The sequence below is a fragment of the Artibeus jamaicensis genome, unplaced genomic scaffold, assembly GCF_021234435.1.
Source record: "Artibeus jamaicensis isolate MK-2021 breed Jamaican fruit bat unplaced genomic scaffold, CSHL_Jam_final contig_3152, whole genome shotgun sequence".
NCBI lineage: Eukaryota > Metazoa > Chordata > Mammalia > Chiroptera > Phyllostomidae > Artibeus > Artibeus jamaicensis.
In genome coordinates, this window is record NW_026521729.1 from 811,169 (window position 1) to 1,086,869 (window position 275,701).

Below are 275,701 nucleotides of genomic sequence, written 5' to 3' on the forward strand. Positions count from 1 at the left end.
GCATTTTACGTATCTCTTCTAGAAATGTATAAAGCATATAGCAGAAACTCTGAGACGCTCTACAAGAAGAAACTGGCTTTATTTGAATTAATCCCAAGTTTCCAAGTCACTTGACCACAGGCCCTTTTCCATCCTCCCGAAGACCGTGTTCCAGGAAATGCGGGGCTAGGCGAGGAGTCATTTCAGCACTACGATCTTTTTTCTCTCCTCCATCATCACTGTTTTCCGACTGTTGCCGGGAAGCCTTTTTTATATTTAGTAAACTAACTCCATTTTTTTCTCACCCCGATGGGAAGAAAAACTTGAACCCGTAAGCCTTTGTCTGTCTTCTAAGCAGCTAAACCCGGTAAAAGTGATGGTCTGGAATCTGGAAAACTTGGATTCTACTTCTGCCTGTACCATAGAGTCTCTCCTGATTTAGAAGCGAGTTGTCTTCCTTATCAAACCCCGCATTTTTCCATCTGGACAGTGAGGGCGTTTGAGCGAGGTGGCATCCAGGTCTTCATGCAGTTTGAGGCTGTTGTTTTGTTCTGAATCCGTGGCATCTGCAGGCAGCTTCTGATCCAGCAACCCCAAGATCTGCCAGCACAGCCTCCGCAGCAGCCCTGGGGTCCCGTGTGGTGTGAGCAGCCTCTCCAGTCTCCAACAGGCAATAGCTGGAGAGGGAAACAGCTTGGGCCCATCTGAGTGTTTTTTGGGAGGCTGTGCCGCATCCCTCATGCTCAGTGCCCACACAGATGTCACCCTTATTCTTAGGGAAATGCTCTCTCTCATTTTGGGGACAGCCTGTGTCCAGTAAACCAATGGCTTGAACTGCTGAGGTCTTGATATTTTTTTCCTTTTTTTAATAACTCAAAAAATCAACAATAATCCTCACTTAAGTTATGTGAAGGGGTTTACTTCAACCCACAACTGCAATGAGAGCTGCCCCTGGGCCTGGAACTGGGACCAGATCAAGCAGAAGTTTGAAGTTCAAGTTTGTTCTTACTTTTGTGGTGCTGTCAGGCCCTGGGCATGATTCAAGCATAACCTATGAATGTGTACACCAGCTTCCATTTCTCCAAGCCGTGAGCAGGAAGAGCTCAAATCCTCTTAACCACTGAGCACAGGGAATCTCTCCCCAGGACAGCTTCCAACCTTGGCTTTGAGGTCGCTGACTGTACCCCTCCCCCTGCCCTCAATATGGCCAGTTGAGTGAGGCCTGGGGCTTGTCCAAATCCCCTCGGTCACCCACTCAGGGCTGCACACTTGCAGGGTGAGGAATACTGAGTTTGTGGTTGGCTCTGACTCTTCTGAACTGTGACCTTGAGCCAGTCACGTGACCTTTCAGGGCCTCAGATACTCTCTTCCTCTGTGCCCTGCGGCTGATAACCCTGCCCTGAAAATTGCAACACACAGTGGGTGGGACCTCTCTGGCCCCTCCCCACCCGGTGCTGTAATACCTGGGAGCTCTTTGACTTTGACTCTCTGTACCTCGTTCTCTGGTGTCCCCAGCTTTAACAAGGGCTGCGCCTTCATCCTGGTAACAGCCTTTCTCCCACTGCTCCTTCTAGACTCCAGTGAAGGGTTTTCTCCCCCAGGTGCTTTTGCTTGACATCCCAGGCTGGATGTCTCCGTGCTGTACTCCTCTGTCAGTAGTACCTACATTTATGTTTTTCACTGCACTTAGTGGCCCTGAAATCACTGCTCCCACCTTCAGGAGGCTCCCAGGCTTGCAGCAGGTGCACCATGTTCTTTTATAATTTCCCTTTTCCGCAATGGCCCCTGAGGGTGGCTAACGCTACTCTAGATGCTTAAAGGCTAACTGTTGTGGGAGACGGCACAGGGGGAGCAGGAGGCCCAAAGGCAATAAAGAGACACCAGGGGTGTGCGCCATGGAGGAGGCAGACACTGAAAGGCAGCCTCACGCGTCATGCAAAGGGGATTGCACTCTATCCTGCAGGCACCAGGGAGCCTCTGCAGGGTTTTAAGCAAGAGGAAGACATGACTGGCCATGTGTTTTAGAAGAATCCCGCTGGCTGTTCTATGTGGAATGTCCTGGAAGGGCAAGATTAGAGTCAAACAGTCCAGTGAGGGGCTTTTGGTGTGGCCACGTGGATGGAGAGAGGCAGGTGGCTTCTACTTCCTGTGGTAATGAGCTAGCTCTGCCCCTCCCTGGCTCTGAACTTGGGCCACCAACTTCACCGTATCATTGTTAGAATGAATGAAGGAACAAGTGCTTGGGTAGTAGTGCTTGACATGTGTGCTGGACACAAGCTGGGACCTGTGGGAGGTGCGGGAGGGCTAATCAAGGATGACTCTGGGATTTCCTGTTTAAGGAAATGGGAAGAGAGTCAGAAATGACTCAACAATGGACACGTAAGGTCTTGAGGTGGTTGGGAGGAGGACCTACTTGGGATTGGTGCATGAACATGTCCAGGCCCTCACATCTCAGCCCCGGCCGGCTCTGAATCCTGGTCCTCACCCCCACGGGCAGGGCAGGGTGGTTCCAGCATGGGTGGCCAGAAGGGGTGGAACCGATTGGAAAAAACAACAGTCCAACTAATTGAAAGGCGAGGCCCAATCAGAGGTGCTCTGTGTCACCTTCCCGTCTGGGGGCCTGAGTTCACACATGCGTGAATGAGGGAGACGCCTGTGCCAGGCAGGGCTTGGTCTCCCGGACGCTGAGAGATGGGAGGTGCAGACGGCAATGTTGAAACACCTCCTCTCCCTTCGAGGTCCCACTCACAATGCGACCTGCTCCATATCACCTCTCCCGGCTCCCAGCCAGAAGCAACCCCTCTCCGCTCTGGGGCTCCTGGAACCCCCACACTCCGAGCATTTGCAGGGCTGTGCCTGGCCTCTGCCCGCCCCACAGCCCCTGGAACGGGCCAGGGCACACAGGTGCTCACTGCCTCTGCCTCACAGCCAGGTGTGCTGCTCTGAGCCCCTCCCTGCAGGCGGACAGCACAAGCCCAGGGCCAGTCCAGAATGTGGGGCTCTGCAGTCACAGTCCCGGCTGACAGAAACTGCAGTCCTTCTGGTGAAAAGTCCAAACACGAGTCAGAAGACAGGACTCAAGACACCCAGGGGCTGTAAGCAGAGAGCCACAGATGGACACCATTAACAAAGTATTTTTAATCTTTTATTAAAATCCTTATACTTACCGGGTGGAGGTAGGCGGGTATTGTTTTCCAGAGTAGTTTCACATACACAAACAAGTACCTGGAGACACTCTATGAGCTGGGGGGAGGGGGGGCGTTTCCAGAGAGTCTGCCAGTCAGAATCTGTATGTTCTGTGGGGGCTTGGGAGATACCCTCCCACTCTGAGGAGGGGTAGAGTCACCAGATAGTGTCCCCTCTTGCCTCCTAGGGAGAGGCTGACTGTGGTGGGGCAGGATCTGCCTCCAGGCTCCCCCAAGCTCTACTTCTAAGGCTGTGCATTTCCCTGGGGCAGGCTGGGTGTGGAGAGCAAGGGCGGTGGGGCTGCAAAAGGCCCCGGTCAGTCCAGGGAAGGGACTACGTCTTTACATGAGAGTGGCCCTCTCAGCCAGCCCCATCTCCTCCCCACCCAGGCCACTGCAGCAGCCCAGCACCCCCACCCTGGCTCAGCGAGACTCCTCTGTCCTCTTCAGAAACAGGAGCTCGCAGGGCTTCTCATCAGATGGGTTTGGAGGCTGGCCTACATCCACTCCCCAGCACTCCCACACACTAGGATCCATGTGCAAACAGGCACGTACATGGACATCTGCACAAAGACACACACCACTCGCTGACTTCCATGTATGCACACAAATGCAACACTCAGCAAGGTCATGCTCAAGCACAATCACTCCAAGTGCGCATGCATGTACTCCAGAGACAAAATGCAGGGGGTTAGCAGGGACAAGGGAGAGCTTTGCCTGGAAGGGCAAAGGCCACGCCTTTTCCTACCTTCCTCCTCCACCTGTGAAATACTATATGTCATGCAAAGTTCAGATCAAATGTCATCTCCCCCATGAAGGCCTCCCTGATTTCCCAACCAGAGCACCGAGTCTTCCCTCCTGTGCCGTCCCCTGGCTTGCTCTCCTCCATCTGATCTTTGCCGCATTCTGCCTCCTCCCATTACAGGTTCCTTAAAAGATAGCTGGTGTGTATCCTCTGTACTTCATTTCTCGCCCCTTCCTTTAGACTCTTGCTAGAAGGAAGACGTGGTGGCTGAAGTTGCAGCTACCATCTTGGACCAAGGGGTACGGACCACACCTTAGAGAGGGCAGAGTCACAGGCTAGAAGGACGTGGGTCCCTGAGCATCTGTGGGCTGGAAATGCCATGCCAGCCCTGGATTGCCTATCTCCAGATTTTATATGAGAGAAATCAATCCTGTTTTGGTTAAGACAATTATTTTGGGTCTCTGTTCCTTGCAGGCAACCCCAATTTTAACTGGGACCCTGAGAATTATTTCTGGCTCCTTTTCTACTTCTCCCTGCACCTAATCACCAGACCCTGTGGACTCTACCTCCTTGATATGTCAATGTCAAAGCTCCAGACCTGTGACCTTTTCTCCATCACTGCTACTTCTACCTGACCTCCAACCTTCAGAATTTCCTCCTGCATTACCGAGTCAGACTTCTTTCTATCATCTCCCCACCTCTCAGGCTTGTCCTTTCCATCTTTCAGACCAGCTACTCAAATTAGCTTTCTCATGGGAAAAGTTAAATATATACATTACAGAGATCAATATGACAGATGCCCACACCCAGAATGGTGACAAAAAGTGTTACTATTATCTGAACTTTTTTATGAAGCAAATTTGAACAATTGTGGGGTCCCCTCCACCAGGGCGAACACCCTCCTGTGCCCTGCAGATCCCATACTGAATGAACTGTATCCCTGGTACATATTTTCAAACGCTGACACCCTTTATGAGTGAATGTATGGTATAGTTCATGTATTTTAAATTTTTATCTAAATCATGCCATATTATACCTGTACTTCTTCTGCAACTTGCTTTTTTTTTTTTTCATGTTTTTGGGGTCTGCCCACGTTGACACCTATGAACTGAGTTCCTCCGTGCCATAGCTCTGTAATCCTCCAACATGTGACGTAACAGCCCATCTATCTGCTTCCCTGATGGGCAGTTAGGCTATCCCTATGTTTTGCTTTTATAAACAATGTTTCACTGACATCCTTATACATGTGTGAAGTCTCTAGGGTCTATTCCTGGAAGTATAATTGCTACATCTTAAAGACAGTGAATGTTATGGATGGAAATACATTTCCCCAAAAAGGTATGTTGAAGTTCTAACCCCAGGTACCTATGAATGTGACTTATTTGCAAGGAGGGTCTTTGCAGATATAATCAAGTTTAGGTGAAGCCATTAATGTGGGCCCTAATCCAATGTGACTGGTGTTCTTATAAAGAAGAAAAAGAGCCCTGGCTGGTGTAACTCAGTGGGTTGAGCACCGGCTGCAAACCAAAGGATTACCAGTTAGATTCCCAATCAAGACACATGCCTGGGTTTCGGGCCAGGTCCCCAGGAGGGGGCAGGGGAGAGGCAACCACCCACTGATATTTTTCTCCCTCTCTTTCTCCTTGCTTTCTCCTCTCTCCAAAAGTAAATAAAATCTTTTTGAAGAAAAAGAGACACACAGGGAGAGAATGGCATACAAGATGGAGTCAGAGATGGGAGTGATGTGTCAACACGCGAAAGAACTGAGAAGGATTGCTGGCAATTGCCAGACGCCAGAGGCAGGCCTGGAGCAGAGTTTGTCTGAGAGACTCCGGAAGGAACAAACCCCACAGACACCTTGACTTTGGACTTCTAGACTCTAGAACTGTGATAGAAGAAAATTTTGTTATTTTAAACCATCTAGTTCGCAGTAGTGTATAGGAACTGTGTATGGCAGCTGCAGGGAACGTGAAACGGAAAGTCGTGGCCCGTGGGGGGCATAGGATCCATAACATTCCATCCATAACATTCACTGTCACAGCGAGAGCAGGTGATCTGAGATGGTAAAGTAGAAGGGCGCGGGCAGTGCGATGCCACAGAGCATATAGTCGATCAACACGGAACACGGCTCTATTTGGGTCTTAGTGTCCGAGAAATAGCCGTTGCTTAGGGTGGATTGGTTTGAATTATTCAGCTCGTAGAATCTCAAATTCATTCGTTTTGTCCTTTAAAAGTGATTAATTCCCTTCCACGCACAACCGCAATGATCTGACAAACGCAGATTTGTCATTAGTAGCCACGAGTTATTTTGTGCTTTCTAAACCAGGCCATTTGTAGAGGTGATCAGCTAATCTTTCTTAATCCTCCCAAGTGCCCCCACGAGGCAGGAACGTTATCCTCGGCAAGAGAGAAAAGGGAGCATTCAGTAAAGTGAGGAGATGTGCACTTGGGAGAACATCCGGCTGAAGATCTAGGGTGGGACACCTTGTTACTGGCTCCAGGAAGTTAGGCAAATTACTTCACCTGCACCAGCCTACATTTCCCGATCTTTCAAAATGACATACTAGCCCTTACCACTTCCGTGCGGCGGGTGGTGATTAAGCAGTGTCATCCCCCTTTTCCGAGACCACTTGGACCCGGCGGGGCCGCCTCGCGGGCTGGCGGACCCGCTCGCTCCCGCCGCCAGGGTCCGCTGTGACGCGGCGCGGGCCCGGCTGCTCTAGCCTCACCCGGGGAAGTCACTGCCCTTACCTTCAGCAGGAGCGCGCGCCGAGGAGTCTGCGCCCGCCCGCCCTCCGCTCTGTCTCGCAGCCGCCCACTGCCCGCTTGCCGCCCACCATGGCCCTGCTGCACTCTAGCCGCGTCCTGTCCGGGATCGCCGCTGCCTTCCACCCAGGCGTCGCGGCCGTGGCTTCTGCCAGAGCCAGGTAAGCAGGGAAGACGGAGCCGGGAAGACGGGCCTGCCCCCGGAGCTACCGAATCCGCCAACACACACACCCACGCTCGCACACCCGCACACACTTTATCGGATTGAGCGGCCGCGCCACACAATGACCCTCGGGGTCATACATCCCTCTCCTCCCCTGCCCCCCAGACCGCGGGAGAGCGTGCCAACGCGTTCCCCCCAGGTTAGGAAGTATGGCCCTCTACGGCACCCGACTCCCACTCAAGGTGGGGGTCACGGGGCACAGATTCCGCGCGGGGGTGGGGGATTGGGGACACGCGGAGAGCCCGCGGCTGCGGCGCCAGCCAGACCTTGCTCCCATTGGCTGCAGGGCCGGGACCGACTCGCTCTGGTTGGCCGCGGCACCTGGGACCCGGCGTAGGGGTGGGCACGCGTGTGCCCTTGACAGGCTACGGGGGCGGGGGAAGGGGGGGTCGGCTGCGGGGCTCACCTGTCGTGGCCTCCCCTGGGACCCGAGCGGGCTTGGCTGGCCTACGGCTGACGGCCATTAGTGTGCCCGGTAGAGAGAAGCGCACGGAAGGAAGGTACCCGGGACTCTGGCATTCTGCCCCGGCCATCCTCCCTGCATCCGGTGACCTTGGCGCAAGGCATCCTCCGGTCCGTGTTACCGCCTAAGTCACCCGGACTTCCCCCCTCCCAACTCTGCCGTTTGACCTTTGGGTGCAGAAGAGTCAAAGTGTAGCGCACCTGATTTTTAAGCCTTTAGGAGATCTGCCTGTAGGAAAGTGGCCGTTCTTCCTCTCCATCTCTCTCTACTCTTCATTTAGTGAATATTTCATCACCCGAGTTTCACAGAGCCAGACACTGGACCAGATGCTGGTGATAGACACGGCCTTGAACAAGCCTGAGAAAGGAGTCACTCAGACCGTTACTAATACTTTTTTTAAACAGTGTGTAAGCGCTGGCAAAGGAAAAAGTATGGTGCCTTAATTGCTTTGTAGTGGAGACCTGAGCCAGGCAATTTAATTCAGTCAAGAAGCAGGCTGGGGCCCTGGCTGGTGTGGCTCAGTGGATTGAGTGCAGGCCTGAGAACCAAAAAGTCGCTGGTTAATTCCCAGTCAGAGCACCTGCCTGGGTTGCAGGCCAGGTCCCCAGTTGGGGGCATGTGAGAGGCAACCACACGTTGATGTTTCTCTCCCTCTCTTTCTCTCTCCCTCCCCCTCTCTCTAAAAATAAATAAATAAATAAAATTTTTTGAAAAGTGGATTGGGGACTGTGTCCTTAAATGCTACCTAATCAGGAACCGAGTCTCCAAACCTCCACAATCAGATATTAACTAAAAGGAGCAAAGCCTTTACTTATTTTCCTTGTCTTGGCTTTTCGTTTGAATGTTTGCATGATGGCTTGAAGCCTGCAGAACAGTTTGTCCTTTATAACAGCCCCACATCCTTGGCAGTAGTTTTTCCCAGACCATCACACTTTCTTAGCTCTTTGATGTGGTTTCTTCTTGGCTCACTGTCATGGTGTGCTCTTTAAGTCAGCCTACCTACTGGGCCAGAGTTGGGGAGGGGTTATTACCATTTATTCAGTGAACTCGGAGAACAGAAAGGGGTGCTTAAAATCACGGGCACGAGAAAGTGAGTTTCACAGTTGTAGTAACAACAGTAAAGTGATCTCTTACAGATTTGGCTGGATGGTCTACAGCTCCACTTACTTGGTGAAAATATCCATGGCAGTGACCTTTTAGTCATGCTTTCAGTTTGGGAGCCTGACTTATTTTTCCTTTCCGTCTTTTCCCTGTTAGAATGTAAATTCCATGAAAGCAGAGACCCACCTACTTCATTCATTGTTATATCTCAGCAGTTAGAACAGTGCCATTTTAACATTGTATCTTACATCATAATCTAAACACATAAGGAAACTGCAGTTGCAATGTGTGTGCAAAAAGTAGTCTTAGGCTTGGCTGAGTAACTCCATCGGTTACAGTGTGGTCACAATAAGCCAAGGTTGTGGGTTCCATCCCCAGTCAGGGCACTACAAGAGTCAACCAATGAATGCACAAGTAAGTGGAACAACAAACTGATGTTCCTTTCTCTCTCTCTCTTTTCCTTCCTCTCTCTACAATCAATAATTTTAAAAATAGATGAAGGAACTCTTACCTGTAAAAAAAAATAGTCTTAAAATATTTGAGCACCTGCAGTTGAGGTGCTATTCGGGTTGAAATAATACATGATAAGGTGATGGATCCAGGTGCTACCTCTGTCTATAGTTATTAGCTGTGCAGAAAACAAGGCGGTAAGAACCTTCACTCCCACCATGTAGAAGTGATGTTACCTAAAAAAGCCAGGTGTGAAAAGTGGAAACATTTAAAATAACTAATTAAAGTTTCTTTTTTTTTTTTTTAATTTATTCTAATAGAGTAAAACCCTGGCAGTTGGTATTCTGACAAACTGAGGGTTTATACTTGGGTCATTTGAATGGAAATCTCTTAAGCTCACGTGATTGTCGTTCTTTTTTTTTTTCTTCTTCTTTTTTAAGATTTTATTTATCTATTTTTAGAGAGAGGGAGAAAAAATCAATGTGGAGTTGCCTCTCACGTGCCCCTTCCTGGGAACCTGGCCCACAACCCAGGCATGTGCCCCTAACTGGGAATTGAACCAGTAACCCTTTGGTTCACAGGCTGGTGCTCAATCCACTGAGCCACCAGCCAGGGCTCTAGTACTATGTCTTTAAAAACATCCGTGTTCTTACATTGTAACACTGTCTTCGCCCTTTTAAGGAATGGAATAATTAAGGGCATGCCCTAACCCGAACGAGATTACTGACATAGGACCAATCAAACTGCATATCCCTGCTCCTACATTTAAATTTTTGAGATTCCGTATTTTCACAATGCTTTTAGAATTCTTCTTTTTAAATTTTAACATTTTTTATTGTTCAAGTAGTTTTCAGAATTCTTCTTGAAAGACAGTACTCTCAGGGGTGGCTGGGGTGGTAGGGAGTGGGGGGGCGGAGACAACTGTAACTGAACAACAATAACAACAAAATGTGGGAAAAAAGAAAAAATACTACTCTCCATTGTATCTCTGCCAGAAGACTCAAGGCTGTTTCTGAGAGAGTTTCTCTGCCAGATAAACTTTTAAAAGAACATGACAAGTGTTTTTCCCACCATTTAACAAGGATGCCTTCTGTCACGTGGTTAGGGGCAGTGGCTCTGTCCTCATCGATTGACGACCTCAGAGACAAAGCCCTCTTTTTAAAAATGAAAATTGCTTACTAGAAGCTTTCTGTCCCATGTCCTTGACATTCGAAGTGTTCCTTTTACTCATCAGCTAAAGACAGTGATGGAAGTAGGCAGGCGGCTACGTGTTTTCAGGGTCCGGACTGTGGGTAGGAAATAACGAAATCTTTCTTCAGGCCCAGTTACCAAGTTGCTTCCAGGTATCTGTTTCTCACTGTCGCTGAGATACTAGAACAACCAGGAAGCCCAAAACAATGAAAAAAAAATAGGGATTACGAGTTCTGGCAGTAGAACTATGGAGCAGGAAGAGTGATCCTATCTCCCGAGACTCTAGAAGAAACTAAGCAGTAATAATTGAAAAGCAGGAAAGACCTGTGTTTGATCATAAAGCCTTATGGCTGTGTGCTCCTTGAATTCTCTGGGCACGGCCTCAGCAGGCTTCAGACTAGCAGCACAGTGGTTTTGCATTAGAGTTGTAGCGTGATCATTTGCAGAAATACCAGCTAACACCGAATACTCTCTCTGTGACAGGCTCTGTTCTGTTTCATAGTTAATAACCCCTTTTATTCTTAAAACCGCCCCCATCTTACAGACCGGCTCTAAAAATACAAGTGTATTCATGTCATTCCCCCTATCTGATCACCAGCACCCACCCCCCACCCCCCAAAAAGTAACGATTCTACATATTTTCAGTACATCGAAGATGGGACCAAGGGAACTATTTTTAACAAGCTCTCCAAATGATGTCCTTAGCAGGTTTGGGGCCAGGATAAAAACCCAAGCCCTTTGGCAGGGATGGGGGGTGGGGCGGGAAGTGTGGCATTATCCTCTTACACGGCCCTCGCTGACATCTCTAGTGTCATCTGGTACCACTCTCAGCTTCTCACTGCCCGGTTACTTGACATACTCTTTGCCTGGGAACTCGGGTCCGCTTTGGACTGCTTCGAAAGCCTACGTGTGCATCCCGCCCTCCCCAAGGGTGTTCCAGCAGGTGCCCCCTTCTGCTTCTCAGAGGATTTGTACAGAAATTGTCGTTCCTCTCCACCCTTCTGGGAGGTGCTTTGAAATCTTACACATTTGAGTTATGGAGCCTGTTGCTTTGTCATGTCATAGTAAACATGCAACGGTTTGTTGTGATGGATTTGTGGCAGATCGGAGACGTTTCTAGCCGTGGAAATTCTGCTCCTGCAACTGATGTCTTCTTGTATTTCCTGTTTCAGCTCCTGGTGGGCCCATGTGGAGATGGGCCCCCCAGATCCCATCCTGGGGGTCACAGAAGCCTACAAAAGAGACACCAACAGCAAAAAGATGAACCTGGGCGTTGGCGCCTACCGGGACGACAGTGGAAAGCCTTACGTGCTCCCTAGCATCCGGAAGGTGAGCTTGCCATCCTCCTCCTGCCCGGTGGGGAGAGGTGAACTGGAGGGGTCCCAGAGAGCAGCAGAAAGGCTGCTGGGCCGGGAACCAGGAGACCTCGGGTCAGGCTCTGGGCTGGTCTCCTTGGCTATAAAAGTGAGTGTGGTTGGAACTACGTGGTCTTGTCCAAGATTGAACTTCTGTGATGGCCTGTAAAAGAGGCATAATGTCACGTTTAATTCTGAGGATGCGCGAAAGGACCAAGAATTTCAACACTGTCCCTTGGTGGCAGGAATAGGCCTTCATGGGTGAGGGTGACTCTTGTTATTTTCCATTTCTCTCATTTTGATTGCCTTAAGAAAGCCCACCTTTCTACATGGACATACTCTGTCCTTTCTTCCTATCACACAATAGAATCATGTTCTTTATTTTTGTTGCATATTTTTCAGTAGTCTTTCTATTGGTTGTCATAACTATAATTTAACTAATCCCCTAAGAACAATTTTTTTCAAAGAAAGTATGTCTTCCCGTGCATCTGGACCAGGTTCACACGAGGGGCACAGTGAAACGTGATGAACCGCCAATGCGCTGCTTGGCCACTTCCCAGGTGGGGCCGTGCCGTGTGTGTCTGCCGTTCCTCCCCGCTGCAGAGCTGGGCGCCGCTAAGCCACTGCAGTAACAGAGCATGGGCTGAATGGACCAGGAAAAGGGGAGATTGCAGAGTGTAGGAGGGCCCATGAGGTGTCATCTCTACAAGCCTCTGAGTAGCAAAAAGGACTCGAGAAACAGGGTTTGCTTCTGGTCTCAAGAAACCAGTTTGAAGTGTTCGGCAAGAGTGAGCTGCCATTGTAAGTGGGAGCACCGCCCACACTCCTGTACATTCGCCCACCAGCTCTTCAGCTCGGTCACTCGAGGTAAAGAAGCAGTTGCTCCCCTGCTCGACAGATGAGGAAACTGAGACTCAGGATCAACACACTGCCAGTTAAGGGACAGCCAAGCCTGTGACTTCAAGCAAAGGAAGACACACATCTGTTACAGTTAATTTAATACTTTGACGTTCTGAGACTGGCAGATGCCTTGAAATGCTTTTCCCTCTTGTGTATTTAGATTGGCATTTATTATCTTGTATCTAAGTGTTGTTCTTGAACCTTCTTGTTCTTGTGCATTCCCAGAATGCCGTTTTACATTCAGTAGTAAACAAGAGACACTGTATTCGTGTTTCCTCTTGTCTAGGCAGAGGCCCAGATTGCTGCAAAAAATCTGGACAAAGAATACCTGCCCATCGGGGGACTGGCCGAGTTTTGCAAGGCATCCGCGGAATTAGCTCTGGGCGAGAACAGCGAAGTGGTGAAAAGTGGCCGGGTAAGCCGAGCAGACTCTGGTATCCGACAGGGTCTGTTGTTAAACTCAATCATTTAAATGAATAAGAGATAACTTAAACAATTTAAAACAAAAAAAAGATACACAGCACTTTGTGTGCGGTGATTGTTTTGAAGTGGCCACACATCTGCTAATATCTCTTCTTTAGATAGTAAATTGGTACTAATTACATAAAAGATTTCCTACAACCCTAAGTCCAGACATATGGTAGTAATCTGATAGATTCGATACTGCTTTTCTGTTAGTCTTTATGTGCCGATGTCCCCTTTACCTTAAATAAGCTGTAGAAACTCCAGACTATGCGTAATTTTAGGCCCGCCCTCATGTCCTAGGCTTCCAGCTTAGATGGAGGAAGCTGGCAGGAAATGAGCCCCAGGGAGGTGTTTGCGTCTGGGAACAGCCGGGCTCCTTTCTGCTGCTCCTTCCCAGCCAGTCTGCACCTGGGGAGAGAACAGCCATGCTCCCTCCCGGCTGCCTCCCTCCTCTGTCAGAGGTCCGGAGAGCATCTCTGCAGCCATGAGCATCCCTTAGTTGTCTCCTCCTTCCAACTCCCAGGGAGGGGGGCCTTCTTCTTGTGGGAGAGGGACGGCCCTAAAGCTCACCGGACATAAGCGTTTTGCACACAGATTCCTTCCTGTGTGCGCCTTGCAGGGTATATGCAGACCCGCCCTGTGGTAGAAGGCTAGCACCACGCAGGTGATGCAGCCAGGCCACCAAATAGCTGGCGGACACAGGGCTCCTGATGTGTGTTATAGTTTACTTTCTTTTGAAACAAATGTTAATGAACACATTTGTAGGTTTGTTGATTTTTTTCTTCTGTGTAAGGGGGGGGGACTCACAAAGTAGCAAAACTAAGCCAACGTTTCTCCCCTCCCCACCTCCCCAAGACCAGAATAAATACATTTTATTTACCAGGCTGACCTAAGTCCAGGGTTTAGTTCATTGACTCGGAAAAGCGTACAGCCTTGACCCCATGGTGATGCCGTAATGGTCCTAGTAATGGTCCTAAATCGTGGACAGAGTGTGGTTTGCTTAATCTCTGCACGGTCAGCCACCTGTTCACCCCTCAGGAACACTGCGCTTTTCTGTAATTTTTGCTTAGTCTGTGCACATCTAGTCATTGGTCACCTAAATGTGAGGCTGGCCTGTCTTAAACTAACACAGCTTGTCTTTTATAAATTGCCTTTGGGAATCACTACTATTATCAGATCTACGACCAGGTGTTTATTTCTGTCATGCCAGCATTAGCACAGACAGACTTTGCTTATTAGAGTTGGTTAGTTGGGTTCCTACCATTTAACCCAGTGTCTCCCAGTCCAGAAGATAGGTTTATGTTTTGTAGAGGCTTGTTTTTTTTTTATGGTGCCTTTAAAAAACAAACAAACAAACTCCCTGTACCCAGAAGATGAATGTTTCAGGTGAGAACTCGTAAAAGGAGCCTCTTCTCTTAGACAGCCTTTGATATGTAGTAACGTTTTTCTGATGGACTTAACTGGCTTGCTTTTCAAGGAGCTTGGATGTTCAGAGAGTCGTTCGATTTTGCATAATTCCACAACAGTACGGGATGTACTGGCTGTTCTTTTTCCCCTGCACAAACCACTCCTTTTTCACTGGGGAGGTGGGGGGAATTAGCCGTAAGGAATTCCCTTCTGCAGCAGCAGAGGCGTCGGAAACTGAAGAGACGCCTCTTTTGGCAGCCAGTGAGGACGGTCGAGTCAGCCCGTCACGGAGCAGATGGGGAAATGAAAGAGTGCTGTTCTCTCGTTTCTGAATACCCATTTGGAGCGTGGTCGCCAGCCTCTCTCTTACCTGCTCTGCTAAGAGGGTGCTGCGCCCCACTGACCGAGGGTGTCTCTCCTGCAGTATGTCACCGTGCAGACCATTTCTGGAACCGGGGCCTTAAGGATCGGAGCCAGTTTTCTGGTGAGTCTGAAGTTCCTCCAGCGGAGAGCTGTAACACAGTCCGTGAGTCGAGGATGGTTGCCTGGTGCGTGTGCGTGCTGAGCCAGAAGTAGTTTTCCTCCTTCCACAAAGTGGGGAGGCGTCCCATTCCCTGATACATGGACTCGGGGGGGCTAAAAATGAAAGCACTTGGTAAAAACTAGAAGAACTCACAAAGGAGAGGTCATTGTAATTAATGAAGGTAATGTTATATAATAAGTACAGTTTATTGAGCACACACCGTTACTGGGAACTTTTGCATTGTAACACGTTTTATCTTTATGAAAGCGGTTCCGTTACCACCATTTATAGATGAAGAAAGCAAGGCGCAGCTCGGTCCTCGGCCACACAGCTGTGTGACGGTCAGAGCTGGGGTCCTGGCCCCAGTCACCTCGCTGCTTAGTTCTCTCTCAGTCAGAGACAGAAGCTGAGTTTCAGGACAGAAAAATGTCTTTTCAGTAAAATATGTCAACTTTGGCCCCTTCTTTCATCATGTCTTTCTTTCCCTTTCATCCCATATCTTAGCAAAGATTTTTCAAGTTCAGCCGAGATGTCTTTCTGCCGAAACCGACCTGGGGGAATCACACGCCCATCTTCAGGGACGCAGGCATGCAGTTACAGAGCTACCGGTACTATGACCCCAAGACGTGCGGCTTTGACTTCAAAGGCGCCATGGAGGACATTTCAGTAAGTGGGCTTCTGGGCAGGAGGGAGGAGGGGACCAGGGACACGCCCCCTTGTGGAGAATGGACATCCCCCAGCCGCATCTCAGTCCCTGACACAAAACACTGGGGATGAGCTAACTCGCAGACCGCAGCTGGTTTTCCCTACTTGTCAAGTAATAGTGACCCTGTGGCCTTTCAGGTCAGTTTTCTCCTTATAAAGCAATCTGTTGGTTGTTTGTCTTTTTAGAAAATACCACAGCAGAGTGTTATTCTTCTCCATGCCTGCGCCCACAATCCCACGGGAGTGGACCCTCGCCCGGAGCAGTGGAAGGAGATAGCTTCGGTGGTGAAGGTGAGGGGTGCAGACTGACTGGTGACCTGGCATCTTAATCGTGACAGCGAATTGCCTTAAGCCCACACGAAGAGTTTTTGCAACTTATTAATACTCAGGAAAGCACTCCCCATTTGTGTGGGTGGCACTTCTGTGATGAAGGACACGTGAGCAGGGTGAAAATGATCTCTGTCCCTCAGCCTGGGTCAGGGGTGTTCTAGCAACATGTGTCATTGGCTGGCCTGTATGGTCGGCACCCACAGACCCCAGATGTCTGCGGCAGTGGGTGCGTTTGTCCTGGTCACTGGTTACTTGTTCCTCCTTTACACACTTTTTCGCGTCCCCTCTGATCCTTGCCACCTCCCTGAGCATCACCATGATCATTCACGGGGTCAGCTGGCAGAGAAGGCACGAGTCAGAATTCTAGGAGGGGAGACATTTCTGAGTCCCCATTCCCACTGCTTTTGGTTTCCCTCCCTTCACATTTTGTCCAACCTCAGCTGCAGACAAAACGAGACGGAGAAACAACATTCAGGGGACACTTCCAGGGTGAGCTGGCTCTCAAGTGGCCGTCGCAGGAGCCCTGAGTGGAAGACTCAGCCAGAGAAGTGGCCCTGAGTGGAAGACTAGCCCCAGAGAAGGAGTGGGGCACAGGAGGGTCGTTATTACTGTGACACAGGAGTGGTGCAGGGCCTGTGTTAACTAGACCCACGTAACTGCCCAGGCCACTGCACCACCACGGGCCTGAGGAGAGCTCCCTGCGTGACCCAGGAGCTTTCCGGAAGGTTGAGGTTAAGATTCTCCTCTTAATGTCTTCTTGTTTTCAATCCTCACCTGAGAAAATGCTTATTAATTTTAGAGAGAGGGGAAGGGAGGGAGAGAAACCTCGGTGCGAGAGAGAAACACCAGTCAGTCACCTCCTGCACACACACTGAATGGGAACCAGACCCTCAATCCAGGCACGTGCCCTGGCCGAGAGTTGAACCCATGATCTTTTGGCTGACAGGACAGCTCTCCAACCAACTGAGCCATGTCGGAATGTCTTCTTGAGGGACCATACCAGCCAGAGTTAAAAAAAAAAGGAAATATGTTAGTATCTCAACTCTTGGGAGGCTTCAGCATGACCAGACTGCCCTCTGCGGAGAAAACTGTGGACTCGGTTTGCGTGAAGCAGGCCCGGTCCCAGTAAGCACAGGCGGCCATCGGGGCATCTTGGGGGGGGCTGCCTGAAGCGTCGATCTTCTCCTTTCCTCCCCAGAAAAACAACCTCTACGCGTTCTTCGACATGGCCTACCAAGGCTTTGCCAGTGGTGACGGCGACAAGGATGCCTGGGCTGTCCGCCACTTCATCGAACAGGGCATCAACGTGTGCCTCTGCCAGTCCTATGCCAAGAACATGGGCTTATACGGTAAAGTAAAGGGCCCGGTGCAGTGCGTATTCTGATGAGGTCGAGGGGGTGCTGGGAGGGGGCGCCACGCAGGTGCGTGTGCGCAGGAGTTCGGGTGCGTGCGTGCGTGTGTTTCTGTGTCCGTCTTTACCCAGAGAGGAAAGACAGGTAGAATGGACCGGACCAATCTTTAGCTTCTTTAGTGTCCCTGAATCCCTCCCGCAGAAAAAGCTGATTACTGCTTCTCTAAACAAGTGACCGCTTTATATGAGCCAAAAAGATGGATACAATAAGAAAAAAGACCTCCAAACACTCTTGAGTACTCAGACTCTCTGTTGTGCCCAGATTATCCGTCCCTGTTGTCAAAAACTTTATAACCAAGAGTTATCTTTGTGGTGTTTCTGGTGGAGACAGCTGATGGGCAACAAATCTAACAGTTTGCTGTAGCACGGTAGACAGAACTAGAAGACGGGCCGTTCTGCCTTTTCAGGGGAGCGCGTGGGAGCCTTCAGTGTGATCTGCAAAGATGCTGATGAAGCCAAGAGGGTGGAGTCGCAGCTGAAGATCCTGATTCGTCCCATGTATTCCAACCCTCCCATCAATGGGGCCCGGATCGCATCCACCATTCTGACGAGCCCCGATCTGCGGAAACAATGGTAAAGTCCCGGCGCCCGCCCCCCACCCCCCGGCCTTCCACCTTCCCCAAGCAGGGAGAGAGGAGAGAACATTTTGTGAGCCCTTTCAAATCAGTCCATCGGTCTTTCCCGATAAGACACATAGTTCAGAGACGGTAGTTTTTTTAATTCCATCGTTTCCAGGTTAAATGAAACCTGCCTTCTCCTAAGTTTTAAGTTTTCATTGAAGCACCTTATGTAGGAACACTGTCTTTAGAACATCATATTTTCTGTTTTTATTTTAATAATAGTTAGCATTGCATTGGTATTTCTGCATCTTTTGGTTTTTACTTCAGTGCCATCTGAATCTCTTGACACCTGAGTGCTACGTTAGTGTCACTCGGTCCTTTTAACCACAAGCCATGTATCGCGTGTTTTACATGGTGATCCGGAGCGCACAGTGCATGCGTGCATGGCTGAAACACGCCTAGAACGCAATGCTAGGCGTGTGCTGTATGCCAGTGCTTTCTGAATACCAGTCGCATCCAACTGCTTGAATGTGGTGCCTGCTGGCAGGTCATGGTCACTTTTAAAAACATCGCTCGGGGGGCCGGGGGCGGTGCACTGTTCTGCAGGTCGAATCTGGTCTGCGCCATTTTTCTGACTAATGTTTCCGTGGCACCTAGCCACGTTTATGTCCCGGTGAATTAATTGTATATGGCTGCTTCTGGGCTGTGACAGCCAAGCTCGGCGGTTGAGGAGGAGAACGTGCGGCCCACAAAGCCTGACATGTTTGTAATTGGGGCCCTTGAAAAAATGTGCCAGCCCCTGTGCTCCATAATGTGGAGTTAATAAAAAGCCACGCCGCCTGTGGGTGTGGGGTGTTATGCAGGAACTCATCCTGGGTAGCTGGTCGGCTAAGGGGGTGGGTCTCTGAGCCTCCTGGGTAGGAAAGCTGAGTCTGCAGTCTGCTGTCTGCAGGAAGCTTCACCTGCGGCTCACGTGGCCATCACGTGACAGTGCTTTTTCTACCTGAAAATAATCCTGTGAGCATCGAAGTAAACAGTCAGAGGCTCATTCAAGATAGCTCTTTTCTGTACAGTACCCCTAGGCTAGGCTGACCAAAAAATCAAGTACTGTACTTTTAATTTTTTTTTTAAGATTTTATTTATTTTTAGAGAGAGGAGAAGAGGAGAGAAATATCAATGTGTGGTTGCCTCTCACACGCCCCCTACTGGGGACCTGGCCCACTATCCAGGCATGTGCCCTGACTGGGAATCCAACTGGCTACCCTTCGGTTCACAGCCCACACTCAGTCCACTGAGCTACACCAGCCAGGGCTGTGTTTTTAAATTACAGCATTTTCCCCCTTATAAAATGAATGTGAAATACATTACAGAAAGTTTGGGAGAGGGGAAAGTCAACCACCGCTCCAGTCACTGTAACTCAGGTCTCTTTTTCTTGCCTATTATCATCCGCAGCTGTAACGTGCCATGTACCACACTGCTGTATATGTATGTGCAGGGTTGGTTTCGTTTTTGTCACTTAGAATTGTGCTAAGCTTTCTTTCTTTTTTGCTTCATAGTTTAAGTTGTTTTGTTTTGTTTTTTGTTTTGTTTTGTTTTGTCTTGTTTTGTTAGTATTTCCATATTCCCAGACAGTCATCAAGCTTCTGTTTTCTTAATGTGTGTATTTGAGTACGCATTCGAAGTCTGTGGTGTGCAAAGGTAACGAGGGTGCTGTGCTAGGTGACTAAGAGGTCCCTCCCCACAGGGGGTTGTAACCTAGTGAGAAAGACCCACGTAGGCACTGACATGAGACGGAATGGAATATGCGCCGACTCAAGGAAGAGCCACAGAGTCCAGTGGGGAGCTAGGGAGGCCGTCACAAAGACGGCAGCGTCTGAGCTGTGCTTTTTTGGGGAGAGGTCTTTTCTCCCCAACGGAAATGAAGGAGAAAAGAAAAACTGGACACAGCAATGTGCAGTAAGGAAAGGCATGGCCATGCAGCAGGCAGGGTGTGCCCGAGTCCTGGGTGGTTTCTGTGGCAAAGACAGTGAGAGGAGGGTGCAGAAGGCAGCAAAGCCAGGGGCTGGGGGGAGGAGATGGCGAAGTGCCCTGGTTGGTGCTGTGAGAAGCCAGAACCTCATGACAGGAGCCAGGAGGGGGTTTGCTGGGGTCGGCCCGGGCGAGCTGTGGTCATACATGCAGCGCCTTTAGGACCCAGGCCTCAAAGGGAATGCAGAGCTGGTGGGTGGGACTGCAGGAAATTTAAACTCAAATGTCGTTCCTGGGGACCAGGGGCTCCAGCTCAGCCAGTAATCACACTGCTGGTGCCGTCTGTTAAGACCACAAAGCCCCATTTTTATGTACAAGTACCCAGTTTTAAAGGTTTAACTGCATCAGATGAAACATGATGAAGACTCTAATTTGACCTTCAATTAGCCATTTGTAACCTCTGTCCTAACTGTGCATGACGTCATCGTAGAGAGATGGTTTGGAAAGTGGACATGTCAGAACAGGGCGGCTGCCTGTAACCGTTTTTACCATCCTCTAGTTGGTGAGGGCCGACAGGAATTGCTCGTAGAACCATAGGAACTGCATGGAAAGGGTGGATTCTGAAGAAGGGAAAGATGTTTCCAGAATCAAGCCAGCCATGTCCAGTCAAAGGGCTGCCCTCTCCAGACCCCCAGAGAAAATCAGCCCTCCCTCCTCTGGGCTGTCCCAGCGCAGCGCTGTCCCAGGGGTTCTTGCTTTCTCCTGCCCTGTCCTGAGGTTGCTGGTTGACGGGTGTGCGTCCAGCCTCCACTGCAGCTCCCGCAGGCAAAGGCCACGTCTCAGCCCTCCCTCTCATCAGCACCGGCGCAGAGCTCGGCACACCGTAGGTCCCCCACGCCTCATCTCCATGGTGCGTGCAGGAATGTTGGTTCCATGCATGGCAACAAGAAGCCATAGTTTCCTGTTGGATTCATAGCTTCTGTTCCCCACATAAAAAGGTGCAGAGCCTTAGCCCTCCCAGGGATTTAGTGTGATTCATTCATTCATTCATTTTAGTAACTGAAGTCATGTTAACTAGTCTAGTTGCCTAATCAAAATAGTGTTCTGGTATGAAGCAAAACACTATCAAGTAGTTTTCTTCCTGGCCCGGCACTTCACTCGGGGACACACTGGGGCCCACGGGGGCCATACCTCAGGGAGGTAAAAATGCATTGGTCTGTGGCCTGTCAGTCGGGGCGTGGTCAGAACTGAGCTACATCCCGGGCTCTTTACAGGCTGCAGGAAGTGAAAGGCATGGCCGACCGCATCATCGGCATGCGGACTCAGCTGGTCTCCAACCTCAAGAAGGAGGGCTCCTCCCACAACTGGCAGCACATCACCGACCAGATCGGCATGTTCTGTTTCACAGGACTAAAGCCCGAACAGGTGAGCGGACCCGATGAATCAGCCCTTGCAGACCCGAATCCCCGCTAGGGCACCTGCCGAGTCAGGATTTCCCTAAAAACAGTCCTTCTGGAGGCCTTCTAGGTGGTGGAAGTATGGAGCACCCATTCTGTTTTACCCTTTGTTAGCCCGTTGCCCATCTGTGTTACAAACTTCCAAAGAGCAGAGTTTGTTTTGACCGATTCTGTGGCCGCTGCTGCTCCCTGCAGAGACGGCCGTTAGTAAAAGAAACAGCCCATCTACAGCCGGATCCTGGATCTGTTTTTGCTACAAATGCTGAGTCTTAGATTTTTTTTTTTTTTACCTGTTTCCCCCTCAGAATTCATCATCACCCTACTCTTCATCACCCTACTCTTAAAACAGCTTTTTTTCTTCTTTCCCTCTTTAAGTTTGCATGCCAAATTCTGGGAATGGGATTCAAGTGAGAAGATAGAGCCTCTGTTATTTTACAGTCTTAGCATGGGGCTGTCGTGCCACGTCAGGCTGGGGACCCCCCCCCGGGAGTGGGGCGCACCCAAGCACTCTTCTCTCTGCAGGTGGAGCGGCTGACCAAGGAGTTCTCCATCTACATGACGAAGGACGGCCGCATCTCGGTGGCAGGGGTCACCTCGGGCAACGTGGGCTACCTTGCCCATGCCATTCACCAGGTCACCAAGTAATTTCCCTGACAAGAGGAAACAGAGACGACCTTCCCGGCAACCTCTGCTGTTGGGAGATTCCCACAGAGGAAGAGGGAGGGTGGATGGTGGTGAGCGGATCATTTCTTTCAACCACGGTACTGAAAACTCAGTGCTTGAATGCGTTTCTCAGAAAAGAACATGTAGGGAAATGGGCAGAGGCATCTGTGGCTGGTGCCTGGGACTTTGTGGCTCTAAACCAAACTCTCCCCGATCTTTATACCTCCAGCTTTTCCGAGAGAGTTTACATGTACAAGAAAGTTGTAGCCAAAAAAACCATCAATCAGACCATTGCAACATTTCCGAAGCTTTAACTGAAGCAACATATGGTATTGATTCAGCATGAAAATGCCACTTACTGGAGGCTTTATGAGAAGAACTAGTCCAAACAATAGTGGCTCCGTGTTTGTCTTCCCGGGACAGAGCAGCCTGACCAACACACCACGTCACAGAAATCACATGTTGTCAAAACCCGTGAGTCGGCTGCCACTGCAGCAGGAAAATTAAAAGATGCTGTTTCCTGTCTTATTTAAGGAAAAAAAAGGAAGAAGGCTCTCCTTGTAGGTACTCACAGGCACTTGAATGTTCCCCTCTCTGATCACTGCTGGTCTTCTTCGTAGGCACAGGGTCTTTCATCCTGTTCTGTTGCTTGATTGACCACCAGGCCCATCCTGTAGCTCTGGCTCATTTGAAGAATGAAGACCGTAATTTACTGCTCACCCCATCCCCTCACCTTGCTCAACAAAGAACAGCAGAGGATGGTAAACAGACCATTTCAGCATCCTCTTCAGTGATCGTCTGCTGCCGGATGTCACCTCTGCCCAGTCGGACCTCACACCTCTGTCGTTGCTGTCGTGAGCCGGGCCAGGCAGGTGGAACCAGCGGAGGACATTCAGGGCTTTGGTTCTGACCTCCGCGTGCTTCCAGCTGGGCTCCGGCTGCACCCCTGGGGAAGATAACCACCATCTGCTCCGATCGTGTAGACTTACTGCAGGCTGGTTTCTCTTGTTACAATAAAGTTACCGTAGACCCAACCTCCGTCTGCTCTGCTGTCCTCTTTCTGTAATGGGAGGAGAGGGTAGGAGTGGATATATCTCCCAGAAATCCAAGGTCATATCCAGCTGACCATAAACCTGCAGATGTGTTTAGCCGTTCCAAACATAAGCCGAAGCCACGTATTTTGCCATCGTCTCACCACTCGGCTTGTCCAATCCACAGATGCTGGAAATGTGGACCCTGGACGGGCAAGTGGAGTGCCTGGAAGGCTCTTGTGGACGTGGGCGGGGGAGCCAGGGAGCTGTGGGGGAGGCAGCAGGGAATACGGACAGTGAATATAAAGTTATAGCAGTCACGCAACCTGCACATGAGGTGATCCCATGTGACCAACCCTCGTCCTCAGTGATGAGTAACAGGCAAATGACAAGCACCGTGAGGATAAAGTCTAGGATTTCAGGTCTTATTTTTCAAATAAAACAAATCCCGATTTTTATAGGAGGTCTATTAATACTTCAAAGTTGACGACTAATTCTGGTTTTTTAATTTACAAGTAAGGTGCAAACAGGTTGCCAGTCTGTGACTTTTACCATGAAGTCATAAGCTCTATCAGCAGACATCTAGCAATGGCACCTGCGTGGCATCAAAGTTGTTCAGTCCCCTTCTGCTTTCTGCTAGGAGCCATTCACAAAAGAACAAGCATTGACCAAACAGCCAGCGAAGCAAGAGTCAGGCCAAGAGCATATCCATGGTGTTTGGGTGGTTGGAGGTGGCAGCAGCCTCAACTTGCTCTCTTCCCCTTGCTCCTGCTCATCCCCCAGAAGGCACGGTGCAAAGCAGGCTTGCTCCTGACCCTGACCATTCTGTGTCCCTGTTGAGAATAGATACACCAAGATGGTAGATGGATAAGTGAGTGAGTTTATCTGGAATGGCCTATGGCTAGACATCTTTGGAAAAGTATTTTAAGAGGGAAAACAAGAAACGTTCAGCTGCTCCGTAAAGGAACTGACCACCTAGGTTCGGAGAAACTGCTTTAAGTTTCCCTGTCTGGAACCAAATAGCAAGTTGGCTGCCAAGACCGCGAGGCAAGGAACATGACCACCCTGCTGACCTCGTTATTTTTAAACACACGCGTGGCCAGCTCTCAGTGGACTAAGTCCCTTTCCTCACCAAACAGTGTCATGTGGCGTGTGTTTTTCTCAGCAGTTCAAGCTGTTGACCTTCAACCCTTTCCCAGTTTTCTAGTCCAGGTCGAAGACATTAATGTTCATCCACATGATGGAAGAGGTAGTTTGCCTGCTCAGAAAGAATAGGCATGCCTTTCTTTGTGTTATTGTAATTTAAGGTAGAAAAGTTCCCAAATCAATTTTTTTTTTAATACTGGTTCCCTGGCCTTACCTCTGGACATTCTGACTCAGTATGTCTGAGATAAGACTTGGGAGTCTTTTATTTTTTTTAGCACTAAAAAGTTCTGGGCAGTTCAGATAACAGCTGACCCATTGACTGGCTATTGGGTACTATTAGACTGCATTGCTTCAGGCTTGTATCTGTCTAAATGACCGAAGTCCAGCCTGCTCAACCAGCTTGAGAGGTTTTTATTTACTTTTTTCTTTATGCACAGTGAAATTTTTTTCATAAGAATTGTGGATTTATATCTAATAAATGAAAGTAACTTTTTTACAATGATAATCTTATAAAAATCTTGAGAAGTACTGGCTGGGTAGTTCAGTTGCTTAGACTGCCATCCCAATACACCAAGGTTGCGGGTTGAATCCCTGGTCAGGGCATATAACAAGAATCAAAGAGTGAGTGCATAAATAAGGGGAACAAATCGATGTTCCTCTCTCACTCACTCTCTTGTCAATAGAAAAAAAATCTTAAGAATATTATAAGTCATATACACGATGTGGGATTTGTATCCAGAATATATAAAGAATATACTTAAAGAATAAAAAGAAATATAAACCAATTAATAACTGGAAAAAGTATCTGAATAGACATTTCTCCAGAGGAGACACACAGATGGGCAATAAGCCCATGAAAAGATGCTTACATCATTAGTCGTCAGGGAAATGCAAACCAAAACCACAATCAGAATCCCTTCACACCCACGAGGGCAGCTGTAATTAAAAAGACAATGAATAACAAGGGTTAGCAAGGATGTGGAGAAATTGGAACTTTCATTCAGTGTTGATAGCAATGTACAGTGGTGGAGATGTGCTGGAAAACAGTCCAGCCATTCTCAACCAGTTAGACATAGGGTTACCATTTGACCCAGCTATTCCACTTCTACATGTATAAATACCCAAGATGAATGGAAACACCCATCCACACAAAAACCTGTACGTGAATGTTCATACTGGCATTATTCACAATGGCCAAAAAGGGGAACCAACCCAAGTGTCCAATCAACTGATGCATAAATAAAATGTGGATATCCACACCACTTTTAAAGTATCAACTTTATGATTAAATGCATAAAGTTTTAAAAAGCTAGTGTGCTTTTTAAACCTGCAAACAACTCAGATGTCCTTCAACACGTGTTCACTTACACAAACTAGTACATACAACCCGTGGGATACTGACTTCGAAACTACAACTCCCAGCATGCCCCGCGGCCCTCGCTAGACCCAGTGATCAGGTGACCTCTGTTCACGTGTCTTCGCAGCCGGCTGGGACACCCCGTGGGTAGGTGGCAGGAGGTTGAAGCGGTGGAGGGTGGAAACTCTAGGACCCCGGGTACCCAGATCCCCGACCGCAACAGAGCCCTGCCCGCCCCCTGCAGGGGGCTCCGAAGCCCGGCGTTCTTGGTCGCACGCCTGGCGTCGGTTGGTCGGTCTCTGCCCGGTCTCCACCCTGTCCTAGGCCCGGATCGATTTGCGGAGCCCTTCCCCAGTTTACCCCAAAGCAGCCCACTCTTCTCACTACAGGCCTGGGGGTCGTCGCCTGTGCGCCGGTGCACCCTGGTCCACATCCCAATATGGCCCACCCCTCATATTTCTGGGATCTAGCCCCAGGCTGGAGTGGGAGCGGGCTCCAGTTGGGATCTGAGGGGCCTACTGCAGTGATTACAGCTCTGACCTGAGCACGCAGGCAGCAGGCTTCTAGTTCTGGCTCTGCCAACCACCTACTGTGCGTTAGTCTAGCGTCTTTCCCTCCCTGGGTCTGTTCACCTAACTGATCTGGTGCTCCCTTCTGTGACTTAGAGGCAGCACAGCTCAGTTCCCTTAACTTTGCTGGCCAGTGCAGAAACAGCTCAAACTCTTCACTCTGCTGACAGCACATTTTAAGTAAAGCCTTGAAGGAAGAAAAAAAAAAAAAGAAGGAAAGAAAAAGGAACTTGAGACCAGAGAGAGAAGTGAAGAGAATCAGATCCCACATCTTTGCAGAGATCCTCCACCATAGCGGGTCTGGTGGACGAGCAGGTAAGCTGGGGACAATGGAGCCGAGTAATGTGGTGGGAGGGGAAGCCCAGAGCTCGTACAGTTCTATGTCTGAGATGCAAGCAGGGTGCTAAGGAGGAGGTCTCACTGCTCTGGGAGCGAGAACTTTGTAGGGCTCTCTCTGGAGCAGTGCTGGAAGCCTGAGAGCTCACGACTCTTCCTCCGCTCCTCACTGCTTTGATTTTCTGGCTGACTTCCTGCAGGGTGGCCGTTGCATAAGAGGAAACCCTGTGGCTCCTGGCTGATGTGTCTGGAGTTGCAGCCCACAGAGAGATGGCCTCCTGAGCTGGTCCCTTGGTTGCATGTGTGGTGACCATTGCCTCAGAGCATCGGAACACTCCTTTTCCCCCACTCGTGTGCACCCTTCCCCGCTTTTGTAAGACCTTTGTCAGGAGGAGCAAGGAGAAGCGTCTGACTACCCAGAGGTCCTCCTTTGTCATTCTGAACCCTCAGGGTGTTGAAGGCATCAGAGAGGATGACTCTGTAGTTCAGCGGTCCCCAACCTTTTTTGGCACCAGGGACCAGTTTCATGGAAGACAGTTTTTCCAAGGACGGGCAGGGGTCAGGGAGGAGAAAAGGAGGTGGAGTTCAGGCGGTAACGTGAGCAAAGCTCACCTCCTGCTCACCTCCTGCTCTGGGGCCCAGTGTCTAACAGGCCACCGACTGCGGCCTGGGGACTTTGAAAGCTGTGCAGAACTTAGACTCTAGGCTGGAGGGAGGTGCACTGGGCTATAATACATTGAAATGCCCTTGGTTCTAAGTGAGGGCTGCTCTTGGACCCTGTGGTGTGGAAACAGGCTGGGAAGGCAGACGGATCTGTATCCAAATCCTGCTCTGCAACTTGCTAATGTGTAACCCTGGGTCATCAACTCAGTCTCTTCCAAACTTGATGGCCACTGTCATAAGGATGGAATGAGATATGCCCATGCTACTCCTGCCCCATACATGGCCTCTCTCTAGCAGGACTTGCCCCGGACCTATTTCTGTCTCTGCCACCCCCACTGTGGCACCCAATGCAGTGCTCTGCACAGAGGTGCACATGGGCTTGAATCCTGGCCATCTGCTCTTGGGAAAGTTCTTTCGCCTCTCCGTGCCTGCCTGGGGGTAACAATAATACCTGCCTTTCCTGTCTAGGCTGAGACAAACCAGCACCCACAAGCCTCCTAGGAGAACAGCTCTGAACAGACGATGTGGTCGTGAGGGAGACTCTGCAGGCCCTGCAGAAAGAGGGCTCTCAGGGCCATGGCCCAGGTCAGCATCAACAGTGACCTTGGCGAGTGGGGCTTCAGCACGGATGCTGGGGAGCGGGCCCGCCTGCTGCAGAGTCCCTGTGTGGACTCGGACCCTACGGGTGAGGCGGAGGCCTCTCCTGAAAGTCTGAGCAGAGGTGCCACATCCACATTCGGGGCCATCTTCATTGTCGTCAATGCCTGCCTGGGTGCAGGATTGCTCAACTTCCCAGCAGCCTTCAGCACTGCCGGGGGCGTGGCAGCTGGCATCACCCTGCAGATGGTGAGTGTGCAGGCCCAGGGGGCAGAGATGCAGTTCAGCCGATGGATCTGGCCTCTTGGCCCCTAAGGGAAGGCTTTGGATCGGGGATGCTCAGAGCTGCTCCTCTCCCCACCCTCACAGGGCAGACATACTGATCTATTCCCTCATTCATTCCTCTGAGCCCAAGTGAGGCTTCAAAAGCCTTCCCAGGCAATCAGGGAAGTTGACATCAATTGCATATAGTCTCCTGGTTATGTTTAAGAAGTAGCCCCTTATCTTTTAGAACTACGTGAAATGCTGATGAAATGATAGGGGAACTTGGTTTTTTTTCTTCAAAATAATCCAGAGTGGGAAAAGGAACAGATGAAACCAGATTGGCCACAAATTGATCATTTTTGAAGCTGAGCAATGAGGACATGGGGGGCCCTGATATCCTTCTGTCTACTTTGGTGTGTGTTTGAAACGTTCCACAGAGCTGCTTTTGTTTCTACAGAAAATCTTAAGGCGGCAGCCTCCAGTAATCCATTAAAATTGCCCGACAAGAGGAGGCTTATTTTCCACCCCAGCTTTGATCACTGGCCCGGTAAATGCTGAGCAGGGCCCGGCTGCCCTTTGCTGCCAGGCCTTTCCCACACCCTCTCGCCCCGCCCCCGCCCGCAGGGCATGCTGGTTTTCATCATCAGTGGCCTCGTCATCCTGGCCTACTGCTCCCAGGCCAGCAACGAGCGGACCTACCAGGAGGTGGTGTGGGCTGTGTGTGGCAAGGTGACGGGCGTGCTGTGTGAGGTGTCCATTGCCGTCTATACCTTCGGCACCTGCATCACCTTTCTCATCATCATTGGGGACCAGCAGGACAAAAGTGAGGTTCTCTCAGTAGCTACCTCCCCTCTCCCCCTGGGCCCCTAGGGATCTTGGGGGTGGAGGAAAAGGGCGAGGCACACCTGCCCAAGGCCTGGCCTGGGCCTGGCATTCCCCTGGGAGCCCTCCCTCCTGGCTGCTGGGCCCCTGAGGCAGATGAAGGCCCTGAGGCCCAGCAGAGCCAAGGACCTTGCCCTATAGCGACCTGGCATGACACCCCCTCCTTCCTCCCTCTACAGTCATAGCTGTGCTGGCAAAGGAGCCTGAGGGGGCCGACAGCAGCCCCTGGTACACGGACCGCAAGTTCACCATCAGCCTCACTGCCTTCCTCTTCATCCTGCCCCTTTCCATCCCCAGGGAGATTGGCTTCCAGAAATATGCCAGGTTCGGAGGCCCCTCCCCAACCTGAGCAAGACAGGGGCTCTGATTGCAGGAAGCTGGAGACCCAAGGGCTGCTGGGGTGCCCTGTCCCCCATGCCACCACGCTCTCTGGGGCGGCACAGGAGGGCAAGGCAGGGCTTGCAACATGAGACCTCCTTTTCTGTCAGCAGCAAGGGAAACAGTGGCCCTACGCATCCGTGGCATAGTCAGTTCCAATGTCCTTGTCACAGAAAGGACAGGTGACAGTCGGGCGTGTGGAGTGTGAAGGCAGCCACCCGGCCTGGGCCTTGGCTTGCCCAGAGAGGATGGGGGTTTTGATCAGTTGGGGTGGTCGGCCTGGCAGCATCTTCCACGCAGCTTGTTATGACAGGAGGGGACTGGCTTCCTGGCTCAGGGTCTGCAAAACTTTCCCATCATCCCTAACTGACAAGGTCGCACTCAGCTGTCTCCAAGGTCCCCTGTGATGTTAACATTCCAGTATTTGTACCTTCAACCCTTTTACCTCTGGCATCTCCTAGTTGGAGAGACGGGCTTACAGACCTGCTTGCAGCCCTGGCCAAGTGGGGGCCCCTCGGACTGAAGTGGGAGACGTGCTCTGAAGCCCAGGCCTGCAGGCCATGGAGCTGAGCCAGCGCACTTCCCAGTGGTCACAAATGTCAGTCTGGCCCCTGTTGGCATCCAGCTCCCTCCTAGCCTTGGCTGGTTTCTCCAAAACTTACTTCTCATGCATTTCTTGAGTCTTTGCTCAAAACAGTCTCCCGATTTGTTCAGTAGACACTTGTCACCAGAGCTGAGGGTAGATGCCCCTGGGGTGGAATCAGAGAAAGGGCAGCTGGGGCTGGGAGGGGGAAGTTCAGTTCACTCCTCCCGGCAGCTTCCTGAGCGTCGTGGGCACCTGGTATGTCACTGCCATCGTCATCATCAAATACATCTGGCCAGATAAAGAGATGACCCCAGGGGACATCCTGACCAGGTGGGTGAGGGCTCCAGGGAAACACCAGTTGGAGAATCTGCTACCTGGGCCCCAGAAGGTTCCCGGTCAAACATCCAAAGGCCACCCAGCTGCTCCTCTCAAGGCTGTTTAGCTCAGCAGGGCTTGACTCACTGGTCACTGCAGGGAGGAGGCAGGAGGTCCCGGCCTCTTCTCACTGAAGGGAAGAGTGGGAACCATGGGTGGGGAGGCTTCACCACTAACATCCAACCGCTGAGCCAGCAGGAGACCGGGCCACAGGCTGCCGGTGCACACTTTTCCAGCTTGTAATCATTATAATTTTTGTGTCTTCCACATGAGGATGACCCTGTTTTGTCATTTTAAAGGTTTCCTTTTTTTGATAGGAGCAAACTAAAACAGCAAAAGCCCCAGGGTAGGAGCCAGACATTCTGGATTTGGGTCCCGGGAGGGCCTCCCAGAGCCCCAGTTCACAGGCCTGTGAAGTGGAGGCGTGGCCTCTCCCCATTCCCAGGCGGCTGTGGGTTGAATGTGCAGAGTGCTCGTTGGTGGAGGCCGTGGTGGGCTGAATGAGGAGCAAGCGCGTGGGGGTGGTGGGTGGCTGTGTGGGGCCCCCAGGTAGCAGACTCTCCTGTCCTTACCCATAGGCCAGCTTCCTGGATGGCCGTGTTCAATGCCATGCCCACCATCTGCTTTGGATTCCAGGTGCCAGTTGCCAGGTCCCTGTTGTCCCCTTAGCTCAACTCCCCACCCTGGGATGGAGCCCACATTACAGGCATAATGGGGGTCTTGGGAGGAAGGACGCAGTGGGGACCCCAGGACTTGCCTTTTGTCCCTATGGCCTTTGTCCCCAAGAGACCTCTCTCTGGAAACGGGGGCGAGGCCACGCCGCCACGGTAACGGTGCCCTGCGCCCTGACAGTGCCACGTGAGCAGTGTGCCCATCTTCAACAGCATGCGGCAGCCCGAGCTGAAGACGTGGGGCGGGGTGGTGACGGCCGCCATGGCCATCGCCCTCGCTGTGTACACGGGCACAGGTGAGCGCTCCCTCTGCGGCCGGGCTCGGGGCGCTCCCGCTTCTCCTCTTTGTTCCCAGGCCCTCTGGCCCAGCTTTCCTGGGGACCGCCCTGCACTCTCAGCATGCCATACCCTTCTGTCTGCATTGGCTTGAACTTGGGCGACCCTGGGCTCCCCCTCCACCCCGCCGCCCGCCCGCCCCGTATGATCATCCACTGGCTCAGCAGCTCTCTGAGGCTGTTCTCAGCAAGGGGCCCTGGAGGTGGGTGGGGGGGGGCCTGGCCCTGCCCTCCTGGACCTGATAGTCTAGGGAGAAAGGTGGTGGTTCAAGAGAAACTTGGGAGTCAGGGAGGACTCAGTAGTGGGGGCCACAGTGACTGTGAGACCGGGAAGATGTGAGTGAGACTGTTTGGGGGGGTGACATTGGGGATGGTTCACAGAAGGCTTCTCCCCAAGGGGGTCGCATTGGGGGAGGCCCTGGTAATGGGAAGGAGTCAGGATCTGCAGAGCTGGAGGAAGAACACTCCAGGCAGAGGAACCGGAAACACCCGGTGCCTGAGGCGGGGGCAGGAGAGAGGCCTCTGTGGCTGGGGCGGGTGACAGGGCCAGGTCCTGCTGGGCCTTGAGGGCTCCTGGGGCCGGAGCGCAAGCACCCTCAGAATGAGTGCCAGTGAAAGTTGGCTGTGGGTCCGTGTGGGTCTGGCTGGGACAGGGGACCCAGACTTGGAGTCCCAGAGAGCGGCCCAGCTTAGCCGTTCACCAGCGGTTCGGGGCCAGCCCCCTTCTCCCTCTGAAGTCACAGGCAGGAGCAGGAGAGGCAACTAGAGACGAGTCCCCGCTCTCCTGGGGCTCGTGTTCTGGTTGGAGAAACAGATGATAGACAAGTTTTAAAAAGAGAATTCAGAGAGACGGGCTGCGAAGGAAATGACAGGTTGCTGTGCTGGTCCCTGGGGGAGGGGTCATTGTGGACGGTCCTTCCCCTTCCCCTCCCAGGGTGGCCCTCGCCCAGCCCTTTCTCCCCACCCTCAGGTGTCTGTGGTTTCCTGACCTTCGGAGCCTCTGTGGACCCCGACGTGCTCCTGTCCTATCCTTCCAATGACGTGGCTGTGGCCGTGGCCCGCGCCTTCATCATCCTGAGCGTGCTCACCTCCTACTCCATCCTGCACTTCTGTGGCCGGTGAGCCCCTCCGCACCCCAGTAGGGCCCTCCCTCGGCCCCTGAAAGTCCTCTGGCCTTGCATGGAACCCCTGTTATTGGAGGAACTGCAGCCCATAGGAAAGAGTCGGTGCCCAGCACAGCCCTTTCAGCACCCCCAGCTGCGGCTTGAGGTCCCCAAACATTCTGTGAGTCCTCCGAGACCCTGCAGTCCAGATCCCCTTCTGAACACCTTCTGGGGGTCCCAGACCCTTCCTTTACAGCAGAAGGATAGAATCAGTCCCCACTGGTGATCCCACCCTGGGCCAGCGGGGCACTAAGCCCTCCACATTCACTCTCTCGTCCACGCCTCATGGAGGCAGCCTGAGCAGATTGCTGCTTTGCCTGCTTTACAGAGCAGGGGACAGGCTCACCCAGCATCTACACAGTCAGGGATCTGGGCCCGAAAGCAGATGCGAGGGCAGTTGGCAGGCGTGCCTCTGAGCCCACCGTGTGCTGGCGCAGGGCGGTGGTTGAAGGCCTCTGGCTGCGCTACCAGGGGGTGCCCGTGGAGGAGGACGTGGGCCGGGAGCGGCGGCGGCGAGTGCTGCAGACGCTGGTCTGGTTCCTGCTCACCCTGCTGCTCGCGCTCTTCATCCCCGACATCGGCAAGGTCATCTCCATCATCGGGGGCCTGGCCGCTTGCTTCATCTTCGTCTTCCCAGGTGCGGACCCCCGGCACCCCCACAGCACTGACGCCCTCCTGGCCTCAGCTCCGCACTCACGTGTCCCCTGCCAGGGAGGAGCCACCAGCATTTGCTGTCATGCACCACAGGCTCTGAGCTAAACCCTGTCCGGGCATCATCTGAAAAGAAGATGTTCTCTCCATTTTATTGACAAGGAGATGTGAGGTTCGGGGGTATAATACTTGTCTAGCTGTTAACAAACTGAGCTAATGAGTAATAGCCTTTCCAACCCCAAGTCTGTCCGGATCCACAGCCTGTACCTTTAGTCCTCCATTCAAGTATCTATTGCTCCGTGGCGATCAGGGATCTGGCTGGTTCAGTCCCCAGGGGGCAGTGGGATCTGGTTCCCTGATGTAGAAGCCGGGACACCTGAATGTCAGTCACAGGTTCTCCACCAGACCTCTGGGATATTTTCCCATCTGCTCAGCCATGACTTCTACCTGTACCCAGCTTATTTCTATTTGGAAGACCACCTTGAAAGCCCTTGCCACTTGGCTTGGAGCAAGGGGGCCACGTCCGCTCAGCAGTGCACTGGGAAGGGCCCGGGGTGTGCTGTTCCTTTAGCTCTGAGTCTTGCATGCTGTACCTGGCAGATGCCAACCTCTGGTGGGAGAGCAGATGCCAGGCCTCCAGCTGGGTGTGGGGAGCGGAGATGGCATGTCTGGAAGAGCAAATGGGCCTTTCTCCATCCACCACCACTGTCTCTTGGTAAGGGAGGAGGCTGGGCCAGAGGTGGGGAGCCCCTCCAAGCTCTCGGGCTGCCTCTTCTCTTCCAGGGCTGTGCCTCATTCAAGCGAAACTCTCTGAGATGGAGGAAGTCAAGCCAGCCAGGTAAAGCAAGGCCCCCACCCTTGGTTCCCTCCAGGGAGGTGCACAATCAGGAGACGGTCTTGGGGGGCCTTAAAATCACAGGGGTCGGGAGACTTGCACACTTTAAAAACCGTGAGTTTTAAAAACTATCTGAAATGGGTAACGTGCTCGTTGTAACCATGCGACCACTCCTAGAGCACTTTGGAGAAAGAAGCAGAGGTCCCTCCTCCCCCACAGCCCCGGGGCCACCCTCCTCCGTCTCCGTCCCCAGCTGCTCGTCACCAGCAGGGCCTGTGCCCTTGTGGACCGTCCTGCACACGTGTGCCTGTGTGTGTGCTCAGAGCTGTGCATATGTGTGCCTACGTGTGCACAGCCACGTGGCATTTGGGGTTTTTCTTTAATGTCTTTATGCCAGACACATTTTTCTGCCATTTGCTCTTTTTTTTTTCTCACCACTTCCAAGATAGAGTGACCTCTATGTCAGCCCAGGAAGACCTACTCCTTTCTTTTTTAATGGCTGCAGAATATTCTGTTGCATGAATGTGAATGTGTCCTGAGTGTGAACACTCTTATATGTACACACCTTGGCACACCTGTTGGAAGATCTTGGTAGGGTTGATTCTTAGAAGGAAATTGTGACATCACGAGGCATGCTCATTTTCATTGTGGCTCGTGGGCTCGGCCTGCCCCCCACAGAGGCCAGAGTCCCAGCAGCAGTGCATGTTCCCCACACCCTTGCCTGCAATGGGCATGACCACCTTTTCAATCCCTGCCTACATGGATGGACGTAAAGCATGACATTGTCTTAATTTGCACATTGTCATGAATATCGAGAGGTTGGGAACAGGTTGCGTGCTTCTTAAACATTACTGCGCAAGTAATGTTCATCACAGAAAGCCGAAAAAGGGAGGGAGGTGGGTTTGGAGGGGTGGCAGGGGCAAGGGAGAAAATACAGACAAAGACAACTGTAATTGAACAACAATAAAATAATTTAAATTTAAAAAAATAGGAAAGGCCCTGGCTGGTGTAGCTCAGTGGATTGAGTGCGGGCCTGCAAACCAAAGGATCACAGTTTGATTCCCAGTCAGGGCACATGCCTGGGTTGCAGGCTAGTTCCCAGCAGGGGATGCACGAGAGGCAACCATACATTGATATTTCTCTCCCTCTCTCCTTCCCTTCCCCTCTAAAGATAAATAAGTAAAATCTTAAAAAAAGAAAACCTAAAAAGAACACAGATAAGTCTAAGGAAGACAATACAAATCACCCTTAATCTCAATACCTGGTTATAACCCTGTTGCTGTTTTTGATTCAGACACTTGATTCAAACCTGCATACACTTTACATACATCATAACCTTGTTACTTTTGGTGCACACATTTACATTTTCAGTACATTTGCAGATGTCTGTTTTTAATTTTTTTAATGATGGCTCACACTGCACGTGACCTGCTTTTTTCCCAAACATCTTTCCATCAGGAGACATGCCATCTGATCCTGGTCCCGCCCTCAGTTTGCTGTGACCAGTCGATCCCGTTGGGTCTTGGCCTTACCCTTGTGTGGATTAGGGGTCATACACCTGGCAGCATACACCTTTGTGTGAAAAGTTCTTCAGCAGGTCACTGGGTCGATTCCCAGTCAGGGCACATGCCTGGGTTGCAGGCCAGGTCCCCAGTGCAGGGTGTGTGAGAGGCAGCCACACACTGATGTTTCTCCCCCTCTCTTTCTCCCTCCCTTCCCCTATAGATAGGTAGATAGACAGATGATAGATAGATAGATAGATAGATAGATAGATAGATAGATAGATAGATAGATAGATAGATAGATAGAAAAAAGGAAGGTCCTTGAGCAGTAGGAAGTGCTCAGCCCACAGGAGAAGTGGTTTAAGTGGTTATGGTAATTAACTGGTGTGTGGTGGTGGGTGTGTGTGTGTGTGTGTGTGTGTGTGTGTGTGAGTCTGCAGAGTCACAGATGGGTTGACTGACCAGGTCTCTCTCTCCCTCTGCCCAACAGCTGGTGGGTGCTGGTCGCTTACGGCGTCCTCTTGGTCACCCTGGGAGCCTTCATCTTCGGCCAGACCACAGCCAACGCCATCTTTGTAGACCTGTTGGCATAACCATGGCCTCCCAAGGACCACGTGGCCTTTGTCCTTGCGCCCGGGAACCCCTCTCTTTCAGCTGCAGGACCAGCTGACTGGCATCATTGCCCTCTGCTGGTGGCGTGGCCTCTGGATGTCCTTTTCCAGCAGCGGATCTGGGCTGAAGTCAGGCACCGCCCGCGCCTCTGGACAGTTCCACTCAGCTCCCTTCCTGCCCCCTGTCCTGGCAGTGCCATGGATGGTGGCACAGTGTCACAGAGGAACCCTGCCCCTGGCTCTGGACTTCTCCATGCCTGGAACCCACAGGCGCAGACGGTCAACAGGCCTCCGGAGAAAGACTCCAGCCTGACTGTGCTCTGGAGGAGGGTGGGCAGAGGGCCCCGGTCCTCCGCGGAGCAGCGTATCCCGAGGGGGCCCTGTGCTCCTTCCCACCAGGACTCAGCGCCTGCTGCAGTCCGTCAGCAGAGCAGGCAGCAGTGGCTTCCTCCGGGGTCTGGCAGCGTCCGCAGGTAGCACTGGATTCACACAGATGCATGGAGACAGACAGAGTCCGTGCCTGGGCCACTCCCTCCTGGGCCCACAGTGAACCTACAGCCCCCTTTCTGTGGGCACTGGACATTCCCCAAGGCTTTGGGGCCTCACCCAGGGTCTTTCCCCAGACCTGAGGGTCCAGGCACCCTTCCCCTTCTACACCCCCAGACACACCAAGTCTTATGTTTACAAACGGTGCCAGCCCGGCTCAGCCAGGGGCCAGGAGCCGTCCCATGCCACGGTGCTGTGAGTACCCCTCCTCAGCTTCCCCTAGAACAGAGTCTCTCAGATTCCAGGGGCCCCTCTTTACAGAGGTTCAAACGGGTGGTGGAGAAGGCTGGGAGCCTTTCAGACCTGTGCAGGCCAGGCTGGTCAGGATCAAGGTGAGCCTGTCTGGCATCTGCTCCCTCAGTGATTGCTTCTCTCTGCCCTCCCACCAACCCCAGCACCGCAGCCCAGAAACAAGCAAGGCAGCTGATTGGTCAGTGACTGAGCAACACTGAGAGCAGTTTCTCCAGCCTGGATGTTTCCCTTTCCTTCTGGATCTTGTCTGCTCCTTCCCCCGCAGCCCATTTTTTTTAAGTCACTCAATCTCTGGCTCACTGAGTATTGGGGGGTGGGCTGCCAAACCCTCTAGTCCACTTCTTCAGCTCCGCAGATACCCCAGGCCCCGTCTTGGTGGCCTGGCAGTCACAGTGGTGAGGTCACACCTGGATTGTGCCCCAGGGAGGATGAGAAGGGACACTGTTCTCCTATTCTGTATTCTTATTTTGAACACATGGGGCACCCCAGCCCACACCAGGCGCCAGCTGAGGCGTCCTCTGCCTGGAACACGCAGCGTTTCCCTGGCCCCTCTTACAAAACCTCTGTACTGGGGCAGGGGTTGGGGGGCTCAGCCCGGTCCCCCAGCCCTCAGGACAGTCAGATGTAAGAAGCAGAGGCTGGCTGGAGGCCGGATTTTGCTCAGTCCCCAGACTGGGTGGCCTGCCTTTCCTCACGTCCTCGCCCTGGGGCCAGAGCCACTCTGCTGCTTTCTCTCGGTATGCTGTACCTCTCCAGGGCCTGCCAGCACCGTCCCGACGAGGATGGCTGCCCGGCCTCCTGATGCTGGATTTCGGGGGTGGAGGGAGTGAGGGAGTCGTTGCACAGACCCAGCCCGTCAGGAAAGGGGGCTGGAATTCAGCCTCAGCCCCAACTCAGGAGCCCCCTACCCTTCCTGCCAGGGCATTTTACTGTTTCTTGTCTATGGTCCAAGGAAGATGGTAAATAAAAAGGGGCTCGTGCTGCTGAGCTGTGTGGCCTGTGTCGTGCTGGGGACAGAGTCCAGGCCACTGCTGACAGGAGGAAGACATGCTGGGCAGGAAGGGGGCAAGGCCTTCGAGCTTTTTTGTCTGTAACCCCTGTCTCGGGAATGGGCACCACCATGTTCTCTTTACCAAGCTGGAAACCTCCATGTGGTTCTTGTCTTCATGGCCCACCGGCCCTTCCCCACCCACTGGGGATTCGGCCTCAGTCCCCGGCCTGTCTCTGCCCCGGCTCCGGCCCTCACCTCATCTTCCCTGCACTTCTGTGGCCTCAGACTGCTCCCCCCCCCCCATGCTGCATGTCGGACCTCAACTCTTCGGGGAGCTTCAGCCTCCTGTGCATCCATCCCTACTTTTTCGGAGGCGTGTGGAGCCCATCACTGTGCTCAGTGCTGGCAAGAAGGCATTCAGCAAAGCAGACACCAGTTCTACACTCAGTCTACTGGGGACAACTGATGCTAAGCAAATGCTCACACAAGTATACACTTGCAAGTTGTGATACGGGCCAAGAAGGAAACATACAGAATGTCCTATTTGGGCCTGGAGTTTGGGGAGTCAGGGAGGACTTCCTGGAGGAAGTAACATTTGAGCTGGCCCCTAAATGATGAATAGGAATGACGTGAAAAGAGGTAGGGAGACCTTTCCAGGCCACAGGAACTGCACGTGCAAAAGCCCTGTCGTAGGAGGTGCATGGTGGTTTGCAGAACTGAAAAGTGGCCGTGGTTGCTGCCTGGCTATAGGAGAGCATTCTGGGGTGGTCTTCAGTGGCTCCTTCTAGTCCTTAGGGTAAAGTCCGACCAGCTCACCTTCCACTACACTCCCCCTCCCTGTTCCAGTGTAGGTGGGCAGAGACCCCTGCCCCCAGGTCGAGGTAGCAACTCTCCAAGGAGGAAACACTTCAAAAGGCAAGAGAGGTGGGACGGCTTTGGCGCATGGTTCACACCTGACTAGGGAGCCAACAGTTTTGCACTGTCTCTGAGTGAACAGAGAAGAGGAAAGGGTACACTTACCCCAAAGTCAAAGTAACAGCCAAAGCCACATTCATCCATCTCACTGAAGACAAACCTACCTCTTGCTCACCACACTGATAAACGCTTGATCAACATCCGTCTCCCCCATTATTAGACTAAGCTCTGTGGGAGCAGGGTCATGTCCTCCTTGCCCCTCAGGTATCTTAGCCCAGTGCCCAGCACACAGTAAACACATGTTCAGTAGCTGTTGAACTTAGCAAATGAATGAATATTGACTACAATGCGTTGAGTTCTTACTTTGTGCCGGCACCTGGCTTGCATCATTCTCACTTGGTCTCCACGACAACTCTAGGAGGGGAGCAAAAGCTAGGAGATGCTAAGTAGTTCTCCCAAAACACGCAGGAAGTAAAATTGGAGCCAGACAGGCCTCTTACTGCACAGGGGAAAAGGAGTGAGAGCAGAGGGCTCCCTGAGAACCAGACTGGTGATCTCAGACCCCAGAAGGCAAGCTCAGGAACCTGCCTCCCCCATGCTGGCTCCAGCACCAGATCCCAGAGCCCCAAGGTCACTCTCCCAGCCAATCCATGGCAAGTGGTGTGATGCCTGCTGGCCACTGGCTCTGGGCAAGTCACTTCACCTCTCTGGGCTTGTTTCCCTAAGTCTGAAACAGGAGGGATGATCCCTGATCTTATTACCTCCTTGGGGAAAGGGGAGAGTATATGAAAATGACAGAAGTGCTTTCTAGAATGCCAGAAATACATGTTTAGAGAAGAAATGTGAAAACTCATTTTCTTCTTAGGTGGACACAGGCTGGGCTACCCCTACTGCTTCCCAGGAGTCAGGGTTTTTCCTTCAATGTGTATACCCAATTTTTATTGGCACAGCATACAAACTCTGATTCTCTGGGTCTGGGATGGGACCCGAGGTCTGCGCTGCTAACGCTCCTAGTGTTTTCCATGCCCTGCTCTGGGACCCCAGTAGCAGGGGACGGGACGGGTGGGCAAAGAAGAGACTTTGACCTCGGAAGGACCTGGCTTGCATCTCAGCGCTGCCTCGTACACTGTCAGAACTCAGGGAACCAGTTCGCTTCTCTGAACCCCACTTTCCTGAACTATAAAGTGGGAGTGAGGGTATCCACCTTGTAGCTGTCAGTATTAACAAATCCAAGAACCAACGTCATCATAAACAATGTGAAGTACTTAGAAGAAAGCAGAGATTGTGTTGGTCAGTTCTCTGTACCAGGAGGAGCATGCCACTGCAGTTTATTCCTTTGGTCACTAGAGGTCACCATTGCATAATTTCTGCACGTGGAAGGGAGGAGCCTTCAGCCTCAGAGGCGACCCCTCCGATTCACTAGGGTTCCCAGTGATTGGACAACTGCCTGGAACTTCTGAGTGAAACCCCTGTTGCCGGGACAGGGCCACCTGCATGCACATCATGGCCAACAACCTAGTGGGGGAATCGACCAATGAAACCATCACGGAAACTAACAGTGTTCGTCCATGTGCTAGATAGAGATTAGATATTGCAAATCCAGGTTTGGTCATAATTCACTGCTGATGAAAAATTTTCTTAAAAATAAAATAAGGGGAGCCCCTTCTAGCTGCTAGATGGGATGCTGCCACATTCACAAATCGCTCAACAAAGCCAATTACATCTTTGAAAAAGTACATAAAATAAAATTTTCAGTAGGTGTGGAAGAAGGCCAGAGAGAGTGTAGCCAGGAAGGCAGACACCCCGACCTCCAAACATTGTGTTTCCAGGGGGGGGGGGTAGGTTAGAGGAGAATGAGGGAGCAGGCACAGGACCCATCCATTCGGTCATTTTTGCTTCTGCTTTTCCTTTTTTAAATTGTTGACACTATTACAGATGTCTTCTAGGCCTCCCCTTTGCCCCCCTCCACCTAGCTCCCTGCCCTGCACCCTGAGATCTTCACCATATGGCTGTCTGTGCCCATGGGCTATGCATATATGCATATGTGTTTTTTGGCTAATCTCTTCTAGTCCCCCAACCCCTCCCCTCTGAGAACTGTCAGTCTGCTCCATGTATCCATGCCTCTGGTCCTATTTTGTTCATCGGTTTATTTTATTCATTAGATTCCACATATGAGTGAGATCATATGACATTTGTCTTTCTCTGACTGGCTTATTTCACATAGCTTAATATTTTCCAGGTCCATCCATGCTTTCACAATGAGTAAGAGTTCCTTCTTTACAGCTGCGTAATATTCCATTGTATCAGGATACCACAGCTTTTTTATCCACTCACCTACTGATGGACGCTTGGGCTGTTTCCAGATCTTGGCTATTGTAAATGGTCATTTTTCCATTAAAAATGAAATGGATGAGTTTCCATGCCAGCGTGTAAGGAGCATGGAAATGCTCCCTCCGTCCTAACACCAAGGAGAGTCATCAACTAGTAGATCTGTAAGGCAGGTCAGGTTACAACGCGCAGCACTGCCCCCCAAATTGGAAAGAGCAAAATAACACAGCAGAACCTCACAGGCAGAAACTTGCATGGGAACCAGCGCCACAGAAACCCGAACTATTTTCCGATGAATTGCCACAGGCTCCCAGTGAGGACAAGTTTGAGAGGGAACAGCTCCAGGGGCCCCCGCCATGCTGGACTGGAGCACCTTCATGCACTTTGCCTCCCGAAGCTCTGGCAGGCTCTCACTGTGGATAGAATAATCCCTTCGTGCTCCTGGAAGGCAGGGTAAAAGGAACTACTTTGCAAAGTGCCAGAGCATGCTGTTCTTCTTAACAAGATCTGCCCTCAAAAGAAACTCAGATTTTAACCATAGCCTACCCAGCTCCCCAGCCTAATGGAGCTAGAGGCAGGGAGACACCCAACTCCAGCCAGCTCTAGCTCTCAACGTGGAGGAAGGGAAATGCACGGCTCCAGCCGCACACTCCAGCCGCGCAACGGCATAGAGCGGCGCTGGGACGCACACTGCGGTCTGTAGTGCGGAAGCATGCGGGCTGGCTGAAAGGACATCTGATAATAGGACCATACCGCACTGCCGCTGCCCCCACACCTTGCCCCCACATCACCAAGGGCTCAGCAACTCCCTTTACCCGGTACATTACGTCCAGTCCTCAAGAAAAAAAAATAGCAAGGCACACTAAAGGGCAAAGGCATACAAAAGAGCAAGCATGAGAGCTAGACTTACGCAGGGATGTCAGGATTATCACACCAGGAATTTGGAACAACTGTGATTAACATGCTAAGGGCTGTAGTGGATAAAGCAGACTACGTGGGAAAACAGACGCGCAGCGTAAACAGAGAAGTGGAAATTCTAAGAAGGATTCAAAAATAAATGCTGGAGATAAAAAGCACTGTTAGAGAGATGAAAAAATGCCTTTGATGGGTTTCTTGGTAACCCTGGATGCACCTAAGGGAAGAATCTGAGCTTCAGGGCATCTCAACAAATACCTCCCAATCTGAAAAGCAAACAGAAAAGAGTCAAAAAAAAAAGAACAGAAAAGAAAGTCCAGGACAACTACTAAAAGAGTAACAAATGCATAATGGGAATACCACAGGGAGAAGAGAAAAAGGAACAGAAAATGTATTTGAATCAAGAATGACCGAAAATTTCCCCCAAATAAATGTCAGACACCAAACCACAGAGCCAGGAAGCTCAAAGAAAACCAAGCAGGATAAATGCCCCCAAATATGACACCTAGTTATTTCAAAAAATTTTAAAATCAAAGATAAAAAGAAAATCCTGGAAGAAGCCGGCAGTCGGGGGGCGGGGGGCACCATACATATAGAGAAGCAAAGATAAAAACTAAATCTAACTTCTCCTCAGAAACCGAGTAAGAAAGAAGAGGAATGAGTGAAATATTTTAAATGGTGAGAGAGAGAAAACACCAATCTAGAATTCTGTACCCTGTAAAATGATTCTGAAGTAAAGGAGAAATAAAGACTTTCTCAGACAAACAGAAATTGAGGGGGAAAAAAGTGAGGGAATTTGTTACGGGTAGACCTGCCTTGAAAGGAGTGTCGGAAAAAGTTCTTTAGAGAGAAAAAGAATGAAAGGCAGAAGGTCTTCCCACAGTTATAAAACAAGAAAAGAATGCTTCGAAAAATGAACCAATTAAAAACTGGCACCTAAACATTAGAAGTATGATGGCCAAATTAAAAAATAAGTTGCCCTGGCTGGCGTAGCTCAGTGGATTGAGCGCGGGCCTGCAAACCAGAGGATCACAGTTGGATCCCCAGTCAGGGCACATACCTGGGTTGCAGGCCAGTTCCCAGCAGGGAACACACGAGAAGCAACCATACATCGATATTTCTCTCCCTCTCGTCCTTCCCCTCTAAAGATAAATAAATAAGATCTTTTTAAAAGTTTTAAAAAATAAAGGAAAAGTTGAAAAGTTAAGAGAACGTCCCAGAAAGCAGAACAGAAACACTAAAGAGATGGGAAAGAAGAGATAAGAAAATTAGAGTTTCAGCTGAGGTCCAACATCTGTCTAACAGAAATTCCAGAAATAGAGAACAGAGAAAAAGGTGGGGCTGGGGGAGGAGGGAAGAAGGGGGATATTTTCAAAGAAATTACTCAAGAAAAGTTCCCAGAACCGAAAGAGATACATCTCCGCACTTAGGCCAATCAATTGAATCTCAAGAGCTGCATCCTGGGCAGTAAAGAGAAAATGTTGCCCTGGCTGGTGTAGCTCAGTAGATTGAGCGCGGGCCTGCAAACCAGACAATAGCAGTTCAATTCCCAGTCAGGGCACACACCGGGGTTGCAGGCCGGTTCCCTGCAGGCCAGTTCCCAGCAGAGGATGCACAAAAGGCAACCATACATTGATGTTTCTCTCCCTCTCTCCTTCCCTTCCCCTCTAAAGATAAATAAATAAAATCTTAAAAAAAAAAAAAAAAAAAGAATATGTTAAAAAAAAAATCACTTTGCCTCAGCTCCAGACCCTCTGGGAAAGGAGACTGAGGCCCAGAAAAGTGAATGTTAAAAAAAAAAAAAAAAAAAGAGAGAGAGAAAATGTTAAAGATTTTCTGAGATGCAGGGAGGGAGGGCATGCCTCTTAGCACCCCCTGCAACTAGAAGGTAACTACGCCTCCGTCATTTTAAGCGATAATTTTCCAACTAGCTTTCAGTATACAACCAAACGCTGTCAGGTGTGAGGCTATAATACACACTTCCTTTCCTGCTGGGTGGCTTGGTTAGGGCTGCAGGTCAGGGAACATCGAAGAATCAACCAATGAATAAGTGGAATAAGAAATCGATATTTTCCTCTCTCTCCCCCCTTTCCTCTCTCTCTAAAATCAGTTTTAAAAAAAAAATGTCAAATGTCACCATGGCAAACTACCTAGCACAGTAGTGAACAATACTGACCTACTCATAACAAAGTGCATACTCAGATTATACTTTCAGGGGTCATTTCTATGACTGGCTCAAGTATTATTTGATTATTTAACCCTAAAGGTTCCCTTGTGGCATAACCTCATTTTTAAAAGGGGGAAGGGACTTCAGATGCAGGTGTGAGAAAACTACATCGTTAGTAAGTACTGCTTTTAAAATCAGGAGACAGCATTCTGAGCACAATAGTTAAAATACTGAGAAATACTGCCAAAAAAACAGCTTGAAAGAGCTGGACGCAGACATCAGGACCAGACAGAGGTGGGCAGGGTGGGACAAAGGGCTGCTGGCATTCGATAAAAGCTTTTCAGTGCCCCTGGGTTTTTGAAACTTCATGCATGACTAGTTTGATTTTTAAAACTTAAAATTATTTTTCTCTCCCTGGCACATACAAGAGTCAGCCAAGGAATGTGTCAGTGAATGGAACAATGAGTGTCTTCTCTCTCTCTTTCTCTCCCCCAGCCCCCCCCCCCCCCCCCCCGTCTGTCCCTCTTCCTCTCTGTCTCTCAAATCAGCAAACAAAAGAAACGTTTAAATTTTTTAAAGATTTTATTCATTTCTAGAGAGGTAAGAGAGGAAGAGAGACACTGACATGGGAGAAAAACATCCGTTGGTTGCCTCCCCCATTCCCCCAAGCAGGGACCTGGCCCGCAACCCAGGCACATGCCCTGACAGGGAACTGAACGGGTGACCTTTCAGTTTGCAGGATGACGCCCAACCCACTGAGCCACACCAAGGCAAAAGATTTTAAGCTTTTTGCCAAGGCAAAAGAAATAGCTTAAAATTATTTTTAAATATGAGAGGTAAAAATTGAATGTCTACGATAGGCCACGTTCAAATTCTCGCTTTGCCGCTTATTGTGTGTGAGGCCTTAGGCAGCCATTTACACTATTTGGAGCTTGATGTCTGTATCCATATATTACAGTCTTTGTTGTAGCTGAGACTGCCTGGCCCCTCCCCATTCTCGGATAACAGCAGAACTCATGGAATAATTGAGAAAAATATATATTATTATATTCTACCAGCAGTTCCCAACACAGAAATCCTAAAACCCTTGTAATTTCCTAAATGGTAAGAGTGTCTTTTGTTCTAATGCAGCAACTCACGCATTATCAAGAGTTAGTCATCAAAAAGACCAAGCCATGCTTAGAAGCGTGGAATTTTCTGACCCACCCTCCATGCTCTGGGGTAGGGGGAGAAGGGCTGGAGATTGAGTTGATCATTGACCACACCTTCGTGATGAAGCTGCCATAAAAATTCTAGAAGAGCGTGGTTGAGAGAGTTTCTGAGCTGGCGAACGCAGCCAGGTCTAGGAAGGTAGTGCATTCCCAACGCTCCAGAACAGAAGCTCCTGCCCGTGGGGCCCGTCTGCACCTCTCTCTGTGCACCTGTTCACCTGGCCATTCATCTCTGTCCTTCATTGTATCCTTTGTAATAAACTGGCAAACGATCAGAAGTGTCTCTCTGAGTTTTGTGAGCCATTCTAGCAAATCATTGACCCCTGAGGTGGGAGTCACGGGAACCCCGATTTGTCACCCGTCACCAGGTTCAAGTGGAGGGGTGGAGCTAGAAAAAGAATTTGTGGCCATCTTTATCTACCACATCATCTGAAAAATATGCATAAATATTTAGCTTAAAGGGTGGTTTCCAGAATTACACGGAATTGGTAAAAAGTGCCTTGACTATAGCGAAGGATAAATAAATGTTTTACCGTTATTTTTTATTTTATTTTTTAAATATATCTTATTGATTATGCTATTACAGTTGTCCCATTTCCACCCCCCTTATTCCCCTCCTCCCTGCACCCCCCTCCCACCTTCATTTCTTCTGCCCCTTAGGTCATGTCCATGGGTTGTACATATAAGTTCTTTGGCTTCTACATTTCCTACACTCTTCTTAACCTCCCTCTCTTTTGTGTCTACGATTTATGCTTCTTATTCCCTTTACCTTTTCTCTCATTGTTATTCTTTTAAAAGGTCACATTTGGCATCAGTGTTCACTTTAAATAAATTAGGATGAAATTCTTGCCTTTACAAGGGTTCAACTCAAGTCTGTCTACGTAGAAAGCTCTTTCTGGAAAAGAGGACCTGGGCCACACGTCATTGCACTGATATCCCACCAGATAGAGCTGCACACTTCATACTCACTGAGGTCCCTTCCGAAGGCCCAAGCTGGACAGAGAGGGTCTGGCTGGGACAATAAGCTCAGTCTCCTGGGGAGACAGTGGTGGCACCAAGGACCTGCTTCCCACGTACCAGCTAAGAGTGACTGTGGATGTCTCACGGGCTTGGTTCTTTAAAAAAAAATATATTTTTTGCCCTGGCTGGTGTAACTCAGTGGATTGAGCACGAGCCTGTGAAGCAAAGGGTCACTGGTTTGATTCCCAGTCAGGGCACATGCCTGAGTTGCAGGCCAGTTCCCAGTGGGGGACACATGAGAGGCAATCACACATTGATGTTTCTCTCCCTCTCTTTCTCCTTCCTGTCCCCTTTGTCTAAAAATAAGTAAATAAAATATGTTTTTAAATTTTTTAATTTTTCAGTCACAGTTGACATAAATATGACATTACTTCAGGTGTACAACATAGTGATTAGACATTTAGATAACTTATGAAATGATCGCCCCAGTAAATGTAGTACCTACCTGGCCCCATACATAGTTATGACAATACCTTTTAAATTTTTTTAGATTTTCATTTCTTTATTTTTAGAGAGAGGAGAAAGGAGGGAGAAAGACAGGGAGAGAAATGTTAACGTGCAAGAGAAACATCAACTGGTGCCTCTCTCTCGCCCATGACCTGGCCTGAAACCCAGGCATGTGCCCTGATCAGTAATCGAACCAGTGACCCTTCAGTTTGCAGGACAACTCCCAGCCTACTGAGCCGCACCTGTCAGGGCGGGCTTAGCTCTTAATGTTCAAAAATGGGGATGAAGGAATGGGGTAGAGTGTCCATCAGGCATTTGTTAGTTTATTCTCGGGAACACTGATTTCGTGCGACCCCCCAGCTCTAGCAGATGACACTGCCGTCTGCCTTTGCAGACCGGGTTCCTTCTCCCAGGGGTTGCAATTAGAAGCCCTGTGTACTTATACAGAGCGGGCAAAGTAGGTTTACAGTTGTTCCTGTGGAAAATTATATAGTAATAAGTAATATTACAAGAATAAACTCTGTTTCACGTACTCACAGCTGTAAACCTACATGAAAGAAAGGAAGGGAGGGAGGGCTGAAAGGAAAGAAGAGGAAGAAGAGTCTTAAAATTCAGGGCTATTACACAAAAATCTGGACATCCAGCTTCTCCGAGACCCTCAATCTCTGGCAACACTGGTCCCCAATCCTGTTTGGAAAGCGTGCACCAGCTAGAGCTGATGGGCCCCTGCCTTCCAAGTCACCACAATGCCAACCCAGCCCTGGGGACAGCTGGCGTTTGGAGCCCTGCTGCTAAACTTGAGCCAAGTTAGCCAGTCCTAACCCCCATGGTTCCCTGCAGCCCAGCTTTTCCCCGGGGGCTCTGGAAGGCCAGTGAGGGAGCAGGTGCCAGCCATCCCGCCAGCCCCTGCCCAGAAGCTCAGGCTGATGAAGGGAAGGGCACTGGCCAGGGACAACAGCCAGAGCTGTGTAGGGAGTGAGGGGAGGTCGCCACAGCCTCTGTCTTCCCCCTCAACTTTGGGCAACTCCTAGACACCAGCCTCCTCCCTGCTTGTCTGGCTGCTTGTGGTGAACAGAGGCACTGCCTCTGTCTTCTCCTAAGCCAGGCCCCTGGGCCCCGGGCATGTTGTTAGCATAAGGGAGGGGGGGCGGGCATCTGGGTGCTATGCTATTACAGCTGGACCCCAAGTGACAAGAACCGGCGACCAACCATTCTGCTTAACTGAATTCCCAATTAACACGAAGTAATTCCCTAACCTATATATCCTTTGATGTTGAAAGTTTAAAAATTCTAAGATGTGTTAGGATGCCTTCCTTCTTTATCAAAGACTATCTTAATAAATATAACTGGATCTTTCCTTGCTGACTTGAGGAAGTAGGGAGATTCTGTCCTCCTTTCTTCCTTTCTGCCACCCATTTTTGAGCAACTATAATGTGTCGCTCCCATTCTGAGCTTGAGGACAGGAAAGATGCAGGGAAGCAGGCAGCAAGAGTGGGGACTAACTACCGAATATTCCTGAGACGTTGCCTTCAGAGACTGAATTCTAAATCCTAGTTTGTTTCCTGTGGATCTGCTGTTCTGACTATTCTGTGTCGACGCTGAGGGGGGGAAATCAGCCTAATTGTGAGCTCCTGGCAGCAGAGTTTAAATTAATCAAGGTTTAACTGGCCAGGGCTCAGGCCCCAGGAGGCCCCAGATAATGGGAATAGAGCACGGGGTTGCAGATGGAAAGGTGTGAGTCTGAATCCTGGTTTTACCACTTGCAGCTGGTGGGACCTCCTACACCTAACCCTAAATTGAGCATTTACTATGCACTCGGCACTGTGTTCAACACTTCTCGTGCATTATCTCATGTGATCAGTGAGCTCTTAAAAGCATTGCATAAGAAATCCCAGGAAAGGCACTTGACCTCCTGAGCCTGAATTTCTACATCTGCTAAGTGGTAACAAAAATAGCATCAGACAGGTTTGCTGGGTGGATGAGGTAAGCTCAGTGTTGGAAAGCCCTGGGCGAGGGGCTGGGCCTGGGTGTGTGCCCAGCACGGGTGGTGGCCGGGACACGCAAAGCATCTACCCAAAGCATTTTGCCAAGGTGCTCTGCTGGCTGGTCATATTTTGGTTTTGCTTTTTTTTTTCCTTTCTTTGTAAAAATCTTGTCCCTCTTTCTTTTTAAAAATTTTATTTTAAAGGGAGTTTATGCTTGGGGTTGGCTTCCAAGGCAGGCAGGCTGCTCCCAGCCTGCGGAGATCCTGCTGCCAGGAGCTGAAACGTGAAGTCTTCCAAGGCCCAGCCCACGGTAAATGAGCGCTCCCTCTCTGCACTGCTTGCCTGCCCTCAGCAGGGAACAGGCAGTAAAGAAATAATCGCTCTGTTCGTCCAAACACCTACTTGCTGTGCAACCTCATGCGGGTCTCTTTCCCTCTCTGGGCCTCAGGCTTCCTTCATCTACAGTGGAAGGATTTGCTGAGGTCCTTCTGACTTGGAAACTCTGTGGTTCCAGTTGGTGTTAGGCACTACCTGTCCTTCATAACCCTTCCCAACCCCAAACCTATTACATATGGCTGACGGGGCTGAAGCTGGGCCAGGAACCAGCTGCAAGAACTGGGCAGCTTGAGTCAATGAGGACCCCCAAAACAAAGGAAAGCCGACCTTCACCAGTACATGCCTCCTGGGGGGTAGGAAAAAGGGAAGCCAAGCAGCTGGGCTGTTTCCTGGCCCCCAGGACCTGCTGCATAATTTGTGGGGCCCTTGTTCAAAAGTTATTAAGAATTTTAAGACGCTGACAGCAGAATAATAAACAAGTAGGGAGAACCTTCTAAACACAGGCTGCTGCTGTGTGACCCCCCAGGTCGCAGGGCCACCGACTGGCCCTACCTGGCCACCCTGGGACTTAGTGCCAGAGAATCTCTTTCTCTTGTTTCTGCAGGTTTGTGGAGTCTCAGAGACCCCCTCTTCAGACCCTCTGGTGGTCTGGCTGCATGGTGGTCCCAATGGTAGCTGTATGGAGGGAATTCAGCTGAGAATGGCCCCACTGGGTGAGGCACTTGCTGGAATAGTGTTGGGTGGGGCAGGAGAGATGAAGACCATCTGGCTTACTTTTTCCTTGATGATCTGTGCCAGGGCGATGGATCCCCAAGGGATTCTGCTCGAACTAGTGCCAGGTGGCGAGGCTTACAGGCTCAGGCCTTTGGGGCCAGAAACTCTGGGAAGGCAACAGAAGAGCCAGAACGTGGAGGGAAGAGTGGATCTTAGGTTCAGGAGGCCTGGACTCTGGTGAGTATCACCTTCGGCCAGTCACTCCCCCCAGTGTTTTCTTTCTTTTGTTTTTTACATTAAAAATGTATGCATTTATTTTTAGAGAGAGAGGAAGAGAGGAAGAAAAAGAGGCATGTGCCCTGATTGGGAATTGAACCAGTGACCTTTTTGCTTTGTGGGATGGCACCCAACCAACTGAGCCACATCGGTTGTGGCTGCTCCTGTTATTTCCACCCAGCAATTGCCTTGCAGACCTTTCAGGATCAGGTGAGTGGGATCATGGAAAGTGCACCATCCTGGGCATTGCCAAGCGCTGCAGAACCATCTCACACGCTTGGATAAGAAGGTGATGGTTCAAGTTTCCCCTCCACCCTGTCCCCGCTGAGGGACCTTGGACAAGTTACTCAAGCTCTGCAGGCCTTAGTTTCTTCATCTGTGAAATGGACAATAATACTACAAATGTCATGAGACTTTAGATCATTTAGGGGAAGAAGTTCAGCATAAGGTGTGCCCTGGAAACAGACTGATTAGTGAAGATGTGGGCTCTGCCATATACGAGCTAAGTGACATTAGGCAAATAAACCTGTCTGGGCCTCAGTCTTCTCGTCTGAGAAGTGGGAATAATAACAGAACCTATTTCACAGGTCTCTATGAAGAGCGAGGAGGTCAATTCCCATAGGGTGCTTAGCACTTCTAGCATCTGGCAGATAAGTTCTCTCTCCTCAACAGGCAACAGAGAACAGGGCCAGTCAGGAGTAGTTTGGGGATAATGTTCAGGAAGAAACCCTTTTGCAAAGTAGGGCCTTAAATCGGAATATCCTCTGTTGCTCAGGAGATATAAGGATTCCCTCCAGAGCAAGTTAGGAAGAAAGAAGTCTTGCCTGGTCTTCCTTGTGGAATGCCAGCCTGGGGGACAACCGGTTATTCCCTGCTCCCTGGCTACAGCACCCACTTGCGCTCCTCCTCAGCTGCCACATTCAGCCCAGTGGGTGCCCTTGGCCCCTTTGGGGTCCCTGTACCTGGAGTCCCCCGCTGGTGGGGGTCACTCCCACTCCCTCAGCCAGATGACCAGACCCCACCACGATGAGCAAATGTGTGGCTAGGCTACTCGAGGGGTGGGTGGGGGAGACAGGAAGGGGGTAAGAAGAGGAAGAAGAGCAAGAAACCAAGAGGGAGGGACAGGGAAGACAGGCGGGCAGGAGATGGAGGTGAAAGGAGAGGCTTACGTCTCAGACCAGAAGCTGCCAGCCAGCCCACGGTGGCCACCACTGACGCAATTGGGAGGTTTCACTTAAACACTCAGATTTGTGGCTTCTGTGGAAAAAATCACAGAAGATTTTTTCCCTGCACTTCCCCTGCACTTCCTCCTTGCAATACTTTCCTGCATCTGAGGAGCCACAAGGGGAGATGGCTGTAGAAGGCCACACGCTCTCCAGAGCAGCACTGTCCCCACCACGGCCCTTTGTCTGACACTCCCGGCTGCTTCTTATTCCCATTCAAATCCCCTGCTTGGCTCCTGTGGACACTGGGTGTGTGGCCCCTGCTTTACTCAAAGAATTCCCCACCCCAGAAATTAAGGATAATAATGCCTCCCTCCTATATGCTGAGCAAGCTGTACAGACTAATGATTAAGAGTCAGAGCTGGCCAGGCCCTGGCTGGGTGGCTCAGTTCATTGGAGCATCGTCCCATACACCAAAAGGTTCTGGGTTTGATTCCCAGTCAGAGCACATACCTAAGTTGTGGGTTTGATCCCCAGTTGAGGTGTCCTAGAGGCAAACAATGTTTCTTTCTCTCTCTCCTTTCCTCTCTCTCTAAAGTCAATTTTTTAAAAAGTCGGGCTCCCAGGTTCAAATCCCAGTTCTCCCATTCCCCAGCTCTGTGACCTTGCCCAAGTTCCTGTAACTATCCGGGTCCTCAGTCTCCCCATCTGTCACACAGGATGCTAATAATAGGGCCTACCCATAAGGCTGTGGGAAGATCAAAGAAGTGAGCATGCACCGGTGACGAGGAGATTGGAAGTCCTCGGTGTCAGCTATCCCGACCATCATTCCTGAGCTAGTTGCAGAGATAAAACTGTATTAGGAGACGAGCCTGAGGCAGAATAACCCAGATGGAGAGAAGGCCACCATGGCTGGGGCACAGTGAGCCGGGGATGTGACAGGGACATGAGCAAGGTCATGGGGGCCTTGTAAGCCACGGTAAGGAGTCTATAAGGCTCCACAGGAAGCCTTTGGAGGGGTTTTAGCAGAATAGATTGCAGGGGGTGGGGCAGAGGGAGGAGGGAGACAGGTGGGGCCTGCTGTGATGTTCACAGGTGACTGGGACGCATGCACAAGAATGAGAGCATTGGAGATGGAGAGCCAAGTGGAAAAAAGGGGGTATCTTTGGAGGGTAGAGTGTAATCTCTCACCTTGATCCGCATCCTCCCTTCCCTGTGGTCCTGTCTGTAAATGAAGCCAGTCTGAAAGGTGTCAACCGCTCTGAGATTCTGAGTACTCTTCTGTGTTGATCCTGCCAGAGGCCGAGTGGCTTGGAGGGTGGGCCTGGACGAGGCGCCACCTGGGCTCTGCCACTGATTGGCTGCGTGGCTTTGAGCAAACTCTTCAACCTCGCTGTGCCTCCGTCTCCTCATCTGTAAAATGGGAATGCACACGGTGGTCCGCGTTTCACAAGGGGTCAAGGGGATAAAGGAGACGGTGGGCGTCAAGGGCTCCAGCAGGCCTGGTGCAGTGAGCACTCACTCCGTCATGGGTAGCCATTACTTGGTTACCATCCAGAGTGGGCTTCTCGGCACTTACTTGTCTCCTGCTTTCAGAGCTTTGCAGTGAGAAATGGGAATGAGCAACCAAACAACGATGTTCTGGTCAAGTTTGGCTACTACCACAGCCTCACTGGTAATGACTAAGTCCTGACTCCTTCCAGTCCTCGGCACATCTGCTTCCGAGGCAGGTAGCCCTCTGCCATCCTCAGCTCAGAAGCAGGTGATGCCACCAGGCAGGCCAGTTTAGCTTGATCAGGGTCAACTAATACAGCAGGAAGTGAGGTGGCTGCCATAGGAACGCAGGTGAGCCCGGGGGTGGGGGGGTCACGCCCTCACTGCCTGACTCTCCAGCCTTCTGCCCACAGCCTCTGAGTTTCCAGCAGCACCTGCCACTGCTCTGAGGATGCCAGCAACTTCTTTAGCAACACAGAGGACAGCGGGTTTCGTGTGGTGAGTCACGCCTCTCCTCGGTGAGGGCTAGAAAGAGGGCATCTCTCTCTTCCCCAGCTGGCCGCAGAGAAAAGCAAAGTGAGGGCTCAGAGCCCCAGTGCGCGGTGCTGTCCACACACACACACCACACGCAACACATGCACCACACACAACACACACACATAACCCCAATTCAGTTCACAGCAACCTTGCGAGGTGGGCAGATTGATGCAGCCCATGTTGTTGCTTTTTAAAAATCTCTTATTTCTGGGGGAAATAGGTGAAGGTGGTCAAAATGTACCAACACCCCGTTGTAAGATGAGTGAATTCTGGGGATGTAAAGTACAGCACAGAAACTATAGTTACAAATGCTGTGTTACATATGCCAAGAGAATTGATCTTAAAAGTTCTCATCACAGCCCTGACTGGTGTGGCTCAGTTGGTTGGGCCTCATCTTGCAAAGCGAAGAAGATTCACCAGTTCAATTCCCAGTCAGGGCACATGCCTGGGTTATGGGTTTGATCCCCGGTTGGGGCACCTGAGAGAGGCAACCAATCAATGTTTCTCTCTCACATCAATGTTTCTTTCCCTTTCTTTCTCCCTTCCTTCCCCCTCTCTAAAAATAAATAAGTAAAATCTTAAGAAAGAAAAGTTCTCATCACACAAAAAAATTGTAACTATGTGAGGTGATGGATGTTAACTAATTTATTGTGCTAATCATTTTGCAACATATGCATATGTCAAATAATTATACCTTAAACTAATACAATGCTACATGTCAATTATAACTCAATAAAACAGGAAAATTTAAAAACAGTGAAAAGAACACTCTGTTTGCTTTTTACATTGCAAATGTAATATATTGTCCTCATTAAAAATTCAAATGAGTGTACTCCCGACTCAATTTAATTGTCATTCAGAATAGGCAGTATTATCCCCATTTTGTAGTAAAACAGAAACATGAACTTACTCCTCGGCTTTCCAGCTAGTAAAGGGCAGGGTGTGGACTAGAATTCAGGTTTTCTTGGCCAAGGGCAGGCTTCCTCCGTGGACTGTATCTCATAGGACCCCTCCTACCCCTTCCCTACCCTGCTCTAATCCACAAAAAATCTACAAAGCCCTGGGCAAAACATGAGGCAGATGGGTCCAGAGATGACCTTCACTCTGCCTCCAGAGTTAACACCGTCCTCTTTCAATATTCCCCGTCACACCACCTCTCCCCTCTCTCTCTTTGTAAAGATTTTATATATTTATTTTTAGAGAGAGGAGAAGGAAGGTAGAAAGAGAGGGAGAGAAACAATTGGTGTGTGTGACTGGTTACCTCTTGCGCTGGTCCAGGCATGTGCCCTGATTAAGAATGGAACCGGCGACCTATTGGTTTGCAGGCGGGCGTTCAATCCACTGAGCCACACCAGCCAGGGCCACCCTGTCTCTTTGTCCCAAGAGGGTGCACACATCTGAATGCAAATGACTGAGAGTTAGTCTAGGTCTCGGAATTGGCTGACTTCATTACCAAAGTGATTTGTCCAACCTTAGCACTGAGTGATTTTTTTTTTCATTTATTATTAGCTCTATTTTTTCAAATTAAATTGATTGAGATCTATGGCCATACCGTCCTGACCTGCTCGATCCATCTGGGGTGTGAGATGGTGAAGGCTGTGCCCTCTATTCTGAAAATAATTGTTGTTGAAGAGAAAACCACAGGCCCCAATTGGAGTCACTTGTGCTTAAAGCCCGTGACGTGAAATCTAGACTAAATACCTAACCTAACCGCAGTTTCTAACCTCTCCTGATATACTCTCAAGGAATGTGCTCTTAACTGGTTATTCTGAAATTTTCTGGTCAGTTCCAGTGAGGTCTGCCCTCTCTCCCCAGGAAGCTGAAAGAATCCGACTGATAAGACCACTCCCATCCCGTAAAGAAAGATAACCTTGCCTGAAACGACCCTTTTTTTTCTTTTGCTAATAATGTTCTTGCACGCCCCGCCCCACCACCGTGTCTGCCTATAAAGGCCTCCATACTGACCACACTGTGTAGTCTCTCCAGGGCGCCTCTGAAATTGCAGGTTGGGATATTGCCTGATTCATGAATTGCTCCATAAAGCCAATTAGATTTTCCAATTTACTGGATTGAATTTTTGTTCTTTAACACTGTTATGCATAGGTAATGTTTCTCTCCATCTTTGCAACTGGTCCAGCCGTCCGGCATCCTCTCTTGCCTGAACGATTACAACATCCTTCTAATTGGGAGATGCCTGCCGCCACCCTTACTCTCCTCTAGTCTCTTCTTGCAGCAGCCTTTCAAAACCAGGCCAGCTCCTCATCTGCAGCTCAAAATCCTGGATGGCTGCTCCTCTTACTACGAGGAAAGCAAGAGTCCTCACGTGGCCCCCAGGGCCCACACTTCTGGCTCCTCTGACCCCGTGTTCTGCCACTCTCCTCCTCCTCTACCACTGCTCTGCTCTGGGGTCACCTGCAGACTCCCTAGACTTCAGCCTCAGGGCTTTTGCATATCCTGGTCTCCTGCCTGGAGCCCTCTGCCACCAGATCATCTACCTGGCTTCCCCTCTCTCCATTGAGTTCTCTGCTTAGCTCCTCTATCAGAGAGGTTTTCTCAAACCAAAATAGCTGCCCACCTTCCCACCCGACCACATCTTTGTTACTCCAGCAGCGTGTTCTGCTTCATGAGTTTTCATTGCACTTTTGCGACCTGGTATTATTTGTTTATTATTGCTGGTCCCCACCCCCTTCCCATTTAAATGCACGATCAATGAATGTCAAAGCTTTGCTTTTTTATTTTTCCCTGCTACATTCTCAATACCTAGCACATAAGAGGCACTTAAAAAAACTATTTGTAGCCCTGACTGGTGTGGGTCAGCTGGTTGGGTGTCATCCTGCAAAGTGGAAGGTCACCAATTTGATTCCGGGTGGGAAGGCAACCAATTGATGTTTTTTTTCTCACACTGAGGTTTCTCACCCTTCCTCCCTCCCTTCCCCGCTCTCTCAAAATAAGTAATAAAATCTTTAAAAATGAAATAAAGCAAAACTATTTGTTGCATAAATGACTGAATGGACGGGTTTCCTCCGTGCCAGCCACTGTTTTACATACTTGATCTCATCGAACCCACTAAAGAACCTCCGCAGTAGGCGTTATCATTATCCTCACTGCACAGAGGAAGGGACGGAAGCTTGGAGAGATGGCGTCCCAGTGCACGGTTACCTAGGGGAGAGCTGGAATAGGAGCCCACGGAGTCTGACCGGTTTTCTTCTGTGAGGAGCACGGCCTGAGCCTAAAGGGCATTAGGATGATGAGGTGCTCAAGATGGTGGGAATTCTCTGGCCAAGCCCCGGGAAAGCAATCTGTCCCATGGGCCCTCTCCATCCCCCAGAGAAAAGAAGAGGCAGTCTGCGTGACACTAACCTTTCCCCTCATCTCCCCCAAAAGATGTCCCTATAAAAATCTTCCATTTCGCACACCCCTCCCTGAGCACCCTTCTAGTTGCTGCATGGAGTACTGCCCAATTCATGAACTGCCGAGTAAATCTTGTTTTTTAACAATAGTAAGCATTCCAATATTTGTTGAAAGGAGGAATGGATGAGAGAGGCACCTGCTGCCATTGGAAGTGGAGGGGATGGAGGTGAGGGTCCCAGAGCCCAGGAACAGGGTGTAAGAAGGTCGTGACCCTGGGAGAGTGGGTAAGCTCCTGCCTAGGAGCCACTTCCGGCTGGTTTGGAAAGGCAGGGGTGAAAAGGGACCTTGGGAATTCCAGATCCCGCTGGCTCAGAATGGGCCCGGCCTGTGTGGACACCTTCAGCTCGTTCTTCCAGCAGGTCCCAGGTTAATTCTTGGTACCAGGGCCCCTCTCTTCTTGGAAGTGCTGCAGAATGACCTCCCAGACCTTGTCCACAACACGACACTGAGCCGGCTTTCAGTTTCCTGGGTGGGAGAGGTTTGCGGAGGCCCTGAGGCAGCCAGTGAGGGCACGTTGCCCCGAGGAAGGGAGAGCTGAAGGGGCCCGGATGGGCGTGGAGGCAGCAGCCTTTGCTCCTTCCAAAGGTCAACAGCCTGGGCAGAAGTTGGGTTCCGGTGCCCCTCCACAGCGGGCTGTTTCTGGACAGACCCTGCCTGGGAGTCCCAGACTTGTCTGGAGGAGGAGGAGGAGGAGGGCTGAAGGGAAGATCAAAGCCCAAGTACTTCTTTAGGAAAACAAAGGAGAAGACTTTGTCCCTCCAGCTATCTGAAGCCAAGCTCCACCCAGATCACATCACAGAGAAGGGAGATAACTTCTTTTCAAAAGAATTTTATTCGCATTTAGATGTGCTCCAATCTTTCCATCTTAAAAAAACAAAACAATGCACAAAAAATAAGCAAAATACTTTTCTCTCTTCTCCAGCTACAGCTTCCCTCTCTCAACCCCACAGCCCACTCCCCTCTGGCTTCTGAGACCTCACTCTTGGACTAGGCTCTCTCCAAGGTCACAGGGCTCTATCACATAGCCCAAGGCCTGGTCAGCCCCCTCCTTGCTTAACTGCTCAAAAACACAGTCCTTCCGTTGTCTGAGCCTGTGGACCTCACTCATCCTCCAGCAGTTCTCAGCCTCTGGGGCCAGACTGTTCCCAGGAAGCTGGAGACTCTTCCTTCCTTAAGCAGAAGCAGAAGCACAGCTCTTCCCAGGGCTCAAGGCTTTTGCTTCTGGAAGGCTCCCCAAGGGCCACCTGCCTCCCTGGGATTCCATTCTCCATCAGCAGCTCAAGTTCCCAGAGCTTTGGCCTGTGGGGGCCACTCGCGATTTCTCCGTTTGGGTGAATCACAGGCACCTTCTACTCGAAACTGAACTTACCATCTCTGCTCCCCAAACCTGCTTCTCCAGTCTCCCTGCTTCATGGGGGGAAGGCACCCAGTGGCACACAATCTGCTTTTTCTCCCTCCCCTTTCATATTCTGTCAGTTGCCAGAGCCCTACACCTTTACCTCCCCCATCTCTGGGCCCCACTTCCCTCCCCTCTGACTGCCACCACCTCTCCTGGTCTCCTGTGGTAGTGTCCTGGTTAGTGTCCCAGCAACTTCTCCCGCCGGGCGTCTAACCTTTCAAAGGCTTCCCAGAACCCTCAGGGTAAAGGGCTGACACTGGCGGCCCTGGCAGTCCTTTGGGCTCCAGCCATCCTGGTCTTTCTGCTTTTCAAAGATGCCAGGAAGATTCGGAGATCATCTCCGGAAGGCTTTGCTGGAATGTACCCCCTCTCTGCCACTCTGTGACCTTCCCAGATGGTACTGCTGCTGGTCAGGAGTCTGTTCTTGGAGAACCACTGTTCTACAGAGATTATGCTAACAAGACAGCTAGTCTGGGTTGGCTGATGTCTCTTCTGCATTCAGCTCGGACCCCTGGTACCCCAACACGGGCCTGCTCGGGTTCCTTCCTTCCTGTGATCTTCCTCAGCAGCTGGGAGGGTTTCCCAGAGGCTGGAGCCTCCCAATCCCCCGCCCCCCAATCTGCTTCTCCTGGGGTATATCCCACTCTCCTTTTTCAAGACAGAATGTAAGAATTCAAATGTAGCCCTGGCTGGATGGCTCAGTAGATTAGAGGGTTGTCTTGATACACCAAGGTTGCTGGCTTGATCCCCAGTCAGGGCACATGCCTGGATTGCGGGCCAGGTCCCCAGGTGGGGGCACACAAGAGACAACCACACATTGGTGTTTCTCTCCCTCTTTCTCCCTACCACCCCCCCTCTCTAAAAAGAAATAAATACAATCTTTTTTTAAAAAGGAAAAAATTGAAAAAGAATTCAAATGTAAACTCAGTTGGTAAACACCAAACACGCAGCAGTATTTTCAGAACCTGTCTCACTAACCTATAACACCCTGTTACACTATGCATCATGTTTCTTGGTTTGGAAACTGTCTGGTTACTAATGGGCCATTGAACACGACAGCTGGGAGGTCACCCTGGCAGGGGGTTTCCCAAGCACAGCTTGGAGTGAGGTGGCTGAGAATGTGAGTTCTAAAGTCAGCTTGGGTTGCAACACTTGCTCTGCATTGGCTAGGTATGGGACCCAGGGCAGGTGAGGCAGCCTCTCTCAGCCTCAGTTTTATGATTTGTGAAATTGGGAATATAACTCCATCCCCAGGTCACAGAGTCCTGAGTTGTGGGTGAGATAAAGTAAGTCAAGTTGTACTTTTAGATAATATTGGTTGATTTAAAGCAGAAAAATTCCAGGGCCCCACACTAAGTCCTCATCATCCTAGAAGTTCACAGTTCACAATCTGGGAGCCACGAAATGCTGGTCCAATATCATCAGATTAGTGAAGAGGGTAAAAGAGGTCCAGGGAGGGGAAGTCACTTTTCCAAGGTTAGACAGAAACATAGGGTCACAGTCCGCGTAACAACTCGGGATTTGGGATTTCTCAATAGGCTTTTTGCAATGTGCATGCCGAGACATACTCTCCTCAGCATAGAGCCACAGAAGTCATACCAAAGCCTAGTGGCCCAGGGAATCAGGAGGCATGGCTGTGGAAATGGCCTTGAAAGACATGACAATTCAGAGTTAGGCTGTCAATGAGTGGCTTTGGTTACTACTTTGTGTAAAGTAGTCAAAGCCATTGTAAATCGTAGTTTCTGACTCATCTGATAAAATGGGACTGAAAACAGGAACAAGGAATAATAAAGCCTTTTATTTCTGACCACCCGTCTCCCCAGCACCTTCAAACACTGTATAACATACTTTGCACAGATCTCAAAGTCCTTTTTCTTCTATGTATTTTTGCCTGCACCCCAAACCAATTCACTAAGGCCTTCGTTATTCTTAAAAGAGTTTGTCAAGTTCTTCCAGAATCTTGGATGCACAACTAATTGGGGGTGGGGCAGAGGGAAGACTGGAAGAAGGTTAAGGCAGGAGGCCAGGTGAGTAATTAACAGCTGGCTGAAATATCCTGTTTCTAAATACATTTGAACGCTAGGGCACATAATTGCCGAGTTACAACGTGATTCAGTGAATCCTTTCTGAAGGTCTGTAGTGAAATAGTTTGTCTGGCATGATTTCCAACCATGTCTTTCAGTAAAATAAGATAAGAGCGGCAGGTGATCTCCATGCCCCTTCCAGTTTGTGGCAGTCTCCTGCTTTCTATCAGGGGTACAAGCCACCATGACTTCTTAACACACTGTTGAAGGACTTTGATCTCCAGGCTATTGTGGAATCCCAAAAGTATTTGGTTAAGGCCCCAAGTGAGGTCAAATGCTGGGAGTGTTGGTGGTGCAGTCCTGGGGGAGGGGCTGGCAGGGGCCTCAAAGGTCTCTGGGAGCAGCTTCCGTATAAGGTAGCAAACCATTTTCTGGCAGAGACAGGCTAAAGTGGGGAAAGCCCACTCAGCTTTGTTTCAAATTATCTTATTTTAGGAGATAGACGTTTGAGACCTGAACTGGTTGTGGAGTAGAATTGGAGTTGACCTTGGACTGTTGATATCTATGGGTATCACATTCTGTGTCTTTAAAAGAAATGTCTGAAATTATACAAATAAAAATGAATACATCCTTTTTGTAAAAAGTTCCAGTAAGATAGTAATATATGGAATAAAAAGCAAAAGTTCTCCTTATCCTTCCTCATTCCAGTTCCCTTCTCAGGGTTAACAATTAGTGTCAGCTGTGGAGTGCACATGCATCTTTCCAAACCTTTTTATGGATTGAGTTATATGTAAATGTAGTTATTTTCTCCTACATGAATGGTAACATACTAATTATTCCATCTTTTAAAATCTTGGCATCATTTTGTATCTGTAAACATAGGTTTACCTCACTCTTTTAAAAAAAACTTCACAGCATTCCTCTGAATGACTGCACCATGCATTTATTTAACACGTTCCTTATTACTTCCAATGTTCTGAGGTCCCATAAACAGTGAATCAGTGAATATCTTGATATATTCATCTCTGTATGGATTTGCAACATTCACCGTGGGATAAATTCCTAGACATGGAATTACTGAGTCAATGGGTCTGTGAATTTTCAGTTTTAATAAGCTTGGCCAAAATCCTACTATCTATAGGGGCATTAGCAATTTCATAAATTTCATACAACAATGAATAGATGGGCCTCATCCTTGGTCTGTTTAAGAAGACTTTTACCACTAACATTATAATGCTGTGAGTCCATTTCTCTTGATTTTTTCAACATTTATTTGCTCACATGTCTACCGTGGGTCAGGCATGGTGCCAGGTGCTAGGAATACAGCTGAGAACAAGACTGAAGCAATCCTTGCCCTTGCTATATTTGGGGGTCCCTGGGTCTCATTCAGTTGCTTAAAAACACAAGACACTCAGTAAATGTTTACTGAAATAATTGGCCTCTAACCAAGGAAAGGCAGGTGTCAAAAAGTATATTTCAGTGAAATAAGCCAGTCACAAAAAAAGACAAATAGTGCATGATTCCACTTAAATGATGTCTCCAAAGTAGTCAAACTCTTTCTATTAGAAATAGAAAGTAGAGCCACGGGTGTCAGGGACTGGAGAAAGGAAATGAGTTGTTTCATGAATATAAAGTTAGTCTTAGAATATGAAAAAGTTCAGCCATATAGTTAACACTAATGTACGATAATACTTAAAAATGGTTAAGAGGAAATTTTATGTTGTGTGTGCTTTTTCAAATTTTTTTAATTTATTGATTTGAGAGAGAGAGGAAGGGAGAGAAAGAAACATTGATTTGGTCTTCCGCTTATCTATGCACTCATTGGTTGATGCTTGCATGTGCCCAGACCAGGGAGGGATCTAAGCACATCACCTTTGTGTACTCCACCGCGATCTAACCAAGTTACCCCGCTAAGGTCTGTTGCGTTTTTAACACACACACACACACACACACACACACACACACACACACACACGGTATTTTTAGGCACAAAGGTAGTGCTTCTGCGCCTAGTCTTAGAACAGGGTGAGGAGGATAGGTTTTTTCAAAAGTTTAGAGAGGCAACCGGTCCACTCTTTCTTCCCCGTGTTTGCATCCCTCCTCTGGGACCAGGTGACCATAAAAATCTTAGGATCGACTATACATAATACATTACAGCAAAAGGTAGGCTTTTGTGCTCCGCTCCCCCCCCCCCAGCGTAAAGGCCTCAGGTATCGTTTCCGATACCAAGTACAAGTCGTAAACCAAAAGAGAAAACCCTAGCTTCCAGCCTCTGTAACACATCCTTCTTCAATAGGTAGAAGAAAAAGTTGTCTTGTTGAAAGTGGCGCGTAGGAGACTACATTTCCCAGCACGCACTACTCCTCCTAGTGCGCCGTAAGTGACGGAAGAAGATGCATTACTTTTGCGACAAAAGTGGGGCGGGTTGGGGGTGTGTGTGGGGAAACACTATATATCCCGGGATGCAGAGCGTCACCACTTAAGTTACTTGCTGGCTTGCTTTCTGATGCTTGGTGTTCCACGCCCAGGGGACACGAGGGGAGGGGCATGGAATGTTTAAGCTTGGGAAGCCCCGCAGTCTACGGGACTTGACACTTCGAAAGAGGTAGGAGAGTGAAGGAAGGCTATTTAAGTCTAACTTCAAAATAGTTCCAGCGCAGAGTGGCGAGGGTTTATGGGCCCCTCCCTTGTTTATTGTTTCTTAGGGGCAATGCTAAGCCCCCATTGGTAGGACCTCCGGGGCAGGTGGGAAGTCCGTGAAACCCCAAATCGAAGTTATGTGCATCTCCCCATTGGTCCTCGCTGGAGCGCAGGCGCGAAGGCTCCGATCCAGTCCCTAGGGACTCGTGAGCCGCAATTGGCCGATGTCTGCGAAGTGGGAGTTCGGATTGGTAGTTGCGAGCGAGCAAGAGCCTGGTTTCTTCCTTGACTTCTGCAAGTGATAGTGTGTGATTGGTTTAAATCCGCGGGCACCTGATGGTGATTGGGTGGGGGATATAGGCGGTTCACAGTCATTGGCTGGTGCGTGGGCCATCCCTCCTCGGGCGGGCAGCAAATGATGAAATGAGAACGGGGAGGGGAAAGGCCGCGACGTGAGCGCGCGACCTCCGGCGCCATTTTGTAGAGAAACAAGCGGAGTTAACCGAAGAGGGGGTTGAGGAGAGCCGGAGTCGGGGGACCCAGGAGTTTCCTGTGTCCAGCGCCGCCGGAGCCGCCTGAGGTGAGGTGGGCAGGGGTCAGGGGCTGGGTCGGTCTGGCGGCGTCAGCCGCGGTACGCGGGTGCGGGTGAGGGAAGCGGCGGGGGTGGTCCTGGGGCCGTGGGGAGCGTTTGCCGGAGCTCCGCGGAGTGAGGGGCAGTCGGGACGGGGAAGTGGCGAGGCGGACGAGGGCGGACTCTCCTCCCGGCGGGCGGAGTCTTCGGGCTCTGAGGAGAAGAGGTCGGGGCGAGGGCTCCAAGGAGCGCAGGGCAGAGCGCGGGGTGCCACCCGGTGGCCCGGGCCGGGCCTGGCGACTCGGAGGGCGCCGGTGGCGGTAATTCCGGCGGCCGGGCCTCGCTTCGCGCGGGCTGCAGCCTCCGGAGACCCCGCGAGCTCCTCAACTGCCCTTTCCTGCCGGGACTCCCGGGCGCGGGCGGCGACCCCCGCGGCCTAGCTCCCGGGGCTCGGCCCCCGGCCCCGGCACGTTGGCAGCCCGGGCCGTTCGGGTGCCCGCGGGTGGGAGGGGCGGGCGCGGGCGCTTCCTCAGGACTTCGGGCCGCGGGTTTTGTTCCTCGCGCGCCCGGGCGCTCACACTCTCCCCGCGCCGCGCGAAGTGTCCCCCGGGGAGCCGAGCGGCCGGCGGCGGCCGCGAAGCCGCGGGCACCGAGAGGGTCGCTCTCGGGGTTCCCCCCGCCCGCCCCCCGGGGCGCGCTCTGCCGCCGAGGAAAAGAGAAAGCGCTGGGCGGCCGCGGGCGTGAGAGGCGATCGGGGGAGACCTCGGGAGGGGAGGTCCCCCGACGTCGCCCGCTGCGGGGTCGCCGCGCTCGGGACTCCGCGGCGGTCGGGCTCTGCCTGCAGCCCCCGCCGCTCGTGTCTCCAAGTTCGCTTGCCCTGCAGGGGGGTTCTGTTAACAGTCCCACGAATGAGTGGACCGAGTGCTTTTTGTGAAGGGAAATTCCGACGTTTCCTTTCTGACAACCTGTTCGATGGGAGTGGAGTAGAGGGTGGGAGAAGGGGGGGCAGGTGGGACGTAAGGGAGCAGGGCCGGCGGACGGAGAAGAACCCCGTTGTCGCGGAGGTGTGCGGGCAGGCGTCGGGCCGCGCTGGCACTCCGCCCCTCCCCGGGGCTGGCGGCGCCGCGCTTCGGCTGCGAGTGGGGTGCGTGGCCGCGGTCCGACAGAGTCGGGGCGCCGCGGGCCGTCGCCGGGGCTGGGGACGCCGGGGGACGACAGGAGCCGGGGGACGTCCAGCTGGGGCCCGGCGCTGTGCGCTGACTAAACGGCAGCTTGTTGGGAGAGTTTGTCAGTTTTCTGGTTTTGTTGATTTGTTTGTTTATTTACTTTTAGAGGGAGAGAAGCGTCAGTGTGCGGTTGCCTCTCACATGCCCCCACTGCGGAGGGGGCCGCAACCCAGGCCTGTGCCCTGGCTGGGAGTCGATCCGTGACCCCCTGGTTCGCAGCCCCTGCTCAGTCCACTGAGCTACACCAGCCAGGGCAGTTTGTCAGTTTTCAACAAGTGTGAGTCGGTCCCGGGTCCTGTAGTGGAAGCGGAAGTTTAAAGTCAAGGCACAAAGCCGTGGCCATTAATAACTGACATTCCCTTTCTTGCCTAAAATTGTAATCTTAGAAGTTTGAAGGCAGCGCTTTGGGGCAAGGCAGAGCAGCAGTGAAACCCTCTCGGTTCGAACTCATTCCGATGGATCCCTGGCTCGGTTTCTTCCAGTCTCTAAGTTTCTGCTGGCGGTTTAAATCCCATCTCTTCCACTCGGATCTCTTCAGGCTTGGTACTGGGACATCCTCCTAACTTTGCATTAAGTCATTCAAAACAAAACAAAACAAAACAAAACAAAACAAAACACCTGCAGGACAGAAGAGGAAATGCTTATTTCTTCAAAATTTGCTTGAAGCTTATCTCAGATTGTTGTATGTTATTTTTTCCAAGTGTGGTTTTTTTGTGTGTGTGTGTGTGTTTTTTTTGTGAGGTGCAGGTCTAGCTATGGAAAGCTTTCTTTTTTTAACTAGCTTAAATTTATGACCTTGAATCTTTATTTCATTTTATTCTACAACATAACAAATCTTTGGCACTCAATGCCATGGGAGGAAATTTGTCCACAATAATTCTAATCGAATGCTCAAATACTCTAAGACATTAATTTTTGTAAGATCTTTGTGCTTCTTGAATTAACAAAAATTGTGGCCCATCATTTAAAAATATTATGTTTTATGAATGTGGCGTGTTATATAAAAAAACAAAGCTAACTTAACATGTCATTAAAAAATATTAGCCAGAGCATTTCTTAAATGGCCTTTTGACCAAATTGAACTTCCTGCTGCGCACTTTTAAGATAGCATTCCACTGAGTTTTAAGACCTTAATACTGTATATAGAAAAATCCTGCAATTCCTTTTCTGTTTGCACAGTTTTTAAGAAACGTGTTTCAGAGCTAAAGTGGGCTCAAAATCTGTTGTGCCCTATGTATAAACAGTAGTTGATTTCAGTATACTTTTCACTCATATCAAAGCAAAGCAAATAAAACACATTGTTCTTTGAAAAGCATTGTTTAAGAAGTTAATAATTGGAAGTGTAGATTTTATCTGACACCTGAGTGGAGATTGAAGAAAATGCAGCCTTTGGGAGTGTAGAGTGTAGATTTAAGAAATGCATTTCTGTCTTTAAGGCTGGAAGGGTTAGCAAAACCTCCAGGATAGACTGTCTTGGTTAATTTTGTTATAGTTGTTAGAAAGATAGTCCTGAAATGTTGAATGAGAAGGGTTTTTTTTTTTTTTTAAGCTGTTGGACTGAATTGTATGCAATACCAAGTGGGTGGGAAAGGAAATACAGAATAGAATAAAAATATATTTTGAAAAATACCATTTTACTGTTCTTAAGCTTCATCTTAAAAGGTCAACATTTTCCCTTTTATATTTTTAATTTTATGGGTTTTAGAGAGAGAAACATCGGTTTGTTATTCCACTTATTTATGCATTCATTGGTTGCTTCTTGTATGTGCCCTGACTGGTGATAAAACCTGCAACCTTGGCATATTGGCAATGACGCTCTAAGCCCCTCAGCTACCTAGCCAGGGCACAGTGTCACTTTTTAAATTTTATGTAGACCCATCAGAATAGTTACCCTTTGGTTTTAGACTCTTTGTCCTTTTCACAGCAGCTTCCTAATTAATCTCCAGTCTCTCTTCCCCGTATTTGTTTGTTGGATTTTTTCTTTTATGTCAACATGTGAATGCATCCTAACTGTAAATGATTGTGGAATACAGTTCTTTACTACCAACTTGCCACTTAAATTATTGGTTTGAAAAATAACCATCCTCTGCTCAGAAGTTCAGAACACACAACTTAGCCTGGAGTTGTGTGTTCATTCCTTCCTACCTCAGACAGCATGTTAGTATTTCATGCTTTAGTCAAAAGACTGTTACACAGAAGCTTCCAAGTACATCTTCACTCCTTTTATCTGGAATATCAATGTTTGTATCTATCAAAACATCTGTTATAAAAGTTCAAACTCAAATTTACTGTCTGTAAATATTTTCTCTGATGTTATTAAGCAAAATTAATTTTTTTGGCCAGTTTCACTTAGTTATACCATATATATTGCCTTGTAAGTTTTCTGTTTCATCTTATGGTGGGCAAGGAGTTGTCCCTTCCCCCAAACATGTATACAGTTGCTCTGAATGTTAATTGAATAATACTTCCTTTGTTACATTCCATCATATTCTTGGAAATGAGTATACCCTGAATTTTGTTCTTTGACAGCACACACTTTTTCTTGGAGTTTTGTACTCATAATTGTGTTGACATGTTTAAATGGGTGAACTTTGAAAGGTAGTCATATAGAATTGTAACATCCTGTAGGAAGCAAAAGTCTAGGAAAGTGAGGTGACTTAGTTTAAGGCCAAATTGGATTTTTCTACTCTAGCTCTGATGTTCATTCTATCTTCCAAACTGCTTGAAATCAATAGAGGGAAAAGAAAGATCTACGAATGTGATCATCAAAAAAGTCAGAATTCTCTGTGTGGTCACCCACTTGTTTTTTTAAAAGACAGTTTGTCATGCAGCTAAAATGTTGAGTGATTGATCTTGTAGTTCTGGATTCACTTTCATTTAGTGGATTGAATTTTTTAGAACATCATGACTATCTCCATAAATCTACAGTTAATCTGTTTATACATTGGCAATTCCGTGAGCTACCTAAGGAGATTTTTTTCTTTACTCCTAAATATGATCCCTTCCCAGTATTCAAATACAGTTGATATACAGCACCACATAAATTTAAGATGTGTACAGCATAATGACTTGACATATATTACCTTGCAAAATAATCCCAATGTTTTTATTGGATAAAATTTTCTAGTTGTGACCAAAGCAAATAACGGGTTTTTTTCCATAGTAATTTTTAGAGGATAAGACACAAAATTTGAGTTATTCATTTCTTCAGCGTGAAAATTTATATAAAACTCTAACCTGACAAAAAGATGGTCTTTTTTTGTTGTTGTTAAATAATTACGAGTGGTCATTATTTAACCTCAGTGTAATGAAACTTACACTTTTGTTGAGAGATGTGCAAAGAATGGAGCAACTTAAGTTTTAAAATGTTTTTTGGCACTATAAATTGAATTCTGACAGATATTTGAGTTTTCTCTTGGTGCAGTTATTTTTAAAGTAGCTAAGGACACTCCCCGTTATTTTTTAGTCGTGTATCTTCTGTACTGCATAGCTTGATAATTTTGCAAATACTACTGGGAACATGCTTCTGAATACAGTATTCTGTTGATTTCAAACAAGAACTTGGTAACTTATTTTTAAAAATTATTTTTAGAGAGCGAGGGAGACAGGCATCGATTTGTTGTTCCCCTTATTTATGCATTGGTTGATACTTCTATGAATCCTGACTGGGGATTGAACCTGCAATCTTGGTATATTGGGATGGCACAGAACTACCTGTCCAGGATGGTAACTTTCTTTTCTCTTCTCTCCCCCCTCCTCCTCCCCTTCCCCCTTCCTCCCTTCCCCCTTCCTCCCTTCCCCCTTCCCTTCCCTTGCCTCTCTTATGCACCTTGACCCAGACCAAACCTGCAACTCAGGCTTGTATCATGACCAAGAATTAACCAGTCCACAGACTGGGTATACTTTTGTTTTGCAGGATGGTGCCTAACCAACTGAGCCACACTGAACCACACAATTGCAGTGGTGGTCAGGGTGGTGGTAGCATATCTGATTTTGGAGTAAGCATGCCTTTCTGGCTCTCTTCACTTTTTCCACTTTTAAGAATAGGGATTTGCCCTGGCTGGTGTGGCTCATTGGATTGAGTGCTTGCCTGCAAACTAAAGGGTCACTGGTTCGATTCCCAGTCAGGGCATATATCTGGGTTGCAGGCCAGGTTTCCAGTAGAGGGTGCATGAGAGGCAACCACACAATGATGTTTCTCTCCCTCTCTTTCCCTTCCCCTCTTTCCAAAAATAAATAAATATAATCTTTAAAAAGGGGGGTCTGTTTGTAATATTTTGAACTATACTGATGTATGGATTGGATTAATTCTTGTAAAATTCTGAAGATAACCACACAGGCTACTAAATGCTCCTTAAAAGTTAGTGTTAAAGTTTCATTTAATAAATACATGAATAAAATGCTTGTTTAAAGTGCAGTGACATAATTATGAAGCAAGTCAACTCCTGATCCATTTGTTTTTATCCTTGGCAGAGTTTTTATTGAAACTGATTTACTACTTGTTGACCATTATGCCCTTGAATATATGCTTTTATTCTTTTTTAGATTTTATTTATTTATTTTTAGAAAGGAAGGGAAGGAGAGAAATACCAGTGTGTGGTTGACTCTTGTGAGTCCCCTGCTGGGAACTGGCCTGCAACCCAGGCATGTGACCTGACTGAGAATCGAACCGCAATTGCGTGGTTCGCAGGCCCGTGCTCAATCCACTGAGCTATAAAGACATACACAGGATGCTTTCCTATAACCTGATTTTCCCCCATAGAGATTTTGCGGTCCTTCTAACTTATTTTTTAGTGATTGCTTCAAGATTCAGTGTACTTTTCTTAAACATTTCCCAGAGCTATTAAAGTGGTTCTCAAACATTAAAATAAACTAAAATCACCTGCAGAGTGAGTTCAAAATACCATGTCCTATTCTCTTTCCCCAAGAATTTTGATTCTTTTGATGTAGGGTAGTTCTTAGGAATCAGCATTTTTTTTTAAAGATTTTATTTATTTTTAGAGAGGGGAAGGGACAGAGAAGAGAAGGAGAGAAACACGAATGTCTGGTTGCCTCTTTCACACACCCCCCACTGTGGACCTGGCCCACAACCTAGGCGTGTGCTGTAGATTGGGAATTTATGGCTACCCCTTGACTCACAACCAGGTACCAGCCAGGTACCAGCCAGGGCAGGAATCAGTATATTGAATAGCTTGCCTCTCGTCCCCATTCTTACACACAGTTACCTTAGTCACATAATATTGTAAATTCTATACTTATTTTATTAGGTGCTTCAACTGAGTGTTTACTTTGGTGGTTTTTATAGCATCTAATGTATATAGTATCAAATATTTGAATTAATAGGAGGGCTACATTTAGCAGATGATGTTTATATGGTGTAATGGAGTAAACTAGAGGGGATTGTTTGGGACATTTTATATAATCCTGATAAAATAAGGGATAATAATAGTAAATGTTTTTATTAAAAATATTTTCAGAGTTTAATGAACTTGAGCTTGTTTCTATAATCAGATTTATGTTGGTTTTATGCTTAAAAAGGCTACATAGAAACCTCATTTGCATATATAACATAATACATTTAAGACCTTTTTAGTGCACTTAAAAATTTAACTTTAAATTTTTAAAGGTAAATGCTCTTTTTTTTAAAGATTCTATTTATTTTTAGGTAGAAGAGAAGGGAGGGAGAGAGGGAGAGAAACATCAATTTGTGGTTGCCTCTCTTGCACCCCCTACTGGGGACCTGGCCTGCAACCCAGGCATGTGCCCTTGTTGGGAATTGAACCAGTGACCCTTTGGTTCCCAGGCCAGTGCTCAATCCACTGAGCCACACCAGCCACAGTGGTAAATGTTCTTTTTTATTGGGGGGGGGGCAGTGACTTTAAAAATGAACATGGGTATATATATCCTCACCCAAAGACATGCTTATTGATTTTAGAGAGAGGGGGAGGGAAAAACATTAATTGGTTGCCTCTTATATCTGCCCCAACTGGGGATTGAGGACCAAATGGATACCTAGGAACCCGTGACCTCCTAGTTTACAAGATGATGCTCCAGCCAGCTGAGCCACGCTGTCCAGGGTTAGGATAATTATTCTTGAAAGATAATCAACATATAACATTGTGTAACTTTAAGATGTACAACATACTGATTTGATGCTTTTTTACTGCAACATTATTGCCATTGTAGTATTAGCTAATACCTCTAGTACATCATATAATTATCATTTCTTCTGGTTGTGGAAACAGTTAAATACCTCTTAACAAGTTTAATGTTTATAATACAGGGTTTATTTGTTTGTTTTTTGTCTATAACCACTGTATTATGTTTTAGATCTCTAGGACTGACTTGCTATTTACAAATATGTATCCTTAAATACCCATTCCCTCACCTCCTGGTAATTACCATTTCACCCGGTTTTTTGGAGTTTACTTTTTAATATATTATTGAAATCCAGCTGACATTCATTTCATGTGGACAAATATGCAAAATAATCACCACAACAAATCTAGTTCACATCTATCACCACACATAGTTACAAAAAAGAATTCGTTGTGAATGAGAACTGAAGATTTACTCTAATTATGGCCACATTACTATTTATTACGTCCCCAGGACTTATTTTCTAACTGGAAGCTTGTACCTTTTGACCACATTTACCCATTTTTGTACACTCCTCCCCCTTTCTTCGGGCAACCACCAGTCTTTTTTTTTTTTTTTTTAAAGATTTTATTTATTTATCTTTAGAGGGGAAGGGAAGGAGAGAGGGAGAGAAACACCAATGTATGGTTGCCTTTCATGCGTCCCCTGCTGGGAACTGGCCTGCACCCCCAGTATGTGCCCTGACTGGGAATCAAACTGCAATTGTCTGGTTTGCAGGCCCGTGCTTAATCCACTGAGCTACACCAGCCAGGGCCCAGTCTTTTTTTTTTTTTTTTTTTTAAGATCCCACATATAATGGATATCATACTCTACTTGCCTTTGATAAATACTTTGTCTGATTTATCTCGCTTAGCATAATGTCTTTCAGGGTCCATCCATGTTGCAAATGGTGGGATTTCCCTTTTTCTCATGGCTGAATAGTATTTTATGTGTGTATGCCTCATATGATTTTATTTTTTAATTAAAAAAATGTAAATTAAAAAAAATTCTCGCTCAAGGACATGCTCACTGATTTTAGAGAGGGGAAGAGAGTAGAAAGAGGGAAGGGACCATCAATGTGAGAGAAACATTGATTGGTTCTTTCATAGGTGTCCTGACCTGGAATCAAACCTGAGATCTCTCAGTTTGTGGGATAACACCTGACCAACTGAGCCACACTAGCCAGGTTTGTTTTTAAATTTTTGAGGAAACGTCTCAGTTCTCCATACTGGTTGAACCAATTTATACTCCCACAGTGAGTGCACAAAGGTTCCCTTTTTTCCAAATCCTTGTTGACATTTACTCTTCTTGTTAATAGCCATTCTTGCAGGTGTGAGGTGATATCCTGATTTTGATTTGCACAACCCTGATGATTAGTGATTTTTAGTGCCTTTCATGTGCCTGTTTGCTGTTGAATGTCTTTCTTTAGGAAAATTGTCTAGTTCCTTTGCCCATTTTAAATCTGATTTTGTTTTTATTGCATTGCATGAGTTCTTTATAAATTTTGGGTATTAACCCTTCTCTGACACATGAATATTCTTTCCCATTCCATAGGTTGTCATTTTAATTGTTTCTTTCATTGTGCAGAAGCTTTTACATTTGACGTAGTCTCACTTGATTTTTTTGTTGTTTGATTTTGGTGTCATATCCAAAAAATTATTGCTAAGGCCAATGTCCAGGAGCTTCTTCCCTATGTTTTTCTTCTAGTAGTTTTATGGTATCAGGTCTTTTTAGCTGTGTAGTTTTAGAGGGGAAGGGAGGGAGAAAAAGAGGGAGAGGTTCATTGATGTACAAGAGAAACATTGATTGGTTGGTTGCCTCTTGTATGTGACAGGGGTCTGAACCCACAACCCAGGCATGTGCCCTGAGGGGGAATCCAAAAGGCCACATCTACCTGTCCAGTGGATCAGAGCTCTCCGTCCTTTGTACCCCATCCTGTACCGGTACAGCTGCCCCACTCCTATTCCTACTCCTCCTGCTCTCTCCCCATTCCTCTTCCTCCTAAGGCTCTTCCTTCCTGTCATGTACCTTCAACCAGCTGAGAGAGCCACAGGGCTAGTATCAGGTCTTATATTTCTAAGTCTTTAATTCTGGTTTCTCTTCTGTTCCATTTTTAGGGAGAGGGGGGAAAGGAGGGAGAAGGAGAGGGAGAAAAACATTAGTGTGTGGTTGCCTCTCACATGGCTCCCACTGGGGACCTGGCCCACAACCCAGGCATGTGCCCTGACTGGGAATCGAACTGGTGACCCTTTGGTTCACAGCCCACACTCAGCCCACTGAGCTACACCAGCCAGGGTGCTTTGTAGTATAGTTTAAAACCAGAAAGCTTGATGCCTCCAGTTTTTTTGTACTTTTTCCTCATTCTTTGGCTATTTAGGGTCTTATATGTTCCATATAAATTTTGGATTTTTAAAATGATTTTAAAAATATTTTATTTGTTTATTTTTAGGGAAAGGGAGGGGAAGGAGAAAGAGTGGGAGAGAAACATCAATGTATGGTTGCCTCTCACGTGCCCCGCCATGGGGGACCTAGCTTGCAACCAGGCATGTGCCTCGGCAGGAATAGAACCAGCGGCCCTTTGGTTCGCAGGCCAGTGCTCAATCCACTGAGCTACACCAGCCAGGGCGTATGAGTTCTCTATCTTACTTTACCCCAAATCTACCTCTCCTTCCATTCCCCCTTTCTCTGTAAACTTTAAAAAATGAAGGTGGAAAATGTGTGAATACTTGTGGAAAAACAACTTTAAAAGCTGAAGAAGGTGAAAAGGGAAAGCTTCCATACTCTATATTTAGGGGACTTGTTCAAGTTCTTCTTAAAAAATTTTACTATTTTCCCTTAATGAGTATCTTACCTGCACAGTTTTTATTCTTTTAAGTAACTACCTTGTTCAGGTACAACATAATAGATTTAAGCAGTTACTTTTTTTTTTTATTACTGTTTTACTTCTTCTATTTTTGCTATGATAAACAATACTTTTGTTTCCTTTGAGTTCTTGAGGCAAGGGATACACAGTCTTAATAGTAGAATTTATAGGTTCAAGAATAGTGCAATTAACACTTTTTACAATATTGCCAGTTTAAGTTTCTGAAAATGATGTGCCAATTAATATTCTTGTAAAGAGTCTGCTAAGTCCTTAGTTTGCCTGTATTATATATCCTCATTATGTTTTGTCTTCTAACTTGGATTTTTGCCAGTTTTGCCACCGGTGTAACATGAAAGAAACAACTTATTCTTAGAATTTAGAGAGGGCAAGTTCTATAAGTACAGTTTATTGTTAACTTTTCATAATATTGTTGCTTTAGAATGAACAAAAAAATATCTTGATGCATTCCCATGCCTCTCCTACCCTTTTTAAAGGAGGATAGAGAGAGAGAGAGCATAGGTAGACACCTTTGCTTTCTGAAAAGAGAACAAAACAATGTCTTTCTCCATTGCTAAGAAATTAAGATAAATGTTTGCCTTTACCCAAGGGGCTTTTAATCTTTATGAATTTTTTATATTTTACACAGTTCTGATTATAATAAATTTACAAGCACATTTCAGGAGTTGAAAATGGATAAGCTGAGTTCCCTGCCTTCAAAGATTTTTGTGTTTCAACACTAGTACTTGGTGAATTCTTAAGAAGAACAGTTTATGTGTTGGGTTTGTTTTGGTAATATAGGCTAGTTCCTCTGATTCTCAAGTGGTTCAAATTAAAAAGATAAGCAACTTGTCATTTTAACTATATCACTACTTTGGGTTTCCCTTTCTAAATGTTTTTAATAATGCAGGAAGGAATTTGAATTCTGGAGCTCTTACCTGCTTTTAAGCCAGCCATTCAAATACCTAAGGTACAACTTGAGGACCAAACTATGTCATTCCTAAGTAGTACCTAGGAATAAAGTGAATAAATCTTGTAACTAGGTTGTAGATAGTGTGGGAATAGGGATTGAAAATGTCAGATGAGTATTTCTTTCCACAAATTCTCATTTTAAATACAGAGGGTATAGTAGAAATCATTTTGAAATAAGTAAATAGAGTTACCAAATAATATAGATTGTAGTGGTTGAGATATCCTAATTCTTTTTCTTTTTTCAAGTCTTTACTGGTATTGCAGATACTAAAATGGGAGAAGTGAAGGTTATTTAACCATTTTTTCCCTGATGAAAATTTAACTAATTTAAAAATCTTAATTTTTTAAAAAACAGGTGCCATGTTTCATATCAGAGTAAGACCCCTGGTGAAGAAGAACTGAAGACACTGTACAGACACCAGATATAGGCTAATTACAGAGAAAGCATTAACCTGCCTCTGAGGTGACTAAAGGGGAATAATGGTGATTTTGCGCCGGGCTCGGCCGCCTGCTTCCGCCCCAACCAGCAATGAATCTTGACTCGCTCTCGCTGGCCTTGTCTCAAATCAGCTACCTGGTGGACAATTTAACCAAGAAAAACTACCGAGCCAGCCAGCAGGAAATACAGCATGTAAGTAAACAAGTAGTACTGTTAAAGGAGTGAGTATGTAGTAGAAAGAAAGTTGGGAATTTATGTGGGTGTGTTACATGAAAAGTACCTTAACTTTTGCCTCTTATTTCAGCTTAATATATAACCTCCCAGTTTTGTACAGAATTCTATTCCCACTTATTTTTTCTATTAAAAATGAGATAAACCTCACAAACTATAAAACTCACCTTTTTAAAATGAAAAATTTAGTATTTTCTAGTAAATCCACATCTAACTCCACCCAGCCATCACCATCTAACTAATGTTTCATCACTCTGAAAAGAATGATCTCAGTCCATTAGCAGTTGCTCTTTTTTTCCTCTTCACTCCAGCCTCTGGCAGCCACTAATCTACTTTCTACTTGTATGGATTTGGACATTTTTTATAAATGGAATCACTGTATATGTGGACTCTTGTGTCTATATTCTTTCATTTAGCTTGCTTTTAAGCATCATTTTGAGTATGTGTACTTACTACTTTAGACCATTGTGTGGGTATTCCACATTTTTTTATCCATTAGTTGGATGTTAGGTTTGTTTCTACTTTTGGGGGGCTATTATAAATAGCATGGCTATCCACATTTGATAAGATTTTGGATGGATGTTTATTTTTCGGTTTGGGGGGAATATACCAAAGAAGGGAATTTCTGGCTCCTATGGTAATTTTATGAAGAGTCAGCAGATTGTTTTCCAGAGCACTGCATCACTTTTTATTCCCACTAGCAGTGCGCGAGGGTTCCAGTTTTTCCTTAATCACTAACACTCATGTCTTCTTGTTTTAGCCATTCTGTTTAGTGTGAACTGGTCGGTATCTCATTGTAGTTTTGATTTGTAGTTAATTATGCTGAGCATCTTTTCACGTACTTATTTGTGTTTATTTGGGGGAAATGTTCATTCAAATCTTTGTGGCTTTGCTTTTAAAAGCCTTTTAAAATTGTTCTCAAATGTAGTTTTGGCTACACTTAATAGAGCATTGTATTTAACCTTTATGAAAATTAAATAGTGGCCCTGGCTGGTATAGCTCAGTAGATTGAGTGTGGGCTGTGAACCAAAAGGGTCACTGGTTTGATTCTGAGTTAGGACACATGCCTGAGTTGCGGGCCAGGTACCCAGTATGGTGCGTGTGTGAAACAACCACACATTGACATTTTTATCTATCTATCTATCTATCTATCTATCTATCTATCTATCTATCATCTATCTGTCGAGGGGAAGGGAGGGAGCGAGGGAGAGAAATATCAATGTATGGTTGCTTCCCGTGTGTCCCCTCCTGGGAACTGGCCTGCAACCCAGGCATGTGCCCTGACTGGGGATCGAACCACAATCCTCTGGTTCACAGGCCTGCTCTCAGTCCACTGAGCTACGCCAGCCAGGGCACATTGACATTTTTCTACCTCTCTTTCCCCTTCCCTTCCCCTCTAAAAATAAAAGTAAATTTAAAAAAAAAAGTTAAAATAGTGTACTATACCTTACTTAGATTTAGTCATTGTATATCCCCTTTTTAAGTCAAATGGAGAGTCATACTTAGAATTGTATATATTGTTAAATTACTATAACTTACTAGTTCCATGACCCTCAGTAACACCTCTGAACCTTATTTTCCTCATCTGCAAAATGAGAATAAAAACATTTGCTTGGCATCTTGTTAGAATTAAATGAAATTAAGTAGGAAACCCAACTTCTTGTCACAAGCATTAAAAAAATTCTGTTTCTCTTCCCTTTACATAAGTTATAGTTGCTATAAAAGTAAGTATGCAGGTACAAACTTATAAATGAAATGGGTATCTTATTGAACCAAATCCAAGAATTGAGAGGGCTTGTAGGGAACCTTTTTTACTTGTTTATTTGGGGGGATATGGATGTAGGACTTCTGGTTATGGTTTAACTTTATTTATTTTTTATATCTTTAAAGTATTTTATTTATTCATCTTTAGAGAGAGGGGAATGGAGGGAAAAAAGAGGAAGTAAAAAAGCAATGTGTGGTTGCCTCTTGCACTGCCCCCACTGCAGGGATCGGGCGTGCAACCCAGGCATATGCCCTGACTGGGAATCGAACCGGCGACCCTTTGGTTTGCAGGCTGGTGCTCAGTCCACTGAGCCACACCAGCCAGGGCTTCCTTTTATTTTTAAAGTAGATAATATATCACCCTGATTAACCACAGCTATCCATTTCTCCTACCCATAGGCAGCCTATGTTAGCTGTTTCTTAACTGGTCTTCCAAAGATATTTGCATATAGAAAAGAGGAAAATATTTTCCTTCCTTTTTTTATTTGGTGGTATATTACAGATACTGTTCTGCATCTTGGTTTTAAAAAAAATATTTACTGTTGTATGTTGGAAATCATACTTTAATCCATACATGAAAAGTTTATACTTTTAAAGCAGTATAGTAAATTACTGTATCGATGAATCATAACTTACTGTTGATGGACATTTAGGTTATAGAAGTTTTTCTTTACAGACTGTGCTGTTACATGATCATTTTTTTGCATGTATGTGTTAGTGTATTTGTAGGATATATTCCTAGAAATTTAAGCTTGGGCAACTCTTCTTTGTTTTCTAATAGCAGGGCTCAATTTTTTCTTTTTTCTTTCTTTTTAAAGATTTTATTTTTCTTTTCAGGGAGGGGAAGGGAGAGACAAAGAGAGGGAGAGAAACATCGATGTGTGGTTGCCTCTCCCTCACCCCCTACTGGGGGCCTGCCCTACAACCCAGGCATGTGCCCTAGACTGGGAATTGAACTTTAATAGAATTATTTTTAATTCTTAAAATTATCTAGTCCGTATTTGATTTCTTTTTTTAAATGTAGTACTGTTTCTCTCATATGTTGAGTTATCAGTCGGTGTTTGTGTGCCTATGGAGTTTTTTTTATTGCATTTGGTGCTTGCTGCTTTCATGAATTGTAGTGCTTAAGTTCATTTTCTCCTGTTAACTGAAAAATAAAAGGCCACAAGCATTTATTTGAGTTTTTTTAAGCAAAAATCTATTCAGAAAGTATTGATTTAGTCAGAAACCCAAATAATGGTCTGATTGGGAGACAAAAGCAAAGGGGGTATTTATGAGAAAGAGGAGGATCAGTTGCATCATTAGAAGGGAGGCATTTCTGTTGGTGCAGATAAGCTAACTTTTCCTGCTGGTACCTATTCCTAACCTTAATATCCTGTGTATTTTCCTTTAGTGGGAGTTTGTTAACCTCATGTTTATGTTGTTGTATTGATTATTTTTTATCAGCCTTTCTTGTGCTGTGGCATACCTTTGAATCTTCAGATTTAAATAGTTCAGCGGTATTTTTGTTACTTTCTTACAAAAAATTTTATTACTTTTGTGGCTTGTGATATATTGATAATTAGGTGATATCTTTTCTGTAAGATTTTTGCCTTATGTTTCTTTCATAAGTACTGTAAGTATGCTTTCATTTCCTTCTGTTATCTTGTCTTTGAACCAGTGTTACACCTTTTTGAGGACTTTCCCCTCAAAAAACAACACAGTTCTGTAATAACTGTGAGGTCATGGAATACTGTTTGTCTGAACTCTTCTGTTTGTTTATTTGGGTAAGTCCTTTGAAATGTGTGTTCCGTACCAGTCTTGTCTGTTTCTTGGTTCTGTTTTAGTTTCTTCAAATAGGTTCCATTCTGAGTGTTTGGATTTTTGCTTGTCTTTAAATTGATCCAGTTATTTACTCACATATAAACCATCTTGAGGGTGGGAAAGTGTTAAGTTAGTCTGCCATTTGTGTTTCCATAATTGATAATGGGTCCTCCTCCTATTCTTTTTCTCCAGCCTTTTCCTTTGGCTAGCTGGTTTGCTCACAGACATTAAAAGTTGCATCCCTTTTTTAAAAAAGTTATTGTTGTTCAGTTACAGTTGTCTGCATTTTCTCCCCACCCCAGTAAAAGTTGCATCTTAAACCTGGTTGTTACCTCAGCTCTGTCTCCTTTGCCTTTCTGCAATTTCTGAACGTTGATCTGGGTCTCTAAATAGACGATCTGTTTTTTATAGTTTATCTGTGCCCCAAACTCATCATTTGATCAAAACGTAATTATATTTTGAGACATTTATCAATCCTGAACATTTTTATTTCTGGACTTATCAGCCCCAAATGGAAATCTACATTTGGCTTGTCATTCGAGGTGGTAAGAGTGAACTATCTTTCATATTATTGGGATCACTTCTTAAAATAGAAATTTTTGTTGAAAATGGAATTTAAAAAATTATTAGAGAGGTTAAAATAGAAAAAAATATATATTTAGTTTTACATCTTTTGCTTAAGAATTTGACATTTTTTTCCCTTAAATCAATGCTTTATATGTAGAAGGTAACTCTTTATATTTGCTGCAAAGATTTTTTTCATGTTCTTCCCAATATATTAAACTGTTTTGAATATATGTGGTATTGTTTATAAAGTATTCATCCACATAACAGTGAAAATCTTCAGTGCATATTTAAAGACTTCCAGCGTGTTTAATAAGCTTAAGAAATGTAAAGATGCTTTATTATTTGTATGGTACATTATTTTATTGGTCTTCCCTGCCCAGTGGGCGGAATGGTATGAATTTTAAGTAAAAATGTCTAGGACTTAATTTTATGGGATTAATAAAATCTTGTTTCAGCATCTTTGCAACCCAAGATCATGTTTTTATAATACCACTTTAGTTTTAGAAGAAAAAATAGTTGCTCTTAATGAGGGACAGCATGATATCACAGAAGGAATATTCCATTCACCTAGTAGCCATAAAGTTTATCTTGTGATCCTGTCACTAGCCAGCAAGGTTGTGTGCGGCATTTCTCTTTAGTCATTGCAACTGGATTGTTTTTTTCCTTTAAGATTTTATTTGCTTATTTTTAGAGAGGGGAAGAGAAGGAGAAAGAGAGGGAGAGACATTGATGTGTGACAGAAACATCGACTAGTTGCCTCTCACATTCATGCTGCCAGGGACCTGGACCGCAATCCAGGCTTGTTCCCTGAATAGGAATCAAACCAGCCATGTTTGCGTCCGTAGGCCTAGGCCAACACTCAATCCACTGAGCCACACCAGCCAGGGCATAACCTTGACTTCAAAACCAAACAAAACAACTTATGTATAACAGCCTGGTATTGTTTGTCTATATTTGAGGGTTGTGAAGATTAAGGAGCTGTAAAAGCAATTGTAAAATATTATCAAAATAAATTTTAAGTATATAAAGGGACATTTGTGAAATTTTGCTGATTCTAGTTAAAACAATAACCTCAATATTTTTTTTGTTTTTGACTGTTGGCAGACTAATGGAATGTCTCTTCCATTTTTTTTTAAAGGTTGGTATATAGTCAGCATGTTCATTAACTATGATCAGTCCCCTAATTTCCTCTGGCATTCTTCTCAAATGCTGTTCTTTTTTTTTTTCTTTTTTCTTTTTTAAAGCATTTTATATTCTTTTTAAAAAGATTTTAATTTCTTTCTTTTATTATTATTTAAAATCTTTATTGTATTTTTTCCATTGCCATTTAGTCCCATTATACTCCCATGCCCCCAGCAGTTAAGATTTTATTTATTTTTAGAGAGAGGGCAAAGGAAGGAAAAAGATGGAGAGACACATGGATTGGCTGCCTCTCAACACTCCCCTGCTGGGGACTAAACCCACAACCCAGGCATGTGCCCCCTGATTGGCAACCTCTCACCTTACAGGACAGTGCCCAGCCAACCAAGCCATACCAGTCAGGGCTCAAAAGCTATTTTTTTCAGCTCTGTGTGGTTGGTTTTTACCTGAAGTCTCAGCTTACATGTTACATCTTTAGGAAAGGTCTCTTCTAAGGTACCGCCCACCCCTTTCCCATCAATGTCATGTACTCCTGTTTTATTTTCTTCATACAACAGTTAAACGTTATTGGAAATTCTTTGCCTGTATTTTTCCTCCCCCCATGAAAATGTACTTCATGAAAGCTATGGAACCAGTTGGTCTCCTCTACTACTGTATTTACTTGTGTCTTGAATGGTATATCACTTGTACTTGACAAGTATTTGTTAAGCTAAATGATTTTGCTCTTTTGAGGGTGAAGTCTCTTTGGTTAGAGCATAGGTAACTTTTTAATTAATTTGATTTGGCTGTTTAAGATAATGTCTCATCTTTCCAGGGGATAGGCAAGAAAAAAATCTCTCTGCCTGTATAGAATTGAAGCAATGATTAAGAACCCACAAAACCAACACATTATGATGTAATTAGGTTAACAATAATTTGTAGAGTTGCAGAGGTTCTTATCTGATTATGTAGATTTTTAACTTGAAGATGTTGATGGGAAAATGTTGTAGACATTGGTTTTACTTGACTCTCATCACATTTTCTGGATATGGGAAAACAAATAAGTTAACTCTGGGAGCCATCACATAATTAATTACCATGGTACAGTGGAAAAAAATAGGCTTTGGAGTTGGACTGAGAATCCAGATTTCTCAAATAATAAACTGAATTTTAGAGTCATGGTGTCTGGTTTAAGTGTCCACTGCTTCATCTATAAAATGGTAGTAATTTTCATCAGGGTTGTTGAAGAGTAAACCACTGGAGGCTCAATACCAGTTTAGCCTGAAGTAGGCAATAACATAGTTATTATTTATAGCTTATTAATATAGCATTTAATAAACAATGATTAAGCTGCACATATAGTGTGCTAAGAAGCCCTTGTCTAGACTAGATGTGAAGCAAACACAGCTGCACAACTCCTTACTTTTATGCAACTTAGTCTAGCGAGGAACATAGAAAATAAACATATAATCAGGTGGTGGTAAGTACAGTGCAGAAAGGGTAAAAGGGGTCTTGGTGGATTTTAGACAGGGTAATTATGAAAGACCTCACTGATGAGGTAACTTTAGAGAGAAACCTACAGGAGTTGAGAGAATAAGTCCTGTAGCTAACGAGCTTTTCAGTTAGAGGGAATAGCAAGTACAAACATTAGTAAATTGAGGAACAGCAAGAAACTAATGGAGTGCAGAAGCAGCAGCTAAAATACTGAAGATAGAGCAGTTGCTTTAGAACCTTGCCTTGTAGACTTTTGTAAAGAGTCACAGCTGTGTTAGATTTCAGGTTACCTTTTTAGTAAAAATAATGCATAGAAAAAGTGATGCTCTTTTTGAGTCCAGTTATAAAATTGTTGCCTTACAATTTCAAAAGTATTCTTACTACATGTCATTTATGCTTGTTGTTTTCATTGTGGATGTTGACCAAAGCTGTTATAAGGGCTACTTACTGGTGCTTTTTCTTCTGTGCTCCCTGCTAGTGACTGTAGGAAACATTTTCGAAATGTCATAAAATATTGTTACCTCCATCTCATTAATTCCTGTAACTCTTATTCTGAAATGAACCATTAATGAAACTTGGGATTTTGCCCTAGAGATTGATTTTTCTTTCTTTCTTTTTTTAATTCCCTTAATGTTGAGTACAAATTCTTTTTCATCTTTTTAGATTGTGAATCGGCACGGTCCTGAGGCAGACAGGCATTTATTACGCTGCCTATTTTCGCATGTGGATTTCAGTGGCGATGGTAAAAGCAGTGGCAAAGATTTTCATCAGGTATTTGGGGCTTACTGGGTTTGTTGACTTAGATCAAATGAACTGCATTTTGGGCATAAATGTATGCAGAAAACGGCACTTAGAGCATCCAGAAATAATCTTAACCGAGTGGCTGAAAGATAGTGGAACCTCCTCCCATTGAGGCCTTCCCTCCTCCTACCTGGCTGCAGCCCATTACAGCTACCTAGTTCAGGGTTAGAGAGCCGGTGATCAGACCTGCCTAAAGGAAGGAGGAATGCGGAGAAATGCTACTTGACAAGCAAGTGAGGCAGAGGGGAAATCTCATATTCTAGATTGAGTTTCTTTGGCTTGATTCTCAATCTGGAAACAATTTATCATATTATTCCTTATAGTATTTTGTTAGAGGGCTCTATTCTGAAGAGGTTTAGTTTGGTTTGGTTTAGCACTTCTTGCTAATATAGTGGGTTGGCCAAAAAGTAGGTATGCTTAAAAGTAAAAATAAAAGTCACGTTTTTTATTTTCATGAGCAACTTTGGTATTTACCATTTAGTTCCACTACCTTCTACCATCTTTTAGGCAATTTCATAATTCCATCTTCCCAAGACTTTCTATCTTTTTGATCAAAGAACTGTTCCAGGTGCCATTTGTAGTCTTCCAGGAAGTTGAAATTTTATCCATTAAAAGAATTTTATGAAGAATGAAATAGAGACTTTCCGCCAAGATGGAGGCATAGGTGGAGACACCATGCTTTCTCACACAACCAAGTTTAGAGACAACAAAACATTAGCAACAGAAAACACAGCCAGAACACAGAAAATTGAACTTTTCAGAAGTCCGATAACAATTAATTCTTCAACCTGACCGGTAAGAGGGGCGAAACCAGCAGCTGGCGGAGCCGGGTTGCACAGGAAAACTTGGTCAGACAGACTCAGGCGTGCGGATCCCAGGCGTGGAGTTGCAAAGGGCTAACCCAGTGAGCGTCGACCAGCAGAGCTGGCAAGGGTGAAGGGGGGCCAGTTGACTGTGGCAGCGCATTCCTGCGCAGATAGACCAGCGAGGGAGTGGGCAGTGAGACGGGACCAAGTGGGTCCGAGCAACGGGAGGCAGCAGAGACAGCTGCCATTTCCCAGCTCTGACCCTGCTCCCACATACAGCGTCACAACCCAGCGACCTGAGCGACCCTGCCCTGGTGAACACCTAAGGCTTTGCTCCTCACCCAGCAGCGGGAAGCAGGAGAGGGGGACCCCACTTCCCCAATCTGACCCCACCCCCACATACAGCATCACAACCCAGCGACCCCGCCCTGGAGGCCCTGCCCCTAAGGCTCCGCTCCTCTACTTAATGGGCGCAAACAGACCAAAAATGGCTCAAGAAGATCTCAAAGCCCCAGAGCCCATAAATCTAAGAGATGAAGAAATAGCAAAACTTTCAGATGCACAGTTCAAAACACTGGCGATCAGGATGCTCACAGAACTGGTTGATTTTAGTCACAAATTAGAGGAACATATGAAGGCTAAACTAATTGAAATGAATGGCAATGCACAGGAAACCAATAGTAATGGAAAGGAAACTGGGACTCAAAGGAGTGGACCAGAAGAAGGATAAAAATGACCAACCAGAAAAGAATGAAGAAACAAGAATTCAAAAAAATGAGGAGAGACTTAGGAACCTCCAGGACATCTTTAAATGCTTCAACATCCGAATTATAGGGGTACCAGAAGGGGAAGAGGAACAGCACAAGTAGAAAACTTATTTGAACAAATAATAAAGGAGAATTTCCCCAATCTGGCAAAGGAAATAGACTTCCAGGAAATCCAGGAAGCTCAGAGTCCCAAAGAAGTTGGACCCAAGAAGAAACACACCAAGGCACATCATCATTACATTAGCCAAGATTAAAATGAAGGAGAGAATCCTAGAAGCAGCAAGAGATAAGGGGACAGTCCCCTACAAAGGAGTTCCCAACAGACTGTCAGCAGATTTCTCAAAAGAGACCTTCCAGGCAAGAAGGGGCTGGAAAGAAGTATTCCAAGTCATGAAATCCAAAGACCTACATCCAAGATTGCTCTATCCAGCAAAGCTTTCATTTAGAATGGAAGGACAGATAAAGTGCTTCTCAGATAAGATCAAATTCAAGGAGTTCATCATCACCAAGCCCTTATATGAAATGTTAAAGGGACTTACCTAAGAAAAAGATAAAAAAGAGGAACAGTGAAAGGACAGGAAACTCAGTTATTAGCAACCACACCTAAAACAAAAGCAAGCTAAAAGGACAGCTAGATCAGGAGCAGAACCATAGAAATGAAGATCTCATGGACGGTTAGCAACAGAGGAGTGGGAGGAGAAGGGGGGAGAAGGTACAGAAAATAAGTAGCATAGACAGTAGGTAGAAAATAGGGGGAGGGCAAGAATAGTATGGGAAATATAGAATCCAAAGAACTTGAGACACATGGTCATAAACTAAAGGGGGGGATGGTAGGGGTGGGGGGGTGCAGGGTGGAGGGGAATGAAGGGACGGAATAGAACAACTGTAATGGCATAATCAATAAAATAAAAATTTAAAAAAATGAAATAAATGGAAATTTAAGGTGTTAATGTCTAATGAATATAGTGGACAAAACAGAACTTCCCAATCAGAATTACAGACTTTGACCAGACTTTGCTTGGTCATCAAAGAAACATGTGGTCTTGTTTTATCCTGATGGAAGATTATGTGCTCTTCTATTGGCTAAATCTAGATACATTTTGTTGAGTGCTGCTTTCAGTTCGTCTAATTAGAAGCAGTACTTGATGGAATTAATCATTTGGTTTTTCTGGAAGGAGTTCATAATAGATGACTCTGTTTCGACCCCACCATTCACAGCATCACTGTCTTCAGATGAAGACTGGACTTTGGTTAGTGACAGTTTGTTTTGCTTGCCCCATGATCTCTTCCATTCTACGTTATTATAAAGTATCCACTTTTTATCACCTGTCACAATTTGTTTTAAAAAACTGAATAGTTTTGCTACCTTTTTTTTTTTTAAGAGAGGGGGAAGGAAGGGAGATAGGGAGAGAAACATTCTCACACATCCCCCTCCAGGGACCTGTCCTGCAACCCAGGTTTGTGCCCTGACTGGGAACTGAACTGGTGACCTTTCAGTTCACAGGCCATCACTCAATCCACTGAGCCACACCAGCCAAGGCTTATTACGTTTAAGTAGAGAATCGCATGAGGAAATATGGCCAAGGAGATTTTTTAACTTACAGGGAACCCAAACATCAAAGTAATATAACACAACCAAGCCAGTGCAAATGATTGTCAGCGCTTGATTTGGATATTTTGAGTATGTTGGCTATTTCCCACGTGGTATAATATAACCTTTATTATTCTCAGTTAATGTCTTACATGGATCTCTGTCACCTTCAACTGGTCTACTGACCAAGGAGTATTGTCCAGTGAGAAATGTCCAGCAAGAAACTTGTCAAAATGTCAACAAAAAAACTTCATAAACTACTTTCGACATGCTCAACCAGTCACAGCACCCCCTCCATATATTGCACAAATCTTTTTTCCGTAGCATTTGCAATTTTAAACTGTTCTTGAAATAATAAAACACATTGTGCTAAAAATGTTGCTTATATTCTGTTTTCAGTATTAAAATGGCTGCACAAAATTGATAATGTATTTAATGCATATGATATGACTGCTGTCACAATACAGTTTAACAAAAATTGTTTCAAATGAAGTTAAAAGACAACTAAGTGCTACTAGAGCCATCCTACAGAAGAAAAAATGGATAAACTTTTAGATCAACCCAATATTTTGTGCAGTTTAAAGGGAGTTTTAAAGAGCTTTCGATAATGTAGAAACAGTACATAATATTGGATAACACTTTAATGTGTTGAGTACATCTGCTTCTGTTTGCAACATGATGACTGTTAGTGCTAATTAAAATTTACTTTTTATTTTTAAAGACTCAGTTTCTGATTCAGGAGTGTGCGTCGCTGATTACAAAGCCAAATTTTATCTCCACGTTGTCCTATGCCATTGATAATCCGTTGCACTATCAGAAGGTTGGTATTATTTTCATCTTTAGTTGTCCTAAGAATATGATCTCTTCCTAGGCTTTCTACAAAGGCCATTAACCTTTTGATTTTAAAATTTTAAGTAGTTATGTTGGGGTCTTTATAGCTTTCTAAAAAAAATCAAGGGTATGAGATTAATAATAAATAGAAGATCTTCTTACTAACATGAGCTCATGTGAAAGCTTAAGCTTGTTCAGTCCAGAGTTCTAGGACATGGTGTATTGTTTCTAGCAGCACTACAGAATTACATCACACCATGTGGTTTCATAAGTGGGTGATAGGTGCTTTCATAAACTTTTTGAAAATTGTAAGGTCTTGTTTTACAATAAAGTTTGGTTTATTTCAGAGTTTAAAGCCTGCACCCCACTTATTTGCCCAGCTGAGTAAAGTTCTCAAGTTAAGCAAAGTACAAGAGGTAAGTAATTTAAGGAAAGAGATGTAGGCAAAATTAAAATTAAAAACAGCTATTTGACTCTGATCAATATAACCCTTCTTGTTCAGGTAATTTTTGGCCTTGCCCTCTTGAATTCTTCCAGCTCAGATCTCAGAGGTTTTGGTAAGTTCCCATTTGTCTACATATCCTGTAGTAATGTCCATGGGTTTTTGAATCTTTTGGGGCTTCATACTTGTAGATCTAGAGACTAAGAATAATCTAATATTTTGGGGGGGAGGGTTTCATGTATATATGGCAAAAACTCATTATATTTAGCTTCACAATCACCTTTATGTGCACATTGTGGTGTAACAGATTAGGGAATTTCTTCATCTTACAAAACTGAACCATTATACCCCATGGAACAGCTCTTTATTTCCCTCTCCTCCCAGTCCCTGGCAATTGCTGTCTTACTTAAACCTACCTACTAGGCATTAGAGGGTGAAAGGTGAGTTGGTGAATGACAATGATGTATTTTGATGATATGTGACTTTTTCCCTGTTGTGGTATAAAAATAACGTGATTTTTGGTTTACCTGACTTCTAGCTGCCCAGTTTATCAAACAGAAGCTCCCAGATCTACTGCGTTCTTACATTGACGCAGACGTCAGTGGAAATCAAGAAGGTGGCTTCCAAGATATAGCAATAGAGGTCCTACACCTCCTCCTCTCCCATCTCCTCTTTGGGCAGAAGGGAGCCTTTGGAGTTGGACAGGAGCAGATAGACGCTTTTCTTAAGACACTGCGCAGAGGTAAAGAAGTGTCTGTAGCTTACAAAAGTTGATTTCTTTGGATGAACTCAAACACGACAGGTTCAGAATATAAGTGAAGACAGTGATTTGCCTTTCAGTTCTCAAGGTGGTAATCTTTTGAGGAAGTGAGGATTTTATTTAAAATATGAAAGTGATGAAAACCTCATGGTAAAGGTATAAAATGTCTCTAGCAGTAATTTTATTATATTAGTGTAGTCTGAGTTTTAAGAAGTGGTATAATTCCATGTAATCTTTATTCTCCTTTGGGGAAACAGAAGGTATATCACTGTGATATACTCTTTTTAGTTTAAAAAATCAGTCACTTTAAAAAATTAAAAAAAATTTTTAGATAGAGGAGAAGGGAGAGGGAAAGGGGGGGAGAAACATTGATGTGTGAGATGTATGCATTGGTTGCCTCTTGCACTCCGCCAACTGGAGACTTGGCCCACGCATGTGCCCTGACTGGAAATTGAACCGGTGACCTTTCAGTTTGCAGGCTGGGACTCAGTGCCCTGAGCCACACTAGCCAGGGCTAAAAATTTAGTTATTCTTTATATACTCACTTTAACTCCTTGGCTACTGGTCTCGTTAGGTTAAGATAGCTCCTGATTCTGTTGTTGCATCCTTTCTTCCTCTGATCCTTTTAGAGAGATAGTCTTTTTAAGGCAAATCATTGACAATGGACCAACTTGTATTTACTTCAATTGTTCTTTGTGTTTGTATAGTTCAATTTCAAAGTTTCCCACTTTGTTTAAATAAATTCTGATATTTGAATTGTTTCTGATGCCCTCCTTGTATTGGGATTGATAGCCATATTGTGAAAATTTTAAGTAATGCTTTCTGAATTTGGTTTCTAATATACAATATTGAAAATATATTGATAAGCAATTCCTGTACTATGAAAACAGTCAAATTTTAGAATTGATGCTGAAGTCATAACTGCTGAGTCAGGCTACTGGGAGTGGTAAAACTGCATAACCTGTTTTGAGTAAGAACTTGTGGAAGGTTCAGATGTGAAGGGCCTTTAGAGACAGTAAAAGAGGAAAGTTTGTTTTTAATCAGTGTAGCACCTGTGGCTTATTTTTTATTTATTTTGCCTTCTTCAGATTTTCCCCAGGAACGCTGTCCTGTGGTGCTTGCACCACTTTTATACCCTGAAAAACGGGACATTCTAATGGACAGGATCCTGCCTGATTCTGGAGGGGTAGCTAAAACCATGATGGAGAGCTCTTTGGCTGATTTCATGCAAGAAGTAGGCTATGGCTTTTGTGCAAGGTTAGTAGCAAAAAAACTGATTTTTCTTCTGTTAAGAACAATGTAGTTCTTTAAAGGAAGTTCTTAAGATTTCTTACTGTGTTATCATCTTTACCTATCAAGAATTTACTTAGAAATTTAATCTACTAGTTTTGGTGGCAGCAATAGGTATCCTAGTGGCTAAATCTCTATCTCTGCTACCCCCCCCATTCTCAAATGAAGGCATCTGCAGTCCCTGGCCTAGTTGCCAGGATAGATACTGCTATCATTTGGAGGGTATACAGCACTGAGGCAGTGTTTCTCCTCCTGGCCCCACACAGTTTCCTGACTGTACCTTCATCTGTGCCCTTACTTTTCTGTGTTTAATATCCTGACTATTGGACATTGTCCTCACCTGCCAGGGGCACCAAGGGAAGTTAGTAGAACTTAGGGCTGTGATATAGTAGGTTGATAATATTTTTGTGAGAGCAATTATTAAGGGCATTAATGTGCTATGCTTTGATTTTAGGTGTAATTTTTTAAAAAGATTTTATTTATTTATCTTTAATGGGAAGGGAAGGAGAGAGGGAGAGAAATATCAATGTGTGGTTGCCTCCCATATGTCTCCTGCTGGGAACCAGCCTGCAACCCACGCATGTGCCCTGATAGGGAATCGAACCGCGATTTTTTAGCTCACAGGCCCGTGCTCAATCTAGTGAGCTACACCAGCCAAGGCAGGTGTAATTTTTATAATGTTTTTAAAACTCATGTAAACCACATTTTCACATATGTTTGAAAGTATATTTGGGGTGTGTGTGCACCTGGCATAAAACTTGTTTAATTAAACTTCAGGATGCAAAGTAAAAAGTTAGCATGAATTTTCAAGGCTTTGTACATATCAGAATAATCAGACTTACCTTGGCATATCAGCATTTTTAGGAGTAATTCAATCTACACTGAAGATTGAGAAGAACAATTATATGTCTTTTTAAAATATATTTTATTGATTATGCTATTACAGTTCCATTTTTTTCTACTTTAATCCCCTCTGCCCTGCACCCCCCTCCCACCTGCATTTTCCCTCCCCTCTTAGTTCATGTCCATGTGTTGTACATCTAAGTTCTTTGGCTTCCCCATTTTCTATTCTATTCTTAACCTCCCTGTCTGTGTGGGGATTTTTTTGTTTGTTTTTATTTTTGTGGATTTTAGTTACTTATTTTTAGAGAGAGGGGAAGGAGGGGAGAAAGAGAGGGAGAGAAACATCAGTGTGTGCCTGCTTTCTATATGCCCTCAACTAGGGACCTGGCCCACAATCCAGGCATGTACCCCGAGTGGGAATTGAACCAGAGGTCTTTAGGTTCGCCAGCTGACACTCAATCCACTGAGCGACACCAGCCAGGGCACCCTCTCTGTATTGTACTGACCCCTTATGCTTCTTATTCCCTATACGTTTTCCCTTATTCTGCCCACTTCCCCTCCCTGCTGATAACCTTCCATGTGTCCTTCATTTCTGTGAATCCGTTCACATTCTAGTTAGTTGTATGTTTAGTTTTTTGTGTTTTAGGTTCAGTTGTTGATAGTTGTGAGTTTGTTGTCATTTTACTGTTCATACTTTTGATCTTTTTCTTAGATAAATCCCTTTAACATTTCATATAATAAAGGCTTAGTGATGATTAACTACTTTAATTTGACCTTATCTGGGAAGCACTTTATCTGCCCTTCCATTCTAAATGATAGCTTTGCTGGATAGAGTAATCTTGAATGTAGGTCCTTGCCTTTCATGACTCTGAATACTTCTCTCCAGCCTCCTCTTGCCTACAAGGTTTCTACAAAGGAGTTGCCATAAGACTGTCAGGTGATTTCTGAATTTTATGTGTCTTGAAACATTATTCTTGCTTATATTTTTCTTACTGACCTTTAAGACTTTTTCCATTCAGTTAAGTGTGTTTTTTTTTAAGTAGGTGGTTTTTACATTCTTAACTATATAAAAGTCAAGAAATGAAGCTTTTACTGTGTTTATATTAGCGAAGCTAGGGATTTCACTCAAAGGCTCATTTTATGTTAGCATTTCTTAACCTTTGTATTGATGGTGGTAGTGTTTTTCTGAAGTTAAATTTCTGTTTCAGTATTGAAGAGTGTCGCAATATAATCATGCAGTTTGGTGTTCGGGAGGTTACAGCTGCCCAGGTTGCAAGGGTTTTGGGAATGATGGCTCGAACTCATTCAGGATTAACAGATGGAATTCCACTACAGGTAAGTGTAGAAATCAGCTATTTTACATGAATGAAGTATGTCCTTCCCTTCCCCCTTATTTTTAAAATTATAGTATGATTGGTTGTTCTACCAATCAGGAGCTGACTACATTAAGTAGTTGGGTTTATTTAATTTAAACTTTACTTCTACAGAGTATCTCTGCTCCTGGCAGTGGGATCTGGAGTGATGGGAAAGATAAAAGTGATGGAGCACAGGCACATACGTGGAATGTAGAAGTCTTGATTGATGTTCTCAAAGAACTGGTGAGTACACAGAATTCTGTTTTTACACTCATGAGGTTAGTGTGATGTAGCCCACAAAAAGTAAATTTTGATGAATAAAATGCCCAGCTGAATGAGATCAGAAATGTTTTCTTAATTCCTGACTTGCTCATTATGTACTGGAAATAGTACATCATCAAATTCCACTTCTGTTCATTTGGAGTTGTTGAAGTGCAATTCTGAGTGGCACTGCTCAGGTGATTTGGTGGGTTATAGGTGTGTGTGTGGTGTTTTTGGAGAGAACAGTTGGATGGAAAGTAATGATTGTGTAAGGAATCAGTGAGGAGAAAGGTAGGGGTAGTCTTATTAATGTTTTCTGCAAGGTATAACAAAAATCCTTCCAACCTTGCTCATCGTGGATGGTGAAAATAAAAATCCATGCTTACCTTATTACTGTGACTTCTGGAATATCCGCAAACTAATAAGTTAATTGACTCCCAGATAAACAAATAACTTCTCCTAAAATGTTGAAATATTTAACTGAATGAAACATAAATGAGTGAAACTTTTTTATTTTTAGTTTAACACAGATGTAACATATTGGTAAAATTTAGTTACAGAAAATTATGCTGTCCTGTGATATAACCTTACAACATCAATGGGGTTTTTCTTTTCTTTAAATATATTTTATTGATTATGTTATTACAGTTCTCCCATTTTTTCCCTCTCCTTTATCCCCCTCCACCCAGCTTCCCTACATCATTTCCCCCACTTAGTTCATGTCCATGGGACATACATATTAATTCTCCATTTCCTATATTGTTCTTAACCTCTTCCTATTAATTTTATACCTACCAATTATTTACTTATTTATTTTTAAAAAAAAGATTTTTAGTTTTGAGAGGGAAAGGGAAGGAGAAAAACATTGATTGGTTGCATCTCAGATGCCCCCAACTGGGGACTTGGCCTGCAGCCCAAGCATGTGTCCTGACAGGATTGAACCAGTGATCTTGTGGTTTGCAGGTTGACAGTTAGTCCACTGAACCACATCAGTCAGGGCTCGTTTATGTTTCTTAATCCCTATACCTTTTACCCTATTCTCCCCCTACCCCCTCTTCACTGATAACCTTCCATGTGATCTCCATTTCAATGATTCTGTTCCTGTTCTAGTTGTTTGTTTAGTTTTTGTAGGTTCAGTAGTTGATAGTTGTGATTGTTGTCATTTTACTGTTCATACTTTAAAAAAATATTTTATTATGCCATTACAGTTGTCCCATTCCCCCCCTTTATTCCCCTTCACTCTGCACACCCCCTCCCATCCACATTATCCCCTTTAGTTCATGTCCATGTGTCCTAAGTTCTTTAGCTTCTGCATTTCCCACACTACTCTTGCCCTCCCCCTTTCTGTTTTTTTCCCCATTGTCTACCTACTTATTCTCTGGACCTCCCCCACTCCCCTGTTTCTAACCTTCCATGTGATATCCATTTCTATGGTTCAGCTCCTGATCTCGCTGTCTGCTTAGTTTGCTTTTGTTTTAGGTATGGTTGTTAATAACTGAGTTTCCTGTCCTTTCACTGTTCCTCTTTTTTATCTTCTTTTTCTGAGGTAAGTCCCTTTAACATTTCATATAATAAGGGCTTAGTGATGATGAACTCCTTTGAACTTGACCTTATCTGAGAAGCACTTTATCTGCCCTTCCATTCTAAATGAAAGCTTTGCTGGATAGAGCAATCTTGGATGTAGGTCTTTGGATGTCATGACTTGGAATACTTCTTTCCAGCCCCTTCTTGCCTGGAAGGTCTCTTTTGAGAAATCTGCTGACAGTCTGATGGGAACTCCTTTGTAGGGGACTGTCCCCTTATCTCTTGCTGCTTCTAGGATTCTCTCCTTCATTTTAATCTTGGCTAATGTAATGATGATGTGCCTTGGTGTGTTTCTTCTTGGGTCCAACTTCTTTGGGACTCTGAGCTTCCTGGATTTCCTGGAAGTCTATTTCCTTTGCCAGATTGGGGAAATTCTCCTTTATTATTTGTTCAAATAAGTTTTCTACTTGTGCTGTTCCTCTTCCCCTTCTGGTACCCCTATAATTCGGATGTTGAAGCATTTAAAGATGTCCTGGAGGTTCCTAAGTCTCTCCTCTTTTTTTTTGAACTCTCGTTTCTTCATTCTTTTCTCTTTGGTTGTTTCTTTCTTCCTTCTGGTTCACTCTATTGCTTTGAGGCCCAGTTTCCTTTCCATCACTATTGGTTTCCTGTGCATTTTCTTTCATTTCACTTAGTGTAGCCTTCATTTTCACATCTAATTTGTGACTAAAATCAACCAATTCTGTGAGCATGCTGATCACCAGTGTTTTGAACTGTGCATCTGATAGGTTGGCTATCTCTTGGTCACTTAAAAGTATTGGTTCTGGGGCTTTGATTTTTTCTTCTGATTGAGCCACTTTGGGTCTGTTCGCGCCTGTTACGTTTGAGTGGTGTAGCCTTAGGTGTTCTGTTCACCAGAGTAGGGCACAACCCAGTTGCTGGGTTGTGATGCTATATGTGGGGGCGGGGTCAGAGAGGGAACAGTGGCACTTGCTCCACTCTCTGTTGGATTCCAGTCCCCTCTGCCACTTCCCACAAGCAAATTGGGCCCTTCTGGTGCTGGTTCGTGGGTGGATGGGCTTGTATACATTCTAGAACCCCGTGGGTCTCTCCAACGAACTCTCCTGTGAGGCTGGGAGTCTCTCCTGGCTCCTTTTCAATTGGTGCTTTTAGGCTTTATTTCCCGTCGCTGGTGCCCTGGATTGTGCAGTCTCTCTTGCTGCCCCTTTTTTTGCCTAGTTTTTGCGTGCCACCTGTGCTCCTGGGTCTGGATGCCACTGCCTTTTCCTGGCACAATCCTTCTCCACTGGTTGCCGACTTTATCCCTCTTACTGGTCTGATTGAATGTTTGTTGGATTTCCATACAGATCAATTTTCTGTCTGTTCTGGTTGTGTGTTTGTTTCTAAATCTTTGTTGTCCTTAATTTTGGTTGTGCAGAGAGTCACATTGTTTCCACCTATGCCTCCATTTTGTCTGGAAGCCCTGTTCATACTTTTGATCTTCTCTTTTTTCTTAGGTTAGTCTCTTTAACATTTTGTATAATAAGGGCTGGGTGAAGATGAACTCCTTTAACTTGACCTTATCTGGAAAGCACTTTATCTACCCTTCCATTCTCAATGATAGCTTTGCTGCATAGAGTAATCTTGAATGTAGGTCCTTGCCTTTCATGACTTTGAATACTTCTCTCCAGCCTCCTCTTGCCTGCAAGGTTTCTTTGAGAAATCAGCTGATAGTCTTATGGGAACCTTTGTAGGTTAACTGTCTCTTTTTCTCTTGCTGCTTTCAAGATTCTGTCCTTATCTTTAATATTGGATAATGTAATTATGATGTGTCTTGGTGTGTCCTTGGGCCCAGTTTCTTTGAGACTGTGTGTGCTTCCTGGACTTTCATGTCTATTTCCTTTGTCAGATTTGGGAAGTTTTCCTTCATTATTTTTTCAAATAAGTTTTCAGTTCCTTGCTCTTCTCCTCTGGTACCCCTATGATTTGGATGTTAGAACTTTTAAAGTTGTCCCAGAGGTTCCTAAGCTTCCTCATTTGTTTGAGCTCTTGTTTCTTCTTTTCTGGTTGAATATGTATTTCTTCTTTCTGTTCTAAATCAATGATTTGAGTTACTGTTTCCTTTTCTTCACTGTTGGTTCTCTGTATATTTTTCCGTATTTTGCTTTGTACGGTCTTCACTTCGTCCTCTGTTTTATGACCATACTTAATCATTTCTATGAGCATCTTCATTTCTAGTGTTTTGATCTCTGCATCTGATAAACCTGGTTGGCTGTGTCCTGGTCACTTAGTTCTTTTTCTGGAGTTTTGATCTGTTCTTTCATTTGGACCATATTTCTTTGTCTGGTTGTACCTGTTACATTGTAAGGGGTGGAGCCTTACGTATTGTGGTGCTGTATGTGGGGGAGGGGTCAGAGGAACAGTGAGACTTACTCAATTCTCCACCAGCTTTCAGTCACTTCTCCTGCTACCCACAAGCTCATTGGACCCTTCTGATGCTGATTCGAGGGTGAATGGGTTTGTGTACATTCTAGGACCCTATGGGTCTCTCCAACAAGCTCTTCTGTGGGGCTGGGAGTCTCCCAGTGCTAAAACCCCTTCAGATTTTTACAGCCAGAGGTTTTAAGGCTTTTTTTTTTTTCCTGCACTGGCTCCGTCAGTTGCACAGTCTGTCTCATTCCCCAGTTGTTCCTCCCATTTTGTCCGTATGCAAATGTGGGATCCCTGGTTTGCCTGCTCCAGCCTTGACATCTGTCCCTCTTACCAGCCTGGAAGAATGTTTCTTCTTTAACTCCTTGGTTGTTGGATTTCCATAAGGTTCAATTTCCTGGCACTTCTGGATGTTTATTTGCTTTTAAATTTGTCATTGTCCTCCGTTTGGTTGTGTAAAGAAGCAAAGCATATCTAACTATGCCTCCATCTTAGCCAAAAGTTGGGTTTTTTATTTTTCTTAATAGTAGGTTAATTTAAGGTGTTCAACCTATTCTTTAATAATAGAGTGGTGAAAAAAATAATGCTAGATTATGGCTGAAAACTCAGAAAGTGGAAAAAGAAAAGTAAAATAAAAACCTATTGGCCTGGCTGGTGTAGCTCCGTGGAATGATCACGGGCCTGCAAACCAAAAGATTGTGGTTCGATTCCCCATCAGGGCACGTGCCTGGGTTGGGGGCCAGTTCCCAGCAGGGGATGCACAAGAAGCAACCATACCTTGATATTTCTCTCCCTCTCTCCTTCCCTTCCCTTCTAAAGATAAATAAATAAAATAAAATAATAAACTTTAATAAAAACCTATTAGTTACATCACTTAATGGACAACTGGTTAGTGCTTTGTTTTTATCCTCTGGTTGTCTTGCAGAAGTGAAAACATGCCCTTTTCACTCAGTTTTCATTTTATATTATAATATTGCCCCAAAATGATCTTTTTAAAAATTACAGACATTGATATATTTCATATTACCTGAACCTATTTGTTGTGATTTCAGAGTGTAAAGTCTGTAATTGAGAACCTGCACTGTAGGTCTGAAAAATTGAGTCAGTAACCTATTTTTTTAAATTTACATATATTAGAATTTTCTGCATAATTTTGGAGGTAGGGAGCACAAGACAATTTCAGATACACATTGGGTCTGTAATTTGGTTTTTTTGATCGCCAGCCAGGAATGGGAAGAGGAAACCAGAGCAGGGCAGCATGTCTGTAGATTTACCAAACTTGTTGTATCTAGGATAATGCTGCTTAGCGGTGCACTTGTGGTTCTCTTCAACAAATTTTAGCAAAAATATTTTTTCCTGAATGTTGTTGTTGCCTTAGAGAAAGTTTGTTCTTTGTACCATATACAAACCAAGCATTATCTCTTTTGCGGCTTAACAGGAGTCATTTTAAGGTGGAACTAAACCAATTGATGCTTGCTTTGGAGATTCGAAATACAAAGTGTATACAATTTTTTTTTCTTTCAAACATTGAATATACTTATTTTGTGTTGTTGGGGCTTTTCTTTTAAGATTTTATTTTTTTTATTTTTTGAAAGAGGGGAAGGGGGAGAGAGAGGGAGATACATCAGTGTGTGATTGCCTTTCAAGCTCCCCCTACCTGGGGGCCTGGCCTGCAACCAAGGCATGTACTCTGACTGGAAATTGAACCAGTGACCCTTTGGTTCCCAGGCCGGCGCTCAGTTCACTGAGTCATACCAGCCAGGGCTAAATATACTTATTTTGATTACTTTGTGCAGAATGTTTGGTAAATTATTTTCTATAAATGTTTCCTTTTTGTGTGTTTTTTTAAAGGATTCTCATACCCTTTTTGAATACCTTTTTAATGAACATTTTTTAAAGCAAATTTTTAGTCAATTTGGTATAAAGAATCTAGACTTTTCCTAATGCACATGTTGTTATAATTGATTTTTGCAACTTTGTTCCAGAGTAGCAGAATCTTGGTATAAAGAGGAGACTGCTGAGTGAAGTCACTTATTTGCCATATTGGGATGGAGTGTTCACTGAACTCAAGTAGGGGAGGAAAGAGTTTCTATTTGTGTACTCACAGGGCAGCAGAAGTGTGTCATGACCGAACTATTAGAGTACCCCGCTAGTGGGCCCAGCAGTGTTGGAATATTAAAGACTTACCTAGCTCTCTCTAGAAGTGCTAGAAAGATTAGATGATTTTGAGTTTGTAAGTAGAATATCTTGATTGAACTTCAGATTTAATTTTGCTCTTTAGATAAAATATCAAACACCCATTTCTCTCCCTCTCTCCTTCCCTTTCCCTCTAAAGATAAATAAATAAAATATTTAAAAAATATATATATATATACACTTTTGTTCAATTTTTAAATTTTTTCTTTTTTAGAACCCGAGTTTGAATTTTAAGGAAGTAACTTATGAACTGGACCATCCTGGATTTCAAATTCGTGACAGTAAAGGACTTCATAATGTGGTTTATGGCATTCAAAGGGGTCTGGGTATGGAAGTGTTCCCAGTAGACCTAATATATAGACCTTGGAAACATGCAGAAGGCCAGGTAAATGAACAGTGTTTAGCTATAGAAGGAAAACAAATTATTGACTTGTTATATAGTGCCATCTGTCTATTGGTTAAAATATTCTTTTAAAGTAGAGCTTGTTTTACATGGCTCAGAAAAGTAGAGCCTCATAAAATTTGAAGGAACCTTATCAGAGTTCAGTCAATATTAGACTCAGTTAAAGTATAATAGTGAAACTGTTGAATGATGTTTGTCTCCAAGGCCCATCTCATTGTTCACCTTTCATCTTACTGAATTGGTGGTGATTTAGAAAGAGCGAATAATTAAGATTTTAGAGAGAAATTGTCATTCTAATAACCTTATGATTGAGTGTAGCCTAACAAAAATATTTCAGATTTTTATAGCATTCACTGTCATTTATGGTGGTAATGACTTTTTCCTCTTGTTCCAGCTCTCATTCATTCAGCATTCCCTTATAAATCCAGAGATCTTCTGTTTTGCTGACTATCCCTGTCATACTGTTGCCACTGATATTCTGAAAGCACCACCAGAGGATGACAATCGAGAAATTGCCACATGGTAAGCACTCATTTCACTTTTGTTGAAAGGGTCACTTGTACTTTTGTGAAATAGAAAATGAGTATTGAGTAACTACTTAGTTAAAAGGTTTAAATGAAATAGTGTTTTTAATTAACCTGGTTACCTTAAATTTTTATAGAGCGGTGATGGTGAATAAAAATTTATTTTTAGTCCCCTATCATTAGATAGTTATATCTCTTCTCTTACAAGGTGTACCATTAGATATTTTCCTGACACTATTAAATGTTGAACTATATATAAGGGTCTCTTCTCTGTAGATTTCCTTTCAAGAATAGTTCAAGATGGTCAACCTATCAGATTTAATACTTTCAGCAAAATTATCTAGTTTCTCTTGAGTTCCACTTCCAAGTTTTTGAGGGAGAATCTGACTCTGGCCTAGTAGGTTTCTCCTGGAATTTAAGTCACTTTTCTTTAGGGATATGAGGGAAGGATGGGGAAAGTACTTTCGTTACTGCTGAGATACACACATGGCCGTAGGAAGGGAGCTTGGGCTGGGTTGTTCCCCAGAGGCATGCACTTTATAACGTTTCATTTTTTTCAAAACCATACTCTTCTGGCACACTTTTCTGATATATAGTGGATTGCTGTTTTTATTTATTTTCTGTCTGTGGGTGGTTGTTTTAGTTAGGACAGTTTAAATCCCTTTAAGTATTCCCAGATCTTCTAAAACAAAGGATGTTAAACATTTCCTCTAAAGGATTAGTTAACAACTACCTCGGTTGGAAAATGGTGTTTTTGCAGCACAGTATAAGGAGTGTCCATGATTATGCAAATGGTCAGTGATGTCCATTTCTTCATTACTTCTTTTCTGTGACTGCCTTTAAAATTAGTCTCATACCTTAGCATCATGTATTTTTTAGATGAACAGCACCAGTTTAAACATTTTTCAAATATTAAAAGATGACAATTTGGTTTTATCCTGATAGTTGGTATCACTTAATCAGAAAGTGAATTTCATATACCTAGGTTTTGGTTAAATGGATTATTTTACTTCCATTCTTGTTAGGAAGAGCTTGGATTTGATTGAATCTCTACTGAGGCTTGCAGAGGTGGGGCAGTATGAGCAAGTCAAACAGCTCTTCAGCTTCCCGATCAAACACTGTCCGGACATGCTTGTATTGGCCTTACTACAAATCAACACCTCCTGGCACACCTTACGCCATGAACTCATCTCCACTCTGATGCCAATATTCCTTGGAAATCATCCTAACTCTGCTATTATTTTGCACTATGCATGGCATGGGCAGGTAAGACATGACCAACTCTTTCTTGGAGAACGTTCAGTGATAGAAGTTGCCAATCTTGGAATTGTGACAGTCTGGAAAAGTCACATTTCCACAAAACTTATTACTTTATCTTTTTGCAACATGTGGGTATTGAAATGTAAAAATTAAAAGAGCAAGAAGGAAGGCGGCTTACAAAATTCAGTACTATATTATGAAAGCTTTATATTGCTATGGTCTCAGTATCCTTTCTTTTTTTTTTTTTAATCTCAGTTTTAAGATTTTTTATTATCTTTAGAGGGGAAGGGAAGGAGAGAGGGAGAGAAACGTCTAATGTATGGTTGCCTTTCTTGTGTCCCCTGCTGGGAACTGGCCTGCAGGGAACCGGCCTACAACCCAGGCATGTGCCTTGACTGGGAATCGAACCGCGATTGTCTGGTTCACAGGCCCGTGCTCAATCCACTGAGCTACACTAGCCAGGGCTCAGTATCCTTTTAATAAGAGTAAGGAGCTTAATCATTTATCACAAAACCAGAAGGTACTCATGTTACCTTTTGACAGTGAGAGAAAAATCACAAGTTAATTCACAGGACATTATTTTCTATTTTATTAAAGTCAGGCATTTAAATTTTATTTTAGTTTCTGTTGACATAACATTTAAACCCTTGTGCTTTTCACCACCTCGTTTTTTAATTGTGTTTGACAAGTAAATATTATTTTGTTCCTTGATTTTTTTCTTTAAGCCTAATAGCTTACATTAAAAAAAATATTTTATTCATTTACTTTTAGAGAGAGGGGAAGGGATGGGAGAAAGATATATCAGTGTGAAGAGAAGTATCTATCAGTTGTGTCTCGCACACTCCCAGCCAGACATCTGGCTTGCAGTGCAGGCATGTGCTCTGACCAGGATCCAAACCACAGCCTTTTAGTTTGTGGGATGATGCCCAACCCATTGATCCACATCAATCAGGGCACTAATAGCCTACATTTTTTATGACAAATGCAGGTTTGAGAAAAAGCAGTCAGCCCTACCTGGGTTACTCAGTTGATTGGAGCATCATCATCTTACACCTAAAGGTTGTGGGCTCAATTCCCAGTCAGGGCACATACCTAGTTGTGGGTTCAATCCCTGGTCAGGGAATGTACAGGAAGCTGACAGTCAGTGTTTGTCAAATTTATGTTGCTCCCTCCTTCTCTCCTTTCTTCTCTCTCTACAATCAATAGACATATCCTTGGGCGAGAATTTAAAAAAAAAAGGAAAGAGAGCGATCATCTTCCCTTTACATCAAGTGCCTTTTGAGGCTCCTTTTTTTTCTTTAGTCAAATTATATATAAGTGCTTTTAAAAAAATCAGATACTCTATTTCTAAATGAAAAGTTTTAGTCTTTGTTCCATGTCATTTAGTCAGTTCTTCTCCATTTGCAGAAACTCAGATTACATGGTAGGATTAGTAGTTTATGGAATGTTTAACATTTAACCAAAAGTTTGCAGCCCAGGCATTTATGTCTTTCTCACTACTACAGCTCTGGGGTAGAACAGAAAGGATGAAAGGAGCTGCCTCACCTCACTTTTCATTGAGTTACTTTTACACTTGGGCTTTCTGTCACTCTAGGACAGTTAGAGCAATAGTAATTGCCTTGCCATTGCTTCTATGAAAAATACCGAATTTCAGCTATCTGCTTATATAATTTAGCTGTAAGCCTTTAGATCAGTCCTTAAAGCCAAGTTGTTTTCTGGTTAAAAAGAAAATTAAATAATTATAAAAAGCACATTCTACCCTGGCTGGTGTAGCTCAGTAGATTGAGCACAGACCTGCAAATCAAAAGCTTGACAGTTCGATTCCCAGTCAGGGCACATGCCTGGGTTGCAGGCCAGGTCCCCAGTAGGGGCATGTGAGAGGCAACCACACATTGATGTTTCTCTTCCTGTCTTTCTCTCTCCCTTCCCCCTCTCTAAAAATAAATAAATAAATACTTAAAAAACTTTTTCATTGGTGAAAATAGCTAGATTTAGAATGTACAGACATCACTCTCAGAAATACAGATACAACACTACAGTGTGAAACATGATAGGTGATTACCTTAAATTGTTTTGTTTTAATTTATGAACTAGTATTTGTCATTTAATTTCAAGGAATTATATAAATGTAATACACCCTATGTTTACATCATGTCCTTTTCTAATTTTGTGTTAGAAAATGTATAGGCAGCCCTGGCCATGAAGCTCAGTTGGTTAGAGTGTCATCCTCATATGCCAAGGATGCAGAGTTGGGCCCCAGTCAGGGCACGTGGCAAAAATCAACCAGTGAATGCATAAATAAGTGGAAAAACAAATCAGTATATATCTCCTACCCTCCCTCTCTGTAAAGTCAATAATTAAAAATTTAAAAATTGAAAAGAAATTGCACAGGTGGGTTTTACAAAACAAAATTCTTTAGTGACTATATGACCCACAGTTTAGGGCCAGGCTTCATTTGAAAGATACAGACATAAATGTCACGGTAATCACTGCTTGAGGCTTATACTTAATACCTGCATTGATATGCCTCAATTTTACGTGAAAATAAGTAAAATTAGCTGGGCATTTGTGATAGTGCCTATTAAAATGTTCTGCAAGATTGCTATTTAACCCTCCTTTCCTTTTCTTAGGGACAGTCTCCCTCAATCCGCCAACTTATCATGCATGCAATGGCAGAATGGTACATGCGAGGGGAGCAGTACGATCAGGCCAAATTGTCTCGAATACTTGATGTGGCCCAGGACTTGAAGGTGAGCTTGGAGGGACAAATAACACTTTTATTTATTAATAATAAGAAAAACATTTTTATGTAACATAGATAGATGCCTTAGAAGTAATTCAGATATAACTGGTTTTTAGTTAAAATGGGTTGAGACACAAATTTTGTAAGTTGAAAGAGATTGGAAGCATGATAGTTTTTAGATAATATAAAATATCTAATTTAAGTGGCAAAATTCATGTACATTGGACTGAATTTTGTTTGGTTTTTCAATGATGTTTGCAATGATATTTATTTTAAAGCAATTCATAATTGACCTCAGTTGTAATCTGAGAGATACAACTTCTGAAGAAGCTGCTTGGGTTTCAGCCCTTTGGCAGCTTTCATTAGCATTAACAGTGTCTTTTGAGAAATAGCCTAACCTTACTTGATGTCTTTGATAACTGGGAGCATAGTTTGCTGGTATAGTTTTGCTAAGGTTACATAAGCCTGAGTTTAGGTTTTTAAAAAATGAGTTAGGATTATTTTTCATACTTTCTGTCTTGTTCTGCTTTAGATTTAATTACATGAAAAAGCACAGGGTAAAGTTTATTTCTAAGGTAGAGGCAGGTTGAAATGTCCGCCTTATTTTAGGTAGGTAGTAATGTTACCATTGAAGGACTATACCGTTTAAAAAATTATGGGCAAGAAAATACTAGTAATACATTTTATTTAGACTTGTTTTTGGAAATAAAAGCAGAAACAAAATAGGACACAGAAAATTACTTAATTGCTTGACTTATAGTTTCCAATATTCTTTTTCTTTAGGCCTTGTCAATGCTGCTAAATGGTACTCCATTTGCCTTTGTTATCGACCTTGCTGCACTTGCTTCTCGTCGTGAATACCTCAAACTTGACAAATGGCTCACAGATAAAATTCGAGAGCATGGAGTAAGCAGGATTTGTCCATTTATTATTGATTTTAAATATTGATGGCTCAAAGAGCTAAAGAAAAATAACCTTTTATATGGCAATTATGATGTTATTGTGGGTTTTAGTCATAGTGTTTAGTCTTTAATCTGAAATCAATTTATATTTAATCTGAAAGCAATTAAGGTCAATTTCAAATACACTTAAAGACTTTCTCTTTCTCAGGAGCCTTTTATCCAAGCATGCATGACTTTTTTAAAGAGACGGTGCCCTTCTATTTTGGGTGGACTTGCCCCAGAGAAAGATCAGCCCAAAAGTGCTCAACTTCCTCCAGAAACTCTGGCAACAATGTTGGCCTGTTTACAAGCTTGTGCGGGGTAAGAAGCACATGCTTGAAAATGATCCTTTAATTTTAGAATTGTATTATATGTGGATAACTGTTGATTTGGGGAGGGAAGGATGAATGATGAAAAGCAACACCAGCTTAGATAATTCAGTTTTTAAAATTTTATTCATTCATACTTATATTCATTTGTTGAGAGGATAAAGCAGAGAAACATCCATATGTAAGAGATGAATATCTATCAGTTAACTCTCTGCATACCCCCAACCAGGGATCTGGCCCTCAACCCCAGCATGTGCTCTGACCAGGAATTGAACCAGCAGCTTTTTGGTTAATAGGCCGGTGCTTAGCCCACCGTTTTTGTTGTTGTTGTTGTTGTTGTTGAAAGTACTATACTACCTAAAATTGTTTTTTTGTTTCTAAATGTCAATGAAGAAAAAGTTGAATTAAGTTAAAAGGGAAGATTATTTTCTTTCTGAAAGTTTGGGCCAAAAACGTGGAAGCACATTATTCACAAGAGTGCATTATACACAGAAAAATACAGTAATTCACTAAATCTACTTGGTATCGGTCTGTCTATTCAGATTTTCTCTTGTCAAAATTTGTCCATTTCATCTAGGTTATCTGATCTATTGGCATGTTAATCGCTTTATATTATATTCTGACAGTCATTCTTATTTATGTAAGGTTGATAGTGATGTCCTCTCAATTGTAGGAACTGTGTCTGCCTTTCTCTTGGTTGGTGTAGCTAATGTTTGTCAATTTTGTTAACTTTTTCAAAGAACCAATGGTTTTTGTTTTTGTTTTTTTTCTGTTCTCCATTTAAGCTCTAAACTTTATTTCTTCTATTTGTTTTGGGTTTAGTTTGAACTGTTTGAAAAGTTATTAGGATGAAAGGTTAGGTTTTTGAGATTTTTCTCTTTTTTAACTTGCTAATGTGTATTCTTCGATTATGGCAAATTAGAAATTTATTTAATGTTTATTATTTTTTATTGAATTTATTGGAGTGGCATTTATTAATAAAATTTTAGATTTCAGGTGTAGAATTCTGTAACACATCGTCCACTTACTGTATTTAGTGTTCACCATTCAAAGTCAGGTCTTATATAAAAGTCAGGTCTTCCAACATTATTTATCTCCCTTATATTCTTCTTTCCTACTTCCAAAACCCCAGAAATTTTTCTTCTTAATTGGGGGATGTTATGCCTTTGAATTTCCACCTACAAAATGCTTTAGGTTTGATATTGTTTTCACTATCAGCTGAAAGTATGTGGTAATTTTCTTTGATCCATCAGTTATCAAAGTATATTCTTGTCAATTTGCTAGTTATACTTTTATTACTGATTTTTACTTTCATTGTGGTAGAATATACTTTTTATGATTTTGGTCTTTTTAAACTCCTTGAGACTTGTCACATGGTCTGTCCTGCAGAATTTTTCATGTGTGTTTGAGAAGGATATGTATTTTGCTGTTGGGTAGAGAGTGTTCTATATATGTCTGTTAGGTCTAGGTGATTTATAGTCTTTTGTTCTTACCCATTCTGTTTTGTCTGAGTGACTACTTTTACTTTTTAATGACAGTAATAGGATTTTGAATTTAGGAGGAAAGATCTAAGACAGTATCAAGTTTATACATAGCTTATGAGTACCAGGCATTCCAGAGTTTTATGAGGTTTATGAGGCAATAACACTTTGAGATAGGCAGGTGGGTTTTTTTGTTAAACATTTATCCTAGTACTTGACATTTTAGAAATCAGTTTTCCACATGCTTACCAAAAGTACTTCCTGATTATTTGTGTGCTAATTTTACCTAAATTTACATAAATGTATTATCTTTGACTGTGGGAAACTAGTATAAAAACTGCTTGTTTGCTCTGATTATGTCTTGGTTTGAGCATCATTTTTGACAAAGTGGTTGAGAACATGGATTGTTACTTGGAATGTTTTAACATCTATTGGTTGTACTACTCGAGATTTTGTTTCAGAGGTGTAAATTAGACTTGCAGGAGAAAGCCAGTGCTTAGAACATCCTAGTGATTAATGACAGAAGCAAAGACATAAGATATGGTAGAAATTTAACCGTATGTTCCAGCAAATTTTCTTAATTAGAGAATCATACTTGTCTTTCTAGCTGTTCTTGGAAATAACGTGATATTTTTCACTTTTCTTTCCTCTTTAGGAGTGTTTCTCAGGAGTTATCAGAAACCATCCTCACCATGGTAGCCAATTGCAGTAACGTTATGAATAAGGCCAGGCAGCCACCACCTGGAGTTATGCCAAAAGGTCGCCCTCCTAGTGCTAGCAGCTTAGATGCCATTTCTCCTGTTCAGGTAATTGTACCTCTGTATTTGGTGCATCTGCATTTGTTTGTAGACATGGAATAGAATAAACTTCTACATCATCATTAACAATCTCCTCAAAGGAAAATGGTGTTTGTTACATTTTAGATAACTGCATGTCTAGTGTGCACTACTACATTTTAAAGGAGATCCATAAATAGGCATTGTAGTTGAGAATAGATTTTAAATATTAAATGGGACATGACTCTGAGAGGAAAGATACAAAGTAATTTATGCAGGTAAATGATAAGGGCTTTTTAAAATAAGAATAACTTAGACTTGAGAAATAAGCACTGCCTTTGAACCTGATGTGTCTTGTTTGTAGCTTCACGGGCCAAGCAACAGTGCTAGAGCATAAGGACTTGTTATAACTGGGGCTCTTCAGCTCTCAACTGAACTGCTCTTTTAAAAACAAGGTACATTTAAGTTACTCCCTGACACCAACCACCCCCTTCTCTCTGGGAGCAACATATTTCGCTTCTGTTTTCACCTGCATTGAATGACAGATTGGGGTTTAAGAAAAGAAGGAACATTTAGTGATTTCTTAGTGGCCACTTTATGAAAGACATTTGGCGTATCATTTTCTGTAGTTATGAAGCTCTGAAATAATGCCACAAATTAAGCTTGAAAGTACAGTTATTAGATATTTCTTAAAAACCTTAGTGAATAGCATACCTTGTTTTTGTTATTGTTTTTCTTTTTTATTGAATTAGAGCTAATCCTCTCCAGTCCCTAAGATTTTCAAATTTTGATTAGATTTGCTTGTTTTGACTGGATGATTCTGATTTATAATGCTTTTTTTGTGCTGAAAGTTAAATGTTTTGAGAGATTCTTTTTGTTTTAAAGGGAAATTGCAAAGACCTAATATAATAACTAGTTGTCCTATGTCACTACTAAATGTTTAGTATTACAGCTTTAGAGCAGTTCATCTTAAATGTTGAATTTTGTAGCCCTCGTATTATGGGTCTGGTACTTGGGCAGGGGCTTACTCTTTAAGTCCATTCCATCTCTGATAATAGGAATAAAAAGACTGGCACACTTGATAACTTGATTTAAGTATTATTACGATTGTATGGGGTTTTGCAGTTTAACTTATTAAGCACACAAAGAGCTGTTACTAAAGATTGCTTTACCTGTGTCGTATGTCACTCTTTGCTTGAGGTATATTTAATATATTTTTATAATGTTTTTCTTTAGATTGACCCTCTTGCTGGAATGGCATCTCTTAGTATAGGTGGTTCAGCTGCCCCTCACACCCAGAGTATGCAGGGTTTTCCTCCAAATTTGGGTTCTGCATTCAGTACCCCTCAGTCACCAGCAAAAGCATTTCCACCCCTTTCTACCCCAAATCAAACAACTGCATTCAGTGGTATTGGAGGACTTTCATCACAACTGCCAGGTAAGGGGGTGGGATGTATGCAAATCATTTGTAATATTCATGGTGCCTTGGTTTTTGTGGTGACTGTGATAAGAAAAACTGCTTAAATTGTGAAAATTGGCTTCAACATCCATAATTGGGAAGAGAAAAAACATGATACACTTAGAATAATTTTAGTTGTAAAGTTAGTTGAATTATTCAGTAAGGATTCTGTATTACCAAACAACATTACAAACACTAACAAGTGTGTTAAGCACAAATTTTAAAGGACATCAGCATAGATCAGAACTCATGGGTTTAAGAATTACTGAAGGTGGATTTAATAAAGGTAGAAATATTTCACTCATCAGATGCAGGTGCTTGTTCTGTTTCCTTGCACTTAATCTACTTTGAAAATGATAGTAAATTCCTAAAACTTTTAAAGTTTTTTACATATTTAGGCTTTTAGCTTTATATTGAAATCAAGATTCCTTTTTTCTTTTTTTCCTTCTCTTGGACCCACTTCTTTGTCCTAAGTTAGCTTCACCTTTGATCTTTCACACCATAAGTTTAGAGTGTTAAAACCTAAGGATTAAAATGTTGTAATTACCCTGTAACCTAATTAATACTGTTGCTGTGTGGTTCTAGTCCTGATTGTTTATTGCTTTAAATCAAATTTACCCTGTTTAGTAAAGCCTTAGTGAAGTCCTAATTATTAGAATTCTATTTGCTAGACTAACAGGAATCAAGAAGATTCCTGGCTCATGATGACTTTTAGTAGATAGCATGAAATTCTTCTGTTGTAATCATTGAGGAAAGCAAGCCAGGTCTTATTTTGATTACCTTATATCTTATATCACATGAGAATGTACAGTTAAAATTTTTGCATATTACTGTCTTACCAAGAATATAAAGAAGTAATTCTAAATGCTAAAGAAATTTTGACGTTGTCTGTTTTTGTATACTCTGACTAGTTTAGATTCTCTAAAATTAAATTGACATAAGAGAATTAATAAAGAACCCTGCCTTTTAAAATAAATAACATCTTTAATGTGAATACAGTCAAGAATGTGAGTAATGATAAAACTTCTGGCTGCTTCGTTCTTTCTAGTAGGTGGTCTTGGCACAGGCAGCCTGACTGGTATAGGAACTGGGGCCCTTGGACTTCCTGCAGTGAATAACGATCCTTTTGTACAGAGGAAACTGGGCACCTCTGGACTGAACCAGCCTACATTCCAGCAGAGTAAGATGAAACCTTGTAAGTGGTAGTGTTGTCTGTGACTGTGAAGCGTGACTGATGCACACAAGACTTTTTCTTTTTTTTAAATTTTATGTCCAATTTGTGTCTTTGCAGTTATGGACAAAAACATTGACTTACTATATTGTCAGTGGGGCCATATGTTGATGGACTTCTTAGATCAGTGGGAGCAAATCCACAAATTTGAATTACTAAAATGGAAATTTGATGTATCACTTGACCCTTGATTTGGATTGCCAGAAAAAAGTGATGGTTAATAAGAGTTAGCATCCTTAGGGGTGTTATCCTTAAAGTAAGATATATAGTAAAGAGGAAAGTAAAATCTTATACTTAGATTTTATTAAGTAAAAAGACGATCTTACACTAATCCTAAATTTTTTGGATTAACAAGAACATCCAGGAGGATTTCAGATTTCTGTCTCAGCTTGGCAGTTTATAAAATAAATAACTTTAAAATTTTTTAAGGTTATAACTTTATGATACATGTAACCTTATTACATGTAATAAATACTGCCATATATTGGCTAATATATATGATGTTACTTAAAACAATTTTTAAAGTTTCACCTTAGTTATCCCAAAGTCAGAGAAGTATCTTTGTAATACATAGAAAGGTGTATTGACTTACAGTTGTTGGGACTAAATATTCATTATGCAAAATAAGACTTTATCAAATGTTAGTGTGAAAGGCCTGTCTGAGTGTTATGTTTTGTAGCATGCTTTGTGTTTATATCAGTATGTCATGCACATGCATTGATGATTCTTGTATGGTAAATGTAGTTTTTATTTTTATAAAGTAGTAAAGACTTGCTAACCCTGAGTGAGGTTGTATTAAGGGTAAATGCATTGTAAATTGGAACATGTGAAAATCTTCAGGAAGAAAATCTTAAGTTAGACCTATAGTTTTAAGACAGTGTTGTTAAAATCCTTTATGTGTACTAGAACAGCTGAATATTAAAACTTGACCACTTAATACTGACTTCAGTTTCTCTATTTTTCCCCCCTTAAAATTGGTTTCTCTGGCTCTGTGTGTGCATTATGGGGGAGTGAAGTAAGAGCCTAAATGCCCACTGGTTGCTTTTCTGTTTCTAACAGCGGACTTGTCTCAGGTGTGGCCAGAGGCAAATCAGCACTTTAGTAAAGAGATAGATGATGAAGCAAACAGCTATTTCCAGAGAATATATAATCACCCACCACATCCAACCATGTCTGTTGATGAGGTGAGTGTCTAGGATAATAGAAATCTTTATGGTTTAGGTAAATCTTAAGTGCCCTTTACAGTTTTTAGAAATCTATCTCAAAGTATGTTGACAAGTCTATGTATCATTTGAAACTTTAATGTTTATCTCAAGCTCAGTTTATTATGAGATGTTCTGCTTAATAATTCTATTAATAGCACTTTAGGAAGGCTCTTAATAATAGTTTCCTTTATGTGTGTCTTGTTTTTGCCTTGCTTTTTCCAGGTATTAGAAATGCTACAGAGGTTTAAAGACTCTACCATAAAGAGGGAGCGAGAAGTATTTAATTGTATGCTAAGGAACTTGTTTGAAGAATATCGGTTTTTCCCCCAGTACCCTGATAAAGAATTACATATAACAGCCTGCCTGTTTGGTGGGATAATTGAAAAAGGACTGGTCACTTACATGGCACTAGGCCTAGCCCTGAGATACGTTCTTGAAGCCTTACGCAAGCCTTTTGGATCCAAAATGTATTATTTCGGGATTGCTGCACTAGATAGATTTAAAAATAGGTGAGTGGATAGGTTTCCTGTGAAACTTCTCTTTTTTAATATAAGAGGAAATAATAACTCATGTTTCAACTAGTGCTTACCATGCCGCATCATTATATCTATGTTAATTAATGCTAACAACCATGAAGTAGAGGGGAAGAAGTAAAAAAATTCAAGTAATTATAGTTAACAGATACGTGGTAAGAACATGTATCTGATAAAATGAAATGGCAGGGGGAGCTTATTTATTGGGGTATACTTTTACACAGAGCCACCGTTTTAGGTGTACAGTTGTTTGAATTTTGACAAATTTATAGTTGTGTAACCAACACAATCACAGTCAAAATACTGAACATATTCTTTACCCCCAAGAAGTTCTCTTGTTTACCCTTTAAAGTTCACTTTCCCCTACCTCTAACCCCTGGTAGTCACTGATCTGATTTAGCTCTAGTTTTCCCAGATTGTTACTTGAATTGAACCAAACATAATGTTTGTGAATCTGATTTCTTGTACTTAGCATAGTGCTTTTGAAATTCATCTATGTTACTACATGTTTCAGTAGTTTCTTTTTACTGCTGACTAATATCCCATTGTATGGATTAACTACAAATTGTTTCTCCATTCACCTGTTGGTGAGAATTTGGGGTTGTTTCCAGATAGCAGTTTTACTGGTTCATTGTAATAAATTTTAAGTAAAATAAAACCTTTTAAAAAACATTGTTTTCTGATGTAAAATGAGGTGAAGTTTATAAATATTTCTCCCCTCTACTTCTGTATGCTTCTTTTTGGCATTCTCTTCAAATGAGGTAGTTGATAGAATGGGAGAAATGGCCTAGACTAGCATTTGGAAGAAAATTTGTGTTACTTGTGCTGCCTCTGTTCTTACTTGAAATAATGAATGCATATTTTCATTGGCAGATTGAAGGACTATCCCCAGTATTGTCAGCACTTGGCTTCTATCAGTCACTTTATGCAATTTCCACATCACTTACAGGAGGTAAGCATCTTCCATACCTAAAACCTTTCTAATAGTTGGAGGGTTTATCTATTTTGATTTGACTTTGGATGTTGAGGATGGCATTACCATTTGTTAATGATTGGCACGATATAGGTATGCATACTATTTGTTGCTTATTTTGCATCTTAGAGTAGATTGTGGAAAAATGCATTCTTTATATTTTCTAAGTAATGGTTTTGCTTGATTTACTAAAAGGCTTTTAGCCTGGTAATGCAATCAAGGGATAGACATCTTTTACTGTTACCAAGAGAAACTTTGCCAGATTTTAAAAAAGATTTGGAATGCGAATCTTGAATATAAATAAGTGATTCCTTTGATTTAAATATGATTCAAGGCTGTTTTGTCTAAAACTTAGACCAGTGTTACTAAAAAAGATAGCCTTCTTACCCTGCTTTGGTTACTTTGAAGTGTTTCTTAAAAAGGAGGCAGTCCCAGAGGAAAAGGACCTAGAGAATATATATTTTAATCCATCTTATGTGACTGTTCTTGTAGTTTCTAAACCTGTCCTGGGACATCCATCCACTATCATTGCTTACCCTCTAGTTAGCTTAGCATTGTGTTTTGTTTGGTTTGGAGTAATAGCTTTACTGAGAGGTAACTCACATTACAGTGTGTATTTTAGGCCTTCAGTTTGTCATCAACACCCAATAAAAATGTCAGTTTACTGTATACATTTTTAAAGTAGTTAAAATATGTGTGTGAAGGAATTTAAAGAAATTTATATGTAGGCATTTGTGGCTGCTTTTGGGAAAGTTATTTTGCTAGGTGACGTCTTTTGTAATAATATTTTACCCCCAAAGAGGCTGTGCTATATCCACTTATGTATTATATTTTGGGGAAGATGGTCCAAGATGGGGCAAGGAGTAAGAAAGATAGATGAACCACGAGTAATTTGTGATGATCTTTAGCCTCTCAGAAGTAAGGGGTGTGTAATTCAAAACTTTTAGTTTCTGTTAAGAACTTTCTCTTTGTGTTTTCCTCTCTTTACCTCTACAGTATATTGAGTATGGACAGCAATCTAGAGATCCTCCTGTGAAAATGCAGGGCTCTATCACAACCCCTGGAAGTATTGCACTGGCTCAGGCCCAAGCTCAGGCCCAAGTTCCAGCAAAAGCACCCCTTGCTGGTCAGGTTAGCACTATGGTAACCACCTCAACAACCACCACTGTTGCTAAAACGGTTACTGTCACCAGGCCTACCGGAGTCAGCTTTAAGAAAGATGTGCCAGTAAGTGGGTCTACCTTCTTTCTCTTCCAAGATTTGTTATGTTATAATACATGCATTAGTGAGTGTGTATTTTAATTTTATTGTAAAAAGCACATGGCTGCTAAAAAAAAAAAAAAAAGGTATAAAGAACAGCATCTCTTCCTGTCTCCTGAGATTTCCCAGCAGCAGCCACTATGAATAGTATAATACATATTCTTGCCAACACATCAGCGCACAATGTTACACACTCACGTGTATTTTATACTAAAGGAATTTGTATATGTTTTTCCTGGGATTTGTCAATTAAGCATTTTAATTTATTTTATGTACTTCATTTCTTTAGCCTTCTATTAATACAACAAATATAGATACGTTGCTTGTGGCCACAGACCAAACTGAAAGAATTGTAGAGCCCCCAGAAAATATCCAGGAGAAAATTGCTTTTATCTTCAACAATCTCTCACAGTCGAATATGACACAGAAGGTGAGCATGCTGTAGTAGTTTACCTATCACTATTTCTGTAACATTTATATATCACCAACGCTCCTTACTGTTAGCCCTAATGAATTGGGTTTTTTAAAATTTCATATTCTGCATCCTGTTTAATACTTCACTTTAGAAGTAGAAAGTAATAGAACTAAAACAAAGGGAATGTGCCTGGCTGGTGTAGTTCAGTGGATTGAGTGTGTTGCGAGCCGCAAACCAAAGGGTGGTCAGTTTGAGTCCTAGTCAGGGCATATGCCTTGGTTGCAGGTCAGGTCCCCAAGTGGGGGCCACGTGAGAGGCAACCACATACTGATATTTCTTTCTTTCTCCTTCCCTCCCTGCCTCTCTAAAAATAAAATAAATAAAATCTTTAAAAAGGGGCGGGGAATGTGAATATACCACTAGTGCTTGTTGTTTTGTAGATGTGAAATAGCAGTAGTTTTAAATGCATTGTTTTGCAGTGAGTTTCAAGCATTTTAAAATAAACCTCATGATCTAATGATGATAGGAAGTACTTCTACTCTAGGGGTGTCCAACCTGTGCCCCGCATGTGGCCTAGAATGGCTATAAATGCAGCCTAATACAAACTTGTAAATTTACTTAAAACATTACCTAGTTTTATTACCTAGATATGTACATTTTATATATTAGTGATCACAAATTTGGGACCTACTTGGTGACTTGAAAAGATTATAAAATGACAGCTACATAATATGGGTTATTATGTGAGTGCTTTCTTGTTCATCTGTAGTGATGGATATCACAGAAATCATGCACAGACCTTGTTTTTTGCTCATCAGTTTTCTTTAGTGTTTGTATTTAATGTGTGGCTCAAGACAACTCTTCTTCCAGTGTGGCCCAGAGATGCCAAAAGGTTGGACACCCCTGTTCTACCCATAACTCATGTCCCTCCCAGAAATCATTTGGAACATTTATTAGGAGCTTAATAACTGAGGTATCCCTTACAAGATTATATGCTAAGACAATATTTATAAGTGGACATTTTAGCCAGTAAGGTTAGACTAAACAAGTGGATTTGAGATATACGAGGTCTGTCTGGAAAAAGTCCAGCCATTGTTAATATATAAGAACAGTTTGCTGACATCAATGTAACCTAAAACCTGGCAGCCAAGGAGAGTGGGCTGGAATGCAAATGTGTGAACAGTGATAATTTCACTCTGCTGGTCAGTAGGAGCAGGAGATGCTGTCGAGGGAGCATGTGTAATATGTGGCCATTGCATTCAAAATGACTGAGTAAATAGAGCAACGATTCTGCATCTAATTTTGTGTTAATCTTGAATATTTTTTGTGGAAACTATTAGATGATTCAGAAGGCTGCAGCGTTGGGCAGCTGGTGATAGGCAGCTTCATCACAACAAAGAAGAGCCCATTCATTCATCATGTCTCTTGCAGAGTTTCTTGGTGAAACATCATCACCCAGGTGGTTCAGACCCCTTACAGCCAGATTGGGCACCCTGTGGCTTCTGGCTTTTCCCAAAACTAAAATCACCTTTGAAAGGGAAGAGATTTTACACCATCGATGAGATTCAGGAAAAGACGACAGGGCAGCTAATGGCGATTGGGAGAACTGTGAAGTCCCGGGGTGCCTACTTTGAAAGGGACTGAGGCATCATCGTCCTGTGTACCTCTACAGTTTCTTGTATCTTATACCTTCTTCAGTAAATGTGTGTTTTTCAAATTACATGGTGGATACCTTCTGGACAGACCTTGTATGCAGTGCTCTTTTTAAATCCTACCATAATTGATTGGGTGGGATTAAAGCCTTCGGTATCTTTTTTGGAAAAGAATCATTAAACTTTACAGATGAATCCTGGAGGTGGAAATTGAGGGAAATACAGTTCTGGTGTTAGGTCTTTTAGTGGCAGATTGTAGATTAGTCATGTATTCTCTTTTGGTCCGCTGGAAAATTGGCTAAGATGGGGGTGAAGATGACTACATACATATTTTTTAAATTTTAAAGTTCAAAGTTACCATAGATGTTTCAGCCTGATCACCCACCGTTTATGGAATTAAAGTTAACTACTTCATTGCATCTCTCTGGTGTGAGGGAGAGATGTAGCATGATGGTTTGATTTAGTACCTTATTTTGCAAGGAGCCATGTGCTTGTAGTACAGTTCTCAGAAACAAAACACATAACCATATTTTTTCGTCTTTTAATTGTATACTTCCATGTCATTGGTTGGCTAGGTTGAAGAACTAAAGGAAACTGTGAAGGAAGAATTCATGCCTTGGGTTTCACAGTACCTGGTTATGAAGAGAGTCAGTATTGAGCCAAACTTTCACAGCCTGTATTCAAACTTCCTTGACACGCTGAAGAATCCTGAATTTAATAAGATGGTTTTAAATGAGACCTACAGAAACATCAAAGTAAATTAGTTCTTGTATTTCTTTTCTGTTCTTTTTCTTTTTTGACAGTGCTGTTTTTCGTACGTGTTGTCTATGAAACTGTGCTCTAGCATTTGTTTCAAATACAGAACTGAATTTCATGAAGAATTTAGTCTTAACAGACATACTCTGTGCTGTTTTCTTTGAAAGTAACTACTATTCTGAATTTGTTTTCATCATCCTGTGCATGGTTTTTCCTTAACCTCTGTGTGATTTTAACTTGCTTTTCTCCTCACTACACATTATTTGCAGTATGCTCTTAGCTAGAATCCCTCTGGAGGTTTTTTATAGTTTTAATAGAAATTCATTGTACAGATATATGTTGCTAATGGATATTTAGGTTGTTAACTTTCACTATACAGAAATAGTGTTGCAGTGAATGTTTTCCTTTATGTCTTAAGTGCCAGATATCTCTAAACTCTAGATCTGTTTGTGGACTACTTGTTGTTTAGGATTCTATTTTAAGGTTAAACAACTAATGAGTTAATCCTTGTTCCATAAAATTCAAATATTTTATTCATTAGGAGGAATAACTTCTAGAGTACACAGTGTGACTCAACATACAGCTATGATCATTCTTTACTGAATAATTTGGGACATTGGTTGATGAGCTAGCACTATATTTAAACCTGTGGATGGGAATTTTCCTCATTCTAGGTTACGCTGTAGTGCAAAAGAATTCCTGGCTCTTTCTGGTGCACAGCGGACGTTGTGCCATTCTGCTGTTGCTAGATAGAGTTGAGAAACATAACTATATTTAGACTTCATTGTGTGATAGTAAGAATGTTTGGGGTGCATGAAAATGTCCATACATTTGTAAGTGGAATCTCAAGATCGTTTCAAACAGCATTTTAAATTACACATTTTATTTTAGAGTCGTAAATTGAGGTACCATGTAGCAGATGGATGTATGTGATGAATCTGTCCCCCTTACAAAAGAAAGAACTAGAAAATTAATGAAAAGGCCTGTTGGATTGTAGGCCAGGTCCCCAGTTGGGGGGCTGTGAGGCAACTGATTAATGTTTCTTTCCCACATCCATGTTTCTCTCCTTCCCTTTTTCTCTAACAAATAAAATTTGGGAGGGGGGGAGGATTAACAAAATGGATTGAGTTTTCTAGAAATTTGCGAAGAAGTGTATATGCCAATATTATGTCATATTTCAGAAATTTAGCTTGTCTCCAGAGTTGTACAGTGAGTCACCTGGATGGATAACACTAAAGTTTGCAATAGATACCGTGGTTTTAGTTACATCCTTGTAACCATATGCCTGTTGTCTTGATGGACTTAGAAGCATAGATAGTCTTCATTTGAATTGAATTTAGGTATTCAAGATAGATTTGCAGTTGGATCTCTGCTTCAAACTACCTAACACTTTCAGAATTTTAACATGGTTTTCTGTAGGAGCACACACAGTGCATTGAACCATGTGTACTTTGCGTTTTGTGTGTAGTTCTATTACCTATTAAAAATAAAATGTAAAGAAAGACATTTAAAGGTTAAAAATGTCACTGAACAAAATAGTACTATGATAGTATGGAGTAGATCTACTTTGTGGACATGTTCTCATAATCAGTGGCTTGTTTTTAACATAGAATAATGGAAATTTCAAGCATTTAGTTGAAATTTTTTCCCTCCCATAAGCTCATTTTCATACCTGTTTTAATCCTACCTTTTTTTTTTTTTTTTTAAGGTGTTACTGACCTCTGATAAAGCTGCAGCCAATTTCTCAGATCGTTCTTTGCTGAAGAACTTGGGACATTGGCTAGGAATGATTACACTAGCTAAAAATAAGCCCATCTTACATACTGTGAGTTCCAGCTAAAAGTTTATGTAAAACTTGAGAGTGTTCATACGGTATATTGTGTCTAAAAGTCTTAAACTTTTGGGGGGACTATTTTAATGATTATTGAGTATAAGAGTTTGGCAAATGTTTTGAATCTGTAATTTCATGCCGTGGCCTTACATCATTTAGCAGGATAAACAAAAGTCAGTTAACATATATTTGTCACCCTTTCCTTTTTGTAAGGCAAGAGTCATAAGAGTTTAGCAAGTTTCCTTTCTTTGTGTACTTTGTGAAGGGTTTTAAAGTATATGCTTAGCTTTTAAAAATATTTTTTTTCCTTTAGGACTTGGATGTAAAATCTTTGCTGCTAGAGGCCTATGTTAAAGGACAGCAGGAATTGCTCTACGTAGTGCCCTTTGTTGCCAAAGTCTTAGAGTCTAGTATTCGTAGTGTGGTGAGTAGATTTTAATATTTTATTGACAGCTAAATTTGTAAGAGTTGATTTCAGCACAAGGTGAAGAAGTTACATCCTTAGTTCTTATGAACAGCACTAGTTCAGTCAGTTTTTTGGGAGTTGCATTTCCAATGTGAGGGGCTAAGTAGAATTAAAGAACTGATGGCCAACAGGTGGCTTTGGATTTGGTGTTTTTCTGAAATAGATAGCTGGGAAGTGTAGGGGTTTTTGTTATGGCCACTTAAGTATAACTGCTTAACTGTTTTAAAATAATACAAATTGAAATGATTTGGGGACCAGATTAACATAATAGGTTTTCTTTAGGTTTTTAGGCCACCCAACCCCTGGACAATGGCAATTATGAATGTATTAGCTGAGCTACATCAGGAACATGACTTAAAGGTAAATTTTTTGCTGCTTCATACTTGGGAACATTCTCTGTCTTCACATTATTAACATTTACAGGAAAGGTAGAGCATTGAGGGGCATTGTAATAACTGGAGAATAGTGTATATTATGAGTAAAGATAAAATTTTGCTTTAAAAGTTGTAATCAAATAATTGGAATTCTGCAGTTAAACTTGAAGTTTGAGATTGAGGTCCTCTGCAAGAACCTTGCATTAGACATCAATGAGCTAAAACCTGGAAACCTCCTGAAGGATAAAGATCGCCTAAAGAACTTAGATGAGCAGCTCTCTGCTCCAAAGAAAGATGTCAAGCAGCCAGAAGAACTCCCTCCCATCACAACCACAAGTAAGTGTGGTAGTTAGCTAGCCATTTGCTTATCAGAATGTTCCCTTAAATGGAACATGTCCATGCATATAGCAAGTTATAGTTGTTCAACATTATGTGGTGCTGAAACTCTTGCATACCTTCTGGTGGGCCTAAATTATTAAGGAAATATTAGCAATGTCTAGGCATGGTCATACCATATTAGATTCCATCTGAGTAGTATACAGTATTCTTTCTTAAGTCTGGTTATCATTTATATTGTTTGAGGTCTTAGAAAGAACTCATTGGTATGGCAGCCTGTGTTATTCCCCAAATCTGGGGATGGCCAACCAGCCAGAGTTTCCTTTATAATAATTCAGGGTGGGGAGGATGTGGTTTGTGCTGTCACCCCATACTCCCACCCATTAATTTAATACAAGCTACTGATGCCCTTCTATTTGTATAGTAAAGTCAAGAAATCTGCTCTTTTTAATTAGCTCTTATTTTATCTTTTTACATTCAGCAACTTCTACAACACCAGCTACCAGTACCACCTGTACGGCCACGGTTCCACCACAGCCACAGTACAGCTATCATGACATCAATGTCTATTCCCTTGCAGGCCTTGGACCACACATTACTCTAAACCCAACAGTAAGTAAACACCATGCCACCACCCCCCGACTTCTACTTCGTGACACTGGTCACCTTCCCATTTTTCCTTCTTCCTGGATTTCTAGGTTATAGGTTTTTGTGCAGAGAGCAGGGATTGGGATTGCTGCATATAGTACAGCTGAGTCCCCCCCACCCCCCATTCTAAAATAGTCATTGTGATTATGTGTCATTTATATTGGTTCAGCATATCCAAACGCATGCATGATTAAAGTGAAGACAGTTGGCCCCTGTGCACATCAGAGAGGCATACCATACCATTCCCTATTAAGATAGCAAAAATTTAGAACCCTCCATGGTCCACAACCATGTGAGCTTTTAACTAAGAGACTGATAGAGAAGTGGCCTTTGATATTTTTCTTGCATCTTATCTCTGGCCTCTCTTAATGGAAATTGTGAATGTTTGCAGTGAATACTGCTTGTTTGCTTAGTACCTGTAAAATTAAATATGCTTAGATGCTATTTTTAAAAAAGACAGCTGGCAATACAGAGTGGGGCAAAAGTAGGTTTATAGTTGTGAGTACTCAAACCACAGAATTTATTCTTGTTTATTATTTGTTATTTCCATATGAACAACTGTACATGTACTTTTGTCCTGCCCTGTATAATCACAATCTCTGAGAATTCCTCACTCAGATTAGAAGATCCTCAGTATATACTATAGCTTTTGCTCTTTATTTTCATTGTCATGTCACCTTACCTTTGCATTAAGCTATTTCTTTAGTCAGATAGCTGAAACTGAGCTGACTCATGTGTATGTAAAATCTCCAGGTCAAGGTCTGGAAGTAAGTTCATAATTTGTTTCTGTGGCCTATTTCTGGGAGGTAGTCTGTTCGAATGTCATAAAATAAATTCTCATCCATTTCCCCCCCATACTTAAAGGTTGTATTTTACTGTCTGTATTTGGAGTGGTAATTGATTATCTTCTGTCTTTTATCATGCTTAACATTTGTTTAGTTTAAAATCAGATACTTGGAGTTTTCATGGTCTTTGCTTTTAGAAGTTGAAAATGTTCACAGATGTAGAAGTGACATTATTAATCTATTCGACTTTTGTATTTAAAGGACTTGAAACATTTTAAAGATATCATTTTAACCTGGTCTTTCTTTTTTTTCTATAGATGTGGCACTTAATTTTTGAAGGAAAAGCCTGGATCTAGAAATTGTGGTTTTCCTTTATACTGTTTCCAGTAATTGGAATACTTTTGTATTTAAATTTTTAAAAAGATTTTATTTACTTATTTCTAGAGAGAGGGGAAGGGAGAAAGACAGGGAGAGAAACATCAACATTTGGTTACCTTTTATATGCCCCCAACTGGGGACCTGGCCTGCAACCCAGGCATGTGCCCTAACTGGGATTTGAACCAGCAACTTTGGTTTGTAGGCCGGCACTCAGTCCACTGAGCCACACCAACCAGGGCCAAAATTTCTTATAAATTCAGTAAGTTAAAGAGACTGAATATTAAGGCATACTTTTCTACCAGAAAAAAGATTGGAAACAATCTTTCAAGTGAAAGCAAAGGCTTCATATAAAATGCTTGCTATTTTAAGGAATTATTTGTATTAATAAAAGTTTTTGTAGAAGGCATTTTCTCTGTAAACTTGATTCTTTTTCCATTTTCCCAAACTACTAAAGAAGTTACTTTTTTTAAAAAGATTTTTATTTATCTTTAGAGGGGAAGGGAAGGAGAAAGGAGGAGAAACATCAATGTATGGTTGCCTTTTGTGCATCCCCTGCTGGGAACTGGCCTGCAGGGAACCGGCCTGCAACCCAGGCATGTGCCCTAACTGGGAATCAAACCACGATTGTCTGGTTTGCAGGCTTGGGCTCAATCCACTGAGCTACACCAGCCAGGGAAGAAGCTACTTTTTATAAGAGGATTTGAGCCCTGGGTGGTGTGGTTCAGTGGGTTGGGCATTGTCCCACAAACCAAAAAGGTCACCAGTTCAATTTTCTGCCAGGGCACATGCTTGGGTTGTGAGCTGGGTTCCTGGTTGTGATTGTGTGAGAGGCAACCGATCAGTGTTCGCTCTCTTTCTTTTTTCCTTCCCCCTCTCTAAATAAATCTTAACAAAATAAAAGAATACTTAAGTCACACATTTTAACTAAGCAGGTATTTTGTCTTTAAGCAGGTAATGCATCTTGAAATGAACAATTGAACTTTTTAAAAACAAAAGACATGTTATCTTGTATCACAAGGTATACTACTACCTCTTTGTAGACCAGTTTCTCACTCCTGAGCTTTTTATTGATTAAAGTTGGTAGTTGGTTACCTTGGAATTATTCCGAAATCCTGGGTGTGATTGCCCATAGAAATTGGGTTGTCTTGTCAAGCTGTTGACTTACCTTGTTTTCCCCCACCTAGATTCCCTTGTTTCAGGCCCACCCACAGTTGAAGCAGTGTGTACGCCAAGCAATTGAACGGGCTGTCCAGGAGTTGGTCCATCCTGTGGTAGATCGATCAATTAAAATTGCCATGACTACTTGCGAGCAAATAGTGAGGAAGGATTTTGCCCTGGATTCTGAGGAATCTCGAATGCGAATAGCAGCTCATCACATGATGCGTAACTTGACAGCTGGAATGGCTATGATTACTTGCAGGGAACCTTTGCTCATGAGCATATCCACCAACCTGAAAAACAGTTTTGCCTCAGCTCTTCGTGTAAGTTATTTCCGTACCATAGTACAAAACTGATTGCTGCTTGTCTGAGTTTCTTTTTATATTTCTATTGTAATAGTCACCATATTTGATGTCGTCCTCCTTCTTAGATTGTAAATTCTGTGAGGTGTGAAGCATCATGTCTTTTTGCTCACTGTTGTATCCTCAGCTCAGTGTTTGGCAGATAGTAGACATGTACATACTTACTGCTTTAAAGAAATGAAGTGGGTTTTTTAATGCGTAAGTTAATAGTTATGATTCAGTTTATCATGAAGAATTTAAAAGCACTTGGAGTAAAACAGTACAAAATATTTAAAGGGACTTTGTATGTGCCTACATACAGCACTCTCTTGAAATAATTCAGTTAATTTCGGGTCTCAGATGTCATGATTAATAATGCCTTTGTGCCCTAGCTGGTGTGGCTCAGTGGATTGAGCGCTGGCCTGCGAAACAGTCACAGGTTAGATTCCCAGTGTAGGGCACACACCTGGCATGCAGGAAAACTCCCCGGTGGGGGGCACGTGAGAGGCAAACGTACATTAATGTTTCTCTTCCTCTCTTTCTCCCACCCTTCCCTCTCTAAAATAAATAAATAAATAATGCTTTTGTTTACTGCTTTACTGTTTTCATTTCGTTTACCATCTTTATAACAACCTGGTAAGATAGTTTTAGGTGAATGGTGTTTTTATTCTTACAGATGAAGAGGATTAAGACTATTTCATGGTCATAATTGAGTCATAAGTCAAGTCAGAACTCTTAAAATGTATATGTCTAAGCACTGCATTTCCTATGACCCTGTCTGTCCTGTCTACCAAAAACCTGAAATCCTTTTCTTTCTGTCTCCTCCCAATAGACTGCTTCCCCACAACAAAGGGAAATGATGGATCAGGCAGCTGCTCAGTTAGCTCAGGACAATTGTGAATTAGCTTGCTGTTTTATTCAGAAGACTGCAGTAGAAAAAGCAGGCCCTGAGATGGACAAGAGATTAGCAACTGTAAGTGTTTAGCATTTGCCTTTTAAGTTTTTTGTTTTGGGGGGTGTTGTTGTGTGTTTTAATGTTTAAGAAAGTGCCTCATACCAAGAACCTCAGTGACTTTTTTTTTTTTTTTGGCAGGAATTTGAGCTGAGAAAACATGCTAGGCAAGAAGGGCGCAGGTACTGTGATCCTGTTGTGTTAACATACCAGGCTGAGCGGATGCCAGAGCAAATCAGGCTGAAAGTGAGACTTGGGGGCTCTCTCTCCACACCCTATCTTTGTTTTCTTTCTGTTTTTCTTGCTTAAACTCCTCACCAGGACTAGGACATTGGGGTTAAATGTTGTTTTAGAGAAAGTCTCTCATGTCAGTAGCAGTTCACCTAAGGGCAACCTGTGGAGAAGGTATAAATAAGCGCAGCTTAGTTGTGCACTCCCGGTCCCCAGGAAGTGCTATTGTGAAGAGCTCATATGCTTGTTAGTCCTTAATGTGTTCCACCTTAGTCTTCCTTTGGGTACTTGGGTTTTTATTGCTGGTTACTCTTTTCGCTGATCATTTTTACCAGTTGTTTTGGAGAATTGCAGTGGTATGGTCCTGTTTGAGGCATTTTCCAGTGGAAAACGTAATGAATTTATAAGTGCTAGTGACTCTGACAGGACTTTGGGAAACACTGTGTATGTGTGTGTGTGCATGCAGGTGCACCCTCCACCATGCTGCACCACAGTGTAATGACTCCTGTGTCCCTTCTCAGAACCCCTGTGCTTTGCCACTTTCACAAAAAAGTTTCCTTTGAATATGAAGGGGATCCTGTCAACATGTTTTCTTCTTCCAAGGTTGGTGGTGTGGACCCAAAGCAGCTGGCTGTTTATGAAGAATTTGCACGCAATGTGCCTGGCTTCTTGCCTACAAATGATTTAAGTCAACCCACAGGATTTTTAGCTCAGCCCATGAAGGTAAATACTTGCCTTGGATTACAGTTTAATATGAATGTTATTGTCCCTTAATAAGTATTCTCTATTCTCTGTATCAGATCAGCGTGGCATACAAGGAATTTTTTTTAAATATCCATGAGGTTGGTTTAACTTTGACAGTTGGACCAAGTATTCTGTTTTCCAAGGTTTATTTAACTTTTGTAGATTGTAGAGAGATTATTAGATGCCACAAGTGATGCTGCTGTCAGCCTATTCATTAGGCTCTCTTTGATCACTTGATTGTGTTGGTATCTGCCAGTTTTTCCACTATCAAGCGAAGTACCTCCTCCCCCATGTCTGCCTTGCACTGCCACATCTAAAGGCTGAATAGTTCAGAGTGGGGGATGGAAAAGCCCCTCCATATTTTGACAGAAAAAATATTTGTTGCCTCTTGAGCCAATGAAAAATCTTCATAATTTTTGTTTCTCTTTTTTGGTTGTTTTCTTCTCTAAAACAGCAAGCTTGGGCAACAGATGATGTAGCTCAAATTTATGATAAGTGCATTACAGAACTAGAGCAGCACCTACATGCCATCCCACCAACGTTGGCCATGAACCCTCAAGCTCAGGCTCTTAGAAGTCTTTTGGAGGTTGTAGTATTATCTCGAAATTCTCGGGATGCCATAGCTGCTCTTGGATTGCTCCAGAAGGTTAGTTCTTAAACTATTAATTTCAGAAGAAACTAGGTTTGTAAACATTCAGTGACTTGTAATGTACCCTTGTTTCCTAAAGTTACATTTAGGATTAAAAGTTAATGTGAAGCAAATTTTGGTGTGTGTGGTGTTTTTGTTGTTGTTTTTGTTGTTTTGGGGGGTGGTAAGAGTTTCACATGTAGAAAGAGGGGAAGGGAAGGAGAAAGAGGAGGGAAACAACAACATGTGAGAAAAGCATCCATTGGTTGCCTCTCACATGCCTCCAACTGGGGATTTGGCCTGCAACCCAGGCATGTGCCCTGACTGGGAATCAAACCAGCGACAGGCTGACACTCAACACTGAGCAACACCAGCCAGGGTGCAAGTTTTGTTCTGTAATAAGGCAGTGATTTTCTACATAGCAGACTATAGTTGTGGCAGTTAAAAATGGTAACTTGATGGGGGAAATTGGGACAACTGTAATAGAAGAACGATTTCTAAAAAAAAGGTGGGGGGGGAATTTTTTAAAGGCAAGATAGTCTGGGCACATGATTATTCAAGAAACTTCAAAAGATAGATTTTTTCCTTTTTAAGAAGATATTATTTATTTTTAGAGAGAAGGGAAGGAGAAAAGGAAAGAAACATCAATGAGTGGTTGTCTCTCACATACCCCCGTCAGGGGATCTGACCCACAACCCAGGCATATACCCTGGCCAGGAATCAAACTGGCGACCCTTTGGTTCGCAGGCCCACACTCAGTCCACTGAGCTACACCAGCCAGCGCTAAAAGATTTTGAGGGACACACTGACCCAAGTATTTGGGTAATGGGGTATGGGGTAGATGGAGAGCATTGGGTTTTGACTATGGAGGGACAGTGGAGCCTTTTGTGACAGTGAGGAACACAACAGAAACTACACAGAGTGTGTGTTAGGTTCTATGAAAAGAACTTTGGTGAGTGTAGAGATTGTTAACTCTGGGCCCTAGAAGGTATCTTGTAGTTTGCATTAAGATTTTGCTTTTGGCTTTGATAGTTAGGCTGAGTACTGTATTTTCCATGGTTCTGAACACTTCTTTCCCCATAGGCTGTAGAGGGCTTACTAGATGCTACAAGTGGTGCTGATGCTGACCTACTGCTGCGTTACAGGGAATGTCACCTCTTGGTCTTAAAAGCTCTTCAAGATGGCCGGGCATATGGGTCTCCATGGTGTAACAAACAGATCACAAGGTCAGTACTCATCGTAGAAGAGTAACAGTTATTGGACTGCCTTCTGGTGTACATGGCCCTGTTAGGGTGCAGAGGTTTCCCTTGAATCTGGAAGGTAAATGGGACTTTTGGAGTTTCTAATATTTATTTATTTAGAGAGGGGAAGGGAGGGAGAAAAAGTGGGAGAGAAACATCATTGTGTGCTTGCCTCTCACACGCCCCCTACTGGCGACCTGGCCAGCAACCCAGGGATGTGCCCTGACTGGGAATCGAACTGGCAACCCTTTAATTCGCAGGCTGGTGCTCAACCACTGAGCCACACCAACCAGGCTGGAATTTCTAATTCTAAGTAGTAATTATTGTTGAAAGGTTGTTCTTTTTCCACACCTGGTGCCCATGACAGGTTCAGAAAACCAGTACTTTGCTTTGGGGGATAAATTGTAGATCATTGGTTTCAAAAGGTTTTATTGCTTTTTATAGCAGTGATGTTCATACATAAATATGTTAATGTCTTGAACAGAATGCTTTGTTTTCTAGGCTTTGAGAGCAAGCTTGAGTTTTAACACTACCCCCTGTTCTTCATTACTGGCTATTTTGAATCTTGATTATTGATTTGCAGTTGGTTCTCAAGGCATCCTTAGTTTAGAACAAATTATCATCGAATAAAATGGGCTCTTTATTTTACCTGCTACAGTGTTTGGTTGAGCCTTTATAAATAAAGAAATACTGACTTTTTCTAGGTGCCTAATTGAATGTCGGGACGAGTATAAATATAATGTGGAGGCAGTGGAGTTGCTAATTCGCAATCATTTGGTTAATATGCAGCAGTATGATCTTCACCTAGCTCAGGTATGGAAGGGGTCTACTTAAACAGGAGAAGGGACCCTGGTAGTTGGGAAGTGTGTTTGCTGTAACTGTTGCCTTTCTTATATTGTGCTTTCTGTGTTGCCAGTCGATGGAGAATGGTTTAAACTACATGGCTGTTGCATTTGCTATGCAATTGGTAAAAATCCTGCTGGTGGATGAAAGGAGTGTTGCCCATATTACTGAGGCAGATCTCTTCCACACCATTGAAACCCTCATGAGAATTAATGCTCACTCCAGAGGCAATGCTCCAGAAGGGTGAGGATGAAATGCTTGGGATTTGTGTGTATTCAGCAGTTTAAGAAAGAGCTTTAGAAATGAGTATGTAGACTTACTAACATTACCTGTTATAACTGCTTTACCTACAATATATGGGAAGCCATAGGTAGGCCTAATACTGTCCCTGAGGTATGAAAGCTTAACTAACTGCCAAGCCTTTTTTCTGTACAGCACTACATATATATTAGCATTAGACTTATTGTCAGAGTCCTATGTTTAAGCCTGGCCCTGCCACTGAAAATCTGTCTCATTTTAGGTAAGTTGATTGACCCTCCCTAAGCCTATTTCTTGTGTAAAATGGAAATAATATCTCAATGAGCTGTTCAAAATTAAGACACATCACATAAGTCATGTCATGTAGTAGGTATGCAGTGAATACATAGAATGAATATCAGTTCCATTTCAAAGGGCATCATTTTTTGGTCAAGAAGTGGCTTAACTAAGGTCAGTCATTTGCATATTGTGTCCTCATGCATAAATAGAAACAAAGAGACTGAGGATAGTTTTGTTTAAATGTGGAAATGGTAAAGTGATCATCTCTCTTGTGGTTTCTACTAAATAAGCAAATTGTCCAACTGTATGTCTCAAATCACAACCATGAGTAGACTGATTTTCACTCTGGATTTATTGTACTAGATTGCCCCAGCTGATGGAAGTAGTGCGATCCAACTATGAAGCAATGATTGATCGTGCTCATGGAGGCCCTAACTTTATGATGCATTCTGGGATCTCTCAAGCCTCAGAGTACGATGATCCTCCAGGCCTGAGGGAGAAGGCAGAGTATCTTCTGAGGGAATGGGTGAATCTCTACCATTCAGCAGCAGCTGGCCGTGACAGTACCAAAGCTTTCTCTGCGTTTGTTGGACAGGTAGAGCTTTTGGAAAGAAAGGTGCTTTTTATTCAACATAAGTAGGGTGTGATGCCTCCCATATTAAAGCTCAGTATTATGTATCTGTGGTCAGACAGTTACCTCCATACTCATGTAAACCAAAAATGTCACCATTTTATTAACCTTGTTAAATTGATACAGCTTATTTCATCACTGGTCACTAAGCAGCAAAGTCAACATTCTTACTCCTCCCCTTTAGTTCTGTTTATCCCATTTCAGTTGTCACAGCTATAAAGTGTAATAGGTCAGATAATGAATAATGAAGTTGCTAGGTGTGTAGTAATTTTGCTAGCTTGGTAATCAGCAGTGATGAGAGTATGGCCTAAAAGTTCTTGTAGCCCATGTTTAAAAAATAAGAAAATACAACAAAACAAAGAAAACTTAAATATTTCAGTGGTGGAGCTTTTTATTGTATTTTCTAAATTAAGTGACTTACCTAATTAAAACTAATTAACATGTTCTTTGGGGGGAATAGTTTCCAGTATTTATTTTCATTCAATTTGATCTAAATTGAAATTTTTTTATTTTTATGCTCCATACTGATGGTTTTTATGACCCTTGGATACAACAAAGGTTTTAGGTACTTGGCTACAACTCTAAGATTCCACATAATTTACTCAATATAATACATGACATATTTTACACATAGAAAAGTTCTTTACTGTGGTTATATTTGATCTAAATTGAATTTTGACTTAAAGTGTTAGGGAACAACTCCGTAGCTAAAAACTAAAAACTAGGTTTGGCAGGAATAATTGTGAACAGGATGAACAGGAAAAAATGCAGAAAAAGAGCCATAGTATCATTTAACATTCTGGTTTTGGTCCTCAGTGGGCTGCTTTCAGCCACTGTGAGGCATTCAGACCCGGTAGTCATTGTGTCCTAATCATGGTACTTGACTGGCAGCAAGAGTGGTGCTTCTCCTGAACTGGCCTTAGAATTCCTTTAGTAGAATTCTTGTAATGTTTGTTCAGGGAGACATACCTGCTTATTTCTGCAGATTTACCATTATATTTCTTTAAACTGAGACCAAAGTATGGGGTGTGCATCAAAGAAAGATTACAAAATAGACCCGTTACCAAATAAATGATGGATGGTTGTGGAAGAGCAGATTTGAATTTTAGGAAATAGAAACTGGATTTATTTTTTTAAGATAGGTATTACTTAGTAAATCATACTAAGTAAATTTCTCCCTTTAAAAAATAGAGGGAATTACAAAACATACCTATTGAAAAGCAATTACTGCATGTTTATAGTTCAATTTCTGATTTGGATGGAAGAATTTTGAATTAATTGGTTTTTGTGATCATTGGTATTTCATGGGTATGGATGTGGCACCTGACCCAGCTCTTCCTGCTAGCTTACTAGCTGCTACTTCTTCTCTCCATTTGAAAAAGATAATGTGTTATACTTTTCTATTCTCTTTTGCATCCTTTTGAGAATTCTTTCTCCCTTGTTCTCCATCTTGAATATAGCAGTCTGTCCTCATTTCCTCACATTAATTTTTAGATCACTATACATAAGTCCCTTTGTTGGCCTCCTCTCTTGGCTAGGGTTACATGATTGTCAGTTCAGCTGTTGTATTGCTTATCAAGAGACAGTTGAAGTTTCCAAGATAACAGTCAAGTGTTCATTCTGGGCTTGGTTTCTCTGTTAAGCAAGCATTGACCTTCTCCTCCTGCTGCCTGAATGCTTGTCACTGTCTTACCTTTCTTACTAGCAAAATAATTTCTCTGCTGCTTCCCTTCCAGTTGTATGTCATAGAATTTGTTCTTTATCTATTTTTGAAAGAATAAACTTGCCCTTTCGACTGTATTTTTAACTTAATTTAAATTAATGTAACTGGGTATGGTCTGTAGGTATTTTCATGGGTACCTACTTCTACAAATTACTACTTCATTTTCCTGGTGAAGCTAGTTGGAATTATAAAACCTTTGCTTAAGTCATTTGGAAGAAATTATCTTTTATTCTTTGAGAAAGTTAAATATTTGTAATTTCATCTCCTTGGGGAAAATATACCCTGGACAGAAGGTGTTAATGTGACTGTTAGTGACTTACTGAAAGTTGGTTTAATTTGCGTATTTTCCAAAATACTTGGGTACGGACTGCTGTTCAAAATTGCCATGTTATCTCTTTTCTCAATTTCCATCTTCTCCATTAAACTTAAAACTGGAGCAATTTTGTCATGGGTCCTTAATGACCAAGGCATTTTCATGAGAGCTTTTTTACAGAGTGAAAATTAGAAATGTGACAATGGGAATAAATGAGAGAATATTACTTAAACGTGAAAATTAAGTTTATTTGTGTGTTTTATCTTATTATGTCTCTATATTTTTGTTCCCCTGGTAGATGCACCAGCAAGGAATCCTGAAGACTGATGACCTCATAACAAGGTTCTTTCGTCTGTGTACTGAGATGTGTGTCGAGATCAGTTACCGTGCTCAGGCAGAGCAGCAGCACAATCCTGCTGCTAATCCCACCATGATCCGAGCCAAGTGCTACCACAACCTGGATGCCTTCGTCCGACTCATTGCACTGCTAGTGAAGCACTCAGGGGAGGCCAGCAACACTGTCACAAAGATTAATCTGCTGAACAAGGTCTGAAATCCTTTCTTGCTTTACTCTCGAGGTACACTTTGAAGCCTACATCAGTGGTCCTAAAACCTTAGGACCCAGCTCTTTCCCAGAACATTTTGTAATACCCCCTTTTCTGTACTGAAATTAAGTCTATAGATGATAATGTAAACATAATCACCAAATTTTGAAAGAAGAGTTTGTTGCGTTAACTGAAAGGCCCTCCAGAAAATCATAATGTATTGCAGTGTGTTAACATTTGGTAACGCTAATTAAAAGGTATTTAGTTACTACGAGATTTGTCCTCAGACACAGAATCACTGCACCAGAGGGTTAGATATGTTCACTGATAACTCAGATTGGCATCCCGGATACCATGAGCAGCACTGCAAATCATTGTTTTCATTTTTCTGGCAAGGAAGGCAAAATACAGTTTTCTTTTGATTTTATACAGTGGAATTCTTAGAAACCTGAGCAGTAAATTAGTGAAAAAATGGACTTAAGAGTTTGGTCTTGCATAATTACAAATAGGTTGTCATATTCTTCACTGTTAAGTGGGAAAATCAAGTGGCACTTGGGACAGTTCTTTGTATAAGAAATATAGGACATTTCTGCGGCCTGACAGCTTCTCCCTGGTCCTGGTCCCTGTCTACTCAGTGACAAGAGAATTATAAACCATTTGCCTCTTGTCAGCTTCATGTCGGACCAGAAAAATTCGGTTGCTAGATTGTAATAGCCTGATGAAATATGCTAACTTACAGAATTCTAGAAAAACCACTGGGCATCTGTGGAGAGTATACATATCTGGTTGGCAGTTATTAAAATTCAAAAAAAAAAACCCACAAAGCTCTGCAGGCCAACTCAGATCAATGTGTGGTCAGTCCCTTTAGCTGTTGGCATGTAATTTTATATTCAAATAGTATATGTCTTTTCCTCCAATGTGGAACTGAAGAATGCAAGGTAAAAAAGCCTGACTATGGAGAATGGTAAGTGAATTCCCTTCATGGTTTAAAACTCTAATCTGTGTGTTCTGTAGGTCCTTGGTATAGTAGTGGGAGTTCTCCTGCAGGATCACGATGTTCGGCAAAGTGAATTTCAGCAGCTTCCCTACCATCGAATTTTTATTATGCTGCTCTTGGAACTCAATGCACCTGAGCATGTATTGGAAACCATTAATTTCCAGACACTTACAGCTTTCTGGTAAGTAGTGTTCAATTTAATGGAGATTTCCTGGTAAAGATTACTGTTTTAGTATAGTAAAATTTGAGAAGTAGAACAAGTTCCAACTTACAGGTTTAGGCACATTTATTCATAACAAGCTCGTCTACTTCTTTTTGTGTGTTCACTATATTTTAGACTGTGCTTCTAACAAAGGTTTTCTTCTTTCAGCAATACGTTCCACATCTTGAGGCCTACCAAAGCTCCTGGCTTTGTGTATGCCTGGCTCGAATTGATCTCCCATCGGATATTTATTGCAAGAATGCTGGCACATACGCCACAGCAGAAGGTGTGGCTGCAGTTTATCTCCTACAGATGAAGACTGTAACTACCTGAGGCTCACTAGCACTATTAGTCTTTTAGTAGTAGTGATTACACCTCTTCAGGCTTAGTTGGGAATTCTTCTATTTAATATGGAGAGGCTTAGCAAGTACTTGACTGCCTCTGCCTGAGTCATTCCTCAGTGGTTATGGTATTGTGTCTCCAAGTCTGTTGTGAGCTACTTGGGTCAGTATCATAAGGGCCTTTTAAAGTTGAAAGTTTGGACCACCTCTGTAGCCATTTATATCTGGGTGATGGAGCTATGAACCTGCCAGTTTCACAAGTTCACACTCTAAATGCTAATGGCTCTCACACTCAAGGTTGAGGACCATTGGTTACTGCCTTTGAAGAAATTAGGATCAAATTCTAGTAAAGAGTTTTAACATAGTTGTGAATAAACACAACATGAAGTTTCTCTCCCATCTTATAGTAAATGACAAATGACTACTGTAGACAATACCCTTAATTGGCCTTTCAGATCAAAACAAAGCTTATGTATGTATTTGGCTAAAAAAAGAGAGAGAGAATAAAATAATCCTTAGATGGAGTTTTGGTTGGTGGAGAAGTGCTTTCCAGGAAGAGGAGCACAATACATTGAATAAAATTACCCCAGAATGAACATAATTAGTACAATTGAAAATGGGTGAGCAGGCCAAGTTTGGCTTAAAATAGAGGGTTCATGTAAATTAGGTGAGGCTATTTGCCAAGAATTGAGGATCTGGCTTTGGGAAAAGAAATGGTCAAGATTCAGGACTTAATTAAAAGAAAGAATTGAGAAAACAGACCTAGCCATCAGTTTCTCAGTTGGCCAAGTGTTCCATATCTGTGAAATTTTCTCATGATCATCTCCCATTCTTTAAATTTTGCTGCAGTCACAAGGACCTCTGTGTCCTGGAGTTTGGGGAGGCAGTTTGTTTCCCTCTGCCTCCAAAATTAGGCTTATTCCTTTTTAATGCCAATCAGTCTTTAAGAGAGGTACTTTAACATCAGTATTCTCTAGTTATATTAATATGAAGAAGTCACAGTGTAGCTGATTTTCTGATCGCAGAATAGCAGCTGAGTAAGACTCATGTACATTTCTTTCTTTCAGGGGTGGCCTATGTATGCACAGTTACTGATTGATTTATTCAAATACTTAGCACCTTTCCTTAGAAATGTGGAACTCACCAAACCTATGCAAATCCTCTACAAGGTAATTAATTAAAAAATAATTAAGATGTAAGAGTTTTTATTTTTATTTTTTTAAAAGATTTTATTTATTCATGTTCAGAGAGGCAGGGAAAGAAGGAAAGAAACAGCTATGTGTGGTTGCCTCTTGCCTGTCCCCACTGCAGTGATCTGGCCTGCAACCCAGGCATGTGCCCTGGCTGGGAATCAAACTGGCTCAATCCACTGAGCCACACCAGCTAGGGCATTTTATTTGTTTTATACATACCATAATCTGATTAAGGAAATACCCTTCTATTTGTAATTTGCTGAGAATTTGTAAATAATTAAATGGGTATTAATTTTATTGAGTGCTTTTTTGCATTCAAGATCCTGTAATTAAAATTTTTTAAATTTATTGATTTTTAGAGAGCAACCCACATCAGTTTGTTGTTACACTTATTTGTGCATTCATTGGTTGATTATCGTTATGTACCCTGACCCAGGATTAAATCCACAACCTTGGCATATCAGGACGATGCTCAGACCCACTGGGCTACCTGACCAGGGCAATTTTTTCCCATTACTGTTTTAATTCTGTTAATTTTCAAATGCTTAAATCATCATTGCATTCCTGGACCATTTGGTCATAATATATCACTGATTTATACTTCAAAAACAGGGCTCTTAAGTATTTGTAAGGTTATGCCAGTAAAGGCACCTAGGCCTGGAATTTTTTCTTAGTGCGAAATCAGCAAATACTTTTTCTTTTCTTTTTTTTTTTTTTTTAAATATATAGGGCACTTTAAGAGTGCTGCTGGTTCTTCTGCATGATTTCCCTGAGTTCCTTTGTGATTACCATTACGGATTCTGTGATGTGATCCCACCTAATTGTATCCAGCTAAGAAATCTAATCCTGAGTGCCTTCCCAAGAAACATGAGGCTTCCAGACCCATTCACTCCTAATCTGAAGGTAAAGTTTCAAATAGTTCAAGGAAAAGAAAATTATGTTTAATATTTTTAGTTCTTTCTCTGGGAAATAGGTGGCAGGCCAATCATTTGGGTGGCCCCATGGCACAGAATTGCAGAACAGACCTTAAATTTTTTTTTTACTTTTATTGATTGTAGAGAGAGAAACATCCATTTATTATTCCATTTACTTATGAATTTATTGGTTGATTCTTATATGTACCCTGATCGAGGATTGTACCCACAGCCATGTCATATTGGGACAATGCTCTAACCAGCTGAGCTACCGGCCAGGGCCAGAACAGACAGACCTTTTGTAATGTCAGCATTTCACAGGTGTTTTGTTTAAATTGTTGAAGGGGGAAAAGGGGACCACTTAAAATCACACCACCCTGGCATGGGCAGTCATTTTTATGTAGTTTCTACCCCCCCTTTTTTTTTTAACCTTTCACATGAATGTTTTTAAAAATTAACAAGTATGATGATGTTTATTCTTCTGGGGTGTCTTTTCCAAGACTAGTGCTTCAGTGAGTGAGTAAGCTAATTCCACAGGGTCCAGTGCAAACAACGCCCTTTTACTACAAAATCATAAGCTGTAATTCTGTAACAATATCACATACCATATGACATTTTCAGTGAAATGTTCAAATTAAAGTAGCAGCTCTACTCTTGAAGACATTTTTGATGTGTATAGTTTTAGAAAAACAATTCTACCACTTTCTGACATAGATAGAATTTGTTGTTAACTCGTTACAAATGCCCTGGTTGCAGTTCTTGTATTTGTCTGTGACAGGTGGATATGTTGAGTGAAATAAACATTGCACCCCGGATTCTCACCAATTTTACTGGAGTGATGCCACCTCAGTTCAAAAAGGATTTGGATTCCTATCTTAAAACTCGGTCACCGGTCACTTTTCTATCTGATCTGCGCAGCAACCTGCAGGTTAATTGGTTTGGCTAATTCTCAGCTATGTCTTAGATAGAGAGCACTTTCTATGCATAGTCCTTATGTGTGGCCTGTTTGGGAGTCAGTCTTTTTAGCTTGATTAAAAGATTTTAATACATACTGTTGTTTTTTAATTTATTGAAGTAGGGTGACATTAGTTAATAAATTACAAGTTTCAGGTGTACAACTTTGTAGCACATCATCTGTATATTGTATTATGTGTTCAGCACTCCAGTCTTTCCTAATGGTTGGGTGAGATTAATGAGATTATAGATCATCTTATCAGTGACACAAAGGCAAGACCTTGGAAGAGGTGACCAAGGAGTGGACTGATTTTCTGTCAGAGATAGACTGACAACAACTGTTCCTAGACAGTACTCCAGGGATTTTCCTAAAGACATGGGTTTAACTTGCTGTATAGAAAATGACTTGAGATTATATTATCTTTCCAGTAGTTTCACATCTAGGAAACACAACTTTGTCTCTCTACAGATCTTTTATATAATTGAGATAGTGCTCCCCCCCCTTTAATAAACTTCACTTTTGTGCATTCCTGTTAAGGTTTTGGTTTCCCAAGGGAAATGGTATTTGTTGTTTTCTTGTGTATTTGCTAAGTAACCTCAACAAACTCAAGTCAGTTTATTTAAAATTTAAATTACACAGAATGTCGAGAGCAGTTCAGCTTTTCTATGAAGGCCTAGAAAAGGGTTTAGAGATACTAATGCCCAAATTAACCATTTGTGAGAGTAAGTCAGGAGCTCTGTTGTGTTCATTTAGGTATCCAATGAGCCTGGCAATCGCTACAACCTGCAGCTCATCAATGCACTGGTGCTCTATGTCGGGACTCAGGCCATTGCGCACATCCACAACAAGGGCAGCACACCTTCAATGAGCACCATCACCCACTCCGCTCACATGGACATATTCCAGAACCTGGCTGTGGACTTGGACACTGAAGGTGAGTCAAGCCAGTCTCTACTCAGAGTCAAGTTCTCTGCACTTTATGCCACAGTCCAGTCATAAAAAATAAGCCACAAGAGAGAAAGAATGTTCTGTCAATGTTTATTGGTATGCCTGGCTATTTTTAGTTGGATAGTATCTGCTCAGTGCAAAACAGCATAAAGGAAAGAACCATCCAGAGTGCTTACCACATCAGTTAATATTCCAGTGTATGTCACTGCAGTACTTTTTTAGTGTGCAAAATAAATGTGTTCCTTTTATTAGCCTCTTTAAAAAATAGCATTAATGTTAACATTCTGTTAACCTGCCTTTTTCCCCTTTTCCCTTACTGGTGCTTACTTGGCAGGCAGGACATTGACATTAGGTGTATAAACGTGCATGGATGGGAGTTTCCCTACTTGCTTGGCAAAAAGCTCACAGTATAACTTTATTCTAGGTTGCCTGTGAACTGTATTTCACATTCTGTATTCTTAAGTAATAGAGATTCACTAGGTACTCACCAATTCTATACAGTCCTCACCTTAGCACACATACACTTTAGAAGAATGCCTGCCTATTTTGACTTTGCTCTGGATTCTTGAGAAGCTAGTTAATTTTGAGTATGTATAAATTGTTGGCTTATTTGTAGAAGAGATTTGAGTCAGCTTAAAATCAAGATTTAATAAAAGTGAATATCACGTCCCAAGCCGAGCAAAAAGAAAGTAGTCCTTAGGGACACGTTAAACATAAGTAATACTGAGCAGAGGCCAGACAACTGAGCCAAGTTAATAAATACTCATTCCAATATACTTTAAACTAGTGGTTCTCAAGTGTGGTCTGAGAACCCTTGGTGTGGAGTTCAAGACCCTTTTTAGAAGGGCTGTGAGGTCAAAACTATTTTCATAGTATCTTGGTTTTTGCACTCAGGTTGTAATGAGTGTATGGAGTTTTCCAGAGGCTACACGAAATGTAATACTGGAGCAGATTGAACAAAGGCAGAAATGACAATCCAGCTGTCTTCTCTTAAGTGGCAATAAAGAGACTGGTGAATTAAACCAGTGACACCCTGCACTAAGTCTCTTGGGGGAAAACTTTTTAATGTAGAAATACTGAAATAAAATGCACAGAAATAAAAACTCTTGGGGACCTAAAAACTGTAGGATAATTTTTAAACCTATAGTAGAAATCTAAATCCTAACCAGTAAAATGATTTGCCTTCTTATCTTGGCCTTATAAAGTAAGTCCTCACTAAGCTGGATTTTTTTTTGATTTGTAGGTCGGTATCTCTTCTTAAATGCAATAGCAAACCAGCTGCGGTACCCAAATAGCCACACTCACTACTTCAGCTGCACCATGCTATACCTTTTTGCAGAAGCAAACACTGAAGCTATCCAAGAACAGATCACAAGGTAAGAGATTTTTCAGATGCTTCTTAGTTGTGCCTCAGCCCTTTTACTATGAATTCTTTGAGCATCTTTTTATGTGTTTAATATGGGATATGGTTGTGAACAATGACATGCAGCTACAGGTAATAATCACTGCTGAAATAAGTAGTTTGCAGCAAGACACCAACATTTTTAAGCTCATGTGTTGGTGGCAGTGCAATTTTTAACCCGAGTCCTGAGTCACACGGGCCTATTAAAGCCCATGTTAAAGCATGTGGACTTATCTCTAGGTTAAAAGGTTTTTAAGCAGCAGAAATAATAGGATCATACTTGTGCTTTCCAGACAGTAGTTAAGAATCTTTCGTATATCGCTTGGACAATATACAGCACTGGAGATTGAGCAATGGGTAGATTCTAGTGAGAGAAGTATGGATGCATGTACTTGACAAACTGGGTCAGACTTTTTAAACTTGCCCCTTCACTTATAATAGTAGTTTGTGGATATTAGATAACAGTAGTCTGGTACATTTATATACTGGAAATTAAGTAGTGATAATGTCCTGTCTTGTGATTATTTATAAAGCTGTAGTAAACTTCCTTGAACTTAAATCTTTGTTCTTATGCTTTATTTTCTTGAGAAATATAGTTGGCTAGGTAAAAGATATGAATATTTAAGCCGGTACTAAACTGCTATTCAAAAAAAGTACCAGTTTATACATGTACTAGTGGTATTAGAATTTATTTCCTTAAATTGTGTATTCTTTTAAAAAAATATTTGTGTATTTTTAGAAAGGGAGGGAGAAAGGGAGAGAAACATCATTTGTGGTTGCCTCTCATGCGCCCCCTACTGGGGACCTGGCTTGCAACCCAGGCATGTGCCCTGACTGAGGATTGAACTGGAGACTCTGGTTCACAGGCCAGCCAGGGCTGAATGCATTCTTTGAGTGATTACTTTCTTGCACCATGTAATCTGATATTGTCCTCACTTGACTGTAACTTAGTCTCTTAGGCTCAGGGGAATAGGCAGGACTCAAAGCTAGGTTTCCTAACTCCAATTCTCCCTACATTACCTATGCAGTATAGAGGACAGAGATTGATCCACTAGTCTTTAGTAAAGCTAACAATTTTTGCATGTGGTTTAATAATCAGGAGAAGAGTTAGGCAAAAAAAAAAAAAAAAGTATCGGAAAAGTGGTTCTGAATCTGTGTGTTTCTGTGTAATATTAACCTATTCTCTCCTTCTCCAGGGTTCTCTTGGAACGGTTGATTGTAAATAGGCCACATCCTTGGGGTCTGCTTATTACCTTCATTGAGCTGATTAAAAATCCAGCATTTAAGTTCTGGAACCATGAGTTTGTACACTGTGCCCCAGAAATTGAAAAGTAAGTTAAAAGTAATTTTTTAATTGTCTTAATGGGACGGAATGAGGATCATTTGATGGCTTCAGCCTGGGTGGATTATTAAAAAGGAGGTAGTTGTTAAAGTGAATGAGACACAAAATATTATCAGGCCTGAATTTCTCTCACAGACTTGCACTCTCTCTTTTTCAGGTTGTTCCAGTCGGTTGCACAGTGCTGCATGGGACAGAAGCAGGCTCAGCAAGTAATGGAAGGGACGGGTGCCAGTTAGATGGAACCACCTCTCTGTTGTGAACTGTCAGCCTGGCTGTCCCAGAGCACCACGTTCATAAACTGGCTGAGGAACCCGTTCAGCTCTTCTGACTTTCTCAGCCCTTTGGTTCTTGGGTACCTGCCCCAATTACTGTTTGGGTCAGTTTCCTGTCTCTGTGGGCACGTTCCAAAGTTTAAATGCATTTTTTGACTCTTGGCCAAAATTTAGAAAATGCTGTGAATATCATTTTGAACTTGTGTAAATATATGACAGAGAAAACCTTTGTCTGGAACTTCTTGGGTTTGTGCAAAATATGTCCAAGGCAAGTATATAAACTGGTACCTGTCCAGCTTATTATTGAAGATGCTGCTGCTGCTGTGCACTTGTCTGGGGACATAGTTCCATGTCTTCTGACATTCCTGGTGTCCCAAAGAAGTAGCGCAAAAAAAAAAGAAAAAACCAAAAAAGCCAGTTTAAATATTATGTAACTTATTTTTTTAATGTGGACAGGGGACCTTGAAGATTACCAAGTTGTTGAAATGTGGATGTGGTAGAATTTAGTATACCAGAGAACCTGGAAAGAGCCCACAGTTACAATCCTACGGGTTTTGCTTTGTCCCTTCTCCAAACTTAGAGCAACTGCTGGAAAGCATCCCCTTTTTATAAAGGGAAACCAGAGCAGGCCTAAAGCTCCCCCATCTCTGTTAATTGTAAACTGAGGAAAGGGAACCAATAGTATGAACTGCCCTCCCCTTTTATCCCAGGCTAAGTTGAATGAATACCAACAAAAGTCAAAAGGACCAATACCGTCAGTCCCTTTGGTAAGGATTTTGAGTGTTTTGTAAATGTATTGGTCCGTGTTGTATTTTGTAGCCTTTTTAGTTCCTGGGCTTTAGCTCCCCTCCTTCTTGTATGTGTATGCATACTGTAGTCAATGCAACATTAAAGTCATGACACACACATGAGTCCACTGTGCCTTTTCTCAGTAGCAGCAGCCAGTGCTAGAGGTAAGGAGGAAAGTGGACAGCCCACCCCTGCAAAGCCCAAGGTCTTTGGGAACCACCAGCTTCTTGCTGAATGGTAGATCTTTACCACTACTTTTGGACATCTGGCATGTTCAAATAAACAAGTGATTTTTTTTTTACATAGTATTTTTCTGTTCCTTTTCAACAGTAGAAAATTAACCATAGAAACCTGCTCTAACAGTTAAAAATGCTTTCTATTTTTAAAAGAAAGGAATAGGTATATATTTAAAACTTATCCCCCTTATAATAATATTTTGTACTTTTAATGGCTATCAAGTTTTATAGCCAGAGAGGACAAATGTCCAGGGCTAAACAGGAAATCTTACATGAAGTGAGGCTTTGATGTCATTGGTGTCATGTGCTTCCTTCCCTGCAGGAGAGTGAGTGGTGCCACCTGGAGCAGACTTCAGAGTGCTGAGGGGTTAAAACAGATGCTCTGAGTGCCAGTGGCATCACTCACTCACTCTGTCCTTTAAGAGGAAGGAAACAAAGTTTGTTTTATAGAAGGTAAAGCGCCAGGTCTCCTTTCAAAGTCTGTGCTATCAAACACTAGATGACAGTAAGACCTTTCATGATCAGAATCATACTGCTAACCTTCGTGCAAACTGAAAACAAGACAACAATGGTAGTAACTAAAAAAGTGGGTATTGGTTTTGGTGACAATCAGCAATTCCCAAGTCTGCTATCCCCAACCCTTAAACGTGTCCCCTTACCTCAGAGTTCATCTTAGACACCTTTGTTCCTTTTCCTTCTGGTATTTAATATGAAAAAGCAAACAAAGATCCAGAATTTCCTCCTTTTTGAGCATCATTGAATATCACCTTAGAATCAAGTTCCTGTGGATGTCTCATGGATGTTCCAGTTCCAGGCACAGGGAACCTGCTTATTAGCTTAACCTGTCAGTTCCAGCAACTGGTGTAAGATCATCTTCTGTCCGTAACGAACCTGTAAGGCCTGTTGTTCCCTCCAGCTGAGTTTGGTGTACGCCTCCTTATTACTGAGCAAATCTTGCTCAGTTTTTAAGTCTGTGGCATAGGTTTGCAGGGTCAACAGAATACTGTCCCGTAGAAGCTGCCTCCATGATTCTTTGAGCTTGGGGATATTTGTGATTGTCAGGCTGTCCTCTTCCCTTTCCTCATCTCTCCATCCATCCTGGTCTCGAACCTCTCTGAACTCCTCAGCAGGCATGCACAGCACCTAGAAACGACAGCAGGGCCCTTAACCTGGGATGCACTACTGGTATATTTCTGAAATTCCAGTGGGGAAGCCAACCTGTCTTGGCAGCATTCAGGTTTCCTCTTCATCACTCCTGCTCCTAAATACGGGGTTGGCTAAAAAGTCCATTACATTTTTTCCACAGAAGGCACATGTTCATTTTCACCAATAACTATGGAATTGGATGTTTTTTATTAATGTCAGCTATCTCTTGTTGCTGGCTTCTAGTGGGTAGAGGCCAGGGGTGCTACTAACCATCTTCCAGTGTGTCAGCCCCATTGTAAAGAATCACCTGGCCAAAATGTCGACAATACAAAGAAACTGCAAACCACTTTCGACAGTCACAGCACCTTCTCTACACAATGCAGATCTTGTTTTTTGCATTTTTATCTTCTTGAAATAATAGAGTATAATATGCTAAAAATGTTGCTTATGTTCCATTTTCAATATTGAAATGGCTGCACAATTTTCTTAATACACATTGATGTAACAGCTGTCACGATACAATCTAACAAAATTGTTTCAAATGAAGTTAAATACAACTAAGCACTATTAGGGCCATCAAATTGGGGAAAACAACCTTTTTGCCCAACCAAATACTCAGGCCTGCTTTCAGCATTAACTGGCCGTTTTCAGCCCCTTACCTTGAGCGTGGTGGTCAGTTCCTCTTCTGTCAGCACCTCTTCCCGCCCAATCACAAAGGCTCCTTCCTCCCCCACCATCTCCAGTCTGCATAAGTAGTCCCAGCGCTCCTGCAGCAGGAGCCTTTCAGCTTCACCTTTTGTTCCTGCAGACGGAGGTGATAAATAGTGTGATGTCTGCGCCTGAGTCTGCCACCTAGTCTCCAAAAACCAACTGCTGTTCAGCAGAGCACCGGGGTGGGAACCGATGCACATTCAAACGTCCAAGACAGTTAATCACTCACCCTGTAAAGCTGCCTCACGAACTGTCACCATCTGAATGTCAGCTGTGTCATCTGTGTTGTCAGGGTATGGTTCAACAAAACCGTACATATGAATCAGCTGCCAATTAGCCATTTTCCCGTAAGTGTTGAAAATTTCATGGCCTTTAGGAATGGGCTGAGTAGCCACCATCCGAAGACAGTTCTGGAGTGGAAGGGAGAAGCTGGGACCAGGCCCTTCCCAGACTAGTGGCGTGGCTCCTCCCCTCTCAGGAAGACCTTCCAGCAGGTTCAGTTCAGTGATGGGACTGATGCTGTGCTCACCCCCAACAGTAACTGTCCACACAGGAACAGAAGCGACATAACCAGCCCTGGTGCTGGAACCGCAGACCCACACTCCACACTGGAGCCCTGGGTCTGTGCAGAGCAGCAGAACTCCAGTGTCATCGACAGTAGTCAAGTTCATGAGGGGGTTAATCACAACTTTGAGGGCTAGGAGATGGGTTATGCTCAAACTACTTCACTGGAATATGCAAAAGTGACTATATGAGTGATTATATGACTTCACTGGAATATCCAAATGAATACATACAGGAGGCGATAGCTTCACCTTTTTAGGACAAGGAAATTGGAGCCCATTTAGCCCAATTTACCAGGCAGGCGTGTAAGTGGCAGGCACTCCCAGTCACCAATGCACAGAACAAGAAGTGGGAGGGGTCCACTCACCGAGGAGTATTCTAGATTGGCATTGTGATTGGCTAAGTGGTTTAGGATGTCTGCAGCAGGCACCATCAAAGGGGGGTTTGGCTCTTTTTCATCCTCCTCTTCCTCCAGTGGTTCCTGAAAGCTACCCGAAAGAACCTGGCTACAGCCCAGTGCAGGGTGAGAGGCTGGGGGTGGCGTTCCCAGTTCTTACCCTCTTGTCCCTCAGTAGAGCTCTAAGGAAAAGTGGTTTCGGAAGCTCTGCTCACTGACCTGTAGGCCATCACGAGAGCCACAAGCTGGTGGTAGAGCTCCAGGGAGCGAACCCTGGGGCTGAACAGGTCAGGGTGGGCTTCCATGAAGGGCAGAACAACGGAGTAGTACTCGCTGCGGATGTTGGCCAAATCCTTCTCTACCGCCTCAGGTACCCCTGTGCCTTGCAGCAACCGCCGGCGCTCCTCCTCGGGCCTGCGGGGACACCCCGCCAATGTTCCCTTTACACCGTCCCAGGACCACTGCTCGGGAGGCAGCCGTGTCCCCGGGCCCGGGCGGTTTCAGCCCCCGCTACGACTCTCACCAGAACATGGGGTGCTCCAAGCGGCCCAGCTCCGGCCAGAGCGCGAAGTAAGGGCTCCAGGGTGAGGCCGGGGCCTGCAGCTCGTGGAGCAGCGCCAGGAGCAGTGGCACCCAGCCGGACTGGCTCTCAAGTGCGCCTCGCTCTGGGGGAGACAGCAGTCAGAGCCCCGGCGCGGCCCGGGAGCCCGCCTGGGTGCTCACCCCCGCCGGCGAGCCCACCTCGCTCCAGCAGGCCGCCGATCGAGCAGGTGTACTGCGACAGGAGCGCGGCTCGCGGCACCGAGAACAGCAGCTCCCCAGGCTGTACGCTTTCCCGGGCCACCATGCCGTAGCCGGCCACAGTGCCCTGCCGGCTCACCGCCACCTAAGTTGAGGCCGGGGGGGTTGAGGAGCAGAGGATCAGAGCTGGCCCGCACCGGCCCCGTCTCCCGCCCCAACTCTCACTCACTTTAGGACTCAAGTCCAGCCCCACGCGCCGGCACCAGCTCAGGAAGCCGGCCACCGGGTCCGGGTCCAGGTCCTTGTCGTCGCCGCTGCCCACAGGCCCGGTCACCTAAGACAAGCAAACTCACTGGCGACGCCCCAGTCCGGAGCGCAAGCTGGGAGAGGGGGGAGACAGCGGCGCGCACGGAGGAAGGGCTCTGGGTGGGGGATGGGAACGAGGAAGTGAAGGAGACCCCCCACGCGGCACGGATTCCGGGCGGAGCAGTGCGAGGCGCTGGGCGGGGCGGTGGGCTTCCGATGGGCGCTCAGGACTCACCCGCCGGCGCTTCGCCTGAACCGCCATGGTTGGAGGGCGCGCGGTCGGGCGCAAAGAGCCGCACGAGCTTCCGGCGCCCAAAGCCCCACCCCAAGGCAGGGCTTATAGCCCCACCCACCACGCAGACCACGTGGGGCTCGTGTCAAAACGCACGCGGAAGACAAGTAGGGATTTGTTCGTGGTCCGATTCTTCTGCGCGTCTGGGTGTCCCCACTTGGGCTTAGAAAAGGTGTGGTCGGATGCCTGAAGGTATGTCCCCATGTCACCTCGAGCCTGGTTCTGAGCCAGACGCAACCCTTCCCTTTGGTCTCGACAGCTGAGACCCCGGGGTAGTGCTACTGCGGTTGGGAGCGCTCTCAGGTGGGCGCCCGCCCGCCTTCTACTAAAAAAACTTATCTCTGAACTGAGACCAGGGGGATGCTGAGCTGTGACTGGCATATTCTGAAAACTGGCCTGATTTGACAAGAGGGAGGAGACGGGGGTGGGGTGTGTGTTTGTGTGTGTGTGTGTGTATGTGTATGTGTATTTGAGAGATTGGAACTTAATGGTAGAATCCTGCCACCATTCTACCATATTTTGCGGTGTATAATGTGCATTTTTTGCCCAACTTTTTGAGGGGAAAATAAGGGTGTGCATTATACATGGGTATTACTCATTTGTAACCAGTACATACAATTTCTTGTACCATAATGTTCAACAATAAATGCAAAAATTCCTTTATAATACAAAAAAAGTATCTACATACAAATGAATTTTAAAAGATTTTTTTCCCTTAAAGTTTGGGGGGAAATGTGGGTGCGCATTATACATGGCAAAATACGGTAAATCGGTGTAACTTCTAAATAAACGATTCCTTTCCTTTTTACCGAACTCTGGCATTGGGAGTCTTGGTGCGGGCAGTCAAGCCCACACGTCTGTTTTAGAATTCCGAATGCTGGCATTCTGTAACCCTCTGTCACACTGGCTAGCGCGCCCGTTTTCATTTACTGCACAGCACGTCGTGGATTTTACTCTCGTGCTTTATTAGCTGACACAGCAGGAACTCAACTGGGTACATGGCTGAGTAAATCAGAAGTGGTTAAACATGGGGAAAGCAGCAGCTGCTGTTAAATTTAAGGAAAAGAGGCAATGAGTGCCCTGGTTAGGTGGCTGGGTTGGTTGGAGAATCCTCCCACACACCAGAAGGGTCCTCAGGTTAGATCCCCAATCAGGGCACCTAGCTAGGTTGCAGGTGCGATCCCCAGCCGGCCTTACCTGTGGAGGCAACCAATCAGTTTTTCTCTGTCTCTCAAATCAATGAACACATCCTTAGGTGAGGATTAAAAAGAAAAAAAAAATGAGGCAGCAAATGCACAGGTTACGGGCTTGTATTTCGAAGTCAAACAATGCCAAGGCCAGCTCCCCACTGGGCTTTCTTTGGGCAAATCCCTCACCCTGAAGCTAGTCTCCTGGGTTATGAAACTGAGACGGTGAATATCTATCCTGTAGAATGAATGTAAGGATTGGTAGGACCGTGTGTGGGACCGGAAGTGGGAGCAAGGAGGTAGATGGAAATGCCTGCCTTCACTCTGCACTTACACCCAAGAGGCGCCAGCCTCAACAGCCCAGACACTCTCTCTTCGAAAGCCTCCCACGGGGCACTGGCATCACTTGACTCCCATTCTTCTCAGTGTCTTTATTCATTTTTCAGCAGTTAACACCTTCTACGTTGACAAGGGTTTTTTTATTTGTCTTACAGTTTGTCATTTCTGAGTCTCATGACATCAGCCACTAGAATACACAAAATTAGGCTCTTCACTGTACAGAGAGGAAAAATAATAAACTCCATTAAAAGTTCACTTTGACCAAAGAAGAGACAACCTCCAATGGAAAAACCACACACAGGAGGAACCCAATATATATATATTTATAATGTATAGATATTTATAGATATATCATCTGAAAGAACACAGCAAAAAAAAAAAAAAACCCAACTTGCAGCGTTATCTACAGTAAGAGGGATTAAGTCTACCAGCTTCGCAAACAGTCACATTCGATATTCAAAGGGAGCACGTGAGTGAACAGAACTGGAAACAGACTAACACCCCACCAGGCTCCAGAGCAGTCTAGCAATGGCTTAAGATTATAGGAGCAGGGCTGGGATATGCGCAGAGGGAATGTGGATGCAGGGGTCCTCCCAGCTATACCCCCCCACATACACACACCGCAGCCCCCCATTTTCATAGCTTCCTCCTCTCTCTCTTGAGTTGTTTGGGGGTTTATGGCCATCGATGAGGCTCTGAGACCAATGGCTTCTGGTTTCTGGGCCGGGAGAGTCTGCCTGGTAAGGTGGTAGATGGGGAACACTTGGCACTGTCCTGGGTGTTGGGGGGCGGGAGGGGGCTGGGGCGGTGGGAGCCTTCCTCCTCCACCTGGCCCTTGTTCACCCCAGGAGACCTCACTCCTACGCTGGGATCCAGCAAGCCCCAGTCCATGCCACTCGACTGGCCGAGATGGTGACTGGTGACAGGCATGCAGTCTCGCTACCCTGGGCCTGCTCTAAACAAACTCTCTCCACTTCCGTAGGGATGCGGAGGGGAAAGCCTGGCACAGCTCGACCAGGACTCTGCCTTAGGGACCTCATGTTTCTGGTGGTCTTGGCCATGCTGTCCTCCATGGAACCCGGGGGCAAAAAGGGATCTGTTGGGACTTTCGGCCACTGCTGCCTGTGGCCACATGCTGGATCCCACGGGCAGACTGCATGAAGTTCTCAGGGGGACACCCAATCCTCCTCACTGGCCAGCCCAGCCTTAACCTCAGCCCCCAAGTCAGGTTCCTATGGAGATGGAAGACCAGGAGACTTTCCGCTTCAGGGCCTTGGCTCAGAAATGGGACAGGGCCGGGAGGTGGCAGAATGTGTGACCTAGAAGACACAGTCTGTGGGCTTCTGGCCCTCAGGGTCCTCTGTTTTGTTTCCCTTGGACAGAGAAACGTCCTTCAGCCCCTGCCTGCCTGGCCCCAACAGCACCAGCAAAACAACAGCCTGGTAGGAGCGCCCCCTTGTGGCTACTGTTCAGACGATCGTCACCTCTGCTACAAGACAGAAACAGATGTGCTTGGAGGGGCTGGGCAGGTGGGGGGGCCCTGCAGAGCTCCAGGGCTGCTCCCGGGCCAGTGTCTGAGCTGCACCCCACTCCTGCCCTCACAACTCCACCCCACCTTCACACCTGCCTGCCCGAGGGGGTCATCCCACACTCTTTCTTTAATCCAGGATAGCACCCTGGATCCGGCCAGGGAAGGACTCAGCCTTTCCTTGGCAGATCCCCTTCAGGCCGGGCAGTGGGGATTTGGAAGAGAGGAGTCCAGGTTAGCCAAGTCGACGAGGTGAGTGAGGCAGGGGTCGGGGCCCTCCGGAGACTGCTCTGCAGTAGCATCTAAGAGACGTAGCCCCCACTTCCTCCCTTTCACCCTCACGGAAACAAACAAAAGAGAAAAGGAGCTGCTGCAGGGACGGCAGTGGGACTTCAATGAGGGGGCATGTGGGCGTCTTTGGGGGGCCGAGGACTTCAGCAGGACACCTCCATAGTGTGGTTGACCTGGCCGAGCCCCTCGCTGCTCTCCGAGTGGGGACAGGCCTGCGGGCGGCTGCCATCCCCCGAGCTGGCACTGGTGAGGGACGCTGTCCGAGAGCGGGCGAGACGGGTCATGCTGGCTGAGGGCACTGTGGACAGAGGAGGGACCCCGCGTGAGGACCAGCAGGCAGGGCAGGGCACCAGCAAGCAGGAGGATTCACGCAAGCAAAGCGGCCAGCGAGACTCGTTCTTCCAATGGCACAAGGGGCCTGTCCCAGGCCAGGGCTGTGGCATCTGCTCTGTCAAGCCGAAGGCATGCAACTCAGCGACAGTGAGGGAACCGAGGGGCCAGGGCCGGGGCCCGGGGTCCACAGGCACCAGCAGGACCCTCTCACCACAGCTGGCCAGAGCTACAGCTAGGGCAGGGTGGGTGGGAGTTGATGGGGCCTCCCAGAGCTGGTGTAAGGACAGGTCATGATTTCAGCAATGCTGGTCTCAAGAGGACAGTGGGGCTGGGGGAGTGGGGTGACTTCTGAGGACAAGCTGCGGCAACCTCATATGGCCTCAAACCCCATTTCTGCCCTCACCCAGAGTTTCACAAGCAAAACTCAGCCCTTCTGAACTCAGCCAACCACCTGTCCTGCTCAGGCACCTGCTCAGGCATGGCAGGGCGCCCCTTCCCCGGCCGAGCTGGGCTCAGGCCTCTGAGTCTGGTTCCACCTGCCAGAGCTCTGGAAGCCACACAGCCCAGGGCAGCCGAGAAGCAAGACGGCCTAAAGCCCAGCCAATCGACAGCCCTAAAAAGGGACAGAGCCCACGCAGCCCAGCAGCTGCAGACGAGCAGGACTCTGGGTTCTGGAGGTAAGCAGGACAGAGGTCCCAAATCACAGCAAGGTGTGGCCTGACTCCTCACAGCACAGAGGAAGGAGCAGAGCGAGCCTGGGGGCGGGTCCATGCACTGGGGGCGGGGCCGCAGGGCTACCTGCTCCTCCACTCAGCCTTCGGTCCTTCAAGTACGCAACTAAGAGAGAAGACAGAGCCAGGGAGAGGTGGGGGTGGAGGAGACAGAACACAGTGAGGCAGGGGTGTTGAGATGGACCAGAGATAAGACCCAAGGACAGGCACCAGGGGCTGGGGGCAGGGCTGGGCTCCTGCCCACCCACCATGCAGCAGCCACAGAAGGCACCACACAGCACAGACTGATCTCAACCTGGCCCCAGGAGCCCCAGCAGCAGGCTGGGGGCACTTCTTTGCTCCCCTGACCATCTTTCCAGCCGGGCAGCAGCACTCAGGTGCTGACGTCCATGTCCTTGCCCAGCACCCTCGCCGTTCTGCTGGGCCTCCCAGGTACAGAGTGGGGAGGCCTGCACGACCTCCCAAATTCCTCCCAGCTCCTGGGCTGCTGGGCAGGACTTCTGTTGCTCATCCACACAGCCAGCCTGGGCCTCCTCGCCCTACTTCTGCTGAGAGAGGCAGCAGGCCCCTGGGGGCCGGAGGGAGAGCTATTCCAGGGTGTGCCTGCCTGTCTGCCACCACAGACCTGTCCTTGCTCCTAGGCCCAAGCTTCAGAGGCTGCCGTCAGGGGAACAAAAAGCCAGGGAGAAGAGTGGGGGAGGGGAGGTGCATGTGTGTGTGTGTGTGCTGGATACACACACAAGCACAGCCTGTATCTGAGCACAGGGGAAGTCTGGAGACTGGAGGGGAGGGGCAGCAGCCAGGGCCGCCTGGAGCCCTCACACCCCCAGGATCTCAGAACGCCACCCCCAAGTCCAGCCGCCTTCAGCTCTCCTAACACCCAGACAGCCCCACGTGCCTCGCCCGTCTCCAGACTCCAAAGTCCACTCTTCCGATGCACCTGTGACAAAAGCTTCTCCCAGGTGCTGGAGGCCCAGCAGTGGGTGGGTGGCATATACGACACCTTCAGGCAGGCTGACCCAGCCTGAGCCCTGGTTCCCCAGGGGCTGGGAGAAGAGCCTCACATCCGAATAGGCCCAGCCTTTTCGGGGTGCCCCAGAGGCTCCCCAGGGACCGAGAGAGCTGGGCCCGGCCTGGGCCCACCCACTTACAGCGTAGGTGGCAGGCCTCTGTGCCCCCCGGCTGCAGGGGGAGCACGTGGTGAGTGGCCCAGCGTCCAGGTCCCCGACCCCACAGAGCCCATCCTCCCACAGGCTGCTCAGCAGCCCCAACCGGTGCCAGCCCCCCGCCCTGCCCCCCGTGCTGCCCGTCACCAGGCGCTGGGGTGGCTGTGTACTTACTGTAGCCCATGCCTTGTAAGAAGTACTTGAAGGCTTCAGTCAGCTTCCCCGGCTGCGGGAAGGAGGGACAGACACAGGCTTTGACTGGCTGTCTAAGGCTGCGGGGGGGGGGGGGGGCTTCCCCCAGCCTGGGGCAGGTAAGGGAGGGAGGGCTAAGAGTCTCTCACCTGTGTGACCTGGGGGAGCCCCCCGGAATCTGCCATCTGCAGGGGAGAGAGCGGGGTGAGCAGGGCAGGGGCTGCCCCACCCCTTGCCAGGCCCTCACACCTGCACAGGCCCGCTGACCAGACACGACCCCCACTGGGACCCCAGGCAGGCCCCTCTGGGGAGCTGGCCCAGGGCCGGGGAGGAGGGTCTCACCTTCAGGAAGGTCGTGGTGGTCGGGTCCAGTTTGGAGTTGCACTCCACCTGAGGACAAGCAGCCAGTTTCAGCAGCGGGAGGAGGCCCTGCCCCAACTGCTGATGCAAGTTGTGTCCCCAGAGCTGGGGGCTCTGTTGGTGCGAGCAGGGAGTGTGGGGGCAGACCCAGGCCAGCTCCTAGGCCCTGGCTAAGGCTGCACCTCCCTGCACCACCTTCCCAGGGGCCCGAGGACTTGGAACTCTACTCACAGCTGCTGGGGGGCTTGGCAGCGTCCCCACAGGGAGCGGGGGCCACTTTGGCAGGACTGGCTGGGAGAGGAGAGCACCTGGGGCCCCAGGAGCCGGCCTCGGGGCCTGTGCCTGGGCTGAGGCGGCCGGCCCGGGAGGACGGGGCTGGCTCCCTGTGCACAGAGGGCTGAGCAGGGCACTCCTGGAGCAGACCCTCTGTGCTGAGGGGCCGTGAACCCCCAGGCTGTCCGCTCCCAGAGTTCCCAGGCGAGGGGACACATGAGTCCCAAACACAGTGGTCAAAGGGGACCACTGCCATGCTCAGGAATCACCTGTTTCATAGTGAATGGATCAGGTTTTAGAGAAAAGGCAGATCTTAGTCTCTGGGCCTGACGCCGGGGGGGCGGGGGGGTGGGAGGGGGTCCCCTGGCCTCCCTCGCCTGCAGGATCAGGGTTGCGGCAGGTGGTGACACCGGGCACAGTGCCGGGGCAGTGGGATGAGGGGCGGGGTCAAGGGGCCCATGACGCCCGCTCCCGTCCCCACCCCCAGCCAGAGCGCAGCATCTCACTCACCACCCCGTCCTCCGCAGGCGCGTTGTCCCCGACCACCAGCATCACGGGGCAGCTGCGGGCACAGAGTGGGAGGGCTGTCTGTCTGGCCTGGGCGTCGGTGGTGGAGGGAGGCAGGGCCAGGCCACAGGGCGAGGGGACACTCACCGCAGAGTCTTGGCGTTGGGCACCGTTCCAGGCCGGTTGATGTCCAGGTCTCTGCGGCTGCGGGGAGAGGCAGGGGTGGCCATTCCGGGACTGGGTGGGGGTGTGTCCCGAACCCTCCCCTGCTCCCTCCCTCTACTGTGGCAATTAGGCCCAACACCCCTGAGGCCCTGGCTGGTGAGACGGGGAGACGAGAACCTGCTCTGCATCAACAGGGGCCTTCGGGGCTCCCCCCCCCCAGTGCTGTTTGGACGGGCACCAGCTGGGCTGTGGGACTCAGGCCGCTCCTTCTGCGCTGACCCTCCAGTGCCCTGCACACAGAGGGCGCTTAGGGAGTGTTTGTAGGAGCAAGAGAAGGGGAGGCAGGCCAGCAGGGGCCTGGCCACTTTCCTGCCGGGCAACCCCCGAAAGGGGCACTAAGGACCAGAGCTTGAAAACTGTCAGCTTTATCCAACATCCTCCCGGGGACACACGTCAGGTTCAGGACTGTGGGGCTTGTGGATGTGCCTGCACCCCCACGGCTCCCACCAGCAACGCCCCTGGGAGGAGGAGGAGGAATGGACAAGCCCCGGGACCAGAGTCTGAGGCCCTGCTCTTTCATTGGGTGTGACCCTGGGCAAGAAGGGCCTCCTCTCAGAGGCTTAACTGTCCTCTCATCTACAACCTGGGGACAGTGTGGCGTGTCTGCCTGCCCCTCTCAGGGGCGCTTGTGGCCAGGGGGTCCCCGAGAGAAGGAGCCCTGCGTGCCTCAGAGCCCCGCCCGCCCCCGCACCTGTTGTACATGTTCCAGAACAGCTGCAGGTTGGCCTGGTTCACCACGTTCCCAATCTGCTGCCGGTAACTCTGCACCAGCTCCGAGTTGTTCACCAGCTCCTCCTGGGCCCGGGGCGGAGGGGACATGGGCTCAGAGGGGGCAGGCAGGCGTCCCGGCCAGAGCAGCCTTTGACCACTCCCAGCACAGCGGTGGAGGGAGCCCCCCAAACGTGGGAGGCAGGAGCCCCCCAAACATGGGAGGCAGGACCCACCTGCCCTTCAGGTGCTCCAGCGCCATGGTCCCAGCAGAGGACAGAGTGCGGCAGGTCAGATGCCACACAACTCCCTGCCCTCCTCCTGCCCTGCTGTGAGGCAGCAGAACACGCCCCCCCCCCCCCCGTGTCCCTGGGAGGGGGCAGAGGCAGGACCTTCCCCAGCTGCTGAGGTTCCCCAGGACCGCCAGCCCCGGCACCCATGAATGCGGTCCCACGCCCTCACCTGGCTGAAGAGGTGAGATAGCACCGTGTCAGGTAACGTGCTGGTCAGGCCAGAGAGCTGCAGGCCCAGAGAGGCGGTCAGTGTGAGAGCCGCCTCTCCCTGGCCCCACCCACCCCCGCCAGGTGGACCCCACCCACCTTGGTGGCAGCCCAGTCGATCCAGCCTTTGCCGTTGGGGTCGATGTTCATCAGCACCAGTCCCTCCACCAGGTCAGGGAAGATGAGCTGTGGGGACGGGAAGACAGGGCTTGGGGGGCGGTGGGGCCGGTTGCAGGGAGCCCCAAACTGCCCACCGCTACACGGGCTGTGAAAGTCTGGCCCAGTCTCACAGGTGGGCCCAACTGGCCACAGCCGGGAAACTGGGTGGGCTCCACTTCCAGCTGCCCCCGCTCATCCTGCCCAACCAGAACCTTCCAAAATTTTTTATTTTGAATCTGCACCTATATTGCTATTTTTCACCCCTTTTAATATGTCTTTGGAGATGCTACTTTTGTAAAATAAGGATTAAACATCTTCGATAGAACATTTTGGCCCTGGCTAGTGTAGCTCAGTGGATTGAGCGCTGGCCTGCGAACCAAAGGGTTGCTGGTTCGATTCTCAGTCAGGGCACATGCCTGGGATGCGGGCCAGGTGCCCAGGAGGGGACACATGAGAGGCAACCACACATTGATGTTTCTCTCCCTCTCTTTCTCCCCTCCCCCCTCTAAAAATAAATAAATAAAATCTTTCAAAATTTTTTTGTTTCTTTGCCTTTTATAGACAAGGAAGCCCTAGTGATGTTGATTATTTGAGCGCCAAAGCCGGTTCGGGGAGACGTGGTAAGAGGAGTCTGCGTGTTCTGTTCAGCCGCTTGCCCGTGTTCAGGGGCGGGATACGCACGACGCTCACGTCACGTCAAGGCTGAGGTGCCAGGAAACAGTCTACAGCTGCCCAAACGGTTAAGCATTGACATGGAAACCAGAGTTGAAAATCTCTGGTCATTTCTTTTGAAGAAAGAAATCATCGGAATCCTGCAGATCAAGTTTTCGTTTTTAGGAACAAAAAGCGTGCGGCTCCTCCCCGACGTGTTGTTTTCGGAAATGGGACGTTCATGAAACCGACACACTGAACCTAACTGTGGTTTTTGGTTTAAACACGACTTTGCTGAAATACTACCCTAATTAGTGAACGAGTGATCGGGGTAATCCTTATTTCGTGGCTAGAGCAATTCGTTATAACGTTTGTTGCTAATGGAAAATTTGGCTTTAGGTAATAGTTAAGCAAGTTACAGTTCATTATCTTTTGAGGAAATGTATGGAAAAGTAACCTTTTTCAAAAGAAGTTCCCTTCCTTACAGACAAAGAAAGGGGGGGAAGAAAAGGCCTTTCTAAGTGAAGAGGAAGTAAGAAGAGAAGGAGGAAGAGCAGGAAGGTTCCTGTGGCTGACGAGCCACCCTAGGAGGGCCAGCCCTCGGTGCGTGGTGCCTCGTGCGGGGGAAACTCACTGCGAACTTGGCCAGCACGTAGGCTCCGGCTCCCACCCCGATGCCAATCACGTACTTGAACCTGGAGGAGAGCATGGCTGTCACTCTATGGCCAGGGCTGCCCTTTCCCGCACATCATCTGAGCAGGCCCCTCAGCCAAAGCCTGGGGGCTCTGTGGTAGTGGGGGGGGGCCCTCAGCCCCCAGCCTGGGGACAAGGGCAGGCAGAGGGGGACTCACCCAAAATGCTGTACCACGCTGGGGAGCATGGCGGCCAGTTGCTCCATGGAAGGGTACTGGTACCTGCAGGAGGGCAGGGGGTCAGGCCCAGGAGCGGCCTGGGATGCAGAGCTGGGGTAGGTTGCAGGGGGCTCCCAGGTACCTACCCCTGAGGAAACTGGGACGCCCCCACCTGCTGGCCAGGGGCGTCCACGTGGCACACCACGAAGTGCTTAGTGATCTCCTGCATGTCCTCAGAGTTGAAGAAGGTGTTGAAGCACAGCTTGTCTGCAAGGACACACCTGTCACTGAGCAGGGGCGGGGCGGCCCTGGCTCCGGGAGGGAGGGCGAGGCAGAGGCGTCAGCCTCGGGGTCCAGTGGGGGAACCAAGGACACAGCTGAGAGTGGTCGGGCCGACGGGGCCCTGGGGGGGGGGGGGAGGCCGCTCTGCTCCAGCAGGTTCAAGACGGGGGCACACTTACGGTTGAGGCCCACGTCATGGTAGGTGAGGATGGCTGGGCGGTTGCCCTTGGGGGAGCCCCGGATCACCACGTGCAGGAGGCCGTATGGCGTCTCAATGTCATGTTCCTAGAGGGGGGGACCGTGCTGGACGCTCTGGGCAGCCCTCACTCTTGGCTCTTCTGGGGAAAGAGGCTGGCAGGCAGCCACCAGGCCCCGTGGGGGGGGGACATCCCATCCTCCCCACTCCAAGTGGCCAGCAGAGGGGAGGTAACAGATGGGGCACCCCTCCCCAGGGGGGTTCGGCACAGGGACAATGTGAATGGACACACGTTGGAAAGTCCTGGTCCCTTTTGCAAACGAGCCGGTGGGGTCAGCTGCCACAGCCCCCAGGGTCCTGTGAGGCCAGTCTCCCCATCTCAGGCCGGTCTGGCCTGCGTCCTGCCCTCGGCTGCTCCTCCTCCACTAGGAACCCTTCCGAGGCTGCAGCTGCTGGTGCTGGTTAGCTTCAGCCCCTGGTGACCAGCCCCGCGCCCACTGGGCCCAGTCTCCCCTGCCCACACCTGCCCTGGAACCAAAGTTTCTTCCCTGACAGGAAGGGGACAGACTCGGGAGGCAAGAGACAGTCCCTTGGGGACTAGCTTTGTGGGTCTGGGCTCAGAGGACCACTGTCGGGGGCCTGTGTCTCCAGTGGGGAGTGACAAGGTGGTGCCCGCCCCACCCCCGCTGTGGGGTCCTGTTAGACACACCCCGTCATCCTCTAGGGGGGCCCAGGCCCGCCCCCCTCAGGGCCACGGAAACAAGGGAGGCTTCCTGCACCCCCCCCCATTAGGGGCTGTGCACTTTTCCAGCATCTTCTCATTTACTCCCCACAGCGACCCAAGCCCCAGAGGAGCAGCTCAGGCTGGGAAAGGGGGAACTTCCGCCCAAGGTCACACCCGAGAGGGCACGGCCCACCAGGCAGGCCCTGCCAGGGACAGACCTCTGGGGACCGCGCTGAAGGCGGTCTTTTCTGCGGAGGTCACGCTCCACCCAGGAGGCCTCCCAGCGGGCAGCCTCTCCACAGCTGTGTCCCCACGGCTCCCAAGGGTGGGGCCGGGGGCAGGAGGGTGCCCCTTTAACAAGGGCTGCAGTGCGCTTGGTGCGGCAGAAAGGACAGTTCCTCCGGGGCACGGGGCACCTTTCGCCCTTCCAGGCACAAATGGGGCGCAGGGCGGTAGGCAGCCTTTCACAACCAGGCAGTCCGTGGGTGTAAGTGAGGGGGCGTCCGTCCTCTCCCAGCCCTGAGGTGACCGCCCATCACTATCTCCGGGGCAGCAGGACTCAGCAGCAGTGCCTGCCCTACTGAGGCTCAGCTCCCCAGGGATGGGTATCCGCCCGGGCGCCCCTCCGCGGGGCCGGTAACCTTGGCTGAAGACCCCGCCCGCCCAGGAGCTCAGACTCAGGTCAGCGGGATGAGAGGCCGGATGTCCCCGTCTCTCGGGGGACTGCACAAGGGGGCGCCTCAAAGCCGGCAGCGGTAGGCTCCGAGCCCCCAACCCCCGGACCGAGTACTCCCATTGGCTCCCGGTGATGTCACCATCCCCCCGCCCCCAGGTGGGAGCCCCACGGGAGGCACTGCGGCAGCCAGTCCCCCCTCGACCTTGACCTTGAGGGCGGCGGCCCCCGAAGCTGGGTTTCAGAGCAGGGTGGTGTGGAAGGGCTACTTTCCATCCGTCGCCCCTGCGTCAATCATTCAGGGAACCAAGGGAGGCGGGGAGGCACTGACGTCGTTGCCTTGGGTGCAGGGGACCCATAGTCTGCAGACCCGGCAAGGCAAGCCGGGTTTGGGGATGGAGGACTAGGTGCATCCCGGCCTCTCCCTTGCTAGGAAGAGCAGAAGCCCTGGGCACGGCGGGAAGAGGCGCGCTGGAGCCCACCTGGGGCCCCGCCGTCCCCACCTACAGCCTAAGGCATTAGACCCCGCCGCGTCCCCTCCTCCCCTGCAGGGACTCCTGCCTGAAGGCCTGGTGAGCACCCGCACCCAGACCTACCCGCCGTGCCCCGGGGACCACGGAGGGGCTGCACGCACCTCCTAAGAAAGGAGGACGCTGCCCAACTTGGTGCAGCCACGCAAACACACACCACCCACGGGGTAGGAGCGCGGACACCTGCGCGCACTGATGCCCAGACGCGCGCAGGGCGCACAGCCTTCAGCCTTGGCCAGGGCAGCGGTGGTCGCAGGAGCGAGGCAGCCAAGCACACGTCCGTGGGATGTACCAACGCTGGCGCACGGTCGGCAAAGACGTTCAGCTAAGTCACGGCCCAGCCCCTGCGCTGCAGACTTCAGCCTCCCCCGCCGCCCCTCACGGGGAGCTCACCCCCAATCGCCGCCGCGGGCCAGGGTCACTAAGGGACTAGAACCTGCTGGCCTTGCAAAGTGAAGCGACCAAAGCCAGACGGGAACGCAGACAGAGCCAGAGGGATGCCCCTACCTCCCTGACGACCTCCCGGCCCCCGCAGCCCTCACTCACCCCATCCCAGCACTCGGGCATCTTGCCGAGGGCGGCGACACGCCTCGACAAGGATGGGCAAACAAAAGGCCTGAGTCACCGGAGTCTAGAGGACGCGGCTGCTCCTGTGGGAAATCAGCGGCTCTGCGATGGGGCGCCGCTCCCGTGACCATTTATACGCGGGGCCTGCCTGCCCTAGGCCGGTCCCTCCTCCCTGCGGGGTTTCTGAGCAGCCACTCGCTTGCTGCGAGCCCCGCCTTCCAGATTGGCTGTCGGGAGACAATCCTGGCTCCAATTGGCTTCTGAGGCCCTCGCTCACCCAAGCCCTGCTCCTGTTCCCCACCCCCTCACGCCCCTCCCCACCCGCGAGCGACACAGAATCCTTGGCGGCCCCCAGCCCCTGCATCCTGACGCCCTCATTACACAAGCACACGCCGACAGCTGCTGGGCCACGTGCACAGGTGGGCCCTGTGTCAGGTACACAGGAGCCTCTCGCAACACCACACCAATGCAGAGCAGGACGGCCGCAGGGGCTTGCCCTGGACTGCACAGCACGTGACACGTAGCCTGGGCGGCAGGGAGGGGCCTAAGATCGCCCCAAGCCCAGCCAACACATCAGGAAGGTGAGATCACAACCTTGAGGAGGTATGAGGGGACCCTGCTGTCTGGGGCAACCGGGGTCATGACCCTGCTCCAGGAGGCTGCTCCTTCTCCACCAGCCCAGAGTCTCCCCGAGGGCAGCCCCGCCTGCCAGCACGTACTCCCCATGTCTGTCTGCATTGCTGAAAGGGGGGATCTGGGGCCGGGGGTACCAGCAGTAGGGTGTGACATGCACCGGCTCTGCCCACCCTACTGCAAGGACTGGAGGCCACCGGGGCAGGGGGCGGGCTGGGGGGACATGCCCAGCCCCACGGGCCCACTCAGCATGGGCCTGGCTCCCAGGTATCTGTGGAGCAAGACGACACCTGAGTCCCCTCAGGCTCCATCCATGCCCTGTCCTCTAGAGAAATAAGGCTTTGGGTGGGGACATGCAGGTAGAAAAAACAGAGAAGGGGGAGCACAGGAGAGCAGAGGAGAGGAAATAGGCCAGGGAGGGGGCAGAGGAGGGAGCCCAAGGACAGCCAGAGGAAGGAGTGACAGGGGGAGGGGAGGGTGCTGGGCGCCCATGCCCCCATTCTGTCTCTTTGGTTGAGGACCCGCCACTGGCCCCAGCCTGTGCCGACAGCCACGCACACAAGCTGGCTGCTCTTGGGGGGGGGAGGCAGTCACCTCCTTGTCTCTGGGTACCTGGTGACCTGGTCAACACCTGCCATGTAGGCTATTCCTGGCCGTGTCCTGCACCTAGGGGGCACCAGGAACTTTCCCTGCCCCATCGCTGACCGCTGGCTTTGGAGGCTCAGCGCAGAGTGCTGCCCAGGGTGTGCGACGGGGTGTCGCCGAGCCCCTCGAGTCCTGGCCATTCTCCCAGAAGCCACTGGGACACCGGAAGAGGCCGCAGCCACAGAGGCAGGCTGCAAAGGTACAGCCCACGAGACCCTCCCACATGCTTCTCGAAGTGACCTTTCCATTCTTTCTGCCACCAAGCCTCTGCTCTTCTGTGGTCCCCGTCCAATCTCATGCCCAGTCCAACCTCTGACCTCTCAGTGACCTTCCCACCCTTGGACTCAGGTGAGGAGCTGACCTCAGGCACTGCCCACTCCAAGCCACGGGCCTATTTCTGCTCAGCGCACCTGCTTCAAATCCACAGACCTGAGTTTAAGTCCCAGTTCCCCACCCACTGGCCGGGCAACCTTGGGCAAAGCTCAACCTTCCTGTGCCCCGGGCTCCTCGGCTGGAAGCAGGAACTTACTCCGGCACGGGGTAGCTCTCATCGACCTGACCCCACACCTGCCCAGGCCTTTCCAGTGTCTGGAAGAAATGGGACAACCCATGTGCCTTCCCAAACTGCCGGCCCCTCCCTGGAGGCTGCGCAGTTGTGGCCGAATAGCTCAGGCTGTGGTCCTGCTAGCCGAACCCAGTCACCAGCTGTAGCTCTGCCACATCTTTGCTGTGTGACCTTGGGCAAGTCAGTCAACCTCTCTGAGCCTCCACAACTGTAAAGGGGCAAACAGCAGTGCCTACTGAACAGGCAGCTGTAAGGATAACACATTGTGCTCACAAACCCATGAGAAAGGATCAGGAAACTTGAAGCTTACTCGCACCTTAGCATTCATTTTATCTCCCTAAAACCCACTTTACAGAAGAGGAAACTGAGGCAGGGGCTGGCTACTCCGGGATTTTATGTTGCCAGCCCCCTCCTGGGGAGGAAGTCCCCATATGCCTGCAGGCTTTTTGGAGCAGGGAGGACAGAGAGGACTCCTTGGCGTGCCAGCGCTGATCTGTCCCTGGGCCTCGGCTATCTGGCGGCCGCATCCCTCCCGTCTCTTTCTCCCTGAGCTCCTGCTTGTTCCCTCCCCCCCAGGCCCCATCCTGTCCTTCCCAGCCCCGGAACCCTTGGTGTTTATAGCTGGACTGCTGCGTCCTTGAAGGGGCTCGTGACCCAGGGCCGGATCCTCACTGTGGAGCGGCCTGTCTGGGGGAGGAGCCAGCCTGTCGCACCATCTCCCACAGACCCTGAGGCCTGGGCTGTCCTAGGGCCCGGAGACTGACCCAGATCGGAGTTAGAGCCCAGGCCATCGGGCCAGGAGAAAGGTCCCACGGGGTCTGAGTTTGTCCAGCATGCAGTGGCGGTCAGCGGCACCTGACACTGGTGAAGCTCCCACTGTGTCTGCCGCCGATAAATGGCCACTGCAAACTCAGAGGGAAGAGATGGCTGGCCAAGTGAGAGGAATCATTGTGAGGAGGAATAAAAACAAAGAACAATTTCAGTTTCCATAAGGAATCTGGAATCAAACTAAAGAGGACATGGTTGTCCCGGCAACAGCTGCCATGGAAACAGGAGCTATTTTGGAATATCAGCCTGGCTATCATTGGAGGAAAATGCCGATTCAAATGACAGCATCCCTCCCTACAGTCGCCATCCTCACTCCCCCAGGCCTCCCTTCCCCCATCCTTTTCAGGGAGGGCAGGGACATCTCCCCACTGGGCAGGGGGCAAGCAGAGCCCCTGTACACAGTGAAGGTGGTCCTGGAGGCTGCCAGTGGACGAGGTGACGAGCCCCTGTTGCTCCAGGCACGTGGAAGGGTGTGACACTCCTCTGGGACCAAGCTGGGTGGGTAAGGGGCCAGCTTTCGGTCCCCATCTCCCGGTCTCAGGGAGGCTGAGAGCTGAGACCTACCTTCCAGTCTGTGTCCACGGGCAAGAGGAAGGGGTCGGAGTTCTCCTGAGGGAGCAAACACAGAGGGTTAGGCGTGAGGCCCAGCTGGCCAGGGCGTCCACAGGGGCTTGACCCGTTCATCTCAGTGTTGACAAAAGTGATCCAGGGCTTCCCAAGTGCCAGGCGCCAGGCCAGAAGGTGCCTGACAGATGAGCCTAAGAACAGCTACGCACATCGATTTTCCCGATTCACGTAAAACGAGAGGATTTCCATTGACCGGAGAGTGGGGCTGGGCTTAGAGAGGCTGAGTCACGGGGCCACCAAGGGGTGGCAGTTCTGCCTGCCAGTCCTCGCTGTTGGCCACTCTGTCCTGCTGTCCCCAAGGTCTGACTATCAGGGCACCCGGGCAGAGGCCGGGGAGGCGGCAGAAGAGCCGTGACCTCCACCCCCACTTTAGGGACCAGGAGGCCCCAGCACACACCCATCCACCTCTGCTTCCGGGCCCCTGCTTCCAGGCTCACTTATGCTGACCCGTGTGTGGACTGGTGCCTGCTTCTCCCACTGGGACCACGTCTGGCTCCGCTGTCCGCCTAAAGCCTGGCAGAGAAACCTGGGTGAACAGGTCTGGCCTCGGGAACGTGGGGACCGTGGCTCAGAAGAACCCACTGTTCACAAGGCGGCAGACGTGTGGAGCAGGGGAGTGGGGACTCCATCCCGTGGGTGCAGACATGGCACCCTCTCTGGGTCTCATCTGGGGAAGGAAATCTCGGGGCGGGGGCAGATGCCCAGAAAGAGCAGAGTTGCCAGAAACCTCTCTGCTCTGCACTGTGAGGCTGAGCTGCTCAGGGTCCACGGGGATTAAAGGAGAAGCATGGATCGCTTCTCGGCCCTTTGGCTGGGGGCATGTGTAGAGTCCGTCTTATCACTTGAAAGGAGAAGCGTGGCGGTGGCGGTGGCTGTGGTTCTGTCCTGGGTAGTGGACGCTCCTGCGCGGGACTCTGTGCCACGGGTGTGCCCCAAGCCTCTACTGAACCAACACGTCAGTGAGGAAGATGACCTCAAGTCACGGCCGTGGGAGGGAAGAGAATGAAGACCAGCAGCCGCCTGCCCCTGAGGGCGGTGGAGAGGGTCATGCAGATAATCCGATGGCACTGCAAGGTCTCAGGCCCAGGGACGAAAGCCAGGCTTCGGGGGACAAGGCTGGTTCTGGGTGGACCCTGTCACTGGAGGACCAGGCACAAGGGGGCCAGGGAAAGAGATGTGAGACATTTTCGTCCTGGAGACCCCAAGGGTTCAGTCATCTCAGAGGAGGGAGGGGGCAGTTTTGTTAAAAACAAAATCAGCGCAAAGGATGAGGCTGAGAATGGCAGGATGTGCTGTGTGCTCTCAGGATGCTGGTGGGGGGGGCAAGACCACACACCAAGAAACAGCAGGAATGATACAAGACAACCCAGAGACCCACCCCCCCCCCAGGCCAAGGAGGAACTGCACTGGGGGATGGGGGTTAGTGTGTGGAAGTATTCACTTCTCGCTGGACTCAAAGGGCCTGCCCCTGGCAGGTGGCGGAAGCAAAGGTGAAAGGGACAGACACACCGCAGCCGGAAAAGGAACCTCTGCCTGCGAGTGTGACCACCTGGGGAAGGGACGGACGGGCCGCTCAGAGCGAGGCAGGACTGTACCCTGTGTCACTGCAATCGGCCAAGGCCACGCTGGGAGCACCCAGGGTGTTTGGGGGGCTGGGGCCAAGGTGTTAATGTGCCTTTGGAGAAAGCAGATGTGACAGGTCCCCGGCATGGGACTTGTGCTGAGCAGAGGGAGGAGAGAAACCAAGCTGGGGCCCCAAGGCCGCCAGCGTCACTGGGACGCAGACCCTCGTGCAGGGTGGGGGCGTCCATCTCACGCAGACCCTCATCCAGGTCCAGAGGGGATGAGACGAGACACCAAAGGCGGCAGAAAGAAGGCGGAGCCAGGCTGCTGGTCACAGGGGCCGTGTTCTTGGAGGGCCAATAAAGGGCTGAGCCAGGCCATTCAAGAAGGGGAAGGGGGCATCTCTTGGGGTGCCCCGCTGAAATGAGGGGTGGGAGACTCAGGCACAGGACGCGTGCGGCCAAGTGCGCTGAGCTGTCTGCGCCGCCCACAGGGATACACCCTGTTCCAGCCAGCAACACCCCCATCCTGCCCCAACCCCTCCATGTGATGGGGGCAGGGGTCCCCGAGGGCTACCATGCGCCCCATCATGCCCACACAAGAAGGCTGGTCTCTGCTGGCCTCCTTCGGAGCTGCACCCCCACTTACAGCTTCACTGTGGGCAAGGTTTCGTGCTGGGCGCTGGAAGGCGCTTGGGCACAAAACCCACAGGGTCCGGCAGGGCCCGGAAGAGGTGAGCGCCGGGGCCAGGCACGGAGCCTCTCGGGGCGTCAGGGTTAGAGGTGGCGCCCAGGAGCCTCTGTGGGGAAGAGGCACTTGGGCGGAGCCTGAATAAAATGAGGGGCCGGCCCTAAAACGTCCCAGGCCAGCGTATCTCAGGGATGAGGAACAGCTGGGAACCTGGCCGACTTGTGCCCGGAAGGGCAGAGAGCCAGGGAGGCAGGGGAGGGGTGGGCAGGGGAGAGTGTGGAGGACGACGGGGGTCTTGCCCTGGGCCCTGGAAGGGCTGTGGCTGTAACTCTGCAGGAGGCAGCAGCCACAGGCCAGCTGTAAGCAGGAGAGTGACGTGAGGCATCTGCAGAGGGGTGTGCAGAGTACAGGGGCCTGGGAGGAGGCTCCCGCAGGCACCTGGATGAGAGACGGTGGAGGGAGGAGGGTTAGAACAAGCGGCCTGCAGAGTGGGCAGCTCACCAGCTGTCCACTGAGCGTCCCTGGGGGCACCCTCCGGTAGTCAGGACTTGTAAGTTAACTCCAGGTTCCGCCTTAAGATTAGACTGTACGTTTCTCGGGGACAGGACGGCGGCCTCATGGGGCCCTGGCCAGCCACTCTGTCCCAGCATGTGTCACTCAGTGGCTCTAGGGCTCACCTCCTTCCAGTGGGAGGCTGGGGGAGGGCAGCCACGAGGTCGGGGCTGGGTTCCTGGCTCCCCATCTGTAAACAGGGAGGTGGGGTGGGCTCTGGACGGCACAACCAGCAGAAAGCCCCAGGCCGGAGGCCCCAGAAATCGGTCAGCGTGGACCCACACTGTACCTCCCAATGAGGGAGGGGGGGTGTCAACACCGCAGGGGATTCGGGGTAGAAATCCCTCTGGGATCTAACCCTAGAGCCCCGGTGAGGGCCCTCTGGGACAAAATAACAACCTCAGGTGCCTCTGTCCGCGGCCCCTGCTAGTGACCCATGCCCTTAAACCGTGGCACTTGCCAGGAAAAGGTGGGGGAAGCTGCAGGCCAGGCAAGGCCTCCCCAGGTGGGCAAACACAGGGTCCCTGCTGCACACCGCAATGCCCAGCGGGCACCCTCCTGGGGCCCCAAGGCCTCCCAGAACCGGGGCTCGGGTTCAGCCTCAGTCCTTGACTGCCGTGTGACCTTGGCCAAGCGCCTCAGTTTCCTCATGACTTCAGTGGGAGTGAGTCTCCTAAACAGCCTCCCAGCCGCAGAGACAGCCAAAGCCACCGAGGTTGGCTGCATGGTGGTCACGTGGCCACTCAGCCCAGCCAGGAATGCTCCCAAGGTGGGGACAAGGCTTCTTAGGGAGGCCTGAGTCAGCGGTCCCCAACCTTTTTGGCCCTAGGGACCGGTTTTTCCACAGACAGCGGTGGATGGAGGAGGGTCAGGATGCGGAGCTCAGGAGAGCTGCCCCTGGGGCCCAGTTCCTAACAGGCCACGGACCAGCATCAGTCCAAGGCCCAAGGGTTGGGGACCCCTGGCCTAAGTATTCCCAGCGCCAGGCTCGGCCCATAGAGGGTCAGTGGGACAAGACGGGAGGGAAGACACGCGGTTTTCTTCTTGGCCACCAGGGGGTGCCCTCTGCCCCAGAACAGTGAGGGGGCGACTCACCAGCTCGATGGCGTCCTGGCCCCGGAGCAGCGGCTTCTCCTCTGGAAATCGCAGCTCCTGCAGCCCGGCCATGGTCACGTCGTGGAGCAGGAGCCCTGGGGAGGGGCAAGGACCAGGGTTTGGGCCTGATGCGGCAGGGACGCCAGGTCCTTGCTCCGACTCTCCCAGCACGCGCCCCACGCCCGGGCTGGGGAAGGAGAACGGCACCACCCCAGCTGCTCCGTGCCCGGGGCCCCACCTGTGGACTCATCCCAGAGCTTCACGCTGTTGAGGGGGGGGGGGCGTTGGAGCCCCAGGCTCTGCTGCTTGGCTCGGGGATGTCATTGTACTATTTGTCCTTAAAAGTTAAAATATGTTTCAAAAAAGAAAAACAGGAAAGAAAAAGAAAAGCAATACAGGACAACCCCTGCCCTCTGTGCTCCAAGTGGCCAGTGGGGTACTGGAGGAGGAAGAGGGGAACAGAGGCGGGCGGTGTCCAGAGGGCCTTGCAGGATAAGCCTGGGTGAGGGTGGCCCTGAGGCAGTGGGGGGGGGGCGCGCAGTGTGGCAGGCAGAATGATGTTGGAACCGGGGGTGCATGTCATGACATACCACCCTTGGAGAGGGGTGGCACCGGCAACCTCTCAACCCACAGACACCAAGAGGTAGGCCTTGGGCCCCAGTGGGTGCCCTGGAAGACCCCAGGCCTCTGAACCTCAGTAGAAGGATCATATGTGCACATATGTGTATAAATGCATGCCTGTGTGTGTTTGGAGGAGCCAGTGGTGGGGAGGGGCAGACAGAGAGGGTCCCAGGACCCCACAACCCATCGAGCCTGGCACCACCCCCCTCACCTGCATTTCAGGATGGCTTCAATCAGAATAAACACATGAGAGAATAGTAAAGCTCACTAGAAGTTGAAGGAATTTAGATGAAAGCAACCCCCCCTTTTTTTTTTGGCCAAAGGAACTGGTGAGCTTTGCAGAGCTGGCAGAGATGCAGAGAAACTGGCATTTTCTCAGGGCGCCGTGGGTCTGTGCGTTGACACATCTTTCCAGAGGGCAGTTGTGCAGAATGAACTGAAACTCTCGACAAGATTCATACTCTTGGGCTCAGCCATCCTCTCCCTGGAAGGAATTCCTTAAGGAACCCGAAGAGGGCAGCTAATGACCCACCTGTAAGAACGCCCACCACGGTGCCATTTATAGTGTCAGAGAAAAAACGGAAGACGCTAGGTATCCACAGACGGGCCGTTAGACACACAAACTGTGGGACTGTGGGTCCGTGACTTATAAAAGATAGTGAGCAACATGGGGAAATGCCTGTGTCTACCAGACTGAAAAGGCCACTATAAAATATACAGTATCCAAGTGATGAGAAGTACAAACTGGCATCATCCCGGTGGAAGATGGAAAACTACAGCCTGTCATCTGAACTCAGGACAAAACAACATTAAAAAAAAAGACGGTCTGGTTGAAGGTCGGTAACGACCTCTTACACTTGTACAGGATGCCATAGGTCACAAAGCGCTTTCTTGTGCTGTTTGATTTCACCTCGATGGGCAGTGAGATGAAGAAGCCAAGGCCAAGGGAGGATCACAGGCGGGTCCAGATGGAGGTGGGGTCTTTGGACTCCCAGTCCAGTCCAGTCCAGTCCAGTCCAGTGCCTGACCCAATGGGCCTGCCCCTCCCTCCCTCCCTCCCTCCTGCACTCTCTTCCTTCCCAACTCTATTTTCAGCTTTTTTTAAAAAAAAGATTTTATTTATTTATCTTTAGAGGGTAAGGGAAGGAGAGAGGGAAAGAAATATCAATGTATGGTTGTCTATGGTGCGTCCACTGCTGGGAACTGGCCTGCAACCCAGGCATGGGCCCTGACTGGGAATCGAACTGCAATCCTTTGGTTTGAAGGTCTGCGCTCAATCCACTGAGCTACACCAGTCAGGGCTATTTTCAGCTTTTCTGAAGTGTGAAGCCCTCCGACTTTCCCTTCTGCCCAAAGGCTGCCAGCCCACAGTGGTCGGTCCGCGGATGCACCCCGCTCCCCCGCCACATCCTGCCCCTGCCCATCCCTGCTGCTTTGGCTTCTCCCTATCGAAGGACCAGTGACTGGGGGGTGGGCCTGGGGACCCAGGGGCACGGGGCCAGATGGAACCCATGGCTGCAGCAGGGCCATCAGGAGACTAGGCTGCAGCTCCAGACCTTCCCTCCCGTCAGAAGCACAAAGCAGCAGCTCTTCAGAGTCTACTTTGGGGTTGAGACGTGCCGAGGCCGGGCTGGGCACGGCTGGTCCACCAGGCCTCGGGAGGCCTAATCGAGAGCCGTGGAGCTCCCTGGGAGAGCCCTGTCCCCAGAGGCCGGGCAGAGAGGCCGGTGCCCACCCGGGCCCCCAGGTCCCGCATCTCGGCACCATGCCAGAGCACTTGGTTCCCAGCGGTTTCCGGGGAAACCAGCTAACACCGTGCAGATGGGCTGTATTTTTAGCAAGGCGTCCTCTCCCCTCGCCCCCACCCCTTTCTCTTCCATCCTTTCCGATGGCTGCACGCTCATCCGCCCACCTGGGTGGGGAGCGAACAGACTCGTCCCACCCTGGAAAACTCTCCCAGGACTTTTTAAACTGCCAACCTCGCTGAGCACCCAATGAAATTAAACACCTCGGCAGCACTGGGGTGTCCCTGCCCTCGCCCAGGTCTGCTCTGAAACGCTCCAGGAGACCATCGTCCCTAAGGACGGTGCTATTAAAAGGGCTGAGAGTGGGCAGTGCAGGGACAGATGGCCTGCGGTGGAGGGGTGCAGGGGAAGAGAACTGGAGAGAAGCCTCAGAACCCAGAGAACTGGGTCCGTCTCAGCCCACGGACATCAGGGACAGCCCAGGGCCCAGCAGGCTGTGCCACAGGGCTCGGGGACAGAGGCCGAGGCCCACAGTCCCTCCAGTGGGGGCGCGGGGAGCGGGGAAGTTTCTTCCTCAGAAAGTTATGGTTTAAGAAAATCGCTATGCAGAACAGAGACTCAGACACACAACGTTTTGGTGGTCAGCGGAAGGAAGGGGGTTGGGAGGCTGCGTGGAAAAGGTGAAGGGATGCATGTGAGTGGGTAGTTACAGAATGGTCACGAGGATGTAAAGTACATCACCAAAAATGTCGTCGACAATAGTGTAGTACCTCTGTGTGGCGCCAGGTGGGCAGCAGACTTGTCGGGGTGACCACCTTATTGAGACACATACATGTCCAATCACGACTGATGCTGATACAATATTGTCTGTCAACTGCAGGCCGTTCAGAGTCCTACAGGTGGTTGGCCCCTCACGTCACTCTCCGTGTCCCCATCCTGAGCTTGGTGCGGGGGGGTGGGGAGGGGGGCTGGGACTGGGACTAGACCCCCGCCCTCTGTGTCCTCATTCACAGATGAGGGGAAAAAGGTTTCAAGGACGGAGTGACCGTCCCCCTGTGGCAGAGTCCGGCAGGGAACTCAGGAGCTGGGAAGCCCCGGTCCACAAGAGCTCTGTCTCCCCACGGAGACGGAGAGGACAGGAGGGTTCAGGGACACAGTGTTTTTTTTTTGTGTTTTTTTTTTCTCAGTCCCAGCCATCCTCTCCTCTCTAGTCACAGCCCCTTGCTTTGTGCCCAACCTGAACTGGACCAGTTCTCCTGCGTCATCCTTGATTTGAGCCTGTGAATTCCCGTCTCTTCACCACACATCATGCGCACTCGTCCGCCCAGCACATCCTCTCTGTGCCCCGGGCCGACACTCAGCGCTGAGACCGGAGCTGACTCAGGCGGCACAGCCCGCCCGCAGGGAGCCCGAGCCTTGGGTCCTGCTGTCCCCGCCGCCCTGAACGCCCTTCCCGGCCCTACCCCTGCAGTAGCGATAACGGTAACAAAAACACTCAGGCCTCTTGTCCTCTGACACTTGCTAGCTTTGGTTGAACGAGGTGGGACGAATGAACAAATCACGGATTCTCTGCTGCGGCCGCACACCGCGGAGGGATCGGGACCACTCGGTGCCAGGAGGTGATGGGTCACGGCACTGACTGTCGCAGTTGGGCCGCAGTGGGCTCAACCCCACGTGGAGGGCAACCTGGCAGTTTGTAAAAATGCCGATGTCCGTCGACTCTGCACTTCTGTCTTTAGGTATTCGGTTATCCCGGCGGAAAAGCCCCCTCGTGTGTGCTGGGCGTGAGCACGAAGGACGCTGGCGGCCGCCCTGTTTGGAGCAGCAACACAGTGGAAACAGCCCAGATGCGCATCGGGAGCACGGACGGTGAGCTCCAGACACCTACGCCCAGCGCGCCGCGCAGCTATTAAAGGAGGAGGAAGCTCCAGGCAAACAGAGGGAAAGCATTCTAAAGTATGCAGGTAAGAGAAGAAGGCGTGTCGCAGATGAGTAAGTATAAATAAGACCATTTTGTAAAAAATATAGGTACACGCATTTGCAAATTTAAAAGAAAGGGTCCTCAAATGATTCAGGGTAGCTGGAACAATTCTTGTCTCTAGGAAAGGACATGGGTTTGGAAGGGTATAGGAAAGGGGTTGAGCCCTGGCTGGTGTAGCTCAGTGGATTGAGTGCCAGCCTGTGAACCAAACGCTCCCAGGTTCGATTCCCAGTCAGGACACATGCATGGGTTGTGGGCCAGGTCCCCAGTTGGGGGAGCAAGAAAGGCAACCACACATGGATGTTTCTCTCCCTCTCTTTCTTCCTCCCTTCCCCCTCTCTAAAAATAAATACATTTTTAAAAAGGAAGATTTTTAGTCTACATAGCAGATTTCATCAAATCTAAGGCATCACTGATCATAATTCATTCTTAAATTTTATGCACCAACACAAAAGAAAAAAACTGCCAAAATTGAGACATAATACTTTCCCCAACTTCTCACCCTTTACTTTGAAACAACTTCAAACTCATAGAAAAACCGAAGAGGAGGCAAAGCACAGACATTTCCCACATGCCCTTCACCCGGCTTCTCCTAATATCGTCATTCTGTCCTTGCGACTCAAGAAACCGGGAAATAAAACACTGACCCAACGCTTTACATGCATGTCACCAGTTTCCCAGTAACGCCCGAACCCTGGGCGCCAGGTCGCACTCATCTGCCAGTCCTGCAGGCGCCTCCAACCAGGGACAGCTCCTCAGTCTGTCTTTGTCCTCCGCGCCGTCAACACCTTTGAAGATGAGTCACCTGTTACACTGCAGAGTGTCCCCGGATTTGGGTTCGCCTGTGGTCTCCCGGAGCTCAGGCTACGCACTTTTGAAAAGAACACAGCAGAAGCAATGCTCCCTTCTCACTGCCTCCTCTCTGGGGTAAGTGAGGTCAGTCTGTTTTATTCCTGGGACATTAACCTCCATCCTCGGTGAGGGGGGCGGCTGTCAGTTTCTCTAGTGCAAAGTTACTGTATTGCCTTGTGCAATTACTACTGTCTTGTGGGAAGATACTTCACTCAAGACTCATAAACATCCTGTTCCTCATCATACTTCCGCCCCCTAATTTTAGCAACCATCGATGACTCTGACCCACAGTGACTATGGTGGGGTTTGCTTACCGTTACTTTCCTATTTCCATCATCCCTTCTACATTTATTTATTGGAATTCTCCTGCAGGAAGGAGCTACCTCTTCTGCTCCGTTTATTTACTGACATCAGTATGGGCCCGTGGAAATTTATTTTATTCTATGGGTTATAATCCATTGCTATCGTTATTTATTTGTTTAAATTGTGCCAGATTTGGTCACCACAGGCTCCTTCAAGGTGGCTCTCAGGTCCTTTCTCCACGGGCCCATCATTTTTGGAATAGATTCTAATTTTCTAGCCCCTGAGGAGCGTGTTTCCTCTTATTAAAGATGCCGTTTAGAAGCCAAGAGCTGGGCAGTATGGATGCTCATTGCTTCTGGGGCGTCACTGTTCTAAGGTGTCTCAGCTGGCCCAGCTGGAAAGTATATGTAAGTACAATACAGTAGCACATACACTTCAGTATCTACCCATCTGTAAACTCTGGAATTCACACTGATACGTTTTTGTTGTGGTTTGGGGGGAGCAGTTTTATAACTTTATTCGACAATCAGCAGCTAGTTGTCATCCACATTAACTGTAGATTTTTCAAAGTGGTGACAGGTACACAGGTGAGCAATGTTTGGCACTCGTTTGGTTGCCTTTCCTGGGCACCCGCACCTGGGTGTGGTGGGGGCGTTCCTCATCCCCCGGCCCCGCCAGCTGTGTCGGGCCTGGTGTCGGCGCCAACATCTGGATTCCCATCTCCTTCCTGGCAAACTTCTGTTTCTCTCCGAGTGCCCGAGGGGCACGCTTCTTGGAACCCACTCCCTGGGGGCGCCCGTGGACGTCACTGGTGTGTTATTCTCTGGTCACCACCTCGTGGACGGCAGAACGAGCCTTCTCACGATGTTTCCCTGCGGAAGCCATTCTGCCAGGCCCAGTTTGGAAAGGAAGAAGCCACAATTCCAATTCGACACCTTTAATTCCAGTTCGACACCACACAGTTTATTCTAACTTCCCCTCTTCTTCATTGGCTACTCTTTTCTCCCGTGTTGAGAAACACGGCTCTCAACATCCGTAATACTTTTGCCTGTATGTTCACGCCTTGTGTACAAGGTAACTTCAGGGCTGTTACACACATATTGAGGTATCGCTGAGACCTTTTCCCTTTTTTGTGCTCACTGTACTTTCCTGGGTACTTTACCCTTTTAGACTTAGACCCAGAGTTTGTTTATTTTTAAAGATTTTATTTATTCATTTTGTAGAGAGAGGCGAAGGGAGGGACAGAAACATTGATGTGAGAGAGAAACGTCTACCGGTTGCCTCTCATACATGCTCCGACCAGGGATCGAACCTGCAACCCAGGCGTGAGCCCTGACCAAGGATCAAACCCACCACCTTTTGGTTTATGAGACAATGCTCCAACTAAGCCACACCAGCCAGGGCAGAAACCACTGTTACTATTTCTTTGCTTATATCCTTTCAGTCTTTTTTTTTTTCCCAGTGGTAATCTATACACTGCAAAAGGTTTAAAACAAAACAAAACACCAACTGTTTTGAAACATCTTTTGGACCCTGGAGCCAGATATCCTGGTTCAGATCCCAGCCAGCCACTTAATACCTGTGTGACTTATGGCGAGTTACTTTCCCTCTCTGTGCCTCATTTTCCTTACCCTTAAAAAGGGGCAATGATCGCACACACCTCACGGGTTGCTATGGTGATGAGTTACTATGGAGAGGGCACTGAGGACTGTGCCTGGCCCACGGCAAATGCCACGGAAGTGCGAGCTGTCACCACCGCTATTATGACATTATTAGCACGCAAAGGGGACGTCTGTTCAGGTGGAGCAGCAGCTCCGGCAGCGGAATTCGCTGCTGCCTGGGGTTCCCTGGTCTGAACGCACTCCCGCCTGGGTGACCTCCTCTGCGGCTCGGCACTGAGGCGACTACTTCCAGGTCGTTTTGTCCTCTCTTAACCACCACGGGATAAACGTCCTTGAACCAACACACCTACACAACCTCATCTGTCCCAAAAAATCCAACTGCCGAGTCACAGACCACCCACATATTTAAGCTGTTGATGTCTCGTGGCCAACTTGCCCTTCGTAAAAGCCACACCCCTTGCCCTCGGCCTGCTCGTCACTCACAGGCCCCTCACCAGTGGCCCTGGGCGCACCCGGTGACCGCACGCCTCTCCCTTCCTCCAGCCGAGCCCACCTCCCGTCTCACCTGTGCACCCCACGCCTGCATCGCCAGGCCCCGGTGAAGCGGTCAAGTTTACTGAAACGTGAGAACTGGAAATAAGGATTAGGGGGCTGACTGTCAGCTCCTGCAGTAAGTCTCTGCTTCCCTTTCCCCCAGGTGTCCCCTGTGGGTCCACGCCCCCGTCACCAAGCTGGTACCTTTTCAATGTGGTCGACAAAGTTGTGGGAGAAGACACACTCCATGTGTTACAATGACACCCACCTTCCAGACCGAAAAGTTTTGCTCTTTATTTTTTTTAAAGATTTTTATTTATTTATCTTTAGAGGGGAAGGGAAGGAGAGAGAGGGGGAGAAATATCTGTGTGTGGTTGCCTCTCATGTGTCCCCTGCTGGGAACTGGCCTGCAACCCAGGCATGTGCCCTGACTGGGAATGGAACCGCGATTTTGGTTCGCAAAAAGTTTTGCTCTTTAGTCCACATCAAGTATGTTTTTAAAAATGTCCAACAGCCCATCCCGAGGCCCCCAAGGGGCCATTTCAGAGCCCGATCCACCATTCGAGAGCGCGCTCTGACTCCCAACCGCTGTGGAGACGCGACGTTTGGGTGCAAACGCACAAAACTCACCATCTGTTTACTTGCTGATTAGTGCCCTCCTTCCCCACATCGCCCTGGGAAATAAAAAGGCACCTGCCACAGGGGGTGGGGGAGAGGTGGAGGTAGAAGAGGGTATAAAGGTGGTAAATGGTGATGAAACAAATACAATAAAATAAAATACTAAGAAAAAAAGCACCCGCTACGAAGGCGCCAGGCGTCTGCCCTCTGGGGGCTGCAGCAAGCGTGTGTGGGTGGGGCCACGCTGGGCTCCTCTCCACGACGCTCGGGATGTAGGGCCTCGATCCCCACTGAACCGGCGAGGAGACCTCAGCCTCAGAGACGTCACGGGTTTGCTCAGGAGCTGACCCTGAAGTTCACACCCTCTGATTCCCAAATCCCTGCCCTGCCTGAGCCCGCAAGACCCTGCAAGGGAGTCTGGGAAACACATTAGTTGCCCTCGCCCCTGCAGCCACCCGGGACAGCCCCTGCCACCCGCCCTCCTCTCCAGAACAAGAAGACACGCTCGGGTGAGGCAGGACGGCTCCTGGGCATCCTTGCAGCTCCGTCTGTGAGGGGCGCCTGGCTTTCCCCACCTGGTGTCCGAGCTGTGGATGGCCCGCCAGCAGGGCCCTACGCCAGCTGTCACGCCCACACTGACCCATTAGACAGGAACCTAAGTCCCAAGCAGGGTCCCTCAGGGACTTTCAGGGAGTCCTGGGTTGTGTGGAGAACTCAGAGAAGAAGCCGGGACATCCCGGAGGAAGGGCATCAGGTGACTGGAGCACAGCGGGACGGGGAGGCTGCAGGACATTGAGGTGGTGGCAGCTCGGGGACAACACCCCCCCACCGTCACTTGCTGAATGAGGGCCTGACGCTGCACTCAACACTTAACACTCTCACTCCTGCTGCTGAGGACCGTGACCTGGCGGGAGCCATGATGACCCCGTGGTACAGAAGAGGAAAGCGGAGGGCAGGGCAGCTACATGAACAGCCCAAAGCCAGGCAGCTGCCACTCACGGGAGGACCCGGGGCCCCGGATGCGGGCGTGAAACCCAGCTCCACCTCTCCTCAGTGGTACAGGGCGGGGAAGGGACTGACCTCATCCGTAAAACAGCCACAATAATAAAACGGAAGAATGTGAAAACTATCAACAGCTGAATAAATACGAGTTTTTAAAAAAAGGTCCAGCGAAACAATTTTCTGAGGTCAGCACAAGGGCAGAGAATTGGCAGTCTTTAAGAAATTATCCTGGCCCTGGCTGGTGTAGCTCAGTGGACTGAGTGCGGGCCTGTGAACCAAACGACTACAGTTCGATTCCCAGTCAGGGCACATGCCTGGGTTACAGGCCAGTTCCCAGCAGGGGATGCACGAGAGGCAACCATACATTGATATTTCTCGCCCTCTCTCCTTCCCTTCCCCTCTAAAGATAAATAAATAAACTCTAAAAATAATTTTTAGAAAATTATCCCAGAGACAGCTGAGGGCAGGGCATGCGAGCCTGGAGTCAGTCAGCAATTATTGAGCACCTGCTGTATGCCTCCACAATACATTGGCCACTACCCTGCAACCTGTTATCATCCGATGGGAAATACGGGTCGAAACCTCGCAAACGCACATGAGCAGGGATACTGCAGGGTGGGGAGAGACCCAAACTTCCTAGTGGGCAACCAGCCAGGGCAGGTGGCATTCTCCGTTCCAGGGACAGCCAAGACCAAGGAACCAGAGGGGAGATGAAGCCTGAGTGGTGTGGGTCCCAGCCAGGTGGCTCACCGGTGCTGTCTCAGTGAGCCATTCCAACTCTCAGAGGGAGAAGTCAACTCTCTAAGATGAGAAAACTGAAGTCCGAGGGATTAAGGAACCTGTCCGAAATCACACAGCTGGCCGCAGTGAGGCCGGGACTTGAACCCAGACCTGTGGGGCAGGGCAGAGGACGGCAGGGACCTACAGAGAGGGGGAAGTCTGCAAAGACCACAAGACAGCGACTGAGGACGTGCACTGTCTCCCAGGGCAACTGTGATCAATGACAGTGACCGAGGGGCGTCCGTTCCAGCTGGCCGAAGGCTTAAAGAGTCTGCCAGACCCATGTGATGAGGGAGGGGAGGCCCTGCCCTCCGTACCCACAAGACGAGGGTCCCCACACTGAATGGGGACCCCAAACCCTGGGCCCCCACTGGAGCCTCACACATGCCTCCTGACAGCGTCCCCGCCTCGGTCTTCTGGGGCAGGTAGAGGAGCAGGGGAAGGATCCAGGAGTTCTGCCCCCACTGCAAGACTCTAAAACCCCATGGGGCTGGGGAACTTTCCCTTCAGCGATCAACCAGTTCCCTTGGAAGTCAGGTGGGCAGGCTGCCTCAGGTGAGCTCTGAAAAGTCAGCAAAGGGACCGAAGGGGCTGGGCTGCTACCCGCAGTGGCTCACTGGGCTCAGATCTGGAGCAGCACCCCCGCCCCTCCTCCCCTCTCTGTGAGGCAGCCACAGAGCCAAGGAGCAGTCAGTTCTTGTTGCTTTACAGGTACTCACAGCCTGAAACCTCACCAGACTTAACCCCGCACACACACACACACACACACACACACGCTCCAGGCCCGCTGGTCTCCACTTCACTCCACGTCACTCACTCCCAGTTCAAGCCTCGCTCACAGCCCAGGGCCTGGGCAGAGGCCGGGCCCTCCTCCCATCAGCCTGTAATGCTATCTCCTTCTCCATGAAACCCTGTCTTTTCGGGTCCAGTGTGAACACGGCCACCTGCTCAGACCTCTCTGCTGCCCTGGAGCAGACTCCCGCTGTTTCCCGAGTGCACCCTCCACTGCTTCCCCTTTCTCCTAACAGGGCTCCTGCGCCCCGTTCTCCTGGTGAGGCGCTCGAGGTCGGGCACTGCACCTCCCAGGTGCCTCCCAATGGCCCAGGTGCCGAGGCCATTGACCAGAATCCATGAGTCCATCCCGGATACACCGATCGATCACCCCCGCCGTCCAGGCCCTGCTGGGATCTGGACTGCTTCCCTTTCCTAGCCCTCCTCCTCCCGGCCTGTCTCCACCACCCCTACCACGCAGGCCACCTGCGCCTGAGGAGAGTGTCCCCCTTTCAGCCCCTTGGCCCCTGCTCCTTCCCGCCTCCTCCTCTGGGCGTTCCCAGATGTCCTCTGAGGACCTCGGCCACAGCACCATGGATGTGGTTTCCAGCGCGGAATCTGGCCACTTCTCCAGAGGGGCCCCAAGGTTGAGTGAGGGTCCCCAGTCACCGGGGTCCAGTCTGGCTTCCCACTCCCCGTGCCACTCGGCGTCTACTCCCAGCAGGACACTTCTAGGAGAGAGGCTCAGATTGTCACAGGAAGCAGGAATCCAAGGCCACGGTCAGGGGCTCCTTCCTTAGAGGACCTGATTGAAGGGCAGGGGCCCTAAGCTTCCTTTCCCTGTTTGGGGACCCGACTGGAGCTGCATCACTCGGAGACTCCAGGAGGCCGCCCGGGACTCGGAGAGCAGAGCCGGGCGGGGCCGGCTCTGCGCACGAAGGGGCAGCGCACGGGCCAGGAATCAGCGGGCGTCCGCACCCCCTCCTGCAGCTCCAGCCGGAGCCGCCCAAACCCGGGCCGCCGCGCCCCGCTCCGCTCCTGCTCGGACAGCAGCGGGCGGCGAGGGCCGGCGGTACCTGTCAGCAGCTCGATCTTGTGCCCCAGCACCTTCATCGCGGCGCCCGGCGCTGCCCGGCTCGGGGGACACGAACGCGGGAGGCGAGGAGCGAAGTAGTCGGAGAGCGAGGAGCGAAGGAGGAGCTGCAGCCGGAGCCAGAAGTGCTCTCGCCGCCGCCCCCCCCGCCCCATGCCGCGCTCCCCCCTCCAAAACGCTTTTAAAATCCACCAATTGGACGACCGCGCACCCCTAAAAGGCGCCCGCCGTCGCCACCTGGTCGGGGTGAGCTCCGGGAGGCGGAGGGAGCGCGCGGGGTGGGTGCGGCGACGGCCGGGAGGCGACGGGAGGGGGCCGTGCGCCCGCCGCGGGAACAAAGAGGCCCCGCCACCCGGGTGTCGGGGTGGGGGCGGGGGCCGCGGGCTCCCTCCTGTCGCCTCTGGAGTGTCGCCTGGGTCGTGGCCCTGGAGGTGCCCGTCTGGGAAGGCCGGGGTGCGGTGGGGGAGGAGAGGGTGCCGCCCTCGCGTCGGCGAAAGGTGGCCCCCGGGGCAGGGCGCCGGGCTCCGCTGGTCTGGGGTCCGTGCGCTGCGGCTGCTCTGGGGGAGGGGGTGGGGGGTGGCGCGGCCGCAATGACAGAGGGACAAGGGCGGCGCCAACTCACCGAGGGCGATGTGGGCCAGACAGACGCGCAGGCGGGAAGCCGAGTCTCGCCACCGCCGCCAACACGCGGGTGCGGAGGCCCGCGCCCCTCAGCCGCGCGCAGCTCCCGGGGGCGGAGGCCGGGCGGGGGCGGGGCACCGCGAGGCGCGCCCGCGTGGGCGTGGTGGGTGGGGCGCTCGGCCCGCGGGGTTGGCTGGTCCCGGGAGGCCGGGCCGGGCGCTCAGGGTCCACCCGCAGCCACCGGGGGAGGGCAGGTGGGTGGATGGGCAGGCGGGCAACGCCGGATCGTAGCGGAGACGCCCGGGTAGGTCTCCACCCCTCCCTCCCGCTGCTCACCTCCCGCAGGCGCCGGGAGGAAGGCTCCCCGCGGCTCGGACTCCGCAGGGTGCGGACGGTGCCCGGCGCGCATCCTCCGATTCCCTTGCAGCCGTGTGGCATCGAGTCCCCAGGGGATGGGGCGGCCTCCGCCTCGGTCTTTGTTTTGTTTGGATGACCAGGGGGAACCCCAGCCCGGAGGAGGCGGCACGCCTCCCCCACCCCGCCGCTGCCGGGGAACGGCTCCAGGAAAGCCCTGGGGGGTCAGGAAGAACCGGGCACTCAGGGCTCTGGTCTTTGGAGCGCTAGGCTTTCCTTGGGGAACTCACGCGGGAGTGACCATCTCCAGGCAGATGCTATGGGCCCCCAGCTACCCCTTCTCGCCACTCCGCCCCCGCCCCGGTGTGACACGGTCCTCGACCCCCTCAATTCGCTTCCACTGTCCGAACGGGAAAGGGACCCCGCAGACCCCATCTTCCTCAGGCTCACTCGGGTCTGGCCCAGTGGCGTCGCTCCCACCTGCTGCCCCAAAGGAGGGAGCGCTAAAGCCCCTGGATACAGCCCCTGATGTCGGGAGAATGGAAATCGGACTACCTGAAAAATTGACTTGGGCAACAGCTTAAGAGAAGGGGGCCTGGGGCCCAGTTGGGCTCCTCCTGGCACCTTAGGCGGGGCTCCGCCCCTCCCGGATTCCAGCCTTTGTTTTTGTTTTTTTAACCCTCGCCCCGGTATATGTCCGTATCTGTTCCTACTGATTTTAGAGAGAGGAAAGGAGAGAGAGAAGCATCAATCAGCTGCCCTGGCCTCCCTTACGGCCTTGAACTGGGCCTCCAACCCAAAACCTGGGTTTGTTTCTGGACCGGGAATCAAACCTACAACCTTCTGGAGAACAGGGCAACACTCCAGCCATCTGCGCCTCCTGGCCAGGGCTCTAGCCTTTGGGCCTAGTTGGGCCGGCTCCTCTGGGCGGCGTGGTGCGGCCGAAGGGCGGGAAGTCCAGAGAATTCTGCAGTGCCTCCCCACCCCCTTCCCTTGGGCTGCTTTGTGGTAAGACCAGGAAAGCTGCTGGGGCATCGAATTGATGGGATCACCAGTGTTGGCTGAGGAAGCCGGTAAGATCCAGTTGCCCAGACAGAGCCAGCCCTTAAGAACTTGGGCTGATTCTACAGCTTCCTGGCTGTGTGATGTCCAGTGGGTTCCTTAGCCTCTCTGAGCCTCCAAGTCACACTGGGTGAAGGTGGGATGATGCTGACCTCACAGGGTTCCCCTGAGAAGTAAATGACAGAACATAAAGAAAGTGCTCAGTACAGTGCCAGGCGGAGGGTTGACCTGTTCAGCCAACAGCAGCCTTTATTATTGACCATGAAACTGTTATCGCATCAGACAGGGTTCCAGGCTGTCCTGAGTTCTACCCTTTTCAATAGTTCTAGACCTAGTCATTGAACGCAGCGAAGTCTTGGTGTCCTGGTGACACGATCCCGGAGGCCTAGCCTGTTCTGAGCTCGTCAGAGGGGTGCAGGCCCCCAGGGGCGGGGGGCGGTTCATAAAGCCGCCATATAAGAGCTTGGAAACTGTCACCCTTCTGTCCACGCGTGGAACGGTGTCGGCCACGGCCTTGAACTAGAGGCAACCCCCCTGGCTCAGATAATTCCTGAACCCCCAGCTCACCATTCAGGTTAGTGAGGCTGCGGATTTGAACCCTAGAAGTGGAGACAACAGATGATGAAGAAATGCAGTTGCAAGAACAACCCCCCTTCCAGGGCCCACTGCAGCAAATAAAGGTGCTGAAGAAAGGGGCAGGGAGAAGGGCCCCGCCCCTTCCGGAGGACGGAGGCGGAGCTCTCAGTCCCTCCTGCTCCAGGCTCATCACCCCTGAGAAGGGGGCGTGGTGTTTGGGGACCAGCTGGATGCAGGGTTTTTAACAGAGGACAGCAGATCAGGACCCAGGGCCCCGTCATTGGCTGGGACTCATCCTATAGCCTTGCTCCTAATGACCATATCTTGTTGTGTATAATGGGCACTTTTGACCCAAATTTCTGAGGGAAAATTAAGGATGCACATTATACGTGGGGAGTACCTGAAATACCTTGTGTCGGTCCTTGTGTTTTGTGATTATTTGTTACATAAAATTTCTTGTACCATAATATGTTAAAAATAAACACTAAAATTTTTTATAATACAAAAAACTAGTATCTACGTATACATAAATAAATAATTGAATTAAAAAATTAAAACGAAAGATTTCTTTCCTGAAAGTTTGGGCCAAAACGTGGGCGCACATTACACACGACAAGATGCTGCCGGTGTGGCTGCGTCCCTTCCCCCAGGTGTAAAATGGGCCAGGGGTCAGGGGTCAGCCTGTTCCTCACCTGGAGAGCAGACACGGCCGCTCCGAACCCTTGTTTCCTGTTTGTGTGAAACTCGGGCTAATATGGCAGCCTGGATGGTTGTGGCACTCACCTAACCTCGGGCTAGGTTAAGCAGGCAGGGGCTCTGTTAGGAGGGTGGGCACTCTCAGGACTTCGGGAGTCATGGCCAATGCTGCAGGTCTGGTGTCAAAACCATTCCTGCCATCCCTGCGCACAGATGCTGCAGCCGGCAGCACCCCTGGGCAAGGGCACAGCACACTGCCACTGGGACCACGGCTGCCTCTGGGGCCCCTGGGGGTGCTGCCCCGGAAGTGGTGTCCTTGCCCAAGGTGGGATTCCTTGTGGTCTCAGCTTCCTCATGTTGCCATTTTCTAACTCACAGTCAAGAGTGGGTATGTCTGCATTTGTGACAACTTGGATGGATCTGGAGAGGATTATGCTAAGAGAAATGAGGCAGACAGAAAAGGACAAGAACTGTGTGATTTCACTGATATGTGGGCTATGAAACAAAAAACAACACATGAACAAACTCATGGATACAGCAACAGAGTGGTAGTTAGCACAGGGGAGGTGGGGTGGGGAGAAAGAAGATGGTAAAGGGGGTCGGAGACAAGGTGATGGAAAGAGACTAGGCTTCAGGTGGTGGGCACACGATAGAGTATACAGATGTCGTATTAGAAAGTTGTACACCTGAAATTTATATAATGTTATTAACCAATGCTACCCCAATAAATTTAAGTTAAAACAAATGGTGTGTTTGATTGGAGGCGCCCACAGCACATACTCTGCCAAAGCTGCAAGGGAGGCGGGCAAAGGGATTCTCAGTTCCTCTAGTGGGAGGGGGGCCCCGCCCCACGGGAAGGGCTTGTCAGACGCTGGTGGCTAAAGAGTGACCAGTGCCATGGGCATGTTGGGAAACCACTATGAGGTGATGCACATGGATCATCAAGGCGGAGCCTGGCACAGAGGGAACACAAGATCTCTGGTCGCTGAGATTCATGACATACCACAAATCCAGTGTCAACCAGCCATGTTCCTTCACACTCCAGTCTTTGTTCTGTGAGCAGGTGAAACACAAAAGGACCTTGAAGAAAGTGTGGTGTGTGCTCCCTTCCAGATGCAGAGAGCTCTGGTCCCAGTGCCAGGAGGACAGGTGACTGGGTTTTTCCATTGTGATGATGAATTGGGCTGAGTCACCATCCCTCTCCAGTCCCCTCGTGACCATGACTGAGAGCAAATAGAAATACCTCACAGGTGGAGTCGGAGAGCAGCTGAGCCTGGGGCCGTGGACACTTCCTCCCCTAGCAGGGTTGGGGGGCAGGGACTGTCCCTCCCAACCCCAGTAACACTGTCCCTCTCTCTAATCCTGAGTCTCATAGTCCCCTGGAGCAAAAGTGGATCATTTCTCTTCCTTTATAAAGTGGGTTGAGTGCCTCTTCGGTGACGAGCCCTGTCGGGGCTGGGGGGTACACTAGAGAATCAGAGCTGACCAGGACATTGACCTTGCCTTTAGGGTTTGTGCCTGGATGAAGGGAACCAGCATTGAGTCCCATGACATGGGAACTGGGCAGACTCTGCTAAACCATGCCATTGAGGTTCCAGTGGGGGCCTGCAGGGGCCAGGAAGGGCTGCCTGGGGGAAGAGCCTGCTGGAGATGGGAAAGGGAATGATTGGGTGAGAACACCATCTACCCACCCACCTGTCTGTCCATCTGTCCATCCGTCTATCTGTCCATCCATCCACCCACCCACCCACCATCGTACACCGGGTCAGCCAGATCCGGTGCTGAGCTGGGGAGGCACGGAGCTGAGTGCCGTGCACCCGGCCCCATGCCAAGAGCTCCTGATGGAGGTGGAGCGGGCTGGGCCTGCCCGAGCAGAGGGGGAGGAGGCTGGAACGAGGAAGTGAGCGGGGCTGAGTGCTGGCCTCAGTCTGGCTCTGGAATTTCAGCCATCCCTGGATTGTGTGCCCCCTGCTCCTGGGCCACCTGCTCCACCCACAGGCTGCGTTGCCACCCCCTTGCTCCTGGAACGTGTAGGATCCCCCTCATGCAGAACCAGCCTTTTGCTCTCCAGGTAACTACAGACACCCCATTTTCTCCTCCCTCGTCCCAGAGGACAACAGAATCTCCTCCGGTTCCCTTTGAAAAAGCCTTTTTATCCGCCCTGGAGGCTTCACCAAACAGCCTCTGGCTCCCACCAGCTACCCTCTCCCTATCCTGACGCATTATTTATGGCCCATTACCTACCTCCTGCAGGCGCCCAGACGCTGCCTGCCAGAGCTGTGACCTTGCTGTGTCCCCTGGAGAGGACCAAGGTCAGCTTCTTCCCCTTCACCTTCCTTCTGTCCCCTCCCCTACCCCTTGCAGCTTGTTCGGATCCCAGCAGTCTCCTGGTGTGTGGCACAGCCTGTCCCCTCTCCCCACCCACGGGGACCACTTTGTGAGCAGTTCCCTCCCCTCTTTGCCACGCCAGCCGCCCCCCGCGGCCTGCGCCCGCTTCCCCACCCCAACACAGCAGCCACACCAGCGGCCGCGTTCCAGTAGTTACCCGCCGCTCCATGCAGCGCGGGCTCCAGTGGCCAGGGTGTGCGTGCACACGGGTGGATGGCATGCGTGGGCGTGCGCGTGTCGTGACAGGAGGGCGTGTGTGGATGTCGTACACGGGAGGGACTTGAGTGGCCTCTTCTGAGTATTGTAGCCTAGAGTGTACCCGGTAAGGATGGTCTTCCTCCTCCTCACCTCGGGCACTGAGAGGAAGCCTTTAGGTCCAGAGTTAAGGGTGGGAGTAGGACCCACAGGGCCCCGCCCTGTGTGATGTTGCTCAAGTTGCTTAACTTCTCTGTGCATCCATTTCCTCCTCTTTACCTCACCGAGTCCTTCGGAGGACTCCGTGAGACAGGGCCGGCGAAGCCACCAGCTCAGGGCCCGAGGGACAGCAAATGCTGATAAACACGTTTTGACAGGGCACCTAATCCTGCCTGGTCTAGGCCAGGGGGAGACGAGTTTCAGTGCCTCCGACTCTGGGGAGGAAGGGCACCTGCAGGGGATCAGCCAGGGGCTGGACGGGCCGGGCTGGTCGGCATCTAGGCAGCAGCTGAGTGCCCTTCACCTCCGCTTTACAACCAGGCTACGTGTCAGGGGGGAGAGGAAAGGGGGAGGGGGAGTTGCCATTTAACCGTACTGAGGATCAGTCTTCCAAGATGAAGAGTTAAGGGGATGGATGGAGGTGATGGGTGCACCCCATTAGGAATGTCGCTAACGCCCTTGAACTCTACGTGTAAATAGTATTAAGACAGTAATTGGTATGTTGTATGTATTTTAGCACGATAAAAAGAAACATCGAAAAACCCACAAATTATTTTACAGCTCTGGATCTCGGAAATCCAGATGGGCCGGCAAGGCCGGGTTCCTTCTGCTGGCTCCTGGGGAGAGTCCGATTCCGGGCTTCTCTGGCTTCTAGAAGCTGTTGGAATTCCCTGGCTGTGGCCACTTCCAGCATCGCCCCGTCCTCCGCTTCGGTGGGCACACCCCTGCCACCCTCTGCTTCCCTTTCTTGTCGCCTGCTGTACCTGAGGTCACCCTGCCTCCCTCTCGTAAGGAGCAGTATGATGAGACTGGGCCCACCTGGCAACCCGGGAGACGCCTCGTCTCAAGAGCCTTGACTTCATCACACCTGCAGGTCCATTTGCCACATGTGGCAGCCGAGTCACAGGTTCGAGGATGAGCAGGTGGCATCTTCTGGAGGCTGCTGTTCTGTCCCCACAGTTGCCAGCAGAAGTAGTCACAGGTGTGTGTGAGGGTGTAGGCGCAATGGCTTCAAGTACCAGAAACATGGGAACAGGCAGGAGTTCTGGGCGAGTGCTGTGCAGCCGCACCGAGCAGGAGACAGAGGCCACGAAAGGATGTCCGTGGCGGTGTGAACGAGAGACACACATTTCAGAAATTCACAATTGATTTTATCCACAAATATTCTCACGCCTCTCATGAACCAGGAGCGGGGAATGCAGAGGTGAATTAAGCAGGAGGTGTGCAGCCCCTTTCCATGGAAAATCTATACACAGAAACATGAAGTTTTTTGTGCAAAGCAAACACTGAATGAGGATCTCAGGAGAGGACGAGCACCCAGTGAAAGAGGTGAAGACTTTTCTCGTGGGTGTTTTCATCTGGTCTTATCTTTGTCAACAAGTGTTTCTGGTTTCTGCTGAAAAGTGAACCCAGGTACGGTTATCAGCACAAGCGATCTACCCAGTCCCATTCCCTAACGGCAAAACCACACCATCCACAAAACAGAAAGGAGGGGGAAAAGGTAAAAGGAAAGGAAACCGGGAGGAAAAGACAGAGCCAGCAGACTCCTGTCAGTGTGGAGAAGCCAGGGCTTGGGGGGCACTTAGCCACGCCTCTCGTGGAGCAGAGCGCCCCCCCAACCCCACTGGCAGGTGCTGCAGATACAGATCTCCCTGTCCTCTCCGGTGGCACCCAGCCCTGCGCCTGCACGTGGCAGGTGGGCAGGGACATACCGTCGACTAGCTGAGTCACAGATGGGTGAGCTGGCAAAGGTGAGTGAAGCCCGGGCAGGAGAAGCGGGCGAGTGGGGGGCCAGGGTTCTCCTTGACCCCATCTGACAGCAGCCACACCCACCAGCCTCGGTTCCACACCAAGGTGTGTCTCCCCTCATTTGTAACTCAGAGTCTGGTCCTGCCCAAGTCCCCGAACTTCCTGGTTTATCTGAGAGGTCCCTTGGTTTGAGGAAGTGGGTGGAAATGCCAGGGCGCTTCTCTCCCCAGGTGATCCTGTGGTTGGATACTTCTTCACCCTGAGCTGCTACCCCTGAGCTGGCCTTTCCGCCCTCTGCGCGTGTCTCTGGGGCTGATGCTTTGTGGCCAACGGGCCCAGGGACCCTCGATCCTAGACACTGTCATCTTGACCCTGGGAACTAAGTTCCCCTGATAAATACTGTCTCAAAATTGCAGGCTTGGCAGACAGGCTGTCCGGGAACACGGCCTGGGCACCAACCAAAACGAGCATTGTGCTCTGGGTTTGTACTGTTCCAGGAAAACGGGACCGGACCTCAGAATCTGAAACAGTCCACAGGTTTTACCCAGAGAACAAGGCTCCTTGGGTCCCTCTCAAGGGCACAGCGGGAGTGCTCATTCCCTTTAGTGCTGTTAGGCACAGAGGGACACAGGAAAACATCACTTCAGTTCATTCTGATTTTCTCCTTGAACACCTGCTTCCCCTTTCCTGGACCTGTGGTTGGACAAAATTCAAACTGCTCCAGAAGCGCAGATTTAGGTGATGCGTTCCCACCCCCTTACCGCTCTGTCCCCTTTTCCTCCCAGTTCCCCCTCACGCACACCCTGGCGTGTTTGTGCCCCAGGCCCCTGGGACTTGTTACGCTCTCTGCCTACAACACCCCCCTACCTGGTGTTCTCATGTGTCCTCCCTTTCTCGGGTCTCTGCTCCAATGTCACCTTCTCAGGGAGCTTCCTGGACCACCCTCCTAAGAACAACACCCCCCATCCCATCACTCTGCTTTCTTTTTCTCCATGGTCCTTCCAAATAGATCGCTTCTGTATTTTGTGGACTGTCTACCTCCTCCCTAAGGTAAACCCCACGAGGGCATGGACTTATTTCCATTTGCCTGACACCGTAAACCTAGTCCTGGAATAATTATCGCATTATGGATCCACAATCTCATAAACATGCTAATGATCCCACCCGGCTCTTCCACATCCAGGGGTTTATCCCTGGGCAGTAATTGTAGATGTGTACAAAGATAGAGTTAGAAATGTTACAAAAGCAACGCACTGGGAATAATAAGAGCTGACATTTAATTAGGACTTACCGCGTGCCAGCCCCGGTTCTAAACATTTTATGCCTAACAAATGCCTTAACCCTCAAAACAACCCCACCCCCCACCCCTGCTGCCTGGGTTTTACAAGCAAGGAGCTGGGCGTAGGGACTAAAGGCAGTACGGCCAGGATCTGACGTGGGGCCCATATTCTTGACCACCAATTTAAAATGATGGAATATTTTGGGGGCAGGGAGGGGACTGGCCACGTATCCCTGAATTGTATACAAATTGTGTGATCGTGCACATCACTGAGGAGCAGCTGGCTTTATCAGATTCTCCAAGACATCCAAGAACTAGGGCAGTAGAAGAATTCTTCTACATTAAATAAGTCTGTGTGAGTGTGCCCCTCTCGTGGGTTGCCGATGTCTTTCAGAAAGGATTCTTGGAGCTTCCCTCCTTCCACAAGCTTTCCGCTCTTGCCCTTAAGCCACTTTATAACAAGCTAGAAGAATTCATGATAAAGATTCTTTTTTAAAATATTTTTATTTATTTATTTATTTATTTATTTATTTTTAGAGACAGGGGAAGGGAAGGAGAAAGAGAGGGAGAGAAACATCAGTGTGTGGTTGCCTCTCATGTGGCCCCTAGTGGGGACCTGGCCGGCAACCCAGGTATGTGCCCTGACTGGGAATTGAACCTCAACCCTTATGGTTGACAGGCCATGCTCAATCCACTGAGTCACACCAGCCAGGGCCAAAGATTCCTCACATGGAAGAATCTTTTATGACTTGGAAAGATCTTTGTGACATAGAGTCACAAAAGATCTGCAAAAAACAGGTGTTTCAAAAGAGTATACATTTTGACCACATTTTTGTAAAAACTTTACATTTTACAGGATTTAAATAAGTAGATTATATGTGAAAAGCTGTGTTTCTGGGTGATGGAATTACAAGTGTTCTTACTATTTCTTTTCTGGTCTTGTTTATTATATTCTTTACATTTTTTGCAAGAACGTAAACCACTTGTGCAATGAAACAAACTTTTTTTAAAGGAAGAAGGCAGCTTTTGGAGAGATAACTGGGTAGTGGTGGCACTGTGGGAATTGTCTCCAGCTCAAACCCTCGGGGAGGGTGAGCGGTCACATAAACTATGACATCTCCATGTCAGAAAATGACGCCGCTGTTAAAAACAACAACAAAAACACCAAAGCAGGTGGGTGGCTAACACACACTGTGAAACAGAAAAAGGGGGGCACAGAACAGAGTGTGTGACAAGGCCCGGATACACAAAGGCCATCGTGAGAGAGTATGTACATTGAGAGGGGCCAGGGAGGACGCCCCCTGCGCGGTGGGCCCCCCCCCCCAGGAGGCACTGGGGCCAGGGCTGGGCTGTGGGCTGCGAGGGTGCAGGGGCGCTCTGTTCTGTTCTGGATGATTTAAAGCTTTTACAAGTCCGTGCCTACACGAACACGTGTCACATATGCAATCAGTTAAAAAGTGCATAGTGAAAAATAGGAAAGAGTTTTTCAAAAGCTTCCAAAATCCCAAATGCCCTCGTCTGCTAGTCAGCTGCTCAAGGGCTCCATGTGCAAGCCGACAGGACCTCTCAGGAAGGGCCATGGATCTTGGTGACAGTCAGGACTGGAATCAGCTCGGTCACCAGAGAGGGGCGTAGGTGACACAGCCTCCAGGATGCTTTTATGCCCCAAGAACAATAATGGATTCATCACGGTGAGGACCTTGCAGCAGTGTGGACACTGACAAAAGTCAAGTGGGCAACTGCACATCCAGGTGGGAACATGCTCGTGCCCGGGAGGGAACGTGCGCATGCCCGGGAGGGAACGTGCGCGTGCCCAGGAGGAGGACTGAGGGCCACAGCCCGGTGGTTATGTTGAGTTGGCCTGAACCTGGTTCTCCCTGGGACTTGTCCAGGGCAATGTTGAAGCCACAGCCTGCGTGCGGCGCCTGGACCCTCACACGCTCTCACTTCCCACATGGTCCTCACCACATCCTCTTGGCTCCCTTCACTTTCTTGCAGCCCCACTGCCACCTGCCCCACCCCCCTACCCCTGTCTGGGCACCTTCAGCTGTCACCGCCATTATCACAGCAGCTTCCTAACTGGTCTTTCAAGGCCATGTCTCCGGCCTCCGGCCTTTGGAAAGGTGACTCGGGTGGTGTCACCTCCCTGTGTCCCCGTCTCGCTGATGTCCTTGCCCTGATCTCTAAGCCTTCATATGACCTGGTCGTTGGCCACCTCTACTGGGTTGGCCAAAAAGTTCGTTTGATTTTTTCCATATGAATGCTTAGTCATCTTTAGTGTCATTCAAAACAATTTTTGTAGATTTTGTGACAGCTGTCATATCAGCATGCATTTTTAAAAATTATCAAAATTGGTGAAATTTCTGCAGCCATTTTAATTTTGAAGATGGAAGAAAATAGCTAACATTTTTGGTGTACTGTGCTTTATTATTTCAAGGAAGGTAAAAACATAACTGAAACACACAAAAAAAGATTTGTGCAGTGTATGGAGAAGGTCCTGTCATTGATCAAACATGTCAAAAGTGCTTTGCAAAGTTTCTTGGTACTATTGACATTTTGGCCAAATAACTCTTTGCCGTGGGGCTGTCTGACACCTTGGGAGATGTTTAGCAGCACCCTGGCCTCTACCCGCTGGAAGCCAATAGGCAGAGATAGCCGACACACTCAAAATATCCAAATCAAGAAAGTAATTCATGAAAATGAAAATGTGTCTTTTATTTTATGGAAAACACAAAACAGACTTTTTGGCCAACCCAACGCCCCCACCTCTCGCTTCCTTCCCTTGGTCCATTTCTGTGCTCTGGCCTCACCGGCCTCTCTGTCTGCCACGCCAGGGACCTTGCATTTCCTGCACCCCCCGCCTATGTGCCTGGCTGCTCCTTAGGCTTCTCGAGGGGTCTGTCTGAAGCACCCCACCCCTGTCACCCCCACACCACATCAGCCTGTGCATCTTCCTCACCATTCTATGCTGAAATCTTCATTTCTACTGGTTTACTCCCCATCTTTCCCACCAGCCAGCAGTATTCGGGGGCTTACCTTGTACTGGGCGCTACTCTGAGCACTTTATATACAACCTGTTCCCTGCTTCTCTCAACCCTGCAAGGGTTAACCCAACCACGATCATGACCCCATCTTACAGATCAGGAAGGTGAGGCCCAGAGGTGAGCCACCTGTCCCAATGTCCCAAGGCAGGCACCTCTGAAATGGCAAAGCTGGGATTCAAGCTGGGCCTCAGCACAGGGCCCGGGCCCTTCCTTACTATACCATCCTCCTTAAAACCATGAATGAATTAAAACACCAACCCCTGGTTTACTTTCTGAAGATTTGAACTGGCTTGAGGAGCAGCCCACGAACTGCCCTGGTTACAGTGGCGTGGACAGCAAACCCCACAGGAGTTCCCCACCCCTGAGCTCCTACTGCCTGCAGCGACTTGGAGGACATGGTTTGACCTGTTTTCTCCCCGGGTCTGCGATAGAACAGGCCCTGGGTAACGGTGTTCGACTGCTCTGTGTAGTCTTTGCAAGGGCGATGAGCTCACTGCCCTTATATAACTCTCAGCTGGGCCCCGCGGCGTCAGGGACCAGCCCTGACACCTGAGGAAACTGCAAGTGGCAGCGCCTCTGTTTGCAAAAAATAGGGGACTCAACGCCTATTTGGGTTCTATTTTTATTAAAACCCCATTAACTTGTTTCTGTGAGAGCAATTAGCATGTCAGGCTGGGAGCTGTGGAGGAGTCAGGCTTTTTTTTTGCCGTGAACAGCTGTTCATCGGTTTGCAGGGAACTTTCTTTTCAAAGGGGCCCCCTGGGGCGGGAGTCTCGGGCTTGTTCTCAGCCTAAGGCGGGTTTTCTCAGCAGATAATTTGGTAACATTCCCCACCCCCCTGCATCAGGGAAGTTGAAGATCACATAATTTCATTATTTTTGCCTGGTTTTTCTAACTCCACACTAGTTTAAAGGCTTCCAACCTGCTGCAGAGATAGTAATTCCTTTCACACCTCCTAAAAATTTAAGCACCACCCCAGGGCACACGGAGACCAAGTGTGAGGTTTCACTGCACTGAGCTGGAGAGAGGCCTTCGTGTGTCTACCTTTGCACCTCGAAGTTCATGTGAGCGGGCCCTGCCTGTCCTCGTTCCAGGCCTGGGGGACGCGCCTGCTGGCTCGCTGTGCCCCCAACACACGACTCTGCTTTTGAACACCAGGGCACGTTCTGGAACCGCCCAGCTTGCTGCGGGAAAAGTCCAATCTCGTCTTCAGCAGGGCCTGGGTCAAGGCCACTGCCCAGGCTTTCTGCTGCATATTAGCGTGCGGTCCAGCCCAGCTTCCGGCCAGCTCCGCGTGCATTTCCAGCTGCCGTCCATTGCTCCCTCCCGGGGGCCATGGAGAGAACAGGTGTGTGCACCGTGCGAGTGGGGGTCACAAGCAAGAGAGTTTAGTCCTTGTGGAGCCCCTGGGTGAGTGCATCGTTCTCTGTGTGTGTGTGTGTGTGTGTGTGTGAGAGAGAGAGAGAGAGAGAGCTCGCCCAGGGATGATAACTAGGAGCTTGGGTGTGAGATGGACCAGGTATTTTCTCAAAATGACCAATCAAGTTCCCCAACTTTCTGAGGCTCCTATGGTCCAGCGCCTCCCCTTCCGCCCCAAACAATTCAGCACCAGAGGGGGCAAGGGAGTGGTGTTAACCCCCTCGGCGGCGGAGCAATGCTGTGGCCCCCCGGGGGTGTGAAGCTGTAGATTCCTGGCTAGCAAGCAGGCTTGTGTTTCCCGTGTTATTAAACCATCTAGTTCTCTTTGCTCCCCTTCTAGCCAAAGACTGACGGGGGCAACGCTTGCTGCGTCATAATTCAGACAGGCCTTCCATAAACACTCGGTTGGTTCAAAGGAGCTGCCCCCAGTCGTTCCCCTTCACATGCCCTTTACTTCCCATCACAGGGCTTGGTGCACCCAGGTCTAATGCCCCTTGAGGGTGCCAACTCCACAGGGGCAGGGAGGAGGGACCCTTCCGCTCCTCACTGTGGACCCCGCGCCCAGCACTGGCGCACTCTAGGCCGTCACTGGAGACGTAAAAGGATGGGATTAGTGTCTGCTCTCAGTGAAATCTGCGTAGGAAGAGGCTGGACACCAGCCAACCGTGTCCTGTGGGCTCTTCTTCCGCAAACCTCCCTTCCATCAGGCCAACCGGCAGCCATCTGGCACTTCGTTCTGAGCAAGGGGTGGGGCAGGGGTGGAGGGAGGCGAGGGGAGTTTTTGGAACAGCCAACATTGTAGTTTGGACACATCTAATCAAACCCACAGGGCTGCACTGTGTTCCTCGGATTGAGACGCCCAGATTAAAAGGGCCAAGGGCTCCTGGGGCGAGAGGCCATGCGAAATAACTTTTCAAAAATAGCAACTTGCAATCTCGGGAATGAGCATGAATTGTCAATGACGTGGACGTTGGTTTGAAACAGAAGGAGTCCTATTTTTATTGCAGATAATGGTCATGTGACATAGGCAAAGGTCAGGCCACTTTTCCCACAGGAGATGCTCGGGGGCGGCGGTGTGGAGCTGCCCGTGGAAACTGCGTTGGAAGGACCAGAACCGGAGGAAGGGACACCTGGCGGTGTGGAGGAAGGAGGGTGCCCGGCTCCTGACCTGGCTCCGCCACTCACTGGTCACTAGAGCAGAGCCGCTAAGAGGCGAATGTGCAGAGTCAGTCGGCCCTGGGTTCCAGCCTCGGCCTCAGCACTTGTTGCTGTGACCTGGAGCAGTTACTCAGCCTCACTGAGCCCGTCCCTTTCGCAGGTAAGAGAGGGAAAACAGCAACGCATCTCTGAGGGGTGTTGTGAATAGTAAATAAACGAGGTAATGTTATAAAGGTGGTACCACAGGGCTTGGTCCAGAGTAAGCGCTCAATGAACGACAGCTGTGGCTAGTTATAACACTTAACAATGTTTAAAGATATTCTTCATTGGCCCTGGCTGGTGTAGCTCAGTGAATGGAACACAGGCCTGCAAACCACAGCATCACGGGTTCAAATCCCATCACGGCACATGACTGGGTTGCAGGTCATGCCCCCAGTAGGGGGTGCACTAGAGGCAACCACCCATTGATGTTTCACTCCCCCTCTTTCTTTCTCCCTTCCCCTCTCTCTAAAAAATCATTAAATAATATTCTTCATTGTAGTAAAAATACATAACATAAAATGTACCATCCAGTGTGTGGGACACCAGGTGTGCGATAAATCTCGTGCACAACTTGAACTCTATACCTTCGAACAACAGTGCCCCACTCCTCCTCCCCCGAGCCCCTGGAAACCACCATTCTACTCTCCGCTTCCGAGTCTGACTGCTCTGGCCCCCTCACAGGAGTGGAATCAGGCAGTATTTGCCTTTTTGTGGCCGGCTTATTTCCCTGACCATCAATCATGTCCATGGTTCATCCATGTAGCAGGTGTCAGAATTTCCTTTGTCTTTACGGTTGAATAATATTCCGCTGCCTGTGTAGGCCGCATCTTCTTTATCCACCCATCCGCTGACGGACCCTCGGGTTGCTCCCGCCCCTTGGCTTCTGTGCGTAACGCTGCTGTAAATGTGGGTGTGTGGACCGAACTCCTCGTTGAACTCCTGCTTTTGATTCTTTTGGATGCAGACCAGAAGTGGAATTGCTGGATCCAGATGGTCACTTCATTTTTAATTTCGTGAGGAAACGTCCTGCTGTTTTCCATGCAGCTGTGCCATTTTCCATGCCCACCAATGGTGCACGAGGGGGTCCCGATTCTCCACGTCCTCGCCAGCCCTTGCTTTGTGTCCTTAATGATGGCCATCCAGATCGGGGTGAGGGGATGTCTCACTGTGGTTTCGACTTCCATTTCCCGGATTAGTCGTCCTGAGCATCTTCATTTGCTGGTTGGACACTTGCATGTCACCTTCGGAGAAATGTCTGTGCAGTCCTTTGCCTATTTTAAGAATGGGGTTATTCTGACTATTTTTGGCGTTGAGCTGTAGGAGTTCTTTATACATTCTGAATTCTGACCCCCTGCGGGAGACACGGTCTGCAGGTCTTTTCTCCCATCCTGCAACGGGCTTTTCCACTCTGTAGTTCCATTTGATGTGCGGTGACTTTGTTTGACAAGGTCCCCTTTGTCTAGTTTTGCTTTTGTTGCCTTTGCTTCCAATGTCATACCTAAGAAATCATTACCAAATCCGACGTCATGAGGCTTTTCCTCTGTGTTTTTTTCCTAGAAGTATTTTTTAAACATCTTCTGATGGGGTTTTAATCTACTTTGCATTAGTTTTTGTGTATGCTCTTAGGTCAGGGTCCAACTCACCCTCTGGTAGTAACACATTCCTGTCATCTCTTTGTGCTTCTCTTCTCTTCTATTAAAAAAGAAAAGGTAGGCTAAGGTGCTTTCTAGTCACCAAAAGCGACTACAAAGAACATTAAAAGACAAGCCAGAGACTGGGCGCTTTTTTTGCAACACAGATAACTGACAGAGGATTAGTATCCAGGATGTTTTTATAGATCAGTATGAAAAAGACAAAGGACCTGTAGAAAAATGGGCAAGACACATAAAAGGGTATTTCACAGAAGGGGAAGCATGAGTGGCCAATGAACATATGAAAGAATAATCAAGCCCTGACCAGTGCAACTCAGTTGGGCATCACCATCCCACAAAGGAGAAGGTTGCCAGTTTGACTCCCGGTCAGTGCACGTGTCCGGGAGCTGGTTCAGTCCCTGGTTGAGGTGTGGGCAAGAAGCAACTGACTGATGTTTCTCTCCCTCTCTTTCTTCCTCCCTTCCCCTCTCTCTAAAAATAAATAAATAGCCCTGGCTGGTGTAGCTCAGTGGATTGAGCACAGGCCTGTGAACCAGGAGATCACAGTTCGATTCCCAGTCAGGGCACCTGCCTGGGTTGCAGGCCAGTTCCCAGCAGGGGACACAGAGGAGGCAACCATACATTGATAGTTCTCTTCCTCTCTCCTTCCCTTCCCCTCTAAAGATAAATAAATAAAATATTTAAAATAAATAAATAAAAATTAAAAGAATATTTAAAAAAATAAAAAACAACCTCATGAGTATCAAGGAAAGTACAAAGCAGCATCATAAGAAGGTCTCACTTTATACCCATTGAATGGGCAAAAAGTAAGAAATCTCTAACGGGGATGCTTACCCGTAGGTGTAAGGAGAGTAAGTTGGCACAGTCTTGTGAACCTGAGTGCACACAAGCCAGCAATTTCACTTGTAGAGACTCTTCGGTGATTCAGGTTCGTAGGAGGATATGCCCAGAGCAGTGACCTTTTACAGGGTGGAGCAAAACTTGGTTCACAGTCGTTCATATGAAAAGCAATATGATAATGAATACGTAACAACGCAAGAATAAACTCTGTGTTTCACATACAGCTGCAAACCTCCTCGGGCCTCACCCTGTGTAATGGTAAAAACAGACTGGAAACTACCCAAATGTCCAGGGGTAAGAGAAAGCCTACAGAAAGTGTGCCTTGTGCCCACCTCAGAGCATCCTTCAGCAGTTAAAATGAACTGGACTAACATTGCTGAAAGTCGAGACATAAAACGCAGTAAAAGAAATACAAAAGCAGCCCTGGCTGGCGTGGTCAGTGGGTTGAGTGGCAGCCTGCAAACCAAAGAGTTGCTGGTTTGATTCCCAGTCAGGGCACAGGCCTGGGTTGCAGACCAGGTTCCCCAGTAGGGGGAGCACAAGAGGCAGCCACACATTGATGTTTCTCTCCCCCTTTCTCCCTCCCTTTCCTTCTCTCTAAAAACAAATAATAAGAAATACAAAAGCAAATCAAAATAATTAGCTGTATAGAGCAAGGGGATAATAAACACAAAATCTGCACAAAATCTGGGCTGGGGAACAGCAGAAGGAACACAGCATTGCTGATGTTACAGAATTTAAACGAATGGAAGTTCACAGGGGCTCATGTTATTCTAACACTTCATAATTTAAAGATGTGTCGCATATACTCTTTTACACGTAATAAACACGACATGAGAAAGGTTCTCTAAACACCTGGGCCCTTTCAGCTCTAAGCTATTGCAGACCAGCTACTCGCCTGGGGAGCTCTGATAAGAAACTCTGTTACTCTGTCATCTGCTTATTTGGGAAGAATTTGGAAGGAGCAGGCGTGTCCCTGCCTCTGACCCTCCAGAACAAATTCTGGGCACACAACCCAGAGTGGAGGGTGGAGGCTGGAGGCTGGGAGAGGCCCACGAAATGCTCCCCGGACAGGAGGCAGCTGGGCGGGTGAACTGCAGCTGGCCTGGGGAAACTCACCAGCCCGCACCTTCCTGCACCTTCACCCAAGTCAGGCAGGGAGAAAGTGGGCCAACAAGCAGGCGTTGACCTCCCGTGCCATTTCTAGAAGGAAACAGAAATGGTATCCCTAAGTAAAGGGGTCCCACCGAGAATAGCATCAAGCAGTCCCCCCAGAATCAGCTCTCTTGCTTTGGCTCCCAGAGTTAAGGTCTATCTTTGGGGCTTGAAGACGTAACTTCTCTCCTGAGAGATTTGCTCAGCAACATGAGTCCCCCAAGGTGTCTTGCTATGTCGCGTGGGTGACATCCAGGAGGCGGTGTGCTGGAGCCGTAATTAAACAAAGAGAGACATTCATCTCCCTGTAACTCGGGGGCATGCTGTTCTCTTGGCTGATACACACACAATGACCCGAAGCCCATTTTTTTCCCTGTGATCTGTTTCCTCTGCAGGGGCAGAAAAGCCTTTTAAAATCTAACTCATCTATGAAAGTAGCTGTCTTTCCATACAGGGTGAGGTTTTCCATTTTTATTGATGTCTTTTAAAAATGCTTTAAAAACTGGAAACTTGATTTTCACTGCTGGTCATACATGAACAGGGTGTATCATGTTCTGCAGTGCGCGCCTCCAAAAAACCTTCGAAATAACCTGGAAATTCAGCTAGTAGCATCCTCTGGAATGTTTGTTGCTCAAGGCCTGAGAAAATGCTTCAGACATCACTCAGTTATTAGGGGAAAAGTCACATTACTTAATATTTATCTGGAATCATGGATAAAGCAGCAAGTGAGTGAGCATGAAGTGCTAAATTAGAAAATGACAGCATGTTTTAAAAAGGTTTGAAAATGTTTTCCTCCTCAACCTAAGAGAGCGATAGCCAAGTGCCAAGCCCTCAAGTTCCCGTTAAGATAAGGCTGCTCTTGAGGACAACTGTTGTTCTTTCTCCCCTCTCGTGCCTCTGGCAGCAACACTGGCTTTCAACTGGTTTCTGTCTCCAGCCTTTGAACATCAAAATGCATCCTCACCACCCTTTTCCTTCACTGAGTCACACCATTCTCTCACCTGCCTCATTGGTTGAGCTGGAATCTGTGCTCCTTAGCTAGTCGTTTGTTTTTCTTCATCAAAACTAAAGATGCTGCCCTCGGGGAACCATTTTAGTTGCAAAGAGGGAGCCACACAAATCACGTGGGGGTCAAATACACTTCCTTCTCACGGGTGATGCGGGCGAGCAGAGAATGCCATGAAGATCTACGACTCCAGCCTTTTGTGTTTTGTTTTAACTGACCAGAGGTGGGAGATGGTTGCAAGGATTATCTGGTTCTGTGCGCCCTTTACTGCCTCTTCTTCAGAAACGTTAGCAGCGCCCAGGCACTATTTTGGGAGCTGCGCTGACACTTGTTAATAACTTCGTCTGTAAAGCCCTGCTTTGTCTAAAGCTCATTTAGACACAGAATTAGCCGGCATGTGCCAGATGGGAAAGAGGAGAAAATCAAGTTACTGTTATCAGAGAGAGAGAGAATATTGGAAATTTTTGAGGCAAATCAAAGAGACCTTTTTCCATCAGATGCAAGTACTGGGGGAAAGGCTTAATTTTCAAGTGAAAAGCAAATATCTTTCCCTCCTTGGTTTACCAGCAGCTGGCCCCAGGGCACGGCCTACCAGCACTCACGCCCACACAAGGAAGCCTTTCCAATACGCCAGACTTCGGAAATTTATGTAGGGAAGAGCCCGCTGCTCCATTTTGCTTTCAAAAATGACTGTCCCCTAAATGCAACAGATTATTGGAATTTGAAACAGAAAAAGGACATTAGCAGAGAATCTGGTGACATACGAATAAATCCATTGTCTTAGTGACTGTGTTTGACACTTGGGCCATGACTAAGACATTAGAGAAGGCATGGGAACACTCTACTATCTTTACAACTGTTCTAGAGATCTAAAATTACTTCCAAATAAAAAGTTTAATGCAATGATACCCCTTTTAGTTGACTTGACTTGGCTCTCTGAAAACCAGGCAGACCGAGGCCTCCGCCTTTGGGAGGTGGCCTCATGGGCACCTTGCTTCAGACCACATCACAGGCGACAGGGAGACGCTTGTGACCCAGAGGAGGGCTGCTCGGCAAATGAGCTGTGCTGGTTACACCGTGTCTCCTTCGATTAGCTAGGCGGAAATGCAGAGGCCTAGAAAAATGAACAGAATGAGCTCCAAAAGCAGGGTAATCCGCCTGCATTAATGCCCTGCTCTCAGTGAGTGACTGTATGTTTTCTCAGACTGGCCTTTGACTCGCTGTATGTTTTAATTATTACACACCAAGGATGGGAGATTTCTTGCTCGTTCAGAATGGCAGTATCAAGAGTTAGCAACAGAATTCTATGTTTTGGACACTTGTCTTTAGATTCAGGGCATTTAATTGTCTTTCGAAAGTTGTTTCTACGTGTATTCGATATTAAAATGTTCGGTTCACCTCCACTAGGTAGGGGTGGTTGAAATTAGGGTTCTTGGAGTTAAGCGTGTGTTCTACATTTTCTTCAACAAGTTAACACAGAGATACCCAACTTTCAGAAATGCACGTGGCCTCTGCTGTCATTTTCTTTGGCCAAGACCAGTGTAAAAGTGCCTTTTCACTTAAGGAACTGTTCCAAGCAGAAGGATGAAAAGCTCCCTTGGGAGTTCGGGAAGCATGATGGAACAGAAGAGAACAAACAGACCCAGAGCAAGACTGAGTGAACTTGAATTTCTGTGTAAACTTGAGTGAGTCACTCTGTACTTCCCAGTACTGCAGATACTTCTCAGGTCCAGGGGCGCTGAGAGGTCAACGAGAAGCTCTGTCAGACGCTCAGAAATCTCTTAGGCAGAAGGTGAAATGCTTATTTAAAATAAGAAACAAATTACTTCTGCTATAGAAACAGTAAGAAAATTCAACACCAAATCATGTGGGTAGACTTTTCAACAAACGGTGCCGGAACAGTGGAGCGGCCTTTTTCTGGGATGGGATGGTTTTGAGCAGAAAATGAAGATCTGATTTATTTGTGAACGAGACAACTCTGGCCGCTACGCTGAGACAAGTCTGAGGCCAGGCCGAGGGAGACTGAGGGGCGGCAGGAGGGGGGGGGGTGACCGCACCACACAGGACAGGAGTGGGGTGTGGAGAAGGCAGGGTCAGGTTCTGCAAACGACCTTGAGGCGGACCCACAAGATACTGACAGTGAGGGCAGGAGGGTGAGGAGGACACGCGGGGTTTTGTCCCGAGAAATAGGGAAGGAGGGAGTTGTCAAAGACAGACATGAGGAAGACCACAGGACACGCTGTGAGGGCAAGATTAGGAGCTTGGTTTAGCCACGTTGGGTCGGACGTGGAAGTGAACATGTCAAACAGGGGTTAGAGAGTCTGGAGTTAGAGACGGCTCAGCTGGGGACGGAATTTGGAGTCATCACCAAGCAGTTGGTATTCAAAGCCCAACCTTGGACCAGACCAGTAAGGAAGGAGAACGGCTATAGGACATCTCTGGACTGAGCCCGCAGAGGTCCAGAGGTCAGAGGTCAGGAGGAACTGACCCAGGAGACGAAGACTTGCTCAACTCCCCTCCGCAGCCCAATGGCTCCAGGAAAAAACCTGAACACCATGAGGCCTTTACTAACGAAGGCCAGTTACCCAGGCACTGAGCTTTTAAGGGGAAAGACACACATTTCCCCCCCTTAATTTTAAGAATGATTTAGTATTTGAGGCAATTGGTTGACTCATTTCGAAGAATTCGCCTCTTTGAAGGGATCAAATAGCAACCCAAAAGACTGATTTGAAGAGAGTTGTGGGGGAAAGTGCTGGTAACTGATGGACTGGAAGGTAAATCTGTCACTGGAAATGGGTTTCAAAAGCTACTTGTCATATAATCTGTTCAAAATTTAAAATGGAATGCACGCAGCCTGTGTGTATCCACCTATATCTGGTATGTGGCCCGAGCGGGTTTTTGTTTTTGTTTTTAGTAAGAGAAGAAAATGCCAGCAGTGCTAGGATTGGGTTAAATACAAAGCTCTCTGTGAAAATAAGGAGCCCGGTAATTAACTAACATGCGCTTTCACTCCGAGTCGTCTCTGGAGGTCCCCGCTCCACCTCAGTGCTGTGCTCGCCAGGGAAGTCCCTTGTCTGTGGGACACAGCTCGTTCCCACAGAGGGTGTCACTCCTATTCATGAATATCGTGCAAGCAGCAGAGCGGTCACTAAAACACGGATTGATGGGGGCACGTTTGTCAAAGACGACCAAACACAAAGCTTTCTGATGCCTCTGCCTGCTCACCTGCAGCCATCGAGTTACAGAAACCTCGTGCAAAATGGACACAAGTGCACGTTGATTCCGTCTTAGGCAGTTTGAAAGCCTTTCTGACGTTCTCAGTTGTCGCTGAGATGCAGACAGTGTGGACACCCAAGTCCCTCTCTGGTTTCCAGTGACAAAGGCAATTTCCCCCAGTGCAGTGGTGTAAAGACAACTGTCCTTCAGACCGTCCAGTGGCCCTGGGGAATGCAGTCTCTACTCAGCTGGAGGCTTCCTCCTGGGTGTCTGGGGAAAGAGTTTTGCGCTTATTTGAACACATTCTCAGCAAATGGTCAGGGATCCTCTACGTAAATATGTCGCAAAACAGACTGAAGGGAAAAAACATAACCAAGGCCTCGGGCACATGCCTGGGTGGCAGGTGAGGGCCCCAGTAGGGGGTGCGTGAGAGGTAAGAGGTAGATGTATCTCTCACACATTGATGTTTTGTTCCCTCTTTCTCCCTCCCTCCTATCTTCAAAAACAATTAAAAGAAAAACAAACAACACGGCTCTTTATAACCAGCAAACTAAAGTCCCGATTTTGAGGGAATAAGAGCTGGTTAACGCCCTTTAATAACTACTTTGCAATCCGCCTGCCTGACAGCTTTTTCTGGGGAGGGAATGGAGAGCTGAGGGAGCTGTAACGATCAAAAGCATTTCCCCTCAACGCGGATTGCAAAGTTCTGTGACTCCCAGAGTACAGAGGAGGAAGACAGCGCCTCCTTTTTAGTAAAAGCCATGATGTTCGGCTGCCTTTCCCTTCCTTATTCTTGTGACTGTGGAAGTTGGGGTAACTCCCCACCCACAGGCAGGTGGCAGGAGATATTGACAAGACCAGCATCGTTGGGGCACCATCCTCTGTGCAACCAGGAAGACAAGGCAACTCAGCTCAAGAGATGATCTCGTGAACAGACTAAGATGGCCTCATCTGTCCTTCGGAGCTGGTGACGCTGGACATCTAAGGCTGTCCAAACCCAGCCCAAGGAGTTCCACTTCTACTGCAATGTATGTATTAACCATCTTTATTTATAAAAAAGATTGATGTCTCTGCCTTGTGGCTTCTTGGGTGAAGCAGACCTGGGCTGTGGGTCAGGAAGGTGGGAAAGTTCTGGAAGACTTATAGGGCCAGGGGGCACCCTCCCAAGCAGACGATACCACTGCCACGACGGCTGCAGGACATAAGCCATGAGAGGAGGTATGACTCCGGCCCGTTACACGGTCCACCAGGCTCTTAACAGGGACACACAGGGAGGCGTCTACAGGGAGCAATTCTGTGCTCTGCCGGCCCTCAGTTCTCCAGGTCAGGGAACTTCCTCTTCTTGTAGTTCTGAACGAGGCTGGAGGCTGTGATCTGGGAAGCCTGCCCCTTCTCCCAGCACTGGAAGTCATTCAGTCCTCTCTGCCCCGTTTGAAACAAGCCCCTCTCCATCTCGTCCAGCTTGGCTACCAGCGCCGAAGTGTCTTCGTTGTAAGCATTCTGGGAGGAGTCCATGATGCGGCGGAAGCGTCCAATGAATGTCTAAAGAAGAGGGGAGTAGGAGAAATCAGATTCGCTATTATCCCCAAACATCTGAACAGCACGAAAGGGAAGAATCTGGTCTCGGGACGCAGGCAGAAGGAGGCCTGAGTAAGCTCTTCCACACCACCAAGCCTCTAGTTCCTTGCCTGTGAAATGGGTCATTGTGGAAACCCAACGAAGTAACGTGAGCAGAGCACCTAGCTGGCAAGAGCAAGCTCCTCTGACAGCGTTACCCATTTCTGTAATTAGCAACAAAGGCCATCAAACTACACTGCAGTCCCTTGCAGACAGGTTTCAACTAGAAAACTCCCGATTGAACTGAATGCAGTTTCCGCTGTTTTCAGTCTGAGAGCAGGAGGAAGACCCATAATCTACGGGGGTCAGTTCAGGGCCCTGAGCCCAAGCCACAAGCCCCCGCCTCAGTTCGGCAACCATCTCATGGCAAACTCACCCCGCACGTGAGCAACTCCTGTCCCCAGCACTCAAAGCAGTGAGGGACAAAGACAACACTAACTCCCCTGGAAAGGGCCGTGTTCTAGTTCAAGGACGTGTCCTGGTGACATTGGAAGGCGAACGATTCCTGCTCAGAAGGGATTCATAAGCTTGAACTGTCTACAGTCCGTGTGTTGACTTCTTTCTCTGAGTGGATGGCAGCAATTTCCTATGTAGCTACCACGTTAAAAACAGCACTGGTGTGTTAGGCCAGGCAACCTTTAAGCCTGATGGAGGGTGTCGGCACAGCCCAGGGAGCTCCAGTGTTTTGAGCTAACAGTTTAGATAAAGCTACTGATGAGGAAGTAAAACAGAAGGCAGAAAGGATGGCTTCTTCTAGTTTTAACAGGATAAAAAATAACTCCAAAAGTTAAAGTAAGGTTATAGCATAAAGGATAGTAACAGTAACAAGTAACTGTAAAAAGTCACCATTTGCCCTGGCTGGCATAACTCAGTGGATTGAAAGAGGGCTGCAAACCAAGGAACCGAGGGTTCGATTCCCAGTCGGGGCACATGCCTGGGTTGCAGGCCAGGTCCCCAGTGGGGACCATGTGGGAGGCGGCCACACATTGATGTTTCTCTCTCTCTCTCTCCCCCTCCCTTCCCCTCTCTAAAAATAAGTAAATAAATAAACTCTTAAAAAAAAAAGTCACCATTTATTACATGGTTCTACCTGATCACGCTGGGACTCTCTAATTGTGGCACTATTATTATGCCCTTTTACAGGTGAAGAATTGATGCCTAGAGAGGTCAAGTAGCTTGGCCAAGTCACACAGCCAGGACACGGCAGAGCCAGTCCTAGCCCCAGAGCAAGGGAAGGGCACAATGACCAAATACGGCAGGTATTTCCAAGAGAACCCCTAGGACCAGGCCCGGGGCTCAGCCCCGACTGTGTATTTAAGCGCCTGACACTTGCCATCAACCATCATCTCTCACATTTCCAGGATTTTCTCCTGGTCCAAACTCTTAGCAAGCAAACGTAAAAAGCAGCAGAGAAGTCCTATTTAAGTATATATATAATTGGCAAATAGAATCTAACTGTCGGCTGCCCTGGAATCATAAATAATACATTAATTGTGTATGTTCTAAACTTCCCTGGGTCACAGTGACGTCTGGTGGCAGCCACAGCCGGCCCGGACCCATGGGCAGTGCCAGTTTTCACATCCCCCGAACCTGCCTGCAGGAGAGACTGGGAGATGTCCGCGTTCTCCGGGCCATGGAAATGCAGCAGCTGGGAGCCAAAGCCATAGAAGTGGGGCCCCATCTTGTGCAGGTCCACCACGTTGGCGTCTGCGCTGAACACGGTCCTCCACCCCTCCTGGTAGATCCTGGGAAGCTCCACGGAGAGGATCCGCCGCTTGTGGTCGAAAAGCCCTTTGGCCAACCACAGGGGGAGATCCAGCTTCGAGCCCTGCATCAGACAAGAACGAAGATTTTAAGAATGACGGCCAAGTAAATGTGTGTGCAACAAAAAGGAAATACACGTTGCATGCGTAGTATGGCCCATCCTCTTGGGGACGCGCTTGTGTGTGAAGTCATACAGACCTAGGTTCGATTTTATGTCGTGATGGAGTGGAGAAAATGGTTTATACAATCAAAACGAAGAGAGCAAAAATGTGGCACAGAGGCATAAATACTGTCCTATTGCAGATATTTCAGAGGTACAATGAACATCTCTACTTTCTCTGAATAGTCAGTATCTAGTCCACACATACATTTACCAGTGGCTACTACTGCTAAGCCCCACCCTGGGTGCTGGGGGACGTAAAGAAAAGTGGGATCAGCCCAAACTCAGGCTACAGCCCCTCCCTCTCGATACACTTCACAGCGTCAGGATATCAAAAGAGAGCAATGCTTTGCTACCTTCTTAAAGCCTTATCAGTTCTGATTAAAAAAATAAAAAGCAGCCCTGGCTGGTGTAGCTCAGTGGATAGAGTGAAGACTGCAAACCAAGGGGTTGCTGGTTTGATTCCCAGTCAGGGCACATGCCCGGGTTGCAGGCCAGGTCCCCAGTAGGGGGCACGTGAGAGGCAACCACACACTGATATTTCTTTCCCTTTCTTTCTCCTTCCCTTCCCTTCTCTCAAAAAATAAATAAATAAAATCTTTTTTAAAAAAGGCAAACAACTGGGTAGAAGGAGTCAACAAAAAGATTCCTCAAAACTGTCATGCTCACTAAAAACAAGTTGAGTCTGACAAACTGTCACAGCCAAGGGGAGCCTAAGCAGACAAGATGACTCAGTGCCATGTGGTACACTTGGATGGGACGCTGGAACAGAGGTCACAGTGAGGGAAATCTGAGTAAAATGTGGGCAGCTTGCCTCTGTTTACCCATGTGTCTGACAGAATTAATTCTTATCTACTACAATGGAAAGTCAGTATGTAATGTCCAAATTTTCAACAAATCAAGATAAGTTTAAGACCATTATTTAAAAATATGGAGGCGGCCCTTGGCTGGTGTAGCTCAGTGGATTGAGCGCAGGCCCCTGAACCAAAGGATGGTGGTTGATTCCCAGTCAGGGCACACGCCTGGGTTGCAGGCCAGTTCCCAGCGGGGGATGCATGAGAGGCAACCATACATGAATATTTCTCTCCTTCTTTCCTTCCCTTTCCCTCTAAAGATAAATTTTTTAAAAAAATATGGAGGCGAATCTTGAAGAAAGTACTAGAAAAAGTAGACCAAGTGAAGCCAGACAGGGAAGGACCTAGGGAAGAACAAGGCAGAGCCAGTTATTTTATATCCGTTAGTACTACCTGTCTTTTAAACTTTGCGTATGTGTCCTGTTGATAAAAATGAACTCGAACCAAACAAAAACACCTTCTGAACAAAACTGAAGTTAAACGGGAAATCAAAACTAACCACCACAAGCCATGTTCCTGGAGCGTATTTGTATGTGAAATCCTATAGCCCCCAGTCCGAACCCCAGCTCCCCACCTCCCGCAACTCTGCCCAAGCTTTCCTGGGCTTTGGTTTCCTTGTATGTAACAACACCTAGTTGCAGGGTTATTGAAGAATTAGAGGGGTAATTAGAGGAAAAGTACACCCTCCCCGCTCCATCCACGTTTGCACCCAAAGCCCTCCGTCAGTGGTTGCTGATACCGTCCTCATTACACAGGGACGAATCTAACAATTTGTGGGTCCCAGACTGATCCCATGCTCTTACCGAACCCAACGCGATTGTTTTAAGGCAAATATGATCAGAACCCTGATCTTGAAGTATTCAGTAGGAGCCAATTCTAAGGCATGGTGGTGGGGAGAACACTGCTGAATGTGTACAGTTGCAAAAACAAAGTCAGTATTGACCTAAGATAAATTTAGTTTCCGTACAGGTGGTCCAGGCTAGGTGGGGAGACCACTGCAGTGCGCCGGGACTTGAGGGACAGTCTCGTTAGCGGGTACCACACTCCCCGTCCCCGCCTCCCTCAGAAACTACAAATCCCAGGAGACAGCGCGCCTGGGGAGGCGGCGCCCCAAGGCCGCCGTGCCCACTGGGAACTATAGTCTTTTCACGTAGGGTCGAGCCAAAGGGCTAACCTGTGGGATCGCGTTGTCTGTGTCGGCCCCTCCGCTCCGCTCCGGGAAGAAAGCGCCGAGGCGTGGAATGGGAATCTCTGTGCGCACCGGGAGCTTCTCGTGGGACATCAGGATGTCGTCCAAAGAAAGAAAGTTCTCCTCAGATCGCAGCGCCCCCGACTCCACCCTAAAATAAGCCTCGGACATTGAGGCGGCTAGATCTTCTCTGGTTACAGTCGCGTGATTCGGGAGACCTCAGGGAGTCAGGGATGCAAAAGCAGGATGAAGCAGAGGTAGGTCGGAATTGCCGGAGTTGAATGGGTTGTTGCAACCGCGAAGCCGAATTGAAACTCTTTTCCCGCGCCGGGGGCGGGCCAGACAGGAATAATCTATCCAGGCGGGTCAGCCTAGGCAGAAGCAATCGATAAGGACTGCTTTTAGTATGACCCGAGGTGGGGAGCTGGGGAGGTGTAAGTGGGTCGGTCCTCTAGAAGTTTTCTTCTCTCAGAGTGTAGCCCAGTTTAGAAAGAAGCTGGAAATCCCTATTAAAGCTGCAGGATGCGTTTGCACTAGATTGTGTTTATGTGGTCCTTTAAACTTTTGTATGAAATGTAAAACACTTTACAGGTTTGGGGGCTTAAATAAAGGCGTCGTTGAGCCCTCCGTCCCAGGCCTGATCCAAGCAGACCTATTTACCAGTTTTGTCACTGTGCATCTCTGTTATCTTTTGACGTGAAAGAAACTGGCAATCTCCTTTTGTGGCTTTTGACTTAAATACTTAAAAGAGGAAATCTGATTGGCTCAGTTCATCTTTTTGAGGCAGACCACAAGGGTCATGGGTTGGCAGCCACCCTATAGATTGGGTGCCTGTGTCAGGTGCTGTCACTGGTCTGGTCGGAGGTGGGGAAGGACTTGGGGGTGGGGAAGGACTTGGGGGTGGGGAAGGACTTGGGGGTGCTACTCAATCAGGGTTATGGATGGTGGCAGAATATTGAGAGATGCACTACAGAACTTTTTTTCATATAACAGGGTATTTTCTGGGGCTACTAAAACTGTGAGCAAAAGGTTCATGGGAAGGGAGCTACGTATTGGTGTTTTTTGTTAATTTTCTGTGTTGTGTACTTTGACATCTTGGAGTCCTATGATGAATTGCCCCTCCCAGGATGAGCTAGTTCCTAGACTTACAAACAACTTGCCCGCAAACCTACCTTTCATATACAAACCCACCAATCCAAAGCCCATATTCCCAACCACTTCCTTGATTAACTCTCATACTCCAAGCCACCTGTTCTAAAATCACCCCAAGGTCAAATATTGGACAATTAGAGACCATCTTTGTAGCACAAAGTCCACCGACATTATTCAGAGCATCCAGCCCTGTGTTCTCTTAAACTTGTCTGCTCGGCCTTGCTCATTCCCTCCCAGAGAAACCACAAAAAAGGCCCTGGGCCATGTTCTCCATCTTTGGAGAACTGTGAGCAATAAAACGTCCAGTGGTGCTGACCACTTTGTGTCATCATCGCTCAGTCACCTCCTTAATTAAATCCTGGGTATCCTCAAAACAAGGGGCAGTGGAGGACCCAGCCAAACTGTGGAAAGCTGTGGGTGCTGTTCTAAGGAGTTTAGGCTATTCTATAGGAAAAGGGGAAGAACGTGTAAGATTTTGTAACATGCAGTAACATTAGTCTGAGTTTTAAGAAGAGAATTCTGGCAGCGCGGTGGAAAAGGGAGAGATTAGATTCAGGGAAGCCAGCTCAGAAGCTGTTCTGGGGGCAGTACCCGGCAACTAACTGCATATAGGAAGTGAAGGGTAACGAGGGGTTAAGGGTGATTCAAGTTCTTAACCGAGTTGAGTAGGTGGATGGAGATGTCATGAACAGGTGTACAGAGTACAGGAAGAGGGGCAGTGGGAGGCAAAAGATGAGTTCAGGTTGCATCCTTGGAGTCCAGAGCTGCTAGACAGGCCCGTGGGCAGCCCAGACGAGAAACCAGCCTACAGGTTTCAGAGTTAGGAGGCATCTATTTAAAGGTAGTTACACGAGAGTTTTTTTCCTTTATCATATTTTCAGTGTTCATGTTGCCTCAGTATCCACTGCAAAAGTAAACTATTCACAGTCAACATTGATCATTTCTCTGATGAAATAAATATATGGTGCTGGATAGAGTTTGAGATAGAAATAGAAATGAATTTGTCTAATTGAAGGCAATGCTGGCTATTTGCTGACAAGATAGAAAGCTGTTCTGCTGTCTTACATTGAAGCACTGAAGATGGATGCTTAATGATTCCATGCCAAAGAAAGACATTATTTTTGTACCCAGTCCAGAGTATTGGCTCTAAGCTCAAATACCACGGTTATTTTAGTATGCAGTAGCAGGCCCATGTTGAAGATAACATCAGAGTGCCTTGTTTTTCTTATTTAATGTCTTCGCTTGCCATGAAGCACTTAGTCACTGCTTGTATATTTTTACTGTTTAATCTGTCCTCTTTGTGAACTAATAAGTAAACACACCAGAAGTGAAATTAGTGAGTTCGAGCTTATGACATAAATAATTGCATTAATTTATTGACAAAAGTGCCACATAGTTTATTCAGTATACATCTATCTATACCCTCAATTATAAGAGCCAGAGATGCTTCTTCTTCTTCTTTCTTCTTTCTTCGTTCTTCTCTTCACCCAAGGACATTTTTTCATTGCTTGGAGAGAGAGAGGAAGGGAGAGAGAAAAACAGAGAAACATTGATTGGTTGCCTCCCATTTGCACCCTGAACCGGGATTAAACCAAAACCTAGGCATGTGCCTTGACCAGGAATTGAACCCACAGCCTTTTGGTGTACTGGATGAGACTCCAACCACCTGAACCACACCTGCCAGGGCAAGCCAGAAAGACTTCTTTTCTCTAAGAAAGCCTGTGTTCCTTAGCAATTTGCCAACCAGTCTACTAAACAGAATTTCATTGTGTTTAAACTATTCAGAGTATATTCCGTATAGTTATTGACGCCGATCCCGGCTCCTGGGGTCCGCAGCATTACGGATGAGACGAGATAAATTCCCAGAGACCACCAAGTCCCGTGGAGGAAAAGGGTTGGTGCGGCCACTCTCTCAAGGGGAGAGCACATTGACACTTCCCTTCATAGGCTTTTATTGGGTTCAATTTGCACAGGAATACAGGATGTATACGTAAAGCTCATCAGTCACTGTCAGGCAGAAATGATTAAACAATAGATAACATTCGAAGAACTCTGAGGGCTTATTCTGAGTCGTGGTCAGATAGTTAAAGGGCCATAAAACTTTTCGGAACAAACTCACTTCCTGCTTGGCCCCTTATCATTTTCAATTGAGGGTATTAACAAAGTAGGTTTCATAGGATTTTATGTATTCTTTCTTTTGGCCTGATCGCCCTAGGGAAGCACAGGGCCACACCTACCTCCAGCGTTGTTTCAGGCTTAAGGCATTGTTTCGGGTTTAAGTCAGGCCGGGGAAGTAAAGCAACCAAGAGATTAGGAGATTTCCTGCAGACAGAATGAGGACTCTTGCTAAGACAGAGCGGAGGGGCAAGGGTCCATCACCCCCTTTTTCTATAGCTTCCCAAGTCCTTCCCTGAGGGCCCCTTCTCAACCACGTCTGTCTTAGGTCGTCCCTCTTTTAAGGACTCTTACCCTTCATTGGCTAACCAGTCATCAGCCTGGGACCAAGCAGGGTAAAGAGAAAGGGGGCAGAGGTGGTGCCCCTACAAGGAAGATAAGCTTTGTCTACTGAGTGGCTTATGGTCCCAAGGTCCTTAACTTGGCCTTAGCCACAGGGGGATTACAACTTCTGAAACCAGGAAGGGCAGTTCGCAAGAGTTACAATACATTGAAGTTCAGTCTTCTGAAAGGTGACTACCGGATCCCCGAAAAAACGAGTGGATTTTCTACTGTCATTCTTTCAAGGTCCTAGAATCCCAGAACTGTGCAGCACACGCAGATTTTAGATAAGCCAAATCACAGCTTTAAATCCGTGCTTTTGAATACTAGTGCTTTCTAAATTTCTTCCATTGAGTAAGGGAGCTAGGATGCAAGTGACAGAAATCCAAATGGGGGTGCATGGGGGAGGACCTTAGGGTGGGAGTTGTTGGGGGTTTAGGGGAAGAAAATAAGAAACAAATGCACTGGACTCCATCTTTCCAGTTGCTTGCTAAGCCAAAAGTTTTAGGATTTTCTTTGTCCCTTTATACTCTATAATGGGTTGATCCATCAGCAAATGTTGGCTCTGCCTTCAGAATGTTTCCAGCCTTTGACCATTCCTCATCACTATGGTCCAGGCCACCATGGTCCCTCGCCTGGACTTTTGCAGTAGCCTCCTACCTAGTCTTGCTTCTGCCCATGACCTCTAAGATGCTCCTTGAACACCCCAGGCTCACTTGTTTTCGAGGGCTTTGCACTCTGTGTTCCCACTACCTAGACTCACTTGGATTTCCACCTGGCTGGTTCCTTTCACGTCTTTACTCAAAAGTCACATTCTCAATGGGGCCCTCCCCAGTGATACCTGGTATCCCTCCCCCTTTCCCCTCAACACGGACCTCTCTCTACACACTATATATTTTACGTATTTAGCTTGTTTAGCATCTGTTGCCGCTACCAGAACATGGGCTCCTGAAGGTGGAGGGTGGGTATTCTTTCTGGCGCATTTTTCACGGCTGTATTCCGCTGCCTGGTGCATGTCAAGCGCTTCCTAAACACTCATCCAATGAATTAGTGCTTCTTTGGTTATGAGTAGCGACATTCTTTTCCTTTCAAACATTAAGTAAAAACAATGAGTAAGTTTTAAGTAAACAATAGTACAAGTGGTGTGCAGATATTGTAACAGTCACATTGAAACATTGAAAACACTGGAATAACGTGCTAAAAATTGTTTGCCAAGGAGCAGGTTAAGTCACATCGTCGGCTAGGTCTGTGAGCTCAGGTCCTTAATGAGGTGATAAGGAAGGGCCACTGACTGGGCTCTGCCGATTTAAATTTGTTGCAGTTTTGGTAGAACTGTACTGAATTTCACCTTTACACCAACTGTAAAAGTGAGGTGCTTATGCAAAGATTTAAAATAGCTTAGTCCAGCCCTGGCTGGTGTGGCTCAGTGGATTGAGTTGCCTGGGTTATGGGCCAGAGTCCCCAGTAGGGGGCGCATGAGAGGCAGCCACACATTGATGTTTTTCTCCCTCTCTTTCTCCTTGCCTTCCTCTCTCTCTAAAAATAAATAAATAAAAATCATTTAAAATTTTCAAAAATAAAGTAAAATAGCTTAGTCCCCCACCTCTCAGGCATTGGCTGCAGCCATTTCTACCCAGCTGTTGTGTTACTTCTGGAATCTGATGGGCCTGGATAAAGGCGACTCCTGCCACTTTATTATTGTAATTAATTTTGTTTAGAGATTAATGGTTATCTTTATTTTTTTATTGAGGTAACCTTAATCACGTTTTATAAGTTCCAGGTGTACCACATTATAATCTGCACACCCTGAGGTCAAATATACACATGGGGCACTTAGCTCCAGGCTTGGCCTCGGGGAAGGGCGCCGTGAGTGACCTTCTCATCAGCGTTATTCACACGTGTCTGTTCGCTGCTGCATCCTCAGCCCCTCACACATCACTGGGCAGGCAGGGAGCACTCAGTGGGCGTGTGTTAAATCACTAACTCCATTCATTATCCTCATGGATCTCAGCTTGGCTGCACACCCCTGTTCTCAATTCCAGTTTCTAAATGTACTTCGGGGTGATAAATGATATGGTTCTTCAACTTCTTCCTGCAAAATTCCGGTAGAATTTATCTCCTATGGGTTCCAATGATCGAAGGTTTTTTGTTTTGTTTTGCATTTTGAAACTACAGAATTATGTCTGAAGTCTTACGTAAGGTGAATGGATTTAAATCCCTGGAGTGCATTTTTGCATAGTTTAAATGTTCTTTTGATGGAGCTATTTTTTGAGCACTGAGCCAAAACGCCTTCGATGAGATCAAAATAAATGGGTGGGCACGCCGAGACCTCCTGCGGGGGAGGTGGGGGGGGGGATGTGCTGACTGAGGCTCCACCCACAGCCTCCGGCAGACCCAGCAGAAGTTGGGAACCACAGAGAGATTTTGTGTTTGTGTGTGTGTCGCCCCCATCAATAGACACAGGAGCCGCGGTCACGCCACTAGAATAGGGGGACTTGTTTCACCCTGTGTTTCATTTTCTGTGTTCCCCGCTGCATACGATTCCCTTTTCCCCTTTCCTATCTGTTCATCTTTTTCTGGCAATTCACGTTATAATTTAGTCCATGACCCGAGAGCCAGAGTGTCAGTCCAAAGCAGGTGGAGTGACAGGTAAATGCGTTGGTTTGAGGAGAATATGGGGGAAGAAGGGCTGTGATTACGACAACCAACGCCGATCAGATGCTCTGGGGCGCACGCGCGTGCTGGACCTTTGGGTGCCCAGTGGAGGAAATAGTAACCCGGAGTGGTGAAAGCTGCGACAGAGCCCGGGGGAGGGGTTACGGAAGCTCGGAAGGAGTGGCGCGTTCTGACCTGGACCGAAGGGGGTCTGCAGAGGCTTCCCAGGGGAGCGGGCGTCAGAAAGGGGCCTTTGAGTGTGCGGAGGACTTTTCCGGACAAACCACAGATGTGAGCAGGGGTCCCTCTGGATCCAAGGATCCCCTTCAAGCAAAGATGCGGGGTTGTTATAGTTTAACAGAATTAATAATAGTGTCCGAAAAATATGATCTAATAATCTGCGTTCACAGCTGCACAACTGTCACCGAAGCGTCTGTAACCTGGTTAATTTTACAGGAGCCCATCGAGGGCGCGCCTTCGGCTGCTGAAACCCTTTCAACAGACCCTCCGCCCTTCCCCTTGAGGCCCGCGACTCGGCTTTTTGAAGAGTCAGATTCTGCTCCGCTTGTCTATGTAAAGAAATTCTAAGACACTCCAAAGTTTACTGATGTGAAACAGCTGTTTCACTATTGCTCGCGATTTTGCGGAACACAAAACCAGGCAGGGCTAAGGCACCTGAATCTTTTGTGTCACTCGACATTGAGACAGTCACTTGGTAGCATTCAGGTGGCAGAGACCGGCCTGGAGGGTCCAAGATGGCCTCATTGTCAAGCCTGGCACCGCTGAGGGTGACTGGGTAAAAGGTACGTGGGTCTCTCCGGGCCATTTAATGAGATTTTATTTATTTTTAGAGAAGAGGGTAAGGGAGAGGAGGGAAGAGAAACATCCATGTGTAGTGGCCTCTCACACGCCCCCTACTGGGGACCCGGCCCACAACCCAGGCATGTGTCCTGACTGGGAATCACACCGGGGACCCTTTAGTTTGTAGGCCCGCACTTCTCTGTGTCATATTTTATCCTTGCGTGTAAACCTCCAATTTTCTAAAAAGGTGTAATTGACAAAAGCGAGATGCAGAACAGTGTGTGTAGCATGTTGCCATTTTTGGAAAAATGGGGGCTGTCTATTTATGGACATGCTTGTTGTCGCATAGAGTATTTCTAGAAAGATATTAATAAAAGCAGTAACTTGTTTCCTCCGAGGAGGACGAGGAGGTCGAGGGTCGGGGCAAAGGTCACTGTGTGACCTTTTGCATGATTTGACATTTCTAGTCTGTGGGTGCATGACTTTTATATTTTACAGAAACATCGAGAAACTTAAAAACAAAGCAAATGTGAAGTTTAAATATTTATTTTGTAGTAAAAGCAAAGGTGAGTCCTCACAACCATCCCTTTCTATACTACAAGGATCCTGTGCCCCTTTTAACGGGGGAAATAGGGACTTTTAGTGGGAAAAGGAGGGTGAATCCAGCTGCAAACAGCTCTATGAGGCCACCTGTGTCCTTTATTTAATAGTTCTGGTGGGAAGGGTGTCCCTGCGCCCCACGAACTGACAACCACACCCGCCATTCGCCCACATCGTGCTGCTGGGGGTATAGAGCCCTGTGACTTCGGTTCCAGCCACCACGGTGCAGTCCCAGGGGAAGCTTTTATCTTCTGGAATATCATTACACATAATTTAAAATTTAAAGTCAGTCATCAGGCCCAGCCTCGTAGGTGTTCTTATGTATTAACATGTTGAGTCGGAGGCTGTGCTGAGGTAGCAAAGGCGCACGCTTCCAGCAGGAACTGGGAACGCCCCTCCGCTCCTTCCCATCCTTGCGGCGAAGCTACTTACCGCAAAGCTACTTACTGCAGTGGCTTTTTCGAAAGAGACGCAGTTGCCTGTTTACTCAGTTCCGGATGATCAGTGTCACTTCACCATTACTGAGTTCTTTTATCTTATTTACAGTTGGTCTTGTTCACCTAATGTTTGTTGGTTAAACCTATTTTAAGAGATACACATTTTTATATAACAAAAGATGGACACATTAACTGAATAGTTTATACAAATGCACTTTTAAAAAAGACTTTATTTATTCATTTTTAGAGAGGGGGGAAGGGAAGGAGAAAGAGAGGGAGAGAAACATCAATGTGTGGTTGTCTCTTGAGTGCCCCCTACTGGGGACCTGGCCCACAACCCAGGCATGTGCCCTGACTGGGAATCAAACTGGCCACCCCTTGGTCTGCAGGCCGGCACTCCATCCACTGAGCCACACCAGCCAGGGCTGTACAAATGCACTTTTAACATAGCCTGCATCCCACAGTACCACTAGACAAGAGGCATTATTATCACACAGCTGAGATTTCAAATGTGACATTTAAAGTGCAAAGTGTATGATTTTATTCCATGATGAGCAGATCAAGTACTTTTTAAAAAAAATTCTCTTTCCCTTCCTCCATCTCTAAGGCCACCAAAGATCTAAACTATTTCAGACCCGAACGGTGCTCAAATCTGTGAGTGCTCAGCAGGTGGGACACCCACGCACCAGAACACGACCCTCCCCACACCTCCCGTTCTCACACCACGAGCCAGGTTGCAGAAAACATGAGCTGCGCTGGTTCTCCTGACAGTAATACCAGGAGAAACGTGTTTAATGCCAGCAACTGAGCCTTTAGTGTCCCCGCCAGCGGTGCAGTGTGAGAAAGACACAGAAAAGCAGTACCATTGCTGCTGCCACATTTAGAAATAATGCCACAAAGACACTAGGGAAGATACGGCTCTTGGGTTCGCTGAAAATGAATGATTTTTTAATAAAGCTTCTTGTTTGTGAAAAGTGCACTTGGCTACGTAGGAGTTAGATCTTTGACGCACTTTGGAATTCACAAGTGAGGCCAGCAGTAGGCAAAACCAAACCCTGTGGGGTGAGTGTGTATAAGCGAGTTCTCTTCAGGGTCCCCTTTGGGCGTGGATTCTGTCACCGGAAATTGGATACTCTAGGGGACCTCTGAGAGCCACCTCTTGTTAGCCTCCTCAGTCCTCAGGCTGTGTGACAGGGGCTGTCGTTCCTGGAACACCAAAATCATATCATTGTTACATGCAGAGATGTAAAAGCAATCACAATTTGGGGAGTCCTGTTCACTTTCATAACATCAGACTCTGTCAAGTTAATGGCGCTTACATCAGTGAGTCAGATCCTCAGTACAGCGGATGCCACTTGGCCGCTACAGGTACCGGCTGTGACTCAGAAGTGCTGACACAGAGCTGCGTGGTCCCATATATTATTAAAGCCTGTCTCTGCATTGTCAGCCCGTGACCTAAGAGCTTGCACAGCAGGGTGCAGCTGGCACATCAGCCCGGAACTCTGGAAGTTACATTTCATTTTTGCGACAACTCTGGGAACTGCCTTTGATTAGAAAATGCCTTGAGATTATGAAAGCCACTCCGTGGATACAGAAAAGCTGCAGCTTTCTTCCTATCTGAGCCTCTGTTAGGGGAAAAACGATTCAGAGATGTATTGATTCCGTTCCATTGATTCTTTTTTCCTGGCTCAAGTAATTAATCTTTCTTGAGAAATAGATGCCATGCCTTGGCCTGTGTGTCTTAGTTGGTGGGAGTGTCATCCCACACAACAAAAGGTCACCAGTTCTATTCCTGGTCAGGACACACGCCTGGGTTGCCGGTTTGGTCCCTGGTTGGGGGCGTGTGAGAGGCAGCAGATTGATGCTTCTTGCTCACATTGATGTTTCTCCCTCTCTCCCTTCCTCCCTTCTCCTCTCTTTCTAAAATCAATAAGCATGTCCTTAAGTGAGAATAAAACAATTGTTTTTAAATCGATGGCAGTGTGGTACAGTGGTTAAGAGCACAGGCAATGGAAGCCACCTGCCTTGAGTTTATTTATTTTTTTTAATTTATTTATTTTTTAAAATTGATTATGCTGTTACAGTTGTTCTATTCCCCCCTTCAGTCCCCTCCACCCTGCCCCCCCAACCCCACCATTACCCCCCTTTAGTTTATGTCCATGTGTCTCAAGTCCTTTAGGTTCTATATTTCCCATGCTATTCTTGCCCCCCCATCTATTTTCTATCTACTGTCTATGCTACTTATTTTCTGTACCTTCTCCCCCCATCTCCTCCTCCCACTCCCCTGTTGCTAACCCTCCTTGAGATCTTCATTTCTATATTTCCACTCCTGATCTAGCTGTTCTTTTAGTTTGCTTTCGTTTTAGGTGTGGTTGTTAATAACTGTGAGCTTGTTGTTCTTTCACTGTTCATGTTTCTTTAACTTCTTTTTCTTAGATAAGTCCCTTTAACATTTCATATAATAAGGGCTTGGTGATGATGAACTCCTTGAATTTGGTCTTATCTGAGAAGCACCTTATCTGTCCTTCCATTCTAAATGAAAGTTTTGCTGGATAGAGCAATCTTGGTTGTAGGTCTTTAGATTTCATGACTTGGAATATTTCTTTCCAGCCCCTTCTTGCCTGTAAGGTCTCTTTTGAGAAATCTGCTGACAGTCTGATGGGGACTCCTTTGTAGGTGATTGTCACCTTAGCTCTTGCTGCTTCTAGGATTCTCTCCTTCATTTTAATTTTGGCTAATGTAATTATGATATGCCTTGGTGTGTTTCTTCTTGAGTCCAACTTTTTGGTACTCTCTGGGCTTCTTGGATTTCTTGGAAGTCTATTTCCTTTGCCAGATTGGGGAAATTTTCTTTTATTATTTGTTCAAATAGTTTTTCCACTGGTGGTTGTGTCTTTCCCCCTTCTGGTACCCCTATAATTCGGATATTGGAGCGTTTAAAGATGTCCTGGAGGTTCCTAAGACTCTCCTCATTTTGTCGAATTCTTGCTCCTTGACTCTTTTCTGTTTGGCCATTATTTGGTTTCTTCTGGTCCACTCCATTGATTTGAGTCCCAGTTTCCTTTTCATCTCTATGGGTTTCTTGTGGAATTCCATTCATTTCCCTTAATTTAGCCTTCATATGTTTCTCTAATTTGTGGCTATAATCAACCAAATCTGTGAGGAAGCTGATGACCAGTGTTTTAAACTGTGCGTCTGAGAGTTTTGCTATTTCTTCGTCGCTTAGATTTATCTCTGGGGCTTTGAGGTCTTCCTGCGACATTTTGGGTCTGTTCTGGCCCTTTAAATGTGAGAAACTGCGCCTTGGACTCCCAGGTCGCTGGGTTGTGACGCTGTATGTGGGGGCGTGGTCAGAGCGGGGAAATGGCGGCGCCCTCTACCGCCGCCGCGGCCGGTCCAACCGCCCACTCCCTCGCTCGCGCGCAATTAGGCAACCGCAGTCAACTCGCTGCACCGCCTCCCCACTGTCTCCTCTGCAGTCGCTCACCCGGTGGGTTGCTCGGTCGCTCACTAGGTCCAATCCTGGGTTTGGAACCCGTGCGTCTGGATTCGCGCGTCTGGATTCCGCGCCCGGGTCCGACCGAGCCCTCCTTTGCAACTCCTCACCAGACGCCGGTTTCGCCCGTTACCAGTCGGGCTGAAGAATTTGTTGTTAGCGGACTTCCGAAAAGGTCAGTTTTCCGTGTTCTGGTTGTGTTTTCTGATGCTAATATTTAGTTGTCCCTAAACTTGGTTGTATGAGGAGGCACAGCACATCCACCTAAACCTCCATCTTGGCGGAAGTCCTGCCTTGAGTTTAAATCCTGGGCCAACCTCTCTGCAAGATGGGAGGTGCTGAGCCAGTTCCAAATTTGCAAAAGGGAGAACCACAGTACCTAACACCGCTGATGCCAGCAATCACCATTCTGCTGTCCGTGTCTACAAATCTGACCGCTAGAGGCAGCCCATACACACCCCTCACTCTACCGAGGTGAGACCGATATACCAAAAAAGCATACGTATCTCGTGTATACATTTTAATTGCTTCTCTGACCACTCCAGCTACGTGGCTTGCAGGAAAGTTGACCATAGCAGATTCCACATCCCTAGCTAGATGGGTATCAGATCATCCTGCTTTCTGGCAGCCTGGGAAACTCCTGGTGCCCCCAGTCTGTCCCCCCTTGATTGGTCCACACAAGGGCTTATCCAAAGCCAGGCCAATCAGAGCTCTTCTCTGGGTTCGTCAACCAGGGCAGTGTTCACTCTCCACTACAGGTGAAGTGAACTTGATCATTGTTTTCATGGTAAGCGACACATGACATAAAATGCAACATCTTTACCATTTTAAATGTATAAAGTTCAGCGGTGTTAAAAATAACGCATTCACATTGTTGTGTAACTGATGTCCAGAACTCTTTTCATCTCGTACAGTAGAACAGACGCTCCACACCCATTAAACACCAATCTCATTTCTTGTTTCCCCAGCCCCTAGCAACCACCCTTCCTGCTTTCTGTCTCCGTGAGTTGGACGGCTCTGGCTCCCTCACGGAAGTGAAATCGATGGACCCTGTGGCTTTGTAGCCATTCACACTAAAATAGTGAGTTAAAGAAAAAACAACTGCACTGAACTGAAATTGCTTGTGGTTTATAAACACTTTGCATATATTGTAGCCTGAATTTAACCACCGTAGTATTATCAGCCCTTATTTTATTTTATTCTATTTCTGGAATTTCCCACACGAGCCATGGTCGGCAGCTTCTTTGTTAAGCTCACACTGACCATACCGGTTGGCACCCCACACTGTGTGGGTAGGTAACCAGTTCGGCTTCAACTCAGTGACCGTTGTGCTTCCATGGCTGACCCTGGACACCAGCAATCCTCCACCAGGGATAGTTTGCCCCCCTAGGGACATTTGCCAACTTCATATGTAAAATAATGCAATGAATAAATCATAATACAAGAATAAACTTTGTGTTTTGTGTACTCACGACTGTAAACCTCCTTTTGCCCCACCCTGTACTTTGTGATAGAGTGAACTTGTCCCTGTTAGGTACCTTGTACCGCGTTACTGAGTGCGTGTCTTGTCAGTTAGGATTCTGGCTATTGTGAGAGGTGTCAGAAAACCCCACCTCCAGTGGCTTAAACAAAACAAGAATGTGTTGCCCTGGCTGGTGTGGCTCAGTGGATTGAGCGCGAGCCTGCGAATCAAAGGATCGAGGTTTGATTCCCAGTCAGGGCACATGCCTGGGTTGCAGGCCAGTTCCCAGCAGTGGATGCGCAAGAGGCAACCATATATTGATATTTCTCTCCCTCTCTCCTCTAAAGATAAATAAAATCTTAAAAAAAAAAACAACCCAAGAATGTGTGGGCAGAACTGAGCAGCCCCGGGGTGATCTGGCTTCAGTGGTGCGCTCAGACCTCCATCCCTCTATCTGTTGACTCTGCTCTGCTCTGGGTGTTGGCTTCATTCTCAGGCTTCCTGTGCAAGCAAGGTGGCCACAGCCCCATCCTTCCAGGTTCAAGTGCAGCAGAAAAAGAAAAGAAATGGTGCTCATCCTTTACTAGAACTCTTGGGCCAGCTAGCTGTTAGCATCTAAAGTATTCAAAGTATGTTTACGGTAGTTTGGCCATCCCTGCCAATATTTCCGAGACTTGGCTGGGGCTGCTCCCTCCTGCTGGAGGATGAAACTAAAGCCCCACGTGGCTTGTGTGACGTCCTTGGTCACTCCGGGGCAGTGCCCTGACTAGAAACCTGGGCTCCTGAAATTGCTTTTTGTGTATCCTGAGTTGCTCGGTTTACATATGTGGGATTTTTTCCCCCACGCCTTTTAAATTTTTTTAAAAGTGTTCAATTACAGTTTCATTCAATATTTTTTTTAAAGATTTCATTTATTTATTTTATAGTGATAGGTGGAGGGAGGGGAGGAAATATCACTGTGTGGTTGCCTCTCGTACGCCCCCTACTGGGGAATCTGGCCTGTAACCCAGGCCTGTGCCCTGACGGAATTGAACTGGCGGCCCTTTGCTTCACAGTCCAGCACCCAGTCCACTGAGCCACCCCAGCCAGGGCTCATTCAATATTATTTTGTATTGGTTAGAGGTGTCAGCATAGCGGTTAGACACTCACATACTTTACACAGTGTTCCCCTGATGTTTCCAGTACCCACCTGGCACCATATGTAGTTATTACAATATTGAACACCCCCTTTGCTGTACTTCACATCCCTTGGACTATTTTGTAACTGCCAGTCTGAGCTTCTTAACCCATTACCCTTTTTCACCCAGTCCTCCAGCCCCTTCCCCTCTGACAACCATCGCTCTGTGTCTCTGAGTCAGTTTCTGTCTTGTTTGTTCATTTTATTGTTCTTTAAATTCCACATAGAAGTGGAATCCTATGGTATTTGTCATCTTGTGACTGACATTTCACTGAGCATCATGACCTCCAGGTCCCTCCAAGCCTTCGAAAGTGATAAGATTTCGTTCTTTTTATGGCTAATGCTCCATTGTGTCAGGGTACCACAGCTTGCATGGCTACTCATCTGCTGATGGGCACTTGGCTTGTGTACATGGGACTGAATTGAAAAAAAGTTTACTAGCACTGGCTAAGTTTCTCCTTTAGGTGGGTGAAGGAATCTCCCACCGAGATGTCTAGAAGTGTGTGTGGCCCTCATGGTGCAAGTAGAGTGCTTTAGGGAATCATTTTATTTCCCGAGTCTGGGCTGGAAGAGCTCAAGGGGTATGTGAAGACGTAAATACTGTGAGCTGCCCTTTCAGATTACCTGTGAAATCATAAAAGTCCCAGACAATCATAGAGAACACAGACATCTTTAAAGAGGCGCGCGCTCTCTGTCCCTGCTTTTCCTCTGAGCAGTTGTTCAAGGGCAGCCCTCTGTAGAGAAAGAAAGAGGGCCCTGAACTCGGTGAGCGTGGGGTTTGGGGAAGAGGGCAGCCACCGGGCAGCCCCCTTGGCAGTCACCTTGGCAGTGGCTGTGTGCTTTGGAGCCTCACAGGGGTTAAAATCCCTCTGAAAGGTGCTGGGTGGGTCGAGCCTTTGTGATGTCTTTGGTGGTGCTCTGAACATTTCTTGTCTCTGCTCCTAAATTTAGAGCCGGCAGCTGCCGCTGCTTTGTTCTAACAAGTCGGTAGTTTTCCATCCCCCTGGCTTGCTCGGATGGCCTTAAAATATCTAATGACTCTGAAAACTTCTAAGCTGGTCTTCTCACTTTTTTAGCCCTACGCAGGGATGGGCATGCCATGTAGTCTCTCGGTTAGTGTTGGGTCATTTCTGTAGGTTCACTATTGCCTTAAGAAAAATTAAAAGCTTCTCTTGTTCGGACATGAAGTATTGCCTTTTGTTTCACCTGACTACCCCCTACCTATAAAACATAAACATTCATATTATCTGATAGACAGAGTTTGAGCACATCACATGTTATAGGATATGGCATTCAATGTCTTTCATCTTCAAAGGCAGAAGGTTGCTTTTTATTTGTTTCTTAGTTGTCCATTTATTTATTTTTTAAGATTCCATGGGCTCTCCCAGAATTCCTTGGAGGTGTTTTAGGGGTGGGATCATAACTTTATTTTTCTATTGTAGTTTTTTTACGGTCTGGGATTTGCTTCAAAATTGTCCAGATGGAGGGGAAGGTGCCACTGGGCTAATGAAACAAGACTGGGCGTGGTTACTGTTGCCGTGGTTACTGAAGACCTGGGCCGAGGACCGTGGTTTGCAATGCTGCCCTCTACCTTCGTTTATGCCTCACATTGTCCAAAGTAAAAAGGTTTAACTTTTTTTTTGAAATACATTATTCCTAACCATCTCCCTTTAACAAAGATGACGCTAATAGTAGAAGCATTGCCACCTATAGAAGAAAAATAGATTACATTTGTTTTTCTTTGATTTGGGTAGGTACATCAAAAAGATAGGGAAATTTTAGCCTGGCTGGCATGGCTCAGTGGATTGAGCACTGGACTGCGAAGCAAAGGTTCACTGGTTCGATTCCCAATCAAGGCACGTGCCTGGGTTGTGGGCCAGGTTCCCTGTGAGGGATGCGTGTGAGGCAACCATACATCGATGTTTCTCTCCCTCTCTCCCTTCCCTTCTCTCTAAAAATAAATAAATAAAATCTTTTTTAAAAGGTAGGGAAATTTTATTATCATCTTCATCCTCAGCCTAGAAAGTACTAACTCTAAAGTGTTGTCAACACTCTTATTTTTTCACGACTCTCCACCAACATGAGTTCCTAGGTACAACTCGCTTAAATTGTGTTACAGCCCACTCCCACGTAGCCAACTAGTGTTTCAAAAAGGTTACCGGACATTTTAATGTAAAGACTCAACGATTTTTCTAACTTTTTAAAAAGATTTTACTTACTTTTAGAGAGAGGGGAAGGCAGAGGGAGAGGCGGGGAGAGACGGGGTTAGGACCCTGCAGACGGCCACTGTGCTGCGGGCGGTCGGCCCTTTCAGCCTCTGCTTGGAGAGTCCGTGGGGAAGAAGGCCCCCGGGTGCCGAGCCTCCTTGGAAATGAGGCAAATGCCAAAGCCACCTGACACCTGGGAAGAATAGAGGAAACACCAAAACTGTAATTTTAACAGCTTCAGTAAGTTGACAGAAGCAAGCAGTTTTCTTTCTAAAAGAACAGTTATTTCTGAACACAGTGATCAGAAACCAGGAAAGTCACGTTTGCTTTTGAGCGTTTCACTCTTGCAGCTCGCAAATTCCCTTCCAAGGAGTCCTCAGCATAGAAGCTTTTTTTCAAAAATTGTATTTTATTGATCATGCTATTACAGTTGTCCCAGTTTTCCCCTCATTGTCCCCCTCCACCCAGCACCCCCCACTCCCTCAGGCAATTCCCACACCTTTGCTCATGTCCATGGGTCTGCATGTAAGTACTTTGGCTACTCCATTTCCTATACTGTACTTTACAACCCCAGGGCTATTCTGTAACTGCCTATTTGTACTTCTTAACCCCCTCGCCTCTTCACCCAATTCCCCCCACATCCCCTCATCTGGCAACCATTAAAATACTCTATATCCATGATTCTGTCTCTGTTCTTGTTTGCTTAGTCTGTTTTTTAGATTTAGTTGTTGACAGATATGTATTTATTGCCACTTTGTTGTTCATTGTTCTTCTTTTCTTAAATAAGTTCCTTTAACATTTCATATAATAATGGTTTGGTGGTGATGAACTCCTTTAACTTTTCTTGTCTGAGAAGCTCCTTATCTGCCCTTCGATTCTAAATGATAGCTTTGCTGGGTAGAGCAGTCTTGGTTGTAGGTCCCTGCTTTTCATGACTTTAAAATTCTGGCCAATCCCTTCTAGCCTGCAAAGTCATAGAAACCTTTTTGATGTTAATTTTTTGTGTGTCCCTGCTGACGGCCCTTTAAAGAGATCAGGATTGTGGGATGTCGCAAGCAAGATCGCCACCTACCTGCAGAAATGATCATCGCACACAAACGCCAGGGTGGCATTTGATTGGCGGGTCGGCTGGGGAAGCAAATCTTTGTTTTCACTGACTGGACTTCCGTGGACAGTGGACAAGTGAAGATGTATATGTGGTCACTTCAGGCAATGAATGAAAGCCCAATATGTACCCACTGGAGGGGAAAATGTTCCCATGTCTGTGGCAACTCTCCTGAAATCCTCTAAGCCTCTGGAACAACCTGTGTGGTCCAAAATGGATAATGTTCTATAAACCCACCAAGTGAAATAGAAGCTCTAAAAAGACGTCATTTGATGGATTCGTGAGTTATTAAGTTTTAACTATCGCTCTAACCCATAACTTCTTCCACAGAACACGTGCCTTTGCAGGATCATAGGAATAATAGAACCCCTCCTTATGAGGAACCGATTTGTCATCCATGACCAGTTTTTACCAGCACGGCTTGTGCCCGGGAGCAGGCTGGGTGGCGGCGTGCACCAGGCGTGTTTACCGGGTCCCTCTCTGCAAAGGCCACAAGGTCTTTCATTCCACTTGTCTCGCATTGTATTTTTAAACCACGCCCCGGGATATCCTCTTTAAATCCTCTGCAGAGTCTGTGTGGGTGTAGCATCTGTCCCGCTCAGCAGGCCCTTCCTTTCCTGACATGTATTTTTCAAGAGAATATTTCTCATTTCAAACACACCCATTGGAGTTGAACGGATCTGGGTGTGCGTCCCAGTCCCACTACTTACTGGCTGTGTGACCTTGGGCAAGTTATTTGACCTCTCTGGGCCCTGAGGCCCCTCATCTTCAAAACGTGGATCATAAATTCAATGTCACAGGGTTGCTGTGAGGATTATGTGAGATAGTATGTGTTAACACACTGGGCAGAGAGTTTGGCCCAGCAGTAAACATACACTTGTGTTGTGTTTCTATGTGTGTGTGGATTAAATGGATCACACTGGCTTTGCTCCCTGACAGGAGGAGACAAGAATATTTTTAAAAGTTTTGCCTTTTATTGCTCAAGCTTTCTGGAACCACAGGGACTCCTCGTACTGAGGCAAAAAGTCTGCTTCCCAGTTTCCCATGCAGTTCATTACACCAGTTTCCTCTGCCCACTGGAATCACCGGCAAGCTTGAAAGCACTACTGATGCCCACACCCCACACCCAGCACCTGGGTCCATTTGTCTGGGGTGGGGCCGGGGCCTGGAGGGGTTTTAATCGCCCAGATGATTATAATGTGCAGCCGGTATCACAGACCACTGTATGAATGCTTGGCTGCAATATTCCTAAACACTGTTATTCTCTTAAGTCCCAAACCATCCAGAAACTGTGTCGTCCCCTCCCATTGAAACAAGGAAGTTTAGCACAATGGCGCAGACGCCTTGAATTTGCTCTAGAACTTGATGCCATTTCTTTGTGTGTAGCCACCTCCCAGAACAGACAAACAGCCTTGGCGGGGGGGAGGGGGGGGAGATGACTTCCTGTGTCCAGTCCACAGTGGGAACCAGGTTGTCCCCCGGGGGTGAGGGAGAGACCGGGCAGCACCGCTGACGCAACAGCACAACAGACTTGTGCTGCCGACGTGAGAGACCGTCAGGGGCTTGGAGAAGCTGAGGATTCTCTTTCCTTCCTAGTCTGCAAAATAAAGCCCAGGGAAGCGAGCCCCATGACCTGACACGCACGCCTTCATGGTCACTGGCATAGCCGGGTCTATTAAAATGCAACAGTGGCCTGTTTTGTCTGTACGGCTAAAACACGTGCGACTCCATGTGTTTGTTCTGTTCAAATTATTGTACCTTGCTGTTGCAGATGCCTAACCTCCCTTGTTTTAATGAAATGACTTCAATTCGTTGTTGTTTGGGGTGATATTTTGCTGGTATTGGTTGTCATCTCTCTGAATACAATGTGACAAAAATAATTATCTTAAATATTCATGACTACTTCTTGAAAATTAAATATGATCCTGTCCCAGGACTTCGCAAATACTGGCTTCCCTTAGTTTGGATTGTTAAAATTATGGCAAAAAGGACACATAACGTAAAATGGACCCCTTTGACCATTTTAACCTTGTTGAAGTGCGCGGTTCAGTGCAGCAGATGCACACCGCGGTGGCGCCGTCTGTTCCAGGGCTTGTCTTCAGCCCCAGGTCCATCTCGGCAGCCACACTTCTTTCCTGTCTCCCACACACTCTACAGTCAGACTCCGTTTGTATGAAGTATCATTAGGTAGGGCAGACGGCAGACCGAGGCAGGGAAGAGGAGAGAGGCACCTCTCACCCATGGACTCCGCAGTCTTGAGCCTGGCCCCCTAATGTTGCCAGGTGTCCCAACACCACAGAACGCACCATGCAGACACAGGAGGAGGGCAGTCCTCAAAATTCTAGGTATCGTTTCCACTAGCTGGGAAAGAAAGCCTTTGAAATTGTACTTCCATCCCAAGGCCTATAAGGCGGGAAAGGGCCCATAGTGCCCAAAGGAAGAAGGCCATAAACCCCCTTGGCTATTCATGCCCTCCCCCAAACTGGCACCACCTGTACCTGTCAATCAATGTGTAACTTCTTCACCCCCAACCCACCAACTATATAAGTCCTCAGAACAAAGGACTTGGGGCTCTTGCCTTTCTCCCCGACCTGGGCGAGGCCTGTTCTCTTCCCTGAGAACATTTCACCCATAATCGCTGCTTGCACGCTAATGGACCTGCCAATCTGTAATTCGTTACTGCGTTGGCAAGAAGAACCAAGTTTGTCCCACAACAGTATTGAGAATAGGCAAATAGATAGAGACAGAAAGCAGATTAGTGGCTTGCTGTGGCTGAAAGTGGGTGTTGGGGAGAAATAGGCAGTGACTTGCTAACGAGCACAGGTTTCATGGTAATGAAAATCTCCTAAAATTGATTACGGCAATGGGTACGTGCAACATTCTCGCTCTTATTCAGTAAGTGCTTATTGGCCAATAAATGTGAACGATATGATGTATGTTTTGAAATACAGTCATTTATGTTAATAATTATTTATAATGAAAAGTTTTTTTTAATTACTTTGCTCTTTGAGCTCCACAGAGGGCTGTTGGTAAATGTTCCTTCCTATGTAAAAGTAACACATGCTTATTCAAGAGAAAGCAATCTGCCCCTGGCCACATTCCTAATCTGTCCCCCTCCCCATGTTCTTAATCTGCTCCTCAGGGTGTGGATGTGACCTGCCAGACACTTCTACATTTATCTTTTTTATTATGTGCTTTAAAAAAAAACTGCCCAGACCAGAAATGAGGTCACATGCTGCAGCCTGCTTTGTAGCTCACTTTCCTCCTTTAACAATAGCAGGCCAGGCTCCTTTGGAGGTCTGGGCATTGAACTGTGCTCCCTCCATGGACTGGTGAAGAGTCCCGTCCATGCAGAACTTGCCCTTGGGGCAAAGGGGGCCTTGAGTGCCGCCATCTTGATTAGGAAACAGACCTCAAGCCACCAGTGCAGTTTGCAAGGGAATCCTGAGAAAAGAGCCGTTTTTGTCCTTCATAAAGCACCAGCCTGTGGCTGGATGCCACGTGCCTTGAACCCATGAAAACTCCAGACCTTCCTGGGGCAGCGAGAGGATCCTAGGTGGAACTGAACAGGAGAAGGCGGGGGTAAGATGTGTGGGTTTGCTGCCAGATCGGATTCTTGCTATAGGGGATCCTAGAGCCCCAACATGGGCATGTTTGGGTCACCTGTCCCATTTCCTCTGGGGCTTTGGTCACTGACATTGAGAAATATAATAATAAAATGATTTACATCAAGGGAAAGTTCCTCCCAGGAAAACTAATTGTAATATTCACTCAGCACACTCAGGAAATGATGTTTCTTTAGCATGTAATCAGCTAGCACTATGGAACACAAAGAAAATAATTTATGCTTGTATGTGGAGACCTGTATAAGAACATTTCTTAGACTGTTAATATTTTTAAAATTGGACACACTTCAAATTTCTCTGAGCAGGGCAATGAAGAAATAAATTGAGGCAATACCCACAGACCGGAGTATTTGACAGCCAGGATAATGACTGGACTAGATATCAAAATAATATGAAAGAGCAAGGAGCAGAATGTTGTATGTTGTGTGAGACTGTTCTAAAAATGCACAGAATGCTGCATATGGTTTGTGGATATGTGTGCGATTTTAAGTGAAAGCGTAGAGAGTGCCAGAGGTCCTAATGGTGATGACCTGGGGGAAGGGGGAAGGACTGCCCTCCAGGGCTCATCTGGGACTTCGCCTGCAGCTGCGATGTCAATTTCTTTCTTTTTTATTGTGGTTAAAAAAAAAATTGGCCACCTTCACCATTTCTAAGGTTTCGTGCCGTTCAGTAGTGTTAGCACCTTCACGTTGTCATGGAACAGGTCTGCGGCACTGTTTGCACTTTGCGAGACCGAACCGGTCCCCACGGCACCGTAGCTCCACCCCCAGCAACCCCTGGCAGCCACCACTCTGTTCTCTGCTTCTCTGAACTTGACTCTTCTGAAGTGGAGTTATATAGTCATTACCTCTTTGTGACTGACTTATTTACCAAACATAATGTCCTCAAGACTCATCCTTCTTGTAGCAGGTGACAAGACTTACTCCTTTTTTTTTTTAAGGCTGAATAATATTCCATTGTATGTCTACACCCCTTTTTTCTAATCCATTCATCTGTGGACGGACACTTGGGTTGCTTCCCCTGTTGGCTGCTGTGATTAGTGCTGCATTGGAGACCCAGACGGGGGCTGGGAGGTCTCTAGGTCCCGCGTTTGAGATGAAGTCCAAACCTCCCAGTGTCCTCCTGCCTTAGAAATCTGCAAAGTGTGTACACACACATGTTCCTGCCAGCCTTGGGCTTTTCTGGCCTTCTTAGCAGACAGCCAGATGTCCTTTCCCCCACGGACTGTGTGGAAGCTGGAGGTCCCTGACGGGGTCTGGCCATGGCTGCCCCCCTTAAACAAGGGCCCTGCTCTCCGGCACCCCCAGGCCCCATTGCTCCCCATTCATCCGACCTACAATGCTGATAGGTATTGTGGCATTTCATCATCACATCTGCCTCGTTGCTTCCTCACGGCAGTGGTGACAGGAATGCGAAATGGTTTTTGTGACCAGCCTCCATCAACAATTAGGGAATGGACGGTCAGTGGACAAGGTGGGGTGCTTCACGAAAAAGGTGAGGGCGGGTTTGTGGAAGCGAAGGATATTCCTTTCGGTTTGATAGGTGAGGAAAGTATATCTGTCTGAGAAGTTCGTTGCTGAAGATTCCGTTACAAATAAACCATAGTAAGAACTCTAACCAGCATCTAGAAGAGATGAGTGGTAAAGAGTTCGTGACAATAAAAGGGATTACAGTTTCAGAAAGATTTGGTTTTGAACGTGTGTGGGGGATGCTGTTGTATCACGCATGCTGTCCAGTTATGGGTTCAAGTGGGATAATGTCTGCTTTTCAGTGGCCCCTGCTGTTCCTATTGTCGAAGAGACATTATGAAGCAACGTTCATTTGTCATGTATGCCGTAAACATCCCAAGGCAGGAAAGACACTCCGAGCACCAGACCGGTGGACCAGTCAACTTTCCTCGGTCAGAGGCAACAGAAACGGCCTCACCCCTAGGCAGGAAAGAAGTCTGCTGGTCAGATCTGCTCTAGTTCACAGAGGAGCCAACTTCGAAGGACCCTCAATGTGGCCACAGAGCCGGGGAGCCTCCTGTTGGCCTGGCTCGGTGGCTCCCGCAGTTTTGTTCTTTCTACCCTTTGGCTCAAGCCTCGACTTCCAGGAATGGGAGGCCCTGATGGGCCTGGCTTGCTTCACAGGTCCGCCCCTGAGGGGTTCTCAGGCCTGGGTGGTGGTATTACTCTAATTCACAAAAATGAGGGGATGGCTAAGAGAGGTTCCGTGAAGGATAAAAATAGCAACGGAAAATAGAAGTGTATCAGAAAAGGAGTGGCCAGGTTCTCCACTGTGATTCCCTTATGCTGGGGCGGGTGAATCTGAGAGGATCAAGAGTTTGAGTAAGCAGCCGAAAATCTGTCAACCAAACCAAACAATAGCAACGACAGCAACAACAAAAACCCAAAAGTGAGTCCAACAGTGGCTTCCTAGAAGTTCCATTTTTCTCTACCGAGAATTCTGGTGTGTGGGGTCTGTTGTAAAGCCCCACCCCTCAGCCCTGAGCATCACCGCAGATGAGGGAGTCTCGAAAGACTTCTCACCGCAAAGCAGGGCAGAGGACACACCTTGGAGTCACCTTTGCTCTCACCAGCTTCGGGAGGAGAGTCCAGGAAAAACATGCGGAGGCCTGAGCTGTCTACAGCTGGGAGGGGAAGGGTTGCCTTGGGCAGGTGCAGTGGCCTGTGCCCCAGACTGTGGGGTGTTCTATCAGTGCAGGCGAGCAATGCCTGCACCATATTTGGGTAGCAGGTGTGTTGCTTAACTATTTGACAAACCAGTGGTGAGGAGGAAGCCCTGCTCAGGCGGTGTGTGGTACATAAATGAAGGAGTCCTTGACTATTCCTTGTTCTGTTAACTTCACGAGATTTTGAAACATAGGAAAGCTCTTATTGGCATATTTTATGTTTTTTACCTTTGTTCAGGCTGAAATATTTCTCTTTTTTTAATTAAAGATTTTTATTTATTTATCTTTAGAGGGGAAGAGAAGGAGAGAGGGAGAGAAACACCAATGTATGGTTGCCTCCCCTGCTGAGAACTGGCCTGCAACCCAGGCATGTGCCCTGACTGGGAATCAAACCGCTATCCTTTGGTTCACAAGCCTGTGCTCAATCCAATGAGCTATGCCAGCCAGGCCTCTTATTGGCATATTTTAAAGCCACTCTCCAAGTCTACAGCAGAATGGGAAGAAATATTTTCCAAGAGAAGCAATCAAGCGGCCTAGAAATCCACCCATCACTCTTTCCCAGGATAAAACTTTCAGCTTTCCAGAAGAAGTTTTCAGCTTCCCCCGTTTTGAGTGTGATGGGTGGGCCCGGGAGCACCCGAGAGCTGTCATCAGTGGGAAAAAAAATCGCTCTGTGATTTTGGGGTCCATGTCCAATGTGAACATTGAGAACTGTCTGACAGCTGCTATAACCGACAGCAATTCCAGAAATCCTTACATTGAGAGCGGGATTCTCCAACTTCACGAAGGTAGAGAGTAAAAATGGAGGGTGACCAGCAGAGAAAGGTAACATATGAAACAGGTAACATACCTGTTTCATGTCTCACAGTCCTGGACATGGAGCCCTTGGTGTCAGATTGCAGATGAATTTCTTCTCAAAGATATAAAACCGTTATTACTATTATTACCAACTGGGAAGAGTTAAATAATAATTGTTAACATTGTAATGACTCTTTTAAAACTTCACCTAAAGTCGATGGTCAGCACGAAGCGGCCCAGAGAGGGGGAAATCAGAGGCCTGCTGTTCACCAGGTCCTTGGCAGGACTCGGAGCCTTTCTCGAGGGCACAAGGAAACTGTGTTTCTCGCAGGTACTTAAAGACGACTCCGGGGGCAGTTTGGAGGCAGTTAGGGTCGGTGCACTGACCTTACTCAGCTCCCGACTCCTGCTGGGCGGCCCAGGGACTCGGGCTCCATCCCTGGCTCTGCTTCCACTCCCTGTAACGGCAGCAGCACAGGGGCCAGTCTGAGAAATGCAGCCGTGGAGACGGGTCACCACCCTGGTGTCAGAAGCCCTGCCCCTGCCACTTTCCAGGTATGCGGCTTCGGGGAAGTGACGGTCCCACTCTGAGCCACTGTGTTTCCACCTGGGAAGCTTCGGTCGGTCATTCCTTCCTCTGGGCAGGGTGATTGTGAATTATGAACAAGAAAATATGAAAGCTTGTAGGGACCCACTATGCAGAACATACCAAAGGATCCATTCCCGCTTCTCCCACAGACAGCGATTTTCCCAGTCTGTTCTTTAAGCCTGGCCCTGCTTGGTGTTAAAGGTGACAGAGAATGATGAGACACTCAGGTGCAGGGGGAAGTCCAGAGGAAGGGACAGTGGCCCTCCTTCCACCGCCGCCCATCTACAGCTCCAGTAAATGCTTCTCAGGGGCCCATGCCAGCCCCCAACCTGCGAGCCCCCAGGTTCCGTGGGGCTGCATCTTACCACAGCGTTGTCGACACTTTCCTCAGTCGTGGCATCGGTGCTGGACAAGAGCTGCTCACAGAGGCTGGGGCACAGCTCCCATCTGGCCCTGTGATTGGACAGGGCTCAACTGGACAGGACTCGGTGGGCAGCTGCGTTTGAAGCCACGGAAGACAATGGGGCTGAGCCTGCAGAGAAGCCACCCCGGGAGTCTGAGGACGCTCACAGGGGTGGGAAAACCAAGCCCCGCCTCCCCATGGGTTCCTGTGTCCAGTCCGACAGACGTGTGCAGACACACGGCAGGTGCTGAGGGGGTAGATAGACCAGGGCCTCAGCTGGACGGGACTTTGTGTTCCAGCGAAAGGGATGTCTTCTGGGTCAGACCTGCGGGCAGCCAGGCTTCCAGAACAGCCCGGCTAAGTTTAGGAAACAGTCAGGCTTTTCATCCCGGCCCCTCCGGAGTCTCATGTCCAGACGTTTGCTTGGCAGCACCATGGTAACCGTGATGCCACAATGGAACATTCTCCCCAAGGTGGCAGAAGGAATCCCTCTGTTGGGCTGTGCTGTGCACAGGCAGAGTGAGTTCATTTCTCCTTTAGCAGGGACAGTGCCCAGAGGAACTCTGAGGACCATCCTGACGAAAGAAACATCCGGTGTCGTGAGTGGAACATGGTGACTGAGGATGGCACCCATGGGTTCCTCCGGCCCTTGTGCATTGTTTGAGGCAAGGGTGGGTCTGGAGGTACGGCTGGTGATGAAGTCTCATGGGCTTTGGATTTAGACAGACCTGACCTTGGATTCCAGCCTCACCCCTTGGCAGCCGTGTGCCCGCGGGCAGGCTTCTCAGTGTCTCAGTGTCACCTTCCGAATCCGTAAAACGGGGAGAGAGATAGCGTCGACTCTACAGGGTTATTGCGCAAAAACTGAGCAAAGTGCTGGGGCCGTTGCCATGTGAAAGCACGAGCTGTCACTGGGTAAAGGGAACCCAGCACGGTCTACGCCCGCAGAGTGTAGTGGTGGGGGGCAAAACCAGCGTGGGCTTGCCCCGAAGCCCCTGCTTTCTTCTTTCAGCAGCTTTTTATGGCTACAGAGTTAAGGCGAGGGTTGAATTCCGCGAGTGAAAACACCACACTTCTCTGAGACCCAGCTCTCTGGGAGCCGGGGACCCTGGCTGCATTGACAGGCGCCGGCTGCCTCCTCCCCTTGGGCCGGCTCCAAATCCTAACAGAATCTCCGTGCCGGGCGGCTGGTCCCTGCCTCTCCGCTGCACGGAACCAAGCCACAGGGAGGGGACAGGTCTGTTCCTCACCTCGAGGAAGGAAAGGGGTGGGCCTCCGACGCTGCAGGCGTTGAGCCTCCGGGGAGGAGAGGCCGAGCCTGCGTGTTGCTTCCACAGCTGCCCATGGTGTCTGCTGCGGCTCTGCTGGGGGATGGCAGGGACGGCCCGGATGCTCTTGGTGCTGCTGTCCGTCTCTGTGTCCGTGGTGTCCCGCGCTGCTGCCAGTGAGTGTGCTGCTCCCTGCCTTCCCGACTTAGTGGGTCCTGGAACACATGGCCGGGGGCGTGGTCCAGAAAAGTGAGCAGTCGGTGTCCAGAGAGGGACCCTGGGGAAGATGACTCACGGCATTTTGCTCTGGGAGCCTGCGTTACTGGTGGGGACCAGGCAGAGAAGTGGAGTGTGGGGCATGGACATAGGACACTGGGGTTAATCCTCGGGAGAGAGTGCAGTTGGGAAAGTGAGCCTCGCTGGACAGAGGGGGTCGGGGCGTGGGCTGGCTCCCCACTCACGGCCTCCCACCTTGCTCTTCCGGGGGCGTGTCCCCCCGGCACTGGCAGGTGGAGGTGTCCTTCCAGAGCCTGGCGCACATGGGAGCCAGGCCCCTCCTGTGTTTCTACAGCGGCGTGGCCATCCCTGGGAATTATGATCGCATCGAAAGAGCATGCTGCTAAATTGACCCCAGTTGCAGGGCTGGGCCCAGGAGGGAGGCAGGAGAAGCTTTGAGGCAGCTGCAGGTCCCCTCCCTGACCTCCAGGTTGCCCAGGACTAAGATTCCAAACTAGGAAGGGGCCGATGGAGAGGGCCCCTAACAAAGCAGGCTCTGCCCGACCTCGCTGCCACCAGCAGGCTCCTGTCCTGTCTTCCTGCAGTTGGGTGGGTGACAGGAGAGAGCCCCCCACACATACATCCACAGAACTCCCCACCTTCCGGGCCTGCTTCACCTCCCTGCGTCCCAAGGAGACCAAGGGGCGCCCACAAAACACAGAAAGGCCTGCTCACACCTCAGGGAAGTGACCCAGGTCCGACATTCCATCTCTGAGGCAGATTTCCTCGTGGCATCCTGGCCTTGCAAGGCTTTTACAAGGTCGAATGGACTGGCCCCCTAAAGCTTTGAGAAAGCAGAGGGCACCACACCCTGTATGTTGGTGTTGGGTTAAGGAGGGTTGGCTCATGCCTAGTTCACCATAGACGGCCAGCATCCCTGGGGAAAATGGGATTCCTATCCAGGTGACGCTGAAGGACTTAGTGGCCTTAGAGACATCATCTTGCCAACAGCGTGCTCAGTGTCCCAGTTGCAGTTCATAAAGGTGTTTGATCACTGGCTGCCCTATGGTGGGGAAGGCTGCTCTGGTCCTTTAATGACAGCACCAAATGCTGCCATCGACTTCAGGGTCACGGCTGGAGACCCGGTCTTCGGGGCTGGCCTCAGAGGCCGCCCCAGGGGTAAGAAGCCCTCCCGGACTGCACGCTCCAGGCGGAGCTCTGTCCCCTCCTGTGCAGGCTCTGGGCACACTCGCCCGTGTCGTGAGTCTCTCTGTGCGACTATGATGCTTCAGGGTCTGTCTCCCCAGGCCCTGTGCTCTCGCTCGGGCCCAGCAGGATCCTGAGATCCTCCCCTACAAGCCCAGCCCCTGGCTCAGCGTGTGGCAGGGCGGTGTGTGTGGTGTGAGTGGTGGCATGAATGGCTGAAAAGGAAGCCGCCAAATGATGTGACCCATGGTAGATGAGTGGTACCCATCACGTGACATCCATGACTCAAGGCCCCTGATTGAGAAAGAAGCCCGGGGCACTTGGGGTTTGGGATGTAAAAACAGCAACCAGAGCAGCTGGGGTAGAAAAAAGTGATAATCCATTCTGTCCCTGGGTTTAGCATTATCGGTCATGGGATACAATTTGCGAAGCACGTTCCCATAACCTCACCTCACATGATCTTTACAACTCCAAGGGGACTGTTACCCCAGGTTTCAGAACAGGAAACTGAGGCCCAGAGAGGGGAGGTGGCTTGCCCCAGGTCTCACCAAATAGGGGTCAACTGGACTTGGGACGCCACATCCAGGACCTTCCCAAAACACCTGTGGTTTTCAACCAAGAACACACATTGGAATCTGCCTGGGAGCTTTTTGGCTTTTTTTTTTTAAAGGTTTCATTTACTTATTTTTAAAGACGGGAAGGGAGGGAAAAAGAGGGAGAAACACATCGGTGTGTGGTTGCCCCTCAAGTGCCCCTCACTGGGGACCTGGCCCACAACCCAGGCACACGCCCCGACCAGGAATTGAACTGGTGACCCTTTGGTTCGCAGGCCAGCACTCAGCTCACTGAGCCACACGGGCCAGGGCTGCCTGGAAGGTTTTTTAACAGTGCCAGTGCCCCGACCCAGGAGGGGCCGGGCGGTCTGGCGTGGTGGGGGTGGCCACGGGCCGCAGACTTCCCGCCCCAGTAGTGAGCCCCCCGCACACTCCCTGTGCAGGTTGTGGTGTCCAGAAAGCCAGCGTCATAGAAGATGTTGAGGAGGGTTTGGTGAGCGAAGATGAGTTCCCATGGGTGGTGTCCCTGCAGGATTCCCACCACACCCACCTGGCCTTCGGCAGCATCCTCAGTGAGTTCTGGATCCTCAGCATCGCATCCGCCTTTCAGCACAGGCCAGTACCCCCGCCCCTGGGCCGGCGCTGCCCCCCTGGGGCTGGACTGGGGGGCTCTGTTTCCGCTTGAGGCGGCCTGGGGTGGTTTCCTGGTGACAGGGTGGCAGGGCTTTTCACCGGCTCAGCACTCGCTTGGCCGGTGAGTGTTGGAGTCCCGGAGTCACCAGACGCCGAAGTTGGAGCCGTCTGGTGTCTTCATCTGCAAAGGGGAAGAGTTGTCGCTCCAGCCTCTGCAGGAAGGATGTTCCTTCCCACTGTCCTGTGATCACAAAGGCCCAGGCTCTGAGAGGGCCCCTTATCTGAAAACACACGCCTCAGGCCTCAACAGTGTGACTGCCACGCATGTGCATGTGTGCAAGGGCTTGAAGGAAAACGCAGCTGTTCCAGGGGCGCTGATCTCCGCGTGCTCAGAAGCACACGGTTTTCTTCTTTGAACGTCTCTGTGTTTTCCAGATTCTTTACAGTACATGTGCATTCTTTGAAACCAGACAGAAAACACCCACAAAATGTTATTAGAGGAATAACTTTTTTTTTTTTGCAAAACATCTTAGTTTTTGACCCAGTGGTATAGCTTTTGGGACTCCACATTAAGGAAATAATTTCAACCACTGGGAAAGTTTTACGCACAAAGTTGTTCCTAGGATGGTTAATAAGCAGAGCACTGGAACGTAATATTGTCTGGGATAAATAAATGATAGTGTGTTACTCTTTTATATAGTACACCTAGTATGAATTATATAATATAGTCTCTAACTAGTATACACAATATAGAGTATGTTGTATATGCTTATATAATATATAAACACTGCTTATACATAATTTTATGTGTGTGTATATACACACACACAGAGTATGGGGGAAAGAGTATCATTACTATAACTGGCAAAACAAATTCTAGTATAAACCTTCAATAGAATATTATGTAGCTGCTGAATTTTTGAACATCATTTATTTTTTTTAATGAACAATATACATGTTGAAATGAAAATACATGCATAAAGTATAATGCTCATGAAGAACCAAAGGATTTAAGAGGAGAGCCAGCCTTGCCTTCCCAGAACTTCAGTTACTAGCCCCGCTCCCCACGGCTCTGTCTCCAGTCTCTGCTCTGCGCACTGAAGGAGATCTGTGCGCCTGCCGGTCTGTATTTATTGATTCCTTTACCCATCAACAGAGGAAGGGTTTTCTTTCCCTCCTGTGTCAGTCTGCAAAATGCCACAGACGGGGTGGCTTAGACAACAGAGATTCGTTACTGTTCTGGAGGCTGGAAGTCCGAGAGCAAGGTGCTGCCAGGGGTGGTTTCTCCTGAGGACGATCCTGGGCCTGCAGGTGGTCCCCTCCTCCCTGTGCGCTCACAGGGCCTTTGCCCCCGAAGTGGGAGCGCTCACTCGCTGCTGCTGTTTGCAGCCGTGAGGCCATCACTGTAGACAGAGCCCGTTCTCACCACGAAGAGCCTCCGGTTGCCTTCATGCTCTTCTGCTGATGTTCAGGACAAAACTCCTGCTTCTTAGTTTCATTGAAGGTTATGTTTTTTGTTTTTATTGCTTCGTGGTTTTGTTTTCATTACATGCCCTTTGTTTTGTATGTCTCTACTGACAAATGTGGCGAGTTTGAATTTCTGCTGTGGGTTCACCTTAGAGCTGCGATCGCACGGAAGGTTCACAGTATTCTCTCTGGACCGCGCTCTCTAGACTCTGCTGCGGCCGGGGCCGGAGCTCCTCCTCCATCACCCAGTGCTCGTAGATTTGCGTGCGCTGTAGGCGTGATGACGCGTCCTTGTCCCTTCATGTGTGAGCTACGCATACGTCACGTTTAGACCCCGATGGAGGGTGAGGGGAGACCCTCTGGCTTCTTTTTCGGCTTTAGTTAGACCACCTGATCATTGCCTAGGTTCACGTTTGTACTCCCACCTAAACTCTTAAAGCTTTTGTGTTCAATCTAATGTTACAATGAATTCCACCTTTACTGACAGTGCTTTTGCTGGATTTTCTCCATTCAGCACTAGAATTGGCGAAATTTGTCTTCAAGTAATTTTTTTAAAAATACGATCTCCCTACAGTTTCCAATTTCTTCCTTTCCATTTACTCTTTTTTTAAAAAGATTTTATTTATTTATCTTTAGAGGGGAAGAGAAGGAGAGAAGGAGGGAAATGTCAATATATGGTTGCCTCTTGTGAGTCCCCTGCTGGGAACTGGCCTGCAACCCAGGCATGTGCCCTGACTGGGAATCGAACCACGATCATCTGGTTCACAGACCCGCGCTCAATCCACTGAGCTACACCAGCCAGGGCTCAAGTAATTAATTTTTTAAAAGATTTTATTTATTTTTAGAGAGAGGGGAAGGGACGGAGAAAGAGAGGGAGAGAAACATTGGTGTGTGGTTGCCTCTTGCGTGTCCTCTGTGAGGGACTCAGCCTATAACCCAAGCCCGTGCCCTGATGGGAATTGAACCGGTGACCCTTTGGTTCCCAGGCCAGCATTCATCCACTGAGCCAAACCAGCCAGGGCAAATAAACAAAATCTTTGAAAAAAAAAAAAAAGAGTAATTTTTAAAAAAGATTTTATTTATTTTCTTTAGAGGGGAAGGGAAGGAGAGAGGGAGACAAATATCAATGTGTGGTTGCTTCTTGTGTGTCCCCTGTTAGGAACTGGCCTGCAACCCAGGCATGTCCCCTGACTGGGAATCAAACCTCGATCCTTTGGTTCGCAGGCCTGCACTCAATCCACTGAGCTACACCAGCCAGGGCAAAGGATCACATCTTTGATTGGACTACAACTATGTCAAAAAAAACTATGCGCAGAAAAAAAGATAATCAGCCATAACATGACAGATTGTCTTGAGGCGGTGGGACAAAGGATGTTAAGACAGAAGAATCCCCAAGGTTCTGTGGGCCAACAAAGAGGGGCACAAGCCTAGGGGCTCAGATAAGATTTCCTGGGGCCGGGCCCAAAAGGCGAGTAAAATTGGGCCCAGGGAAGAGGAGTCCGATGGGTTTGTTCCAGGCTGACCACGTGGTAAATAGGAGAACGGGGACATGTCAAGCTGCTCTAGAGCCTCGGCTCTCAAGACCCCCTTGCTCCCCGCAGGCAGTCCGCGGTCGCCGTCGTGGGCATAGCCAGCATGGACGCCACAGTGCTCGTCCACGAAGAGTACGCGGTCAGCACCATCATCCTCCACGAGGACTTCGATGCGGCCGCCATGACCGATAACTTAGCCCTCCTGAAGACAGACGCGGCGATGCAGTTCAGCGGCCTGGTCCGACCCATCTGTTTCCTCAGCAAAAGGCTGCACCTGCCGCTAGCCCTGCAGAACTGCTGGGTGGCAGGGTGGAACCCCACGTTTGCAGTTAATGCCTTCCTTCCCCGAGGGGGGCTGTGTGTGCGCTGGCTGTGGCTGTGGGGTGACTTGGATGAGCCTTCGGGGGCAGGCAGGCGGCTCGCGGTTCTCGAGTGGGGCAGGAAGCCTCACCTCACCAGTGCAGATTCCCAGTGCTTGCCCCTCCTGTGGCCACGCCTACACTCGGTCCTTTTTCGTCTAGTCCTGCACCAGAACTGGAAGTGTACGGGCAGCTCGCAGCCTGAAATTAGTGCGAGGGTGTAAACATATAGAAGGGCTGGGGACATCATTCGCTGAACTAGAGGGAATCGTTCTCTTGTTTTCTTTTATTCTTGGGAAACAAGGAAATGCATCCTCTATACATGTCGAGATAGGATGAATATGTTCTCTGCCTATATTCACAGTCAAGTTCAAAGCAAAGGTAATTTTCGCAAAATCTCAGACGCAGGTTCTGATTTCAGTGAGGACCAGGGGTTCCTCAAGCCAGTTTCCCCTCATTCCCATCTGGACACGTGAGTTGTCACTGTGCTGACCTGGGGGATGTGTTCTTGTTAGTGATTCTCACGCTCTCTGTTGCACGGTCCAGACAGGGAATCACATGACGATGAGTATCCTGAGGAAGGTTTCCGTGAACGACCTCGACCAGTGTCCCTTCCCCAAATTCCAGAAGACAGGATGTGGCAATCACGTGGCAGAGGAGACAGATAACGTCTGCTTGGTAAGATGATGGCAGAGTGGGTGGGACTCAGTGCTGAGAGAGAGCAGCAGTCACTTCAAGGGGTGGTGGGCCGTCTCTTGAGATTCATGGCTGTCCCTGTGGTGGACAGCACTTGGCAGCTGGCCAGCGCCCAGCAAAAACCTGCTGGACGATTGCCCAGGCTCCCTTTTCAGTGTGGCGTGATGAAGCAGTCCCACTTTCAAACTCAGGTGACCTGCCAGGGTCACCTACCTAGTTAAGAGTGCCAAGCTTCTACCCTCTTATCTGAAGTGCAATAAGGTCTGCATGTCAGAATCCCTGAGTCCCCGAGAACTGCTCCCTCGGGAGCAGGGAATGCCGGGAGCAGGTACAGTGAACAGGCGACTACCCTGGTGAAAAGCTGTGACCTTGGTCCAGTGCCTGTCCCTGGGGCAGTGTGACTCTGGACGGGCGGGAGCAGCCTGAAGGAAGGATGGAGACAAACGAGAGAAGAGAGGGGGAAACGTGACCAGGCCAGGCCAGAAAGGAAAGGAATATCGACATTCGAGGAACGAGAATGAGGGAGGGGATCTAGACTAAGTGCTGGAAAGGGCAAGACAATGAAATAGGAGCCGGGGAGCTACGGGCAAACTGCAGAAGTCTACGGATAATTTCTATAATAAAAGGAAAGGTCATTTGGTTGGAATTTGCGGTGGTAGCTCCCTAGATCAGACAGGGTGATCCTAGACAGACTCATAGCTGGAGAACAGGACGACAGCTAAGGGAGGGGGGAGGTTAGGAGGTGGAGGGATTGAGCAAAAAGGACTCATGGACTCGGACAACGGCGTGGTGATTGCTGGCAGGCAGGGAGGGGGGCCTAAGGGGACTAAAGGGTGATGGAAGAAAAAATATAATAAAAAAAGAAAAAGTATCCTACCGCCCACCCCATTTCCAGAGAAAACCAGTGAAAAACATTTTGAGTAAATTACATAGATATAGTTTAAATATTTTATTTATTTATTTTTAGAGAAAGGGAAGGGAAGGAGAAGTGGGAGAGAAACATCAATGTGTGGTTGCCTCTCATGTATCCCCTACTGGGGACCTGGCCTGCAACCCAGGCATGTGCCCTGACTGGGAATCAAACTGATGACCCTTTGCTTCACAAGCCCGTGCTCAATCCACTGAGCTACACCAGCCAGGGCGAATAGATATATTTAAAGAGAAACGTTTTTTTAGACTCGAAGCCTTCTGCCCTTTGTCACAGGGGGACCCAGGAAACCCACTGATGTGCCAGCTACAGAAGTCGTATCTGTGGGTGCTGAGAGGAATCCTGACCGAAGGGGGTGAGCGGTGCCCCGGCCTGTTTCTGTACGTCAGGATAGAAGACTACAGCAACTGGATCGCATCCAAGACTGAGACGCCCAGCCTCCCCCTGTCTGCCATGTACCACTGGGAGAACTCGGCGCCTGTCTACAGCTACTTGCCACCTGCCACCGTGACACAGAAAAAACATTCTGGGCTGGACCGAGTTACGTGGACCCAAACTCAACTCCACGGAAACGGAAGCACCCAAACTCAACTCCACGGAAACGGAAGCACCCAAACTCAACTCCACGGAAACGGAAGCACCACGGCCACAACTTCAGAGCCAGAAGAGAGCTCCGTAGAGAGTGAAGAATTGCAGGGGAAGAGCATAAGGGAGATGGGCAGCCTTTCCGAGGAGGCCGCGAAGTCCGAGTACTTTGACTACTACCGGGAGCAGCAGGCTGGGGAGGGTGGGTCTCCCTCAGGTCAGGACAGGTTCCTGGAGCCCCGAGAAATCATCTTGTTTTCCTTTGTGTTTTCTTTTGTCATGGTGTAGAGTCTAGGAGCTGGCCCTCCAGCTCGGGATGCTGAGGGCCAGGTATTCACTGCGCTGTTTTGGTGTCTATTTTTGATCGCCACACACCTGGGCAGCTGCGGGCAGGCCCGTGGCTCTCCCTCCTCTGTCCCACTTGCCCATGCGGGACGGTCACTTTCATTTGTGCTCGTGAACTAAATGTAGGCTAACAAGTGGAACCATTCAAGTGCCCTGTGATTCTTTCAGGGTAAGGGTTCAAAGGGCCAGGTGGTGAGAACACCTGCCACGCACAGGTAACTGTGGCCTGGGAGGTGGCCGTCAGCCTGGATGGAGAGTCGGGGACACCAGCCAGCTCAGGAACAGTGAGAGGACCCCGTGACTAGAACAGAGTTGATTATTTTAATGGATCTCTTTTTGGTCTGCAGCCGTGACCTGCCTCTGGCTATTTCCCAGTGGAGCCAATGGCCAGCAACTGCTCACTTGTGGTTTTCATTTTATTCCAGTCCTTGCGGAAGCCTTTTAAGGACATCTGCAAAAAGGAAAGGGGGAGAGGAGAGGATGTCACTTGGGAAAAATGACTGACTACTCAGAACACAGCCCCATCCAGCCTTGGGGTGGTGCTGTGCACGCTGCAGGGAGTGGCTACCCCGGGGCATCTGGGAGTTTCTCCTGGAGAGCGTGTTTCTGTTCAGTGAAGTGAGAAGCTGCAGGTCCCTGCTGGGACCACTGCTACTTCTCCACCTCAGGTCTGATGGGCCCGAGTGTGGGTCCCGATCGATTCCCTTCCGCAGAGCCAGGGTCCGGAAACGAGAGTGCCATGCTCCGAGACCGGTGTCTCAGGTGCGCTCAGGGAAACCTGGGCCCCGGTGGCAGTCTGTGCTTCCCCTTTTTCTGAGGGCAGCGCATTTTTGCACTTTCCCATTTCTCTTCTGCAGCTCACCAGGGCCACAGTGCTGCTCTGCGTACTGTGTCCCAGGGAGAGACTGCGGGGTCATTCAGGAACAAAAAGACCTGGAGACTATGTAAATGCATGGAATCAGGTTCTGGGTGACACTAAAAATCCATGATTATCCCAGTTTTTCAAAAACTGGCTTCATGTATAGAGTAGCAATGGCTAAATGATGAGCAGAAGGATTAAGAAGCTTCCAGAATTCATCATGAAAGCAAGGAACTAAAAACACACCGTTCTTACAGCGTCTCTTGTGATAACGTGACAAGACCTTGCCCCTAACAATGAAAAAGAAGGATTAAAAAAAGTCATGCTTTATTTTGGTGTAAGAGTCGAGACAACTCCGGTTGTCTCATGTCCAAACAAACACCTGTATCCTTAGCTTGAAAAACAAAATCCCAACAAAAAAACTTGAAGGCCACGAAAGACCGCCTACCTGAGGGCATCTCTGTGACTTACCTCTGCAATCTCCACCTTCCTTTCCCACACCCTGATGGTCTTCTCCAGGTCTCCGTTCAGGACCTTCTCCCTGACATACTGCATCACCGGCGGCACTCGGAACTCGCTCAGCTGCCTCCGGAGCTTCTTGTTCACGGCCTCGTCTTTGGCCCGGTCCTGGGTTGGGAGGGATCAGTTAAACCCCAGGATCCCTGGTGCTTCAGGCCTGCTGGGACTTGCTGGCCCTCCCATCTCTACCCATTTTTAGTATAGTTCTAAAATCAGTGTTTAAGTTTTCAAAGCAGTGAAGGGAATCACAAAAATTCTGATTTTTTAACAAACAGGTTGTGATGTTTTCTTCCAGTTCCGAAACACTAACTATAACCTAAAAGTCTCTTTCCCTTCCTTTCTTCCTTCCGAACTATGTTTTTTTTTAATGTTGATTTCTTAGGTTTCACTTTTTCTTCTTTTCATACAATTATATATTTAAGTACATTTTGATTTGCTCTGTCTCAGTTCACTTTCCTATTTCTTTTTGTTTGCTTGTTTTTGTCACAAATCCACATTAAAAACAATAGCACAAGTAAAGGTAATTAGGTGGTGATTTTTTATAAAAGACCGTATTCTCCTCACTGATTGAAGAAGCGGTTCATAACATAATGTGCATGTAATTGTCCCGGGGGCCTATACGTATAAAGAGGCAGCGTGTTTGACAACAACAGCCCAAAGGAGGAGGTGGAAGCAACGCCGTGTTGGAGTGAGGACATAGCACCGGAAGGTCGCTCCCATCCACAGGAGGAAATGCAGAGAGCGATGGACGGTCACTGGGAAGGTCAGTACAACACTATAAATACGCTCCATCTCTGTCCGTCCTTTCAGCTTCTGGGCCCCTTCCTCACATCATTTACAATATTTTTTAAAATTTTATTAATTTATTTTTAGAGAAATAGAGGAAGGGAGGGAGAAAGGGAGAGAAACTTCAATGTGTGGTTGCCTCTCACGTGGCCCCTACTGCGGCACTTGGCCTGCAACCCAGGCACGTGCCCTGACTGGGAATCAAACTGGTGATGCTTTGGTTTGCAGGCTGTGCTCAATCCACTGAGCCACACCAGCCAGGGCTACATCATTTACAATATTGACTCAGAACGGATCATAAACCTAAATGTAAGACCTGTAAAACTCCTGAAGACACAGGAGTAAATCTTCACAATCTTGGGTTAGGGAATGATTTCTTAGCTATAATGCCAAAAGCACAAGTGCACAAGAAAAAAAAAAATAGATGAATTGGACTGGGTCAAAATGGAAAACTTTTGTGCTGCAAACAGTAAGTACCATTAAGAACGTGAAAAGAAAACCTATGGAATGGGAGAAAATACAGGCTGGGGCAAAAGTAGGTTTACAGCCCTGGGGGGTGTGGCTCAGTGGATTGAGCGCCAGCCTGCAAAACAAAGGGTCGCTGATTCGATTCCCAGTCAGGGCACATCCCTGGGTTTTGGGCCAGGTCCCCTGTAGGGGGTGCACAAGAGACAACCACACATTGATGTTTCTCTCCCTCTCTTTATCTCTCCCTTCCTCTCTCTAAAAAAGAAGTCTTTTATTTTTTTAAAGATTTTATTTATTTTTTAGAGAAAGGAAGGGAGGAAGAAAGAGGGAGAAACATCAGTGTATGGTTGCCTCTCCTGTGTCCGCCACTGGGCACCTGGCCCGCAACCCAGGAATATGCCCTGACTGGGAATCAAACCGGTGACCCTCTGCTTCACAGGCCCGTGCTCAATTCACTGAGCTACACCAACCAGCGCAAAAATAAGGAAGTCTTTTTTTAAAAAGTAGGTTTACAGTTGTTTGTATGGAAAATAATACAGTAGTTAATAAATGATAATACAAGAATGAACTCTGTTCCATGTACCCGCGACTGTAAACCTACTTTGGCCCCATCCTGTATTTGCAAGTCATATATCTGATAAGGGACATGAGTCCAGAATACATAAAGGATTCTTACAACTCAATGACAAAAAGATAAATAACAATTACAAACTGGGCAAAGGCCCTGGCTGGCGTAGTTCAGTGGATTGAGTGCAGGCCGCAAATCAAAGGGTGGCTTGTGGACCACTCTGCCTGGTTTCAGGAATTGTAACCCTAACCACCCCCACTTCATGGCTAAGGCTGGGAGTGACCTCCAGAATCCAAGCCACAGGAGACAGAGCTTGTCTCTGGTAGCAGATGCTGCCTCAGTTTCCTCCGTGCCCCCAAAGCATGGGCAGAAGTCCAGGACCGGTGAGTCTCCTCACAGCGGGGAGCAACCTAAGCCAGACTCAATCACTTGGGAGGCCATCATGGAAGGACCTGGGGAGGGGTGGCTGCAACAAAGAGCAAGCAATTGACTCATACCTCCAGGCTATGTAACTTAGCCAAGTCCCCATGTCCTCTGGGAGAAGCGCTTCCTGGCTCTGATCCACTTAAGCCTGAACACCTGATGGGGAGACGTGCAGCTCCTTGCCTTGCTAGACCGTGTTCTGGGGGAAAATCTGGCATCACAAAAACTTCCTGATAAACCTGTGAAATCAGCTGTGCAAAGAGTGTCTTCATTCATGTGATAAGGGTCCAAGAGGAAATGAGTATGTCTCCCAAAATTTCGGCAACCCCCTTTCCTGACAGACACTCAGACTAAGCCCTCAGATTTCTTTGAAATGTTATCTACTGTTCGATCCTTGCTGCCTGTATTCCTGTGTGTTACAACCCAATAAAAGCCCCTGGAAAAGGGGGCTCAACACCTTTTTCCCCTGAAAAACTGGCCACTGTTCACAGCCCTTCCCTTTTGAGTGATCAGCCACCTCTCCTCCCCAAGCAGATCATATCTTGTCTTATTTACTTTCATCCGTGGCGGACGAGGGGACTTGAGAGAAAAGTCGCCCCCGCAGTGGCTGGTTCCGTTTCCGGTCAGGGCACGTGCCTGGGTTTCCGGCCAGGTCCCCAGTGAGGGGGCACGTGAGAAGCAACCACACATTGATGTTTCTATCCCTCTCTTTCTCCTTCTCTTCCCCTCTCTCTAAAAATTAAGTCTTTAAAAAACCGGGCAAAGGACTTGAATAGACATTTCTCCAGAAAAGATAGGTAAGTAGACAATAAGCACATGAAAAGATGCTCAATGTCGTGAGTCGTTAGGGAAATTCAAATCAAAACCACGGTGGGACATCACTTCACATGAGCTAGGGCAGCCATTAAAAAAATAACAACAACAAAAAGAACCCCTGAAAATGAGAGTTGGTGAGGATGTGCCAGAATTGGAGCTCTCGCGCCTACAGCACTGGTGGGAATGTAAAATGGTACAGCCACTTTGCAAAAACAGTTTGGCGCAGGTTCTGTGAATGTTAAACACAGAGTTACCGTATATATAACCCACGAGTCTACTCGTAGCTATATATTCCAGAGAAAAGAAAACAAGACCTACATTCACACAAAAACTTGTATGTAAATGCCCGCAGCAGCATTATTCCTAACTGCCAAAAAGGGGAAGAACCCAAGCATCGTCCATCAGCTGACGGTGGGCACGGCGGGGCCTGTCTGCGCAAGGAAAGTATTTCTTTTTCAGCCCAAGAAGGAAAGTGCGGGCGCGTGCTGTAACCTGAATATTAAACATATTCGAATTAAATAAGCAGTCACAAAAGAGCACATATTTTATGTTCCCTTTTATAGGAAATGTCCAGAAAAGGCGAGTTCACTGAGACAGAAAGCGGCTTCGTGGTCGCCTAGGGCTGGAGGGGGAGAGGGGCGTGGGGAGCGGTTTCTAGTGGGTGCAGGGTTTCTTTCTGGGGTGACAAGATGGCCTTCAGTTCCTGTCCTGGCAGTTACACAACTCTGTGACTATACCAGAAACCACTAAAATGAACATCTTAAGTGGATGGATTACATGGTGTATGTACTGTACCCAATAGAGCAGTTGGAAAAGTTTACGAGAAAAGAGAACTATAGTAAGCAGTGCATGCCAGGCTTTTAAGGATGGACGTCCTGTTTTATCTGTCCTCTCAGAAGTGTCAGCGCAAACAAACACGCAGGAATCCCGCGAGGCGAGAGCACACGGACCTTCGCTTTAACTTCGTCACTCTGAGCTGAGACTGGCTCCTTGGCAGAGGAGCATGTCGGCTCAGACGTAATAATCCTGTGGCACTTGGCTGTGGCAGGCAGGTTCGGGGCCCCAGCCACTGCTGGGGACACTGCAGGCCCATTTGAGATGAAGACACCAATGACTGCGCTCACCGCTTTAGAGGATGACAAAGCATCGCCCTGTCCCTGTCTGATCGCCACAAGGGCTGTGGTGGCTATTTTACAGATGTGGAAACTGAGTCCTAATTCCAAATCCTGAACCCGGCAACACCAAGCCTGATGCCAGGCCTTCCGACCACAAGTCCAATGCTCACTTTATCGCCCACTTTCCCGAAAAAGCCTCTTCAGGTCGCATCCTAGGGGCGCTTAACTTGCAGAAACTCAATTCCATGTGCCCAGCAAGTCGATGAGAGCACTAAGTCACGAGGTAAGCGATGCCACACGTCATTTCGCACGGTGACCACAGGGCCCGGAGGGAGCCCAGGACACGGGTCGCAGGTCTACCGCCCAAGCACCTGCTGTGCCGACTGAGAGTTACAGGGCAAAAAATCCCTCTCCCCCGACATAGAACTGTATTTGGTGCGTGAGCTTTTTCTCCTATCAGTTACCTTACTATGTGCATCATACAGTTTTTGCAAGGATGTATGTACAGCACTTCATATATTTTATTTTGTGGGTCATTTAAGGAATTCTTCAGGAGTATTTGGACTCATGTGTTTGCGACCTTATAAGCTAACTCCAGAACCTAGCCCAGCAGTGAAATGCAACACTGTTACGCGGGGAGTCTCCAGGAGCTGCTTCCTCCTCCGATAGCCCAGGGGTCTCTCGGGTTTTAGGGGTCTAGGCGTGGACGTCGCTGGACAGCGACTCAAGCCCTTGTGGGCAAATACCAGAAACAGCACAGTTTACTCTCTCTTACCCCCTCTACTTGTAGGATTTCTCTTTCGATTTTTTCAAGTAACTCCTTTCTCTGCAAGATCTCCTTTCCCAGACTGATGGACATTTCCATTGCTTGGTTTAGCCTGGTCTGGAATATATAACAACATAGCAAGTCTTGAGCAAAAATGATCAGTCAGAATGATACAAAGGCTAGACGGCTCTTTACTGAGCAGGAGAAGAGCAGGGACCTACGGGAACTTGGGCCCACCCTTCTCCCAGCCGCCCAGGTTTCCAGATTCTGGTGTCTAGGTGGTGGGGGACAAGGGAACCCCAGGAGTCTTGTCCTCACCAGCAGAGTGGCTGGACACCAGGGCCCAAATCCCACCCAACACTTTACTAAGAGAAACTTTGGGCAAGTTTTAGAACCTCCCTAAACTTGGTCTGGTCACCTCAGAGGCTTGTGGAGAAGTTCGATCCTGACTAAGTGTGCTCAGCACAGCGCCTGACATGTGGGGAGCACAGGGGAGGGGGCTGATTCTTAGGGAGGTGAAGTGATTCCCCCAGGGTCAAACTGAGACGAGGAGCCAAGATTGGCACGCACACAGCATCATCTCACAGTCCACCAGCCCCGCCACTGTCCACCACGTGGACCTGGGCTTGGCCTGCTGCTGTTGGAGGGATGCTGCAGGACTGCCCCGCTGCTTCCTGGGGTGCTGTCTGCAGCCCCCCACCCCACCCCAGGCCCATGCTCCTTAGAGTTGTCCCCTTTGAACTCCCACCTCCCGGAGGAAAAGAGTCATCCTGGAGGAGCTGGGATGGGGTCTGCTCAGATGAGAAGGGAGCTCGCTCAACAGACCCAGAGAACCTGGCCACCCGGTGCCCCGCACTGGTTGGGGAGACCATGCAGGCCCCCCCGCCCGGCCCAGGGGGCAGCTTGCTGGCTAGACAGAGGTGCAAGAAGAAACATAAAACTGCCCCTGGGCCAAGCGCTAAGAATGTGAGTCCAGTGGTCAGGAAGGTCTCCCTGGGGAAAGGGGTGATGGGAAGAGCTGAAAGGTCAAGTCAAGTATGTCTAGGTAAAAGGGAAGGGAGGACCATCCCAAGCCAAGAAGAGCCTGAAAGGAGCTGGGAGGGAGGCAGACACTGGAGCAGAGCAACCCTCCAAAATTGGCTGGGGGAGGGGGCAGGGCAGGACTTCATGATAAACCGGCGGTTCAGAAGGGAAGGAAGGAGCGGAAGGAAGACATTCCCCGACCGCGTACTGCACAGCTCACCGTCGTTCTGTCTCCCTTTCCCCCAGGGCTTGCTGCGTCCCCCTTAGAGCAACAGGCAGGAAAGAAGGGACTGCAAGGAGTGGCTGACTCTGGCGGGGAAGGGCCTTTGAGAAGATGTGAGCGGAGCTGCATGTGATTCTGAGCAGGATGTTGGTGTGGCATCTGGACACAGTGTGACTGGATTTTCTGCCCAGGGAGGGTCCTGTGAAGCTAAAATCAAGGTATTGGCCAGGACTGTGGGTCTCATTTGGGGGTGGGGTCCTCCTCCAAGGTCATGGGTTGTTGGCAGAAGGCATTTCCTTGAAGTTGCAAGACTTAGGTCCCTGTTTTCTTTCCATCTGTCAGCAGGGATGGCCCTCAGCCCCTCGAGGCCACCTTTAGGTCCCTTCCACGTGGCCCCCTCTATCTCCAAGCCAGCAGTGGGGAACTTCTCCCCCAGCAAACCTCATTCCTGCTTCAAATCTGCAACTTCCTCTTCCAGAAAAAACTCTCTGCTTTCAGATTCCTGCGATTACTTCAGGCCCACCCAGGTAATCTCCCTGTGAACAGAATGCATCCCATCCACAGCCCCGGGGATGGGGCAGGGTACAAAAACTGGGGGTGGGGAGTCTTGGGGAACATCTTAGAATTCTCCCTACCACAAGGCACTACCAGTTCATTGTCAGTTAAGAGTGACATGGGAGGGTGAAGTGGGCAAAGGGGGTCAAATATGTGGTAACGAAAGGAACCCAGATTCTGAGTGGTGAGCACACAACAGTGTATACAGATGTTGAATTATAATGTACACCTGAAATTGGTAAGTTATTAACCAGTGTTGCTCCAATAAACTAAATTTTAAAACTCAGGTAATTAATATCTACTAAACACTCTCAAATCATTCAATCTATAAGTGTCTTTTAAGAAGCGACACATTGAAGCAGTAGCCAAATGATTATTACGTGCCAGACTGTGGGCACAGAGTGGAGGACAAGGCGTCCCTGACCCCGTGACCAAGGCTCCCCCACCAGACTCACAGGAAAGAGGAGAGAGTGTGCCTCCCTCCCAGCTGTGCCCTCCGCACTAACCCTGTGCCGGGCATGCGGCCGGTCCTCGGCACACTTGGTAGTACAGGAAGTTATTCTGCATGGTTTTAAAAAATTTCTATCTTATTTACTTTTTTAGAGAGAGGGGAAGGGAGGGAGAAAGAGAGCAGAGAGACACTGATGTGCAAGAGATACATCAGTCAATTCCCTCTCCTCAGCCCCCAACTGGGGAATGCGGCCAGCAACCCAGGCATGTCAAACCAGTGACCTTTCGGGTCTCAGGCCGGCACTCAATCCCCTGAGCCACACCGGCCAGAGCTGCATGTTTTCAATAAGATCTCACACTTGGGTGTTTAATACATATATATATATATATATATATCAGTAGTCCCCCCTGTGACCTATCTTCCCATCCCCTACACACACACAGGAACCATGCAGGCCATTCGACAATAGCAGCTAAGCACCTGCTTTGGCCAGGCACTGTCCTTGGTGCTGGGGACCCAGCACAGAGCAGCCAGAGCCCTGAGGCACAAGAACGCACCTCCCAGAGGTGAGGCATCTGCCCACAGCTCACTGCTGTTCTGCCTCCCTTTCCCCCAGGGCTCACTGCGTCCCTCTTAGGGCTCCCGTGAACATCTCCATCATCTGCTTACCATTATTTGCAAGCACGTTGGCCCCTGGGATGCAGACTGAAATGACTCCCGTTCTGCCCACTGTGGCCTGTGTCCCTGCTGGCTCGGGTGTTGCAAACAGCCTGTGCTAGAGAGTTCGGGCCCTGGGGCCTGGCTGTTTTATTCTGTAAACCAGTAGCTCCACTCCGAACCCCTGGCTTTTCCCCACAAGACCAGACAGGCCCTGTGTTGATTCCGTGGGATAAGGTCCAATGTGCTGTAACCTCATGCAGCCCAGCTCCGCGGCCAACACGGGCCTGGGAATCATGAGCACTGGCTTCATCTTTAAATAACAGAGATCAGAAAAGCTAACCACTGAGGAGCTAAGTTCCAAATGGATGACCTGCTGGGTGTTTAGCCACGTGGATTTCAGGATGCCAGCACAGTGTTGTCCCCATACTTTGTGCCAGGACAAGACAGCTGGGTTGGGTGGGACACAGGCTGGACTGGGACCCCGAGCTCTGTCGCAAACTTGTTGTTTGCATGTGGCAGTTACTCTGCCTCTCTGGGCCTCTGGCTTTTCACTTGTAAAAGGAAAATACTGGACAAACATTAGCCTCGACTTTACACATTCAAACCCACAGTTTCAAATGACGCCGTGTGCGCCAAATCAAGCCCATCTGTAAGCCACCGATGTCTGTAGCCACTGCCGCCACCCGGGCCCCAGGCCAGGGAGCAGCAAGCCTGCTCTGTGAGAGGCCAGACAGATAGTAAAGATGTTAGGCTTTGCAGGCCAAGAGGCAAAACTGAGGCTACTGTGTAGTTAGGTGTATGAACAAGAGGAAAAAACCAAACTTCCACAAAGGTTTTGTTGAACCAATTTCAACTATAACAATTAAGTTCACTAATTTGGACTACAGATGTACTAAGAAGAACAGGGTTACCGGAGGAGAAACCGATGTTGCTCAGTCAGGTTTCAAAGGTAGTGTTCTCTGTCAGACAGGTTGCAAATGTTCTGTATGAACCATTCTTAGCTTCCCAGCTGGTGGGCAGGACACACCGGCCAGATTAGCTGACCGCTACTGCATCAGCCCGGCGCTAGCCGGGTGATCGGACAGGCTAGTCTGCTGGGACAGGGCCTGTTCGTGCCTGTGGTCCTCCTTCGTTATTAATAGTGCTTCTTTTTCTCCAAAACGGGTTGTGTTCAGACGAGGGATTATGTAGTAGTTTTCTGATTTGCAGCTAAGATGGTTTTCCTTCGAAGGGTTTTAAGCGGGGAAGTGCATATTATATTCCCAAATAAAACAGGGCCCTGCATGTGGTAGTTCTCGAAACTCACTGTGCGTGAAAATCATCTGGGGAGTTTAAAAAAAAAGATTCATGGCCCTCACCCCCTAATTCAATTGGTCAGGGTGAGACTAGGATGTCCTTACAGCTTTTGAAGAAGTGAAAGCTTCCCCGTGGTTCTAACGTGCAGCTGGGGTGGTGGGAACGTTCCGAGTGTTTCAGGAGACGTGGGTCTCACGGCAGAACTCGGGGAACAGTGGGAGAGTGCAGGGTGTCTAAGCCCTTGTGGGAACCTCACTGTGGCCAGGAAAGGGGGGCGGGAAGCCCCCCAGGGACCTGGGCACCAGGGAGGACCTTACCTTATAAGAATTGAGGACCTGCTGGGTGGTTCCAGATGACAGCTTGAGGTGGATCAGCTCTTGATTCTTCAAGTCAATCGTCTCTAAAAACTGAGCGTTCTCTATCTTCAGCTGCTGAAAATCCACTTCGTGGAGGGCGTCACCCACCTCTTCCTTCTACAGCTCGGGAATAGGAGAGAAATGATATGAGGCTGTGACGTCACAGGCTATGGGAGCCGCACCTGTGTCTCCCATCCTGCCTCTCCAGGTGACCTTTGGGGACTCAGGCATCATTCAGTCACTCGACACACATGGATTGCAGATCTGCTGGGTGCCAGGCCCTGGGGACAGAGATCTGAGTAAACGGGACACTCCCGGGCCCCAAGGAGCGCCTAAGCAATGCGGGTTCCCAGGGCTCCAGGTGGGGCCGCTCAGAACAGGTTGGAGCAAGAGCACCGCTTCCCCGGTGGGAGGTGGTGGTCCTCTGAGTGCAGCTGAGGCCCGGCATCACCTCCCCTGAGCCGACTTTATCAGATAGCCTAGGGCCAAGCCACCCGGTGCTTGTGGATCGCAGGGGATCAAATCAGAGGATCTGACATCTGTCCCTAGTCACTTTCGGTTGTTAAAGCTGTCCCTGTTTTTTGAGTCTTTTGAGATCCCAAGTCGACCAAGCAATAGTGTCCCTGGACACGTGCCCTCAAGTGCCCAAATTCAAGCTCGTAACAAAAACGCTGAGCTAAGAGAGGGTGGAGCCACACGGGCACATGCTGGAGCCTTCCATGTCCACGTCTCTGCCTTCCGCCGAGAGCCTACCGGGCCAGCTGTTCAAAGACACGCCGGAAACACTGCCACCATACCACCCAGGCCACGTCCCCCTTAAGGATCAGCAAGTACGACGGGAGGGGCTTTGAAATTCCAGCCAATCCAACCACAGGATTACCGGCTCAGTAACTGCATAGGTTTTCTCAGCTGCTGTAACAAAAGACCACACTCACATCGGCTTATAAAACAACACAAATCTATCGTCTTACAGCTCAGGAGGGCAGAGCCAGCGATCGTTCTCTGGGCGAAAATTGAGAATTTTATTGAACTTGTGGCCAGGCGGCACTCCTACTGCAGGCTCTCAGGAGACTCTGTTTCCTGGTCGTGGGCAAGTTTCTAGGGGCTGCCTGCGTTCCTGGGTTTGTGACTCCTTCCCCAGTCTCCAAAGAACGTCACTCCGAGCTCTGTCTCTGTTATCACACCTCTCTCCGCTCCTGCCTGCCTCAGAAGGAGGCTACCCTGTGACTACCCTGAACCCACCTGGGGAATCCGAGATTGTCTCTCTGTCTCGAGGTCCTCGACCGAGTCACATCTGCAAGACCCTTTGGCCGTGTGAGGCAACACATTCAGATTCCAGGGACTAAGACATGGTGTCTTCGGGTTGGACGCTGTCCCATCTACCGCAGTAAACTTAAAAAAAGAAAGAGCCACGTACCTGCCTCAATTGTAAAAGCATCTTTTTCCTCTGGACTTTGAGAGAAACATTTTTCAAACATAATTTCTCCTTCATGTGATCCTAAAAAGAAAAGTGAATTTTAAGCCGTTTCTCTTCTTCTTCCCTGTTGGTTTGAAAAGCTGGTTAAGTCTGTGGCTACAAACCAAACCTTGAGCCCTGACAATCAGCCACTTATTTTAAGGTTTTTGGGTTTTTTAACATCTACCCAAGCTGGTGCTGCTGTAACATTTCATTCATGATCGAGAAACAGAGCAAGTGGTGCCTGCTCCATGCAAAAGTTCCATCGTTTGTAAATTCAAGATAATTTGGGTACAGGGGCCTTTCCTGACAAAAGGACCTTATGATTCTTTGGTCTTTTGTTCTCTTGGTAGTTGATATAGTTTTTATGGCCTATACACCTGAGGGTTAGTAAGCCTACCTACCTCCAGGGTCTAAAGCTTGATGTACTACAAAATCTTTGGAAGTGAAGGAGCATTTTATGCCTCATTCTTGTTTGTTTGTTTTTTAAACAAGTTTTTAAAAATATTTTATTTATTTATTTTTAGATGGGGGGAAGGGAGGGAGAAAGAGAGGAAGAAAAATACCAGTGAGTGGTTGCTGCTTGCAACCCAGGCATGGGCTCCGACTGGGAATTCAACCAGTGACCCGTTGGTTCCCAAGCTGGTGCTCAGTCCACTGAGCCACACCAGCCAGGGCATTGTTTTTATAATAATGGAACTCAAAGAGCTTGAGATGTACCTGTCCCATGCCACATAGTCACCTGACTAGATAGGTTCACACATTTCTCAAGAAAACATATTGGATCTTGAAACAAATAGCAACAATAAAAAAGAAGTCATCTAGCTGAGATACTATTGATATTCAGTCTGCCTGCTTGATTTTACCCTTGATGAACTCACATTTTAAGACACACGCACAGCTCTGGTTGGCGTGGCCTGGCAGATTGAGTGGTGGCCTCACCGGTTCAATTCCTAGTCAGGGCATATGTCTGGGTTGTGGGCTAGGTCCCCAGTTGGGGGCATGCGAGAGGCAACCGATTTATATATCTTCCATATCAATATTTCTCTCCCTCCTTCCCTTCCCAGCTCTCTAAAATAAATAAATACAATCTTAAAAAAAAAAGACACACACTTTGGGAGAAGTTAAAACTCCCCCTGTGTGCACAACATGGTCGGTGGGCCAGCTGGAGTGGGGCCACCTCCCGTGGGGCCTCCCTGGGTCATCGTTCTATGACTGTCTTCCCCCTCCCTAAGCCCTGACCTTCTGTCGACTCACCCTCCGGCGGTTCATGTCCTCAAAGTACTTCATCACTTTCTGAGTGGCCAAAATACTCCCTTTCTTCTTGGTGATGGTTTTCAGAATATCTTTTTCAAACTCGTGCACTTCTTTCTGAACATCAGCCCACCGAATTTCAGCTTCCTCGATGATAGCCTGGGGGGCCGGCACAGAGGGGGAGCGGTTTCCAAAAATTCCCAAGGGTTTAACCCTGTAAAGAAACCTCTGTTCTCAGGCCCCTTTGTGTCTCAGTATATAACGTTTCTTCTTAGTCTTAGAAATACATCCTTACGATACAAATTTGACTATATGAATATTATTATTTCAAAGCATGCCTTGAGAAAGTTAATAGTTTCCATAAAAAGGGGGCAAACAGAAACAGGGCCACAGGTATCATTATAAACATGTATTTTCACATCTGGAGTATTATTTATCCATTAACAATGATACAGTGTCATATAATACAATATAATATAAAAATGTCCGGAAGGCTATATACCAGCTCACTGACCAAAGTCACATCAGGAGAGATGGATTAGCAGGGAGTCAGAGAAGCACCCCTACTAGATACTTCTGTAATTTGAAAAGAAAATGTTATAAATGAACCTATATATTGACATGAAAAGACATTATTCAATGAAAACACAGTTGATAAGATGATATCTTTTTATAAAGAATTTCACATATGCACATGAACATGTGTTTTCAGATGTGCTTCTTCTAGCCTACCTGTGTGTGTAAATTGTGCTGCAACACACGGGGCTTATCTTTGAATAAGGACACACAGAAATGCATATGACTTTAAAGGGTAAAATGAGAAGTCAGCCGCAGCTGCAGAGCAAACCACGTGCGCCCAGAGGCAGAAGCACCTTCCTTCACCGCCAGGCCTCGGGCCCCGGGCTCTCCCCTCCCCACACGGAGATGACGCGTGTGCTTCTTCGTGCGCCCCCGTTTCGGACGGGGCAGAAAGACACACTTTTCCCACGGCGTGGCTCTCAAACACCAGCCAACGGCTCCGTCCCATGGGCACCCTCCTTCCCAGTGACGCCTCTCCTCCGGAGGAACACGACCGGTCTGTCTCCAAAGAGACACGGACCATCGTCGGGCACGTGGAGGGCGGCTTGGGGGCTTTTCCACCAAGTCGCTGACTTAAACCTCAAGCTCCTTGTATTATCAAGAAATTATTATGCATTTTTAAGTACACAGGGCTTCACCACACTACCCTCTCTCCATTTGTATATTTTTGAAATTTTCCTTTTCGAAAAGTTTAAAATGTGTTGCCTCCCCAGACAGGCAGTAAGTTCCTTAAAGGTAGTTCCTTAGTGTGTCTTAATCCACTTATATTCCTTTTCAAAGTGCCAGCAGTTAGGAGAACATACATAAGACGCTATGCCCGGCGCATAGTAAGTGCTGTTTAAGTATTTGATCTGTTTTTTAAATACATCTAATGAGCTGCAGAATCCAAAGCCCTGGTGCTCCCTGGCGGGTAGAAGCGGGGAGCCCACACGGGACGCCCTGCCGAGAGAAAGGTTTACCTCGTGATACTGCAGGTCCCGTTCAGCGTTGGCCCGCAGGTGCCTTATCTCGTCCTTCATGTCCTCCAGCTCCTTTTGTACAAGCTCGCACTTCTGGTCAACACTCAGGCGGGCCGTGTGCTCGATGCCCGAGCGCGATTTGGACCTAGGTCTGCCCCGCATCTGCAGCTCAAGAGAAACACAGCTACTGTCAAGGAGGAGTCTGTGATAAAGCAGCCGGAGGCGGCCATCAGAATGACTGCTCGGACCTGCTGGAAATGAGGTGGACGACAGCCGGAGAAAACATATTCAACATGAAAGGATTGGGATGTTAAGTCTGAGCTGACGCCTATCTCACTAGTCAACCTGAGGTCTGAGCTAAGGTTTGACAAGGAACTCATGTATTTATTAAAAATAAATAAAGGAAAGTGTCTCGAGCCCTGGCTGGTGTAGCTCAGTGGATTGAATGCAGGCCTGCGATCCAGAGGATCGCGGTTGGACTCCCAGGCAGGGCACATGCCTGGGTTGCAGGCCAGTTCCCAGCAGGGGATGCACGAGAGGCAACCATACATTGATATTTCTCTCCCTTTCTCCTTCCCTTCCCCTCTAAAGATAAATAAATAAAATCTTTAAAGAAGAAAGTGTCTCGAGGTTGGAGAGACCATGAACCTGCTATGGACCAGCGTGCAAATCAGTGTCAGGGGAAGTCGGGAGCTTGCGGCTTCCTGAACTGAACACAGAAGAGAAATGGCATCTGGGGGTACGGTGTTCATTCCAAAACAAACAAACAAACAAACAGACCCAGTGTTTGGATTTCCTGTGCATGTAAGCCACAAGTCATAAGCAGGTGGCCCAGAAAATATGTGGACCTCACAATGGGGTCGTTGGGCCCTCCAAGGACAGGCTTGCGCACAATTTTAAATTAAAAAAATTAACCCCCCACCCAAATAGCTCAGATTTCCAGCTTCTCTTGAAAAACCAACTACTCTGGCAACATCAAGCCACTTGGCTGGCCCTTTTAAATGAGGAAGGAACTTTCTGGTGCACACACCAGGCCCCCTTCACCTCGTCACGTGGCTGGCTGTGCCTTGTAAACGGAGTCTCCCAATTGAAGGGCATTATTTCAAACACGCTAAGATATTCTGGGAGAGTCAACCCACTATTCAATGAATGTGATTCACTTTACACGGACTTGAGAGAGAAACCTTGAAGGGGAAGGAAGAATCAAAATAAGGACAGAGGCAAAGCCATATGTCACTGCCAAAGAAGTCACACCAAAGGCAGATACACAAACACCACCTCCATCTAAAGGGACAGAGAGAATAAAACAATTCTTCAGTCTCCACTGTGTACCTGAGCAAAGTCCGCCCCTGATCTTTTAATTTCAGATAATCGTAGAGGTCGCTGCTCCTTGGATTCCAGTTTATTGTAATATTTCTCAAACATCTCTGTCTCGGTTTTGAGAGCCGAGTTTCCATAGCTGTAAGACAGAACATGCCTGAGTAAGTTCTGTTAAAAGGAGTGTAAACACCAAGTGAGTAGTATTTAACACTTACTAGCTATGTATGCGAGGTACTCAACGTTGCGGTGCCTCGGTTTCCTCATCTGTAAAATGGGTGACAGCACCTATCCTTTAGGGTTGCGGTAAGGAATACAAAGCCTTCAGGACTATATGCCTGGCACATAGGAAGTGCTATTTAAGTATTTGACCTTATTTTTTAGATACATCTAATGAGCTGCAGAATCTAAAGCACTGGTTATTACATTGACAACTGCAGCTGAGATAAAGTTACAAGTTTCATCTTCAAGCATCTTCTCCAGGGGTGTCCAACCTTTCGGTGTATCTGGGCCACACTGGAAAAAGGGTTGTCTTGGCCGCAGATGAAATACCTTGTGACACATAATCACAAAACAGATCTCATGATGTTTCAAGTAAATTTACGATTTTGTGCTGGGCCGCATTCATAGCCATCCTGCACGCAGCCTTTGGGTCACAGGTTGGACACCCTGGATTATTAATATTATTATTAATAATAACCTAAGCCACTGTCAAATCCTTTGCAATTACTACATTCTTAAAGTTACACACACACCCATAATCTTCAGATGTTTCCTTTGGTTTATGTTTCTCAGATTTTTAAAATTTCTAGCAGACAACAGATGAAGTATCCACTGGAAGTTTATTTTAAATGGTGGTGAAGATTTGAACAGATGGTTTTTAATTTTTTAAGATTTTATTTATTTATTTTTAGAGAGGGGCGAGGGAGGGAGAAAGAGAAACATCAGTGTGTGGTTGCCTCTCATGAGTCCTCCACTGGGGACCTGGCCCTCAACCCAGACATATGCCCTAGACTGGGAATCAAACCGGCAACCCTTTAGTTCATAGGCCAGCACTCAATCCAATGAGCCATACCAGCCAGGGCTTGAACAGATGGTTTTTAAACAACTGGGATGACAAACCTCGTTTATCCTGTATATGCCAGGATTGTGACTCTTTAACTTCTTCACTTCATATATACATATATGTAGTATGCATACTTATAGCACATATGTATGTATATGTTGATGTAAGAGAGAGAACAGCTTTGGTATTTTCATATGTTTGACTGAATTTTAAGACCAGTGGAAAAGGCTCAGTGGAAAGCCCAATAAATCAAACACCTTTCTTGTTCAGCCTCTGTCATGTCCCCACTGCAGACAGTGGGGCGGCACCGAGTCTGAATCCCAGCACTGCCACCCACTGGCTGTGTGACCTTCGGGTAGTGACTTTACCTGTGTGTCTTTGTTTCCTCACCCACCTCCTAGCGTTACTGTGCCATTATATAAAGTCACATATGCAAAATACTTGGCATGTAATAAGCTCTCAAAAAAATAGGAGCTGTTAGTAATCATACCTTAGTGCTGACCTGAACTAGTTACAGATGCCACATAGTTACTCATGGCAGAACGTCCAGGCAGTCAGAGCTGCGATGTTCTGTGTGAGACCAGTAAGTTGTACAAGTGCCCCAACTATCTCATGGAATCTCAATACCCAATTTACCTCCTGTTGTAGGTGTAAAACGGGCTGCTAAAAATATGGAGTACTAGGCCAGTCATTCTCGGCTATCCATTTCCATGCTTATACACTGGTTCAGTCATAAATTGACTCATACTAAAAATATTTCAGCTGCCACCTTAATTTTATCATAGATTCCTAGGATTGGAAAGGGGCTTAGAGGTCACCTGCTCCAACCTGCCGCCGCAGAGCTGAGCAACGGCTAAGCGCCCAGTTTGTCACCTGGGAGACCCACTAGGCTGAAGCTCCTGCTTCACCAGTTACCCTCTGGGCTCCCCGCCCCAAGCCCCCACTCCTCCGTGTTGTCCTGGCTCCATCAACGGCTTGTTGGTTCAGTGGCGGTGGACACACAGGGATATAGGGCAAAGGCATGTGCTTTCCCCACTGTGTTGGGGTCTCAGTTTCCCCAGGGTTCAATGCGGACTTGATCGTCTCCATGCTGCACCAAAGTCCGGGTCCACGCCGTGAGTAGGGGCCGCCCCGGGCAGCCAGCAGGCCAGTACCTGAGCTCTTCTACCAGCCCGCACAGCTGGATAATAGGCAGCTCCGCCAAGACAAGCAGCTCGTGGGCAGACGACTCTGCGTCATCTTCAGCCATCCCTCTAACCAAGCGGCCTTTACCAGTGCCGAGTATGGCCCAGCGCGCCTGGTGCTAGCAGCCACGCGTCTGTCCGGCTGCAATCTCCCCAAGCGTCGCCTGGCAACCAAATGCAAGTATGGGGGCGGGACTTCAGGAGGCCCCGCCCATCTCGCGTAACCGGAGTGAGGTCGTTGTCCATAACCAGACACCTAAGTGCGTTCGCTTTTACTTCTCCAACAATAATCTTAAAACGATAATAATAGCAGCTACTGTTTATTCAAGTTACTATGCCCCTGGCACCGTGTTAAGCATAGTTTAGAAATATCTGACAACAGCTTTGTAATAAATATCCATTACTCTATTTTCCAAACAAGGAAACTGAGACCCAGGAAGTGAATTCGATTTGTTGGAGTGTATTCCTTCCCCTACCTCACTGTGAGGCCTCTATTCTGTTCACCACCTGGTGCTTCATTCATACTAACTGCACTTTCTCTTAGATACTAGTACCCTGCTTTCCTGAAAGAAAAAAAAAAAACCCGGCTGATTATTAAATGGGTATAAATTCAATAGACATCTCTAATCAGGCACTGGGTGCGTCCTGAGCACCTTGGCAGAATGTGTGGAGCAAACCATTCCAGCCCTCAAGGAGTTTCGGGTTAAATGAAGGGAACAGCCCCTAAATCAGCAGTTGCAACCTGGAGTGACGACAGCAACAAGGTCGTGCCTCACGCGGATTCCTAGTTAACTTCCACACAGATGCGTGCGTGGCAGGGAGGATGAGGCAGCAGGGTAGCTTCCTATCCACTCCCGTTGGGGTGGAAGAGGGCAGGATGGGCAAATTTCTCTGGGGGTGGGTGGACGCTGGATGTGGTCAGAAAGCAAGCTGTGCCCTGGCTGGTGTGTCTCAGTGGCCTGAGCACCTGCCTGGGAACCGAAGGGTGGCAAGTTCAATTCCACGTCCAGACACGTGCCTGGGTTGTGGGCGGGGTCCCCAGTTGGGGACAAACAAGAGGCAACCAGTCAGTGTTTCTCTCACACTCTGATGTTTCTCTCCCTCTCTTCCTCCCTTCTCCTCTCTCTGAAAATAAATAAATAAAATTGAAAGAAAGAAAGGAAGACAGAGAGAAAGAAAAAGCAAGCCTTAATAAACTGCTTAGGATGAGGGTCAGCCGCCTTCCCCCACAAGGAAAACGTAGGCACTAAACTCCAAAGGACTTCTGTCTTGCTTCTTAGGGGCACAAGGTTGGGGCCACAGTGGATTTCTGCAGATGACAGCAGAGAGGCCGAGCCCCGCCACCACCTTCTTCTCTCGAGGCAGGTAGGCCTCTTTGGGCTCTGGAAGCAACGTGGACCACATTTAGAAATACTTAACATGCTCACAGACCAGGTGATACGAACAAATGGATGCCAGCCGCAGGAGGGCCGGGAGGAGGAAAGGGGCCCCGCAGCAGGACCGAGCCTTGGCGCCGACGGCCCTGTCCACAGGCTGAGTCCTACAGCAGACCCAGTGGTCCTGGCGGTATTGGTGGCGGGGAAGCAAGCAGCATGAAGTGTTAAGGAAGATGCGGTGGGGAAATCATGATGCAATACCTGGAATTTGGGGAAAAGACCATGCAGTGCACAGTAGGCCCTTTCGTGCCTTTTGAGAAACGGTTGCCATTGTTATTTCTTAATATGTTTACTACCAATTAGGTGCTATTATTGCTTAATAAAAACACAACAAGGGTTGTTTCAGTTACTGTTACGGAGTGCTAGCTCCGTGCCAGGCCCTGTGCTAAACACGCTCCACCCATTACTGCATTGCATCAGCGTGATGGTCCTGCGAGATACAGGTGCCTTCTCAGCCCCCACTGCACCCGGGAGGAGACTGAGCTTCAGAGAAGTTTAGCAGCTTTCTCAAGGTCACGTAGCTTTCCTGGGTGGGGCTGCAATGCAAACCCAGATTCATCCCATTGTGCTCTTTCTTCTCATCACATCCGCCCTGTTAGAGCAGTGGTTGGAGGGCAGGGGTGGTAGGTCAGGGACTAATTTGGCCTTCCCGGGACACATTTCACAATACCCAGACACATTTTTGCTTGTGTTTACTGAGGGGGTGCTATTGTCATCTAGAGGATAGAAGCCAGAGAGATGGCACTGGGATTAGTTTCCCCATACTGATGTAACAAATCACCACCCGCAGAGAGGCTTGAAACCACAGAATTGTCTCGCCGTTCTGGGGGCTAGAAATCCAAGAGCAAGGTGTTGGCAAGGCCACACTCCCTCTGAAGTCTCTAGGGAAGAACACTTCCCAGCCTCCCGCGGCGACTTGCAGCCCGATCACTCCATCTTCATGGGCCGTCTTCCTCGTGCCGTGTGCATCCTCTCCTCTTCTAATAAGGACAGAACTCACGTGATTCAACCCTGACCGGTGTGGCTCTGTGGGCTGGGCATCCTCCCACAAACCGAAAGGTCACCGATTCGATTCCCGGTCAGGGCACATGCCTGGCGTGCCAGGTCCCCGGTTGGGGGGTGTGCGAGAGGCACCTGACCAGTGTTTCTCTCCCTCTCTCTAAAAATAAATAAATAAAATCTTTTTTTAAGCCATTTGATTCAAGGCCAACCCGAAGTCCAAGATGATTCCCTCTCAAGATCTTTAATTACATCTGCAAAGATCCTTATTTCCAACGCGGTCACGCTTGGGAAGCGCTAGATGGAGGCATTTCTGCTCGGGAAAGCAGTGAGCACGAGCCTGTTCTAACCCAGACAGCGATGAACGGAAGCATCTCAAAGCAGCTTAAAGTCTGGAGCCTGCCCTCACCTCCACTTTTCTAGGACCCCTTCTTCTGCCATCCCCATGTGGATGCTGCCCCCTGCCTAGCATTTTTGTAGCACTCTGCATTTTGCCTTCAGAATGATACGGTCAGACCCACCTGAAGTATTAAGCTTGAGCCGTTAATAAGAAGAGTCTGGTCTTTTCTTCCCCCCAAGAGAAGATGCTGACAAATCAGATAGAGGAATTTGGGCTTACGGGCAAGTGACTATTTGCATGTTATAGGAAAGACACCAGCCCTATGAGGTGGACCTTCATCTACCTGATGGCTGCCAGAGCACGTTCCTCTATTCTTTCAATAACTACATTGAACACCTGCTCTGAACTTGGCCCTGGGGCTGCACAGTGAGCAGCGAGGCTTGTGTGCCTGCTCACAGGGACCCTGCAGTCCAACGTGAAGAATTACAGTGGCGTGGGGCTGTAGGAGAGAAATACAATGTGCGCAGATTTCAAGGGGCCGTGAAAAGCTGAATCAGGTGAGCTGTAAGCCGAGACTTAAAGACTGAGCAGGATTCAAATGCAGGTGAGTCAAACTCATCATCACTCCAAACTCAGCCACAAGCTTAGCCCCCAAGCAAAGCCCCAGAGAAGAGCAGGGTTGGGAGAGGAGGGTGCTTGTGCAGAGAGGGCCAGAGCGAGACCGGGCTGGTGCAGAGGGAGGGGGCATTGAAGGAAGGTCGGTTCGTGATTCTCCCCAAAGCAGAGAAGCTCGCTACCAACCGCCACCTCCTGGTTTTCTCCTTGTCCTCTGGAGGCTCCCTTGGACCTCGTTTCTAGGGTGAGTTTTCTGGGAGCTTTCTCTCAGTGTCCCTGTCCAACCCAGCCCCCCCCCTCAGTTTCCGGGAACCGAAATCTTCGGGTGCTCAAGTCCCCCATATAAAACGAGACAGAATTTGCATATAGCCCACACACTTCCTCCCACGTACTTCAAACCATCTCTAGATCACTTACAATATTTAATTCAATGTCTACACTTTGCAAACAGTTGTTATACTGGGTCGTACTGTATTGTTTGAGCCATCATGGCGAGGAAAAAAGTCTGTGTGTGTTCAGGGCAGAGGTAACCATAGTAGGACGAATTACACAGCACACATCAGCAGCAACGTAATGTTTTTTCAAATAATTTTAAAATATATTTAAAATTTTTAAATTTTATTGTTGTTCAAGTAGTTTTCTGTCTTTTACTCCCATTCAAATAATTTTAAAAATATTTTATTTATTTATTTTTAGACAGAGGGGAAGGGAGGGAGAAAGAGAGGGAAAGAAACATCAATGTGTGCTTGCCTCTTGTGCGCCCCCTACTGGCTCACAACCCAGGCATGTGCCCCATCTGGGAATTGAACTGCCCATCCTTTGGTTTGCAGGCTGGCGCTCAATCCACTGAGCCACACCAGCCAGGGCTTTTTCAAATAACTTTGATCTGCAGTGGGATGAATCCCTGGATGCAGAACCTACAAATACAGAGGGCTGACTGTATTTCATTGCATTTATTCACTATTCTTTGATGAGATTTGGGGAGTTTCCAGCATGAGGGTATTATTATAATATGCGCTACTAGGAACATTCTAGTAAATGTCTTCTGGTGAACCTATGTACACACTTCTTTTAAGTATACACTTAGGGGTGCAACTGCTAGGTCACGGTGTGTTCGACTTTAGTAGATACTGCCTGACACTTTTTAAAAAATGAAGAGAGGGAGGGAGAGAGAGAGAGACATCAGTTTGTGTCCCACGTACTCATGCAGTCATTGGTTGACTCCTGTATGTGCCCAGACAAGAGATCGAACCACAGCCTTGGCATTTCTGGATGATGTTCTAACCAACTGAGCTACCCAGTCCGGTCCAGCTTTTCACTTTCTAAAACAATCAATAATACGGGGCACTGTGCCCTCCTTCACCAGCAGTCGGTCCCTTGTTCACACACATTTATGGAGCCCAGCTCTGTGTCAGGCCCTGGATGAGCTATTGGAATACCCAGGTGGGAAGGCCGTAGGCTAGCCTTGGCCCCGTGTACCCTGGGGTCTATTTCTTCTCCTTCCCTGTGTTGCAAGGACGGAGGGAGGGGCTTCAACGAGCCCTTTAGGCTGCATGTCCCAGGCTCCTGGGTCAGCTAAAGGGCAGGAGAAAGGAAGTGATTTCGGGGGGCTCCCTCTGCCTCCCTGGACCATGCCTCTGGTTGTCACTGCAGCTCTTGCAGGGATCCAGATCCCAGAGGACAGGCCTGTCACGGTTCCTGCTTCTGCAGGTGACCCTGGTCCCCGGACTCCAGTTGTATCACCTGCTCCCTTGCCCTCCATCTGACAGTGGCAGTGGCTTCCTGCTCTTGGCGGCTCCCGGGATCCCCACTCTGGCACCAGATGTAATCCAGGTCCCTGCAAACAACAGGTCATTAATGAAGCTTGAAGGGATAATGAAAACCTTTCACTATCCCACACTGCAGCCCCTCCCCAGGCCAAAGGGCCCACAGATCCCCCCAGTCCCATCCCTGGGTGGGCTCCAAGAGAGATTTGTTCGGGATTGAAGTGGTCCCTTGTGTCTATTAATTTTGGAAAGGACTCCTCCTTTAGGATTGCTGAAACAAGGCCCGCTGCAGGCTCGGTCGGCACCTCACCTAGAAGGAGGGGAGGGAGCTATCTCTGCCTCTCCTGAAAAGTGAGTCACTCTGTCAACACGTCCTTCTGATGTCACAGCTGGTTCTACCAGATCCACCTGGAGCTGGGCCATGTCCTTGCCAAGCCAGAACCTTCTCCCTCCTCCCTGGTCAAAAACAGGAGACACACGCTAGACAGAGTTACCCAGAACCCCATTCTATTCGTGTCTCTCATACTTTCTCAGTCTTTGTAAGACAATTATTACTGAATGACATAGAGGAAGAAGAAAGGTTTTTCCTCCCTCCTTACCTTCCACCTCAATCCACGCCCCAAAGGAAAGCATTGTTCAGCTCATGTTAGAACATTCCAGATTCTATATAACTCATATTCAATTTTCTTTATTTGGTTTTTAGAGCAGTTTTAGGTTCACAGCAAAATTGAAGGGAAGGTACAGAGGTTTCCTGTGTACTCCCTGCCCCCCGACATGCATAACCCCCCCATTATCAACATCCCCAAGCAGAGTGGCACATGTGTTGCAATCGATGAACCCACAGGGCACATTGCCATCGCCCAGAGTCCTCAGTCTACATTATGATTTACTCTTGGTGGTGTACATTCTATGGGTTTAGACAAAATGTATAATGATATGTATTCACCATCACAGTATCAGGTTTTCACTTCCCTAAAAATCCTCTGCGTAAAAAAAAGAAAGTAAGAAAAAAAATCTGTGCTCTGCCTATTCACCCCCCTCTTCACCCCACCCCCGGCAACCACTGCTCTCTTCTCTGTCTTCACAGTTTCACCTTGTCCTGCAGGTCACCCGGTTGGACTCGTACAGTGCGTAGCCTTTTTAGATTGGCTTCTTCTAAGCATGGACGTTTCTTCCATATCTTTTCATGGCTTTCATAGCTCATGTCTTTTTTAGTGCTGAGTAATATTCCATTTCCCGGAAGTATCACAGTTTATTTCCCTATTCACCTACTAAAGGACATCTTGGTTGCTTACAAGTTTTGGCAATTAGGAGCATAGACATCCACGTGCAGATTTGGGTCTGGACATAAGTTTCCAACTCCTTCGGGTAAATACTAGATATTTTGGTGAGAATATCCCTAGTTTGTAAGAAGACAAACTGTCTTCCAGGGCGGCTGCACCATTTTGCATCCCCAGCAGCCATGAGTGAGGAGAGTGCCTGCTGCTCCGCATCCTCACCAGCACCTGGTGTTGCTGGTGTTCGGAATCTGGGCCCTTCTGCTAGGTGCGTGGTGCTGCCTCACCGTCAGTTTAAGTTGCATTTCCCGATGAGAGCATCTTCTCATAGGCTCATTTGCCATCTGTGTATCTTCTCTTCTTTGGTGAGGGGTCTGTAAGGGTCTTTGACCCATTTTTTAATTAACTTGCTCATTTTCTCATTGTCTTAAGAGTTTTTTTGTACACTGTATTTTGGGTAACAGTGCTTTATCAGATATGTCTTTTGCAACTGTTTTCTCCCAACCTGTGGCTTGTCTTTTCATCCTCTTGTTCATATTCAATGTTTAAATTTTAATTTAATTTTACAAGTAATACAAAATTTATCTTTTTTCTGGGGAAAAATGAAACCAAACAAAATCTGCTTTGACTTTTAAGCCCCATCTGAGTCTATCTTTATCTATGTGTTCTATGTGGACATTTTTCCTGTTTCTATGGGAAACATACAGCTCGATTTTGTGGGCACGTGTTCTGTGTAAACGCTGGCGCAGCAGACCTTTGATTTGCCAGTCGCAGTGATGCTGAGTCTTGAAGATCCATCCACGTCAGGACCTATGCAGCCACCTTGTTTCTGTTGAATGCATATATCATAATGTATTTCAGCTTTTCCTTTACAATGACTATTTTGAACGACTATTTTTTAAATTCTGGTCAAATTTGTGCAAGATCCTGGTATTAAAAATCAAATACCCTGGCTGGTGTAGCTCAGTGGAACGAGCGTGGGCCTGCAAACCAAAGAATCACAGTTCGATCACAGTCAGGGCACATGCCTGGGTTGCAGGCCAGTTCCCAACAGGGGACGCATGAGAGGCAACCACACATTGACATTTCTCTCCCTCTCTCCTTCCCTTCCCCTCTAAAGATAAATAATAAAAATCTTTATTTAGCCCTGGCTGGTGTAGCTCAGTGGATTGAGCACCGGCCTGCGAACCAGACAATCGCGGTTCGATTCCCAGTCAAGGCACACGCCTGGGCTGCAGGCCAGTTCCCAGCAGGGGATGCACGAAAGGCAACCACACATTGATATTTCTCTCCCTCTCTCCTTCCCTTCCCCTCTAAAGATAAATAAAATATTACAAAAAATCTTTATTTAAAAAAAGACTATTTCAGAAGATTATTTTTTTAAATCAAATAATAGCACAATGTTTATAGCAAAAATCAGTAATGCGTCCTCCCCGTTTACATGCATGCACACACAGGCACACACGTGCACACACACATGCACACACACAGCCTCTCTGAGTCTTGCCCTCTGAGAAAATGACTCACTGTCCTTCAGCTGTTTCTTCTGGCATTCGCCTCCGTATTTCAGAGAAATATGCTCATGGGCTGTTGCTTCCTATGGTGGTTGATGCCCACGGTGTAATATTTCATATTCGCCACCCCGCCCCCTTGCCTCCCCCTCTTCGGTCCTGCCATATAGTTATGACTTTCTGGTTAAATCAGTATTCTCTGTTTGCATTATTTGGACCTGGAAGGATTATTTTTTTCCTGCCAAGTAGTGGTTCTCAAGTGTAACTGCGCCCAGGGAGCTGTAACCGACCCTGAAGCCCCCAGCCTGCATCCCAGATCCATGGAGTCAATGTGCCTTCGCCTTTCTCCTTCTCGCCCTTCCTTGCATGTGTTATTCCTGCTGTCACTTTTTTGATGTATAACTCTATCCCGTTTCTGAGTGCTGCTTGTAGCGGACACCGTTGGCATTAGCCCTTGGCATTCACCCCTTGGCACCTCACTGCCTGAGGCTGTTTACTGCAAATATCTGCAGAGCTCTGCCCAGAGGCTGTTTTCTTCCAAGTGACATTCGCAGCCCAAGCGCAGGACGAAGTGGACGTCAGGAAGGTCACGTCCCTTGGAAGCAGCTGTGGGGCCTTGCACACTGGTTGGAGTACCTCTGAGGCTGTCCTCTGCTGTCTCTGGGGGTTCCCGGCCAGATCAAACTCCAGGTGGCCGCAGTGGTGACTGGCTAGAGCAATGCCTTTAACTGGCTTCTTCCCCTTCTCGACTCACTTTTCAACTTCATAGCCGGTGTTTTCCTGGGATTACCTGCCAACACTCACTCACACTGGAATTGTCATCTCAGAGTCTGGGGAACCCCACACAAGACACTTTTTATTTAAACATATTTTTCAGTGACAGTTTACATCCAGTGTTAGTCTGTATTAATTTCCGGTGTACAGCGCAGTGACTGGACAGTCACAAGTGCCCACCTGGAACCATACGTAGTTGTTATAATATTATTGGCTACATTCCCTATGCTGTCATTTGGATCTCTGTGACCATTCTGGAACTAGCCATCTGTACTTCTTCATCTCTTCACCTTCCTCGCCCAGCCCCCCAACTCCCTTCCCATCTGGCAACTGTCAGTCTGTTCTCTGCATCTACGAGTCTGTCTCTATTTTGCAAACAAGATACTTCAAAAAAATGGAATCCTATCCTTGCTTCATGGATGCAATACCCTAGTTCTCTGAGAATATTAATTATAGTGAGATTTAACATCTGTTTTAAACGACTCACTGTTGAGGCTTTGCTGCTACATGGAGACTCAGCTTGGCTCATAGTGTCCACCGGTTAATTTCCTGGCATTTCTCCAGAGGTGACTCTCCAGTCACCCAGTGCAGTGAGGACAGGGGTCCTGGTGGCAGTCCTCCGAGGCTATCGGTAGGAGGGACTGGGGTCTTTGGAGTCAGCTCAGAGGCCTTCCCATACAACACTATTTTTAGTATAGTGCCTCTCCCTGCTTTCTGCTGTGCCCGGTGGCTTCTGCCAACAGACTCCTGCCAAGGTCAGAAAGGGGGTAGTGGGCTGTACCGGAACTGAAGGAGGCCCTCAGTGGTTAGCCCAGCTTTAATTGCTAAGTAAAAAAGTCACCCCAAATAGTCTAAACAGCAACATTTTTAAAAAAGATTTTACTTATTTATTTTTAGAGAGGAGAAAGGAGGCAGAGAGAGAGGGAGAGAAACATCAATGTGTGGTTGCCTCCTGCGTACCCTTTACTGGGGACCTGGCCTGCAACCCGGGCCTGTGCCTTGACTGGGAATTGAACCAGGGACCCTTTGGTTCCCAGGCTGACATTCAGTCCACTGAGCCACACCAGCCAGGGCAACAACATTTATTTTGTTATCTCTGATAATTTCTGTGGCTGAAGAATTTGGGAAAGTCTCAGCTGGGTGCCTCTGGCTCAGGGGTCTCTCAACAGGTTGCAGCCAAAATGTAATCCAAACTGGAAGAGCAGGGGTCCAGGCATCCGGCTGTCTTCTCCCTGTCTCTCTCATCTCTCTTCTTAGTGTCGAGTCCACTCCGTGGGTTCTCCACGTGGGCTATTCTGAGCTTCCTTACAGTGTGGTGGTTCCAGGACTGTCTCGCTGCCCACGTGGAGGCTCCGGATTCCGGCACCGGAGCTCCAGCCTCGTAAACCACACAGCTCGGACCAGCCTTGGCTGCCTCTGAGCTCCTTTGAAGGTGGCCCCGACCTCTGGGAGGTGCCATGTGCATGCTGCCCCAAACCAGGTGTCCTCTTCTGCCACCCTGCCACACTGTCTGAGATCCCACCACATTCCCAGAGCGAAGCAAATAAGTCGCCGCCTTTTAAAAAATGTGAATACCTCTGGGAGGGGTAGGCCTCTTGCAAGAAGTCATTAACTTGTTGTGATGAGCTGATCAGATGCCGACCCACACCCTGCAGAGTCGGGGCTTGGAGGAAGTGGGAGTTTTGACTCATTGGGAGGAATGGGGGAGGGTTGGGAGGGAGCCCTGACTGAGAAGGGGCAGCTCAGGAGGTGTTTGTTGTTCCAGGTCACCCAGGTGGCCAGAATCGAACGCCTGGGGAATAGGAGCCTGCTGGGAAAGTTTTCACCTTCATTCCTCAGTTGATTAGTGTGTCATACAAGCGGCTAAATGCTTGCATACAATTTTCTGTTTTATTTACATAAGGAACACTTATGCAGCACCATGTGCCACCACCTGTCTCTTACTTTACAGGCCACAACTACTTTATCACACATCCTCCCCCCACCCCCACCTGACCATTTCTCACCACCTGCCCAGCCACACCCCTCACTGGTCTTCCAGCTTCCCTACTTTGTAGTCCGAACAATCCTTTATAAAACCGTCTCTCCTCCATTTGAAATGTTCCAGGGGCTTTCTACCTTCCTCACAAGGAACACCAGAGCCTTTACCATGGTCTGCAAACTGGTACCTGAACTCTCCCCTTACCTGGCTGATGTAATCTGCCCTCTGGCTCAGACTCAGGCCTCCTGCTGTTCTTTCCCAAGGACCCACCAGCCTGATCCCCAGGGCCACTGCGAGTACAACTGTGGTGTGTTCTGGCTGGAACATTCTTTCCCCAGAACCTACGTGGCTTATACCCTCATTTCAAGTCTCAGCTTAATTGTCGCCTTGGCGGAGAAACCTTTCTTAACCCTCCGTCCTCCACCTAAAAGAGCCCTGCACTCACTCCCCAGATTGCCCACTGTCAGAAAAAACGGTTACAAATGTAGGAAGAGGGAGAACTAGAATGGATTCCATGGTGTTAGCCTGGAACTGGGGATGTGGAGTGAATTCACGGTTTTCAATAGACGCAGATATATATAGAATGAATGCAGATGGAAGTGTGTGTGTGCATATTTCTCTAGCTCAGTCCCCCGGAGGAGGCCTGAAAGCAGCAATGGTCCAATAAGAGGGAGCATACTTCGTGCCCAGATCTTGGCTTCTAAATGCTCTCCTCCGCTGAAAGGAATCAGACCCTGGGAGAGCGAGTCGGTTCCGGGCCTGGGGCAGGAAAATGACAAGATGAGCCTGCAACATCTTTTGTGCCAAAATATAAGGAAGTGCCCAAAGGGCGATGGACCACATCAAAAGGATGCAGGAGCCAACTAGCAGAGCCTAATAAGGGGCTATTTGAACATCAAAATAACTCATGAAAATAATCGATTATAGCCCATGGACTCAAAGAGGAGTCCATGAGTCCATAGCAGTGTAAATAAATAAATAGAAAGTTTGACCGGGACCAGGATAATGACACAGTTTTCAAAATACTTCCCGCAAAATACATGTTCCTTAAAAAGGCAAAATAAACGTGACTTTATGATGGAGAAATCTGGCAGACGCTACCTTGGCAGTCAGTGATTGAAGTTCATACCTCAAGCTCAGTGGGACAAATAGAAGTTGCACACAGCTGATAGGATGTGAGGAGAACACAGCATAATTTCTGTGATATTTTTGCCACAGATGTACCGTATTTTGCTGTGTATAATGCACACTTCTTTGCCCAGATTTTTGAGGGAAAAATAAAGATGCACGTTATACATGGCTAGTATAAAAATGGTTTTAATTCTTTTATGCTTACGCATTAAAAGTGTAACTCGAGAAAGCGATAAAAATACCTGTATGCCAAATAATACCCTAGAATACCATCATCAGTTTTGTTTCTAAGTATAAATACATAAAATGTTGAATTAAAAAATTAAGCTGAAAGGTTTTTTTTTCCTGAAAGTTTGAGCCAAAAACATGGGTGCACATTATACACGGCAAAATACGGTATAATCTGCCCCAGATCATGAGGAAACATCAGATAAAACCCCAAACTGAGGAACACACTGCAAAACAACCGGCCCAGAATCTTGGACAAGACACTGAGGAACCGCTCTGCACAGGAAGAGATTAAAGAAACAGGATAACTGTAACTGTGTGTGTCGGTGGGTGATAACTAGACTTAATGTGGTGCTCATTTCACAATTTATATGCGTTCCGAGCCATCAGGGCGGACGCGTGAAGTTAACATGATGTTGGGTATCAGTTTTACCTCGATTAAAAAAAGAAAGAAGCATGATGACTAAATGCCACAGGTGGGTCCAGAGGAGATTCTTTTGCTGCAAAGGACATTATTGGGGCAAATGGTAATTTAGAATGGGGTTCAAGGGTTATGGCGTTGGCAGAATGACGCCATTCTTGCGCTAGTTAGAGCAGGTTCCTGCTTGACTTCAAAGTGGCACCAACAATGCCACCGACGTCTACTGTGCTTGCAACCAGGACCACCTTCTACCAAACGCCTCTCTTACTGTCTCTGTCTCCTCCTCCACTTTCTCCACGAAGGGATTGGCCCTCTCCCAGGGGTGTGGAGTTCTGATCTCCTTGGGCTTGGACTGTGCTTTCCAGGTCCTCCACAAGAACCTCCCTTGTACTCCGTGCTCTGTGGGCAACAGAGCCGGCAGCCACCCCCCCTGCCCCGCCCCCGCCAGTTCACAGGGTCCATGCTCGCATCTCGGCTTTGCATGTCAGCTTCCAGTCTGACAGGAAGACCTGTGAGCGTCCAGAAAGGAGGCATTTCCTAAAACAAAAAGTAGAGTTTACAGGTGCCTCATCTTATAGTTCCATTGGGTGTGTGTGTGTGTGTGTGTGTGTGTGTGTGTGTTCTTAATCCTTAGGGTGTATCTCTGGTATCTGTTAGGGGAATAAAAAGCTATCACATCTCACTTTCAGAGTCTCTTAAACAGATGCACTAAGACGAGAAAGAGTGGGAGCTGGAACACAGGGAAAGAACCCAAGGTCAAGAAGATTCCTTCATATCCATTTGCCTCCAACACTCACAACAGTTGGTTCTTCTGAAGAGCAAACTTTCCTGCTTTAAAATAACACCAGCTGTACAGTGACGAGCAACTCTGTGATTTCTACTGGTGACAAACTTGATGGGGGATTCAAGACTTGGAAAATTTCAGTTTATGTAATAGCTAATAAGCTTAGTAATGAACATGCATAAAAAGCTATTGTTTCAGGAACTGAAGGTATGACCCACCCTGACTCCAGGGGACCGTAAGCAGTTCCACCTTTGTGCCTCCGGAAGACTGCAAGCAATTCAAGATGGTATCTGAGCCATTGTGTTCCAGGGGGAGAGCCCACTGCCCAGGACACTGATGAAAGAATGCTGCAGCTTTTATCTGATTAACTTTTTCCCTGAATTTCAAACCACTTACCTACACTTTTCTTCTCCTTATAAAAAAGGTCGATTTAAAATGGCACATAAGACCTGGCTGGTGTAGCTCAGTGGATTGAGTGAGGGCTGCGAACCAAAGGGTCGCAGGTTCTATTCCCAGTCAGGGCACATGCCTGGGTTACAGGCCAGGTCCCCAGTAGGGGGCACGTGAGAGGCAACCACACACTGATGTTTCTCTCCCTCTCTTTCTCCCTCCCTTCCCTTCTCTAAAAATAAACAAATAAAATCTTAAAAAAAATAAAATAAAATGGCATTTAAGACAGTCTGTTAGGTTACAAAACTGCCATCTTCTCAGATCACCAGCCATCTGAATAAACCACCCACAAAGATTCAATCCCTGTCTCTCTGCCCATTGGGTCTGGTAGTGACAGACAGCAGGATGATGACTTTTCTGGTTTCAGACTCACAGGTACCACTAATCCTTCCGTGCTTCGTTTTTGTCTTTCCCTCCCATTTATAATGGAAGGAAATGCTACATTTTATTTAGAGGTCAGTGAATGAAGATGTAATCTTTTTCATCCAAGTTTATGAATCCGCTGAGGTCTAGCCACCAGGCCAGGTGAAGGATCCCTGAGTTAGCACCTGGCAAGACCGAGGGCCCAGACATCTTTGCAGGAGAGGGCCCACTGACAGCCCCTGTCCTAGGAGGTGGTGCCGGCTGATAGCCCAGGCTCCCGGCATTGAGACAGAAGGGCGGCCGTGAGGTGCCATCTGGAGAGAAAGCCAGATGGACTTGGTGATGGTTGCCACGTGGGAGTGGATGGTGATTCTGAACAGTTCGGAAGAGCAGTTTGGCAGGAAGAGGATGAATGTTTGCAAAGCGCAGCGGCTTTGCCGGGGGGTGCGCTGCCTGCTACTGCAGATTGCAGCCCACTCCTCTCCAAAGGTCCACTTCGGAGTGGGTGTGGCCCTCGGGCGGTTCAGGCCTGCCCTCCTAAATCCTGTATCCCCTCCACCTCCATGTCACTCACACGGGTAACTCCAGGATAAACCCCATCTTTACTCACTTTATCCATCCTAGACCTGACCCTCTTTAAAATGCAAATCCCTTTTAAAGAGCTTTCATTTACATTCCAGTCTCCAGGAATTTATCCGTCCTTCCCAGAGAGCATTGGCTCCCATTCCCCAATACCCACCTCTTCCCAGAAGCTCAGCGAGTTCAAACTCTCCAGTCAGACAAGGGTAAATAATAAAAAAAGGAAACCCATCACCAGAAAATTGCTGTTTCTATTGCTCCAAGCTTGGACACGCCGTGCCCTATGCCTTCCCACCCACTCAAAGGCACTTTCTGGGTGGAAAGCAGAGTGAGTCACACTGGAAGGGTGATAGGGGAAAAAAATCAGTAAGGGATGTCCCCAAAGAAGTTGTGTGCAAATGTCCCCTGGTGGAGCGCAGCCTGTGGGCCCCTAATGGACACATTTCAGTGACCTGGCTGGGGCATCAGACACCCAGCGTGAAAGTCCATTCTTCCCTGTGCACTCCTGGGACGACAGAGAGAACATAAGACCCTCCTCCCCCACCCGCTGTTGGGGGAAGGGCCAGGATAGTCAACAGCCTGCTAACATAGGTTCTTTTTTCTGACTGAGAGTAAAACCAAATGATTCCCAGACCCAAAGGGAATTAATCTATTCCTTTCTGATTCTCTTCCCATTTGTCATAGGCCTCAAACAAAGCAAAGCAAGATGAACAGAAGTGGTATCGGGCATTTCTATTGCATACAAAAGGCGGAGAGGGTGGCATTATTTTGCTTACCACAATTACTTAGGTAACTTATAAACATACTTAAAAATGTTATATAAAAATTTTTTCTCATCACTAAAAATTCATGATAATTATCATTTTTAGGGATGTCTAATACTTCACTGTAGGGACATACCACAGTTTATTTGAGCGATCCTCAGATTGGGATATTTAAGTTGTTTTATACTTGCATAATTTAAAGATCATGATTTTTTTTATGAAGAATGTCATTGGGTGTTTTGGTGGGGAATACTGAATTATAAAAGAGTGTAAGGAATAGACTAGGTGGTTGTAAAGACCAAAGTTCAAATCCTAGCTCCCCTCAATGGTATGTTCATTAGAGTCTTGGTTTCCTAGGCTGCAAAAAGGCAATCCTGCCCTGGCTGGTGTAGCTCAGTGGATTGAGTGTGGGCCTGCGAACCAGACAATCACGGTTCGATTCCCAGTCAGGGCACATGCCTGGGTTGCAGGCAGGTTCCCTGCAGGCCAGTTCCCAGCAGGGGATGCACGAAAGGCAACCGTACATTGATGTGTCTCTCCCTCTCTCCTTCCCTTCCCCTCTAAAGATAAATAAATAAAATCTTTAAAAAATTTTTTTTTAAGTTTTTTTTTTTTTAAAAAAAGGAGACTTAGAATTGATGGACTTGATCATTAAAAAAAAAAAGGCAATGCTGACAACAAACCTGCTCTCACAGAACTTTTAAACAACTTTCTTGAGATATAATTCATATACCATACAATTCACCCATTTAAATAAATTCAATGGTTTCTGGCCTCAGGATTTTTGCAGGATTCAATGATATCAAACACACAAGTTGTCACTACTTTTAATAATTCCTTGACCATAATTTGCGTTATTTCCTTAGGCGAGGTTCTTAGAACCAGCAATACAAGACAAAAGCCTATAAACCTCTTATTTATATACATATTTATTTATTTATTTATTTATCTTTAGAGGGGAAGGGAAGGAGAGAGGAAGAGGAACATCAATGTGTGGTTGCTTCTCCTGCATCCCCTGCTGGGACCTGGCCTGCAACCCAGGCATGTGCCCTGACTGGGAATTGAACCTCGATCCTTTGGTTTGCAGGCCCGAGCTCAACCCACTGAGCTACACCAGCCATGGCCTATAAACCTCTTAAATATTTTGAAAACGGGCCTTATAGAGATAAGAGGTATTCTGAGGATTGAACACTTTTGTTTGTTTTTGTTCTGTTTTTGGAGGGTCTTTGGATAGAATTTGGGGTCACATGCGGTGTTAGTATAAAATTGTTGGGCTGTCCAACTCATGAGGCCTTATTTCACTCTCCCCTATGTAACCCTGAATTACACTCATCCCCAAACACCCCCCACACCGCCCCTGCCCCCCCCCCTGCACAGAGTAATTAGGGGAAGTTGATTCTGGTTCACTGAACCACCCTGCCCTGTCTCTCGCTCTCTCTCTCTCTCTCTTTCACACACACACCTGCCCCCACAAAGCCACCATGAGACTTACTCCTTCAGTGAGGGTTGCATGGGTGGCACCATCTCTAATTGCCCATCTTAATTCACACCAAGTACACTGATGGTGAGCTAGGAGGAAGGAGGGGTGGTGGGTCTTCACCAATTCCATAGGGTGCCCAACCTACTTACCAACAAACCATAGAAACATACTCCACTGGGCCGTGGGAGGGCGGACTGCAGGTTTCAGGGTTGAGTTAGTGAAGCGTCAGCCAAATCCAGGAGC

At 47.6% G+C, this 275,701-nt stretch overlaps 9 protein-coding genes and 2 non-coding genes across 42 annotated transcripts; 6 read left to right on the forward strand and 5 right to left on the reverse strand.

Moving 5' to 3' along the window:
- Nucleotides 1-6,647: 6,647 nt before the first annotated feature.
- GOT2 (glutamic-oxaloacetic transaminase 2) lies at nucleotides 6,648-22,881 on the forward strand. The gene is made up of 10 exons (XM_037141444.2): nucleotides 6,648-6,836; nucleotides 11,276-11,432; nucleotides 12,645-12,773; nucleotides 14,655-14,714; nucleotides 15,258-15,419; nucleotides 15,645-15,749; nucleotides 16,987-17,137; nucleotides 17,607-17,772; nucleotides 21,002-21,152; nucleotides 21,707-22,881. The coding sequence occupies exons 1-10, from the start codon at nucleotides 6,748-6,750 to the stop codon at nucleotides 21,827-21,829; spliced, it is 1,293 nt and encodes a 430-aa protein (XP_036997339.2). The 5' UTR covers nucleotides 6,648-6,747; the 3' UTR covers nucleotides 21,830-22,881.
- A 2,629-nt stretch (nucleotides 22,882-25,510) lies between these two features.
- On the forward strand, nucleotides 25,511-37,596 carry SLC38A7 (solute carrier family 38 member 7). Of its 2 annotated transcripts, XM_037141446.2 has the most exons (12): nucleotides 25,511-25,528; nucleotides 26,049-26,265; nucleotides 27,418-27,795; nucleotides 28,435-28,633; nucleotides 28,872-29,016; nucleotides 29,888-29,986; nucleotides 30,610-30,667; nucleotides 30,884-30,998; nucleotides 32,008-32,155; nucleotides 32,638-32,837; nucleotides 33,635-33,689; nucleotides 35,679-37,596. In XM_037141446.2, the coding sequence occupies exons 3-12, from the start codon at nucleotides 27,526-27,528 to the stop codon at nucleotides 35,779-35,781; spliced, it is 1,392 nt and encodes a 463-aa protein (XP_036997341.2). In that variant the 5' UTR covers nucleotides 25,511-25,528; nucleotides 26,049-26,265; nucleotides 27,418-27,525; the 3' UTR covers nucleotides 35,782-37,596. The 2 variants fall into 2 exon arrangements, with proteins under 2 accessions (XP_036997341.2, XP_036997340.2); XM_037141445.2 differs by lacking the exon at nucleotides 25,511-25,528 and having other exon boundaries at nucleotides 25,543-26,265.
- Nucleotides 37,597-62,433: 24,837 nt separating this feature from the next.
- Nucleotides 62,434-139,769, forward strand: CNOT1 (CCR4-NOT transcription complex subunit 1). Of its 7 annotated transcripts, none has more exons than XM_037141448.2 (49): nucleotides 62,434-62,535; nucleotides 74,693-74,968; nucleotides 82,418-82,525; nucleotides 86,441-86,539; nucleotides 86,898-86,966; nucleotides 87,053-87,107; nucleotides 87,531-87,734; nucleotides 88,841-89,009; nucleotides 91,094-91,220; nucleotides 91,373-91,483; nucleotides 97,866-98,036; nucleotides 98,449-98,576; nucleotides 99,604-99,844; nucleotides 102,469-102,588; nucleotides 103,365-103,487; nucleotides 103,692-103,843; nucleotides 105,988-106,138; nucleotides 107,345-107,546; nucleotides 108,616-108,762; nucleotides 109,858-109,982; nucleotides 110,226-110,512; nucleotides 111,410-111,488; nucleotides 112,506-112,736; nucleotides 113,059-113,199; nucleotides 115,412-115,591; nucleotides 117,301-117,417; nucleotides 117,737-117,847; nucleotides 118,172-118,249; nucleotides 118,422-118,599; nucleotides 119,081-119,211; nucleotides 121,595-121,891; nucleotides 122,742-122,882; nucleotides 123,003-123,107; nucleotides 123,696-123,815; nucleotides 124,291-124,482; nucleotides 125,548-125,690; nucleotides 126,410-126,518; nucleotides 126,622-126,791; nucleotides 127,449-127,701; nucleotides 130,051-130,299; nucleotides 131,312-131,475; nucleotides 131,665-131,782; nucleotides 132,905-133,006; nucleotides 133,760-133,933; nucleotides 134,723-134,872; nucleotides 135,653-135,833; nucleotides 137,091-137,223; nucleotides 138,446-138,580; nucleotides 138,749-139,769. In XM_037141448.2, exons 2-49 carry the CDS (start codon nucleotides 74,867-74,869, stop codon nucleotides 138,825-138,827), a joined length of 7,152 nt encoding a protein of 2,383 aa, XP_036997343.1. In that variant the 5' UTR covers nucleotides 62,434-62,535; nucleotides 74,693-74,866; the 3' UTR covers nucleotides 138,828-139,769. The 7 variants fall into 7 exon arrangements, with proteins under 7 accessions (XP_036997343.1, XP_036997342.1, XP_036997345.1 ...); XM_037141447.2 differs by lacking the exon at nucleotides 62,434-62,535 and adding an exon at nucleotides 63,025-63,150; XM_037141450.2 differs by lacking the exon at nucleotides 62,434-62,535 and adding an exon at nucleotides 63,025-63,150 and having other exon boundaries at nucleotides 108,616-108,747.
- On the reverse strand, nucleotides 63,193-66,524 carry LOC128627077 (basic proline-rich protein-like). The gene is made up of 2 exons (XM_053663206.1): nucleotides 66,513-66,524; nucleotides 63,193-64,401 (listed from the first exon to the last, which is right to left on the reverse strand). The coding sequence occupies exons 1-2, from the start codon at nucleotides 66,522-66,524 to the stop codon at nucleotides 63,193-63,195; spliced, it is 1,221 nt and encodes a 406-aa protein (XP_053519181.1).
- Nucleotides 106,436-106,571, forward strand: LOC119046492 (small nucleolar RNA SNORA50). Its single transcript, XR_005081995.1, has one exon. It is a non-coding gene; the product is annotated as a small nucleolar RNA SNORA50 (small nucleolar RNA).
- On the forward strand, nucleotides 116,223-116,360 carry LOC119046491 (small nucleolar RNA SNORA46). The gene has a single exon (XR_005081994.1). It is a non-coding gene; the product is annotated as a small nucleolar RNA SNORA46 (small nucleolar RNA).
- SETD6 (SET domain containing 6, protein lysine methyltransferase) lies at nucleotides 135,924-144,091 on the reverse strand. Of its 2 annotated transcripts, XR_008391175.1 has the most exons (10): nucleotides 143,989-144,091; nucleotides 143,677-143,781; nucleotides 143,448-143,592; nucleotides 143,230-143,371; nucleotides 142,926-143,120; nucleotides 142,677-142,797; nucleotides 141,975-142,155; nucleotides 141,694-141,836; nucleotides 140,548-141,031; nucleotides 135,924-139,228 (listed from the first exon to the last, which is right to left on the reverse strand). XR_008391175.1 is itself a non-coding variant. In XM_037141454.2 (9 exons), the coding sequence occupies exons 1-9, from the start codon at nucleotides 144,013-144,015 to the stop codon at nucleotides 140,726-140,728; spliced, it is 1,365 nt and encodes a 454-aa protein (XP_036997349.2). In that variant the 5' UTR covers nucleotides 144,016-144,091; the 3' UTR covers nucleotides 135,924-140,725. The 2 variants fall into 2 exon arrangements, 1 of the variants encoding a protein (XP_036997349.2); XM_037141454.2 differs by having other exon boundaries at nucleotides 135,924-141,031.
- Nucleotides 144,092-145,648: 1,557 nt separating this feature from the next.
- Nucleotides 145,649-176,865, reverse strand: NDRG4 (NDRG family member 4). Of its 5 annotated transcripts, none has more exons than XM_037141458.2 (17): nucleotides 176,761-176,865; nucleotides 164,217-164,311; nucleotides 160,254-160,298; nucleotides 154,508-154,613; nucleotides 154,193-154,313; nucleotides 154,047-154,109; nucleotides 153,830-153,890; nucleotides 152,485-152,571; nucleotides 152,348-152,404; nucleotides 151,869-151,972; nucleotides 151,100-151,156; nucleotides 150,956-151,007; nucleotides 150,155-150,202; nucleotides 149,962-149,997; nucleotides 149,795-149,846; nucleotides 148,522-148,560; nucleotides 145,649-147,688 (listed from the first exon to the last, which is right to left on the reverse strand). In XM_037141458.2, exons 2-17 carry the CDS (start codon nucleotides 164,286-164,288, stop codon nucleotides 147,534-147,536), a joined length of 1,155 nt encoding a protein of 384 aa, XP_036997353.1. In that variant the 5' UTR covers nucleotides 164,289-164,311; nucleotides 176,761-176,865; the 3' UTR covers nucleotides 145,649-147,533. The 5 variants fall into 5 exon arrangements, with proteins under 5 accessions (XP_036997353.1, XP_036997351.1, XP_036997352.1 ...); XM_037141456.2 differs by lacking the exon at nucleotides 176,761-176,865 and adding an exon at nucleotides 176,122-176,264; XM_037141457.2 differs by lacking the exons at nucleotides 148,522-148,560; nucleotides 176,761-176,865 and adding an exon at nucleotides 176,122-176,240.
- A 4,495-nt stretch (nucleotides 176,866-181,360) lies between these two features.
- PRSS54 (serine protease 54) lies at nucleotides 181,361-241,247 on the forward strand. 20 transcript variants are annotated; one of them, XM_053663220.1, is made up of 12 exons: nucleotides 181,361-181,518; nucleotides 181,701-181,759; nucleotides 190,795-191,058; nucleotides 216,049-216,205; nucleotides 216,999-217,111; nucleotides 228,572-230,754; nucleotides 231,084-231,308; nucleotides 231,409-231,515; nucleotides 233,759-233,887; nucleotides 237,017-237,275; nucleotides 237,853-237,984; nucleotides 239,207-241,247. In XM_053663220.1, exons 9-12 carry the CDS (start codon nucleotides 233,829-233,831, stop codon nucleotides 239,801-239,803), a joined length of 1,047 nt encoding a protein of 348 aa, XP_053519195.1. In that variant the 5' UTR covers nucleotides 181,361-181,518; nucleotides 181,701-181,759; nucleotides 190,795-191,058; nucleotides 216,049-216,205; nucleotides 216,999-217,111; nucleotides 228,572-230,754; nucleotides 231,084-231,308; nucleotides 231,409-231,515; nucleotides 233,759-233,828; the 3' UTR covers nucleotides 239,804-241,247. The 20 variants fall into 20 exon arrangements, 19 of the variants coding, with proteins under 19 accessions (XP_053519195.1, XP_053519198.1, XP_053519193.1 ...); XM_053663223.1 differs by lacking the exon at nucleotides 181,701-181,759 and having other exon boundaries at nucleotides 190,748-191,058; nucleotides 216,014-216,205; XM_053663218.1 differs by lacking the exon at nucleotides 181,701-181,759 and having other exon boundaries at nucleotides 190,748-191,058.
- GINS3 (GINS complex subunit 3) lies at nucleotides 199,839-204,564 on the reverse strand. Its single transcript, XM_037141462.2, has 3 exons — nucleotides 204,379-204,564; nucleotides 202,021-202,254; nucleotides 199,839-200,351 (listed from the first exon to the last, which is right to left on the reverse strand). The coding sequence occupies exons 1-3, from the start codon at nucleotides 204,562-204,564 to the stop codon at nucleotides 200,121-200,123; spliced, it is 651 nt and encodes a 216-aa protein (XP_036997357.2). The 3' UTR covers nucleotides 199,839-200,120.
- On the reverse strand, nucleotides 240,225-258,624 carry CCDC113 (coiled-coil domain containing 113). Its single transcript, XM_053663238.1, has 8 exons — nucleotides 258,530-258,624; nucleotides 256,325-256,451; nucleotides 253,458-253,613; nucleotides 252,162-252,242; nucleotides 250,706-250,861; nucleotides 246,190-246,297; nucleotides 241,191-241,346; nucleotides 240,225-240,311 (listed from the first exon to the last, which is right to left on the reverse strand). Exons 1-8 carry the CDS (start codon nucleotides 258,622-258,624, stop codon nucleotides 240,225-240,227), a joined length of 966 nt encoding a protein of 321 aa, XP_053519213.1.
- Nucleotides 258,625-275,701: the final 17,077 nt, after the last annotated feature.

Coding starts and splice junctions, on each gene's coding strand:
- SLC38A7 (XM_037141446.2), top strand. CDS start 27,526: ATGGCCCAGGTCAGCATCAACAGTGACCTTGGCGAGTGGGGCTTCAGC. Junction 32,156..32,637: donor ATCCTGCACTTCTGTGGCCG/GTGAGCCCCTCC, acceptor GTGCTGGCGCAG/GGCGGTGGTTGAAGGCCTCT. Junction 33,690..35,678: donor GAGGAAGTCAAGCCAGCCAG/GTAAAGCAAGGC, acceptor TCTGCCCAACAG/CTGGTGGGTGCTGGTCGCTT.
- GINS3 (XM_037141462.2), bottom strand. CDS start 204,564: ATGTCCGAGGCTTATTTTAGGGTGGAGTCGGGGGCGCTGCGATCTGAG. Junction 202,255..204,378: donor CAGACAACGCGATCCCACAG/GTTAGCCCTTTG, acceptor TGTCTGATGCAG/GGCTCGAAGCTGGATCTCCC. Junction 200,352..202,020: donor TCTCCCAGTCTCTCCTGCAG/GCAGGTTCGGGG, acceptor CCTCTTCTTTAG/ACATTCATTGGACGCTTCCG.
- PRSS54 (XM_053663220.1), top strand. CDS start 233,829: ATGGGTGGTGTCCCTGCAGGATTCCCACCACACCCACCTGGCCTTCGG. Junction 233,888..237,016: donor GGCCTTCGGCAGCATCCTCA/GTGAGTTCTGGA, acceptor TGCTCCCCGCAG/GCAGTCCGCGGTCGCCGTCG. Junction 237,276..237,852: donor GGTGGAACCCCACGTTTGCA/GTTAATGCCTTC, acceptor TGCACGGTCCAG/ACAGGGAATCACATGACGAT.
- NDRG4 (XM_037141456.2), bottom strand. CDS start 176,158: ATGAAGGTGCTGGGGCACAAGATCGAGCTGCTGACAG. Junction 160,299..164,216: donor GCCAGGACGCCATCGAGCTG/GTGAGTCGCCCC, acceptor TTGCTCCCTCAG/GAGAACTCCGACCCCTTCCT. Junction 152,405..152,484: donor TCGACTGGGCTGCCACCAAG/GTGGGTGGGGTC, acceptor CTGGGCCTGCAG/CTCTCTGGCCTGACCAGCAC.
- SETD6 (XM_037141454.2), bottom strand. CDS start 144,015: ATGGCGGTTCAGGCGAAGCGCCGGCGG. Junction 142,798..142,925: donor GCTCTCGTGATGGCCTACAG/GTCAGTGAGCAG, acceptor TCTTTCGGGTAG/CTTTCAGGAACCACTGGAGG. Junction 141,032..141,693: donor AACTGACCACCACGCTCAAG/GTAAGGGGCTGA, acceptor TGTCGTTTCTAG/GTGCTGTGCATGCCTGCTGA.
- GOT2 (XM_037141444.2), top strand. CDS start 6,748: ATGGCCCTGCTGCACTCTAGCCGCGTCCTGTCCGGGATCGCCGCTGCC. Junction 15,750..16,986: donor AGATAGCTTCGGTGGTGAAG/GTGAGGGGTGCA, acceptor TTTCCTCCCCAG/AAAAACAACCTCTACGCGTT. Junction 17,138..17,606: donor CAAGAACATGGGCTTATACG/GTAAAGTAAAGG, acceptor CTGCCTTTTCAG/GGGAGCGCGTGGGAGCCTTC.
- CCDC113 (XM_053663238.1), bottom strand. CDS start 258,624: ATGGCTGAAGATGACGCAGAGTCGTCTGCCCACGAGCTGCTTGTCTTG. Junction 256,452..258,529: donor GGGCTGGTAGAAGAGCTCAG/GTACTGGCCTGC, acceptor TCTGTCTTACAG/CTATGGAAACTCGGCTCTCA. Junction 252,243..253,457: donor AGGACATGAACCGCCGGAGG/GTGAGTCGACAG, acceptor TTTTCTTTTTAG/GATCACATGAAGGAGAAATT.
- CNOT1 (XM_037141448.2), top strand. CDS start 74,867: ATGAATCTTGACTCGCTCTCGCTGGCCTTGTCTCAAATCAGCTACCTG. Junction 103,488..103,691: donor ATAAAATTCGAGAGCATGGA/GTAAGCAGGATT, acceptor TCTCTTTCTCAG/GAGCCTTTTATCCAAGCATG. Junction 133,007..133,759: donor CTATGCAAATCCTCTACAAG/GTAATTAATTAA, acceptor TTAAATATATAG/GGCACTTTAAGAGTGCTGCT.